Consider the following 258,353-nt stretch of genomic DNA (forward strand, 5'->3'; position numbering starts at 1 on the left):
CTTGTGGCATATTTATGTGCAACTCCCTCATTTGGGGTCAGACTCTGGGTTTCTGCTTTGCCCTAATGAGTGTACAAATGGGAACAAATTCTCCTTCTCCTTCGAACTTCTCCCTCACCCCAACTTCTAATTTTAACTTGCAGGAAACAATGGGTAGCTCCACATGGCAAACCCAGGAAACGTGAAAATCTTATTTCCTCCAGATGGCCAGCCGGGAAGGAAAAGTCAGTCAGTTATTGTCCACCCTGAGCACTAAGTTCCAGAACGCAGTGAGTTTTTCTCTTTTAAAACTATTGAAGACAATTACAACTAATTCTGACATCATGAGGGGAAGGTGGTGGTGGGTAGCAGAGAGCACCTGAAAACCAGAGTACTCCCATGAGCTTTCTCTTCAAAGGAAACCAAGCTCAGAAGACTCTGGAACAATGGAAAAAAAAAGAGAAAAAATTATGGAGCATAAGGTAGTGAGATTGGAAAAAGCAGCTTTAGGAAGAAGGCATGGGCAAAAAGGACAAGAATTATGGTTCTGGGTCTGCTCCGAGCTACGACCCTATCCCATCCTACACGGCAGGTCTTGAATGAACATCTCCACGCTAAATGACTTTGCCCTTTCTTATGAATAGGCTTATCATGGTTATGAAAACAGTCATAGTGAAAATGTGAAAAAAACCCTGCTCCCATAAAGCAAATGTAGCTGCAGAGAGAGAGAATCTCTGGAGGTGGGGAGAGAAAAAGGGACAACCCCAGAGTTAGAGACTGGCAAGAGACAAATGAAGAGAAACCAGAATGTGGGTGGGGGAGAAAGAAGGAGAGTGAACAAGTTTTGAGTAGAGAGAGCCTGCAAAAGACCACCGGACCAGGAGTCAGAAGAATGGGGCTCAAGTCCCAGCTTCACTGTTGGCCAGCTGTGCAATCTTGGGCAAATCACTTAACTTTCTCTGGGCCTCAGTTTCATCATTTGCCAAATGGGGATAGAACAGCTGTTCTCCCCACCTTTTAGATTTGGGACACCATGTGAGACATGGACTGTGTCTGGTATGATGATCTAATCCAATGCTTAACACAAGAAAATAGTTGGTGCTTATTAAAAGAAGGAGAAAAAGAGGAGAAATTAAGAAATATTGGAGAAAGAAGGAAGTAGGAGTAACTCAGAGAATAAAGGGAAAGTGAAGTAAGAAAGAATATAAAGAATGCAAGATGAAATAATTGTCCATTGGACCTCAGCTGTCCCCATTTACAAAGCACTCCTGAAATCCCACCTCCTCCATGAAGCTTTTAGGAATTTATTTTCTTCTCCTCAGGTCACAGCTTTTCGACTCTCAGCATTTTTGCATTCACAAACTGCTGTAGCTCTTCTGCACACATCTATTTACATACTCTACCCTTTAAGCATTGCTTCCCCCTTTCTTACTACTATTCTGTGTCTGTCTCCTCTGTTAGATTGGAAATTCCTTGAAGGTAGGTATAGTGTCTACTAACACTATCAAACTCTCCCAGATGCTTAGTACAGTGCTCTTCATATAATAATAATAATAATAGCATTTATTAAGTGCTTACTATGTGCCAAGCACTGTTCTAAGTGCTGGGAAGGTACAAGGTGATCAGGTTGTCCCATGGGGGGCTCGCAGTATTCATCCCCATTTTACAGATGAGGTAACTGAGATACAGAGAAGTTAAGGACTTGCCCAAAGTCACACAGCTGACAATTGGCAGAGCCAGGATTTGAACCCATGACATCTGACTCCAAAGCCCGTGCTCTTTCCACTGAGCCATGCTGCTTCTCATAGCATTGATGGATTGATGGATTGTCTGAGACAAAGATGGCAAAGCAATGGAAGAGGAATGGAGGCAGGGGGTCAGGAGAATGTTATACGTACTGTACAGGTGAATGTATAGTACATGCATGCAAAAATCATATATGTCACACATGCCCCCCTGGAATTCTACTAATCTGAAAAAGTTTGAGATAAATCTATCACCACTCAATCACTAGCCTTTAAGATGGCCAATAGTGGACCATCTATTACTTTTACCCCCTCTGAGTAAGGGAGGGAGAGCATGGATTTTTTTATTCCTTTAAGAGCACCTTCAGACCCCTAAATTCAATGTTTTATTGGGCTGAATGACTAATGCTTCTGCTGTTTGTTTGTATTGACATCTGAGATTTGGCTGCCAGTATCGAGAGGATGGTGCAAGACTTCCTCTCTACACTCCTTCCCTCAACTAGGTTGACGGTGGTGGGGGGAAGGGGGAGAAATGAAGCTTCCTGTTTAATGTTCTGCTACAGGCAAAATGGATGATGAACAGCATGAAGTGTGAAAACTGAAACTGGGGAGGACATTCACTACAGGCTGAAGGAATTGTACACTGTGGTGGGGGGTGGTGGGGTGTGTGTGTGTGTGTGTGTGTAGCGGGGTGGTGGTGGTGGTGGAAGAATGCAGCTGCACAAGTGTTGCCTGACACTTATCTCTAATTGTACTGCAGTGGAAGATGGAGCAAAATGAGGTCGCAAACTAGGTTGGTTGTCTGAACAGCTTCCTCTAAGAAAGGGTGGGTCATTTTACATCCCTCCCGTGGCCTACCAGGTGAATGTACTGTTTGAATGCAAAGGCCTTGTTCAGGAAGGGACTTTGGAATGATGTCAGGGATTTGAGCAGGGAGGGGGGCAGAAACTCATTCATTCATTCAATTGTATTTACTGAGCTCTTACTGTATGCAGAGCACTGTACTAAGTGCTTGGAAAGTACAGTTAGGCAACATATAGAGACAGTCCCTACCCAACAAGGAGCTCACAGTTTAGAAGGGGGAGACAGACAGCAAAACAGAACAAGTAGATGGATATTAATACCATCAAAATAAATAGAATTATATATATATATATATATGCATCTGCACTCTCTATTGAAGAGGGAGGTGAAAAACACAAAATGGGTGTTCACCAAATGTTAGCCCTCTCAGCAAACAGCTGAGATAGGGGAAAAAAATCACTGGTACCTCTAAACCCCAGTTTGACACTCCCTGCTCTGGAGTCAAGGCCAACATTATGAAGCCTTACCACTTTCCTCTCCGGCTCCTCCCACTGGACACCAGCCAAATTTGGATCAGTCGTGGACATTTGTGGGAACATTTTGGAAGAAAAAACTCACTCAGATTATGTCATAGGAGCCAAGCTTTAGAAGTGAGGGTTCTACCTTCTAGCCAACAGTTCCACCCAGCAAAGCCTCTCCTGGGCCCTCTGGGAGAAGAGATCGTGCCTTTCAAGAGACTCCTCTGAAGTCACTCTCTGGTCTTCCGCCTGAGGTGCCGCAGATCTGCAGAAGTGTGTGGAAAGGATAAAACTTTCCAGAAGCCAATTCCTGAAACAAGCAGTGATTCCATGAGAACCATCATTATAGAGACCCATAAGTATGGCGTCAAGACATTGTCTTGAAGCCAGAAAAGTGGCTTCCGTTCCTGGCTTGACTGGCTGACCTTAGAAACACAATGCATCTCAGGGCCTTGTTATTCTTATCTGTAAAATGGGGGCTCCCTCCAAGCAGCATTAGAATGTGGTTAAGAGGAACATAATTTGGTGATGAGCAATTCCTGAGAAGGAAAGATGCATTTTAAAGTGGGGTTACTGGGGCTAGAGTTTTGTCAGTGTTAGTCTGAAGATGTGACCTCCGTTGTGGAAATATTTGCATGCCTTGTGTATGAAAAAAAGAAAAAAGACAGACCGAAGTCACAGTGGGAAGTTCTTTGAAACGGAAATTGCTGCCTACTTGTTCTGCCGAGGTGAATGATTTCAGGTTCATTTTGCTTCCTTCTAGTGAGGATTTACTCACCTTGAGTGTCCAGTAATAGTATTTTCATGTATCAAGGGCCCTGGGTCTAGTAGAAAAAATCATGGGCTGGGAGCAAGGAGGCCTGGAGTCTAGCCCCACATCTACCATGACTAGGGAAGCAGCATGGCCTAATGGATAAAGCATGGGAATCAGAAGGACCTGGGTTCTAATCCTGCTCTACTACTTGTCTGCTGTGTGACCTTAGGCAAGTCAATCAACTTCTCTGTGCCTCAGTTACCTCAACTATAAAATGGGAATTAAGACTGTGATTCCTATGTAAAACAGGGACTGCATCCAACCTGATTAGCTGTTATCAACCCAGCACTTAACTGTGCCTGGCACATAGTAAGTGTTTAACAAATGCCGTGGAAAAAAACCCAAACAAACAAACAAACAAATGAAAAAAACTAACCGGGAGATGTTGGGTAAGATCTTTTGGCTCTCATTTCCCCATCTGAAAAATGGGGCTCTTAATTCCCACCTTTCCCTACCTCCAGGGTGTTGTGAGGACAAGAGTCAAATATGTGAACTTTTTTGCATTCTTAGGAAAAAAGCAGACTATAAATCCAAGGTATAGTGTCATTATTCCCTTCAGACTTTCCCATCTCTTCTAATTCTCTCACAGGTGAGTGCTCTCCACAGCCCTTTTCTTAGTCATTCGAAGTCACATGCATGTGGTACAACTTGTAATCAAACAGCTTTTTCCCTTAGTTCAATAGCCCAGTTGATGGGTCTGGATAAACACCCATGTTTCATACCTGTTCTCTTTGCCATGGAAGCTGAATCTGAGCAGGGTTGGGTCAGAGATTTAAGCCTGAACTTAGATGTTTGGCCCTTTGGGCATTCTGAAGAATAGCAGAAGCCACAGCCAGCCAGTCAAAAGGTTTTCCTTTGTAAAGCCTCTTGGGCATGTGCAGGCAGAGCGGCACAGGGAACTGGGCATTGGGTTGGCAGTCAGAATCTTGAGTTGGACCATTGCTTCCACTCCTACCTTGAAAAGTAATGGGGGGAAAGTCATTTTTTCCCAGTGGGCCTTGATCTCACTTGCAGCAAAGTGAATATAATGATTCTGGACACTTAAGCACTTGCTTTATGGAGGTTTTTTGGTTTTTTTAAATGATGTTTGTGACATCATGATCACCTTGTATCCCCCCCAGCGCTTAGAACTGTCCTTTGCACTTAGTAAGGACTTAACAAATGCCATCATTATTATTATTATTAAATGCTTACTATGTGACAGGCGCGGTACTAAGTGCAGATGTAGATACATGATACACTTCATGTACCACATGGGGTTCACAATATTAATCCCCATTTTACAGGTAAGATAACTGAGACACAGAGAAGTGAAATGACTTGCCCAAGGTCACACAGATGACAAGTGGCAGGGTCAGAATTAGAACCCAGGTCCTTCTGCCTCCCAAGCCATTCTCTACCCACTAGACCAGGCTACATCTCATACCTGAGTTCAAAGTGTGATTAAAGATAGTCACTAAACTATGACTGCAGAGTCTTTATAAATACAAAATTCTCGAGAAATAGGAAATGTTGGCAGGTGGCGTGACAATATTTTCACATCCAAGTCAAGTTTCAGCACCTGTGCCCCCATTCTATAACTAGATTGGCTGGCTAGCTGGAACTCTGAATTCCCTCACAAAGGAAGTATGGCCTAGTAGAAGGAGAACAGGTGTGAGTGTCAGAGGACCTGAGTTCTAATTCCAGATCTGCCACTTGTCTGCTGTGTGACCCTGGGCAAGTCACTTAACTTCTCTGTGCCTCAGTTACCTCATCTGTAAAAGAGGGGTTAAGATAGTGAGCCCTACGTGGGACAGGAATTGTATCCAACTCAGTTATCTTTATCTACCCCGGTGTTCAGTACAGTGCCTGATACGCAGTAAGCATTTAGCAAATACCAAAACAAAAAAAAAAAGCTAAAAAGAAATACTGGTACTGGGCACTGGTGCAGAGTCACCAGGTTTTGGCCCTCCTGTTTTCCTCAGCCACTGAGGTGAAGGAGAGTGAAAGAGGGAATATATCCAACAGATCAACACTTTCTCCACCTTCATCACCTTATTAAAATCATATCTTCTCCAAGAGGCCATCCCTGACTAAGCCTTCATCTCCCCCACTCCCTTTTCCTTCTGCAATTGCCCTTGCACTTGGATCTCTCATTTCCCCTATCTGTAATTTATTTCAGTATCTGTCTCCCTTTCTAGACTGTAAGCTCCTTGTGAGCAGGAATGGTGTCTACCAACACCTAAGCACTTAGTGTAGTGCTCTGCAAAGTGTAAGAGCTCAGTAAATATTGTTGATTGACTTTGAGGTCATTTTATATAGTGATATTTTAAAACAGGTTTCATGTGAATAATACCAAGACACCCAGACTTCTGGCCTTCTAAATGTTCCGAAAGCCTTGGCGATAATTTAAATTTCACCATAATCACAATGATTAACCTCAGACTAGAGAAATTAGCTGGTTATCTTCCATTTTATCTGGGGGAGCACCTCCCAAATTATTAGTCTGCTTAGATTGCACTAGCGGCTATTTAATGAGAATTTTCGCAATTATTCCTTGGCAAATGTATAATCTACTCTCTGTGGCCAGTACTTGGATAGGTTGGTTGTGTTAGATCATGACCATATTTTATGTTTGCTTTACAGTACAAAATGCACTTGTTTTCAGTATTTTAAGCACTGAAGTTAGCTGGGTACAAATGGTTCCAGATAACATGCCTACTCATATGAATTCTCCAATTCTGGGATTTTCTGTTCAGTCCATCCCCTCCCTGTTCAGTCTTCTTCCAATCCTTTCTTTCTATTCCCTAATTCTGTCTGGGTGCTGTTCCTGCCCAGTCTGTTCCCCACCCCCAGCTCTGCTTCTACCTATAAGTGAGATTGTGAGGGATTTGATCACAGTGTGGTGATCAAATCCCTTGTACTTCCCAAGTGGTTAGTACAGTGCTCTGCACACAGTAAGTGCTCAATAAATACTATTGAATGAATGAATGGTGGCCTCCCAACACAGAAAAGCGGTAAAGACTCCAAAGTCTCTAATTCAGAGGAATTGCTCACTCCTCGGGCCCCCACCCAAAAGGAAAACTCATTTCCCTATGTATATATGTTTAAATTCTGGTTTCACCCTTCCTGAAATTTATACATTTGTAAATTCCTTGAGGGAGGGGATCATGCCTAGCAAACTCTTTTTCAATATCCGAAGAGATTAATTTGTTGCCCAATAATGTTGATGACTGATTGATTGACTGATTTGCATGGATGGCCAAAAACCTACCTTTTAGATTGTGAGCCCCTTGAGGAACAGGAGGCCTGTCCAATTCCCAAATGTGTATTCTTTTCCAGGGCTTAGCACAGTGCTCTGCAGACAGTAAGTGCTTAATAAATACCATTTCTATTACTATCTGCAAGAGAACTGCTAATTACAGAGGCAAGAAGAAGGAGCCAAATGGGGGAAGAGACCCCAAAACTATCTTTAACCCATTTATAGACATCCAGCAGAAATGATGTGGAGGGGTGGAAGACATCTCCATCTTAAGCCACGGCACTCAGCATTCATTCAATTGTATTTATTGAAAGCTTACTGTGTGCAGAGCACTGAACTAAGCACTTGGGAAGTACAAGTCAGCAACATATAGAGATGGTCCCTACCCAACAACGGGCTCACAGTCTAGAACTCAGCAGTCAGCAGTCCCGGAGAGTTGGAATTCCCCAGGAAGGCCTAGGGATTCTGGTGGATCAGTGATCAGGGAAGATCTTAGGGTGCATTGCCCACAGAAGAGCTGCTAGGTGAAGCAGAGTAGTGGGTTTGGGGATGGTGCAGTCACTCTGGATTCAGTTAGGGAAAGGTACAGGATTAGGGATAGAAGATTATTCTTGCATCTAAGATTTCCAATGGCAACAGACTTGTAAAACAATTTTAACTAAACAAATCCCATTTATCTGTTTATAATGAAAGGTGTCCATGCCACACTGTGGAGAGCCTATTAATCTGAAGACCAATCAGTAGTATATACCAAGTACCTCCTATGTGGTGAGAACTCTACTAAACAAGTAGGAGGATGCAATAGCAAAACATGTTCTCTATACTCAAGGATTTTACAATCTAGCTAGGGATAGAGGCACTAAGCGATAGAGTACATAAGATATATTTGTATATGTATATACATATATAGGTACGTTGGAGGATTGTGAGAACTACAATCTTAGTTGGTGTGGAAGTGCCGAAGTGGTAGTTGGACATATAAAGTGGGGAGATTAGAGCACCGGCCTGGAAATCAGAAAGACTTGTGTTCTAATCCAGGCTCCGCCACTTGCCTGCAGTGTGACCCTAGGCAGATCACTTCACTTCTCTGGACCTCAGTTCCCTCACCTGTAAATTGGGGTTTAAAACTGTGAACCCCATGTGGGAAAGGGACTGTGTCCAACCCAAGTCACTTGTATCTATCCCAGCACTTACTACAGTGCCTGACACATAGCAACTGCTTAACAAAGGCCGTCATAATAATAATAATGAGGGAAGACTTCCTGGAGGAGGTGTGATTTCAGACGTTCATTTAAACTGAGCAGAGGAGTTGTCTGACATGTTAAGGAGAAGAGAATCCCAGGTAGGAGAGGGTGTGTGAGCAAGAAATCATTAGTGGGAGAGATGAGAATGAGGCTCAGTGAATAGGATAACTTAAGGGAATGAAGAGTGTAAGCAGGAGTGAAGTGGGAGAGGAACCTGGATAAGTAGGAGGGAGAGAACTGAATGAGTTCCTTAAAGCCAATCGTCTGCAGTTTCTGCTTTGGGTGGAGAGGAATGGGCAATCATTAGAGGTTTTGGGGCAATCATTAGAGGTTTTTGAGGAGTGGAGAGAAGTGTGCAGAATGTCTTTTTAGAAAAGTGATCTTGGCAGTAAAGTATAAATTAGAGAGTGGAGAGACTAAGGGCTGGGAGATCTGCTGATGTTATAGTTAAGCCAGATAAGTGGCTACACCAGTGTGATGGTGGTTTAGATGGACAGGAGGAGGTGCATTCTGGATGTTTTGTGGAGGAATAACTGTCAAGATTTGTTGATAGACTAAATATAGGAGTTGAAAGAGGGGGATGAGTCAAGGGAGGAGTTATGTGCTTGAGAGACAATAACAATAATTATTATTATGGTATTTGTTAAGAGCTTACTATTCAAAGCACTGGGGTAGATACAAGGTAATCATGTTGTCCCACATGGGGCTCACAGTCTTAGTCCCCATTTTACAGATGATGTAACTGAGGATCAGAGAAGTTAAGTGGCTGGCCTAAGGTCACACAGCAGACAAGTGGCGGAGCTGGGATTAGAACCCACGACCTCTGACTTCCAAGCCCGGGCTCTTTCCACTTACCCATGCTGCTTCTCCAAGGGAGGCTGATAGTGTTGTCAATTGTCATGTTATAGTTAGGTGAAGGTGAAGATTTGGAAGGGAAGAAGAGGATGTCAGGTAGTCTCCCTCACAGAGGATTGGGTCTTTTTGTCATTCCTTCAGCTTCGGTGGGTAGCTCTTAGGATTCTGGACCGGCTAGCTGAACTCTGGAGGCTTCTCATGTCTTATGAGGGCTCCTAATATGAGAGTTACAGGAGAGTGGCTGCAAACTTCTGGGTCAATCTTGGGGTATTCTAAAATGGATCCCCCAAATTGACCTTAGCCTGGCTGTAAATAATCAAGGACTTTGGAATGGAGCCTGGGGCTACCTGGGCATGTAGCATTAGAAGTGTGTGTAACTGTCACAAGGGTCATGAAAAATATGACAAGTATTTTTCTTGATGGTGCACATTACACAACAAAATGTAATACATACTAAATATGTTTAATATCCAAGTGCTTGGATCTTTCATTCCTCCTAAACTACTCCTGCAAATTAACAGTGGATTTTTCCAGTCTGAATTCAATTTAACTTGCTCCCTTTTCCCTGTTCACAAGTCTGGTGTCAGTAAGGTGGATTAACCTGAAAATTTCAATTCCCCTGAGGGAACCAACTGATTGGTTGAGTTTCCCAGTGAACAGACACTTATTTTCGGCTCCTGATCCAGGAAGAACAAAGTCCTCAAAATCCCATCTCTACCACTCTTTTGGTGAATAACTCTGAGTAAAATCATTAACCTCTTGGTACATGAAGAAATTTATCAGGGAAAAAAGCAGAGAGTAATGATTGCCTCAGCAGTATTTTGAAATTAACAATTATTTGAGATCGACCTTTTGAAAAATGTTCAGATAAAAGTAGACCTTAACTTCAGTGCCAATTTAGTATTGTTTTTATTGACCAAATAAAGCTCATGTTGAATAATTTCCCCCCAAAAGTCAACTTGAAGATGAAAATATTGGAAACCTAGAAAATTCCTAACGTGATTTTAGGGGTTGTTGCAGAATGAGTGAAGGCTGGGAGAAGTTTCTTGCTTCTGGGAGTTGCCTTCTTGAGTTCTCTTCCAAGTTCATCTCCAACAGGTAGTAAATTCACTAGCTAAACCAGTGTGTGAGGAGAAACCCTCACACAAAAAGAAGGAGTGTGGCCCTAGTGGAAAGTGCATGGGGCTGGGAGTCAGAGGACCTGGATTCTAGTTCTAGCTCCTCTACTTGTCTATGGTGTGACCTTGGGTAAGTCATTTAAATTCTCTGTTCCTCAGTTACCTCATCTGTAGAATGGGGACTAAGACTGTGAGCCCCACATAGGACATGGACTATTCCAACCGATTAGCTTGTATCTACCCAGCATTTAATACCATGCCTGGCAAATAATAGGTACTTAAATACACCGTAAAACCCTCTCCCCAGCAAAAAAAAAAAACAACCCTCAGGCACCAGAAAGCCCAGTTTCAGTTTCAAAGGTTCATTAAATTTTTCCAATCCATAGTCACTTACTTTCCCCTTTCTCCTCTATGCCAAGGGTTCTCACAATCCTCAAGGACCTTTATCACATCTCCATCCAAAAAAGACTATGGCAAAATTTCCATATCAAGTCTCGTGGTGCAACGTTAGTGTGTCTGAGTCCACATTAGAAGGCAGGGTGTTCAAATTACCTCAGGGGTCAGGAAAAAAAATTCATCTAGACTGTAAGCTTATTGTGGGAAGGGAATGTGTCTGTTATATTGTTATATTGTAGTCTCCCAAGTGCTTAGTACAGCGCTCTGCACACAATAAATGCTCAATAAATATGACTGATGATTTAAAAAGGGAGAGAAACATTCTTTTGAATCAACTCAGAGAAATGAGCTATCTTAGGAGCAGGTAGGGAACAAAGTGATAAAAAAAGAATGAGGTGATATGAGGGAGGGGCAGTGTGGGGTAGTGGTTAGTGACAGAATGAGAGTCAGAAGTTTGCCATGTTGATAATAATACTAATAATAATTATTATGGTATTTGTTAAGTGCCTGCTATGTACCAGGCACTGTTCTAAGTTCTGGGGTAGATATGAGGTAATAGGGTCGGAAACAGTCCCTGTCCCACCTAGGGTTTACAGTCTTAATCTTCATATCAGATGAGGGAACTGAGGCACAGAGAAGGTAAGTGACCTGCTGGCTTTGATTTGGTGAGTCTCCTCCTTTGGATGCCCTGAGGGATAGTTAAACTAAACTATTTCTCCAGGACCTTGGGAAGTGTGCAGATACAACAGCCTAATTCTTTAATTCATTCCTTCAAAATTCCAAATTGTGATCATTAAATGTGCTAGATAATGCAGAATAATGAAGGATATTAATACTCCCAGCTCTAGCTACAGCATGTTTTATGAGAGCTCGTTACCTTCCAGCTGGTAGAATTCTTCTTCAGTCTCACTGTATGGGTTCCTAGTACAATGTTTTGCCTACATTGCATATGTAGTAAATGTTGTTGACTGACAGACACATTATTGAAAAGGTTGCCATATCACACTGGAAAAACAATCCTCCCTAAAAATGAAAATTTCAGTCAGAGCTGATTGTCTCTGGGATCCAATACTCACTGAGGGCTGTGTGATTGAACTTTAACTTTCCTGAGAGAAGTGGATAGAGCCATGCATGCTGCACTCCCACCCCCGCAACTGAACAGGGTGGGGACGACTGGCACCGTTGATGCCCAAAGAGTATCTGGACTCTGGAATTGTTGCCTCAGGAACTTTCATTGCACTTCAAATCTCTTTGAAAATCAAAAGTCAAAGGGGGAAAAATGTGATCTTCCATAATAGAGGAACTTTTGTGGGAGAGTAGGGGAAGGAGGGAGTAGACAGTTAAGGGGAGAAATTTCTCAAATCCCAATCCTCTGGCTTCTAAATCTGTCTAACATGAATTGTTTCACTTTGTTCTATCCAAAGGCACTGTTAAGAAAGACAGATTTTTCTCCCAGCAAATTTATGGGAACTCTGCATCTGTTTTTCCACAAAAGAAACCCTGATTTAAAATCTCATTACACTTTAAAAAAAAAGAAAGAAAAAAACTCAAAGAGAGTTGTTACCTCTTTAAAGCTCTGTTCTGGCTGCTTAGTCAGAGCTGCTCGTCTGTTGGTTCAATCATTTAGTTGCAATATGGGTGTGACTTTAGATACAGCCGCCCTCCCTGTTATGTCACTCCTTCAAATCATTTGAATCAGAATAAAAACTGCAGCAAACTTCAGAGGCTCCCTCATTGCAGGACCCACCAGAGTTGGAACTTTCCTTTGTCTAAAAAGCTCCAGGACACTTTTGGTTTGCACATTAAACCCAGCAGAAGACAATGGCCAACTTTTTCTGGTGTGCAACTTTGGGATTATGCTTGGTGAAGCTGACTCTAGCCCAGATAGGTAAGTGGATTATGAATGAAAACTCAGATGTTTGCTAAATTTGTGCCGTTTTCAGGAACAGCTGTTGCTTGCTGCTGCCGTCGCTAGCCTGGCAGTTTGTGAGAGTTCACTAGTTTCCTTGCTTCACTAGCATTTGTCTCTGCCTGAAGTTTCAGCCTTTGTGAGCAACTTTCAGACAAAGAAGGCATAGTAAGCCCCAGACCAGTTTTCCTGCCATAAAGAAAAGTGTTATGAAGTGCACTGGGCTTCAGAGGCAGAACATGAACTTGAAATGGAGTGCTAAAGTCAGTTCCTGAGAGCTGAGCTGAGTTTTCAGCCCATCTGCTTTAGATTTGTTAGTGGATATGACTTGTTCATTTCAGTTTCAGAATGATCACTGTAATAGAGACAGTTCGGAATGTCTTGATTTCCCTTTGCAGAGTGTGGCCACATGGCCAAGAGGACTGTGAACTTAGATCTGCCCAGGCTGAAGTAGAAAGCCATCCCCCCAGGTCTGGGGTACCCAGCAAGAACATTGAGTTTGGGAATGTTTAAACCCACGGATCAGCCTTTCTGCCCACTCTGTATTTGTCCTCTTGGGGTAGTTTAGATAGGGGAGTTGAAGCAGTTTGGCAGGTGTGAACAATACCAACATTCTTTCCTAAGCATGCCAGAGTAAACAATTTCCAGAAAAAAAAGTCTCAGATAGAGCAAAAACCTCCTGCCCCAGTCCACTAGACTATAGCTAGGGCTGGACATGGTGGCATCACAGTGGGGCTGTGGATAAAGAGCTCTGCTACCGTCCACAGGATTCCACTGTGATACACATTGCCTGGGGAAATGATGGCAGGGGGAATCAATTAAGTTGCCATTTCCCTTGCTGCCTTATTTTTTCCAGTTTGTGGGAGTCCAACAAAATCCTCTCTCAGTGTTGTCCTAGCCTCCGTGTGTATCTCTGTGTACTGGAGCAATGCAGCCTTTGGCGATGGCTCCGTGGAAATGCAGAAGGGTGGGAAGAAAGACCGGTGACTTGTATGTATTAGCATGCTGGGAAATCATAAGATGGGAAGCCTTCTCCCGGCACCCAAACTATGAACTCTGCATTAAAATCCAGATCAGAAATAATGCAGTTCTCTCCAGGAGAAGAGGCAGCGGGCATGTGTGAGGTATTTGAGGTGGGGCTGGACTTTACGCTTTGAGTTTCTTTGTCTAGAGAGGTACAGATGATTATAGTTGATTTTCTTATCGCTTGCTAAATTAAGCCGCCTTTAATGCAATGCCAAAAGCGTCATTAAAACAGCACAGTCTATGGTTACTCTAGGATTATCTCTTTTATTTTTATTATCAGTTTTGCCGCCGAGAAAGTCTCCTGTAATCTAACTCAGTTAGGAGACAACGTGTTAAGTTTCTTACATGCCTCACAGGTAAGTTCAGAGGCTTAGGCTTAGTGAAGTATTGAAACTCTTAGGGTATTTTGAGGCACATATTCCAATTATTTTTTATCATGAGCCACAAATATTTACAGAAGGCTTGGGATCTGCTAAACAGGATATAGAAGAATTGAACATATAAAACAATGCCCCCTGCCTGGCAGAATTCCCACTCATCAGTGGGACTTTATAGTTTATGATACTTACAATCCCTTCAGGGCAGTGGTGTGGAGAGTCAGCAGAAAGCCCAGGCTGTGGCTTTTAAAGGTTTGTAAAGTGGTTGGACATTCGATGGCTGTGGTCTTGGAGGAGACACTGCAGACAGTCTAGTCAAGCAAGTCACTGAGGGCCCATGAAAGTTCATGCTGGTGGAGGAGGAAGAAAAAGTAACTTCAAGAACTGGTTGAAGGTTCTGGTGCAGTAGGCAAGGAGTTTGTCTCAGAGACAGGAAAATGAAGCATTAGGGGATAGGAGAGCTCATCATTTGCTAAAGGAAAAAATGAGATGCTAGGGTGAAGTGGCTGGCAAAGATAGGAGAAGGAACATGTTGACTGGTACACAGAGGAAGAGCTGTATACACTGACAAGGGACTTAAAAAACAGGCAAGTGGCACCCAACAAGAGGATGGGAATATGGTTTAAATGGTACTGGAGGATCACAGAATGTGAGGTTTGGACACTATCTTCCTATTTTTGGTGTATGTGTAATCATTAATCAATCATTTATTGAGTGCTTATATGGTGTAGAACACTGGATTTAGTGTTTAGGAGAGTGCAATTCAGTTGGTAATCATGTTGAGGAAATGCGGTCAGCTTTTGGGGAAGAGGTATTTGCTAATAAAATCTTGGAGTGGTGAGAAACCCTGGGATTCCCCATTATCTGCTTAGTACATTGCTCTGCATTCAGTAAGCGTTCAATAATGGATGATGCCAGGAGGGACTGTAATCTTGGTGTAGCTCTTTGGAACCATTTTCTAGTTAGTCATGGAAGAGCATAAACTCCCTAAAGACTGGTACTTGTATATTCCAATGAGACAACCAGACCTGTGATTCTTAAAAGTCTAACCTTGAATTCTGAGGATTCAGCTCAGCCTAGAATTGAATGTTAAAGATATGAAATTTGGTGCAAACCTTTGCAGGTTAAACCCTTGAAGCTGACTTCTCTTCCCAGTGTTCCTTCTGCCTCATAAAGTAACTCAAAGCCCAGGCTGGCTACTCAAAACAGATGGCTTCACTTAGCTACTATCCTTCATCGATTAGACAATTTAGATAGCATCTTCAGGAGCAAGTATGCTATAAATTGTAGAAAAGTAGGGTTAAATCCAACATCAGCAGCCCCACTAGGATGGGTGCAAGAGAGTTCTTGCTGTATTTTGACTTTTGTTCAGGAGGATAAACTGAATTTAAAGTCATCCAAGACATTGATAACCGAGTCTGAGAAATGAAGGGTTGATTCCATAATTAAACAATGAGCAAGACTTAAATCAGGCAAAACCTCCCTGGATTTTTGATTAGCCCTTTTTGTTAGTGGAAAGAGTGGAAATTTGATAAAATATTCCTTTGTATTGATCCATCTGTTAGACGAATTCAGAAGAATCAGGGTTGAGTGCCTGTGGTGACTAATTTCACCCTCCAGAGCAAATTGGAGGTAGCCTACCAGGAACCGGGGTAGGTTGGGCTTGGAGCATTGGGGAACTCTCCCACTCATTACCTATCTGGAGGGAGAACTGTAGTTTTTGGACATGGCACTGTGGCTAACGTGGATTTTCCGAGCTCTTGAGAAATGACACTTAAAAAAGCTCATCTGAATTCAAGATGCACTTTATGGGTGCGAAAATTGCAAATATTGATGGGTCTGAAGGGCTGGTTAGGAGGATGACATGAATAATAAAAGCTATGGTACTTGTTAAGTGTTTACTATGTGTCAAAGTATTCTAAGCACTGGGATAGGTACAAGTCAATCAAGCTGGACACAGTCCCTTTCCCACATGGGGCTCAAACTCAATCCCCATTTTACAGATAAGGTAACTGAGGCACAGGGAAGTTAAGCGTCTTGACCAAGGTCACACAGCAGATGAATGGTGGATTGGAACCCAGGTCCTTCTGACTCCCAGGCCCATAAGCCACACTCCTTCTCCAATGCTTCCAATGCCTCCTCCATTATTGATTTCAAGGACTGCTTGGGAATATCCCATGTTTTGTGGTGGAGTTGCTTGAAGACATTAAAGGTTCATTAGATTGCCAGGTGCCACCAGAGAGGGTAATCCACTAATCCTCTCTTTAATCCCTAAAGGGACCAGAGAGTTTTACTTCAAGGTTTTCTCTTTAAATGTCAGAGATTCCAATTTAATCCCAGTTTGTGACTCTACAGGTGAAGTGTTTTAATTCTGCTCCTATGCAAAGATCATTGGTTTTCCATGCAGAGGAGTAGTCACTTTTCAGAGGTGTTGGAGCTATAAACAAGCTGTTCTGTCACCTCACTGAAAGAGGTAGACTCTGAGTGATTGACACTGTCTCCATAACTAGGAGGAGGAGATCTACGCAGGTATAATTTCTTTTCCTTCCAAACCACAAACAGTCTCCTCCGTTGGAGTACCAACTGTAATGCAGTAGCAGCTGCCACTATTTCCCCAATGCCTCTTCTTACTGACCCCACCCCAGTGACTCTTTCCTTTCAGGGCCGAAAGGGATACATAGCTGGTCAATGAATCAACATTAAAAAAAAAAAGAGGTGCCAGTCAGAGGATTAGTTTCATGAAGAGATCTTATACCACCCGGAGGAAATGCCTTGCTCATTTCTCTGGATTGGACTAACGATGTGGCCCAACACTCTGTTTTCTTTGTGTTGCAGCTTGAATCGGTTGGTGGGGGTGGTACTCACAAGAGACTGCATTGTCACTGAATTCTGTTTTTCCATCAGCCATTAGAAACATTTATGGGAAATGAAAGTCTCATGCAGGGGTGGGGAGGAGGTGTAATTCAGGGAGCTAGTTTTCCCTAGCTCAGAGGTATGAGGGATGTCCAGTCATTTCCCGGACTGGCACAGAAATCCTTTCCCCACTCCTCTGAACCTACCTCCGACTCCCTAGCACACCGCCACCATATATTATATTTCTTAATGCAGCAGAGCTGATGATCCTTAGCTGGTTGTCAGCATTCTATGGCCCCAGATGGAGAAAGGCAGGAATCAAAACCGATGAGGGAGTGTGGTAATGCAGACTGGGTTGTTAAGCCAACACCCACGCTGGGACAGGAAGAAAGCATCCCCTCAACGTGGAAATAATAAAGACCTGGGGGAATTCATCTTGAGGGTCCTGCTACCGTAAAGAGACACACCACTTTATTTGTTTATTTTTCTGTGAGAACAAATCATTACCGTAATGCTTGCAACTGAAAGGCCAGTAAAGTCAACTGAGATATCAATGCCTTTGCTAGAAGCAATTGACGTTCTCTTCCTGATACATTAGTGTGAGCGTAAAATATCTCCCTACCAGGTTCCAGTCTGAGCAGGCCTCTGATGCCAGCTATATTTTGGTGCAAAGGGAAGAGAAAATGACAGGGCAGACACCTGATTCTGAGGAGAAAATCCTGCTGTGATCTGTGGTTCCCCTAAACTGAATTGCCTAGTGGAAAGATCCCGAGGCTTGGAGTCAGAGGACCCGGGTTCTAATTCTGTCTCTACCACATACTTGCTGTGTGAGTTTGGCCAAGTCACTCAACTTCTCTGTGCCTCAGTTTCCTCATTTGTAAGATGGAGATTAAATACTTTCATTCATTCAATTGTATTTATTGAGTGCTTACTGTGTGCAGAGCACGGTACTAAGTGCTTGGAAAGTACAATTCGGCAACAGATAGAGACAATTCCTACCCAACATCAGGCTCACAGTTTTGTTCCCCCTCCTACTTAGACTGTGAGCCCCATGTGGGACAGGGATGGTGACCAACCTGATAAACTTGTATTTATCCCAGTGCTTGGAACAATGCTCAAAACATAGTGAGTGGTTAATAAATGCTATTATTATTATTATTATTAATAACAATAATATTAAGCTCTATCATAGCAAATCCTAAAATTGACCCTGGTGGCAGCCTAGTCACTTTCAGCTCGGCTTCTTGCCTTCATCGTAGACTGTCTTTAATGTTCCAGGACTGTTTGAGGCCTGGAGATCAGGTAGGGAAATGATGAAATTGAAGGCTGCAAAGGGAGGTCTATCCCCAAGATTTTGTTTCTATCTGTGTCTCAGAGTCTCTTTCCCAAGGTCATAGAATGAAGTGGAGGTCAATAAGCCCCAGCTCGGGGCCTATGTGCGTGCAGTTCTGGTCTGTATTTTTGCACTCGCTACCACTCAGACAGGTGGGCAAATGGATGAGTCACATGGAGGGGTGATTCACCAGACATGACCTGTACAACCCTCCTGTCTTTAGCACTTTACGTTCCAGTTTACTCTCAAAAAAGCAGAGGGCTAATTGCAAGACTCCAGAAGAGAAAGAGATAATTAGATTACACTTCAGTGCTTGAGTTATTTTTATCATTTATTACTCTTTGCAAACTGCAGAGTAGAAATGAGTCTTTGGTAAGACATGGTAAGTGTCAGCTACCTCCCTTGCCTCCCATTATCTTTTTTTTAATTTATTATTATCTCTCTCTCCCTTTCCTTTCACAGTGTTTTCCCTCCCTGCTCTTGCCACTGACTCAAAGACCTAAATTACTATTATCTCTTTTCCTCTGGGAGTTTTCTCTTTAATTTAGACCAACATGAAAAGGTATTTCTCACCTCCCTTCTCTCCTTCTCCTCCCCTACACTGATCCTTTAGAATTTCACTATCTGTGTGGAAATTCCTGATGTCCTCTTCCTTTTTATAACTTCACTTCATCCCATCTTGCCCACTCACCAGGTTAGACACTCACTGGATTTCCACATTACTGTCCAATTTCTAGACTCAGCAACTCTGAATTACTACTTTCCAACCACCATCTCAAGACCTGCCTCCTCTCCCATAACCACTTCCCCTTAAAACTGTCTTATCCCCACATAGCGACCTACCGCCCCCTTCCATTATCACAGACCATCATGCGCAGTTTGATCACCATGGTCCCCTCTCTTGATCCACCAGTCCACACTCTCAGAACCACCCTCTCCAGTGAACTCAATTCCCTCACCCTCTGTCACTCCGTAGGACATGAACCACCCACCTCCCCGCCCCCACCACCTCCCAGCCCTGGACCACCCCTCAGTATACTTCCTCTGCTCTGTGCTTATACCACAGATAGAGCACACTCTTGGCAGAAATGCAGGTGCCAGGCCAACTCTGGACACTGGTAAATTCTTCCTTACTTGTTATCCTTCTATCCTATCACCTGCCTGGCAACGTTACTTTTTCTCTTTATCCACTCCCATGCCCCTTTCCCCCATTCAATTAATCTAGCCTTTTAACTCCCTTGTAAAGCTTCCATTGGCCCTACCTCCCCACTCACCCCTAGTGATCTTGCCAACTATTTTGTTTGCACAATTGGAGCCATCTGGAGTGAATGCGACAAAGTGTCCATCTTTTCTCCTCAGCCCCCTCCCACCTCCACATACATTCTTGCACCCTTCTTGGCCTTTCTCAAGAGGATAAATCTCAATCTCAATCACCCACCTACTTTCAAAACCTACCACCTCTGCATATGTGCCTTTAACTCTATCTTTTCACATCTTAAAACACTTGCATGCTCACTTCTTACCTTCCTGGCTGCGCTCTTCAACCTCTCAGTCTCTGATGGCTCCTTCCCCTCTGCCTTCAGACATGCCTATGTCTTCCCTATCCTAAAACAACTTTCTCTGGATCCCACTGCACCATTCAGCTATTACCCTATTTCCCTCTTCCGAATTCCTGGAACAGGCTGTATACTCTGGCTGCTTCCTTTTTCTCTCCGCAAACTCCCTGCTCAACTCACTACAGTCTGATTTCTGCACATTTCTATACTCTCTCCAAGGTCACCAATGACTTCCAATGATTGTGCCAAATCTAATGGACTTTGTCCCATCCTCCTCAACCTCTCAACCTCCCTCAGTACTGTCAGATACTTCTTTCTCCTTGAAATATTATCTTATTTTGACTTTCCTGACACTGTTCTCTTCTGGTTCTCCTCTTACCTCTCTGATTGAGTCTTCTCAGAAGCTATCTCTGGATCTTGCTCTGCCTCCTACTACCTAATTGCAGGCATCCCTCAACGCTTTATTGAGTCTTTCACTTCTCACTGGACACACGTTCTTTTGGGGAGCTCATCTGCTTCCACAGTTTCAACTCCCGCCTGAATGCCACTGACTTCCAAACGTTCCATGCTAGCCCTGACCTCTCTTCTCTGCAATCTCACATTTCTTCCTCCCTCTAGGACATAGCTACATGAAGGACATCCCCCCCCCCCGCCCCCCCCCCCGATACCTCAAGTTCAATATGTCCAAAAGTTAACTTCTTATATTCTCTCCTAAATCCTCTCCTTCAACTTACTAAGCCATCTAGTTGACATCACCCCTATTCTCCCCATCTCTTAAGATCATAACTGTGGCACTATCCTTGATTCCTCCATCTCTTTTAATCACCACATTCAAAGCTTGTCAGGGATTCTTCTAGGATTTCCCCCTTTCTTTCCATTTAAATGGCCCCCATGATGAGTCCAGGCATTTATAATGTCCTGTCCTGCTAGTAAATCATCCTCCAGTCTCTTCCTTCTTCAATCTATACTTCCCTCTGCTGCCTGGCTCATTTTTCTAAAACATCATTCTGCCTAGGTCTCTCCTCTTTTTAAAAACCCTCTAATGGCTAGTCATTCCTTTCTGCATCAAGCAGTAACTCCCTATCAGCTCTCTCCCTCCTGCTTATCCACTCTCTTTTCTCACACACCCCAGCTTGCTCTCCTTGTTCTTAACTAACTGACTTACTGCCCCCCACTTGCTCCTGCTCTCCCTTTTGTCTGAAACTTCTGCCCTCTTCATATCCAACAGACCACTGTTTTCCCCAGCTTCAGAGCCCTTCAGAACTCATATCTCCTCAAGGAGGTCTACCCTGATAAATTTCTAATCTCCCCATTTACTATCCCCCTAGTGCCACCTCAGCACTCTCATGCCACCTAAGCACTTCTGTGCCACCTTAGTGCAACTTCCCACAGTAGAAAAGCAGTGTGGCTCAGTGGAAAGAGTCCAGGCTTTGGAGTCAGGGGTCATGGGTTCGGATCCCGGCTCCACCACTTGTCAGCCGTGTGACTTTGGGCAAGTCACTTAACTTCTCTGCACCTCAGTTCCCTCATCTGGAAAATAGGGATTAAGACTGTGAGCCCCCCATGGGACAACCTGATCTCTTTGTAACCTCCCCAGTGCTTAGAACAGTGCTTTGCACATAGTAAGTACTTAATAAATGCCATTATTATTATTATTATATATGTACATATCATGCATATTCTAGTGCTTCCTCCTGTTTCTAATAATAATAATCAATCAATCAATCAATCAATCAATCGTATTTATTGAGCACTTACTATGTGCAGAGCACTGTACTAAGCGCTTGGGGAGTACAAATTGGCAACATATAGAGACAGTCCCTACCCAACAGTGGGCTTGCAGTCTGAAAGGGGGAGACAGAGAACAAAACCAAACATACTAACAAAATAAAATAAATAGGATAGATATGTACAAGTAAAATAAATAAATAAATAAATAGAGTAATAAATATGTACAAATATATATACATATCAATCAATCAATCAATCAATCATATTTATTGAGCGCTTACTATGTGCAGAGCACTGTACTAAGCGCTTGGGAAGTACAAATTGGCATCACATAGAGACAGTCCCTACCCAACAGTGGGCTCACAGTCTAAAAGTGGGAGACAGAGAACAGAACCAAACATACCAACAAAATAAAATAAGTAGGATAGAAATGTACAAGTAAAATAAATAAATAAATAAATAGAGTAATAAATATGTACAACCATATATACATATATACAGGTGCTGTGGGGAAGGGAAGGAGGTAAGACGGGGGGATGGAGAGGGGGGCGAGGGGGAGAGGAAAGAAGGGGCTCAGTCTGGGAAGGCCTCCTGGAGGAGGTGAGCTCTCAGCAGGGCCTTGAAGGGAGGAAGAGAGCTAGCTTGGCGGATGGGCAGAGGGAGGGCATTCCAGGCCCGGGGGATGACGTGGGCCGGGGGTCGATGGCGGGACAGGCGAGAGCGAGGTACAGTGAGGAGATTAGTGGTGGAGGAGCGGAGGGTGCGGGCTGGGCAGTAGAAGGAGAGAAGGGAGGTGAGGTAGGAGGGGGCGAGGTGATGGACAGCCTTGAAGCCCAGGGTGAGTAGTTTCTGCTTGATGCGCAGATTGATCGGTAGCCATTGGAGGTTTTTGAGGAGGGGAGTAATATGTCCAGAGCGTTTCTGGACAAAGATAATCCGGGCAGCAGCATGAAGTATGGATTGAAGTGGAGAGAGACACGAGGATGGGAGATCAGAGAGATAATAATAATAATAATAATAATAATAATGGTATTTGTTAAGCTTTTACTATGTGCCAAGCACTGTTCTAAACATTGGGTAGATACAAGGTTATTAGATTGTCCCACGTGGAGCTCACAGTCTAAATCCCTATTTTACAGATGAGGTAACTGAGGCACAGAGAAGTTAAGTGGCTTTCCCAAGGTCACCCAGCAGACAAGTGGCAGAGCCAGAATTAGAACCCATGTCCTCTGACTCCTAAGCCCGCACTTTTTTCACTAAGCCACACTGCTTCTCTAATTTGCTCCCCCACTAGACTGTAAGCTTCTTGATGGTAGGAATCATGTCTATTACTTCTATTGTGCCTTCCCAAGCACTCAGTAATTATACTCAGTATACTCAGTAATATCCTGCCCATAGGAGGTGCTCAATAAATGCTATGGATTGATTGATTGATCATGGCTCTTCTCTCTTGCTGAGACACTTTACTCTGAAGAATCCAAGGCTGTTCTGTTTGTTCTTTTTCTTGTATGATGGATGGAGAGAGAATGGAATTCTAGAACTGAAAGGAAGGGAAAAAGGTGATAGTTATCAACTTTCCTTGCTATCTAGCATAGTTTATTTACCTGTCTATAACAGGGCAGTACATTTGCAATAGCATTAGTCACAGGGGAAGGAGTTTGACAAACATTTTCATATTGCTTTAATAATAATGATGGCATTTGTTAAGCACTTACTAGGTGCCAACACTATACTAAGTGCTAGGATAGGTACAAGATAATCAGATCAGACACAGTCACTATCACATATGAGAGTCACAGTCTAAGGTGGAGGGAGAACAAGTATTTAATCCCCATTTTACAGATCAGGGATCTGGGTTAAGTGACAAAGAAGTTAAGTGACTTGCCCAAAGTCACAGTGTAGGCAAGCGGATAATAATAATAATAACAATAATAATAATAATAATAATAATAATAATAATGGTATTTGTTAAGCTGTATGTGCCAAGCAGTGTTCTAAGCACTGGGGTGGATACAGGGTGATCATGTCCCACGTGGGGCTCACACTTTTAATTCCCATTTTACAGACGAGGTAACTGAGGACAGAGAAGTTAAGTGACTTGCCCAAGGTCACACAGCAGACAAGTGGCAGAGCAGGGATTAGAACCCACATACTCTGACTTTCAATGATCAGAGTCTTGGCTCAGAAGAGACACCATTCTGAGATAGGAGCAGGCCACTCCACCATCCTAGCACATGAACTGGAGCCCTTTCTAACCTTCATCTCCAGAACCTGGGCTTCAGATCAGTTTTAAGGTTTTAGGACATCTTTGCTCTTTCTGTGTCTGGCTGAGAGGGAAAGCACTGAGGCTAGTGTGTCTGTTATCACAAGATGTCTCATCAAGTGTTGCAGAGGCCCATAGAAATATAAGTAAGGTTTGAACTTTCCCACCATGGAACAGTTCCAGATAGCACCACATTAACTGCCAATAGGTTTGGTACCTTTCAGCATTACAATCCACTTAAACATAAGGGAATTTCTTTCGGGCTCTTTCAGTTGAGAAATTAGCCACCTGAGGAAGGAGAAGAGGATGTGACACAATGGGGAAACCCCAGTGCTTTTCCACAGAGGGCCTCGCGCAAATTAGTGGAGAAAGGAGGAAGAGGTGGGAGGAGGGGAAGGTGAAGTGACAGCTACCAGAGAACCACTGTGAGGCTGGAGCCCAGGACCCCTGGGATGAGTGTTTGTGTGTCCTGTGAAGAGTGCATTAAACTGAGAATAATAATGATGGCATTTGTTAAGTGCTTACTATGTGTGAAGCACTGTTCTAAGCGCTGGGGGGAATACAAGGTGATCAGGTTGTCCCACGTGGGGCTCACAGTCTTAATCCCCATTTTACAGATGAGGGAACTGAGGCTCAGAGAAGTTAAGTGACTTGCCCAAGGTCACACAGCAGACATGTGGAGGAGCCAGGATTAAAACCCATGACCTTTGACTCCCAAGCCTGTGCTCTTGCTGCTGAGCCACGCTGCTTCTCAAGTGAGAAGTGACAGATAACTGTCCCAGACTATTGTGGTGGTAAGTACCCTGCCCCGAGACATAAGTGGAAGGGGCTTAAGGTTTTCACGCTTTGGGATAAAGATGGCATATATTGTCATTGCAATATGGCTAAATAAACAGGTCCCAACTGAGTGGTTCTGCACAGCACCCAGGCATAAGTTCCGGTACTGCCTTTCTTAATAATAATAATTGCGGTACTTATTAAGCACTTACTGTGTGCTGATTACTGTACTGGGAGCTGAGGCAGGCACAAGATAATCAGGTGGGACACAATCGCTCTCCCACATGGGGCGCACATCCTAAGGGGCAGGAAGAACAGGAAACAGGATGTCAGGACTCGATAGGAAACTGGTGGCCACACAGTTGATTAGGCTTCTTGAGCAACAGCAACCACAGGGAACAGGTCAGAGAGTTCAGGTGACCCATATAGCTGCCTGCCACGGCTTCTTGTGGCTGTGTGCCATCCAGACACCTGACAGTGGGAGGAAATGGTCTGCTCAGTTCAGATCTGCTGAAGTGGCAAACTAAGGGAGGTAGGGAGTGAAGTTTGCTTTTGTCCATTGCTCTAGAGAACAAGACCCTTGTACTTCAGGAGACACTTGGTTCTGTTTGAAAAGTTTGGTAATTGGATGATGCCATTTAGAGGAATTAATGATCAAATCCCAACCTCAATTAGAAGCTGAGGATAGGCCAGGACTTAAACAATGACAGAACTTGTTCCCTGGGGTGGGAAGTGCCTGGAACAAGCTTCCAAAATGCTCTCCCTAACCCTGTCTTCTTGCTAGCCAGTTGGAAAATGAGGGTGGGACAGGGATCAAAGGCCCAGTTATTGCTGGGACTCAAAGTAGTCCTGGACTATGGGTCCCTGGATTAGTCATCTCAACTGCCAAGAGACTCAGGTGAAAATGAATACTATAAAGTGGTTCTGAGAATAGTTTTGCCCTCTCATACATTATCTGTTTCCCAATACAGCCCCAGACCCTCTTGGTGAAGAAGTGTTTCTAAACCTAAAAAATGATTTGAGGACAGGTATTTAATACCTATTTGCCAGATGAAGTAACTGAGACACAGGGAATTTAAGTGACTTGCCCAAGGTCATACAGTAGACAGGTAGAGGAGCCAAAATTAAAAATCAGGTCCCTTGACTCCCAAGGCCATACCTTTTCCTCTAGGCCACAATGGGATACTAGGTTGAAGAAGCTGTCAGGCCTTTGGGCATCTTCCATTCTCCCTCGGTGATAATTTCCGCTGGACAGTGATCACTCTTTACCTTCTTCCTCCTATGATTTGGGACCAAAAATATTTTAAGGATTTTATTCCAGTCATGGAAGAAAGCACTGAAATGTTAGTGGGGAAAGCAAACTTGCCTCCTGGCTCTGACCTCATCACTGACCCCACCAGCTTAGAACCAGCACTGACCCTCATCTGAGCAGGTCAGCGTTATATGCTGTCTGGATCAGCTGCCTGGATAGTCAACAGAGCCATCTGATGAGCTCAATCCCCAGTCCAGTGCCCTCGCTAATTGCTGAGGCTGTCCACCCTGACCTTGCATTGCCAGCTTTGACTAAATTCAATTTCTCTTTCTGGGCACCCCAGGCAGCAGCCTTGTCCAATTGAGGACAGCATCAAACCCAGGAATAGTTGGTGCTCATCCTGCTTGAACCATGGATTATGTGATTCTGGGTGTACCCATACCTCAGTTTCCCCCCCTGCAAAAACAAAGCTGTAATTCTAGACATTTTCCTCCCCATCATGGTTACTGTGTGAGGAAAGGGAGGTTTTTGGAAGAAAGATGCTATTGAGATTTTTATTAGAATTTGATGTCCCTGAATTATTGGGCAAAAAGCCTCTTGGTATATAATTGGTCCTTTGTGAGATTCATTGCAAAGGCTATAAGTTGCTACACTGAAAATTCATGCTGGACCAGAGCTGAAATGCAGGTCTCTTCATGCACAGTGTACCTTATTAAAAAGATTGGACTGGCTCTACTCAGACCAAAACTTCAGTGGACTGATTTATTTTCCTGAACAGTGTTTTTCTTCCATGTTTGCCAAGATCCCTGGGTCCTCCCGGATGCAGTAGCTGTGGATTAATATTAAAGGCCCTCATCAGTCAGTCATCTCACTTATTGAGCACTTCCTGTGTGCGGAGCATTGTAATAAGAGCTTGTGAGGGTACAATATAATAATAAACAGACACATTTCCTGCCTAGAGTGAGCTTATGGTCTCCGCCTGCCCACATATGGACCTGTGAGAGCAGAACCCAGCAGTCTTTACACTGTCCCTCCAGTGCAGTGTTCAACCCGGGAGATAGATGTCCATGCTGCCCTCACCTCCCTTGTGACTGGCCCACAGAACTGTTGAACTTGTCTTAGAGGACAGTCAGAGGTCTGAGCTTAGGTCTGCCTGGGAGCCAGGGATTCCTGAGCTGAATCTGACTCCCTGTCACTCCATCTTAATGCATCAGTTTCTCCGTCTGTACAAAAATGAATGCCAGCCCATGGGGGTGATATGAGGAATAATTAGTGCAAGTGAAGTGCTTTGAAGATGAAAGTGTTGGATAAGCATGTTAATGATTACACTTTATATAGCCCTGGAGCACTGGTATTTTCAGTTGCATCCACCATGGGTATGCCTCGTATATCTCGAGCTACAAAACCAAACAATAACTCTTTTCCACATATTAGCTCCAGCACAGTCCAGCTATGATGCACCATTTTCTGGACTTGGAATTGCTACCAGTATGCACTCTGCCCTTTTTCTGACTGATTCTATGCTACTGCTATAGAGCTACTCCATATTCATCTCTAAGGGAAGGAACTGAAACCATGGCCATGAGGAATATGACTAGAACAGATCAATGGTGCTTCTAAGAGGGTTTTGGCTTGGTGGGCAGCAGTCTCTGGAGCAGGAGTTGGGTGACATAGGTCTTAATTCCATTTCTACCAAAGGCTGAATCTCAATTTTCCCACTTTAAAATGAGGATATTAATATTTGCCCCTCTCTCCCTCTCAGAGGGAGTGTTAAGACAAATAATAATATTAGTAATAATGATGGTATTTGTTAAGCACTTACTATGTACAAGGCACTGTTCTAAGCCCTGGGGAGGTTGCAAGGTGATGAGGTTGTCCCATGAGGGGCTCACAGTTTTAATCCCCATTTTACAGTTAAGGTAACTGAGGCACAGAGAAGTTAAGTGACTTGCCCAAAGTCACACAGCTGACAGTTGGTGGAGCCAGAATTTGAACCCATGACCTCTGACTCCAAAGCCTGTGCTCTTTCCACTGAGCCCTGCTGCTTCTCTGAATGGTCATATATAAGTGAAAACCCTATGAATCCTTAAAATAAAAGGTGTTACATAAATCAAAGCTATTTTTAGGGTTATTTGGGGTAGATGACACCTAACCCTATGTTTATAGCTCTATGATGTTTTGCTTGAGGTAATGTTATCTTTAAGGGACTCTCACTAACTCCTCTTTCCTGTCATTTGTTCATCTTGTCCTTTTTCTGCCTCCTCTTCCCCTTCCTTCTTTCTTCCCATCTCCACCCTGTTTTCACTTCCCCATCATCAGTTTATGAGGGAGACACAGGACCTCAAGGCCTTTTAACTTTCTGCTCATCCTTTTTGCTTTCTATTGCAGCAAAAAAGTTTGATAAACAATGTTCCAACATTATTTGATCCAACAGTGAATTTCTAGACTGGGCAGATGGTAATTTAGAACTGGTTGAACATGACTTTCATCTAAGAGTTTGTGGGGGTCTGGTAATTCTATAATCATCATCCAAGCACTGTGCTAAATCTAAGGTAGTCAGATTGGACACAGTACCTGTACCACATGGGGCTCAGAGGGAGAACACGTATTTTATCTCCATTTACAGATTAGGAAACTGAAGATAAGTGACTTGCCTAAGGTTACACAGCAGGTAAGTGGCAGATCCGGGATTAGAACCCAGGTCCTCTGACTCCCAAGCTCCTGCTCTTTCCACTGTCATGCTGCTGCAGAGATGCCCCACTCCGTAGCTTCTACTGCTTTTAGAATTGGACCCTCAACCTCACTCATCCCAGATATCATGAGACCCCAGAGTTTACAGTGAGGATGAAAAGATCCCAAATGGTGGCTTTCTGGCTTGTTAGTCCTTGCCAGTCCTCATTTTCCCCCACTTACGCACACAAGCACACACAGAAACACCTGGCACATCCAACCCCCCATTTCCTTCACCTAAAATCTTTGCTCCCAGTGAGAGGTTGTCACTGGGAGCAGATTCCTTCTCATGTAACACAACATGAGAAGGATGGATTCCTTCTCATGTAACACAACTAACACTGGGCCTGAAGAACAAGGAGAAAGGGGCTGATCAGCATGTAAGGAACTGTGATGTGCTGAGTTTAGAGGGAAGGCAAAATACTGCATGTCAGAGCAACCTCTCTAGCAGAGGTTAGGAGGAATGGATATGGCTTGGCTATACGCAGCCAGGGGTGACTGGCTGGAAGACAGATGCTGAACAGGATTAGGGACTTGAGATAACCCAGAGAGAGAGTAGAGCTGAAAAAGTCACCTGAGAAGCACAGAGGCTGAACCCCACTTATTGACCCCAGTGATCAGCCTGCAATTTGGTTCTCTTTTGCCTTGAGAGTGGCTGTACTTTGAATTCATTCCTATTCAAATGCTCTCCTGATTCCAGGAGCATAGGCCTGAAACAACCCTGCAGTTAGAAACTAGCACTTGCAGTATGGCCCAGCCTATGACATTACAAGAAGAATTCAGGTTTTCTGCAGCCTGGTGATATAGAAAGAAGCCTTATAATGTAAAATGGCTAAAAGAACATATTTAGGTCTACTGTCTATAATCCCTAGTCACACTTTCTGAAATAAGTGATAACCACACACCATTGAATTTAGTAAACAGATAAAGGTATAGCCAGACAGTTCTCAGGAAGGAAACTATGTGGTAAGGGCTGGGAAAATATTTTATAAGTTATTAAAATGGTTCTATCTAGAACTGCAGGTAGAAATTGGTGGTTGTTCAAATAATATTTTTTTTCTTATGTCGATTCTTGAAATAGTCTTTTTAGAGAATATCTCTCTGACCAGAAAAGAGAAATCTAATCTAATAGTTTGGAAGGTACCTTCTTAAGGTATCTGGTCAATCCCCCTGGCTACAGGCAATGCTACATAGCAAGACAGAGACTGAACTTCGATGTTGGATTGTTTTGCATACAAGTGGATTCAGTTTCTGATCAGCATTGTGGCTCTTCAGAGATGACTGCAGATTCTTGTGGATTCCTCATGGAAAGCTGCAGTATCTAGGAACAGAGTAATGATGATAATAATTGTGGCATTTGTTCAGTGCTTATTACATGCCAAGCACTGTAGAAGCGGAATGCCCTAGTGGATAGAACATGGACTTGGGAGTAAGAAGGACTTGGATTGTAATCCTGGCTCTGCCATTTGTCTGCTGTGTGACCTTGAGAAAGTCGCTTCACTTCTCTGTGCCTCATTTACCTCATCTGTTAAATGGGGATTAAGACTGTGAGCCCCATGTTGGGCAGGGACTGTGCCCAAACTGATTTGCTTGTGTCCAACTCAGCACTTAGTACAGTGTCAGGCACATTGTAAGCGCTGAACAAATACCACCATTATTTATCAGTCACAGTCTTTTTCCAATATGGAGTTCAAAGTCTAGACGGGAGGGCGAACAGGTATTCAATCCCTATTTTATAGTTGAGGAAACTGAAGTGCAGAAAAATTAAGTGCCAAGGGTCACACAAAAGACAGCTGGCAGAGCTGGGATTAGAACCCAGGTCTTCTGACTTCCAGTCCCTAGGTCTTTCCATGCTGCTTCCAAATCTTTTGTTGGCACTGAAAGGTGCTCTGAAGCTAGTGTATTACTCTGCCCGTGGGAGGCCAATAAAAATTTGACCACCCCCCCCACACACACCTATGCTAAAGGAAAAACCAAGTGTGGCTAAATGCTCCAGCTCTCCCTAGTAGTAAGCTACTTATGCTGATGTCTCCAGCTGCAGGTATTAGACAAGCCTTGGACAAATCACAAAGACTATGGCAGTGGGAAACTGCAAGAAGAAATTGATTTTAATGTTAGTGGTTTGAGCAAGTGCTTCTCATATGCTCTCCTCCCTTCCAGCTGTGTTCCCACTTGGGCGTGGAATGCAGCAAGCTAGTTGGGAGACAGGGGTGCAGCATACTGTGAAGAATATGCAAGATTTGAGTGTAATACACAATATCATATTTGCCACCAACAGTGTACACAGACTAAATAAGGCTTTTAACTCCTCAGACAAGTAGGAGACATTTTGTGATTAACTGCAGAGCACAAAATAGTTCCCTAAAGGAAACCAGAGTGGCTGCCCCTACATTAATACTCGTGTTCTACCAGGAAGTGTCTTTGGTTTAGGGAAAAATGCTGTTCAATAAATAGGGAATCTTATAGAAGACACTGGGAATTACCCAGGTAGGAATCAATTTCCTGATGGCTCCTAGAAGCTGAAAACGTCAGCATCAATAAACTCTGTGATTTTGGGGAAACAGCAATTTTGAATCTCAATCATTGATTTTCAGTCAGAACCATAGATCTGAAAAGGCTCCAAAGCGTTTGGTTACCCAATCCAATCACTTGCCAGTGGGCTGCTCTGTAATGTGAGAGTACAAAAACAGCATGGTTTAGACTCTCTTCATATGTCTTTCCCATGTGAGAGAGGGATTGTGTTCAAGCTGGTTAACCAGTGCTTAGAACAGTTCTTGGAATATGGTAAGCGCTTATCAAGTACTATAATCATTATAATTTATTTTATTATGAAGAATGAGTTCTTGTGGGTTACTGGGGTTTTACAGCCTGGGAAGAGCAGGTTTGGGGCAATAATAATTGCCTTTAAAGATGCACAGGTCCCTCACACAGACATTCATTCATTCAATCATATTTATTGAGCACTTACTGTGTGCAGAGCACTGTACTAAGCGCTTGGGAAGTACAAGTTGGCAACATATAGAGACGGTCCCTACCCAACAGTGGGCTCACAGTCTAGAAGGAGGAGTTGGTTAGTAGTTACCCATCCCACTGAGGACAGGACAAGAGGAAAGAATTCCCCAGCTGAGATTTGCTAAGCAATGATACCTTTGCATCCAGAGAAGCTGTGGAATCTTCTCCTATGGAGGTCTCTCAAGACTCAGATCTATTTCCATCTGTGTGGTATGTTTTCTCCGTAGTCCTGACTGGGGGAATGAGAACCAAGTGTGGGGGTTAGGGTAGGTGACTGTGATTCAGAGGAAAGGAGGGAAAAGTAGGGTCTATGTGATCTAAAGCTGCCCTGAGGGAAATGTCAAATTGCTCTTTAAAAATTTACATCATCATTTTAAAAAAAGAAGAAGAAGAACGGATGTGCAGGAGACATTTTCTCTCCCTTGGCAATTCTGCCAAGCTCTCTTCCTCCTACATGCTGTCCTCTGACTTCTCTGATCTAAGTACCAGGGTCTTCCTTCATTTCCGGCTAGGGTGCAGCTCTAGAACTTGTTTGCTTAGCATTACTGACCTTTCAAGATGGATGAGAAAGAAAAGCCAGTCAGACACACGCCCTCCCAATCTGTGGGTAGGAGGGAGGAGGAGTGGTGGGCAGAGTGTGGGAGGGCTCCTGGCACTGAAGCTTTCGCATGACAAAAACCTCAATTTGAGTCATTTGAGTTATAAGGTCTGGAATGGCTCATTTTCTGATCTTGGCCAGGGGTTTTCCTTTTGTGGGCAAATTTGAGGCAGCTTTCTCTTCTGCCTAACAAGAGTTGCTAGCAAATCCCAAGGCTTCAGCAAATGGCTATTTTCTCAGAGGGAGAAACCTCTTTCATATGGTTACTCGCTGTGTAATTATTCATGGCAGATGGCTTTGATCGTTAAAAATCAACTGCCGCTTTTGTATCCAGTGTCTTTTCAATTCTGGCACAGGAAACCTTTTTTGGTAATGAACTTCCCGGGCATTGCAGTATTGCAGATGGACTATGGAGAAGAAGGATTATTTCCCCCCTCTAAATTGCCTGAGAAGCAACACTTGAAAACTGGTATCCAGAGGCCTAGTTGCCTGTCCTCTTGGAACCTGAATACCTTCTGGGTGGGAACCATTTTTATTCTATTCCAGGGTGGTTCAACTGTGTTTTGAGTGTGTGCTGCCTGGGGTATATGATGTATATCCGTTACTAGACAATCGAGCACTCTGGGTGGCTCTCCCTGATTCCCTTCTGCGGGACTGGCTCTTGGGCATAGCTGTATCTCATCTTGATGCAGTTTGAAGATTTTCATTCTATTTCTGGGCAGAGCCACGGATAGCGAAAAAACATTTAATTTAGGGAAAGGAAAAAAAATAGTTCAACCGTTGGGATTGTGACACCACACATATTTACTAGACAACTGTTGCCAGGCAGATAAAGCAGAGTCGGATGTTCCATTAACTACATTTTACTGCGGCAGCTGGAGAAAGATGGGAAAAAAAAAATGATCTGTCCTTACTTGTTCAATTACAGTAAATCTTCCCTGCTGCTTGTCTCAACAGCATTTATTTTATCCTTCTTTATGTCAAACATGGATCCAGGACTCACAGCCTTTGCCAATAGAAGGGCTATGGACCCAGCACCTCTATACCCTGAGAACAGGGACAACTGGTCATTCCAGCTTATTTGTTTTTCCTTCCTTCCTTCTTTACCAGGGAGTCTCACACAAGCCAGGAGGGCCCACTTTAGCCCTTAAGAACTGTTCAGCCTCTGTCTCTTATTGGTGGGGAGGGAATAGGTTTTGGCAGAGTGTTTTTCTTTTGTCACAGGACAGCTTATAATTCCTGGGACAGGAGAGAGCCTGTTTATGGAACTCCCTTTCCCAAACCTTCCTGTGGATGATAAAAGCTCCAAGTTTCCCACTCAAGGCAGTGAGGCCTAGTGGAAAGTGCATGGGACTGAGAGTCAGAAGATTTAGGTTCTAGTTCCAGCTCTGCTACTGCCCTATTGTGTGACCTTGAGCAAATCACTTAACCACTCTGTGTCTTCCATTTCCTCCTCCGTAAAATGGGAAAACGTAGATCGTGAGCCCCATGGGGGATAGGGATTGTGTCCATCCTGATAAATTTTTCTCTTCCCCAGCAATAATAGTAATTTGGTGGTAAGGAATTTTTATTATTATTATTATTATTAAGATCTTATGAAGACATTGAACTGCATATACCTTGATGTTCATTTACTTTGTCTTATAAAAAACTCTTACATTCTAAAGAAATTACATTCATTTAGTCTGCCTACTGCTTCATCATATCCTCCCAACCCAAAGAATCTGTGCCGAAATGCCCAAGGATAATGGGCACAGTTGCAAAGTGAGTTCTGCTTTAAGTGTTTGAAACTTTGGCAACATGAGTCTGTTGCTGTCACGTTTTGCTTAGATTGGCACATGAGGCAAGGAGAACAGGGCTGTCTTTTACTCCGAAGAAACACACAGGGCAATGAATCTGGAGGGCTCATAGTGCTGGATGGACCCTCACCTCTCCAATCAAGTGTCTGTTTCAATGTATCTATTCAAGGGAGGGGGAAAGACCAGAAATCCCAGCCCCGTTCTCAACCCCTGTTACCACTTTTTGAGTTGGGAAAACTTCACTGAGGCACCTCCAAATTGCTGGGGGAATGAGGCAGGATGGGAGTTCCCTGCTAGGGTGGGATGACTCCATATCTCCATTGACAGTCACAGGGATTTCCACTGACCTTCTGTTGCTCCAAGGGGCCCCATGAGAAGCATCAATCACATCCCCTATAAGCTCAGTATTAGGAAGTATAGAATCCTCTCATTTCTATGAGCTCAGTGCATCTGAGTTCCTCAAAAGGACTTGTCTCATAAGTAAAGAATGGTTGAATTGGCACATAGTGCCAAAACTTTTCACAAGAAGCACTGAGGCTGTTTATAGTAATTTAGTAGGAGACCTCACTATGGAAAATATTAGCTCCATTGCATTTCTCTAAATAGAAAACCCCTTCACCGCCACAACCCTGCCACAAACCTCTATGCTGACTACACTTCCCTCTATTTCTTGGAATGTGTCTTTCGTGGTGTAACCTGATAACAGAGTGTTGATAACACTCCCCTCCTCTTTCTTTGTCTCTCTCCCTTCTCCTTTGCTGACCTGTCTGTCTCCTCAGCTTGACAAATTAAGCACACTACTGTAATAAGTTAATTCTCCAACAAAATGATACAAACAATTGGCAGAATGACCTACTTTGGTTTCATCTGACAGGATAAATAGATTGGTTTCCCACTACTAAGATTTTTCTTCCATACCTGACACTCTCCAGAAAGCCTGATTCATTTTTGATAGCTGGAGCTGATGGACTGCAATCCATACTCATTTACACCCAAACAAAACTGTCCTAGAATCTATGTTTTCATGAGCTATAAAATGTTCTTTGTTGGGGACATTCACATTTTAGGCACATTTATTTAGATAATTCCTGGGTGGGTAGAAAGTGGAAGACGCCTCTTGCAGAAGCCTTTGCATAGAGGGGTAGTGGTGGCACCATGAGTATTTCTTGATTCAGGACTGGACCAAACACACTTAAGGATCACGGGAAATTAAGTTTTTGCTGCCTCCAGAACCCTTGTATCCCTTGTGCAACTTATGAATGCTGTGTCTTAAGGAGCTAGTTGGTTCTTTTCCTTATTGGCTACAGGAAGTTAGATTCCAACCTTGAAAGGAAAGTCAGTTATCCCTTTAGAAACCTCTTGAATAGAAGTAAAAATACAACAAATATGTGCAAGACTTAACAGTAGAGGTGGCTTTGAGTTGACATTTTGTCCCATGCTTAGTGGGAGATGTTTTTAAGAATGGGAAACAGGATTTTCATAGGGAAAGGCCAGTTTGGCTTTGGCAGGCTTTCAGGAAATACCTTTCCAAATGCCACTGGCAAAACCCCCAGTGTGTTTTAGCCAGAATGGATTCTCCTCTTTAGGAGTCCTCCTGAGGCATAAGGGAAATGAGATCCACGTGCTTCATTAACAACTCAGAATGTTGCCTTCTCCATGTTACTTATTCTGCCAACTCTCTTTCATGATCCATTTCCTTTAAAGTAGAAAATTCTATTTTGTTAGTTGTAGTTGAACTCAAACTCCAGAAGTTGAAATTTCAGGATAGAAATAAGGTAAAAAGGCATGACTTCTGAATTTCCAGTTTTGTCTGTAGGAGTGGAGTGGCTGTCCAGGAACAAATATGGTTTACAAATATGATTTTAAAATCACAAAAAATGATTTTTTTCCTATGCAGAGCCTCATCACCTCTTAGCCACACTTTAAAACAGCAATACCTTTAATGAATGATTTAAGAATTAATCTTCCTTGTTTGAACAGAAAACCTTCCCATTAATCTAAATGTCTAGAGAGCAAAAAAACAACCACCCCTCCTTGGCAATATCAGGTTTCAAAACACATTTAATAGACTTCAGAGGTGTAGAAGTTAGTTTCCATGTGGTAGCGGAGTGTTTGGTTAGGCAGAGAGTAGTATACTACTTTCTGACAATGCAGTCTAAATAGCAGACATCCCTAAGCATTCTGACACCATTTCCCCACCACCAACTCTGCCATGTGAATAGTCGAGTGTCCAAATCATTGTGGTTGAGGATGATGAGTACTTGACCACCAGGAAATGTATTTTTCTCATCTTCTAAATAACGAGATTGTCAGTTATATCACTGGACCGTTAATAAACATTCTCTTAAACTTAGGCTAACCACATGGCCTAGTTTAGTCAGGACAGTCCTGAATGATTTTGTAAATGGTTCTGGGCAATTTCCAATATATATGTATATATATATATATTTCAATATATATACAAATATATATCAATAGCTAGCTAGATAGATAGATGCAAATGACCCTGAAATGGGCCTGTCCTGGGTGGTCTAGCTCTTTGAATACTTTGATTTCCACATTCGGGTGGAAGCATGCTCAGTTATGTCCCACAATGGACAGTGACAGAAGGGATGTCTGAGAATTCTAAGTGACTTTAGCTCCCCATTTCTCTCACCTTTTCTCCTTTTTCTTGCCTGTGCACTACTCACACAGTTGCTGAGTGGTCCCAATTTGAAACAACAATAATATGGTTAACTTACTTAAAATCCATCATTTCTGAGGTTTTGGCATATGTTGCAAACAATTAATGACTTTATACTGCTTCAGACTACTAATCAAGCTTTAGAAAAAAATGCTTATAGGCTGAAAACACATGCAAAGTATGCAAATAATGCACACTTCTGAAATCCAATTTGGTCTGAGATAGCTTATGAATTTAGAACAAAATGATCCATCTGGATAATTTGCATACTAACACCAAGAACTTTTAGGCAAAAAGTGATTCTTCCAGAGTCCAGTTTACTCATCTGTAAAGGGTAAGTCAAAATATTTTCCTGGGATATTCCAGTGATGAATAAGGAAAAACTGTACGGAAAGCATTTTGACCAACCTGGAGAAAGGTGCTGTATGGATGGCAAAGTGTTAATAATTATGCCATGGAACATCTTATACTATATTTGAATGGGTGTGGGAAATTAGTAGAAAAGTATGTTGATATCCCATATACATGTTATCTTACGTTAAAAATGGTTGTGCCATGAAGGTCCCAGCCAGGTACCTATAGTACCACATTCACAGTGGCCCCTTTGACAGAACGTGCTTCAGATCTCTCCTCCCTCCCACTGATGACACTCTATGACCAAAAACACCCTGTGTCCACCCCAAGCTTAATTCAACCTTTCCAGCCCTATCCTGTGGAATTGAGGCAAAAAGATCTAGTCACGAACCTCCTGGTTATTAGCTGGTCTAAGTGTAAAGATATCATCAACACCATTAAGAAGTAGGTGGATTCCACAAACTTTTTAAACCTTGCTCAGGTCTTTTTCACAAAGACAGTTTGTTCTTTTAGACAAATCCATCATCTATTTATAATCTATGAATCTGCCTCATGTTTTAAAATTGATTTAGAGATCACAAATGATTCTGTTCAGAGCCCAGAAAGATGAGGTCTTCTAACCACTCAAACAAGTATAGCACAAAGCGGCAGGTGGATCATCCATCTCTCCATATTGTGCCACCCAGCGCCTCAGGCTTGGCCTGAAGGAACCACAGCCAGATCAGTAAGCATCATGCCACCTTCAGTCCCTCTCCAGCCCATGCCTATCATCATGCTAACCTTCATATATGGACACTTGTCCACTAGGCTCAGGGCTGGGATCTGCAGTGTGTTGACAGGAATCTCCAGAATAGCCATCTGTGACTATTAAAACTAGCTCTTTACATGGATGGCAACCCGAGAGCGACAGGGTTTCTACCTGTAGCTATTCCATTCTCTGGAGACAATGACCTGAATGTCTTTTCAAGAAATCAGAAGCTTTCTGGGAAGGAATAATGTAGGGTGACTTTGTTTAACAAATGTGGGCTGGTAGTGTCAGCAAAACAATAGGGACACCTAAAACAATGCATGAAAATGTTACCTCAGTGTAAACAATTCTCCTTAACCATGGCATGTTCAGCATACTTCTCAGAAACATAAGAATCTCATCTCATTGGTGCACAGGATGCAGTCTTTAACACTGTTCCTTAACTGGGGGCATATTTTTTACTGCCAACTCCCATAAAGCTTAATTTTTTTGCCTTGTGCAATTCTATCAGGAACCCTGTAGTATTATTTTCAGCTCACAGTATCTGATTACCACATCCTGGGTTAACGATCACAAATCTGTTAAACCAAAGAAGGCTAAGGGGAAAGAGTGGAACACTTCCTCATCTCCTTGGCAACAGAAATATGCATGAACATGCATGCACACACACAAACACTGTGGTTTTCCTCAGCTGTCTGATTTGAGACTTCAACCATTTAAAGATCATTTGGTGTGGAGGATTCCTTAAGAGAGAGGGGGACAAATTCATCCCAACCATTTGTTCGAAGTTTATTATTCTCAAAAAATAGGACCCCAGTTTCCTCATTTGGATGTGACAGCTAACAGCAAAGTTGTCTAGAAGGTTATACTTCCTCCAACTGCCAAGTGTATTGAACCACAGTGTCTATCATACCTGAGCCATGCTAGGCTGTCAGACAATCAATCAATGCTATTTATTGAGTGCTTACTGTGTGCAGGGCACTGTACCAAGTCTTTCGAAAAGTACAGTCTAACAGAGTTGATAGATGTTCATTCATTCATTCATTCATTGTATTTATTGAGCACTTATTGGGTGCAGAGCACTGTACTAAGTACTTGGGAAAGTACAACAAGATTCCTGCCTATAAGGAGCTTACAGTTAGCAGAGGGAGACAGAAATTAATCTCAGCAACCATCTTGGCTGGAGACTTTGGTGAAATGATTGAGACTTGATTTGGATCCTGACCAGAGACTGTGGATATGAACCAAGAGAAGCAAGAGGATGATCAGAGCCAACCAGCTTGTACACTGGTTGAAACAACAGGCCCTCACTGTTCTATTCCTTGAAGCAAGTAAGCTTCCTTGTTGAGAAGCCATCTGATAAATGGGTTGCCCATTTCCTTTCTGAAGACTGTGAGGAGATAAATAGAGCTTCAGAAAAGGAGGCCTCAAAGCTCCAAGGAGAAAGGACTGTGTGTGCTTATGTGTGATGATTTTCCATGCTTATTAAATCCGTAACAGCCTGAGGGGCATTTCATGGATAGAATGAGTCATTCAAAACTCATGGGCTGTTCAAGTTATGCTAGTGGAGAGGCAGCCACAATGAATGATTTTTGCCCCATTCAAAAACAATCATCAAACAATATCTTCTTTAAAGTGAAGACCGTCACCTGGGCATCAGAGGGTGAAGGACGCAGTGGCCACACTGAATGCTGCCAGTCTTTGTATTGTTAGAAGAGTAAACAGAGTGATAGAGCAGGTTCAACAAAGCTCCAAAGCCCTTCCTGAATGGAAACTTCCACACTCTCAAGTCATTAATCAAACAAGCCCTGAACAGCCTGTCACTATCCAATCAAGGTTAGAGATTTCAAGGTAAACAGCTTACTGAGCCTGAATGTAGAAGATAGTCTTTTCAGAAAGGTTTTATGTTGAAAATAGTTTTTAAAACTTTTATACTACTATATTCCAGGCCAAGATAATCTGCAATATATTCTTTAGTTCAGCGTGTGACTTTGACCAATATAAATGCAGAAATCTTGCCTTTAACAACAAACATAATTAGAGTATAGGTAATTGAAAAATCCTCTTTTCCTTTTCAGATCCACTGACCAAGGGTCAAGTGACAAACATTCCTCCTGACAATAGAAGAATGGGTGCTCTCTTAAGCCTAGAAAAGGAGTCAACTTTTTACTATCTAGAATTTCAAAATTCAAGATTTTGGGATGTTAATTTTGAAAATATGATTCTTCAGTATTTTGGAGGGTCAGGCTGTAAAATCAAAACTGCCACAGAAGACTTGTGATGTTGATTAGAATGTCTCCTCAGAAGTTCCTGAGATTATCTCCTCACAGAATTGTTCTTGGGCAACTCTGGATGATAATTGTTTATGGGGATTCGAAGGGTAGAAAAAGAGGAAATCTCTTAGGTTTTTAAGGGAATAACATACAAAGCTGTGGGATGAAAATCAAAAAGAAAATGAGCCGAATACTGGAGAAAATCAACTAATGTTGGCATCTATGGGTTTACTACACCCGTGGGAAAGGTTGTAGTAAGTCCTATTAGGCTATTTAAAGCTAGATTAGACCAAGCCTCAGCGTAGAGTAGGATCATGTCCTCTTTAGGGAGTTGGGGCTCTATGACCTAATAAAGGGTGTCTCTTTTCATGTAATTTTCCTGATTCTCTAAGTTCAAATCATTATTTGAAGATTTTGTTTCAATATTTGTGCCTAAGCATTTCAAAACTTATATAAACCATATCTTTCCAAGCTATAGACCCTGTTTGAAGAACTGTTTGAAGTCATCAACCTCTACCATGCTATATAAACTTGTTCAAACCACTTAACCTCAATAGTTGGCTTATTTTCCTCCTCTCTAAAATAGAGGGGTAGCCACAGAGGTGTGGCAAAGCTCTTGGCAATTATTATTAGCAAACAAATGATAAATTCCACCCTAAAATTGCTGGGGAAATGACACAGGAATCATATATCTACATTATAATCTTGGTGGCTATTTTAAAAAAAAATCAGTTCTACAGAAACTTGAGCATTGCTGAGTTTTCCAATGAAACTCTTCTCTCAGAAAAAATGTCCTGCGTGTGAATAATCCTTTCATGATCTACACAGGATGCACTGTACTTAAAATCCATTTCGGGAATCTGGAAGCAGAAATATCTCAATTGTTGGTGTCGATTATATCTATGTATCTTCTGGGGGAAGCAGCATGGCCTAGTGGGTACAGCATGGACTTGGGAGTCAGAAGGACCTGCGTTCTAATGCTGGCTCCACAATTTGTCTGATGTGACTTTGGACAAGTCACTTCACTTCTCTGTGTCTCAGTTATCTGTAAGACTGTGAGGCCTATGTGGGACAGGGACTGTGCTCAACCTGATTACCTTATATCTACTCCAGCGCTTAGTACTGTGCCTGGCACATAGTAAGTGTTAACAAATGCCACAATTATTATTATTCTGATTGAAAGAATAATTTCAAGTTTGCAACAATTTAAAAACCAGTTTAAAGAACTGAACAAATGCTTTGAGTCGTAGCATGTATCCTCTGCTTCTAGAAGAGCAAAGTTATTTGAATAATACCTTAGTGAGAATCCTAACCCCTCTGACATTACAAGGAGCAGCCCAGGTGGTTACCAATCAGAAATGATGATTTTCCACAAACTCATTTTAGAAGATTCAGTTTCTTAGCTATGGATAAACCTAGTGGATAACCTAGAAAGCGGAGGCCTAGAAAGAAGCAATGCTTGTAAGGGAAGCTGCTGGCTTCAAGTAATTCCAACAGAAAGAGCCTAGATTCCCCCTTCATAGAATGGCATAACACAGATTGTTATTGATTAGAAGATTTCACTTGGTTTGAAATGGGAGCAAGACTGGAAATTGTGTTCAGCAGATCACAGGGCTGGTTAAGGCTAGTATGCCTTCTGACACTGGCCAAGTTCTTTCTGAATGTCAATATGACAGGGAAAAAATGTTTATTATTATTATCATTATTGTTGCTCATAATAATGATAATGATAATAGTATTTGTTATGTATGTACTCTGCACCAAGCACTGGAATAGGTACAAGGGAGTAATATTGGACACAGTCCTTAAACAACATTATAAGTTGAGAGGGAGAAGAGGAGTATAATCCCTATTTTACAGATGAGGAAACTGAGGCCCAGAGAAGTTAAATAACTTCTTCAAGACCTTAAAATATACAAGTGGCATATCCCCGAGTCTTCTGAGTCCCAGGCCTATGCTCTTCCCATTAGGTTATTCATTTGGAGAAATATGGTACCCCAGAAAGGTTATGAAAAGCTGGGTTTCTCCACATGATGACACTTTGCCTCATGTGAACAGGTCTCAGTGTCATGTTGCTCTGTGGTCTATGTGAGTGTATCCTGAAGATCCCAGAGAAAAGTTTGATTTGGGGATAATTTATTCAATTCAGTACAAGACATATGGAAAAAAAAGGGCAAAGCTAGTGTATGCCTCCGCCAGTCATGTTATTCCACTGGGACTCCCTTCCTGAGAGGTTTTCACAAATGTTTATCTGTGGCAATTCCCTTCAGGTGTACTAAACCAATTTAAAAATGGTAGACCAGTGGCCTAAAAAATGGTAGATCAGTGGCCTACGTAGCTTTCCAAAAGACTCTTTTCATTGCTCTCAGTAATTTTACCATCTGGAGGATTTGGATCACTATATTTCAGGACAAAACGTATTAGGGAAGAGAGGTATCTAAAGAAAATTTCGTTGATTTTTTTCTCTTATATAATCCATATATTCAATAAGTCACCAAATCCTGCTGGTTCTACCTTCACAACACCACTAAAACCTGCCCTTTCCTCTTCACTCGAATTGCTACTACACTGGTCCGATCATTTATCATAACCCACCTTGACTACTGCATCAGCCTCCTTGCTGATCTCCTTGCCTCTTGTCTCTCCCAACTCCAGTCCATGCTTCACTCTTCTGCCTGGATCATTTTCCTAAAATCAGTTCAGTCTACATCACCCCACTCCTCATCCCCCATCCACCACCACATCATACAGAAAATTGTTACCATCAGCTTTAAAGCACTCAATCCGCTTGCCCCCTCCTACCTTACCTCACTGATCTACTACAGCCCAGCCTGCACACTTCACTCCTCTAGCACTCGCTTGTTTATACTGTGCCCTGATCTTGTCTACCTTGCCGCCAACCCCCTTCCCACATCCTCCCTTTGGCCTGAAACTCTTTCCCCCTCTAAATGTGAAAGACCTCCACTCTTCCTACCTTCAAAGCCTCATTAAAGTCACATCTCCAAGAGACCTTCCCCAATGACATCCTCTTTTCCCAAATCCCTCTCATGCATCACCTATGTATTTGGATCTGTACCTTTAAGCATTTGACACTCACCCTATCCTCAGCCCCACAGCACTTATGTACATATCCATAATTTATTTATATTAATGCCTCTCTCGCCATCTAGACCTTAAGCTCATTATGGGCAGGAAACACTTCTACGAACTCTGTTGTATTGTACTCTCCCAAGCACTTGGTACAGAGTTCTGCACACAGTATGCCCTTACATATCCTCTTCACAGATAGTTTTTTCTAATTTGCATTATATAATAATAATAATAATAATGATATGGCATTTATTAAGCACTTACTACGTGCAAAACAGTGTTCTAAGTGCAGGGGAGGTTACAAAGTGATCAGGTTGTCCCATTGAGGGGGGCTCACAGTCTTAATCCCCATTTGATAGATGAAGAAACTGAGGCACAGAGAAGTGAAGTGACTTGCCCAGAGTCACACAGCTGGCAAGTGGTGGAGCCGGTTTTTGAACTTATGCTCTCTGACTCCAAAGCCCATGCTCTTTTCCACAGAGCCACGCTGCTTCTCTATGTATGTATTTATATGTATGTATAATATGTATGTATAATATGTATGTATTATATGTATTTCATATTCAGAGACAGTACCCCTGAAAGTAAAGATTATCTTTGTGTGAATGTGGCTGAAAAGATCAATGTAGGACCCCTCAGTTCCCACCACACTGCACACACAAATTTGTCATATCATGTCAGTAGAGCCCTATTTAATATTTCTAGCAGTATTGCCTGGTAATGTGCCTGAATTTTAGATGCCGTTAAAACTGCTTTTATGCTACACATCTCTTCTGTGACATCTCCCAAGAACGTGCCTGATATGCATTGGGAATGTGGCATGGCCTGTAGCCGGTAATGTTAGACTGAAACAATTTCTTCTCTTTGAACTAATTATTAATGGCAGCTTCCTGGAAGAGGCATTCAAAAAATCATATCTGGGAACTGTTGTCACTCTAGTAGTAAGGGATTGAAATCACTATCTGCCTTCATGCCTGTGGCATCATTTGCCAAACTTCTCAGTATCTTGTGTAATTGGGTGCCACAGTGCCCATATGGGAAGGAAGATATACACTCTTCTATTTGGCATCCTTTTTTCCTGAAAAGAGTAGAGGGAAGGTATGTAGAAGATACTCATGTGGCTAACTGGTGGAGGCTGAAGTGGAGAGAGACCAGTGTTTTTTTGACTTTGTTTTTGGTGCCACTGAAGTTGCCTAAAGCAATATTCTAGGCAGGTAGGTGTTCATTCAGTCAGTCAATGAGTCGTAAGTCACTGTGCTAAGCACTGGGGAGAGAACAATATAACAATACAGCAGACACATTCCCTACCCACAATGAACTACAGTCTAGAGGGGGAGACAGACAGCTGTGGAGATGAATAAAGGGAGCAAGTCAAGGAGGTGCAGAAGGGAATGAGAGAAGAGGAAAGGAGGGCTTAGTGAGGGAAGGCCTCTTGGAGGATATTTACTTCCAATAAGGCTGTGAAAATGGGGCGAGTAAATGTTGGATATGAAGAGGGAGGATGTTTCAGGCCATAGGTAAGACGTGGATGAGATGTTAGTGGAGAGGTATATGAGATTGAAGTACAGTGAGCAGGTTAGAACTAGAGTATAGTGTCCAGGCTGAGTTGTAGTAGGAGAGTAGTGAAGTGAGATAGGAGGGGGCAAGGTGATTGAGTGCTTCAAAGTGAGTGGTAAGGAGTTTCCATTTGTTGTAGAGGTGGATGGATAACCACTGGAGATTCTTGAGGAGTGGGAAAACAGGGACTGGATGTTTTTGTAGAAAAATAATCCAGGCAGAAGAGTGAAGTATGAACTGGAGTGGGAAGAGAGAGGAGGCAGGGAGGTCAGCAAGGAGGCTGATACAGTAATCAAGGTGGGTTAGGATAAATGCTTGTATTACCATGGTAGCAGTTTGGTTGGAGAGGAAAGGGTAGATTTTTGTGATTTTGTAAAGGTTGAACTGACAGGATTTATTTGGGTTGAAAGAGAGAGACAAGTCAAGGATAATGCCAAGGCTATGGGCTTGTCAGATGGAAGGATGGTGGTACCGTCCACAGTGATGGTAAAGTCAGGGGAAGGACAGGTTTCGGGTGGGAAGATAGGGCTTTCTGTTCAAATATGGGTGGGGATGTTGGTAATGCTTTGCTCTAAATCAGGTCTGTGGAACCTGTCTCACATTTATTTCCAAGTTAAAGAGGACCAGTAAATCTAGGGGTGGGTTTTTTCCCCTTTTTTGTATGCTCCCAATTAAGGAGGGGCGAAGTAACTAGTCCTATGGCCATAGGTCATTTAAAAAGCAACAATAAAATGCAAAATGTAAAGAAATCTGTTTTCCTATTTCCTGTGTTTGAATCTATAATCTTAAGGTCACTTGGATAGAAAGATATCTTTTTATAAATGAAAAATTACCTTGCAATTTAAGAGCTCTGATTATACGTATATTGGCTGAGGAAGAGATTACAAACTCTGAAGTATTTAAAAGCAGGACTTCATTGAGGGCACTTGAGCTGCCCGCATTTTACATTCACTCTGTGTTTGGCTAAAACCTTACTGTGTAGCAAACCGTAGATGTTGCCAGAATGAGAAGAATTATTGTCTAGTGGAAAGAGCCCAGGCCTGGGAGTCAGAGACCTGGGTTCTAATCCCAGTGATGCCACTTGTCTGCTGTGTGACCTTGGGCAAATCATTTAATGTCTCTGTGCCTCAGTTACCTTATCTGTAAAATGGGAATTAAGACTGAGAGCCCCATGTTGGACATGGACTGTGTCCAACCTGATTAGCTTGCATCTACCACAGTGCTTAATATAGTGTCTGGCACATAGTATGTGTTTGATAAATTCCATTAAAAAATGATAGTTCATTGCCTATTGGAATGGAAAAGTAACTGACATTCGTGTGCCATCAATAAAATGATACTCTTATTCTTGAAAAAACAAGAGTACCTTATTGGGATCTTAACTATGAAAATCAGGTCAGAGAATAGGATATTTCAAAAGGGCCTTTCTGCTTTAGGTTGTTCAGTATTACTTTTGCTTCTAATGTAGAACTCTAAGCCAGGCATGTTGCTAAAGGGGTGACCTCAAACAATGACAGAGAATATGGTGAACAAAAAATTTGTGCTAGATGTAACATAGAGTTCTGTGTTACTAAGGAAACAGCCATGAAGGAAAATTAGAAATTGATTTCTTCATCTTTCAAACCAAAGACATACTTTCCTTTTTTTGATGTTCTAGGGGAATTTGGAGAAATTGTTTCTGTAACAATTTTATAGTGGTAGGTTGCTATGGTTACTTTACACTTGTTGGTCCTAATGTTCCCCTTTCTTCAGAGGAAGCAGTCTTTACTAAAGGCACATATTGACAGCTAAGGCACCCTTTCATTTCCTAATGGGGGTTCTATTTATCTCTCATCTTGCATGGGACCACTGTGCAGTCCTGCATAGCTCAAAGGCACCTATCTGAGGGAAAGCTGAATCCATCAGAGGGGGCAGACCTGTGGTGGGGTGAGTTGGCCTGTAGCAGAGAGCCAGAAATTGTCTCAAACTGCTGGCGGGTCCCAGAAAGGAAGGGGTAAAGATGCATTTGAATGGGATTATGGCAGCTTTTCCCTCTCAAGCAGTCATGCAATCATACTGTTTAGTCTGTTTAGTAGAGTATCATTGTAGTCCTGAGGACTGAGGGAGAGTTACGACAGGAACTAAGAAATGGGGGTAGACATGGCTCCTCAGCTCTCTGACTTGTGAATGGATAAAAAGTGAGCCTTAGCCATGAGCTATGTATGATTACCAGGGCTTTATATTTTACCTGAATAATGCAAATAATTTAACTTCTCCAAGCTAATCTGCAGGTGAGGATAATGTACTCTCAGAACGGTAATGAGGTTTAAATTAAGGGTTTTGAAGTCTTTAAAGACTGCTTCAAAAGATAAATTATTATTGTCTACTCACAACTGAATTGGTTAACAGGCTTCTGACTACAAAATTCAATAAAAGCCTTGTTTATGGAGGGTTTTTTTAGGATTGTTTTTTTTTTTTTAGCAGATATCAAGAAGAGGGCTTTGATTTTTCTGGTCCCTCATTTGAGCATGTCACGTTGTCTAAAGTACTAGAAGGCCAGTCTTAAGAGCATTAAGTTGTGTCTTGGTGAAGTACCCAATTATTTATTTTGAGCACTCTAGTTGTAAGTATTTTAGTTTCCCTCACCAATTAGAAGGTAAGCTCCTAGTGGGTAGGGAATGTGTCATGACTTTATTCTTTGTTTCCCAAGTCCCCAGTGCTCTGGACCTAGTGATGTGAAGAATGTTATGCCATTCAGTGGAACCAAAGGGTCTAATTACTAGTTCTCTTTTTATTTTTTTCTTCAACAGAGTTAAATGTAACCTGCAGATATGCAGGAGTTTATCATGTGGAGAAAAATGGCCGATACAGTATTTCCAGAATTGAAGCCGAGGATCTCTGTAAAGCTTTTAATTGTACCCTGCCCACATTGGAACAGATGGAGAAGGCACGCAAAATTGGATTTCAAACCTGCAGGTAAGGAGTTCACCAAAGACAACCCATCCATCCTGCCTACAAAATACTTTAGAAATGAAAAGTGTGGTTGACAATTGTATGAAAAAATGTTCTGAAGACTGTGATCCACCTATTCATTTGGCAAACCCTGTTCATCTAAAACCTGTATGACAAGTGAAATTTAAAGACTTTTTTCCTTTGTGAATCATAGATTGGGAGCCTAGAAAAGGCCTTTAAGGTCATCTGGTTCAACTCGCTTACATTTTTCAAGTTAAACTGCTTAAGTAGCTTTATCAGTGCTTTGAAGGAACTAGTAATACAATCATCTGAACTATAAGAAAGCCAAGTCGAATAACAGTGTTTAAAACAAATGCATAGGAGACAAAAGGCCTCCAAAACTAGGCACAAGGATGATTTCAATATTGTCTTTTTCTCCTGGGTTGCTCTTTTTTTTTTTTTTGCTTTGCTGTAGTTTGTGATCTGAAAAAATTACATTTAAGGCGGTTTTTTTTAATGTTTTTGAAAACCATCAGAAGGGCCATGGAGATCTTCCTGAGGTATTTCTTTCTAATAATACTAGTGCTCATCATATTTTACTCTCTATCCAGCTTGGTATAACTTTTTGTTGGTTTCTGTCGAGTATGATGCACATAAAAGGAGGAGCAAGGAGTACCACAATTATGGAGTTCTTTACCTTCCTTAGAAGTCCTCTATTTTATTTGTCATTTTTTGGCATCATTTCTGTCATTTTTGTTGCTTTCCCTTTATGCCTTTGCAACCTGATGAGGTAACTGCATTCCCACAAGGACACAGAAACACACACGCACATAAACACACACATCCTCTTTGTCTCATTAAAAACCAAGCAGTATTCTTCCCCTAGAAGTTCCCTTAAACCTTAAGAACGCCTATCAAAGCATCCTCAAGAAGCGGTGATGGGATAAAGGAATTGTACGTTTGCTAAAATAGCCATATCTGCACAGAGCTTGAGTATTTTTCATTAGGTTTTTGAAATAATTTTCAATGGAAGATTAGTTTCTGGGACAGACTGAAACGAAGCAAACTTACCTTTGTATGCCACGGTAATGTTAGCAGGGATTGTGCTGGGCACACAAGGTTAATGCTTTTTTGAACCATGAACCACTTGTCCCACTTCAGACCCAGAGCTCCTGACACCATCATCCCCCGACTGACAAAGAGTGTTTCGAACTTTTCCAGTTTTCTTCTTTGCCTTTCCAGGTAGCAACTGTCCATCTGACTATGTCACATTTGTCACAGGGCCCACAGAAGAACAGCTTTTTAGGAAAGGAACTTTATCTCCCCTAATGCTGAAGGGAACTAAAAGGAATTCTTTTAGACTGTGAGTCCACTGTTGGGTAGGGACTGTCTCTATATGTTGCCAACTTGTACTTCCCAAGCGCTTAGTACAGTGCTCTGCACACAGTAAGCACTCAATAAATACGATTGATTGATTGAATTAGTAAAATAAGTAAATCCCTTTATCATCTGCTAGAAAAAATTCAAACAAAGTTTTTTTCAACCTAAAATTAGGTTTGTCCATGCAGACTCAGCCACAGAGTTGGGCTACTTAGCTGCAGTTATATACACAAATATCTCTATAAATATTAATTCATATTTATTGAGCTCTTACTGTGTGCAGAGCACTGTACTAAGGGCTTGGGAGAGTAGAATACAACAATAAACAGACACATTCCCTGCCCACAATATAGAGATAAATATTCCACCTCCATTTACACATATGCACACATACCCTTATTTATGCAACCTATTAGATATATGTTAAATTTAAACTATAATGTATGACACACCAAACACACATGGAATAAAGAACTGGCTAGGATTTGCAATCAGTTCTTATTGGATTCTAGAATTTCAATGCCATCATCCAAACATTTGGAAAAAAATATCTCAGATTAGTAGAGAGCAACTGCTAATATAGAAAAGCCTATTGTTAAATCCGTAATTCGGAGTTAGTGTTGCAAAATTCATCTCCATAATTTCTCTTGCCTGACTAATATTCAGATATAGGCTATCCGGCAGATGTCAGAGAATCACAGCTGAGATAGAACTCTGGCAGCTAACCATCCCTTGCCTGCCCCTCCTTGCTAAGTAGCAATTCTCAAATACAAGGCATGCATTACTGTTTAATTATCTCCCTTAAGCTTCAGGGAAACCAGCAATTCCATTCAAATGAGGAATTAGTTATTTGATCTACAATGACAACATAGTGATTATTTGTTCTATGCACTGAGAAACAATACACCATGCATCTTCAGGGCTCTGCAAGTAAAGTAAATGAAAATCAGACATGATGGTTTAGCCACTGGGACATGTCTGAAACATTGCTGAATCAGAACCCTTTTTCCCAATTACAATTCTATCACATTTTACACATGTAAGAGACTCTGAGGCCTTAACCATCACAACCTCTCTGTGAGGTAGAAGACCAATATTATGAGGGATTAAGATTTTTTTGAGCTGTTTGGGAATTTTTGAGCTGATTCTGTCCAGTACCCTAATCAACCTTGGATATAGTTTCTCTGCCTTACCTCCACAGCTATTTAACTTTTCCTAAACAAACTATCCAGAGCTTACCCTCATCCTGTCTGCTGATGGCACTAATAACCCAAAGCAAAAGAAGACAGTTTTCATTATCTTCACTTTAAGGGCAGGGAGAGTAGGGAAGAGAGTGGAGAAGGGAGTGTAGAGACACTCAATCGGAGTTAAAAACTTGTTTTTCGGGAATTGAGCCTACCTTCTCTTTTAAAGGTCAGGCTCATCCTTTGTACATGTTTGTGCCATGTCTTTAAGCTCAAGTTTCACTCTGAGCCGATTATGAGGTTCCTCCTCCCTGCCCTTCCAGAATGCTTGAGAGAGGAGGGAAGGAGCCAGAGGAATTGAACAAGGAGAATGGGTTGTTAGTAACAGGTGTGGCTTTATTAAAGGCATCTTCCTAACTTCTTTTGTTTGCCTCTTACCTATCTCTCAGTACATGTTCAGAATGTGACCGGAGCTTTAAACAATGCTGCCTGGATTTAAAGCAGCACAGCTTCATAATAACAATGCTAATAATAAAAATAATAATAATAGTATTTGTTAAGTGCTTACTATGTGCCAACCACTGGATTAAGCTCTGGGGTAAATACAACACACAGTGCTTGTTCCACGTGAGTCCCGCAGTCCAAGTATTAGGGAGAACAGGTATTGAACCCTCATTTTACAGGTGAGGAAACCGAAGCATAGAGAAGTTAAGTGACTTGCTTAAGGTCACACAGCAGGGTAGGAGCCCAGCTCCCCTGAGTCCTGGGCCTGTGTGCTTTCTACTAGCCATACCACTTCTCTTACTCCAGATTTGCTTTCAGGGATATTTGTTCTTGATTTATTACCATCTTGTGTTTTCTTCACTTACAGTGCTACTTTAATATTCTTGACTATTGTTTTATCAATTTACCTCAGTTTGTATTCCACATTACACGGTAAGTGCTCCAAAGAAAAATATCTTTAAAGCACTTCTATTTAGACTGGAAGCTCCATGTGGAACAAGGACTGTGTCTAAATGATTATCTTTTATCTAGCGGAGTGGTTAGTATAGTGCTTGGCACATGGTAATTTCATTACTACTACTACTACTACTACTACTAATAATAATAATGATATTTGTTATGTGCTTACTATATGCCAAATACTTTACTAAGCACTGGGGTAGATACAAGATAATCAGGTTGAATAGAGTCACTGTCCCATACAGGCTCACATTCTGAAAAGGAAGGAGTAGGATTTAACACCCATTTTACAGGTGAGAAAACTGAGGCACAGAGAAGTTAAGTGACTTGCCCAAGGTCACACAGCAGAGAAGAGGTGAAACTGGGATTAGAACCGAGCTTGTCTGATTCCCAGGCCCATAGTCTTTCCATTAGGTCACACTACCTCCCTTCTATTATAATAATAATATAATAGCATATAATAGCCTATTGTATAGCATATTATTTTAGAACTATATTTTATTATCTAATAACAAAAGGAATAAAATAATAATATTTCATTTATCATTTAAAAACAGTGAGGAGAGGCATATTTTTGAAGATATATAGGAAGGATTTTGAGCAAAAACAATTTCCAACCCACAGTAGTGAATGGGTACAAATGATGAGGCAGTGAGAAGGGATGAGAATTAAATAATAATAATGTTATTAAGGCCCTGTAGGACTTTGTACAGGATGTTGCCAAAGCAGCACTACATCATTACAGTTGACGATGTGGACGATGATACTAAGATCTGCCTCCATGGGTAATCTTCCATCTACTTCAAATCCAACTTTCAAAACAGCTTTCATCTGTGTTGCTAAGAACAACCAGACTCAACAACACTGACCTAGTAGTGATAGAAGTGACATTGTCCAGAACAGAGCTCCCCTGGGCAGAGCAGATGTGGTGGAGCTGGTATTAGAACTCAGGTGTTCTGATTCCCAGGACCTTACTCTTTCTGACAGGAGGATGGTTGAGACTAATAATTGAGGTGTCCTGAGTCATGCAGCAAAGGGAATCTCCCCTCCCCCAAATCTGGGTGAGCCTTCTGACTCCCTTGTCATCTGTATCCATTCACCACTGTGGGCTGCAAATTTTCATAGCACAAAATTCTTCTAATAGATCATCAAAAATATGTCTTACCTCACTGTTGCTGTATTTTTTCACTTTCTCCACTTCTACTGTTTAAATTTATCTTTTTTGAACTAAACTCACAAAACTACAAGGATAGTTTGAATAAAGGGCATCAGCTTGACCTAGTAGAGAGAGCATGGGTCTGGGAGTGAGGAGACCTGAGTCCTAATCCCAGCTCCACCACCTGTCTGCTGTGTGACCCTGGGCAAATCACTTAACTTCTCTGGGCCTGTTTCCTCATTTGTAAAATGGGGAGTCAATTCCCATTCAGCACTTAGTACAGTGTTTGGCACATTGAAAGCACTTTAAAAAGTCATTGTATTGTATTTAAAGGGTAAAAATAATTCAAGTTGAATGAAATTGTTCTAGCCTAATTTCTCATGCCATAGCAATAAATTAATCATCCCCTGCTCTTTTGCAGATATGGATTCATAGATGGACATGTCGTCATTCCAAGGATCACCCCCAATTTTCTTTGTGCAGCAAATAACACTGGGGTTTATATACTGCCATCAAACACATCTTTATATGACACCTATTGCTACAATGCTTCAGGTGGGTTGGAAGTGATGTTCTTAACCCTTGCAGTTCATTAGTAATTGGGAGCATGGTCACAGCTGAAATCAGTCCAAAGTGCATTTCAGTTTGAAAGTTATAAGTGCATCTGAATGGTGGGCAGGAGGACTGAGTCGGAGAAGTCTCCATTTTACTGACTCCATTTACTCTATTTTCTTTGATCTTTCAGCTGCCTTTGATGCTCCCGTCTACAAACTCTAGGGCCAGAAGTTTTTCAGAGAGCATAATTTCTCCCCATATTTTACAGTGTTCCAAATGCCCCTGGTCACAGACACAGTTAATAGGTAGAACCTTCCAAATATCAAAAATAAAAATGATGTCAAAGCCTCCTGTACTTCATCTTTATCTCATGCACTGTTCAATCAGAATTCTGCATTCATTTAGCCCTCAACAGTAACTGAGATCAATTGCCTTGATGTCACCAAATTGAAATAACTTTCAAAATCCCTTCTGGAAAATAATAGAGTGGGTTCCTGTCAATCAATCAATTAAGTAATGGCATTTACTGAGTGTTTATTGTGTGCAGAACACCGTATGGTAATTAGGCTTTTATGCACTTCCTAAATGGTTAAATTGGGTAATACAAAATACATCCAATTCCAATGATCCACTGTGCTGTTATCAGTCTGGATCATATCTCACTGTACCCTGTGCTGTGCTATGCTGTAGTGTGCCTGTGTGAATTACCTTGAATTTCTGCATTGCAAGTTATCAGATCAAGTATAAATGAAATCAGGCTGTGGACAAAAAATAGACAGTAGGACTCTTTCAGTCACTAAGTAGTAGCAGTAATAGTATTTTTTAAATGCTTACTGTATGCATAACACACTACTTGCCTGCTGTGTGGCCTTAGGCAAGTCACGTCACTTCTCTGAACCTCAGTTACCTCATCTGTAAAATGGGGATTGAGACTGTGAGCCCCACATGAGGCAGGGACTGTGTCCAACCCAATTTTCTTGTATCCATCCCTGCGCTTAGTACAGTGCCTGGCACATAGTAAGTGCTTAACAAATACCACAATTATTATAAGTATTACTAAGCACTGGAAGAAAATACCCAGAAATTAAACACGATTCCTATAAAAATAATTTTGCTAATCAATCAATCAATCAATCGTATTTATTGAGTGCTTACTGTGTGCAGAGCACCGTACTAAGCACTTGGGAAGTACAAGTTGGCAACATATAGAGACAATCCCTACCCAACAATGGGCTCACGAGGTTTGTAGTATGGGGCACCATGTTTGGGACACTGGAATGAATGAAACTTTCTGGGTTACCAAGTTTTTGGTCATATTGCTTTTTTCATTATCTTTTCTACAGTGCAACTAGGATCCACTTATGTGTGGTTCTCAAGGGAGGTTTCACCAAATAGTAATTGTCTCATAAGGCAGATGTGGTGCAAAGAGTTAAATAACTTAATGAGGATCAGTGAGAAATAAAAGCCAGGATAAATTTTCCATCCACTTTGATGTTTAGACTCTATCCTTAAGTAGGCTTGAGTCCTCAGTAGTGATTGCTTCAGTGGTGGAAATGGAAGTACAATGGACCTGAAATCCACAAAATAACCTTTAGATATCCATTTATTGTACCACACAAGTCCAGGATTTTAAGGAAGCCCAGGTGGATATCACTGAGTTTTCAGATTCCAATGTTACTGAGTTCAGTATAAGCAATAATGACCCATTGGTGAAAAATAATTAAAATCCAGGATAGCGAGGTTCTGTCATGGAGAATTAGGAGGATTAACTCACTGAAGTCCAGAGCATACCATATTTACTCACATAATTGCTGTCACCACATGAATGTTCCGCCCAATTTTTGAAGAAATAAGAGATTTTTTTTTTTTGCACCGCTTAATTGTAAGCAGTGTTTGTCAGGGGATAGAGGGAGAAGGAGCAGAAGGATGAGAATGTGAGAACACAGTTTGGGGATGGGGGCGTTAACTCATTAGTATTGATGAAGGCCAGGGCAGGGGGAGCAGAAGGAACACAACACAGAGGGGAACACAAGCAAGGAGTGGAGAAGAATGTGGAGGTGTGTTATTAATTGACTTTCTATTGTTTTCCATATAAAGACTGCAATAGAAGAGATTGTGTTTCTTCTTCTTACAGAAAGAAGATCCTCTTTTCTCCTGCTCTCCCATTGCTAGACTTAATTCTTATATGACCCTCTTACTAACCTCCTCCCTATTTAATGTTACAAAAATTATGCAAAAGTGGGACAATTTATGTGAGTAGATATGGTACATCTAATTGGTGGGTTTAATCAGTGCAAAATTCTTCATCATATTTTTAGAACACAATCAAGGTATGCTGGAGCTAGTGAGAGGAAGAGAAGATAAATTTGAAAAGTAAAATTATCCTAAACTCCACCATGGGAGTTTTGCGTAATATTTTTTACCCTTGTCTCTGAGTCCACTTCAGTACAATGAGTTAGTAATTTCATTTTCCCATCTGTTTTAGCTTTTACAAATTGGCATTCATCTGCTCTTGGTAAAGTCCCTCTCAAAACAGCTAATCTTGTATAGCGGCAATTTTTACCACTGTAGCTCAATGGGTTCAGAATAATTCTCTTAGATAATAATTATCCATCTCTTTCCTTTATCTGATTGATCACTAAGGCTTTTCTGTCAATGAATAAATATCTCCACTAAACTGGTTTTCTTCAGCTGTGACAGGTTGAAAAACTGTGCTTCTATTTAGGCTTTTCATGTTGGTGATACATTCCCAAAATACCGAAGGAAATTTATCTGACTCACCTTGGAAAAGATGAAGGGAAACCCCAGAGAAACCAGGGGGCAAGAAAAACAGTGTCTTTTAATATTTTGTTTTAATTTAATTGCAGAGGGAACCAATGCTGTGTATTCACAGTGCCTCATAAGAATTGAAAAATGTTGGCTAGACCAGTTATTTTTTTAAAATATATTTTGGTAATTCTCACAATGGAGGAAAATGTCATCTTTAAATAGGATGAAAAAAAATAATTAGATCTAACCATTATTAAAGTGGAACAGGCAGAAGGAGCTCTACAGTTTCTAAGCTGTATTTGAAGTTTGGTTTTATTAAAAACAAACACCTTTCTAACAAAACAATCTTTGGTCAGTGCTCCCAAGAAAAACATTTCCTGCTAAAATCTGGTGCCTAAAGTTTCAAAAGATTTCTCTCGGGAACGATCATTAAATTAAGGAACTGGATGAAATTGGAAAGTACAAGACTGCGAAATAAGCTCCCTTGATCCTGTTGCCTTGTGAAAGACTTGCAGAGACACTCTATCTTGGATCAGAGTGAGCTTCAAGCATCCGATTGCCTTGAGACAGCAAAAAATTGGTCACCCCCTCTTAGTCTGTATAAATAATGTCATACAGGAGTCCTCCCAAATTCCGCAACTCTGTGGGGGGGGGCACTGGCCCGCTCTTTTGCTCCGCAGTCATTATGTTTCCCACCCAGGTCCCTGTACATATGGGAATCCCTTCTAGCTCCAGAACCTAACTGCTTTAAAGCTTTAAAGTGTCACTACCTGGTAGCCACGTCTCTAACAGAGTGCCCTTGGATGCCAACCTCATTTACTTACCATCTGAAACCAGTTTCTCTTCTTGGCGATTCCACTGGCTACAGGGGAAAATGTGTTTTGAGCAAGCTGGAAAAAACATTGACTGCAATTCAGCAAATGGGGTTATGGATATTTGACAGTTTCAGAAATTAACTGATATTACTTTATCTTCTCCCCCACAGCACCAGAGGGCGTGTCATGTGATCATGTGACAGATCTACCCAGCGCATTTGAAGGGCAAATCACCATAGGTACTGTATGAGTTTTGCTGTGCCAAACCCAATGGATATCGAGTAGTAGAGCTTTATCGAAGAGGCTCAAACTACATGATTAAATACTCATTTTCTTCTCTTCCACTGTCTCCTCCTTATAGGATGAAAGGAGGAAAGAGCAAATGCATCATACTTGATGTAACTTCTTGAAAAGATTCCTGCTAAAATCCCCACCAGGTCTTTAGGAAAATTTCAGTCCTTCAGCCTTCCTCTTGGCCTCTGAGCCACACGGCAGGATATCCGGGGGTTTCGCCCCTTGATCCCTCCCTGGCCAGAGAAGATTAAACAGTTTTGGGGATGGTGCAGGGGTCCAATAGTGATTCTATCAAGCTACAGATTATGCTAAATCCCAGAAGTCATGGGGAGCCCCTGTCCCATCTCTGGACCTGCTTTGGATCAGTTGGACTCCCCGGTGTGATTGACCTGTAGAACTGAAAAGCATATTGGAGCATCCAAAACATATGTTTTTGAGGTTGTGTCCTACTGGATGAATCCATGCCAACTTTTCAGCACCAATATTAGGTTGGAGGCCTCACAGTGACACCAGTGACAAATGCTCCTGATCCAAGGACGGGGCTATTTTCAGGTCCATCAATAATAACATGTCTATGGCTATATTTCTTAGGCAAACTGAGCTTTTTTGGCGTTACCTCTTTTATTCTGCAACTTAATTCTTGCAGTCTACACTTTCTGCCTAATAGGATCCAGTTGTGAAAGGATGGCTGACTTTCTTTTTTTTACCTCAGGCATTGTGAACCCCGATGGAACACGGTACACCCAGAAAGGGGAATACAGAACCCACATCAATGACACCGATCCCACCCTCCATCCCGAAGATGATGGGAGTAGTGGATCTGAAACAAACACGCAGGGGAGCTCCACCATAATCAAAACTACTTACTATATTCAAGATTCACATCCAGTTTCAGATTTCTATGCATCTCCTTCAGAATGGGATATGGCCTCAGGTCCTGCAACTACCAGTAAGGAGAATGAGTCATGGTTGTCCTCCTTTCTTTAAAGCATCTTGTTTTTGTTGAATGAAGGTCTGCTCACTGTGACATCATCAGAGGAGAATAGGGCAGTTCTTAGGCAATGTTATTGATAATGATGTTAAACCCTTGTTGCCAAAACAGGAATCTGGTAATTCAATGCCTACCCTCACATCCCTTTCTGAAACTAGCACTGGAGAAGTTTACTTTAAAATAACATGGACATAGTGCATAAAGAAATACCATGTATCCTCCCTTCTTTTCTTTCTTTTCCCTCTCTCTTTGCTTCCCCACACAGAGATTTGACTCTTTTTAAGGGTGGTCTCGTATTCCAGGAAGGTTTGGGTTGGGTTGGGGTGGGGGGCTGATGTGATTTGAAGAGAGAAAAGGTTCAGTTGCCTTCAGATCAGACTGGATCATTCCTTTCCACTCGATTTAATTCTGGCTATTGACCTGTGATCAAATCAGAAATAGGAGTAATAGTGATAGTATTTATTAAGAGCTTACAGTGGGGAGAGCACTGTACAAAGTGTTAGGAGAGAATACACAGTGGGAATGAGACATGATCCCTGTCACTTCGGGACTGATGTGAGCTAATTTAACCACTGGTTTCTCCACTGTGTCCTGGTCAGGCACTGTACCATTTGTGGTGCTTGTGGCTTGTTAATCAAAACCATGACATTGTCCAGCACAAAGAGTACAGTCCCCAAGGATTCTAGTGGGAATTATGAAATAGGAAATCTGAATGTAACAACTATAAAATGTCACACCAAGCCTGAGTTTTATGCTGGAATAACATTGGATAAATGCTGGATGAGATATAAAACAGTTGTCATAACTAATGTTGAATATTTTTTTTCAGAAACCACATGAGAACATTGATAGGTAACATTTTAACTGATCAAGTTAAGGAACAAATAACCCCTTTGTTGGGAAAGATTTTTTAAAAATAAAATAACCCAGTTACCAGGTTGTAGGATTGAGCTTCTTGTACTAATCTCTTTACTTAGGTTTCAAATGAGAAAAGATGTGTAAACACTGATATATGCTCTCTTGGCTTTCTGCGTCTTCTGTTTTGGTATGGTTTCTGAAAAGGTTTTTCCCTGGACTTACTCTGGATCCTGATTTCTGGTTGTTTGTGTTGTTGCCCCATGACATAGATGGGGGGAATATTGAATTTAAAACTACCTTTCTGGGGTGTTTGTGTTTCCTGGTCTGGTTTTTTCCTGCCCGGTTTGAAACTCTTGATGGACTATAACTTTGGGGTACCAAAGAGTACAGGGGAATTCTTGTGATGTTCTTGGGAAATGGCACTTTCTTATTCCTGAACTATTCATAAAGCAGGGCAACATCCAGGGATTTTTCTTGGATTTTTCTTATAATAACACTTGCCTAATGGGTATAACTGTGTTGTCTTAATCTAGTTTTCCTTCATCATTAGCATATAATGCACTGATGTTGGGTTGATGCATTACATGGTAATTGATGGCTATAATTTTCAACTTTTCTACATTCTCCAGAATGTTTGCTTTGGACTCATTTTCTGGTACTAATTTTATTACTCCTACCCTAAAGCAGCAAACAGAGGAACTAGCATGAACTACCTGCTACAATGAAGGATCTCACTCTTTCAAGTTTATCCCTTTTGAGGGATATACATCACAGTGTTGCATTTTGATTGCTCTATTGATTGCCCAGCTAAGTCAACTCTAAGGCAATGAGTGATCATATCAAAGACTTACCTTATGCTGTCAAGCCGTCTCTGACCCATAGCAACTCCGTGGACTCACCTCTCACAGAATGCCCCAACTCCATCTGTAATTGTTCTTGTAGTGTATCCATAGAGTTTTCGTGGTAAAATATGGAGTGGTTAACCATTGCCTTCTTTCACGCAATAAACTTGAGTTTCCACCCTTTACTCTCTCCCATGCCACTGCTGCCCAACACAGATGAGTTTTGTCTTGTAGCAGATTGCCTTCCACTCACTAGCCATTGCTGAAGCTAGGAATGCAATGGATGTGCCTCTGCTTTACACTCCCTCCAATAGCCAAGACTGGAAGAGGGGACAAAGCAAAACCACTCAGGACCAAAATACTATAAAGTTTCTGCCCCTCTTTAAAGAAACCCAACAAAATGTTAACATAGAGATTGTGTAAGTATATAAGGGGTAAAGTAAAATGTGCTACTTTGTCTTTCTGAACAGTCACCCAGAGTTTAATTACTTTATTTTTAAAATATCATATGAAAAACCTTGCATAAAAAACCTTGAAAATTTTGAAAGGAGTGATTTGCTTTTCCCCTCTGAGTTAGGAAATGATAGTGTTGAGGAACTAGCATTAGTATGAATTATAGTACATTAGGTTTGGAAATGAGTAAATCATGTCACTGGCAGATGTATGCGCATGGTTCTAGGGTTCTCCATTCCTAAAGAGCACTTGTTTGCTCTTCCAACGAAATATACATAACTAATGTGAGCCTCATCAAACTGATATAGGCTCCAAAGAGGCAGCTAAAGGTTTGAAACAAGAGCCATTGACAACTAGAGGAGATGACAACAGGAAAAACCAGGAGGAGGACTTCCAGAGTAACTGTAAGGATCATGAATGAAATTCTGCCTTCTGAACTCAATGGGAAGTACAAAAACCTTATGGCTTCAGAATCGTTTCTCTTAATCTAATATGGGGAGTAATGGGAGGGGCTAATACAACCTAGTTCCAAAAGCACAGGAAAGCACAAATCCAAAGCAATAAATGGAAGTGATTCATTGGTTTTGGAATTTGTTGTGTCCTAAATGGGTTGCAGGAGGGGAAACCCAGTAAATTAACTTATCTGTTTAGTAGTTTCCCTACTTTAAACATGATTTTTATTATAAACTGTTAATTTTGGAAGCGTTGGAAGTTGGGTTTTTTTGGTCCTCCTTTGATAATTTGGAATTCTTTGGACTTAACTCGAGACATCTTAACAATTATAGAAGGAAGCTTTCAATTATTCTGCCATAGGAGTTTGCATTTTCCTTTGCCTCTGAGTGTAGAAATCACAAATGATTTCCTGTTTTGCTTTCCAATGTGGAGATGGTTTGAGGATTATTATACTGGTTGGGACAAGTCTGTGTTGCCTGGTCATTGGCTCTCTTTCGCTTTGTAAGTGCCATATCTTGTACACTCTCACCCTCACATAACCTTTTTACAAACTACAAAAAATACAAGCAAGTTCTGTCCCACTCTTGTATTTTTATGTTCCTTTCATCTGACCTGAGTTTGTGTATTTGTTGGATGAAATGGATTGTGGTGAGAGTGACAGTGTTTCTGGATTCTTCAATCTTTGGCTTGATTTAATTCTTTAATGACATCTTTAAGAGTGCACCTCTGTCTCTTTCTTGGAAAAGTATCTTTATAGTATGGTTTAAATTTCTAGAACAGTCTGGGTGATGATGATACAGGTACAGTGCACTTTTTGGGCTATGGTACTTCTGAATTCTCTTGCAATTCCTGGGACAGTGAAGAATAATATCCCTAGAATTGATGGTGAGATATTAAATCCTAACCTTAAAGGGGATCACCCAGTTTGTATTTTGGACACTGAGTATAGAGAATGAATGGTCAAGTCTATACTAACAAATTATCTGGATATTTCAAAACACTTTCACTTGAAATAACCAGATAATTGAGGCCAAAATGCACCACAAGGTACATCATTAAATTAGCTTGTACCTGGCCAAAGTCTGTGGAAACCATTTATTCTCTTGCTTTTATTGGAACCATTTTCTAAAGTTGTTTCTTTATTCTAGGCATTACGCTCCCTAAAAAGAATGGAAAGTTAACCTTTAGTTAGTAGGAGTGAGAAAGGAAAGATACTGTGGAACAGTAGAGAGAGCTCTTCCTTCATCCTTCACTGTGCCCACTTTTAAAATTTCTGTTCAATATTGATTAATGGGAGCAGAGGCTTACAGTTATAAAGTTCATTATAGATTCAATCTTCAACACTACAGATGTGGAAACGTCGCATGGGGTCCATCAAGGTAACTCCAGCCATCGTCGCATGATGCCCAACCTACATGATGGATGGGGCAGTAAGGAGCCAGGCAAGCATCTCCAATGTTTATTTTTATTTATTTGTGGTATTTGTTAAGTGCTTACTGTGTGCCAAGCACTGTACTAAGCATTAGGGTGGAAACAAGTTAATCAGGTCAGATTAACCATATCCCTGCCCCACATGGGGCACACAGTATAAGTAGGAGGGAGAATCTCCATTTCACAGATGTTCCTGAAGAAGATATTTCCAGTGGAAATATCAATTTATGCTCTGAATCTATGCAGTACAAAACAAATAAGACCCCTTGTTGTGGTAAAGGCATGAACTTCTAGCCCCACAACAGAGCCTCTTCAGGGTTTCCTGATGGGAGGAGACTTTCCAGATTGTCAGATTGTGTTTGGGGTTTTTCCACCTGCCATTAAGCCCTATTCCCTTACCCCACTAACTGCACCTGCTACTCTGGGAATTCTGGTTAGGCCAAAGCAGAGATGTCTACAGGGCCTCTCCAGGTGAGGTGAATGTGAAAACTGCTATTGCTTCCTGTTTGGCTGTGGCTCAAGTTAGCATACCTTAGAGAGTGAAATAATTTGTATAAGCAGAGAAGGACTTCCCCTATCTAGCATGTAAATTATGGAACTCAAGAGTCAATGAAGAACCATGTCCAGAGTTGAAATTTCACCATCAAAATAGATCTGAGTTTTAATGGATTCTTATGTACCGTGGTCAGACCTTCAATAAATCATCCTCCCTCTTTCTCCTTGTTGGGTTGAGATAGAGGGCACTGACACTTCCTCTAGAAACAAAGGATTCCTGAACTTTTACCTTCAAATGTCTGTTTGCTTTGTCCAAGGCATCAATGAAACAGTAAAAGACACAATTTTGTTTTTATTCCAACGTCAATGGACAAGTTATACTGAGTTTGTGCCCACAGCTACTTTGACATTAAGAACATTTTCTTCAAAGATTGGTTAATAGTATGGTAAAGTAAGAATAGCAACCCAGAGTTTATATCTCCAGTTCTCCTGGAGGGGCTGAGTGTCTCCCTGCTGATCCCTCCCTTTTTGTTTCTAGAGTTATAGGAAAGACTATGATATAGGAAAATAACTATGAACGAGAGTCCTAGTGGTGGGAACTCAGTAAACTGCATTGATTGATTGTTTAGTGAAAAAAAATTTTCACTATTGATTTAGCCATCACCATGACAACTGTGAACTCAGGTTCACAGTTGAAACAACAACTCAGGAGCAGGATAACCATTGGATACCCTGGTGGTTTAGTACTATACAACCTAAGACTCAGCTTCTCACAACAGAAAGAATGGGTAATGAGATATATATTTGATATTTTGGTTATGAATTTTCCCTAAAGACTGAATAGAAACGTGGCAAAATTTGAATGGCTAAGATACCTTAGTTTAGTATCATGAGCCCTGAAGTGTTCACTAAGAATTTATTGAGCCAAACTGTTGTTAAACTATATTCTGTTTCTCCATCAGAGATGAGAACTTGCTTGAGTTTTCTGGCTCTTTTCCTTCAGAGGATATCCTTCTTTAGAAGTTGAAAAGATCTATTTTATCTGACTTTTTCAGAACAAATAATGAAACTCACTATCCTTTGCACAAAGGAGTTTTTCCCAGGTCACCCCTACTCTTGGTTGCCAGGCCTCTTCGCACTCCAGTGATTCCCAGAGAAGCTGGTGGTTAGTCTGCAATGCCAGTATCTTGGGCCCAGGAGGGTATTTGTACATCCCAGCTACTTGGCCTCTGACAGGGGTTACCAGGGTGCACTGGCTCTGGAGTCCTGAGCTGCTACCATGTCCCAGACCAGATAGGGAAGAGATTTCCTGCCTGTCCAGCTATTCTGCCACTGAAGAAACCATATTCCACATCCAGGCCACCTAAATTGTACAAGGAAAGGAAAGGGCAAAGTTACAGATTTGCCTCCGGATCCATAGCCATGGAATATTGCTCAACAAAGTCAATCTAAAATGAAGGAACTGATAAATTAGTAGATTCAGCAAGCTCATATTAGATTAATAGTAGTGAGATGAGAGAACTTTGCAGATGTTGGACCTTTTTCACTTCCATTTCTAAATGCACCAGTAGGAATAGAAGGATTTTATCAGAAAGCATCAGAGCAGTTTGTAGAAAAAGGAGTCTTTCAGGTTGGCCCATAAAACACTTTCATAAGAGGGTATTTCCTTTATTTGAAGTCATAGGGATATTAGACCATGAAATGTTGGCGAGAAAGGGGTTGATAAAGTAAGCAAAGGGTTATTTGGTTTCTAAAAATGGTTACAGAGCTTGTCTTTATAGGACGATGTGTGGAGAAACCAGCTTTCACCTCACAAGGCTTTCTTAGAATTGAAATTTATCTAAATTAACAGAGCATGACTCATCTTTGGTATTTGGGGATCCTATAACTTTGTTTCAATATTTATACTGTCTTCCTTTGTCTCCTGTAATCTTAATGATCTGGGCTTTTGGTTAAACAAAAAAGTCTTTTCATCTATCTTAATTTCTTTTAATAGTCTCTTTATCTGGAACTCTTGCTTCTGATTGTGTTACTTCTGTTCACCCTACAGATTGGTGTTTGTATCATGGAATGATAATCATACTGTTTAGTAATTTTCAAAATAGATGTTGACATTCGTGAACCTTAACTGAGAAGTATCATTTTTTTCTAATCTATTAGAAATTGTTTTGACTTCAAAGATTCAAGTAGAATATTCCCTTTTACTTGGGAATGCATGAGAAGGAATATTTACTGATCTTCCAGTTTGGTTGATATAATAATAATAATAATGGTATTTGGTAAGCACTTACTATGTGCCAGGCACTCTGCCTTTCTTTTCACGACTTTCATCAATAATATGACTGGAATTTTTGCCGGGAATAATCTAGTCCTGAACACAGGATGATATTGATTGGCAGGATGATTTAGAAAATCTAGAGACAACTGCTGAACAAAATGGAAGGTTCTTTCTGCTTTCTTCTTCATTTTCCACCATCTATACCTGCTATAGATGATTATCTTGGGTAGAAATATGAAGAGAAAATAGTAAAATACTACTCTTTGGAAATTGGCAATTAATCCTTTCACAGTTGACTCAGACGTCACTACCACAGCTTTGACTACTTTTGGTCAAACAGCTCAAGAGACCACAACCCAGAAACAAGATGCTTTTGATTGGCTATTCTGGTGGCTCCACCCTTCAAAACAAGAAGAACAACTTCACACAACAAGAATGGCTGGTAATGGGCTATGAATATTTTGTTTACTGTGCCTTCCCTAAATTCTCCAGCAGTTTTAGGTATTAATGGGGGACACTGAAGGAAAATGAATCTCTATTGTGGTGTCAGAAGTTTCTAATGGCCTTCATAATGAGGCTGGACAAAACACAGGCTACTTACTATTACCCCCAATCCTCCAAGTGATGCTCTCATGGTCTCCTGGTGTACCCTCAATATGTAATATTGAGTGATGTTAGGTAACAGCTGGGCCTATGTCAAGAGGAAGGGCTTTATTATTTATTATTTATAAGTTATTTCTTATGATCATGAAAGCTCTTGTGACTTCATTCATTCATTCATTCAATCGTATTTATTAAGTGCTTACTATGTACAGAGCACTGTACTAAGCACTTGGGAAGTACAAGTCGGCAACATATAGAGATGGGCCCTACCCAACAACGGGCTCACACTCTAGAGGGGGGAGACATTACAATAATTAATTGTAATGATTGTGAGATCATTTCAAACTTATTTTGGAGGGCAGGGCACTAATGCTCTTTTAAGAAGCATTTAAAGTCTCAATTTTCCTTCAGCTGAGAAAAAAAGTGATTGAGACAACAGAGTTTTTTGTAGAGGTGATCAGATTTAAAGGGAAGAGTTACATAAATTCTGCCTCTGTCAGTGCATATCAAGTTTATAATAATTTTTAATATCAAGTTTATAATAATTGTTACTGTCCTGGCAACAAACAGATAATGAATGAAGTTAAGAGATTCATGGAGTTTCTGTAGAATACAGTCCCTCATGCCTGTTACTACCTTTTAGGAAATTATCTCACAAGAAATACTGATGATATTTGGCATGATGAAGTTACTACAATGTATGTTACTATGTCATTTCAGTACATAATGGTGTAGAGATGATAAGCCTAATTCCTATTCTTGAGAGTGATTAAAATTAGCACTTCCTCGGGCTACTCCAGGGCTATTCCACAGTGTGTAGAGTGGGTGGAAACACCAAAATGTCACCCAGGACTCCTGAGTTCTCTTCAGTCTCTTTTCAGTGTCACATTTGATCTATTTCTACCAGCAGCCAGGTTTCATAGTTGGGCAAAATCTAAGTATCATTTTCCTAGAAAATTTGTTTATTTCCAGTACTCTGATGATCTACTTTAGGCAGAGAGCTGGGGCTATGGATTCTTTCCCAGAGTTTAGCCTAATCCCTCTGATTGGAGATTTTCTCAAATTAGCCCAAATACATGAGAAAGGAAAGGGTTATCATATTAGCACCTCCATTCTTGCTTCAAACTCTTTTGACTAAGTCAAGACTTTGACTAGGCTTATGACATCCACTTCTGCCCCTTGTTGGGTCAGAGGTAGAAGTTTTCAAACTGAACAAGCAACTTGCAATTTTAGAAGATTTGTGATTTGGTTTTTGGTTCAAATTATGACTGTAGTTTGATTTGATGAAGAAGGAAAAACCCTATGGAAACTTACAGTTAACTAACTGACACTTTGATTAGGCCCGGAGCTACACTTAAAGTGCCAATTTTTTTCTTTCATTGCTTTTGCTTTTATATGAATTCCTAGTTCTTTGTTGCAGTGTGTGCTTTGGTCCACAGAATCTAGTGTCAAGTTTTGAATCCTCGTTTAATAATGGAATGATTAAGAAAGGAGGACTTGGGAATCAGGATACCAAGACTGACCGATACCAAGACTCTGCTCTCACTGTTATTTGGAGTAGTTGTTGAAAACTCTTTATGCTTCGTTTCTTTCCAATGTCAAATGGGTTGTATGAATTTTAGTTCAGCCAATAACAGCAGGTCATCACAACAGGTATGGACTCAACCACCATCCAAACAGGCCTGGAGTCAAGGGAGGAGAGTGATGGATCAGGCAATTTTGGTGATGATGAAGATGATAACGAACATGATCTCTTCAGTACCAGTAAGAATAATCAATTACAGCCAAGTGCTTTTAGTAGAGCACACAATTTTGTGGTGGTGAACTGTGCTCTGTATAAACAGAGAGAGCAGTTGCCATTGTAAATACTTGGGGGGAAGAGTTGAAGTACCCTATTCTGGTCCCAAAGTCCCAGCCAGTGTTATAGTGCCACGTTGGGAGATGGAGAGTGGAGAACGATCACTTCAGCACCCTTCCTTAACCTCCCCTTAAAGCAGATATAGGCCACCTGCCCTGCTCTTCTCCAAAATGCTGGCTTGTTAGATCACTGTGGGTGAGGGATTGGAAGAGTGATAGCAGTGCTTGCCATTACCAGTGCCAAATCACTCCCACTTTAGCTTGTATCTAGGCATGTCATCCAGTGGGTATTTACTACAGTCATTTTTATTCTCTCTGGTAAATTCCAGGTTTAGGCAATTCTACCTCCCTTCTATGGCCTTTTGTTGTCAGTTGGCATTTGGGAAATGTTGAGGATGAACCTTCAAAGCATAATCTCTCACCTCAAGTAGTGTTAATGTCCTGATCTGTTCGAACAAGGAGTGAGGCGAGCCGATTCACATGTACGCTTGTTGTGGGTAGGGAATGTGTCTATTTATTGCACTCTCCCAAGTGCTTAGTACAGTGCTTTGCACATTGCGTGCCCTCAATAAATTTGATTGAATGAATGAATGAAATTTTGGAGATCTATAATGTATTTGTAAAAGTATTCTGAAAGTTCAGGAGAATTTTAGGCTGTGAAAAGTAGTATCTGCCTCATAAGTAGCTCAGAAGATTTTGAGATCTTGTCAGTTGAGGTGGGCAAGTGAAGGTTGGGTTATGTAGTATTGTTTTTGAATTGTTATCAGCAACATATTTATGAAGCAGTGTGGAAGTGAAGAAACCTCTCTCACCTGGTGGGGCTTGATCTATGGTAAAAATGAGTCTTGAACTAGCAAAACAAAAATATCACTTTCTTTGATATTTTTGGAATTATCACAATTTTTATTCACTATGCTTTCTTTAACACCCCTGAGGAGTTCCCCTTCCTTGTGCAGTGTTGAGCACTTTATTTGGGTCTTGGAGTTGCAGTTGAACAGGAAGTGGAATTTTGGAGCCTCCAACTTGAATTGCTGAAGCTGTTCTTTTAATGCTGGTATGAAAAGCAGTTGTCAATTCTATACCGTATTTTCCATGAAAAATGCAAATAATAATGAATCCTGTCCTATAAAGTTTCATTGAGTAAAAAATATGTTTTTCTTAGAAAGTTTCATGTTAACCTTTTCTGAAATGCATTGCTACTGAAGGGTCAGATCCTGTTCCTTTCACATATGCATTCAATACTTCAACTCTAAAGTTTTAGATTTTAATCAGTAGATCAATCCATGACTTGATTTGGTGAAGCCTGTTCTGTGGTAGCAGAACTGTTTCTATTTTCTTTATTGACCACTGATGGCTTATCTCTCTTATAATCTGTACAGAGTCAGGACATTATGGGCATACAATACATGATTTCAATATATTCAGCATCCAGTTTAAATCAAGTAGAAACTCAACTACTGCTGTGGATGATGGTGATCATTAATTGCATTGGCTCTTGCACAGAATATGGATTCCTTTCACTCAATCAACTAGGTGGAAGATGCTGTTGGCTTTTGTTAAAAGGAGAGCAGCTAAAACCACCGATGCACAATTAATTGTTCCTTCCCTGCTAATTTGATCACAAAGCTGCCAAGGCCTATCCAAGATTTCCTCTTTGAATTGATTTCAAAGGAACATCTCCACAGCAAACTGAAAAGCTTGCATAGCCATTTCAGAATCGAAGAAAGAGCCCCTGCCACTGACACAATTCCAGCTCCCTTTGGCTCTGCAGGTGTGGGGATCACCGCATGGGCTAGACACTCCTATTCCCTTCAGGTCTATCTGTGGAGGGCTGGCATTTTCATTGCTGCTCTTGGTGCCTCTGCTTGGGCTGAAATGCTTGGAGTAGTTTCCATCAGAATCTCATATCCTGAACTCCAGGAAGATGAGATAGAATGCAGGGGATACTTGGAAGTGCTGCTGAACAAAAATCTATTACAGGGCTTTCACTGCTTTCTCCTCCTACTTCTTCATCAACACCTATATAGATGATTCACTTCAGAAAGATAGTTATGGAGAGATCTGAAAAAAAAAAAACTTTTTACAATTGCTTCAACCATTATTATGCAGCTTCAGAGGGCTCTAGGACAACAAGTCAAGAAACAATCTGGAACGAAGGTCGGCTACAAGAGGACCCAATTCATACAATGCCTGAAGACCAACCTCACACCACAGCGAGGACAATGGGTAATGTGTTACTCATGTATTTTTTTAATGTAATTTTCTCAAGGCCTCCAATTCTTCAGAGTAGCCAACGACAACAACACAAAGTTCAATCTCTAGCCTGGTGCCAAAAGTCCACAAAGAGCCTTGGGCCATAAGCTGGGGTATGTATTTTCTAAGGGAGTAATTGATATACGCAGCAAGGCCATGATATATTGCTCTTGAAAGCAAGTGATCTTGTCTGGATAACGAGAGTGATGAGTGACTGCTTCAGACACCATGCCCCTTGTCCCTCTTGAGTCCCTGCTACTATTACTCTCTGCAAAAGGAAAGTTTGCAAAAGAACATCCATATGAGCCAGGTAGCAAATAACGAGAAACAGATGAAATGATAAATAACGCTGTCCTACCAACAAAAAGGTCACCATGCATGAAACCATCATCACAACAGATATGGACAGAAGTGGTATGAAGGCTCAGAAGAAATTTCATCGCAAGAACCACAAAGTCCTGTTATTCTTGGTGGGAGCAATGAAAGTGGCAGGAGTCATCTTTCCACAAATACCAATCAGGGTCAACCATTATAACTGTCTTCATTGAAAGCTAGAGAATGGCTATACAAATCGATATTAAAAAGTCATATTTGTTGGGAAAATTTCTATCTATAGTATTTCCCACTTCAACTTGGTTTGGGAGGCCCACTATACAAATCATTATTATTATTATTATTATTATTATTATTATTATTATTATATTATTATTATTATTGTTATTAGACACTCAAAGCTATGTTGCATAGCAGCTTGAATTGTACCTTTTTTTAACATAAGGCCCAGAGGTGTGTGGAGACTGATTCTTGGTGTGGTTCTTGGGCAAATTGAATGGTATTGGATCCACCAAAAGGAAGCCAGATGAATCTATCCTTTTTCTTTGGGATCTTTGGTTCCCATTATGGTCTTTACTTATTTCGGGTGTTGCTTTCTTTTCTTGACCTTATGCTATTGTTGTGTATCTGTAATCTCTGGAAAATGAAATGACATAGATTCTCCTTTCTTCAAATCCAGTTAGCAAACCTTTTCTAACAATTTCTAGAAAGGGGAACTTTCATAAGCTCTTTTGACACTGCAGTCTTGAGAGTTTAGATGTGGATACACTCTATAGATTTTGTGTACTAATACAGACAACTAAGAATAAATGAGTTTTGTAATCCTCTTCTGGAAAGGAATTTTCACTGCTATCAAACTTTCACTTACTCTTATTGCTGCTTCTCCATCAAAACATCTCAGATGTTTTACTGTGAGAGAATGGAAAGGAAAATGGTAGAAACCAGGTGATGCTGCTTTAAAAGTGGAAACCCCTCTTTATTTTCTTCATTTTTAATCTCTTTATCTATATCATCTATCCTTGGGATAGATGACTGGCTTGTGGGAAGTAAAGAAGAGAAGGATGTTCAAATGTAGTCATTGGATGATCCATCAGTAACATTTTTCCCAATTGGTTCAACCATCACACTAACAGCTTCGGACACATCTGGTGGTCAAGAAACAACAACCTGGAGTAGATGGTGGTGGGATGTTCCACAAGGACCCAAGAAGGAGTATCACACTACAACAGTGACAACTGGTAATAGCCTATGAACATTTTACTCAACTGCCCTTGGCAGAAGCTCTCTTCTGCAGTAAAATGATAGTAGTATTTTGAGGACACTGAAGGAAAATGGGCTTGTGATGAATCCATCCACTTCTACTGTATTTCCTGGAAGTGGAAAGCCAAGATGCTTATGTTTTCCCTTGTTTCTTTGTGGAAGTTAGCATGCAGGAGGCCCTGATCTGAGGCAAAGTTATTGATACTGGAAAGAAAGGTCTCTGTGGGAAACTGACAGCCTCTTAGCTGTATATATCAATTCCTCCCTTGAGTCCATAAGATATATTTTAGAAATCATTTCACACCTTTTCCACCTGGGAAGAGGAAATATGAGGAAGCCTTGTTCATTTACTTCCTCAGATTGTTATCATTATTACTACTATTTTGGCATTTGTTAAATACTTCCTATGTACAAAGCCCTATACTAAATGCTGAGCTAAATACAAGATCACTATATTGGACGTACTCTGGGGTTCCCAGACTGAGGGTGGTAGAATGGATATTAAATTCCCACTTTTCATATGTGGAAACCGAGGCTCAGAGAAGTTAAGTGACTTGCCCAAGGTCACTCTTGCATTTGGATTTGCACCATTTATTCACCCCTCCCTAATAATAATAATAACCATGGTATTCTTTAAGCACTTACTATGTTTCAAGCACTGTTCTAACTACTGCAGTAGATACAAGCTAATCAGTTTGGATGCAGTCCCTGTCCCACATGGGGCTCACAGTCTTAATTCCCATTTTACAAATGAGGTAACTGAGGCACAGAGAAGTTAAGTGACTTGCCCAAGGTCACACAGCAAAGTGGCAGAGCTGGGATTAGAACCCAGTCCCTTCTGACTCCCAGGCCCATATACTATCCACTAGGCCATTCTTCCTCAGCTCCACACCGCTTATGTACATATCCATAATTTATTTATTTGTATTAATGTCTGTCGAGGGAGACCTCTAAGACTATAAGCTTGTTGTGGACAGTGAAAGTGCTTAGTACAGTGCTCTGCCCCCACTAAGTGCTCAATAAATGCAATTGGTTGATTGATAGATTAATTGTAAACATCAAATTACCTGATGCTCCTCATTTTGTTGACCCAAGAATTAGCACAGGTCCAAGCCTTTTTCCCAAGAGACTTTTTAAGTCTCTTTTATGGTCTTGCAAAGAGACCATTGGTTAGTGGTCTTAGAATCAAATGGAAAATTCTTTATCTCATCATTCATATTCTTATCCACCATTTTAGAATATGGGAAGATGTTGGCATTATATATACATACATACACATGGTATGAAATAATTGGGCTAAAATAACTAACTTTTTGCTAACTCAATAATGATCCCAATTGTTGCCAATTTGTACTTCCCAAGCGCTTAGTACAGTGCTCTGCATATAGTAAGCGCTCAATAAATACGATTGATGATGATGATGATCATAACCTCATAAATTGTGGAATGTCAATTTCATCAATTCTCTCAGGTCACTTCTGCTGCTTCATTTGTCAAAATCCATCATTATTTTCCAGGAAATCTGAATCTCAGTACCTGAAAAAAGTAATTAAATGTACAATGAGCTTAGAAATCAAAAAATAATTCATCAGTAGATAGAAAAGCTTTCATCCTTTCATCCTTATCCTTCTGGGCCAATTATTAATAATTTATTTGCAGTAAAGAACTATCCATAATTGCCATTGGTGTAGGGTCATCTGATAAACCTTTCACAATTGATTCAACCCACATTCTAAACAGCCAAGGATCTCGCTCATGTGGTAAGTCAAGAATCAACCACTCAGAAGCAAATGGATACTCCTGGAGATGGATCTTGGTTGGGACCTTATTCAACACTTGAGGAAGGACATCATACCACAGCAAGGAAGACGGGTAACTGGTTATTGATATCTCCTCCACCATATTAGAGAAAGCTTTTGCTTTTGAGTTCTGGGTAGTATTTTGAGAACACTGGACTAAGATCAATTCCTAAAGAGATTCCACAAAATGTCAAGGAACCATAAGGGTGCTGTTGGAACTTCTATTCATTTCTAGTTTTCTTTTAAACCATTGATGGCCTACTGTTTATACTTTCAGTGGTTTTCCCATGAGGCTTAACACATATTCAAGAAGTTTGCAAGGATACAGCAAGGGCATGAGACAAATGTAGAGAGCTGATATACCATTGAGAACAATGTCCCTTACCAACATTGACTGTCTTGCAATAAAAGATAATCTTTGGTTGGGTACTGTGGAAAATTGAATATCTTAACTGATTTTATAAGCAACAATGAGCCATCATGATCCTGGTTCTCCTCTTGAATTCTAGCTAATTTTTCCTTTCTGTTCTTTTCACTTGAGGATTAACAAGGAAATTCTTAAGGTTTGATATGGCAGCCTGTAGTGAAGTAGTCAGAGTTCATTTTTCTAGAATCATGGGGATACATACATCATTCCAAAAGTCCCCTCTGGATCTCTTGGATGGGTAAGAAACATTATATAAGATGACATTTTCAAAAGGAGAAAATATAAAAAGGCCCTCTTTGTTTTCTTCTGGCAAAGGGAATAAATAAGCAAGGGCTGACATGATTTTCTCTCATCTTTATTTTTTTGTTTAACTGAATTCTGAGTCAGTGAATTAAAAGATTACACTTTCTTGCAAAGCTCTCACAATGCATGAAGACAGACAAGAAGATGCCAATGAATGGCTTGAGTCTGTTGTTCATGGGAAAAATAACGACGGCAAATCATTTCACATATTTTATTACAGTACTATGCTTTTAACAAAAGTGTAGAGAGAATTTTGTATATAAGGGGACTCTAAGTTGTACAGGAAGGGGAAACTTCAACATAAGCTAAATTGATTTCCTCTTTTGCAGCAGTATTTCCACTTGGTAGTGATCTTGGAACAGGAGCAACATATTGACATCCTATTGTTTGAGCCTAGGAAGATCTATTTTGTCAGGTCAAGGAAAGTTTATAACATTCAGAAAGAAGGGTTTTATATTTCAAGTTTTACTCATGGATTTTTTTTTCGTGAAGAAGTTTGTGTTCATGAGAAAACGGGAAAATTTCTCAATGGGACTGTGGTCAAGGTCACAAAACTTTCCACTCATGAAACTTGGTTGATTTAAACTGGCAGGAGCTCCTTTCTGTGATCCTTTTGGTTATTTTGATGGCCTTTAGGCTATTCTTTTTCTCCTCCTTGGCTAATACTGGCTTGTGATGGTTGTTCTTGTATGGGAGCCAACTGGAAAGCACCCTCCAAAGATGATGTTTGACTAAGAGGTTCCTCCTTGTCAACCTGGAACTTCTCTTCATGTCTTGTGAGACAACAGATTGCCTTTGAGATAGCTGTTTTTTCCTGTAAAAAAGAGGAATTCTGGGTTTTGATTTCTTAAGAGTTTTGCAATTCTGATCTTCTCTTTCCATCATTTTGCAGTATCATCATTTAAACTAATGACAAAAACACATTGCCACAAAAGATTCACATTTTATTCTTCTTTTCCTTACACACATTTTGACTTCCTAACACTGCTATTTTGGGAGACAGAGTTTGTGGACCTAGGATCAATTACTTAGTAAAGTTATTGTGTTGAAGAAGATCTTGTCTATTTCTCCTGTATTTCTCTTTGATTTAAATCCACCTCTGAATGTGCTTGAACCTTATATTCAGTTTATCAAGGTGAATTTCCTACCCTAATATAATTTACTCCATCAGCCTTGTTCTTCAAAAGTGACACATCCTACTTATTCCCTAGATGTGAAGAAAATGCCCAAAGTATGACCCATCTTTTCTATGCTCCTAGGTGAATAAAAACCTGGGGCTAAAATTCTAAAATAGCAAATTTAGAGAATTAATGGCTGATGGCATGCTTTGGTTGAATACTTGCTCCTTCCTAGCTTATTCTGGTGCTAGTTTCACTTCTTTTGCTTTCGACTTTAAACCTTCAAATCTTCTGAGAACATCTCTTAAACTAAATACAAAGAAGAGCATGGATTAGCAGGAAGCTACAAAGCATTGAAATGAAACAACTTCAGTACTGTTTTCCTCCTACCCTCCATCACCTATAATGGCTCATACTATCTATTGATTAGTGTTGAAAAAGAGGTTTAAAAATGATCCATGGCAGACTCCCATGTAACTATGTAATGATTAAGCAGTGTGGCCTAGTGGAAGGACCACAGACCTGAGAGTCAGAGGACCTGGGTTCTAATCCCAGATATGCTAATTTCTCTGTGCCTCGGTTTCCTCATCTGTAAAATAGGATTCAATGGGGATTTTCCTTATTACTTGATCATGAGCCCATTGGGTCACAGGGATTGTATCACACCTGATTAACTGGAATCTACCCTGTTGCTTAAAACAGTGCTTGACACAAAGTAAACACTTAAATATTATAACAAAACAATGAAAAACAATAATAATAACAATAATAATTCAACTGCCATCATAACAGCTTCAGCCCATGAAACTGGTACAAGTCAAGAAATGGTAACCCAGAGTGAAGAGGAGTCCTGGATAGACTGGTGGTCCCCAACAGAACATAATAAAACAGCAAGGAGGATGGGTAATGATATTGGATCATTTATTTCTAATACTAGTTCCTCTAAGTCAATTTGACTAAGCCTTTAGGGACATACAGGTAGCCTATTTGTATCAAAATAAGGGATGAAGAAACTTTCAAATAGCAGAATTTATCTCAAATCCTCTATTCTTGGTGAGGAATGGTAGATTCTGTGCTTCTCTATTTTTGTAGAATGTCTTTGTGGAAGTTCCTTTTCTGAGGAAAGCTCCTGTGATAAGAAGGAAACCATTCTGGATGAAAGCAAGGATCCTCAGGGTGATTCCTATGCCATTTCCTCTAGGAGTATATATAGTGTGACTCTATGGCCTGTTTTGACCCTTACTTTGGAGAGACCTCTTCCATTTACTTCTCGAGCCAAGAGAAGAGAAAATAGGGACACATCTTATTACTCCACTCGAAGAACATTCAATGCAGGAATTACCCATCCTCTGTCTTTCTTGAGGAGCAATAATGAAAAGAGATCTCAACCCCAACAAGCAACAAGAATAATGGTTTTGGGATCAAGCAGGTTTTGTAGCATAATGGCCTGGGAGAAAGAGAATGGGCCTGAGAGTCAGAGAACCTAATCGAATCTAAGCTCTGTCAATTGCCTGCTGGGTGACTTTGGACAAGTCATTTAACCTTTCTGTGCCTCAGTTTCCTCATTTTTAAATGGGGTTCGATGCCTATTCTCCTTCCTACTTAGATTGTGAGCCCAATATGGAACAGGGACTGTCTCACCTGATTAACTTATATCTATCCCAGCCCTTAAAACAGTGTTTGACATATAGTAAGTGCTTAATAAATACAATATCATTATTAACAATAATAGTAGTAGTAACAGTAATAACGTTGTTTGGCCTGAGAGTGTGCCATCAGTCAGTATAATAAAATATAAGACAGTGCAAATTTTCAGCAAAGGCCAACCTCATTCATTTCTTCACCAGGTACTCCTTCTTGAAACACTGACACCATGATGTATCTCCTACTCTAGACTATAAGATCATTATGGCAGGGAAAGTGTCCGCTAATTATCATGTATTGTACTCTCCCACGTGCTTAGTATAGTGCTCTGCACATGAGAAGTGCTCAATAAATACCATTGATTGATTGACTGATAGAATTGGTATTGGACATGGGGAGGGCAAACCCCATAATATCAACAAGAAGGAATTCTGTTGTTGTTCTAGTTAAATATTTATCCAATTAAAAGAAAAAATGAGAGGGCATCTTCTACACAGTAAAGCTGCAGCTTCTATTGGATCTTATTTCCTTACCTTTTGACTTACATATGATTAGACCGTTTTGCAAAATGGAATTTTCCCATTAACTATTTTTAATGAGAAGTTGTGTATTTGGTAAGTCAAAATATAAACCCTAATTCTGCAACTTACAGAATCTCCTCTCCTTGTATGAGTTAACTTCATTGTGAAAATTTATTTTACATTTTCAATTTTCATGGAAGGAATTCTTTGGGTAGGGACTCTTAATTGCACCATTTCTTTGTGTAGTTCTCACCAATTAAGAAATTGCAGTGTTTCCTTTGATAAAGAAAGGACTGTTTAGCAAAATCCTACTAACCATCTAAGAAGTTTTTTTTCTTCCTACTTCTAAATTCCTAAAGTTAAGTTTTAAGTTATTAACAAAAACAGTGCAATCAAATGCATGTGGCATTATTTAGAAATTTGGGCAAAAGTGAAGCCTCTTTTTCAGAATTTTTATCAATTTTCCATTTTCAGAACCATTTGTTTCTATTTTCAGATTTATAAAATGGGAGATGGTGTGATATGATGTGCGCATTTGTGTGTGTGTGTGTGTGTGTGTGTGTGTGTGTGTGTGTGTATGTCCACAAATAGGTACACAAATATACCTTTAGTAGCACATCTTTAGAGAATTCTTCCAGTGGATTTTGATTACTTGATCAGACAGTCTGTGGTCTCTTTTAATAGCCAGAGTCATTGGCATAAAACTAGAAGAGAAAAATGTCACAAAGGAATTACTTTCAATTGTCTGCTTTCTTTATAAGTGGGGTTTGTGGTATGATTCCTATTTGGTGGCTTATCTCTTTGGTGCTTCTTTTTCTTTGGTATCTGTAGAAAGGAATGTTGGAACTCATCATCTTCTCTCACCCAGGGCGTGATTTTGCTTTTGGTTCCTTAAAATAAATCGATGTAATCTCAAAAATGGTATTCATCTTGCTTTAAAAATCATTTCTGGTTTTAGAAGGGTACATTTTCTGGTTTTGTAGTTCTGCTGGAAGTGGAATGGCTTGTTTTCCTTACTTTTACTTTGGTTCATTCCAAACTGCTTTTATATAGAATGTGGCCCCAGTTTTCTCAATTGCATTTTTCCATCGCTATCCCTCAAACTATGTGTACCCACAGTAAGAGAGCAGGACTTGCCATAAAGGAAAGTCATCATTCCTCAAGCATTGTATTTACAATTGATTCCACCTCACCATGACAGATGGAAACCAACAGGACAACTCTACCCAAGATCCCTTGAACGGTGTTTTTCACCCTTTCTCAGTCTTTGAGGACAAGTCTCCCATTCCAACTTCTACCCCCGTGAATAATGTGTCATCTGAAGTTACTGAAGTATTTTTTCCTGGAGCACCTGATTCCAGAGAACAGCAAACAGGTAATTAGGCCACATAGTGTAAATTGGGGATGCAATTATCCCATCTCAGTGTGTCACCAAATCAACAAGCTGTCTGGATCATAACTGTCAAGTAAGCAGATGTGCAAGGCAAAACTATAATGAGCTCTAATCAACATAAATAATGTTATATAAAATTGCTTGGTCAGCACTTATTTATCGCATTTCTATAATTGTGTCCTGGCTCAGCAGCCTCAAAGCACATGAACAAATGTGAGCAAAGAACCCTATCTGTTTGTGTAGGCACATTTGCGTGTGGGTGCATTTATAAATGTACAGGAACACTATCTGGATTTGGTAAAACCAAACTTGAAATGAATCCCAAGGAATGGAAATATTTTAAAATTTAATTTGTACACAGCTATCAACTATAATCCAAGTGTAAATTGTTTCACTTAAAAAGTGTAAAGTAGTTCAATAATTCTGGAACTTTTGATCATTAAATATTTCTCATATTGACATAAAATCAGAGGCCAAGTGTTCGTGAGGAAAGAACCTGTTTAGCATAGCTTAGCCTTGGTATGACAAAATGCAGTCCCAAACTATCACTTTTATTTAACAGTTCAGGAAATGGTTTGATTCTGAATATTGCTGGTGGTATCATTTTTGGTTTTTTTCTCCTTCTGTTCTGTGGTTCATTCCACTAATTCTGGTTCATTCAGTCACTGTTGAATCCTCTAGTGGAGTCAAGTTAACCATTCAGTACAGTGCTCTCCAAACAGTAAGCACTCAATAAATACGATTGAGTGAACTAGTAACTATGCTGGAAAGTGAAGCAATGATAATGGACTTCGTGGACTTCTGCCACTAACTGTTCTCAAACTGTTGTTAGCAAATATCACAATTGGCTTCTCTCAAATAATTCTGCTTTCAAAATGCTATTTTGTCACTGGATTTCAATGAAATGCTCTCTTCATCATTCAGTATTACAGGAAGTGAACTTGAAAAAGGACCTAACTTATTTTTCTATGAAAGCATTTCTAAAAGTGAAAAGCAAAGCGAGACTGTAGGTAGACTTTCTTAATCTAATTATCCCAGTGGAAGGATGTTTAACAACCTTGATCTACAGATGCAAAGCTTAGTTTTGATACATAGAGAGTGGTTTTAAGTCCCACTCTATTCTTGTTCCTACAACCACTCCCCTCAGCCTTGCAAAAAGACATTAATCCACTTTCCAAGGGTTCGTAATGATTGATGCCAGGAGATTGATATTTAATGTGTTTTCTCTTGCAGGAAGGATGTTTTGTGAATATTTTGAGGGTCAGTAAATTGTGGGAATGATACATTTTGGAAATCTAGTTGTAACACTGATTTAGCACATTTTCAGTGAGAGTTTTGGGGTTTTTTTTTCCAAGTGAAAGATAGAAAGGTATTGTTTTGGTCAAATGACATGTACTCTTTGCTTTGTCTTTTCTCTCTGTCTCTGTCTCTTCTCTCTATGTGCATCTCTCTCTCTCTCTCTCTCTCTCTCTCTCTCTCTCTCTCTCTCTCTCTAAGTGCCAGCAATAAATTGCCATCCAGCACCCACTGAAAGTTGCTCTCAGTTGCTGGTTTAAATTGTGAAGCCAAACCCTGGCTTCCCAAGGGTCTGTATGTTTGTATGGGATTGGGAGGGTGAGTGGTTAGAAAATGGCCCTAACGATCCATTAACCCCTCCTTGTAACAGACATGAGTGACGATAGAAGTGCATCCCAACACCCAACCACAGATCCCAACACAAGTTTGGGAGAAGATCTTGTCAGGACAGAGTATCCTCAAAAGTCTACTTGTAAGAAAAATAACTCTTACTTTAGCTGTTACTCTGCTTAGGCTGGGACTTTGATCTTGGTGGAGGGATTCAGGATCAAATCTGCTTTGTGGAGGGTATTAGCTGGGCATGTTGATAGGTTGCATTTGGTGATCATTTCCTGAACTCTTCTAGGTGATTTGTGGTCTAAGCATTCCTCTTCCTTTCCTGCAATGATAATTTTACAACTAACTTCATTCTCATTTTCTAAATTTGGGCTATAGCATGGGGAAATCATTTGGGTCTGATTCTGAGTGACTGAGCAATGCCTTCTGTATACACATTGCCTTAAGTGTGCAGAATTCTCTTTGGTTAATTATTTTAAAATACTTAATTTTCCCTAATAAATGCCTCAAATTAATTTTCATGTGATTACAGTTTTATGTTCTAAACATTAAAGTCAATTATCCACCTGGAAAATTGATGAGATGATGATTTTTTCAGTTCGATTATAACAAATGATCCAGATATTTGAGACCAAAAAATATACTTGGATCTCAATTATCCAAAAATAGTTTTGTGCCCTGATTATACATTAAAATATGAAGATAATTTGGCTTAATGCTCAGCATAAATATATGCAGAAGTCAGGGGAGGTAACTCTTTTTTCTATACCTTTGCGTGTCTCCATCCCTCTTTGTTTAAGTTCTTATTGGTATGAGTAGAGTATTCTTTATGGCTGCTCATCATCATCATAATGATTGACAACATTTATTGAGTGCCTACTGTATGCAGAACCCTGAAATTCGGGCCTCTGGGAATACATACTATAAGTAAAGGACGTGGTCCCTGGTTTCAAGAAACTGGCACTTTGACACATTTAGTGGTGGAATGATTTTCAAATTGCTTGCACTTGGGAATCAGGATCTTTACAGAAAAACACCAAATGAAGAAATCAAAGCTATGTAAATTTTTATTTCAAACTGATACACATAGTTGAGGGTTTGCTGCTTAGCCATGAAAGTATTCTCTTCAATTTAAGGATGAAAGAACGCAGTTCATGTCAGAACAGGCCCTGAAATATAATGAAAGAGAAAAGTGAGAGTTGTTTAATCCATATCTCTTCAGTCATAGACCCCTGAGCTATGTGAGCAAGTTTTTGTAGCCAATTTCTCTTCCTCTAATGAGCTTATAGTTGTTATCATGGTACTAGTGTGGGTTCTAGTCTCACTTCCCCAACTGAGGCAAAGCATTTTTCATGGTGGCCAGTGGTGTTATTTTTGCTTTTCTCTTCCCTGGGATCTATCCATATCCTTGCTTCCTTGTAGCAGTGGTGCAGTTAGATCAGGGTAATCTGTGGTGACAGCTCACCCCACATTTTTTTGAACATTGGACTGAAGAGGGAGGAGGCTTCATGGTGGGTACAGTGGCTCGCAAGGAAATTCTTCCACCAATCGGTGGCAAGTGCTCTGTACCAGTCACACCTATCATTTGCTCTCACCTTGCTGTAGCTTTTAGCCAGACTATTAACAAGTAAGGATGAGGTGAATGCATAGCAAGAACTAGGGAGACCCTTGGGGTGAGTGTTGTGAGCTGCAAATGAAGGATTCACAATTGATTCCACCATCACCATAGCAGCTGTGGACCATACCAGGGATGGAAATCTTCCTGATCACACAACCCAAGGTCCCCTGGAAGATGGGTCCCCTGTTTCAACCACCCCAATGAATGAGGAGAAGTCTCCTGAAGATCCCATGATTTTTCCTGGATATTTCCCATCAGGTAATGAGGTCATAAGAGGTCAACCAGTTTGAATGTCAACATATGGTATGTTAAAAATCTGTACACTAAGCTGGAATACAAGTTCCAGCAAATGACAAGGTTTTTCAGAGCCTTCAGTAGTAAGGAGTAGTAGTAAGCCTACAGTATAATGCCTTTGATAATGTTGAAAGCTTCTATTCATTTTCGCATTATAATTTATATGGGTTTTTTTGCTTTTTTAGCTGTCATTCATTTGTCGATAAATATGCATACAAAAGTCCTTATGACTTCTTTTTTTCTAAAGAGAATTTACAAATTGCTTTCTGGAATTTTTCCCTGAGCCATTGTTCCTAAGTAGGAAACCCAAAAAGTAACTTTAACTTTGCAAAAACATCACTGAAACCATTACACCTGAATTCATCAACACCCCATGACAATAGTGTTCAGGTTGTTATCTCTTCAATAATAATAACAGTATTAAGTACTTACTGTTTGCTAAGCTCTGGAGCAGATACAAGATAATCAGACTGAACAGTCCATGACCCACACAAATTTCAAATGTAAGGGATGCAGAGAACAAATATTTTACCTTTTGTCTGCTTCAGTTTCCTTATTTGTAAAATCAGAACAAGTAACGCGCCCAAAGTCACCCAGCAAGCCAGAGAAAGAACTAGAACTAGAAATTGATTTTTCTTAAACCTTAGCCCAGTGCTCTTTCCACTTGGCCATGCTGCCTCTCCTTGCTATATATTGGCATGGATCCAGGTATGAATTTATGTGCATACTCATTTTTCAAATTATTTTAATGTGGTGAGAGATATTGTAAAGAAATTGCCTCTCCTCTGGATGTGGAGAGAAACATATCTTCAGGATGAGAGAAACATTTAGAATAAAGCATGGCCTGAGAATGTCTTAGAGGGAAATAGTAAAAAGACATTAGGCCTCAGATTCTGTTCATCTGTTTACTTCTTTCCAGAAGGTACAAGAGAAACAAAATCAGCATCCTTTATGTCTCACCTAAAATGAATTGTTACTCTTCCTGAATGAGAAGTAGTGTTGCCTAGTGAATACAGCACAGATTTGAGAGTCAGAAGGACCTGGATTCTAATCCTGGCTCCACCAATTATCTGCTGACAAGTCACTTAATTTCTCTGTGCCTCAGTTACCTCATCTGTAAATTGGGGATTAAGACTGTGAGCCATACATGGGACAGGGACTGCGTCCAACCTGATTAACTTGAATCTACTCAAGTGCTTTGTAGAGGGCCTGATTGATACATAGTAAGTACTTAAATACCATTAAAAAGAGTAGACAAGAAATTGTTTTTTAAAGGTTAAGAACGTTTCTTTCTTTGATGCTGTGGTGATTGTGGTGGGATCAGTGCTCTGCTCAGCTTGTTGAAATTTACAAAGAGGAAGACACCTCTATCTTGGCACCTACCTATAATTCATGAGCAGCAGCTAACCAATGATAGCGTACAAACTTTAATTAGGGATGTGTGGTAATGCCCTCTGGTTTCTGTTAGTTCTGGAGTCCTATTCTGCTCTTTTTTCCCTACCTGACTTGAAATCAATGAATTTTATTCTAAGAAGAGTGAAACTTAGTTCTGCCAAAGCACAAGTTTTCACTACAAATTTTTCTTAGAAAGTAGCAGCAGAATTAGGAAATGATCTTCCTACAATGTATGTCTTAATGGATATGGCACAATGTGATATATGAAGAAACACGTGCGCATGATGTTATACAAAGGGGGAATACCACAACCAATGTCTTCTTTAACAAGAGGTTCCGCAGGAGAAGAAATAGGAGGTGGTGATTTGGGTGAACATTGCCAATGAACACTTCCACTTGCCTCCTTTCCTCTATTCAAGACAAGAAAATTTTCTGAAACCAAAAGGTGGATTGGATGGATGGGTGAAAGGGTAGGGAATGATGTAACAAGGAAATGTTAACAACTGAGTCAACCCTCATCCTCACAGAACACAATCTCAGGCACAGTACCTCCAGTCCAAACTCAGGTTTGGAAGAAGTCCAGGAAACCACCACGATGCACCCTCCAACAACTCAGTGTAAGAATAACAACTTCCAGTGGTTTTCCTAAACACTCATTCTGCTTCTGCTATTGGCTAGTCTAAATTAAGGGTGATCCTCTGTTGTCTATGGTGAAGGAAGTGAGTGGAATCAACTGGCATTCATGCTATTGGAGCTGGTATTCTGTGGAATCGGGCATTTCTTGGCTTTTGGGGGTGCAGTGATTCTGGTGATGGTATCTTAGCCCTTTGTGAGTGGCTTGGTGGCTTTTGCTTTCATGATAATTTTTGTAAACTTAAGGCCAATTAATCTTTAAATAATAATGAATCGCTTTATATTTGCAATAGATGGTAAAACTATCAGAGGTAATAATCTGCATCTTGCACCAGTATCATCATTCTTATCACCAATTTGAAAGTCATTTTTGATGTTTTGTGTCTGTAATTCTGATCTGCATCAGTGATTACAATTCTGACTCACAATCTCTGCTTTCTGGCTACTATAATGAAGAGTATAATGCTATGGTATTTATGGTATTAATGTAATATTTCTAAATTGATAAATACATGGAATATGTGCTCACTTTGGGGAGTCAATGGTTAGTTCACATTTCTTCATTCTCAGAGTGTCTAGCATCTAGCTAGAAACAAGATCTGATCTGGGGTAATTAGGCGAAAATGAAAATGACGTGTGGTACTTTCTTTGGTTTTGTGGGACAGAGATTGATTTAGATAATTCCTCTGCAGCAGTGCTGAGCCTAAATCTATTACTACCATTTTTTGGTCTTCCAAAATGTTTTCTCGAGCAATGGGAAGCTATTGTTGATTTGGAAAATGGATGATGTGCTCTTTTTGATTGTCCTTCACCTTTCTGCTTCTATTATTTGCAATGAATAAAAACAAGTTGTGGTACTAATAAGAAATGAAGGTAAGATGGGCATGGGTGTTGGATATACAAAGACTAGAATTAAAAATGATCAACCAATCCTCATAACAGATGTCAAAGGTAGAAGAGGTGAAAAGCTTCCAGAAGACTCAACCCAAGATCCCTCGGAAAGAGTTCTTTATCATTCCCCAAGCACTAATGAAAGTGAGACTCCCATAACAACTTTCCCTTCAAACACTCTGTCATCTGGAGTTACTGAATTTATTGTTCCTGCAGACCCTTTTGCTGATAATACAGGTAATTAGGTCATTAGCTGCTTGGTTTTCATTCATCTGAGGTAAAAGGAGCCCAGCACATTGTTATGAATAGCTTTTCATATTTTTCAAATACCTGTGATGTGATGTGATGAAGTTGAGGTGAGAAGGATGAGATGCAGGTTCTTGACTCTGTGATGATTGTATAGGGAATGTTTCTGTCTCTGCTGATCATGTGGGTCTGTGTCTGTCACCCAAGAGTCTTCACTTGCACTGGTCAAGGTTCTATGATCCTTAGTTTTCCTTGGTGAAGGCCTGGTAGATGTGCAGTTCTCCTGACTGAAACTTCCTGGTGGTGGTTGTGGTGGTGAACTTTGCAGGATTTTCTGACTATATCTGTAAACCATCAGTTTTATCTCTTCTTTATTGGTGGCTTGGCTATTTCCTGTCTTTTCAATTGCTAAGGCACCTGAAGTATTATTTTTCAAACTACAGTTTTCTTATGTTAGCTGGCCAGATTATTTGCATAGATCCATAGGTTTTCTGAAAGACATTATTCAATACAAAACAAGCCGAAGGCAAGTCAGATGTTTAATTAAAAATGTGTGGGTATAGTATTGGCCTTGTTCAGGCCACTGATTTTTCTGCTCATCAGATATTTAACCAGAATTACAGGTTTATGTCTGGGAAAGCCTGGTAGAAATCATGTAGGCTGATAAATCTTATATCTGCAGGGTTGGACCAAGAAATTATCTTCCCTCTTTTCTACCCCACAAGTAGAGACATGGTCTGATATCAAACCTTATTCTGGAGTGAAAGTAGAATCACTAAATTAGCCCTCAAGAAAGCACCTGCAAGTATAATTTATAGTAATCCCCCAGTAGCACAGAACAAGAACACTTGCTGATGTCGGTCCTGTTTTAGGTTCTGTATTTTACTGGATTGTTTGGAGTACTGTCCCATGATCCAGTTGTCACAAAGGGTATATACTGATTTTCAGGGTACTAGGATGGGCCTGGAGGCAACACTAGTCAGTCAGTCAATTGTATTTATTGAATGCTTACTGTGTGCAGAGCACTGTACTAACCACTTGGGAGAGTACAATATAACAATAAACAGACACATTCCCTACCCACAATGAGCTTACAGTCATCAATTGATCAATGCTATTTATTGAGTGCTTACAATATGAACAGTACTGTACTTGGCTCTTGAACTACTGAAACCTGACTCCAAACCTCGATCCTAACTGCATGTCACACCTCACTCAAGCTAGCTTTTCTCCTTAAAAAGCCAAAGATGGGCTTTTCTATCTAACATTTCTCTACAGCAAAAATGTTTGACCCATGCAGGCAAAGCAAATTATTTATTTTAAGATTACTTTTAAAGCATGGCCAAGTCAAGCTCCTGTTTAGTCCCTCTCCCTTTCCAAGACTAGAGAAAAGGAGATAGAAAAGTGCAGACAGTGACTCAGGAAGTGAGTGCTAATAATCAGTTCATCCTCCTTGTATTAGATGAAGAACCCCATCATCGTTCAACCACTGAAACACATATTCTGCACAATGCTGGCAGAACAGAGCAATCTACAGTATCATCAAGTAAGGATTAATATTTAGTTCTTATACTCAAATTGTTGCCATTTCTACTGTTGATAAATCTGAGTGGCATTTTACTATGCCCTTAAGGAATAATGGCATGGAAATAATGAACTAACATTTCCAAGAGTGTGGCACTTGATTTTCTTTGCTTGTGGATAATTTGGTGACTCCTGCATGGACAGCTTGGGACCTATTGTTTCCATATTACTTTCATTTTCCAGGATTGTTAATAATGTTTATCAGCTGGAATGCTCCCTACTTGTCACATATGTGATCTATATTAAAAAAATCATCTGCTTAATTCAAGTTCTTCATCATTTTAATATTTTGGGCCCGAAAGAAAACCCACTTTGACATATCCAGATAATAGGATAATTAATCTCTATGTCCAGCCAGTCATAATCTGATTGTCATTATCAAATCATAATAATATTTATGGAAACCTAAAAGAATGAAACTACTGAATACCCTAAGGGAAACTATATCTTCCTATACATTTTTCTTCTTTGTTTTTTCAATGCCAAGAATTAAAACCTCAAGAACAGTGGTTGTGGTGATGGTAGGGATAGTGGTGATTCTCCAGATGTTAAGTTTATGGTTATTTGAACCATTATATAGATGCAGACAAAAGTTGTGGTCATTTTTCAATACAAAATTTATGGGGAACTGGTTCTTCTTCAGAATGGCTCAATAAAGAAGCCGCCTCTCCTAACTCAACCTACCCTAAAAATGTGGACTATGTTGACCTTGTGCCAGTACAGATGTTTTAGGTTTTATTAAGGATCAATTATAATAGCCATTTTATCAAATCTCTCACCCTGTAATTAATGGGATTTTCAAATACGATATCGAGAAATGTGGAATTTTGATTTATCTGTTGCAACCAGTTGTTGCTGATCTTAGTAATGCATGCTCCTGTTGTCCAAATCTGGACTCTCTTGGTGATAGATAATTCACAATTCAATTTTCTGATTAGTTGGTGGTAATGGCAAAGCAACCTAATCGAAAAATGATTGAATTTGTGCTCATTGACACTGATTTTCCTTATATTCACCACAGTGTTTTAAACTGGTTGTGATCCTAATTTGGGATAATTTAATCTTAGTTGATGATTGCCTTCATATTGAGACTTTGATGGAAGGACTTTTGGGTTGGTTAATTGCTGAATCTAATGATGAACACTGCAGAATTTTTTATTGCAATTTTATCAAACATCTTCAATAAAGACTAAGGCCTCTCTAATGTATTGCCTTTCAAGTGTAATACTCTTTTGCTGACACACATGTGATTCCAATTTGCGTGACTGCATTCAAATCTCTTATCTTTTTACTTCACTTCAATGAAATATACATTCGTCAATTCAGTGACCCAGAGTTCATGCACTGGAGATGATAAATCTCTTGTGACTCCAGGACTAAAAGGTCTGAACTGCACTAGTAAATTATGCAGGTAACTCCAGCCAAAAATCCCATTACCTGGACAATTCATTCATTCAGTCATACCTATTTAGTGCTTACTGTGTGCAGAGCACTGTACTAAGCATTTGGGAAAGTACAATATAACAATAAACAGACACATTTCCTGTCCAGGTAAACCTCATTGAAGAGTTCTTCAGATGGAGGCATATGGTTTTGCCACTTTGGATTTACCCTGGAGCTTCTTTCCTTATTTGTTATTCCTAATACTTTGTTTCAGTTCACTAGATTTCAGTTTAAGGGACTCCTGTTTTCCAGTAAGTAAACTGAGAGGTGAGCAATGAATAATAGAGTTGAACTCCCTCTCCTATGCTTTTTTTGCTTGATTACTGGTAAAAAATAAAGCTTTACTTTCTTCATAACTGGAATTCAAAGGAAAGAGAACTCACAGATGATGGTGCAATTTAAATTTACTGTAATATTGTTGATTTTAACAGATGAGGATTTCCATCAACCAACCAAGGAGCCAGTCGCAGATATCACTAATGGACATGGTGAGTGGGCGGGGCCTCCCTCATTCATTCATTCATTCAACCGTATTAATTGAGTGCTTATTATGTGCAGAGCACTGTACTAAGCGCTTGGGAAGTACAAATTGGCAACCTATCTAACAGGAAGGCTACAGCGCATTGTGACTCGATGATTAGGGAGCTTAAGAGAATCCTTCTGGCAAGAAGGGGATCATTTGTGACCTTTGAGATGGATTTAGGAATCAGGAGATGTCCCTGAGTTTCTACTTCCTTTCTTCTCCAATATCTCAGTTCATGAAAGAGCCTATGAACATAAATTTGACTTTTCCAATATTCTGCTAATTCCAATCATTTGTGACATTGAGGAGATGTATGGCCTAGTGGATAGATATTGGGCCTGGGAGTCAGAAGGTCATGGGTTCTAACCCTGGCTCTGCTGTGTGACCTAGGGCAAGTCACTTAACTCCTCTGTGCCTCAGTTACCTCATCTATAAAATGGGGATTAAGGCTGTGAGCCCTATGTGGAACAGGGAATGTGTACAATGCAGTTATCTTGTATCTATCTCAGTGCTTAGTACAGGGCTGGGCACAGAGTAAGTGCTTAAAAAATACCATAAAAAAACATAGTGACAGTCTATCAATGCATATGTGTAAGTATCCCAGGCCTTCGCCATCACAAAAACTAAAAATCTCTGCCAAGAACTAAAGATGAAGATAACAATTGGTAATATTTAAATTAAGATAGTGGCATCGATAGAATGTGAGAACTAATCATATTTGTTGAGCACCTACTATGTGCCAAGCACTGAACTATGCATTGAAGAGAATTCATTCATTCAATCGTATTTACAATAGAAATAGAAGCCATGCTCCCCACCCTCAAGGAATTTACTATTAATCATGGGAGAAGACACTAAAATAAATTGCAGGTAGAGGAAGTAGGTAAAGAGATATCTACAGGAGTTAGGCTTAAGGAACAGAGTACTATGTGCTATGAAATGTAATTAGTCTTTAGATGGGTGAGAAATTTTGAAATGGCAGTTGGGAGATATGAACTGGGGAGAAGAAAGATAACTTGGGAAAAGCATCCTGGAGGAGATGTGACTTCTGAAGGCCTTTGAAGACTAATAGAGCTGTGAAGTATTGGATTTTAATAGGGAAGGAGTTCCAGACAGTGGTTAGTGTATGAACAAGAGACCCATGGCAGGAGAGGCAAGAATGAGACAACATAATGTGAAGGGAGGGGACAGTGGATAAATAGCAAAGAGAGAGAGTTGATTGAATGCTGGAAAGCCAATGGTTAGGAATTTCTCCTTGATGTCAATGGGAATAGATGACCATTTGAGGTTATCTACAAGTAGAATATGTTTTTGTAATATGCTTCTGAGAACAGCTCTTTCTCCATGCAAATACATTGAACAGTCAAGTGGTTTTCTCCACTTTTAATAGGTTATAAACATTAAACACAGAGGCAGCCTTGCTCCAGTCAAGCAACTCAAATCTAATCCTTGAGTGTTTGTAGCCTTCAGAAATTAAAATATTTAGCTATCTTTTGACAACCATTTGGGCAAGTTCATTTTAGGTTCTGAGATGGATTTTCCCATATTGTGAAATATTCACCCATACATAATGGGGAAGTGTTCTGTGTTCTCTTAAGAGGAGATAGAAGTGAAAGAGAATGGAATTTCACTTAACCCCTTCTCCATATGAAAGATTACTTAAAAACTGTTCCCTCCTTGTTAGGTTAAACTCCTGCTCTAACTCATGGCTCCTATTTATTATTTTCTAATACTGGAGGTAAAAAATGTATTTTTCCAGAAAACAAGATAATGCATTGTGCTGTGATAATTTAGCAACCTAAATAAGGTGAGTCATTTGATGATTAAAAATTGCTGTCATCCCAAACTCACCATCTATAATGGCTCCAGATCTCAAATACATCAGGAAAAGTCATATGACTGAAGATTTGTAAATAAGATCAGAATCCCAAGCGCTTAGTACAGTGCTCCGCACACAGTAAGCACTCAATAAATACGATTGAATGAATGAATGAATGAATCTTCAAGAACACCCAGGCAACTTAATGATTCACCATGAATGTTGAGGCAGTTCTGGTCCCCAGGGCCATCTGGAGTAGGAGGCCATCATTTATAGACTCCATTTCACTGACCCCCTGGGAATCTGAACTTTCTCATTGATAACTATTTTCATGACCTCTAGACTGTAAGCTCCTTATGGGCAGGGTACATGTCTGCTAACTCTGTTGTATTTTACTCTCCCAAGCGCTTAGTGCAGTGCTATGCACACTGTAAGTGCTCAATAAATACCATTGATTGATTGACCTCCAACTGCCAAGTACAAGGTCTGATTGTGACTGAGTCATCAGAGTCAGTTAGGGCAGCTTTTGGAAGGATGGAGTTGTTATGGCTCTAAAAAGCAAAACCGTTCTTAGAATTTGCTAGTTGGTTGCCTGCCTTCAGGAGGAATGAGGAAGAAATTCAAAAGAAACTGAAAGGGGAGGCATAGTTTTGCTATTTCATAGTACTTTCCATACACAGAGTATTTCATTATATTTATTTTGTACTCAAAGATCAGAAGATCTTTCAGCTTTTAGCCTCAAACATAGATTTTATACTCAATCTTTATGCTTCACCTAGAACCCTCATTGCTGTAATGTGATATTTTTCACATGACAATCATTTCTACCATATGCAGTTTCTAGAACAGGTAATTATTATTTTCAAAACCTAGAGATGTCACCTTTGACTTACTGAGTGATTTGATTCAAAGGAGCCATCTGATGTCAGTCAAGAGGATAAGCGAAGAGGGGACTGACTGTGTAACTGATCACTAGGAGACATGAGTTCCCCTGTAGCCTGTGACTAATTGGACACCGATAAGCTCCATACAATTCACCTTCTCTCTCCTCGCCTGGAATCACTCTTTAGGAGTAACTTAGGAGGAATTTAGGCATTGGTGGGAAGCTGAGAGAGTCATGGACCTATCTCAGGAGAGAATTCTCATTTGTCTTTAAGAAGAATGAATCACATTTCCAAAGCCCAGTGCTAAACAGAAGGATGATTTTATGTTAGGGTTTTTATTACAATTCAAAGAATGCTAAAGAACTTGAGATTGTATAAGAAGTTCCTGAATATTCTTTGAAAGTAGCTAAAATATGTGTTTCTAATTTTCTAGGATCCAATGAAGGGAGGAAAAATGCTGAACCTACCACTGCTCCACGGAGGAGGCCCCAAATTCCAGGTAGGTTTAACATGTGGAGAGATCTTGTGGTCACCCACACCTGATACCACTGAATTTCCCACAATCCTTTTGTAGCATAAATGGAACAAAATGAAGTTCAGTGCCATAAGTATAGACTCCCCACGATTCAGCTCCATAGGCCTGGCCAAGAAAAACACTTGCTACTTGTATTGCTAATAATGATAATGATGATATTTCTTAAGTGCTTACTCTGTGCCAAATGCCATAGTATGTGTTGGGATAGATGCAGGATAATTGGGTCAGACACAGTCCCTGCCTCATATGGGGCTCACAATCTAAGTGGGAGGGAAAACAGGTATTGAATCCCCATTTTACAGATGAGGAAATTGATATGCAGAAGTGAAGGGACTTTCCCAAGGTCACTCAGCAAGAAGGAAATGGATCCGGAATTAGACGCCAGTTCCTCAAACTCCCAGGCCCTTTCTACTAGGCCACGCTCCTTGCTCACTTTACTGTTACAGATAACAGTGAGGAGCAGTTTATTAGAGCATCAGAATTTCCAATGATTTTAATTAGTTATTCCTCAGAAAGGTCAGTATTTTTATGCCATGTTTCAGATGAGGAAACAGGCCATGCTGAGCGAGTAAGTAAGGCAGTGATGAAGTCCAAAATGGGAACTCACAATCTCTGCCGGGGTAGTCTGATAAGGCTCTGTACAACCCCAAATATTTTAGTTCAACCTGATCAGAGGCAGGCTCAGACCACCTTGTGTTGAGCTCCATTCCTGGCCCAACACTTGCCAGGGGTTAAAGGGACTCACTTTCCAGGGAGCTAGTACTACCATCGGGACCTGCAGTCCCAGCAGTCCAAAGGGAAAATTGCCTGCATGAACTCATTGCACATTCCCAATTGCACCATCTGTGCCACAGCACCCCCTGGCCCTCAGGGCCCTGAAATAGGGAGGGGAAAAGGCAACTCTCTTCCAGCCCAAGCTTTTTGGGGGTTTGTTTTAGCCCTGTCCTGTCCAAGCTTGCCCAAACACTGGGTTGGCTGAGATCCATGGGCTAGCCCAGCTCAGGCAGAGCTTGTGCTCTGACATGGTGAAAGTTTAAACCTTAAGAATTCTGAAGCTGGGCCCTTGTTGCAGTTGATTTATTCTGCTTTTCTAGCCAGACTCTGATCAGTGGTAAGGCCACTGGCTAGCCATGAGAATGGGAGAAAAGTGTCTTGAGGAGTAACATAATTGGAGGTAACTGAAATTCAGCATTTTGAACTGATAATTTCCATGCGTGTATTACACCTGAGTGCCCCAAATAATCAACTGAAAAAAATTTGTCCTTTAAATAGAAAGGAATCTAGCTTATCACATTGTAAAATAGATATTCGAGTGGATTTTATGCTGAATTAAATGCATATTTTATTTGCATATTTTATCTTCCCTTCTGTCATTAGAATGGCTCATCATATTAGCATCCCTCTTGGCCTTGGCTTTGATTCTCGCAGTCTGCATTGCTGTTAACAGCAGGAGAAGGTAAGAAAATTATCTAATGAGATGTCACTTAAAACCATAACTATTTTGCTCTCTTTGGAGAGGAATGAGTGGTGAAACGCTTTATTGGCTTTGCAGAAATCCAGAGTGTTGTGAATTGGCGAATAGTTTTTAAATCAAACTGATTTTATATTCTCTGAAGGCTGTCAGGGAAAACCTTTGGAGGGTGTGAAAGGCTACAAGGAAGAATTTCTGACTGTGAGGATTATTGAATACTAAAGCGGGTGATTGAAGAGAAATTGTGGCATTTCTTTCTCCAAAAGTATTTGAATATAGGCTAGACACCTATCTCTCTGGGATGATTGAGTAGTAGCCCTGTATAGAGAGGGACGGGGCGAGATTTTATGATCTCTGAACTTTTGTTCAGTTTTGTACCACAACCAACATTAGTTTTCAACCATCCCTGAAATCAATAGATAATTTTAGGTGGTGTGCAAATGCAATTTAAAAGCACATTTTTGCATTATGGAATTTTGACAGCTTTGTCCAAAATAAACAGACTATGTGAAGAACTTAGGTTACAAAATCCCTGAAACAAAATAACTTGGATGTTGTCGACCCAATGCTAAAAGATGTAATTCAGTGTAGTGGTAGACCAGTGGTGAATTTTAAGTTTGCATTTGATCTCTTGCTAAAGTTAGATAGGAGACCCACTCTTCCCCAGATTAATATAAAATTCTTTCACTATCCTTATCTTTGGCCTCCCTCCATGCCCCATAAGCCCTGAGAAAATTTAGGAAAAACTTCAGTAACTCTGTTGGTGCTCCTCTTTGCTGATTTTGTTGCAATGGTTACTAACATTAAGCTTTATGCCAAGAACAACAGAGTAAACATTTCTAATCATCTGATAGAATCAAGCCATTCAATTCTGAACAAAGTTACAAGGTTATGAGATAAGTAAATAATACTGCTGAAGAAAAGCTGCTGAGTTACAATCTGCTCTCTTCAGGGCATGAGAGGAATGATAGCTAAAAGGAGACTGAAGGAACAAGCTAGTCAAAAGTATGACTTCTTTGGAAGAGAATTAATCAATTGAATTGAAATCATTTCACTTGAACAGCCTTCTTTCAAAGAATCATTTATACTCTGGAGTTTTCCTTCTCTTTTCTATTATTTTGAATAACAAAATATACATTCCCCATAATTGAAAAAAAGTCCTTGTGTCTCTTCTGATTAGATGTAGTTTATATTCGCGTATCTTGTTTCACAAACAGTTCTTCTTTACCAGCGTTACTATAGAAATGTCAGAGATGAAATGTCAGCCATATGGTAAGATTCACGAATAGCCTCCCAGTTGTTCATTAGAGCAGCTGGAATCTGCACTTTATGGTTGGCTAAACCACATGTCGGTCTCTGTTTTGTCTTCAAAGCTTAGGGCTCACTTCAATTCCCCTTCCCCCTTGCAAATAAAGTAAATCTCCATAGAAACAGACAAACAGAAAGCTGTGAACCAATACAACCTGAATCAAGCTGGGAAAGATGATGCCTAGATGCAATGAATTGCTCTGTTCTTTTCTTATGGCTGAAAATGAATTGTTCATTACCAAGGGAGGTGAGCGGTTGTGCTGGGCTGTTTGCTTAGTACAATGCTCTGCACACAGTAAGTGCTCAATAAATACCAATGCTTTTTGTTGTTGTTGTTATTATTTTTTATGGTATTTGTAAAGTGCTAACTATGTACCAGGCACTGTACTACATGCTGGGGTAGATACAAGATAATCAGGATGGTTACAGTCCCTGTCCCACAAGGAGCTCACAGTCTTAATCCCCATTTTACAGCTGAGGTAACTGAGGCACAGAGAAGTTAAGAAGATTGCCCAAGGTCACATAGCAGACAAGTGGAGGAGGTGGGATTAGGACCTCAGGTCCTCTGACTCTGAAAATATTTAGATCTCATCACAGGGAAAATAAATAGTGAAACTGGAAGCAGAAAGGTGGAGCAGGGAACAACAAATTCCAATGATGACAGACTGATCCTTCTCTAAACCAATGGGAGGATGAGAACGGCTGATTCATTCATTCAATCGTATTTACTGAGCACTTTGTGCAGAGCACTGTACTAAGCGCTTGGGAAGTACAAGTTGGCAACATATAGAAATGGTCCCTACCCACCACCAGGCTCACAGTCTAGAAGATGGTTCATCAATGATCACAGACTAATATCTCATAGAGGAACCAAGTGTTTGCAGTTGAAACTATATGTCATCTGAGACTAGGTCAGTTCAACTCAAACACACAAATACCAAATGACCATTTGGCAGCGTGGCTCAGTGGAAGGAGCACGGGCTTCGGAGTCAGAGGTCATGGGTTCTAATCCTGGCTCTGCCGCTTGTCAGCTTTGTGACTTTGGGCAAGTCACTTAACTTCTCTATGCTTCAGTTACTCATCTGTAAAATGGGGATTAAGACTGTGAGCCCCACGTGGGACAACCTGATCACCTTGTATCCACCCCAGTGCTTAGAACAGTGCTTTGCACATAGTAAGTGTTTAACAAATGCCATCATTATTATTATTATTATAATTAATACTGCACTCAGAAAAGAAAGGAAATCATTAGACTGCCAGATTAGTCATGCAAATGTAATGTATTTAGTCAGTAGAGAGAAGTGCACTGAAACATGCAAATGTATAAATGCTTGTAGCTTCTGTCAGGTTGAAATTGTGTGTGTGTGTTTCCCTTAATAATAATGAATTTCATTGAGGTATGCAAAGCCATAGTGTAAAATGTTATGCTTTATTCTCCATTTTAACCAGAGTTTAGCTTTTATCCCATTTAACTCTTGGCAGAGACTGTGAGATTTGTTTGTTTTCTATAAAGAGAGGCTGGTAAAGTGAGCAACCAACCACGTTATGACAGTGGCAGCTATAGCTTTATTCAGAATGTTTCAAGGGACCTCACCCTCCCTTTTTCCCTTATTATTTTCCCTTTAGTATAAAATGGTTGCAAAATTCTGATTTTTTAAAATTTCCCCCCCATTGTCATCTTATGAGTAGATAAGTATTATTACCCCTTTTACGGAGGATGACTGAGCCACCCAGAAATTGAGTAGTTATCCAGAGATGAGCCAAGTCAAGCTTGGTAAACTCACCTAGGTTTATTTGGTTTTCCTGTTCTCTGATGATGTTAATGATGATGATGACGATGGCAGCATTTGTTAAGCACTTAGAGAAGCAGCATGGCTCAGTGGAAAGAGCACGGGCTTTGGAGTCAGAGGTCATGGGTTCAAATCCCAGCTCTGCCAACTGTCAGCTGTGTGACTGTGGGCATGTCACTTCACTTCGCTGGGCCTCGGTTACCTCATCTGTAAAATAGGGATTAAAACTGTGAACCCCCCGTGGGACAACCTGATCACCTTGTAACCTCCCCAGCGCTTAGAACAGTGCTTTGCACATAGTAAGCGCTTAACAAATGCCATTATTATTATTATTATTAATACTTACTATGTGCCAAGACCTGTACTAAGAGCTGGGTTAGACACAAAATTATCAGGTCAGATACAGTTCCTGTCCCACATGGGACTTACAGTTTCAAATTTCCCATCATTGTCTGTGCTTAGTACAGCGCTTTGCACACAGTAAGCACTCAATAAATCCAATTGAATGAATGTTCTGTGGGCTGGAAGCCCGTATGAAGGCCGAGGGAACAGCCATTTTATGTGTCCAGGGAAACCTCTTCACCCAGAGAGTTTTCCCCAAGGATCCTGGAGATCTACTGTCAGATCCCTCCCCACTCCTCACATCTCCTTTACCCCCCTGTGCTAGCCAAGAATGGAACGACTTTATGGGCTGGAATTCCTCTCCTCAGAAGGAGGTCAGGCTAACCTGACCTTCCAATGTGTATCTGCCTGAAAGAGTGGGGAGAATCAGACTGACAGAGTATAGCATTGTTCAGTTGAGCACTTTCTGTGTGTAGAGCACTATACTAAATGCTTGGTAGCTTTTAATAGAAGATATGATCCATGCTCATGAGACACTTACAATGTAGCAGGGGAAAAAGATGTGAAATAATTTATAAATAATAATAATAGAATTAATTGAGCATCCACTTGGTGGGGCACTTGGATGGTTCAGAATAAAGAAGTGACTTGTTCATTACCCATAAAAAGCTTGCACTCTAATAGGGGAGACAAACAAGAAGTGCTCAAGTAGAGTATGTAAAACAATATGTACAAAAGGGCAAAGAGAAGCAGTGAGGGTATGTTAAAGAACTGGGTATGTTAAAGAACAAGTCGACCTGGCTGAATGAATGTGCAGTTTCATGGTATATTCTCTTCACCTGTACCATCAGTTCCACCTTGCCCTCAAATTCCTTTGCTATTTAATCTTTCCTGAGAAAGCCACAGATATGTCTTGGCTCCAATCACCCCAATAATTCTATAAAACTGTTTTGCTTTTTTTGTTTTTTAATAACTAGGTGTGGGCAGAAGAAAAAGCTGGTGATTAACCGTAGCAATGGAGCTGTGGAAGAGAGGAAGATGAGTGGACTAAATGGAGATGCCAGCAAATCTCAGGAAATGGTGCACTTGGTGAACAAAGAACAATCAGATGAGCGGACGGGGCAAGATGAGTTCACGGTAACTGATGAGACCAGGAATCTGCAGAACGTGGACATGAAGATTGGGATGTGAAGACAACATCAGTCATCTTGTATCAGGAGAAATGGGGGAAAACACCAATCAATGGGACTGGGACAGACACTTACAGATGCAGTGTGCTACTGATGTGTTTTATAGCAAAACTCCTTTCTCCTCCTTTGGTTTTATTTTTTTTTTTCTAATTCAGGTACAAGTTAGAAAATCGACATTGCTTTCTGATATAAGAACCCAAGATTTGCTTGAATTTAATAGATACCAGCTCCTACCAGAGATCCGCTTCCATCTATGTGTGCTCTGAAGGGCAGCTTGCTGAAACTCGTTACATTTCTCTCACCTCCCCTCACTTCCCCAACTGGTAGCAGGGTCCTTCATTTAAAGTGAGAATGAAGTTCCTGAAATGAGAGTCAATTTCCCCAGTTTAAACTCATGAAAGAGAGGATTAGTAATATAGAGCAAAAATTTAAAGAAAGGAGGTCCCCCAAAGCAGGTATACCAGTAAGATTCATAGGAATATAGCATATTTTACTTTCTTGGCATTTTCAGGGTGTACCAGATACATGCCCACTCTGATGCCTCTGGAAAGCTTAGAGTCCTTTTCACAGCAGCCACAATGGGAGAGCCCAAAGGTTAAAGCTATTTAACTCTAGTAAGCCATTTATCTTTGTTCTTGGGGGAAAAAAAAAACCCTGGAGATCCTTATACCAGTATGGTTTTTGTTTTTTGTTTTCATTGTCAGAAAAATGGGAAAGCTTTCTTAAGCTGATCCATAATAAACATCCGTATTTCTGCCATTTTACCATTTGTGCTGTTATCCTTTAGTTGCTAAATTATCTGTATTGACCACCAACCTGGTTCACTGACCTAAGAAAATACTGTTCAGTGATCCCTAGGTTGCATTGTGTCTAAGGCTCTTAGTACCCTTGGCCCAGATACAGCTGGAAAAATCTAGCAGCAGGTCAAAAAATATAGCAAAATGATTATTTCTAAAGCAAATGAATTATAACTTCTCCCTCAGAATTTTAATTGGAAGGGGTGGGCCACGGAGGTTTTTAATGTTTGATTACCAGCTGTTCCAGCAACTTGCCACTATTAAAAAGCCACATTAAATTTGTATGACCCATGCTTCTTAGGTCCCATTTCATCTGCTGTTTTGTACTCCAATCTTACTAATAATCCCTACCGAAATAAGAAGAAAGTCCTCCAACTCTCAAAACCTATGAAAGAGCAATGGAAATGAAAGGTAAACTGTAAATAGCTAGAATCCAGTTTAATACTGAATACACCTTTGTTTCTTTTTTCTTTTACACAGTTTTTTTTTACTTATTTATCTATAATTAAATAGGCTTTATTCTTCCCAAAGCCCAAATCACTCTCTCTTAGGAAGTCAGGAACTTGAAGGTCACGCTCTTTCAGGTTTCATTTCATTTGCCTTCCTAAGTACCTAATTTACTACAAGGGAGGTAATTGAGTAATGGGAAGATTCAGACTTAGCATTTGATACTTGGCGAGAAATCCAGTAAATAGCAGCTTTTTCTTCCACTAAACCATGATGAACTGCATTTAGAGTAGAGCCTCTAGGCAGTGCAGTGAATAGAGAGTCCACTAAAATAAATTTTATTTGGAATTTAAGATGTTGAATCTAGGAAATGGGTCACAGTAAACTACCCATCAGGATCCTTTACAGCCTGAGTGGATATTTGTATTTCTGGTAACATTTCTCTGGTCAATTATCAGGGCCTGATTCATAAAAGTAATTGACTTTGGGACTAAAACAAAGGGAAAATGGCCTTGGAAAATCCTTGAGCTATTCTCCTCTGACAATGTTGGCTAGTTTTCTGCCCAAAATTCTGACTTCTTCAGTGTAATTTAGGTCAGATAACAGACCAGTGTCCCAAGGACACATTTCCTGGAAGAAAATTCACGTCCAGCTTTACACATTTCTCCTTCAGATATGTATAAAGATCTGGAAATATCATCACAACACTCTTGGGCCCTTCGACTTCACGTATTCTGACCCTTCTGGTCAGTCACAGTGATGCTTTGCCCCCTGACAAATGCATCCCAGTAGAGCAATGGTATAGTATGTGGCCACCACCATGGAAAGCAAGAAAGGGGCTCTCCTAATGAGGAAAATATTGTTTGACAGGAAAACCTACTCACAAACATACACAGACACACACATAGACTCTCTTTCTCTCTCAATCCTTACACACCTATATACAACATAGAAATTGTTATTCTGCCAAAACTGAGAGTTTTGATTTCACAAGCTTGAAATGAATTTGGTTCGACTAGGAAACTGAAAAAAGGACCAAAGTTTGTCTGAAAGTGCCTATTGTTTACGATAGATCTCCCACTTGAAATACCTTTCCCAAAATGAGTAGAGACTAATGAGGTTTCCACCTCCCCTATTGGGTATTAATTCATGTAGCTGGGCTGTTTACTACTATACAACCAATAGATCCAACGTGGAAAATATTTGTTTTATCATTTTATCATTGGAAGCAGTATGGCATTCTGTTTTATCATGTACGTTGATTCCATTCTTGCTTATTCCACTGGTTTATTGTGCGACCGGAGCAAGGCATTTAATCTCTCGGAGCCTTGTTACAAAATGGGATTATTACCACTTTCTCAGTTGCAAGGCAGTCGGGGAGCTACAGTGTAACCTTTTTAGTCTGCCATTATAAATCAACCATGTCTCTTGAGGGCTGTGCTTAAATTAGTACTGTGTGAAAAATGAAATTGGTTTAGACCCAGCTTTGGCATGTCTTTTTCTGGTGAAAATATTCCTGGAATGTAATTTACAAGGAAACAGATAGTGCATGGAGATGATAATTTGCCAAGATTCTGTTGGAGAGCAGTGTAGGTGGCTCCTTGTTTCTCTTGCAGAAATTGTGCACTTACATTTTAGACGGTAACCATCCTCATTCATTCAAGACCATGACATGACTTTTTTGTGTAAATAGTTTGCAATGTGTTTTTATTGCAATGTAGATTTTCCCATATGTAAAAAACCAAACAAACAATTATTTGTCCTTTTTACAATGTCCGGTTCTTCTCGGATTTGTATATTTATTGACAGACTAGTATTATGAAAGAAAGTACCTGTAAACTACTAGATTGAAAACACGTATCACAAAACATTAAATTGTTAAAAATGCCTTCAAAAATAAACTGGACTGTAAATTCTCTAATATATAAGGGGCCACAAGGATGGATAGAACTGCTGGTTGGTGGCTTTGTCAATGACTAGCTATCTAGGTTGAACAATGGGTCTAAAAGTCTAAACTGTGCATTTCTACCATATAAATGGGAACTACATTAGCAAACCAATAGGAAAAATAGAAAATATTAGCAGGGCAATTCAGGCATAAAAAAACCATGTTGCAAACAGGTTTTGTTTGTTATTTACCTTGAATTATCTGGATAGAAGTGCCTCAACCTGAGCAAAGTAAGCAGGGCTGATATCAGGCAGAAGCTGATTATGTTCCATGAGGCAAACTGGTGGGTTGGTTTTATCATCTCTAGAATTATTTTTAAAGTGACTGGTATTGCCAGTAAAATGGTTAAATGAGGAATGTAGGTCATGTGGTATTCAACAGTGTGAGGTTCTTCAAGGTCTGACTTCTGAGGCAAACTAAATGTAACAGTAGTCAGCAGAAGTACAAGTAGTATGTTTAGGGACGTAAAACATAAGGAACTTCCTTAGAGTCCAGTTAAAAGATTAAAAATGATGTCATTAAGTCAATAAAGATATATGTTAAAGTTCAGGATGGCTTTGACTAGAGTGACAGACAGACCCTCCAAAAACTCACCATCTGACAAACTCTGAAAGTGGACATTTGCCCTATAAAAATTCCAGACTTTGCCCTAACATAGTTTATGAGCACAGAGGTGCCATGGTGTATCAACAACTAAAAAGTCAGTTTTAGGTGGAATTGAGTATTTCTGGACACCCATCACAGGAACTCGGATTAGTATCAGTATCAGTAGTCTTAACGGACCCTTACTGGGTGCATTTAGCTTGTCCTGGGAGTTTGAGGATCACATGAAAGAAAATATAAGATCCCTGAAAGAAAATATAAGATCCCTGACTTCAAATATCCTACAGTTTAATGCTCCACCAGAGATGGAGTGCCAAACACCATGTCTACCTATTCATCAATGGATGACACATTAAAAAAGACCCAGCTCTTGGAAAGGTCTGTACTTTTCTGTCTGTGAGGGAAAGCTAAAGGCTTTAAAAGAATACCCCTGAGATGCTGGTTGAGTGTAGTAGCCAGTGATATAAAGGTAATCCTGAAAAGAAGATAGTTGTCTGAGTAGGATGAAAATTGGTGGTATTTTAAGGGGAACTTACTCGAGTGCCAAATATACAGTGGGAGGATTCAATCTCACAGCTAGAGAAACTACCCTCTCTTGGTTTTCAAATTTCAGATCACCGTACTGCCCAAATTCTCATTCTCAATAATGTTCCACTGAACATCACTGAAGCACTTTCACACATGCAATGGCACAATTGCACCACTGAAAGCCCCATTCAATCAATCAATCAATCAATCATATTAATGAGCTCTTACTCTGTGGAGAGATGTACAAAGTGCTTGGGAGAGTACAATAGAGTAAGTAGGCACAATCTTTTGCCCTCAAGAAGCCTACAGTCCAGTGATTCTCCGGTGATGAAAAAGGAATATGGCATGCTTAGGAAGTCAAGACTGGGCCCTTGCCTTTTGAGATCATACTTTTGTCTGCAGATTTTCATTTGGCTTAGGCCTTTCATTGCCCATTCATGAGCCAACCTAGAGGTGGCTTCAACCTCCTGGGTTTTTTAGAGCCTAGACCTTCCCGAGATATTGTAATAATAGTAATAATAATTGTAATATTTGTTAAGCGCTTATATGTGCCAAGCTGCATCCCTGAGGTTGAAATGAGTGCTTAAAATTTGAATGGAAAGTGTGTGGGGGGTTTTTACTGATTTTTGGAAAAAATGTTGCTGTTTGAGGAAGTGGAATGTTAGCATTCTTCCACAGGCTGCACTGGAAGTTTATTACAGGACTTTAACCTGGACTTACACTCTTCCGTCCAATCCCCACTTCCCTGAAGTCAGCTGTGTAGAAGTCCCTTTACAGAAAGAGGAAATTGAGGTGATTGAAAGTGCTTTCTTGCACTTCTGGGTGAAAAAGAACCCCTAAAGAAAGGCTCGATCTATTGTGCACATTCAGTTTATTCTGATGGCTGAACTGGGGCCATTTGCAAGAAGCTCCTTATGAGCCAGGTCTGATTTCGGCAAGGATGGTGGACGGCATCTGCCTTCTTGGTTGCAAGGTTATATGGCTTTTCTTGGGAGAGGATTTTTCCCTGCTCTGTACAGCACCTAGCAATCCTGTGGCCTAGTCATGATGAATAATAATCATAACAATAAACCTTTTTTTCAGACTGACTCAAACTGTGTAAAAAGTTACTCGCTGATTTAGACTTCTGTCCAAGGGGATCCATGGGGATAGAAGTGAGGAATCTTCTTTTATTAGACAAGCTTATATTTCGGCCTTTTGATTAGACCTATCATCAGGAGAGTTGGTAGGGTGGGGGCCATGCAATATACATGGTGTACATTGGAGATTTCTTCTTTTGCTTTAATATGTCTAAGGACTGTCTTAAAGCTTGAAAGCTTCTTGTGAGCTGGGAATGTGGCTACCAACGCTGTTGGATTGTACTCTTCTCACTGCTTAGTACAAAGCTCTGCACACATTAAGTGTTCAATAAATACCATTGATCAATTAATTGAAGCATTTAGACTGTGAGTAAAATGAATTAGTGGGAACCAAGAAGTAAATAGCACAAACTAGATTTCCAAAACTAAGCATTTGAAGAAAGGACTTTAAACTTTATATTTAAAGTTAATGATCTTTAGAAAGTGCAGTTGATGCCAGTGATTAGTAAGCAACTAAGTTTACACAAAAATGGTATGAGCTGAGAATAGTATTAGTTATGGGATAACCTAGGGGTAAGACTATTTCAGAAATTCAACTGGTGAGGGACCAAACCAGATCTCTCTATGAATAAAAGGTTAAGTTCACATGATTATTTTGCAGTTGGTATTTAAACAGTAAGCTTCCCATAACTAAACCAGAAATACAACAGTGACCTAAGATCTTCAGAGAACAGGAAGTGGTGTCATAATAGTTGTAGTGGGTAAGGCCATCTTCCTTCCTTCAGTACAAGTTCCCTTGTTGTAATTGACATTGTTTGCCTATCTTTTTCCTGGCTTTGAAACTGCATGTCATATTTCTTAAAGTGTTGTTATTCCTTTGAAACATCCAGCCCAAATTGTCTCTTGTTATTTTTTTCTTTTGCTCTCTTCCTGGGACTTGATGGCATTATCCTGGGCTTTTCCTAAACCTGAAACTCTTCCCTTAATCCCTGATTCTGGGTCTCTTCTCTTGGCAGATTCAAGTAAACAGAACTGGAGGAAGGGAAGGAGAGAGAGAGGAACTAAGGGTGGGAGGAAAAGGAATGGAGGGGGTAGGGAGGGGGAATGACAGACGGATCCTTGCTTTCAATACCAAACCTAGGGGTGAAAGTGCTGAACCTATTAGGAACCCAGAGAAAAGGGTGGGGAACACAGGGAAAACTGGGAAGCCTCCACTGACAGGCTCCAACCCTTCCCATGCAGCTTCTCCATCCATCAGGAGAGGTTCTAGGAAAGCTGCCCCAACTCAACCAAACTGACCAATCCCAGCCAAAGGCAAGAGAAACAAAAGGGACGCTTGTCATGGCCTGCGGGCACAAACTAGGCCTAACTGGCAGTAACTAGACTCTGGCCAGTTGAGGGCCTACTTTAGGCTGATGCTCCCTCGCCCTGGGAGACGGCTGTCTTGGAGAGTTATTATAGGTGGCTGCCAGCCTGAAGAATCAGTGTAATTTGGTGGGTTTTTTTTTTCTTCTTAATTTTGAAAATTTCTTCAGGATTCAAAGACCACTCCAACTTATGTTCTCAGATCTCAGAAGGGAGTTTGGGTTGGGAGAGAAAGCTCAGTGTCTACCAAGAGTCCTTTAAATGTCAGATATTCCTTGGGCAGGGTAAAAGGGACTGGACAAAGTTAAATGTACCTAGTGGAGGAGACAGATTCGCTTCAAGTTCTGAACCAGTGGAAATAAAGAGAAGACTCCTGATGTAACCCTTAAATATATCGCCACCTGGGAGCCTCATGCAGGAGAAATGAGTATACAGAGTCCCTCTCCAAGGTTACCCAGAAAGAGAAAAATGCATCAGTGGCAGGTTCATGGGCCCCAAACAGTTCCCAAAGGCTCAGTAGGGCAACAGCTCTGAGACGATCAAACCAGCTTGGCAAGTGATGGGTATGGCTTGGGGGACCTCAGGAGGACAAGAGGCTTTCTGAAAGAAGAGGGGTCAGCTTCTGACCAGGAGACTGGAGGAGAGGGTGATGGGAAGGAAAACTCCCAGAACAGTATTTGCTGAGGGAATCCTGGTACTTCCCGTACAGCTGCACATTCCACAAGAGTCTTTCTCATGACATTTTGGCACTTCCCCCTTGTGATGCTGAGATCTCGTGACTTCCATTAAAACAGAGATTCAAAAAAATGTTTGGGTTCCATAGCTGATTACAATCAGCAATTCAGATCCAGTTGCAGAGTGTTCTGGGGTTAGCTCTTCATTTCTCTGCCTTGCACTCCTTGTCTTTTGAAACTCATATTGTTACAGTCTTCTCAGGGCAGGAAAGGGGAGGAGCTGCTCTGCCACTCAAGTAGCAACAGACTTCTCCCAGGGAGTGTTTGGCTCCCTGGAAGCTGCATTAAACTCATTCAATCATTCATTCAGTCATATTTATTGCACACTTACTGTGCACAAAGGACTGTACCAAGCTCTTGAGAGAGCATAATATAACAATAAATAGACACATTCCCTGCCCACGGACTCCTTCCATCTTCTGGGTTGCCAAGTAACCCTGAGTTTACACACTTGGAAAATCTAGTTCAGCAGATAGATTCCTGAATTATTATATGATTCTGGTATTTGTTAAGTGCTTTCTATGTGTTAAGCACTGTTCTAAGTGCTGGGGTAGATGCAAGTTCATCAAGTTGGACAGAGTCACTGTACCACCATATGTTGGCTCACAGTCTAAGTAGGAACAAGAACAGGTATTTAATCCCCGTTTTACAGTTGAGGAAACTGAGGTGACGAGAAGTCCAAGGTTTCGCCGCAAGCAATTGGTGAAGCCAAGATTAAAACCCAGGTCGTCAGTTTTCCAGATTTACGCTCTTTCCACTAGGCCACGCAGCTTTTTGATTTTCTTATCAATGAACTAGGCCACTAGACTATTGCTGCTATGATTTTGTTCATTGAAATTCACAATGAAGCTTAAAATGAGGCACAATAGCTAGGAGAGGAATCACATAAATGAAAATCAAGAACTGATAAAGATAATTTTGAAAGACCTCTGCCTCTTCTCTGGGTGAATTCCATATTGGCCAAACCTGGAAACATCTCTCGTATTTAGCAGAACAGACTTGGTAATCCAAGATTCTCTGGCACTGCTAACCACCCCAACAGGGTGCCTAGTGGCTGGTAAATTCATCTCTGCTTTATGTATTTTTTCAGAAGTGGGTGATGGTGAAGAACAGCAGCATTTCTGACTTGCCTCACCTCCTGGGAATGTGACATGGGACATTCAGAAGCTTCGTCCATGGCAGTTTTTCCTAGTGAATTGTAATCTTTGGAATTTGTCCGGTCGGTTGGATGGAGGAAGTCTAAAGTTGCCCAGATCCAGAAATGTGATTGCTCATGCTTATGCAATGGCACTTCCCCTCATTATTCTGAGGGGCTGATTTGACCCAGAAAAAAGCTTCAGAATTGAAGGGGGAGGGTTTAATACCACAGAAAAAAAATTTGGACATTTGTTTAAGAAACAAGGTGCTCTTTTGATACACGATATGGGACCAAGAAGAGTTATTGGGTAAATCTGATCCCAAAGGAGTCATCATGAAAGCCTAAGGGGTAAAAGCAATACTGACCTTTTCAATTATTATTAGTAGCGGTAGTAGTAGCAATAGTAATAGTAGTAGTAAAAGTAGCAATATTGCTACTTTTAAACTGGCATCATGAACTGGGAGGCCAGACACCTAAATTCCAGTTTCAGTTCTCCTGTTGGTTCTGATTCCAGGATTAGTGGCTTCTCCCAGGCCACTCTGTTTCCCAGTTTCCCTTTACACATCAACCAATCTTTTTTTTATTCATTCATTCATTCATATTTATTAAGCACTTACTTTGGACAGAGCACTGTACTAAGCACTTGGGAGAGTACACTATAACAACAGACATGTTCCCTGCCCCCAGTGAGCGTTTTCAAGCACTTACTGTGTGTAAAGCACTGTACTAGGTGCTTGGGAGAGTACAACATAGCAGAGTTGCAAATAATAATAATAATGATGGCATTTGTTAAGTGCTCAAGTGTTGCATGAAAGGAGAGAAGGTTAGCACTCCCCTTGAGAAGGATGGAAGAGGTCCTAGTGGCCTATACACCACGTATATGGTTAAGGCATTGCCACCTACTTCATGGCATCTAACCAAGTTTTAAGCGCTTAGTACAGTGCTCTGCACACAGTAAGTGCTCAATAAATACGATTGATGATGTCAAGCACAGATCTAAGCTAATTGGGTTGGACACAGTACCTGTCCCATATGGGGCTCACGATATTAATCCTCATTTTACAGATGAGGTAACTGAGGCACAGAGGAGTGAAGTGACTTACCCAAGGTCACACAGTAGACAAGTGGTGGAGCAGGACTAGAATCCAATTTCTTCTGATTCCCAGGCTTGTGCTTTATACAATATTGGTGTTTGGGCCCTAGATTGAAATATTCTTATTTGCTAAATTCTTTACATTCTATTTTCTCCCCTGCCCCAGGGACCAGTCTCTCATCCATCAGTCCCAACTCCTAACCAGATTAATAGAAACAACCAACTCACCTCTTCCTGCTGTTATGAACATATCTCTAATCCTGCTTAGGGATACGCGCCAGGTCTCCAGTTTTCTTCTGTGGTCATGAATGGTTCTTTGAGTTAAGTGCTAACTTCCTGTTTATACCATTAGCAGAATGGGAGGTGGGAGAGGGAGGGAGAGAGAGAGAGAGAGAGAGAGAGAGAGAGAGAGAGAGAGAGAGAGAGAGAGAGAGAGAGAGAGAGAGAGAGAGAGAGAGAGAGAGAGAGAGAGAGAGAGAGAGAGAGAGAGAGAGAGAGAGAGAGAGAGAGAGAGAGAGAGAGGAGGAAAGGAAGAAGGGAGGTGGGTGAGTGGGGAGAGAGGAGAGAGGGAGAAAGGGGAAAGAGGGAAGAGAAGAGGAGGGAGAGAGAAAGGAGAGAGGGAGAGAAGGAGAGAGACGAGAGAAGAGAGGGGGGAGAGAATAGGAAGGGGAGAGAAGGGAGAGAAAGTGGGGGAAAGAGGGAGAGGGGAAAGACAAAGAGAGAAAAACCCCCACAGTGAAACTTCAAGCCTGACAATCTGCCATTTCATTTTCAGAGATACTACTTGGGTTGTTTGTCACTCCCTCTGCAGGACGTTTGAGAAAGGGCACATCGGGAAAATAAATCTTAAAGCAAATGCTTTGAGTCCAATCAATCAATCATATTTACTGAGTGCTTACTGTATGCAGAGCACCATACTAAGCGCTTGGGAGTATGCAATTCATTCATTCATTCAATCAATCGTATTTATTGAGCACTTACTTTGTTCAGAGCACTGTACTAAGCTCTTGGGAAGTACAAATTAGCAACATATAAAGATGGTCCCTACCCAAAACGGGCAGAGTTGGTAGACATGTTCCCTGCCAACAAGGAGCTTTCAGTATCACTAATCTCTCACCTGTTGTCTAAAATTTCCTACTTGAGATTTCCAACCACCAACCTCCTCAATCACTGAAAAACCTCACTAGAGATAGGATTAGGGGTTATTTTTCTGCAAAATGGTTCAATCCATGTTTCCCCACTCTTCAAAAACGTCCATTGGTTGCCCATCCACCTCCACATCAAACAGAAGCTCCTTACCATAGGATTTAAAGCACTCAATCACCTCACCCTCTCCTACCTTCCCTCCTTGATTTACTACTACGACCCAGCCCACACATGTCACTTCTCTAAGGTCAATCTAGTCACAAAACCTCGATCTCATCTATCTTGCCGCTGACCCCTCATCCACATCCTGCCTCTGGCCAGGAACCACCTCCCTCTTCATAGCAGACAGATAAACATTCTCCCCACCTTCAAATCCTTATGAAAAGCACATCTCCATGAGGCCTTCCCTCCCAAAACCTTCATTTTTTTTCTTTTTCACTCCCTTCTGCATCACCCTTGTATTTGTATTTTCATTCTTTATTCACCCCTCCCTCAGTCCCTCAGAATTTATATACATATCCATAATTTATTTATATTAATGTCTGTCTCCTCCTCTAGATTGTAAGCTTGTTTTGGTCAGGTAACATTCAATCAAACTGTCTGAAGCACTTAGTACAGTATTCTGCATACAGTAAGGTCTCAATAAATATGATTGATTTATTGATTGGAAAGTATTATGGAAAAATGTCAATTGTTGCTTTTCTGTCATCAGTTGAATGTTATCAGACTGTGAGCTCCATGTGTGACTGAGACTGTGTCCCACCTGATTAAATTGTATTTAGCCCAGTGCTTAGAACACTGTTTGACACATAGTAAGTGCTTAACTAAGTACCATAAAAAAATTGTTGAAAGCTAAAATGTTCTCAGATCATTCATCCTAAAACAAGCTACAGTTTTGCTGTTTGTCATCTTTTTTCAGTGCCAATGCCCTTACTCTTTTTCTGATTGGCACAGGCTCAATTATGCCCAATTGCTAGTGCCCATTTCCCCAAGGGTAAAAGTAGTCCTGTATCCATCAAACAATGATGTTGACTGTTCTTAACTTTCCTCACACTTGTGCTCAGGAGACCCTATCTACCTGGACCAGGGAGAATAGGAAGTTAAGGCTTAAGCATTCCCTTCCCAACAGTGCTCAATCCAGAGCTCCCACCCTTGACTTTCCTCTTTCCTCTTTCTAGCAGGATTGGACACCAGACCAGCACACGTGATTTCACAAAGCATCAGAGAGCTGTTTGATTATATAGAAAATGTAAAGTGATGATTTTGTAAATGGTAATCTGCTAGAGTACAGACGCTGTGGGGGAAAGTTTTCCTTTGGTCACAGTAAACTTTTTTTATGATAATCCTAATAAAATTATCCAGCAAAGACGAAAGGCTCACAGTAGATGGTACATGAGTATATAGGAAATCTGCTTCTGCGATCTTTCAACTTACCAGCTGACATTCTGTGGGGGAATCACTCTAAGGAGGGACATAGTAAACAATCAAACTATCTATCAGTGGCATTTATTGCACATTTACTGAGTGTAGAGCACTGTACTAAGCACTTAGGAGTGCACAATACAACAGAGTTGGTAGACATGTTCCCTGCCCAAAATGAGCTTATAGTCTAGATTGGGAGAGAGACATTAACATAAAAATATAATTTACAGATAAGTACATGAGTGCTGTAGAGCTGAGGGTGGGGTGAATACCAAGTGTCCAAAAAGTGCAGATCCAAGTGTACAGACAACATAGAGCGCATAGATGATGTTGGAATACTTTGCTGAGGCAGAAGAGAACCTGAGTACTTTTGAGCTATTGTTCTTTCAATGATATGAATTTTGGGCAAGTAGATAAGATCTACTCCAAGGGGATCAAATATGACTGTCTCTGCATAGGGTGAGCTAAGGAAAATTACTTTATTGTCTCTGCACAGGACATGTCTAACAGAGCAGGTACTGCCCAGTATAGGCAAAGTGTTTGTGGAGTTGTTCTTGTCTAAAAGCATCCACAGTAGTCAGGAGTACTTGTGTGATAGTAGGGAAATATGGGCTCTAGAAAATGTGGAAGGTTGAAAAAAGGTTCCTCAGGTTTCCACTTCTTGAGATCCATTACAGTCTCAATTGGCAATCCTGTTAGGGCTGAAATAGTAATAATAACTATAATTGTAATTTCTGAGAATAATAATAATTGGAGCAGCATGGCATAATGGAAAGAGCATGGGCCTGGAAGTCAGAAGACCTGGGTTCTAATCCCAGCTTCACCATTTGTCTCTGGGTGACCTTCAGCAAATCACTTAACTTCTCTTTGTCTCAGTTTCCTCGTCTGTAAAATGGGAATTAAATCCTACTCCCTCCTATTTTGGACTGTGAGCCCCATGTGGGACAGGGACTGTGTCCAACCTGATCATTTTGAATCTACCCCATTGCTTAGGACATTGCTTGGTACACAGTAAGTATTTAACAAGTACATAATAAAGTAATTATGGGAGCCACTTTAGGAACATTGATGGAGAAAGAGAGTGCATTTGAACTCCTCCCATAGACTGTAAACTTCTCCTGTAGACTGTAAGATCCTTGAGGTTGTACTTCCCAAGCGCTTAGTACAGTGCTCTGCACACAGTAAGCACTCAATAAATACTATTGAAGGAATGAATGACAGGATTAATTTCCACCATCCTTATTGAATTGTACGATCCCAAGCATTTAATACAGTGCTCTGTATACAGTAAGCACTCAATTCCTACCATTGATTGATTGATTAATCAATTTCTCCTTTCAACCCTCACCTGCTGGTGTTCAGCACATCAGCTCGAATTTAGTAAATGCCTCTCTATCCTGCTCAAGAATAAGTTGATGATTCATTAAATGAAATTAAATTTCTGATGATAGTGGTAGAGACCATGGGAAATGGTCCAAATGAAGAGTAAGTCCAATTCATCCATCCTGTTTCTTATGGTTGGAGATGAGGAGGGGTTTAAAAGAGGAAGAAGAGAAAATGGCTGCTCAATCAATCGTTTTTGCTGACAGCGTACTGCTCAATATAGTGCTTGCGATAGTATAATACAAAAGAGTTGGTAGAAACAATCCCTACTCACAATGCCTTCCCATCTTTTGGGGGCTTCTAATATTGCTTGCTTTTCAAAAACCTATAGCAGCAGGCAGAGACTGCTTTTCAAGAATTCTTCATTGTACTGGCACTGCTCTTTTTAAATGGGCAGTGCAACAGGAGAAATGGGGAAAGAAAACAGTTGTTCACTATGCTATGCTAAATAGCTGTGTTCATGTTTGGGAGGTTTTTTTTTTGAAGTCTGGGATCTGTCAGTTTAACTAGAGAGAATATATAAGTGCATGAGGGGAGAGTTGAACCACATGTATGAACTTAAAATCCTGAATGGATTTCCCCTAGCTGCATTTACAAGATAGCTGATTTTCAACTTCCTGGCTAAGCTAGATAAACACTTGAGGAATTGTAATGGATGACCTTACTTTTTCTCTCCTCAGAATCCTTTCATGCCCCTTTTCTCTGACAATTAATTTTTCCTTCCCTTTCCAACCTGTCCAATCCAGCCTCCCTTTCAGCTCCTCATTCATTTCATTTGTCAATGTATTTAACTTTGCTTTTTTATTCATGGCATCCAATGGACTTGATACGGCCTTCAAGTAATTTTTCTTCTTCTGTTTAATGGTATTTGTTAAGTGCTTACTATGTGCCAGGCACTCTACTAAGCGCTAGGGTAGATATAAGTTAATCAGGTTGGATACAGTTCATGTTTCACATGGGACTCACAATCTTAATCCTCATTTTACAGATGAGGTAACCGAGGCACAGAGAAGTTAAATAACTTGTCCACGGTCAAACAGCAGATGAGTGGTGGAGTCAGGAACAGAATCCAGGTTCTTCTGCTTTCCAGGCCTGTGCTCTTTCCACTAAGACAGAAAACAAAGTTGGGAGCCAATCAGATCCAGGAGAGGTTCTCCATCAGCTTTGCAATTTTAAATAAAGACCACTTGATCCCCAGTGTGGTGTTAGTGAGGATGTGAGTAGCATGTGCTCCGAAAGTGAGGCTTTGTGCTGGGTTTTTACCAGAAGTCCATTAAAGTAGGACAATAGAAGGGATGTCTCTGTAAAAACAGGTGTTGTGCAGGTTCCACAATAGTGTGGCACACTTTGCCCTGTGAAACATTCCCCTGCAGTGAAGGGGAATAGAGAGACAGGACTTTTCACAAAGCCCGGGAGGAAGGAATCCAGGTTGACTGTAGAGGTGTGTGCAGTTTCCTCTGAAATTGATGTGTGTGTGTGTGCGCGTGCGCGCGCACGCATGTATTGTATGTGAAGCTGGAGCTGCCTCCCTGGCAAGGGGGATCAAAGTCTGGGTCATCACAGCTGAGGGTCTCCCAGCTCCTTGGGAGTTCATGCTGTCCAAGGATCATCAATCAATCTATCACATTTCTTGAGGGCTTATTGTATGCAGAGCACTGTACTAAGCACTTGGGAGAGTACAACACAACAATATAACAGACATATTCACTGTCCACAATGAGCTCACAGTCTAGCGAGGGGAGGAGGAGACAGACATTAATGTAAATAATTAAATTATGTATATGTACCAAGTTTTGTGCGGCCCGGGTGTTGGGGAGGGTGTGGTGGTGAATAAAGGGAGCAAGTCAGGGTGATGCAGAAGGGAATGGGAAAAGAGGAAATAAGGAAGGGAAGGCCTCTTGTAAGAGACGTGCCGTCAGTGTAATTGTCTATCTTGCCACTTATCTGCTGGGATCATGAAAACCCTGAAGGAGGAGAGGGAGCCGGAGTTCACAGAGAGTTGCTGATGCTGTTGTCACCACCAGACTGTGTGGGTGACCTGACACATGCGCGCATTCCAGGGGAGGTAAGGTCTTTTTCCCTCACCTCAAACCAAGAAAACAGTGTAAACCAAAGTGAAAAGCACCTGCGAGAAGCCTCATTTTTAAAAAATAAATAAATCAATAAATGTCCCAGGTCCTGAGAGAGTCTGAGGCAGAGATGAGCCTCCAGACTGGTGAGAGCTGGGGCCATTGCCTAGTCCTGCAGAGCCTCACTTAGGCCAAGAACATTAGGCTGGCATCAAATTGCATCATGCACCTTGCAGGGTGGACTGGGAAGAACCATATTGGACCTTAGTTCAATCCCTCCACCTTGGGATTTGGTACAATTGGTAGGCCATCCAGACCACTTTGTAAACAAATCAAAAGCCTCTATGCAAATCACACCTCCATTATGGATTTGTGTATTCACCCTCAAAGTACCAGTTATAGTCACCGGAAGTGGATTCTTGCAATACACACACACATACACTCATACACACACTAACACCAGGCAAGAAAATTATGAATCAATATTTATTGATGATATATACATGAAAGATACAACATTTAGTGAAATATTGGATTCACTGATTATTTTCAGTATACAAAGAATGTCAGGTTTTATAGAAGTTACACAAATCAGTCCACATAGTAAGAGAAAATTTGAAAACAAACAACTATAATAAAGTGAATATATAAATTACTAAAAGGGACAGTTAGTCAAGAAGGCATTTCCTACAACAATATACAAGAAAAGAACCTCAGAGTTAGTTGAAGTTTTATTTTCTGCATTCATTTGTCTTTAAACATCAAGTGCTACAAATACTGTACAGTACATCACTTCATATCATCGATAGATATTTTGAATCTAAGGAAAAGATCAATCTCAATTTTTTTTCTGCTTGTACAAGAAAGCTCCCTGAAAAGATCTCACCAAAACAATTGGCTCTGGAGGGTGACCATTCCCACCCAAGAATTTGGCAGAAACTGGAGAAGGAGCAGCGATAGCTTAAAAACGCCCCTGGAGAGCTCTTAAATTCCACTTCAGTGTAATTAAAGGGTCCTCAATCTCACCCTCTAACGGTTAGTCTTTCTGAACGGAAACCGCCTTTTTATCAATTCCTATAGGTAGTATAGTTCTCACAGTATCTAATTCAATGAAAATATAAAGAGTGCATATTTCCAGAGGCAAATAGATATTGGGAGTTGTAAATAGGCAAAGCAAGATTTTCACCACCAAAAATATTTTTTGCCTTTTCACAATACTATCATTCTTGGTTTTGTGCTTCATTCTTCTCCATTCTTACACCAAAGCAGCATTCTGGACTCTCTGTGCTTCTGTTTCCACCTTCTCCCCACCGCCCCCCCTCCCCCCCAGCTGATTTGTACGTGGAAACTGCTGCAGTGTCAGGCTTTGGGAGGACATGGCAAAGATGTGCTTTTTGAGGCCTGGGTTACAAGGAAGGCTTTAGTCATAGATCCAGGAATCAGCGACTTCCTTTCACCCTGCCACTAGCTGGTGACTTGAGGCAGTCCAGAGAGCCAGGTGGCCTGTAAATCTCTGAGAAGTGAGCATCGCGCTTCAAGTTCAATCACCTCAGAGCCAGGTTGAATTTTTCCTTATGACCCTTGTGCTAATTTACCTGGTAACTGACTAACCTCACGTCACTACAAGTCAAACACGCCAAGTGAACAAGACATCTAGATTAATGTCATTGTTCTACAAGTAATTAATGCTCATGGTAGTATAAGTGCCACAGTTGCACTTAACAGTGCATTAGGTGAGTATTGTGGTGCTTTTCACTAAGAACAAGGAAACTTGACAGGTGCACACCCACACACTCCATCCATCCACATGGACAATGCTGGTTAGGTAGCTCCTTATTAAGTATTTACAAACATCTTGGCTGCATATTTAATTTTGAAAATTGTGAGTACAGGCAAGATATTTATCTATATGTTTACATACATAGAAAATTTACACTACTGAGAGAGATTTATAGTAGCACACCTAAAAGTGTTTTCAAAATACAAACATCTACTCCATTCAGTTCACAGCCAAAGAAATAAAAATTATTAAATTAAATTAAAATACATCTATACACCATTTCACTGAAATTACACATAGATACCTACATTATCTACACAAAGTGCGAAGAGGCACTGTTCTTCATGCTGAAACAAAGTAAAAACTTAAGAACTTCATACTTTGACAGTTATCAGTACACAGAGAAAAAAATATGTGGTCAACATCAGTTAAGAGAATACCTGATATTTCAGCTTCAAAGTTAAGTACATTTAAAGAAAACCTCAGTGTTCATGTATCTTAAGGAAACTTCTGAATATCTCACTGACAAATAACTGCCTAAAACACTGGCCCTATAATCAAGTTCAAAAAGTGTGTCTGTTGGGATAACAAAATCCACTTTCCTCAAAGGGTCTACTTCACAGTTTGTGATAAATTTACAATTTGTGGAATAAAGAGTATTTCACAACACAGGGTTAGATTTTACCCCAAAGTGCTTCTGGATAAATCCCACTGGGAGAGGAGAGTTACTTTCCCATAATGGAATTTGTTATGACCCAGTTTTTATCTTGTGTATTCTAGCACTCATTTCAATTTTCTTTCTAAATGTGCTTAAATATGGTGAGGCTCAACAGGTATTTTCTAAACAGGAATTAACCACAAGAACCCACCCCTTCCCATCATTTTTCCCCCATTTATATCTCCCTTTTCATTTTTATTTCCCTAAACACAGCTATGCAGTTTGTTTTCCTTATAGACAGTTTTGAAAGTACGGGGAGGGGGGAGTTCTGATATGTGCTTCTCAGTAAAAACAATTCCACTTCTATTACGTTGATCACATATATAAAGGCAAAGTTACACTCTTAGCAATGGATGACTGGATTCAGTGCTAAAAATAGGGATCAGAATTCTCCTAGGCTAGAGACAGTCAGTCTAAAAGAATAGCTATTTTGTCATGATATTAGGTTTTCTACAGAATTCTTTTTTCCTGTTGGTAGTTTTGTTCTTTGCTTCATTAAGTACTTTATTCTGAAATTTCTCAAATGCTGCTTTATGTTACAGAAAAATGTCATTGTTTTAAAAATCCTATAAAAAGTGTTTTGCTCTAGGTAGAATTATTTCCCTATTGTTTGAGGTCATATAGAAAATACTATAAGAATATATCTGTGTCTGTAAATTACATATACTAAATAGTTTCCTTCTGTCTACACTGTAGTTCTTTATGGTTTCCGAAGAATAGGTTCAAACTCATAAAATCAGTATAAAGGTTAAATTAGTAATGACTATATATTATCTGAGACATATAAATACATATTGCCATGCATTCTATAAATAAAAATTTGTAGTAAGAGTACAAATTGCCTGATAGTGCAGGGGATCATTGGGGGAAAAAACTAGAAAAAGACTAATGGAAATCTGTGGATTTTGACTCAAAACTCACTTCCCAAAATGGCCTACTTACTGCTCATGAGACTATAAGGCCCTAAAGAGAAACCTAGAATTGTACTGCTGGCAGAAAAATCAAATTATAAACACATTTTGTGAGCTTTCTTTCCTGGCCATAGAAAACAAATTATAAAATACAGTACAAAAAAATCCCAGCGAAGGTATCCTCTTGTATACAAATCTCGAGCAGGCAGCCGGGGCTATATTATGTTACCTAGAAACGCAATGTTGTTGGTTTTTTTTCCTGGAGGAGTTTAAAGTTATTTTAGAAAATCTGGAACTCATTGTCTGTTAGTTAAAAAAAAATCAGAGTACTAAAGATTTGAAGAGCAATTCTTCTCATGCAGCTGAGACAGTATCATAGAAAATCAGAAAATGTCTTCATAGGCCACTTTTCTGGATGGCTTGTGGTGTTCCTTATCTTAGTGGGTATGCCCTCCCATAGAAGCACACCCTCAGTGTTTCTTGGAGTGCTCATAGAAGGATTCACAGCACCACAACTGTATCCATTAGGAATCATAACTGTGGCAACCCAAAATTATGTTCCAATGTTTCTATCTCCTGAGAAAACAGGGAGCCTGAGGGATGATTTAAAAGACCAAATCCTGGAAGAGAAGCTTGTCATGGGCTGGGATTTATTTAGAAATGAGCATCATTGCAGCCTACTTCCCCTAGCTGGTTTTACCATTAATACCTCAGCAGAACAGGACTGATTCAAGGTCCTCAAAACTGTTACTAGGAAAGGAGATATGTGGGTAAAGGGGTTAAGGAGGAGGAGGAAGAGGAGGAGAGGCAGGGTAATATGTAGGGAAGATTAAAATGTTAATGTTATAATGATGCTGAGGGTCAACCAAGAACTTTAGAGATTTCATGCTTGAGAGAGATATCCTTGATATAATTAAAAATTCATCTGCCTCCTGCCTTATTGCTATTCGATGTTTTAGTCGTGCCACTTAATAAGCAAAGTCTTCGATATGAAGACTCCTCCACTAGAGAAAAGTAGGGAAAATGGACGGGATTCTCTCCTCACCCTTCTTCTACTCTTTCTACTCCTTCTACCAGAGTCCTTTACTAACATAGTCTTTATAGTCCTTCGAAATATAACCTATATTCCTTAGCAGTTTAGACACAGAGTAAGGTAGCTAAAACAATTATCCCATTGCAGCTTTAGCAGAAATAATAGTACATTTGAACAGGAAGGACATGCGGAAGGCGTTACTTTACAGTACAATATTGTTTCATGAAATCGCAACTGTTGCCAAAAGGTAATTATCATTATGCAAAACTCAAGCAATTTGAACTATCACTATGTTCAATTACTATCCTATTAATGCTACTTATTTGATTTGGGGTGAGATCAAGACATATCCCACAGTAAAGAGCAAGTTAAGAGATTTGATTTAACACAACTATTCACAGTTCTTTGAAGACATGGATGTATCTATCCTGACAGCTAGAGATACCTCTGTTTAAATGTGCAAATATAGGTATATGTATTTAGGTCCATAGGTATGTATGTTTGTTCTTGTGTCGAGATATATATATATATATATATATATATATATATATATATATATATATAGACACAAGAAAAAAAGGAGAAAAAGAAAAGTTATTTACAAATAATTTAAAATAAAGTGGTGTAAATTCTGCACAAAGTTTTACCCAAGTGTTGTTTATTCTCTCTGCAAATGGCTCCTGCAATCCCCAACCAGATTAGCAATTAATGCTCTTTTGAGAAAACTCCCTAATTTGGGCATTCTGAGCAGCTCTGCATTGTGTTGCTATAGCAAGAATGATGCAGTAATGCAGGTGAAGTGGAAGAGCACAGATCTCAAAATGGTTGTGCAATTTGCCCAGAGCCACTCAAGTGCTTAGTACAGTGCTCTGCACACAGTAAGCGCTCAATAAATACGATTGAATGAATGAATGAATATGACTCTGCTATTTGTAAAATGAGTTTAAAGGACGTTCACCTTGCAAAGGACTCATCCAGAAGTGGTCCCCACCTGAGACCTAATGCCAGCTCCAAGGAACAACACAGCCATGCCTTAATCAAATTCTAAAAAACCTAAAAGTGAGATATATTGGATTTTTCTTTCCTTACAGAAGATGGCCAAAAGGATAAGCATTTACTTGTGATTCATCCCACATAGAAAGAAGAGAGGACTCACATAAAACATGAACACAGCATAGACATCTCTGCTTACAAGAGAAAGAGACTTTCTCTGTGTGGTCAGCCCCAGTGGTATTGTGCTTAGCAATAAGGCATGTAATATTGCTTTCAGCACATAAATCCCATAGAGGCCACTGCAAGCTGTGGGGCAGGAAAAGGTTTAGGTTTCCCTCTCCCCAATTACCAAATAATGATTCTCTGAGCCCTAAATGCCTGCACACTGTTTTTTATTTTTTCTTTTCAGTAAGGATTCTTCTTTCTACCCTCCCACATGAGGAAGCAAAACTCAGGACCAGTGTTGTAGACCCTAAAACCTAGGGCCCAGAAAGGACAGAAGAGGACAAGGAGCTTGCCAAAAAGTAAAATGTTCAAGTGATCCACTTATTTGAAGAACTCCAAATGCTGAATTGCAAGTAAGACTCAAGAAGCATTTGCCCAAGCATCCATTTTCCAAATTAGGTCATTAAGAAGTAACATGGCTTAACAGAGAATAAAGAAATGGATTCAAGATGGCTCATATTTTCCAGGGAAATTCAGAGAAATGCAGATTGGGTTGTAGCAATTCCATACCTTAAGCAATTCCTAAATCACTAAAATCTGATCAGTTTAGTTATGCTGTGGGCCAGAAATAGAAGACACTTTCATTCAATCATGTTTATTGAGCACTTACTGTGTGCAGAGCACTGTACTATGCACTTGTCACTCATTGGCTAGCAGTTACCACAGATTGTGAATTAATGATCTTTCCTGACAAAGGCATCTCTAAAAATCCTGTTATTCATTGTTCTTGCTTGAAATTTTTTTCCATAAGGTCTCAAATGCCAGTTTAAAGGCATGGATGGAGTCTTAATGGGAATGGGACCATTGTAGCAGTGAAAGAAACTGTGTTTCAGTTCAGGCCTTTATTTTTGGCTTTGGAGAGTTTTGCAAAAGAACAAAAACGAGGTCAAAAGAAGATACATAAGAGGTGGAGAGTCATCAAAGTGGGAGAAGCAAGTTACATTTGGGTGTGATTTAGGAACAATTTTATTCCCCAAACCAAATAAGAACTACAGGAGATTTGATTTCCTAAACTATAATCTGTGAAGAATGATTTTATTGTTTATTGCTGTGTTTTGCTGGAAGTCTGAAAATATCAGAAAGCCAATAACCTTGATCCAGAAAAATGCCTCTTAGACAACTTGTGTATTGACAAAGTTAAGTGCATTATAGTATTGTACTTGTAGAAACAACAAAAAATGTGGTGCTTTCTGTACTGGCAGAGCAGATTATTTGCAAATCATTGTTAAGTAGCTATTTAGTACATTAAAAATATTTATCAGTGTTTTCACAAATGATTGGGCGTGCCCTAATTTTCATAATAATACACTTCCCTTTGAGAATAAACAACCCAAATCTCACCCAACATGAATGGGATTCTTGGTTTTCCCGAAAATAGGCTGCAAATCTCCTACAGCTAAGCTGTCCTACAAGCATTCCAGCATTCTTGGCTTCTATTTATCCCAGAAAGTACAGGGACTCAGACATTCCCAGGGTATTTTGGCACCTCTACTTTAGGGCTTAGCTAAGGAGATGAAGCATCTACTCTGTGTGCCCACTGAGAAGGGTAACAACAGTTCTCTTCCTGGAAGCAGGGTAACTCAGACTCTGCTAAGGAAGTTCCTGCCCTGGAGTCTGTAATTTACTCTCAATTGGAAAACACTACTGAATTTCCATTTACTCTATTTTCCCAGGCTACCTCAGACTTAATATTTTCTAGAAAATAATCAAATGCTCCTTCACATCTGCCTCTGTATATGAGCAAAGGTAAAGGGCAAGTGCTGGCTGTGTTTCTTCCTCAATGACTCACTGGTTCCTAAAAAGAGACCTAAGAAGCAGTGAAGATCAAGTATGTAACACATGATGCCAAAGCACTGATGCAAGGACTGAATTTTTCTGTTCAAGGGCTAAGTGGATTTGGCCATATTTAATGTAAATATAACATTTCTATTCATAAAATCTTATTAAAATGTCACAGGAGGGTCACAACAGTTTCACATATATTAGAATATCTAAAAAAAACAGAAATATCATAAATGTCATATTTAGAAAAGGATATGTTAAACATTTACTTGGAAACCATTTGTCTTCTTATGGCACATACACTGGGCTAAGCAAGCCCAAAATGGGCAGGAAGGGGAAAAGGATTACAACTGGGAAACTGAGAATGGGCCAGACCTGAGCTAGACCTGGACCAGACCCCAGTCAGCATAGGGTGAAGTGAATAGGTAGGAGGGTTGGGAAGGGTATGTTCCAACATTCTGTGTGGACAGGACCCCTAAGTCATAAGACAGTGAGCTCAAAGAAGGAGTGTGGGGCTCAGAATGATCTCTCAGGGAGATTCAGGACAAAATTTTTGAGTAGGAAGTTGAGATGGCATGGCAAAATTGAAGGCTTTAAATCATTTTCCCCTTCATTGCTAAGGATTTTCCTTCTCCCTTACCTATCTACATACAGAAATACTCCGTGAGGCTTGCATGATGAAATACAGATCTCGGCTCTGTGCCAGGCCACAGAATGCATCAGTCTGAGGCTTTGAATCTTGTATTTCACCAGGGGAAAGTTAACTGCCCAACTTGCAGTAGGAAGTAGAAGATGATCCACCTCAGCACTTCCTTAGCTGTCCTGATTCCTATAAACCTAGGGGTGCCATTTGCAAAATAAGATCTTGCTTAATACTGCTCTTTGTCTAACAACTCCTGCTCTCCAAGAGAAAAGAACTGATAGTATCCCACATTCCTTCTAAGCTGGAGCAGTTCTTGATTTGGAAGGGGAGAGTTGCAGAAAGCCAATGAAAATAAGAATGTGATAGATGTCCATAAAAATATCCCAACATCAAAAATAACTGGACGCTATGATTGTACAGTCTGTCCAACTCTCCACGAACACTTCTTAACTCACAGCGCATCCTGGATCCTCACACCATCTGTACAGGGGTGCTTGAGGGCTTCACTTTATTATTACTCTTATTCACTGCAAAAGTTTGAACCTAGGACTGCTAGGGAAATACTGTGTTGCTTACCAAATATAAATGAACGACAAGGACAGTTTAAAAACAAGTTCGCTCTTGTGTCAGGCTTTCTCAAATACTCTTTGCTCTACACTAAAGCTGTGTTAATTTCATTAGAGTTCACCCAAACTTTCATATATCAAAATGAATGCATTTCTTATAATCTCTAGGATCGATCATTCACTTACACATTCATGGTTTAAGCCTTGATGAATCCACTACACTACAAGAATGATGCATTGTCTTTCTTCTCCTTATGATAATTACCTCTTTTTTTCTCTTCCCTGTCATAGGGGAAGGTGGGACCAGAAGAAATTGATGTAGGCTCTAATGTAAATGCATGATAAAGAAGGTACTTCAAATTGTGTCTTTCCTAACTTTGTATATTAGACAAACACAACTTGATTATAAAGAAGAATTGTTAAAGGTGACACAGTCAACTAAACTCCAAGAATTAAGAGAAATGGATGTGCTTGGGTCAAGACTAACAGAAAGTGTCTGGTTAGGGCAGAATGTCCCCCAAGATGTTTTGACTCTACATCACAATGCTGTCATTCATCACAAGTACCCAACAACTTACAACCTAAGGAAAAGACAACCTTCTGTCATTAATCACCCTGATAGAGAAAGGCCCAACCATTCGCTATGTCTTCACTCACACAGCTGAACACAAAGTAAATCTGAACAAATTGTCTTATTTATGAAGCATGATGAGATTTGGGTTGATTGTGTCCCTTTTACATTTCCACAATTATTATAAACACAAAAATGTTTGTATTTCTTCTGCACCTACAATCAAATTAACTTACAAAATAAAAAAAATCTAGTCTGAATAATGCAGCATTACATACTAAACACATACACATTATTAAACATACCTTTGAATTTCAAGAACTATTTCACATATTTTCCAATGACAATGAAATTCAGGGTGTCTAATAATCAGCTGATTTCAATGAATCTAAGTTTAGTTTGCTCCAAAGAAAAAACTATTTGAGACACTTAATTTAAAGGGTAACTAAAAGGTGGATATTCAGCATCCCCAATGGCAGATGTTTACTTTAAATCAAGCACATGTGAAAATAAAATAAAGGCTTTAAAGAAGAATTCTAGCTACATGATGAGAGTGGATTTCTCTTGTGATTAACCAGATGAGGAAGTGAAAATACTTTAAAGAATAGTATATACTGTGTGTTTCTTTGTTGCCCTGAGTCCTTGGAGCAAGTCTCACCGAATTAGTGATGTTTTCATCTTTCATCTGTGGAAATAGACTTTGCATTCTGCATCTTGAGGGAAAGGGAAGCCTGGTGAGATTTTGCCTTTAATTTAAACCATATCCTCCAGTTGCATCCACTCAAACAATAATACAAGGGAGATAGTTAGGGGTTATAAACCGTTATTTGGCAAAGACAATTTACCTACAATGACTGCTTTTTCATAATTCCTCTACATCTCAGGTAAGTAGGATTGCTTTTTTAAGAAAGTTTGTTTAATCTTTACATCATCTTTTACCATAAGATAGCTTCGGGGAGTTAATTAAAGATGGAGCTGGGAGTCTTTCTCCTAGTTTTCCTGCTTCCAGGGCTCTTCTTCAACAACATTGAAGTCCGCCGATTTGCCATTGGTTGCCAGTGTTACCTGAAAATAATTTATCATCAATATCCTTCATAAAGACAAAGCACTTTCCCAAGAAATTTAATAGGCTGTGTGGAGAAGCACTACTTTTTGAGTTATTGTTGAATGGCTTTACACTTATTTTCTTTCAATTTAATGGAGAGTCTTTTGGCTTTTAATTTGTTTTGCAAATTTAGTAAGTTAGTGACTGAGGCTTTTGACAAGGTGACCTTTCACTTGAAAATTTAGCAATCAACCATACAACCTGCACATTTATAGGCATGGGTGTGTGTTTCATTACATACGCACACACACACACACACACCAGTACACAACTAAACAATTGCAAAGAAAATGGCGGGTGAGCTACTCCACACAACCAGGTTTAAAAAGAAAAGCACAACCATAACTGAACAACTGTTTCTATTCATGCATACTAAAGGTTCAGTTCCAATCAGACCAGTATTGTTTAGTCAAAATACCACACTTCTAAACCACAAATTGGCTCCATTCATTTGCAAGAGGAGCTGGAAGACTGAAATTCATTAAATACAAAAATAAAATAACCACTTCTTGATAATTCCAGTGTTTGCATAAATACCCCTGAAAGCCCTACTAAAGGAGGGCATATTTTCTAAGTAATGAAACAAGATCTAAATTTCATATTTGCCTGGCAAAACTGAACTGGACCTTTTCCTAATAAAACAGCCTCTCAGCTATATACTGCTAATTGTGTCAATTTTTGCCTAAGCTTACCTTCTGCTTTTCTGTCCTCAGGTCATGTGAAAACTTAAACCCAGGACTGATATTCCACATGATGCAGAGACTGGATTTATGGAAGCATTGGGACACGAAGACACGACAAAATGCACCAGTATTTGAAACATATCCGACCACCTTCTTACACAGTTGGGAGGCGCATGCATTACAAGAACGTGCAACATACCAGGAACTTATAGCCATGTGACTTTCACAAATCAAGCAGATGAAATGTAATGTTACAAAAATTACAATACCATCATGCAGGAACCACTAGGACACCCTTGTAAAGGTTAGTTTACTTAAAAACATTACATGGTTATTGCAAAGTTATGAATTAATGGTGCTAGCCAGAGTGTTTTATCTCAGGGAAAAAGAAATGATGCATTAAAAACATTAGTCTGTTACAATTTTGATCAGAGATGCAGCAAAATTGCCCTTCCCTTTAGTGAACTGTGGAGAAAGAGGACTGACCCTTCAAAGGTAACTGGCTCAGAGGAAGTTGGCTATGCACAGAATTGTCAGTCGTGTGTGTCACTTAGAGACTTTATGGATGTGAGGGCTGTTTCTCTCGAGATGACAGGGGACTTTCAATGAGGCTGAGGTAGCCACTTAAATGGAATTTCTTTCCTAAACCTGGGGTGAGCTAAAATCAGAAGTCTGTCTGTGGTGAAAGGAGAGGAGCTGCAACAGATTTCTAGACTTTCACTTTCAAATAAATATTTGAAAAAAAGGCTTGGACAAGGATTGGGAGCTGCAACTGTTGAGACAAAGGACCTTATAAAGCACCTGGGAGATTATGAGAAGGAGAAAAGCTTGTCTTCAGGGGTTTTGCTGTTGTCTTTCCTCATGAGGCAGCATCCCTAAGGAAACCACCACCAAAAAGCAAATTAAAAAAAACAACACTCTCCTCTGGACACTGCAGAAGCATTTCCCTTTTATTTTCCTTACTAACTTCATAATAATAATGATGGCATTTGTTAAGCACCTACTATGTGCGAAGCATTGTTCTAAGCACTGGGGGGGATACAAGGAGATCAGATTGTCCCACTTGGGGCTCACAGTCTTAATCCCTATTTTACAGATGAGGTAACTGAGGCTCAGGGAATTTAAGTGACTTGCCCAAAGTCACACAGCTGACAAGTGGCAGAGCCAGGATTAGAATCCACGACCTCTGACTCCCAAGCCCACACTCTTTCCACTGAGCCACGCTGCTTCTCTTCATGCCTGGGACATGATTGTAATCTCCAGGCCTGCTCCACATCTTCTCAAAAAAAGTAGAAAGTCCTTGAGCAAGTATGAAAGCCTTTCCTCCATTTGAGTGCCATCTTCCATTGAATCATAAATGCCTTGAAGGCAGGGATCATGCCTTTTAATTTATCTTGTATGCTCTCACTACTCAGCACAGCACAGTGCACGTGCTCAATAACCACTATTGATTGATCCAGATCCACCTCACCTAAGATTTCCTCCAAATCCACTTCACCCCAAGCATTTCTCAGAAGCTGGAAATCGTTTGAAGTGGGACATGGGCCTATGGAAGGAAATGACTTTACTAAATCCTTTAAAATGACATAGTTCAAAGCCCTGAATGCTTGTTATGAAAGAGTAAATTCATCGGGGCAAATTAGTGAACCGATAGCCCTTTCTGTCTCTAATGTCTATAATAATAATGATAGTGATATTCTTTAGATTATCCTATAGTATATTATTTTGTACACATTTCATATATCATGTTATAAGAGGAAGGCTTAGAAAAGGAGGAATAGAGAAATAAGAAGAAGTGTGTTCTCAACAAAAACCTCCAATTCATTCCTCATTCTCTCCTGCCATCATCTCTGTTTGGAAACAAATGGTGGTGCCTGTAAAAGATGCAGTTTTTTTTTTACTAATCTGGCAATATCTGTGTACCTGCCAGTGTCCTGATCAGAGTTCATTAGTTTTCTTTAGGATGGACTGGGAGGATAAATAATTCAGAAAGAATTGAACCATTGCGGGAGGAGTCTTATGGATCCTGGCTCAATATTCACTGTTGACTGCAACCAGTCTTGGGAAGGCTTTTGCTGTCTCCTGGGAAATACTTTGCAAATCAAACCCCTGAGCTGATTCCTTGGTCACCCACTGGTGGGCTTCATGTTTGCTTCATTCTGATTTGTGACATTTCTCATTGAATTACAAGTTGTTTACAACGAGCCTTTGATAGAAACAATCCAGTTTCTATTTTTATGTTCCATTAGTTAGGACGAAAGCAAATGACAGGTGGTTTGGGAGAGATGGAGATAGCACCAGAGGGCAGGGTGAGTTTACTTATGCCTCTCTATAGGGTATCATGTAAAAATGCCCTCACATTCACAAATATTCTGGATTTGAATTTAGTCAATTCCTTTTAGTTAGCAAAGAATATGCAAGGAATATGCAGCAATATGCAAGGAATACAATGCAGAACTGCTTACTCATCCATGATACACAGTAGAGAGGTAAAGCTTCTGCAACATAAATAAGATTCATGTGTTCTGATCTCAATCTTGCTTTTAACATTTAAGGTAAAAAAAAATCAGTAACTACTGAGGCTCACCTAAACTATCTGGGATTCATTGATAATTTTTCACATCATTATTAAAAAAAACACAGTTTAGAAAAATACATGCAAGTAGAAAAAGAAAATGAGCAAGCAATGCTATATGCATGTCTCAATATCCATAAATGTGAACGGTACCTTGCACTCATCTACTATGACAGAGTTGTGTGCTGCATAAACACATTGATTAGAGTTGTTTTCCCTATGGTTTTTCATGTCATCAAAAATTGACTGTGTCTTGGTCATTTCGATGTCTTCTTGGCCTTTGTGATGGGCATCAATGCTGTCCAACTCTGCCTTGGATAGGTGGTAGACAATGCCAGCACCAAAGGAGTCACCCACCACATTCACCGAGGTTCTCATTCTGTCCCTGGGGAGGAGGAAACAGGTTGAAAGAAAAAGTAAGTCTGTGACCAGAGATGCTCATATTGTGAACCAAGACACAGAAAAATACTCTTAGAAGGGGACAGACTCTTCACTTTTGTAAGGATCCAAAAAATGCAAATCCCCTGGGGACCTTGGTCTATCTCACCATCAACCTCTGGCTCACATCCTGTCTCTGGCCTGGAATGCTCTCCTCCTTTATATCTGACAGCAGGTCATTCTCCCAATCTTCTAACACTTATTAAAAGCATATCTCCTCCAAGAGGCTTTCTCCAACTAAGCCCTCTTCTCCCACTCTTAAATTTATTTATACTAATGTCTGCAGACTGTAAGCTTGCTGTGGTCAGCGAACGTCTACCAACTGTTTTATAGTGTACTCACCCAAGCACTTAGTACAGTGATCTGCACTCAGTAAGTGCTCAATAAATATGACTAGGAGACTGGTAGATTGACTTTCTGAAATAGACATCTCGGGCAACAATAATGGTGGAGCTGCCTAGAATCCTAGGATACGATTCCCCTTTTGGAAATGCTGGAAAAAAAGCAGCTGGCTGCAGTGAGTTTCATCTGTTTTCTGCCTTGAAATTGATTCATCATCATCATCACTGGCCTGAGGCTACAGGGAGCCAGGGAGATCATCTCACCTTCTGGAACACACCATTCACCCACAAGGGTTAAGCAGATGCTAGACAGCCGCTTTGCTTCCCCCTCATTCAATTAGAGAAGTGAATTTAGTAAATAATAGGTAATAATAATAATAATAATAATGGCATGTATTAAGCGCTTACTATGTGCAAAGCACTGTTCTAAGTGCTGGGGGTATACAAGGTGATCAGGTTGCCCCACAGGGGGCTTACAGTCTTCACCCCCATTTTACAGATGAGGTAACTGAGGCCCAGAGAAGTTAAGTGACTTACCCAAAGTCACACAGCTGACAAGTGGCAGAGCTAGGATTCAAACCCATGACTCCAAAGTCCATGCTCTTTCCACTGAGCCATGCTGCTTCTCTAGGTGTGTTCAGTTTCCCTCACTCTAAAAATAGTCTTTGATACTCATCCCATTCCTTCTAGACATACTACATACTGGAAATTTCTTTATGAATAAAAACTCCAAATTCTACTGTGTAATGTCTTCTATCTGTAATTTATTTTGATATTTGTCTCCTCCTGTAGACTGTAAGCTTCTCATGAGCCCGGATCAAATTTCCCACTTTCTCAAGAGTACAGCACACACAGTAAGTGCTCAAAAAGTACCATTGATGGAGCGATTGATCAATCTAATTCATTTCTTAAGAATGTGCTCAAGCTGACATTGGTGCTCAATAAATGCTTTCTTGATGATGATGATCATAAAGATGCTCTCCATACTCCAGGTATTTTCCTCATTCCTGGATCTCAGGTATGATTAAGGTGAATCAGAGTCTGGTATCCAACTTCACTTCTAATTCTTCAAAATTTTAAGCAAGCCATTGGATTTCTTTGGAACCACTCTGAAATAGGTGTTGTGATCATTATTTAGGTAATCAGCAAATTCAATCATATTCAGCTGTATTTTTTAAGTGCTTGGAGAGTCTCTGGAATGGCCTGCCTAAAATCCTTAAACGGTCTTGAGAAACACTCTTTGTCAAGGAAGAAGATTTGGACAAGTCACTGCTGGAATCTTTCCACGCCAATAGTCAAATATTTAATAGTACCTAGTGGAATGTCATGATTGAGAGTTTATAGCCTAGGGGAAAGAGCATAGGACTGGAAGCCAGGAGACCTCGGCTTACGTTGCAACTGTAAGACGTGTGTCTTTGAGCAAGGCAATTAACCTTTTTGGACCTCAGTTTTCTCACCTGTATGCTGGGGACAAAAAAAAACATTGTGAGACCCTTTGTGAGAAAGAGACTGTGTTCAAATATAACCTTGACTCTACTCCACAGCCTAGCACATAATAAGCACTCAATTACAGGGGATTTGAAAATTTGACAACTCTGTCATTTGGGGAAGTGCATTGAACAGGCCACGGGTCAGAGGGGAAGCAGTGAAAATCCTTATGTAGGCAGTTTATGTTAATGAAGTTTCATGTGCACGTTTAGTGCTCGATTTAATTGTTTAAGTCACTGGAGAAGGAATGAGCCAGGAGCAAAGAGTTCATAATTCTAGGGCAGTTAGTCTGCATAAAGTGTCATATTCCAGTTGGGAGAGTCATGGCAAAGGAAAATTAGCGCCCCATTTTCGCTTCTCTTCAAATCGTCTCAGCTTATTGTGGTTAAACTGTAATGCCTTTCTTGTCTCTGTTATGTCTCCTCAGCAATTTAGGCCAATTGCTGTTACTCCTCCCTAGGCTCTCCTCTAATCATGGCTACCTGTGGTGCAGCTGGAGTAAGCAGGTACATTGGGAAACTGCATGAATCATTTAATAACCATCACTTCAGGGCACTACATGTTGCTATCATGAACAGGGAGAATTCTTGCAGCTATGCAGAATCTCGATGTTATACCAACAAGATAATTTACACACTAAGGGAATTTGATTCAACATGACATGTCCTGTCCTCACATTACACTGATAAAAACACCCAGTGAAGCCATAACACTTTCTTATTCCCCCATTAACTCATCATTGAGGCAATGGTAGAAGTAGGTTTTGTGAATGGCATTTATGGACTGCCAATGTAGAACAAAGTCACCAACTTCAAAGGGAACCCTGCCTAGGAAAATGCCATAGAGGAATAGGGATGAGATTTTAGTCGGAGTTTAATTGGGACTTCAGCTGCATATAGCTTTCAGTTGTGGAATTCATTCTTCCTCATCTATTTACTCAGACAAGGGCAGAACATAATTATGCACATGCTGTTACTTCTGTGCTACAACCCAGCCGACACACTTCATCCTCTAATACTAACCTACTCACTGTTCCTCTTATTCATCTCTCTCCCTATTTGATCTCTTGCTCAAGACTTCCCTCCTGTATGGAACTCCCTCACCCTTCATATCTGACAGGCCACTACACTCCCAATCTCAAAGCCCTACTAAAATCACAACTCTTCCAGATAGACTTCCTTGACTAATCTCTCTTCTCCCATCCTATTTTCCCTCCCTAATGCACTTGAGTCTATATCCCCTAACCCCACCTTTCACCCCCTAAACACTTATGCTCTTACCTTTGTAATGTGTTGCTTCCCCCTACCCAAAAATTATTTTAATGTCCATCTTCCCTGCAAGATTGTAAATTCCGGGAAAGTATAGATCCTATCTATTGTAGCCTCCCAAGTACTTAGTACGGTGTTTTGCATACAGTAAGCACTCAATAAATACCACTGATTGATCTGTTAGATTGAAGTGTCATTTCATTATCATAGCAGTTTTTATTTTTTTTAAGGCAACGATCACTCTTCATTTTAGCTTCACACAGCATCTTGGGAGTCCTGTTCTCATACTGCAGTGCCCCAGCCAAACGCAAGTCACAGAAACACTATGGAAAAATATTAAATGCTGACAAAAACCCAATGAACAGGCTGGCCTCTGGTGAAACTTTTTCAGGAACATTATGCAATGCTCAAATCCCTTGGTTACTTTCATGAAGGGGTCTTTAAATCCTGAGAAGAGTCACTACTACCATCCCTGGTTAGGATGTGCTAGATGGGTGGGGAGCCAAAAAGAGGTGGGGATGAAAATATGCTAATATAGTTACAGAGGATTATTTTTAACCGAGCTACTTGAGAAGACACGTCTACCCATCTGGCTTTGCCAGGAGCAAAGGAAAATGAGAAAGCCTTGACTGAGCAACGCCTCAGCCTGAGTCACTGGTTCCAGGGGTAGTACAGCTTTCCTGAAATGAAAGAAAGTGAGAAACTATCACACTTTCTCACTTCGTCATCAAAATGTCCAATCAGAGGCATCTGAAAGAAACAGGATAAGGAAAGCAGACTCACACTCAGCTGACAATGAACCAGATTTCTTGCTGAAAGACTTTTTTTTTTTTAGCACAGTGGAAACATTCATCTTCCTATCTTCCCACCAGACTCGAAAATCAAGATTAGTTCTGAAAAACTTCCTAGCAAGTGTGCAGACCTCACCCACTGGGCATTTTATAGAAAGCAGAGACTTTCCAAACCTGAAATTATCTTCGAACAGTGTGCCAATTTCATCTCTTTCCCATCCCCAGTGACTAGCCAAGCCATTTTCTACTTCTCTTTCTCCTCCTCTGTTTTACACTGCTTATTCACTGAATGGGGGCAGTATGGATGTGAAGCCATGATTTCTAACAGCCCATTCAGCAAAGTACAGTCCATCACCAAGCTAACTTGGGCATTTCACTAGACCCCTAAACTGGAGTTAAAGCGATACTTTTATAGAATTTATGAGTCTTGCCATTGAAATACCTCTAGCATAGCCCGATCTAATGATTCTGGAGGGTTTTTAGTGGTTGGTGAAATTGAAACATCAATAAATTGATCATCACTCTTTCTATCACTCCTCAACTCCACTGACCTCCTGCTCCATTCCAGCTCTCCCACTCACCAACTTGAACTCACACTTGATCTCATTATCTCTAGTCACTGTACAAGCTCTACCCTCACCAACTCTGAAATCCCTCTATCTGACCACAACCTCCTCATCTGTCTCTTCTCCCACACACTTCTTCCCCTCAAATTTGCCCTGTCCCCCTGCAGAGACCTCATTCCTTTGACTTCATCCAATTTTCTCAACTCATGCCCCATTTAGCCTCCATGCCCAAACTACCTTCTCTTGATGACCAAATTGATTCTTTCAACAACACCCTCTCTAATAAACTCAACACATTCGTTCCCCTATCCCTTTGTCAATCGCACACCACTAACCCACAGCCCTGGATCGCCTCCACAGTCCACTTCCTTCTCTTCTGTTCATGAGCCACAGAGTGCTGCTGGTGGAAATCTAGACATCAGGCTGACCTCATCCACCTCAAGTTCATCCTTGCATGCTTCAACTCTGCCGTTTCCTCTGCCCAGTAAGATTATTTCTCCATCCTTATTGACACCCATGCCCATTACCCTCACCAGTTGTTCCAAATGTTTAATTACCTCCTCAAACCCACTGACTGGCTACCAACCCCATATCTTGCCCTTAATGACCTGGTACTTTATTGAAAAAATCAAAACTATCAGGTGTGATTTTCCTAAAAGCTCCCCTACTCCTCTTCAGTCCCTCCATCCTCCTGCCCCTTCTTCAGCTTTTCCATCTTTCCCAGCAGTATCTCTCAAGAGGAGATCTCCTGCCTTCTCTCAAAATCCACCCCCTCCACCTGCGCATCCGACCTCATCCCTTCGCACCTTATCAAAACACTTGCCCTCTATCTTCTTCCTTCCCTGACTGCAATCTTCAACTGTTCACTCTCAAACAGTGTTTTCCCCACTGCTTTCAAACATGCTCATGTCTCCCCTATCTTAAATAATTATGGTACTTGTTAATAATAATTATGGTACTTGTTAAGAGCTTACTATGTGTCAAGCACTGTTCTAAGAGCTGGGGTAGATACAAGTTAATAAGGTTGGACGCCGTCTCTGTCCCACATGGGGCTCACAATCTTAAACCCCATTTTACAGATAAAGGAACTGAGATCCAGAGAAGTTAAGTGACTTGCCCAAGGCCACAGCGCAGCCAAGTGGCAGAGCTGGTATGAGAACCCAGGTCCTTCTGACTCCCAGACCTGCACTTCAGCCACTGAACCATACTGCTTCTAATAATAATAATAATGATGATGGTATTTGTTAAGTGCTTACTATGTGCAAAGCACTGTTCTAAGCGCTGGGAGGATACAAGGCAATCAGGTTGTCCCATATGGGGCTCACAATCTTCATCCCCATTTTACAGATGAGGTAACTGAGGCACAGAGAAGTGAAGTGACTTGCCCAAAGTCACACAGCTGACAATTGGCGGAGCCAGGATTTGAACCCATGACCTCTGACTCCAAAGCCTGGGCTCTTTCCACTGGGCCACGCTACTTCTCTAATAAAAACTCCTCCCTTGACCCCATTACTCCCTCTGGTTAGCACCCCATCTCCCTTTACCTTCCTCTCCAAACTCCTTGAGTGAGTTGTCTACACCTACTGTCTCAAGCTCACCTCCTCCATTTCTCTCTTGATCCCCTCCATTCTGCCTTCCATGCCCTTCACTTTGAGAAACACCCTCTCAAAGGTCACCGACGATCTCCTTCTTGTCAAATCCAAAGGCTTATCCTCCGCCCTGATCCTCCTCGACCTCTCACCTGCCTTTGACATGGTCGACCATCCCCTTTTCCTAGAAACGTTATCCAACCTCGGCTTCACTGACTTTTCCTCTCCTGGTTCTCCTCATCTCTCTGGCTGCTCATTTTCAGTCCCTTTCATGGGCTCCTTCTCTGTCTCCTACCCCCTAACTCTGGGGGTTCCTCAAGGTTCAGTTCTAGGTTCCCTTCTATTCTCCATCTACATTCACTCCCTTGGGTTAAACTACCACCTCTATGCATATGATTCCCAAATCTACATCTCCAGCCCTTCTCTTCCTCTCTTTAGTTTTACATTTCCTCCTGCCTTCAAGACATCTCTACTTCAATATCCTGCCATCACCTCAAACTTAACATGTCAAAAATAGAACTCCTACCTTTCTATCCAAACCCTGACCACCCCCTGACTTTACCATTATTGTAGAGAGCACCACAGTCCTTCTTGTCTCACAAGCCCATAATTTTGGCATTATCCTTGACACCTCTCTCTCATTCAACCCACAAATTCAATCTATCACTAAATCCTGTCAGTTCAACCTTCACAACATTGCTAAAATCCATCCTTTCCTCTGAATTGAAAACTGCTACCATGACAATACAATCACTCATCCTATCTCTCTTGGATTACTGAATCAGCCTCTCTGCTGACCTCCCTGTCTCCTCTTTCCATTCCATAATTCATTCTGCTGCTTGTATTGTTTTTCTACAAAAACATTCAGGCCATGTTTCCCCACTCTTCAGGGACCTCCGGTGGTTGCCCATCCACCTCTGTATCAAACAGAAACTCCTTAATCCTGGCTTTAAAGCACTCAGTCACCTGGCCTCCTCCTACCTCACCTCACTATTCTCCTACTGCAACCCAGACCACACACTTCAATCCTCTAATGCCAATCTACTCACTGTACTTCAATTTTGTCTATCTCACTGCTGATCTCTCTCCCATGTCCCTCCTCTGGCCTGGTACACCCTCCCTTTTCATCTCTGACAGACATTAACTCTCCCCAACTTCAAAGCCTTATTGAAGGTACATCTCCTCCACGAGGCCTTCCCTAACTAAGCCCTCATTTCCTCTTTTCCCATTCCCTTCTGTGTTACCCTGACTTAATAATAATAATGGCATTTATTAAGTGCTTACTATGTGCTTTGCAAGCACTGTTCTAAGCGCTGGGGAGGTTACAAGGTGATCAGGTTGTCCCACATAGGACTTACAGTCTTAATCCCCATTTTACAGATGAGGTAACTAAGGCACAGAGAAGTTAAGTGACTTGCCCAAAGTCACACAGCTGACAAGTGGCGGAGCCGGGATTTGAACCCATGACCTCTGACTCCAAAGCCCGTGCTCTTTCCACTGAGCCACGCTGCTTACTCCCTTTATTCACCACCCCCACCTCTAGCCCCACTGCACTTCAGTACATGTCTGTAATTTATTTATTTATATCAGTGTCTCTCTCCCCCTCTAGACTGTAAGCTTATTGTGAGCAGGAAATATGTCTATTAAATTGTTGTTTGTACTCTCTCAAGTGTTTGTACTCTCTCTCTGCACACAGTAAGTGCTCAAGAAATATGACCAATTGATTGATTAAATGTTACTGAAGGATTGTTTCTAATTTTAAATTGGAAAAAGTGCAAGAGCTATAAAAACTAGCAAAGCTGGGGCGAGAAGCTCTATCACTTTAACCTTTTTCTCTGTCAGCCTGACTCTGACATGGTCTCTTTTTCAAAGCCCTCCATTCCAGCAGCTCTTTCTCTTCCACCTGATCTTTTCCATAGCTAACAGAGCACCCAGCAAGTACTGGCCCCCTGCCCAAGTTTCTGTTTCCAACACTCCCATCACTGGCTGGAGAGACCTTGATTCAGTTACTAATACAAACCATGCCTGCCCCAGCCCCAAGCCCCTGGTACTTTTTTCTACCTCATTCAGTTTTCTTTCTCTCTTAAAATGAATTGCCTGATCCAGTCCACATTACTCCCATCAGAGCAGTTGGAAGCACCAGTATAAAAAATATATTAAATATAGAAAAACAAACTCCCTTTATCTCCCAGCTGCAGACTGTTATCCCACTTTCCCATTTCTGAGCTATGATTTCATAAATATATTAAAACACACCATATCATCATTTTCCTTCTGCCAGTTCCCTTCTGACCATAGATTTCCACCCAAATCTGTAATTTGAGCCATGCATGAATAAGTGCTTCCAGTAAGATAACAAAAAATCTCTTTTCCCTAATTCATTTTCCCTGAAATTTGGGGTGAACCAGCACAAGTTCCCAAGAATTATTCACAAAGTGACTCTCATCCAACCTCAATTGAAAAGGCATTGCTTCTCTGAAGAACATTAGGATTTATCATAAGAGCTGGAAGCATTATATGAATGGCAAAGATCCTACATGTCTTCTAACAATCCCCATTAAGTTATTAAACAACTGGGGAACAAACTGGTTGTACAGGACATTGGCAGACTAAAAGAGGAATTTCCACTGGGCAGATTCTCACACCCATAAACTCTTTATTTGGGGAGTGTCTAGGGTCAAGGAGTTGGTAAATGTAAGTGCAGCTGGCAAGGAAAAAGAGGATGCATTTCCTTTGTCTTTCCCACATAATCCTGCTTGAAGGGAGAGAGGATTTTTTTTATACTGTGTCCCTTAGTTCAAGAGGTGGATTGTGAATCCAAGGAAAAAGAAGTGGGATTATATTAGTTCAGTGCAAGAAGGTCTCTTTGAGTCTATCAGTAACAAAGAGGCACCTGGAAGTTGACCTGTATAAAAGCGGGAACTGCCTAAAAATCACAGATTCTTTGAAGCCTAAAGATTAGAGTGGCCATTTGTCCAGTTTTTTACTGGAGAGTCTGGGCTTCAGTGGGTCTGCCCCCTGTCTATCAATCAGTGGCATTTATTGAGCATTTACTGTGTGCAGATTACTGTACAAAGTACCTGAGCCCTGTACTAAGCACTTGTCCAGTACTGATTTGGCAATATGTTTGTATTTCAGGTCCAGCCATGTCTCCTGTTCCTAGGTCCTGCAGCACCAAAGTGATGCTCTGGTCTACAGAGATCTCAGAGGGAAACTCAGAAACTCAGGGGCAATGGGGAGGGTCAAGAGTCATCTGGTCACATGTTTAGCAAAGGGTGCATTTTTTTCCCCAGTGCTTAGTACAGAGCTCTACACACAGTAGTTGTTTAATAAATACTATTGCTATTACTATTACTATTACTCCTCCCACTACTATTTTGCCGACTTGTACTTCCCAAGCTCTTAGTACAGTGCTCTGCACACAGTAAGTACTCAATAAATATGATTGGATAAATGAATGAATGAATAAGTACCATTCTAATGCCCTGATTTAGTAACATAACACAAGCCATTTCTGCTGCTTGATGAACCTTGATGAACTAGGAGTTATTGTCTTCTTACCAGTTTCAATTTAGAAAATTATGCATGTTGCCCAGAATGGAAAGATGTCAACATTAGTTTTACTCACAAGCTAAATGCATATTGTTTTTTATTTGGGGTATTTTAATAGTTATTATTGGTATATTCATTTAAATAAAAGTGTGAGGGAGAGGCAAAAGGATGTCTTGAATTCTTCAGTGCCATCAGTAGTTACCCCACTAACGATGAAGAGGCAGAATTCTACACATACCTAAACATTTTTAAAGCCTGGGATAATGTCATAACCTCCAACTTGAATCAACCTAGAGTCCTTCTAATCTAACTTAGGTCACTAATTTTACAGTGTAAACTCAAGGTCTCTTGTTCTGTCTGTCCCAGAGACAGAAGGGTGGATCCTCCAACCTCCCCACAGCCTCTCTTCAGAGACGTGAAGGCAATTCAGTCTTCTCACAATTAAGAATTTCTAGTTCCCTCAACCTTTTTTCACGTGCATTGTTTTTCAAGACTTTAGCAAACTTTCCTGTATATTTTTTTTTACCATGAAGTGGTATTACTGATAGATTGGAGAGCATAGTTCCATCCAAAGTTATTTTTGTATAATTCACTGTTACTTTTCCTCAGAAGCAAAATTATAACTGTGCAATAGGAAATAGGCCAGTTGTTAGCTTACTTACAGCAGCCAATCAACTGCAACGAGCAAACTGATATCCTGAGTAGGGAGGCCCACTGCTGTAAGAATTAGAAGCATGGTGACCAGTCCAGCACTGGGTATGCTGGCGGCTCCAACGCTGGCCAGGGTGGCTGTCAAACTAGAAGAAAAAAAATAGGATATGCAAAATTGGAGAGAAACTTTTTCAACACCAGTTCATTCAGTTATAAGATTTATTTTTCACTTCAATCCTGACATTTCCCGGAAAAACATGGAGTTCTTTAGTTTTATCAAGAAATGCTGGTTTATTTGGATTCCACTCAACTCTGATTTGAATCTCTGAAATTCAAGGGTTGGAGATATAGTCACTATTATGGTCTCTCATGAGCTTTATTTACAAATAGTTTGGACAGAGGGAGAATGCTTTGGGAGAGTCATTTGCCAAAGTTAATCTGAAAATCCAGCCCAGGCTCAAGACGAAGGACTTCCAACCCCCCAACCCCTCCCACTCAAAACCCCATATTCAAACAACATTGAACATTAAGGATTCCTATATAGAATGGAAAATACATTATTCAAAGAGAGAGCCAAGAAATAATAATGCATTTTTCTTTCTGAGGTATCCAACAAAACATGCTTCTAAATTAACAATGCTGGGGGACAATATAAATGCTTCTTACAAGAGTGGAGGAAAGGAGAGTTTAGTTAATGCCTTCTAGGGTATGTTTAAGTAACCAGCTGGGTATGCTCATTTTGTGGAGGATCCACACATTTCCCCGATTGCTATTTCTAAAATCACCAGTGATATTTCTGAACATGATTTCCAACTGGTTTCAATGGATGCTGTTAGATTAGACCCAACCAGAGTTGTGATAATGGTTGATTAGGCAGATTATCCAAGATTTGCGCCACGTTTTGTCTGTCAACTTCATTCTGCTTCCTCTTGGCTGGGCTAGGAGAACACTTAGGAAGCTGATGGACCCTTTCCTCCTTTAATACAAAAGTACCTGCCCTCAACTTAGTCCACTCCATCAATCTCAACTTCCTTGCCCTCCTGTCCCTACATCATTCCCACCACCAACCTCCAGCCCTGGAACACCCACACAGTTCATTTTTTCACTCCTGTACCTCTGACCCTATCCACTCCCACCTTCCACCTTCTAAAAGCAACAGTTCACTCCTGATGGTTCCTTCCCTTTTGCTTTCTAGGACACTCACATCTCCCCCACACTCTTTCTTGATTCCACATGTCCCTCCTGCTACTACTCCATCTACCTGCTCCCATTCCCATCCAAACTCTTGAAATGTGTTCTAGGCACCCTCTGCACTCAATACTTTTCCATTAAATCTTTTTTTAACTTGCTTCAATCAGGTTTTCAGTCCCTTCATTCCACTGAAACTGTACTCTCTTAGCTCTCTCCCCAACCTAATCTGACAGACCAGAGCTCACCCATCTTCAAAACAATCTTAAAATCCTACCTCCTTCAACTCTTCCCCAACTATCTCACAAAACCCAAGTCACATCAACCCATCAGCTACTTCTAGCACTTGCACATTTATTTATACCAATCCTCAGAATTTATGAACACATGTATGAGCAATTATAGGCAACTTATTTATTCTAATTAGCCCATTCATAACTATTTTATGTCTGTCTCCCCCTTTAAAGTGTAAGCTTCTTGTGGGAAGGGAATGTGTGGGATGCTTTTGTTGCCCTTAGAACCAATCATAGCCCTCAGTGGGTGCTCTAACTATTGCTACTTATGAGCATTTTCTCTAAATCTTTGGCATAGAATAGGAATTCTCAATCTTTTTCTGATGATGAACAGTTAACTAACAGAAATGATGGCCAAGGAATGTTAACCTTCTTAAATGTCAGTGTTCTAGGCTTTTTTCTTTGCATTTGCATAATCATTCACTTATGTGAGCTCGTTATGGGCAGGAAGTGTGTCTTCTAACTCTGTTGTGTCTGCTAATTCTGTAGTATTGTACTCACCCTATTGTTTAGTACAGTGCTCTGCACATAGTAAGTGCTCAATAAATATGATTGATTAATTAATGTTTATTTGTCAGCCTTTGCTGCTTTTAGACCAATTTTTTAATGGTAATTAAAATTTAATTTGGTGCTTATCATGTTATTGGCACTGTATGAAGCACCGGTGTAGAAACTGAAAAATTGGGTTGGACAATGTCCCTGTCAGCGTGGTGTAGTGGATAAGCCTGGGAGTCAGAAGGTCATGAGTTCTAATCCACATTCTGCCACTTGTCTGCTGTGTGGCTTGGGCAAGCCACTTCACTTCTCTGTGCCTCAGTTCCTTCATCTGTAAAATGGGGAGTAAGACTGTGAGCCTCATGTCGGACAGGTACTGTGTCCAGTCTGATTAGCTTGTATCCACCACAGCACTTAGCCTGGCACAAAGTAAACACTTCACAAATGCCAAAATTACTATTATTAATTGTTGTGCCTCCTTTAAAATAGTCACTTCTTGACTTTTTTTGCTTTCAGCTATTTCTTCTCATTGTTTCTCCAGCCTCTCACTTATCTTCTCAGCTCTTTTGCAAGCACTGTCTTCTCTCAAGAACAATTTCCCTGACCTTGAGCACTGTAGCACTCTTAACCAAAAGTGTCTATAGGGTAGAGGTGGGAGGGTGCCATCACTCTCATTTTGCAGATCAGGAAACAAGGCAGGAAGAAATCAATTCTCTGGCCAACCAATAACGTTTAAATATAACTTGAATCTAAATTTACGTGACTCTCACAGTGTGAGTAATGCTCTATAATGAAATAAACTGAATTGCTTTGTGTAAGCACTGTATTTACAGTTCAAAACCCAACCCCAAGCCCTGATTAATGTGCAGTTTTACCGACTCTAAGGTCCCCACAAAATGTTGTAAACTTGCCTTGAAGTACAGAAAAAAATTTTGTTGGTGAAACGAAGACTGACTAGCAATTTGGAGGCTGGAACACAACACACCAGAGAAATGCTGAAGTTTTCATTCTGCAGAGAGTTAAACCTTTTTTTCTCTTTGTGTTCAAAGTCAGATCATTGGCAAACGACATCATTAACATGTGGTTTGCATTGAAATAATTCAGAATCCCTGACTTTAAGTTGTCATGTTTTCCACCGTAAACAGCATCCAGGGCACAGACTATAGCTCTGTTTTTGCCTCCATAGTATGAAATGCAACACAACAGGAAATAATTTGTATGTTTTCATGACTGTTATGGAACAATTATAATTTAAAATGCTGACATCTGTCAAGCTCATCATCAAGGGGTGATCTTAATGCACGTATAGGTAGCATTCCTGAATGTGAAGAAAATTGCAGAACAGGCTGGGTTTGGCAGCTAAATAGGGATGGTGTTTGTGCAGGGCCCTAGCTTGAAATAATCAACACAACCTTCCATAAGCTGAATAAGGGGAAAGTATCAAGGTTAACCTTAGATTTAAACAGAGGCATCTTATTATGTAGTTTTTCAATATAGATCTAGAGATCTGAATTATTGTAATAGTACATCAAGTGCAACACAAAATGACATCCAAGCCAGCAAAGCATCTTAAAATTAAATTCCTGGCATAATGACAGCATTTGCCTTATAGCTTGACATTGACTACTTTGCAGCAAATATAGCAATCTTTTATTAACATTATAAAAACTAAATAGGTTTTTCTACAAGATGTATGGCTCTAAATCCACATCCCCCAAATTGGCTTTATGAGAACTACTTAGAGACCACCAAGATTTTGGCCACAAAGCAAGCAATGCAGCATTAATAGAAGGCAGATAGTTCCTCATGCTCCCAATAAAAGAGATACCTGTGAAATGCCCAAGTGGTGATGGAGATTTCCATTTACAACAAAAAACACACCTCAATCCTGAGATTTCAGGGTTGAGAATATGCACGAAAGAATGAATTAGGGTGCTAGGGGTTTGGGCAGTGCCACTGCAGTTTCTCATCCCTGCCAATTGAGTTCCCACTGGGACATGGATTGCACTGAGCAAGTAGATGGAACGTGTGAAAAGTGTTGGGATATCAAGGCTACAAAACTCTGAGGATTTACAAACCACTCAAAACCAAGGGTACTCCCATCCATCTTCAGACTATCAGGGCCCACACACTCCCTGTGTGGTTCACCACACTATCACAGCACTTCTGAAACTGATGGGCAACTCTTCTCTTATCACAGGTAAAAGAGGAATCTTTTGACAATGGCACTAGTATTCTCCACAGTCTTCTTAATAAGACTATAGGGATGATGTTCTATGAAGGAAAAATTATCTCTGTCAGAACTTCCATAATTTTATAACAGTTGGGCAGGTAGTTTCTGCTGAATCTCTGACCCTGTAGGGGGAAGGACTCATTTAAATGGAGGGCAGCAGGAAGGGAGAGTCCCCAAACCTCAAGTCACTTACTCTGGACCATGGATATCCAATGGCTGAGGAGCTCTGGATCAGAGGCTTCTGCTGACCCTTCACCCCTCCAAGGGATAGGACTAGTCTGCTATGGTGACCAGAGGCACTTGGACTCTAATAGCTAATCAGAAAATTTAGTTTCTCGAAAAGGGTTATTAGGATTCTAAAAGTACTTCACAATAAAGTGTTTGATCTGGTCAGAACTGAAAGCTTCTCACTCTTTTTCCATTACCAATAAATCAGAGGGCCAGGAGTAACTCTGCCAATCTTGGCTTCTTTTCAACTTTAAGTGTTGGGGTAGGCTAGCTACAGATACTATCCCTGCCCCAAAAGCTATAAGGATGAAACTAAGGATTCTAAGTAACTGGGGCCATCACATCCATCAAGGGGGCAAGTATGAGTTGTGGTTTCCCACCTCCTCTATGTCTGGGAGACCTCCACCCTCCATATATATTACATTCAGTTTCTTTAGTTTCTGTTTCAGGAGTGACTGCCAGTGGTGAGTAGGATCACAACAACAAGGTCTGGGATGAAGCAAGAGATCAGTGCAAAAAGAAATGCTTATAATAACTCAGTTGTAGTGGCTGATTGTATAGAGGATGGATGACATCAGCTATCAAGCAGCTACTATTTGGTAAATAGGTTTGTGGAAACCCTGAACATCTTGGAAGAAGCAAGATTGGATGGGCTTCCAGAGGGAAGAGGGAGCCCTCAGGATTCTTAGGAAATGTCCTTGGGCTGCAGAAATAAAGTGGTTCCCAGGCAAACATCTATAGATTAATCCAACACCAGAGCGATGCTGTTAAAAAATCAGGGCACTTGTTATTCTCTGGGTATTGAAGACAGAGTAAGGGAATCCAGGGACTGAATGTACACTCTTGGGATCCCAACTTACCCTTATAATTTAGAAATAAGAACTGCACCAGATGTTTATTTATGTAAAAGCATAAGAAAAGAACAATCTAAGAACTTCCAATGCCTATACTACACCACAAACTTTTCAGGCACATTTAGAAATTGCAGTAGCTCCATCACCCCACAAGGATGATATTCAGTAAATTTCTAATTCATGCCTTAATTAATACCCTAAAAACCCTATTCTATAAAGGTCCAATGAAGTTAGGGGAGAATTTAGGTAATGGAAAAACGTTTCAGTGTTGATGATGTGCTTCAGTTGGTAGGTAAAGATCATAATTTAATACTCAATGCCCTTGTCATTAGCAAATGCACTTATTTGAAACAGTTCCTCATGGTCCTTAAGTTCATTATACATATCCATTGCATTCCCTTAATGGCCTTAAAATTCTAGCCAGAGAACCAACCAAAATTGCGTCCATTTTTTAATAATGACACAGGTAAGGATAAGTAGATAATAAGTTAATACTCCCTCTCTTTTTGCCTGAAACTGCACACAGATACACTCTACCAACCTTACGGTCACAATCTGTCCCCCATCCAGTACCACTCCATTCATCTGGGCAATAAAGATGGCTGCCACAGCCTCATAAAGAGCTGTTCCATCCATGTTAATGGTGGCTCCAACTGGGAGGACAAATCTGGTTACCCGCTTATCGATTCCCAGGTTTTCCTCCAGGCAGCGAAAGGTGACGGGTAAGGTTCCAGCACTAGGAAACAAGCATACAAAGAGAGATACATAGTATTCATTCATTCAATCATATTTATTGAACATTTACTGTGTGCAGAGCACTGTACTAAGTACTTGGGAAGCACAGTACACTTTTCAAAGGACAAGAAAGAGATGAAATTCTCCAGTGCTTCTTACATGTCTCAAGTAATCACGTGTGCCTTGAGAAAAGTGGTCCCAGATCAATGACATGCAGTGACAATTCTGGGGCCTAATTCAAATTTTAATTTTTTTTTTTAGCTCAAAGCCAGAAAGCATCATAAAATCCTAGATCTGGAAAGCATTTTGGGCCTAGTTTGCACAATACGCTTGAAGACCATTTCCTCAGAACCCTCTCCTCCCTCCACCAGCTATTACACCAATTAAAACCACATTTCCAGAGTTATTTCTCCTTCAATGCCACAATGTTTAATGGTTTAGCAACACGACTGGTAACATGGTACCCCAAATTTACTGGGCTTGAACAAGTACCAATCCAAAAAGTGTAAAATGTGAAACTGTCCCAAGGGCTTTTACAGAGATGTGTGAACCGAGACCACAAGACCTGGGTCCTTCTACACAGGCACACCCGCAGAGGCTGAGCACAGTTCTGAGGGTTAGCTCCTCAGCTGTCCTGACTCTACCCAGGCTGCTGATTCATGAACAAAAAGAAAAATAACTTTCACCAAGGGGCAAAAAAGAGAACTGCCCTAGACCCACTGCCATTCGGGGGACTCCTGCAGCCATCTTAAGAACACAACTCGCTTTCCTTCCCTGATCTGTATCTCTGTCATTGCTGGGCAAAAATTAGCCCTGGTAGTATAGGAGAGTGTGAGTATGAAACCAGCCATCAGGACATATAAGAATTGTAGGAAGGTCAAAATGGCCTGGAAGGGGAGGGCAAATGTTAGCCTGGGTTGCTCCTTGCACTTCCACTGCTCTGAGCACACCAGAGATTTCATCTGACTCTGAAAATGTTTATTTAAAATGAATGTGAACTGGAAAAAATAGTTTGGGAGGTGTTGGACGACAACTGACCAAATGAAAAATATGCTTCAACAACGGCTGTTTTCTGAGGGATTTAAAAGGAGCAAAATTTCCTCACTTTCCTCAATAGGATTAGGGATAAAGCTCATAGAAGATGCTCAAGAAATATTAACCAAGACTTGACATCAATATTGAGCAACCGTCAACCTCAGGAGAGCAAACATGTTGGTTCTGAAAAACGTGTTGGAGGAAATAGGTTTCTGCCACCAAACAACCATTCATAATTCCCATTTATCTACTCTAAGGGCAACATCACGTCACTTAAACAAACCCCTTGAGGCTCATTTCACTAATCTGAAAAATGGGGAGGAGATAGAGATATAGGGTGAGAAAGGACTACCCACTAGAGTCTATCTTATTGTACTCATCCATTTGTCTTTGGCTTACTTTATCATCTGGGCTATATGACTGTTAATATTTACTTCTACCAAAAAGGCTAGAATCTCGTGGCAGGAGACAATCAATCAATCAACCGTATTTACAGAGGACTTACTGTGTGCAGAGCACTATACTAAGCACTTGGAAGAGTACATCGTAACAGAGTTGGCAGGCACGTGTCCTACCCACATTGAGCTTTTAGTCTAGGGGGTAGACAGACATTAATATCAATAAATAATAATGTATATGTACAGAGGAAGAGGTGAAAGAGTGCAAATCCAAGTAAAAGGACAATGCAGAAAGGAGTGGAAGAAGAGGAAATTAGGGCTTAGTCAGGAAAGGCCTCTAAGAGATGTGCTTTTAATTAGGCTTTGTAAGTGGGGAGAGTGATCGTCTCTCAGGTATGAAGAGGAAAGGCATTCCAGGCCAGGGGCAGTATGTGGGTGAGAGGTTGACGGTGAGATAGACCAGATGGATTTGCAGTGAGTAGGTTGGCATTAGAGAAGCAAAGTGTGTGGTCTGGATTGTAATAGGAGAGCAGAGAGGTAAGGTAGGAGGGCAAGGTAAAGAGTTTCTGTTTGATGTGGAGGTGGATGGGCAACCACTAGAGGTTCTTGAGGAGTGGAGAAACATGGACTGAATCTTTTTTGTAGAAAAATGATCCAGGCAACAGAGTGAAATATGGACTGGAGTGGAGAGACAGGAGAGAGGGAGCTGATACAGCAATCAAGGTGGGATAGGAAAAGTGCTTGGATTCATGTGGTTGCAGTTTGAACAGAAGCACAATGGAAATTCATAGTGTAAAAAGAGACAAAGAGAGAGAGACAGAGACAAAGAGAGAGAGACACACATAGAAAAAGTCTTCCCATTAATTTAAAATAATAACATAGGAATTGTAATTCTGAAATTTAGCTCTATAGGCCAACTTTCCTTGCTCTTCTCCAACCCTCCTCTTTGTATTGACTCCAAAAACATGTACGTGGAGATGGAATGAATATATGGCCCACTAGGCAATTCCTTTTTTGATTAAAACACTTGACATAATGGATTACTTAACTAAAGCTGTATGAAAGAACATATACTAGCAACATTAAAAGCAGCATAGTGCTGGTGTAGACTGTTTTTACCCTCTATTTGGCCATAACCCAAATCTCAAGGTCTTTGGGTGAGCAATGCACCAACAAAAGGCAGTTGGCAGAGGCATAAAACTATCACAATCTTGAAAAACTGTCCAGAGGAAGAAACTTGACAATTGGGATTTCTAATTCAGTCCAGGAAATGTTCTTGAAAATTATTTCCCTCAACCCCTGGTTGGAATGTTCATGGGACTGATGACAAGAAAGAAATCATTACTGTCAGGTGAGATCACAGATTCCTGTGAAAACATAGTGCCCGTTATAAATCCATATGTGGTCCAGGGGACCAGTAAAGGTTTGACTATTAGGCTCTTGCCAAAGTTTGGTATGCAAAGCTCATCAATTCTCTTTTTCACTTCAAGCCATGAAGCCCATTACAGGACTCCTTTTTTGGTAATATTTTCCATGTCATATGTGCTTTTTACTTGTAACTGGGGAAAATTTTGTAGCAGGAATACATAAAATCATGGAATCATAATGATTAATTAGGCAAAAACCTGACCCTTCTTAGGGGAAACTATCAAAAGACAAAAATTGCATTTCATTTTGAAATCCAAGTACATCTATTTCTAGAATATTGAATTTTGCACTGTCACTTGCATTCACATATAGCATGGAAGACTAAAGCAACTATTATCTGGAAGTCTAAGAATAATTTTGTTTTCTCTTTCTAATTTATCTTCAAGTGGAAAAGTGTTGAAGGGTTTTGACTTTCACAAGTAAGGTAGTCTGTGAAAATACCTGCTTGGCCTTTTTTTTTAAAGTATTTAAGAGGGAGTTTAATGCAGAAAAAGGAGAAGAGGCAGTGGAAGGAGGAGGGGGTAAAAGAAGTGACCATTAATGTCCAGTACCTGGAAGCGGTGCCCAGAGCAGTGATCCATGCCTGGAAAATGCCAGCAAGAAAGGTGAAAGGGCTTTTTCTGGTCACTACGAAGTAAAGTAAGGGCAGGAAGATGCCTCCATGGATGATGAGACCCACGATGACTGTGACCATGTACATTCCCAGTTGCCTAGCAACCACTTCCAAGTCTTTGATTGCAATGATTTTTCCACATATGAGGCAGGCAATACCCAAGGGAGAATACCTGAAAAACAGAAAATAACAGCCATCAAGAGTCCTTGAAATTGAACTTCCGTGTACCCAGAAACCCTCTGGGTCTTCACCACTGCATGCTTTTAGGCCCAGAAAATTTGTCTTGCTGAAAGCAGCTTGTATGACTCAGTAGTGATAATTCAGCAAAATCTATATATACTTCTTATGAAGGCCAGTACTACTAATTGAAATTATTCAGGTCATAAAATATGTAAGTCCTTTATGTCTGAATTATTTTTAAGATAATTAAATCAGGTTTATACTTAGGGTGTACATTTGTCCGGCTTTAAATAGGACTGTCATGCTTTCAGCTGGTCTGTATTCCCGGTCTGGTTCTGATATGGCTGGCTTCCGCTCCCTTCATTCCACGGAAACTGCCCTCTTTAAGGTCACTAATGACCTTCCTACCAAATCCATTCATGTTCTCTAGTCCATTCTGATCCTCCTCGACCTCTCAGCTGCCTTCAACATGGGTGACCATGTCATTCTTCTGGAAACATTATCTAACCTTGGCGTCACTGATATTGTTTTACCTCGGTCCTCTGCCTATCTCTGACTGCTCCTATCTCAGTTTCTCTTGCAGGCTCTTTCTCTGCCTCCCACCCTTTAACTGGGAGTACCTCAAGGCTCAGTTCTGGTTCCCCTTCAATTTTCCATTAACACCCTTTCCCTTGGGGAACTCAATTGCTCCCATGGCTTCAACTACCATTTCCTCACAAATAATTCCCAAATTTACCTCTCTAAGCCTGACCTCTCTCTTCCTCAATAGTCTTGCATTGTCTTCTGCCTTCAAAACAGCTTTACTTAATTGTCCAGCTGACCCCTCAAACTTAAACAGCCAAAACCAAACTCTTCATCTCCCACCCAAACTCTGTCCTCCCCTTGTCTTTCCCATCACTCTAGTCAACACCACTAGCCTCCCTTCCTCGCAAACCCATTGCTTTGGCAATACTTTGGACTCATCTCTCATTCAACCCATATATTCAATCTATCACCAAATCCTGTTTGTTCTGTTCTGTTCTACTTTCATAACATCACTAAAATCTGCCTTTTTCTCATTTCAAACTACCATGCTCATGCAAGCACTTATCTTATCTCTCCTTGATTACTGCATCAGCTTCTTTGTTGACCATCCTGTTTCCTTTCTTTCCCCACTCTAGTCCTTACTTGCCTCTGCTGTCCAAATCATTTTTCTAAAAAAAGTTCAGTTCACATCTCACCACTCCTCAAAAACCTCCAATAGTTGTCCATCCACCCCCACATAAAACAGAAACTCTTTACTATTGGTTTTAAAGCATTCAATCAGCTTGCCCCTTCCTATCTTACCTCACTGATTTCCCACTACAAGCCACCTCACATACTTGGCTCATCCAATGCCAACCTACTCATTGTACCTAGACCTTGTCTATCTTGCCACCAACCCCTTGCCCACATTTTCCCTCTTTCCTGGAACTCCCTGAAATCACATTTCCTCCGAGTGGCCTTTCCCAACTAGGCCCTCATTTTCCCTACTGCCCCTCCCTTCTGGGTCATCCTTGAACATGGATCTCTACCCTTTATGCACTTGGTATTCACTCCACCCTCAGTCCCACAGCACTTAATGTACATATTCATAATTTATTTTAATGGCTGTCTCTTCTTCTTGATAGTAAGCTCCTTGTGGGAAGGGAACATGTCTACCAACTCTGCTGTATTGTACTCTCCAAAGCACTTCATAAGAGCTCTGCATACCATAACTGCCCAGTAAATACCATTGATTGATTAGACACCCTCATGTTTGCTATTGGAACAACTCAGAACATAGGAAGGGAATGTAATGACTCCGGAGTAAGGGGAAGGGGAGGGGATGATGGTGAAATGTCTCTGTTATTACACATGGGTGGAGTAATGAATGCAATGTCATGTGGGTCTAGATATCTGACCTCTAGACAGCAAGTTCTATGTGGGAAGGGAATGTGTCTGCTCACAGCACATTTCTTGAGAAGCAGCATGGCTTAGTGGAAAGAGCATGGGCTTGGGAGTCAGAGGTCCTGGGTTCTAATCCAGACTCCACCACTTTTCAGCTGTGTGACCTTAGGCAGGTCTCTGTGCCTCAGTTACCTCATTCATCAAATGGGGATTAAGACTGTGAGCCCCAAGTGGAACAATCTGATTACCTTGTATCTACCCCAGTGCGTAGAACAGTGCTTGGCATGTAATAAGTGCTTAACAAATATTATCATTATTTTTTATGAGAAGCAGCATGGCTTAGTGGAAAGAGTCTGAGCTTGGGAGTCAGAGGTCATGGGTTCTAATCCCGTCTCTGCCATTTGTCAGCTGTGTGACTTTGGGCAAGTCACTTCACTTCTCTGTGCCTCAGTTACTGCATCTGTAAAATGGCCATTAAGATGGTGAGCCCCACGTGGGACAACACGATTACCTTGTATCTACTCCAGAGCTTAGAAAAGTACTTGGCACATAGTAAGTGCTTAACAAATATGATTGAATGAATAAATGAACAAATACTATCATCGTCATTGTTGTCATCTGTTTTTGTTGTATTGTACTCTCCAAAGCGCTTAGTACAGTGCTCTGCACACAGTAAGCACTCAATAAATATGATTAAATGAGCGAATGAATATCCATGAAGACTGAAGTGACCACCCAAGTGCTTCACTTGGCTGGTCTAGTGCCCTTTATCATTGAGCATTGCCTTGAGTAACTGGTAGTGAACTCTAGGATCAAAGGGCAAAAGAGGGAAAACCTACTACACTATCCTGTGGCAATAGAACAGAGAAGTAGTCTTCTAATGATAATAATAATAATGATGATGGTATTCTCTAGAACTCTCAAGAATAGAATGCTAGACTGAAAGTTTCATTTTGGATTGCTCAAAAGTCTGTGCTATGGGGCTTAAGGAATGTTATTTAATCTGTCTGTATTTCAGTGCTTCCATTTATAAAATGAGAAAATGCTCTAGTTACCTGAACATCTTCTAGTCTTACAGAGATTTTAACCAGAATCAATGTACTAATAGTGGCATAAAGGTATCAAGCAAAATGCTTATGTTATGAATCCTAGATATTCCCCATTGCACAGAACTGGGCAATTCTTTAAAACTAAGACTTCTGGTGAGGAATTTCTTTACTATTGGAGATAGATTTTAAATGGCACTAATTAACATAAGAATATTTCCTCTGACATGCAGATTTTTTTTGTTTTTGGACTCAAAGCATTAATTTGTAGTTTTCTAGGAGCTATGCTGGAGAGAAAGCCTGGGTAACCCTTACAGAATTACAACCTTGATTTTAGTCATTTCTTAATATTCTTGTAATATGCTGCTCCACACAATGTCATAAATCGTGGAAGCCATCTCACTGAGAAATGACAAAAACTGAGGAGAATGCACCTTCAGATATATTATCTTTCTAAGCACAAAAGTGCTGTCCTTTCCCAAGCCACAGTGGTTTTTAAAAATTCTAGACAAACTAATAAGAACTGTCCTGGGTACCATTCACGCTTCCTTTTCTTCCCTGCAAGCGGGAGGAAATGTTTTCATTTTCAGTACAATGCTTGTGAATTCCATAACAAACACAGCTCACATAAAGCCACATCTATCAGGGAAATAGCAAGATATGTACTGTTTTTACTGTTGTGTGAATAGATAAGTAGGTTTCTGGTGAATACAGAACTCCCAGAGTATGTGAAGAACAGTATTCTTTGCTTCTCAATTAAAGTGAGAGCAGTAGCTTAGAATAAATACTGTGCTGTGATCAATTGGCCTTGTTAACTAACTAAAGCAGCCATGTTTCCTGTAAATGCCTTGATTCAAAGTGAGAGACCAAAATAAAAGGAAAAGCACAATGAAAACACAATGCTGGGGCTATTTCCGGTCAGATTTTAACATAATATTGCATGTACTGTCTAGACAAGAGGACATAGGGGAACTTGTTTTATCCTCACTGAAAAGTGAATCAAAAGTTAGTTGGAGGCCACAGAGACAACTTTCCCTAGAGTCTATGATGTTCCCATCTAAATCCTGCCAAACGCATGGGGTTTGGAGGGTGCTAAGTCTGGGTTCTCCATTCAAAGTTATAAAATGGAACCACAAACCAAGAAATAAAGAGCAAGAATGAAAGGGAGTCAACAGCCCTGACACACAATGGGCACTTGTCTACCAACTCTGTTGTACCGTACTCTCTCAAGTGTTTAGTACAGTGCTTTGCACACAGAAAGCACTCAATAAATATGACTGATTCATAATGAGCCAGAAGGTATCAAAGACTACACTGAAATCATAATTTTCCCAATGGTGCCCTACTGCCTTAAACTAACAGAGTTTCCAAAAATGCCTAACTTACTCCCAAAGAGGAGCTTCACGAGAATATGAAGAGCATTCTTGGAACATACAATTGTTAGAGTTTTAATGGATTACAGAAAAGTTTTTACTGAATGCATTGTTTTTGGAAGGCAGACAGATCGCAAATGACTATTGACCTAATAACAGTAAAAAAAAAAAGTTCAAAATTCAGTGTAACAGAATCAAAGGAATAATGATATTTTATCACTATTCTTTTCTTGAGCTTAATGCCAAAGTGATCAGAGGAGTGGTAAAATTCTAATCCTTAATCCATTTCTTTACGGACCTTCTTCACTACCCCTATGGCCCACTCTCAAAATAGTTATTTTAAAAAACTTCTGATCAATCAATCAATCATATTTATTGAGTGCCTACTGTTTGCAGAGCACCATACTAAGTGCATGGGTGAATATACTATAACAATATAACAGAGTTGGTAGATACATTCCCTGGCCATACTGAGCTTACAGTCTGGAGGAAAGACATACATTAATATAAATAAATTATAAATATGTGCATAAATATTGTGGGGCTGAGGGAGTGGTGAATAAAGGGAGCAAATCTGAGTGCACAGCTAGTTCACAGATTCTGGAAACCTAGCCTGTGATCCAGGATGAAGATAATGGCTTCTCTGCATGTAGACTTTATAGCAATCTGTTCCTCTTGTAACCTGGACATTATGAGAACGACTGGGCTGACTGGCTCAGTACTGTATCTATTTGCCTGTGTAGGCAAATAATGCAGTTAGATCATTCAGACTAGGTGACAAGCCCATCTCCCTGTTAGAGGAATGGCACTCTGAAGCAGGATAAGTTCCTTGGAGAGAAGGGATGACTTCTGCAATGGAAGATTGGCTCCCATACACTAGCCATTTCATACAATAGCCTACATTTTATGGTATATCGGTGCAGTATAATCAAACCTAAAATCACCTTATACCAAATGACATTTCATTGAACTCAAGTCTTAAGTTCACCATGCTCTCCTTCAGGAATGTCTAATTACTGAAAAATTGGCTGCCTTTGTTTCACAATCAGTTCTTTCCAGGAAGCCCCAAAATAGAAAATTTTTATTCCTTTGCTTAGGTGTCTATTAGGAGACTTTGTTTATGTGGTATTTGTTAAGTGATTACTATGCGCCAGGCACCTTACTAAGCATTGGGATAGGTGCAAGTTAATCAGGTTAGACACAGTACCTGCCCGACATGGGGCTCACAGGCTAAGCCAGAGAAAGGAGAATTCAAACACTATTTTACATGAGGGAACTGAAGCACAGAGAAGTTAAGTGACTTGCCTAAGGTCACACTTAGCTTATGGAGGAAACAATAAACCAACTCTCTTTCTGGGGTCCAATATCCTCCAGAGATTCTCTCTGCTTGCAACCTAGCCAATTTCTCGTATAGTCATTTCTCTTATAACAAAAGGATTCTGTTCCTGAAGAACCACTTATCATCAATCAGTTAGCATGGCCCAGGGGAAAAGATCATGGGCTTGGAAATCAGAGGACCTGGGTTCTAATCCTGACTCTACCCCTTGTCTCTTGTGTGAAGTTGGGCAAGTCATTTATCATTTATCTGTGCCTCAGTTTCCTCATCTGTAAAATGGGGATTAAGACTATGAGCCCCATGTGGGACATGAACTAGGTCCAACCTGATAAGCTTATATCTAGTCCAGCACTTAGTATGGTGCCTGGCACAAAGTAAGTGTTTAACAAATATTACTGCTATTATTATTAATAATAATAATATTTATTGAGGACTTACTGTGTGCAGAGCACAGTACTAAGCACTTGGGAGAGTAAAGCAGAGTTGGTAGACATGTCCCCAGCCCACAAGGAGCTCACAGTCTAAAGGGGTAAATTTCATTATTGAAATATGCCTTGACAGATGTTGCATGTCTATAAAAATCACTTGTCCGATGCCACACTGCAACAGACATTTGGGAAGGATTTTTTCCTAGCTCCTCAACAGTATCTAAGCCTCATAGTGAGAATGTGTGCAATGGCAGAAATGCCTACTATGTATACACATTTTTAAACTGCAATAATGATGCATCACTGGGTCACACTTACCACATGATCATAGTCACTAACTTCATTACAATCTCATTCAGGATGTTGAAGAATTCCACCATTAGTTTGGCTTGTTCCCCCATCTTTCCCATGGCAATGCCAAAAGCAATGAAAAAGCCTATCAAGCCTGTTAAATGAAACCACACAGAACAGCAATGTATGAAAAGCATTTGTCTTTTCCTACTTCATTGAAGTTCCAGAAGATGAAGCCAAGATCTTGCTGTTACCTTATTAATTATGCATTAAAAATAAACACATTACATTTCAAAATGAAAATGTTTTCTCCAAGGATAATTGTATCTTCCTATTACACTTTCATAAATACATTTGATTGGAAAATGAATGTAAGTAGTTAAAAAATAATTCATATTTATTCTAAATTAAAATATCTTCTTCCCAGATGTGACTCACCTGAAATTATTTTCAAGATGATAAAAATCATCACACTGATCTGAGTAAAATCCTTTCTGGAACTGAGGGGTTTGGAATTATTCAGTATACTGCAGTGACTGGATGAGGGTGAGGCTAAGGTTATACTGAGTAACTAACACTAGGATTAATTTGGAAATGTGCTAATTTCAAGAATGGTAATGATGAACTTCTGGATAAGGCATCTAGAGGAAAGTCCCATGGTTTCCTGCAGCTGAAGAGATGGAACAGTCAAGCAAGAGGTCGAAATAAAATAATAGATCTAGGAGAAGGTCATCCAGTTTCAAGACCTCTCCTCTATATGACCCTAAATTCCATTTCCCCACAGTTCACAATCCCTTCCATCAAACTTATTTGTAATTAACTGGCCCAGGTGTACAATTGAATAAGAAACTTAGTAATTGTAATTTCTGGAAGATGGGCACAGTGACACTTAATCAAATGTAAGAAAGAGCTTGCCAAAGTTAAGGGGGATTGTCCTAGAACTGGTTCTGAAGGAAGGTTTGGAATCCCCTATGTTGGAGGCCTTTCAAAAAAGGATCAGGATAAATGGGAAATTGGCTGGGCTCCTCAGTACTAAATGCTGATTTCCTTTGAACCACATCCTCCAGACTTTAGGGTTCAGAAGGGAGAGTACTCACTAGCTGTTGCCTATCTAGACAGCAAACTCTTTTCTTTACTCTGCATCCATTTGCCCCTGACCTATCTCACTGACCCGGGCCTGCCATTTTAAAAACCTTGCCCTTCCCCCATGGCTTTGAGAAACTCTCAACCTTCTCCTGCTGCCCCTCCCCTTCTTCTATGATGGTCTCCTACAGGGATGGTATGAGAGGGTAAAGAACTGGTCTGGCAGCAGAGTAGAAGGCAAGAGCTGGGAAGAGTCCCTTCAAAACCATGAGATCAATCAATCAATCAATCAATCAATCAATCCATCGTATTTATTGAGTGCTTACTTGTGTGCAGAGAGTGCTTGGGAGAATACAATATAATTGAGCTGGTAGACATATTCCTTGGCAAAGTTTAGAGAATAACCATAAACCGGAGGCTCGTATGAGTCAGGGCAGGGCGCAGAAAGAGAGAGAAGAATGGGACAAAGTAACAAAAAAAAATACATTGCCAGCTGCCTACAACCAAGGAGTTCATGCTGAGAATGGCAGCAACGGATAACAGACATGGCCCTCTGACACGGGGCCTCTCACAGCAATGGGTTAGAGGGGCTGGAGAATCTATAGAGACTCAGAGGTGTCTTAGAAGCAGTGAAGACCTAGAAATTGGAGCTATCAGGATTCTATATTCATCTAAGGGAAAGGCTTACTAGTCAAACAGACCACTGTGTGTACTCTCAGGAGACAAGATCAGAGAGAGGATAGGGTTTCAGTTGTGACTGGTAAATGGTGAGTGCCTTGGCAATTTAGCAGTCAGTTGTTCTCCAGAATCTTTCCCTGCATTTAAAACAATCCAACCCTTCTCCCTTCCTCTGCAAACATCACATAATTAAACCCACTCTTTTGTATGGGGGTGTTCTATTTGCACAATTCATCTCAGACTTGGCCGGAGGGGGCTGGGAGGTGTGGGGCGGGGAATTGTGTTGAAATTCTCCAACCCTGTTATAGGTCAGGAGATTGTTCCAGGATCCACACTGGGTATTGGAACACAGTTTCAGGGTGATTCATTTCAAGATTGTTACATCATTATTCAGATAATAGGTGGGAAATTGAATTTTCTTTGGTGTCAAGAGGAAACTGCCAAGCACGCATTCAAATGGTGCTTTTCTGAGCTTTTCCACCAGCTTTTTCAAAATGTCTGCCTTTGGCTTTAGAGGTGATTTATGTGTCTGGAATTTTCCAATCTGCTTCGATGGTCATCCTCAAATGTCCTCCTTCCTGAGCCCATTCCTTGTTCTGGGGTATATCTGCATCAGTTGGGTCCAGTAAGTGGTATGTGGAACTTGGGATTCATTTGGTCTCCTTCATTCTGACCATGGAATTCTCAAATGCAGATCACCACCCACCCAGCCTCCTAGTGCAGAAGTAGGCAAGTGGAGCCAGAAGAGGAACTGAGGCACTACTGAGTCTTGACTGAATGAGGAGCTTCATGACAAACAATTTATTACATATGGGCTCTCTAAACTGAGAAAAATGGGCTTTTCAAGAAGGCTGGGAAGCAGTGTGGCCTGTGGAAAGAGAGGACCTGGGTTCTAATCCCAGCTCTGCCACTTGGCTTCTGCATGACTTTGGGAAGCCACATCTTCTCTTTGTCTCAGTTACCTCATCTGTAAAATGGGGATTAAGACTGTGAGCTCCACATAGGACATGAACTGTGCCCAACCTGCTTAGCTTGTATCTATCCCAGCATTTAGTATAGAGTCTAGCATATAATAAGTGTTTAACAAATTTCATAAAAAAAAGGCTCAGTGTTTCCTACCTAGGACATACCTAAAGGTGAGAATCTGAACAATGCTTTTGTTATACCCAGGCAGAGATTTCATCTCTTAGTAATAAAGTGAGTTTGCTACTGCCCTTCCCACAAAAAAAGGGGTGTGAATGTTTTTTTAAGAGAAAAGAATAATAAGGGTGATTGGTCCAGAGAAGGAAGAATGGGGAGACTGATGATCAGTATGAATCTGACTCTTCTTCAATAATATATGTAGCTTTCATCTTCCAGAAACTGTCCAGTTTGATTCACGAGTTACCTCGACCCCTGAAGATAGCAACACCAAATCTGTGGGCTAAAAGCTGATGGCATGAGGACCATTCCCTACCTAGGACATTCATCCCATCCTTAAACTCGAGTCCCTTCTTGATCATCAGTTGGGCTTCCTCTGGGACCTCAGTCGCTGTCTCGTTCAGCAGGGAAATGATAGAGCTGGTAGTATTAGCCTCCTTGGGCTCAGGAGCAGCCAGAACTTTCTTTGTCACAGTCTGGATCTGAGAAGGAATGACAAGAACTGAGCAGAGTGAGTTTGTATCATTTCAAATGTGCAATGGTGAAAGCCATATAAATCTGTGTTTACTGAAAAGTGGGAGAAGGATTTAACTAGGGGAGTGATAAGTTCCCTTGCTGAACAATAAGGCATTTGGAATGGGTAGTTGTAATGATGATAATAGAATTTGTGAGTTTGCTCCAGATCTGAAAAGGGCTGAAGCTGAGCAACAACACCTTTCATTTTGTAGTGATGCAATCATTTACTTACTACTCAGAAAACTTCTCATTCACAAGTGTTCCCTAGGTACTGCATAAACTAAGTCTAGGACAATCAGCCCCATTTTTCAACTGGCCAGATATCTTTGCTAAAAATGCTGCATAGGCATAGGCACATAGGCACTTGGAGACAGATTACAGGGGATGGGATACTCTTATAAGATCAAGAGGTTATACTTTCAAGCATCTAATAAGACTAAAATTAATGTCATCTCCTGCAAACTCAATGAAACCCACTGGTAAGGACACTGGCCCACGAATGGATTCTTAAGTGAATCCTAAAGTTGGAAAATAAGCAGTGCTGCTGAATAGTGCTGCCCATTTACCTTGGCTTATGGGGAAAAAAAAACAACTGAAACCCTCACCTTGAGATAAATCAGTGTTGCTAGAACATGATCAAGTTATAGATCTGGGGAAACCAGTATAGGTTTTCCATGTACTAGGCCAAAATTTGTGCATCAGGATTAGAGCCCTGCACAAGGCCCCGCCTAGTTCACAAACTCCAAGCCTGCAGGCTGGGTCAGGTTGGACTTTCTCTCAAAACCAAGTGCTTAGTACAGTGCTCTGCAGACAGTAAGCACTCAATAAATATGATTGAATGAAAAACCAGGCAGATTTGAATGGACTTGGATAGTCTTCTGGACCCAGAAGGGTCCATCACAAACTGTGGTTTTCAGGCTGGATGGAGGAAGGGATCGGGGGGGCGGGGGGGAAGCATGAACCTCGTGCAGGCCTGTGTGCGGTAGTCATAGTAACAGCATTAATTTTGCATCCACTTGGTGCAGTGCACTATACTAAATTCTTGAGAGGGACAGAATAACGAAGGGATGTGTTCCCTACCCAAAAGAAGTTTATACTCTTCCAGGGGAGACAAACATAAAGATGTTCAGTGATTGCTTGTGTGCATGGTTGTCCCTAGGGCTGCTGAAACTATAAGTCAACTTGGGCAAAAAGACACAAATAAATGGTTGCATCCCTGAGAGAATCTGATTTACCCGCTGACTTCAGGACTCACTTTGTACTGGCTTGGCACTTCAATTCCAGCTACTAATAAGAAATAGAGTCACTTGTACTAGGAGGTGGAAAACTTGTAAATTGATTGATTCTAGAGTGATCTTTTAGCCCTTCAGAGACCCTCCTCAAGGGGTAAATTTGAATAAATTACTCAAGTAACTAATAGTACCTACTATAATTCAACAAATAATTTGGAACTTCTGACCCTTTTTCTAAGCTCCCAACAGCCAATCTGTGAACTGCAGTGCTCTGGACTGTCTTTCTGTGAACTAATGTATCTGCAAACTCCTCACCCTGAGCTTCAAGGCTCTCCATCACTTCGCCCCCTCCTACCTCACCTCCCTTCTCTCCTTCTACAGCCCACCCCGCACCCTCCGTTCCTCTGCTGCTAATCTCCTCACCGTACCTCATTCTCGCCTGTCCCGCCATCGACCCCCGGCCCACGTCATTCCCCAGGCCTGGAATGCCCTCCCTCCCCCCATCCGCCAAGCTAGCCCTCTTCCTCCCTTCAAGGCCCTACTGAGAGCTCACCTCCTCCAGGAGGCCTTCCCAGACTGAGCCCCTTCCTTCCTCTCCCCCTCGCCCCCCTCTCCATCCCCCCATCTTACCTCCTTCCCTTCCCCACAGCACCTGTATATATGTATATATGCTTGTACATATTTATTACTCTATTTATTTTATTTTACTTGTACATATCTATTCTATTTATTCTATTTTGTTAGTATGTTTGGTTTGTTCTCTGTCTCCCCCTTTTAGACTGTGAGCCCACTGTTGGGTAGGGACTGTCTCTATATGTTGCCAACTTGTACTTCCCAAGCGCTTAGTACAGTGCTCTGCACACAGTAAGCGCTCAATAAATACGATTGATGATGATGATGCAACTAATTGGGAATACTTATTTTGCACCCCTGTTCCATCAGCCTTATTGTCCTTTTAGACCCAAAATATGTGTAACTTCATGTTGGGAAGACTAGAGCTGTCCTTTCCTCTCCTGCCACCTCCAGAACTTTCCACCCAGCCTGGTTGCAATTAGCCACAATCCCAGATAGCATACTATTTCAGATGAGACAATTTGGGAATTAGCTAAGAATTGGTTTGGCAGCAACTTGTGTTTGGTACAACAAACTAAGCTGTGTGGTTGCCCACTAATTTATCTTTCAGGGCAGACCTGTTCAGAAGCCAGTCAACTCCTCATGGGGATAGGTTGGCTGGCACCCTCTCAGATCCACGGTTGCCAAAGAAACCTTGTGAAAGCTGATGGGAGAGTCGAATGAATTGATTGATAAGTAAAATTGAAGAATAATTCATTTCAGAAATAGAATTTAACAAAGAGGCAGCTGCCAGAAAACAGCAAAGACTCTATCCTCTCCCTACTTGTCTATACCTCCAGAGTTTAGGGATTCATGTTTCCCTAGCAACGGCTGACCTCCTCTTAATTGTTTCACTCTTATCTACACCCTCAGTCAGCATATAGTGGCAGTGGCAATATAGTGACAGGTGATAATCAGGCTAAAAATAAGATAGAAGAATTAATCTTTTCTCCTCTCTAGCCTACTGAGAATGCATTTGCTGACTTCCTCCTTCCAGCTAGAATATTCTCAGCTGGGCAGCAGAGCTGCGAAATAGAGATGAGGAAGGGGCATGATTCGATTCTATTCCACACAAGGTCTGGCCCTCCAATTCTATGCAAAAAACAAAAAACAAAAAACAGGATCTAAAATTTAAAATGACCCAAATCTAAAATCCTGACCTATGTAGTCTCTGACACTAGACAATAGAGAATAGTTAAAGGAGAAATCCAGACTGCTGAATATTCAGCTCCAGGGAGCAAATTAACCATCTCTTTCTATTCCTGAAGAATGTTGGGAGAAGGAAGGAGTGAGATGAGAATGCTTTGTTACCTGTTGGAAACAAGCTTGAACAAGATTTTCTGGGAACAAGTTTCGGATAAGGTCTAGAAAGGCATCCAAACTGGACACTTCATCATTCTTCTTCCCTGGTCCCAGCTCCTTCTTGAGTTTGGGATTTCCTGGGTGGATGGCTAACACCAGAATAACGCCCAGCACAGCAGCAATGATAGTGGTAGACATATAATAAACCATGGCTCTCGTCCCCAACCGGCCACTTGCTTTAGCATCCAAGCCTGAGAGTCCTAAAATGAAACATTTCAGAAGGCACAGTTAGTAGCCAATCCAGCCCCCAATGACCAATACCTGCATTGGTCTCCCTGAGAAGCAGCGTGGCTCAGTGGAAAGAGCACAGGCTTTAGAGTCAGAGGTCGTGGGTTCAAATCCCAGCTCTGCCACTTGTCAGCTGTGTGACTTTGGGCAAGTCACTTCACTTCTCTGGACCTCAGTTACCTCATTTGTAAAATGGGGATTAAGACTGTGAGCCCCCCATGGGACAACCTGATTACCTTGTAACCTTCCCAGCGCTTAGAACAGTACTTTGCTCATAGTAAGCACTTAATAAAGGCCATTATTATTATTATTATTATTATTTCCATGGCATCCATCTCCCAATGGGCTCACTTTCTTTCCCACACCTACCGATGTCAACTCTCAGCATGTAGAATATTGGCTTTAGGACTGTTCTGAGATTCTTTTTCCAAATAAGGGCACTAAAGCACAGTGAGATTAAGTGCTTTTTGAATCTTTAAACATAAATATTTAACTGAACTATAAGTGAGGAGCAATTACTAACAGCTAGGACTGCTTTCTAGTCCAGGACTCTCCAGTAGACCATGTGCAAATTAAATCATCTGTCTATTTTATGAGGGAAATACGACTAAAATATCCCATGAAACTTTTGTTTCTTCAAGGTCAAATAAAGCATGCTTCTAACCAATAGTAAAGTAATATATTGCATTTAGAAAGAGCTTTTCCCCAAAACAGAGCTTTCCCATCAAAGGAGAAGAGTGGTCTAGCACACAGGACTGTGCATCAAGAGACCTGGATTCTAATCCTGGCCCTACCACTTGCCTGCTGTATGACCTTGAGCAAATCACATGACTCTTCTGTGCCTCAGTTTACTCATCCATAAAAGGGGGTTAACTATCTGTTCCTCCTCCCCCTTAGGTTGTGAGCACTATGTACTATAGGGATTGTATCCAATCTGGTTAGGGTATTTCTACCCCAGCACTTAGCACAGTGCTTGGCACCTAGTAAGCCCTTAAACAAACATAAAAATCGTAAGTATCACATTTTTCATGGTTCATCTTCCCAACAGTCCTGTGTGAGTTGGGAAAAACTTATTTTATTATTCCCATTTACTGATTCAGGAACTAAGGTTTGGGAAGGTTAAATCATCAGTGGCATTTATTAAGCACCCACTATGTGCAGAGCACAGTACTAGAAAAGCAGCAGGGCTTAATGGAAAGAGCATGGGCCTGGGAGTCCGAAGGACAGTTCTAATCCCAGCCCTGTCACATGTCTGCTGTGTGAACAAATCACTTAAATTCTCTGTGCCTCAGTTACCTCATCTGTGAAATGGGGATTAAGAGTGTGAGGCCCATTTGGGACAGGGACTGTATCCAACCTGATTAATTTGTATCTATCCCAATGCTTAGAAAAGTGCTTGGCACTTAGTAAGTGCTTAACAAGTACTATGATTATGATTATTATTATTACTAAACACTTGGGAAGAGTTAACAGAAGTGTTCCCTCCCCACAATAAGCTTAAACTTATCCAAACTCATCTAGCTAGTCCTGGAAAAAGTAGAATTGGAACAATAATCCCCTGCTACTATTCTGGCCCACCAATTGGATTTACACTATAGTTGCCTCACCTGTGATTAAACTGGAGATGATTAAGGGGAGAATCAACATTTTTAGCATCCTCATGAGGATGTCTCCAGGGAAGGCTATTAACATGACCACATCTGGGTGAATAGGTGTTGCCAAGCGAAGAAGACCGCCACATACCGCTCCCAGAATGACACCTACGGGAGAGATAGGGAGAGGAAACAGAAACTTTCATGTCTTAGAAAAACAATGTAAATCCCAAGGAAAGTGTTGCAATGTTTCCTTGACCTGTATAAAACCTTATCACGGTACAGATAAATGGAGTGGATAAGAGCCCAGTTACATAAACAAGAGTGACAACATCAAGGCCTACCTAGAAGGACCTTATTCCAGCTCAAATTACTAAAGAAACCGAAGCTGGAGGCCTCAAGGAGAGACTCCTCAAGGTTCTCTGATGTGACAAAATGAGCACTCTGCATTAACACAGGTTTGTTCTGCTTGGAGCAGCACTGTCAGCTCAAAAGATCCAAGAGCGTTAAATGGAAAATATTCCCGGGACCACGTGTTAGCCCCTTAAACAGATCAGTTCTGAGCACCTGGGAGTAGCTGCAGACTGAAATGTTAAGGTTGTTTCTGCCCTCTTTTTTAATAGGACATCATTCACAGATGGGAATACATCTTAGCACAATTTACTCAAGATTCCCTGATAAATACTCTTTCCATTACTTTACCTCCATACCATTTAAATATCCCCAGACTCCTTAGGCAGGGCAAGAGTTTCTGTTGTTTGCATGTGAGTTTTCAGAGGCTTGTGGGAAGGTGCCTTAGGGTGAAAAGTGTTGCCAGATGTGTGGGCTTTTTTCAAATGAGAATTTGTAAACTGGAGACTCATTCCAGTCAACCCAAGCTCAGATCAGAATGTCAGAACCACAAGAAAATGTCAGATTTCTTTAAGGGAGTGAGACCAAACCTTGTTGAATCCACAAACTAGGTCATAGCAACCTGGCAAGTTCTAGGGTGTGTGAGTGGGAGCATGAGTATTAGAAGGGCTGAGTGAAAGGCCCAAACAGTCCTTAAGAATGTTTTCTCTCCCCAAACTTAGAAGTTGGAAGTCTTCCCTAGTTCAGAGTCAATGGATGCCTCAGCACATTAAGTGAATGGCTCTGTTTTTCAAAGAGCACACTTCTAATTATGGCCAAGCATTCATGGGATAGAAGCATTTCTTAGGGGAGTGTTTCCTTTGGAAGAATTCATCTTTCGCTCATTATGTATGAGAGCAAATCTAATCTTACAAACAACAAAAACATTAGCAATATTCCTCTCTGCAGAAAAAAGTAAAAAATGCCCAGGGCCCCAGTCTTATAGAAAAACATAACCCTGTGTGTAAGCCTCTTAACCAAATAGATTTCAACCTTTTCTTGTGATCTGGTGACAAATCAATCATATTTATTGAACACTTACTGTGTGCAGAGCACTGTACTAAGTGCTTGGGTTAGTACAATATGAAAATGTAATAGTTGGTAGACACATTCCCTACCCTCTCAGGATGGCACCCGGAGACTTTCCAGTAATCTATCAGTATCGGCTACGAGAGGGAGAGTCAAGCAGAGTCATACCCATTCTATTCGTAACTTGGGCAGTGGCTAGCAAGTGGAAGGCAAACTGCTATAAGTCAAAACTCCCCTGTACTGGGCAGCACCGGAATGGGAGAAAGTCGAGGGTGGAGACTTAAGTTTACAGTGCAGAAGGAGGCAATGGTAAACCACTTCCAGATTTTTATGAAAAAAGATTTTTAGATACACTACCAGAACATTTGCAGATGGAGGTGGGTTGTTCTGAGAAAGATGTGCCCGAGAAGTTGTTATGGGTCAATGGCATAAGAAAAGACACATTCCCTGCCCACAACAAGCTTGTACTTCTCAAGCACTTACTACAGTGCTCTGCACACAGTAAGTGCTCAATAAATACAATTGAATGAATGAATGAATGAACTTACAAAAACACCAGTTTCCTCTTTGGTTTAGTTAAAATCAAGTTTGCAAATATCTAGCCAACTACATGTTTCTTCTGCATTTTTATTTTCCTAACAGAAAATTGTTTGGTCACGTGCAGGTTCAGCTAACTTAATTCCAAGAGAGTCCCCTTCTCATGTCCTCCATTCCCATCAGCATTTACTAGCTTCCAAAAGCTTCCTAAAGTTTGGTCAGTGAGGAGTCTGAGATTATTATATTGGATCCCCACTTAGATTGTAGATTCTGTGAGATTCAAGGAGGGCTACTTCCACTCTTATTATAATTTCCCCAGTGTCTAAACAGAGCTCTACACAGTGGGTGTCTACTTATATTGATGATGATGATGACGATGATGGAGAAGTAAATGAAAAAGGTAATCTTGTTGTCTCAACTTTCTGTGAAAATCCCACCAGGCAAGAGCTGGACCTCTGAAGGAAATTTAACTGCAACGTGAATTGATGAGAAATATGAATTGATTAGAAAGGGAAGGGAGCAAAGATATAGAAAGGAAAATGGTGTAAATCATTAATCAAAAGGAGAGTTCACCAAACCATAGATAAGGGTTATAGGAATCACTCCAAAAATGTCAAAGTAGCATAGTTGAAGAGGCAGTAGAGTAAATACCTTTCACATCGACCCTGCCCCATGTAGTCATGTCTAAATCCCGGCATGAACCGAGAAGGAAATTTGGTCTACATCATGGTTATATACTCTACACAACAGAGGCCAAAATATAAGAGTGTATTCCAGATCTAATACAGAATACACTAGACCTTGTATAGAACATACCAAAGGCATACCCCTCCAGGAGCTTGTAGCACCAGATACTCGATGACAGCAGAGAAATGAGTAAGTAATAAATAAGGGCTGCAGCAAAGTGTGGCCAGCTTACCAAATACTGTGAGAGAAAGTAGGAGGTTTCTTCGGAGGGTGTCACAAAATCTTAAGCACAGGTTTTTGTGCTTGGGCTCCTCAGAGATCAGGTGGCTTTCAAGCATTCGCACCTCAACCTGCTTAGGCATATTGTTGGCACTGAAAAGGAAAGAGGAACAAGAGTCAGACGGAGAAGAAAATGGCCCCTAAAGTCCCAAGAGCAGAAACAGGACTCCATAAAAGAGAGCACAGGGTTGCTGTTGGCAATAATACAGAGATGAAAATCCCAGGACAGAACTTGAGGGATGAAAATCTCTTGTTCGTTCAACCATGATATTACTATATACCAATCAATCGTGATTTATTGAGCACTTAATATTTGCAAAGCACCGTACGTAGATGCATTCCCTGCCCTCAACCTATGCCTGGTCCTGACCCTCCTCACTGCCTGGTCAGGGCCCAACTCATCCACCTGATCTGGGCCACCTCCTCCATTCACTAATGACCCTCCTCCCTCACCCAGCCCTGGCACTCCTCCTTCACCTGGTCCTGTCCCACCTCTTCCTCCTAGAAGCCTTTTCTTTACTAACTTGAGTATATTTATCAAGCCTTAGTGTTACATGAGGTTGAAGCAGGGAAGCTGTAACTGGATAAAGGCATTAAAAATCAAGTACCACTTTGATGTTAAAGGATGAAGTAGCATGGTTTAGCCATTAGCACTCATTTAATGTCTGGGGTGTCTAAGTCGAGAAAGTGCTGAACATTTTAGCAAAATGATCCAGGCAGTAGAGTGGAGTATGGATAGGACATGGGCGAGGGACTAGTAAGCAGGTGATATAGTTCCCATCTACTACCAACTTCGTTTGGCATTATCCTTGATTCCACTCTCTCTTTCAATACTTACATTCAATTTCTCACTAACTCCTGCGGATTTCTCTATACAATATTTCCTGGCTCTGCCCCTTTCTCCCCATGTAACTGGTCACCACTCTGATCCAGATATTTGTCACATCCTGACTAGATCATAATAAGACTGAATTTGACAGGAAAAATGAGGAGTTCAATTTTTTGACATTTTGAATTAAAATTTGTAAAATTGCCAAAAAAACCAAATGTAAGCTCTTAGAAAACTCTTGTTTACATTCTGTGTTGTCTATGAATGATTATCTCTCCTCTCCAGACAGAAACACCCAGCAAAGCCATGCCATTTTTTTATGGTATTAGTTTAGCACTTACTATGTGCCATGTTCTGTTCTAAGCACACTATGTGCTCTCAGTCAAACACCCCACTATCTCAGACTCATGCAAAACAAATTATTTCATGGTAATTACATTCTAAAGGTAGGGGTGTTCACCCCTGATTGAAAAATCCCAATTATATGTGGAACCCAACAAAATGTGCTCTTCATGCAGTGGTGAATCAGAGTATAATTTGGATAACATTCTTCCTGAAACACTGTCTTGTTGAGTTCACGAAAAATTCACTGTTGTGAGTGACTGTCACTTCCCTGTTGGGAAAAATGGCTACTACTGGGATGTGACTATGCTAGTGACAGAGCCAGCTAGCATTGGGCTGGCGACAGATGCTGGTCAATAATAAGTGTCAGGGATCCCGGCTCTGCCGCTTGTCTGCTGAGTGACCTTGGACAAGTGACTTCACTTCTCTGTGCCTCAGTTACCTCATCTGTAAAATGGGGATTAAGACTGTGAGTCCCACGTGGGACAACCTAATTACCTTATAACTACTCCAGCACCTAGAACAGTGCTTGGCACATAGTAAGCACTTAACAAATATCATTATTATCATGATTATTATTAAAATTGGTGGAGAGGCAAAAAGAAGAAGATTCCCAGGATGCAACTTTAACACACACCCCCACACACACTCCCTTCATTACTAGTAGAATGACATTAAAAAGGGAGTAAAGGAGGGAAAAGTTGGATTGTTCAGAAATTTGAATATGATAATAGTTGAGATGTATATACTTCTAAATAATTTAATTAAAATAATGTATCACCTCTGTTTTTACTTTTAGCATCAACTAAAGGAGATTTGGAAATTTGAGTTAGAAGTCCCTGAAAACCCACAGAAGTCTCTTCTATTTGACATCAAAAGAAAGCCACAGGAGAGTAGCTTAAATAATTAAAAACTTGAACCATACATTGATCATTATTTAACCTTCAACCTCTCAGTTGCATTATTTTAACAGTTGTTGGTTTTTAAATAAACTTCACACTCTTCTCTTTAAGAATTCCTATTTGATCCCTTTTTACTGCAATTTCTTTCCCAAGCAGCACAGGTCCTGCATGAAGCCCTATGCCCCAGCTGACCGTGCATGTTATTTTAGCCAGGACAGTCCTAGATTTTCATACACTGGGCAACTTTAGAAAAGTGGACAAGTGCCCGGGTGCTGAGGTGTCCAAGCTAAACTGCTCTTGTTTTCTGTAAATTATTGGACTTGCATTTCCAGGTTGAAGCTTAGCACAGCAGCAGATGTGTAGTACGGCAATCCTAGTGTACAGAAGGACTTCAATCTCAGTTTTCTACCCTCTTCTCCTATCCCACCAATGTCAGGGAAAAAAGGGAAAGTTGTGCTAGGTTATGTTTGTGACACAACCTCTCAATGTGTGCATGTGTATGTATATGTGTGTATACACCCAGTTTTTTATGCCTGAAATAGAGAATGTGTAATGGGTTGTGTTAACTTTTAAACGGTTTGTGGCTCTGCACAAGAAACCTGTTTTTTCTTAACATTCGATTTCCAATTTCTGCCAAGCGCTGCTAATAATAAGCTCATTAGATGCAATGTTTCATTCAGAGTTCCTGCCAGCACACTTCAGCCCTGTCTTATTTGACACTGATTTTTTTCTCTGACACCCTGACTCCATGAAGCACAAAAGAACTTTTCCCTTGGGAATCTAAGAGTACCTAGTGAACTTGCTTTCCAAAAGCAAGACCTCACAGCAGGAATGATCCCAACTCAACTAATGCCTTCCCAGTTTATGGGAGCCTGATGAAGTAAAACACCTTTAGGTTGCGTGTTTCTTGACCCAAATACCAGGGGAACCAGCTTTATTGGAATCCTATGGAGAAAATTGCCCAGTGATTAAGCAGGAGTTTCCAGGCAAGGGCAAAGTAGGGCTGGATGGCAAACGTCAGAAGGATCCCTCGGTCTAGCTAAAATCTGTGAATCAGCAAATAACCTGGTCCTCTGAAAGAATATAATGCTCCCAGCAGCTGTAACCTTTTGACCTGGGGATTTTCCCTCCTGCCTGAAGAGTTTCAGGTTCCGTTCCATTATGTATAGGGCTAGTGTGTTCATAATTGCAGGCTTGCTTCACATTGTCCGGTGTGTCTCCTGCTTAGCTTCCAGTATGGCTGTATTTCATGGTTTTATATGATTGCCATGTGTGAGGACTTCTTGGCCTGGTAGGTAGGGGAGAATGCTGAATGTGGAAAGACGGAAATTTAAAGAGCAGAAGTTGCACCCTTAACTCTCTTCCTCCAATTTGACCTTGTGCAGTGGTGGAACTCAAAAGAGATAGTGAGCAGGACTCCAGGTAACTGCTTTGACAAAGAGTGAGTGGCTGTCCAGGATTTGCAGGAACAGAGGGTTCTGGTCACTTGGACACCCACGACTCTCACCACTACCTGGGGGTCACTCGAGAATTCTACCTGAAGAGAGAGTCTTGGCCCCTTTATCCCCAGGTCTGGATCATTACACAGCAACCTTTCAGATTACAGATCCAGGCAGTAGTCACAGCAGTTTTGCTAAGGTTATCCTAGAAGGGCTTCATCACTTGCAAAAATTACCCTCAGAGAAATCATTCCCTTCACCATGGGAAAATCACCGCACCTGAGTTACCATTAGGCAAGTGTAACAGCCACAATCTCCAAAGATTTAAGCTGTGGAGAAAACAAAAAGCATATACCCAAGTTAATTTCCCCATATACTTCTGTAACACAGCAACAGGCAAAATGTCCTTGTAGGACGAGAGTGGGCCTGGGAGTCAGAGGACCTGTGTCCTAAACCCAACTCTGCCGCGTCTACTGTGTGACCTTGGGTATGTCATTTCACTTCTCCATGCCTCAGTTACCTTATTTGTAAAATGAGGATTTAGACTGTGAGCCTCACGTGGGATATGGACTGTGTCCTTCCTGATTAGCTTATATCTATCCCAGCACTTGGGACATTGCCTGGCACATATTAAACACTTAACAAATACCATTAAAAACAAACAAAACAAAAATGGCCAAAATACAAATTGTAGTAAATAGAGACCAAAAAAGCCCATAAATCCCCATTATTATACTTTAAAGATACTTGCAGAATAAAATTATTTTCCTTGTGTATGTGATCTGTCTATTCTTCTGGATTATAAAGTAAAAGGACCAAAGTTAAAACTGACCAGTTTGCATTTTCAAATGGAACCTACACCAAACTGGAGAAGCAGCAAGGCCTAGTGGAAAGAGCAAAGGCCTGGGAGTCAGAGGACCTGAGTTCTAATTCTGGCTCTGACTAGTTCTTGCTGCATGACCTTGGGTAAGTCACTTGACTTCTCTGTGTCAGTTCCCTTAGCTGTAAAATGGGGATTAAATACTGTTCTCCCCTCAATTTATACTGTGAGCACCATGTGGGACAGGGACTGTGTTCTACCTAATTAACCTGCACCTACCTCAGCACTTAGGACGGTGTTTGATACATAGTAAGTGCTTAACAAATACCATAAAAAAATTCTCACATTAAAAAGAGAAGCCTTCCCTGGAAAGAAGACTAAGGTTTCTTACAGGGCTGCCCACATACTTTTTGATATTTAATCTTTAAAAAAAATGGCCTAATGCAGTTTCTTTGAAGTGCTTTTGTGTGGTAATCTATACAATTTGATACTGTATATAGGACTTGGGATTGAAGACAGAGGAAAATTATGCTTCTACAAAGTCATGTGAGCTTTGAGTTAACTGAACAATGGTGTACTGAAAATCAATCAATCGTATTTATTGAGTGCTTACTGTGTGCAGAGCACTGTACTAAGCTCTTGGGAAGTACAAGTTGGCAACATGTAGAGACAGTCCCTACCCAACAGTGGGCTTACACTCTAAAAGTCTGAAAATCGCCTATATGACCCCTTCAAAGTTGTGCTCACTTCAATAGTATGTGAAGAAGGCCTTTAAGGAGAAGCGGGAGGAAAAATCAGAGAGTATTCAAGCTCTTGAAGAAAAATAACCTGTCTTTCCCTAGAAAAAGAATGTGCTCAAAACAACGGCTATGAACTAGTGGATAAAGTCATCAAAATGTCCATAAGAAGTCTATTTGCAGCTAGCAAAAGTTTTAGTTACAACTTTAAAATAACATTAACCACCATCTCTTTCTAGAGGAGGAAAAGAACAAAAAAGAATTGAATGAGAGTGTGGATTTAGAAGTTCCGTTACTGTTGACTTATCCTGGAGTTGTTGGATTTACCCTCAGAGCTGCATTCCTGGATGTGATGAACTCTGAACTTGATATTTGGTTACTGCGGGAAAGAGGTAAGCCAACCACAGGCTAAGTCTTTGTTTGAAGAGGTCAGCAGCCTAACACACAAACTCAACACCACATAGCAGAGAACTCCTGAGCCATGAGGAGAAGAGGGTGGGGTTGAAAGATTGAAGGCCAAGACTTGGGAGTCTTTCTAAAAATAAAGATTGCTTTATGGAAAGAAAATGTTCCTGAGATCCATCCACAAAGAGATTTCTACTTCAGAAATAATTTCTACTCTACTTCTATTAATGGAACAATTAGAAAATAAATTTGAGGACTTGCAAACTCTACTCCAACTGGAAAAGTTTGACCTGAAGTAGATATTTGAATTTAAATCTCTGAATTTGGCAAATGGGCAAGAAAAATGAACACACCCATGATTCAGGCTCTCTCTGGTTTTCATTCTAATAAAGACTGTAGCCCAGAAAACTGTGGGAAATGGGAGAGGAGAAAGGGGACTGGGGAAGCAGCAAAAGGCTTGAATCAAGTGTGGCACCTTCTGGAGGTGTCTTGCCATGAAATCCAAAAAGGTAGGAGCTAGTTTGCAATGTAAGCTGTGTGGGGTGTGAGTGGAAACAGAAAAGCCTGACTCATCTGAATAGCTGACAGAATTGTCAGCCATTTGACAGAATAGCCATGGGGATCCACTTCCACTTCTCCCCCTCTACACTGTAAGGTCATTTTGAGCAGGGAACAGGTCTACCAACTCTGCACACAGTAAGTGCTCAATAAATATGTTAGATTGATGGACTGATTCCACAGATATTGTAGTGGTCAAATGTCCACCAGCACTGACTGCTCTGGCCAGACAGCTGTGCCCCCTTGACACAGATGGAACTAGTGTCCGAGGAATGGTATAGTCCACTGGCTCACACCCGGGTTTAGAAAAATAACCAGATGATGCTAGCTGTTGCCGGAGGCAAGTTAACAACTTCTCTGGGTCTCCTGAGGCTGTATATAGTCTTTAAACCTAAGTCCTTTAATATGCCTTTCTCCAACCTCAGAGTATATGTATTTGCCCCCCTTGGAAAGGGGAGAGTAAATAACTTTAGCCAAGTGTTTCCTGGGCTCCCAATCCTGAAGATAGTCTCAGAATTGGGCTATTTGATTGATGAAGTTTCACTTTCATCTCCTGTAAGTGGTGGACTTTGCTGCTCAGGTGAAGCTAACCTCCTTCTTTGTTCCCCTTAATGTTGCCTAGTATATCAATTAGCAATTCTACTTACTCCAGGCTGAAGCTGGGCCCAGAATAGCTTGGGCCTTATGGGTACTTTGGAGACCTCTGACATAATTCTGCCATAACGGAATTAAGGAATTAACGGTATACCTCTCTCCAACAATTCTGCCTTCCAATACCATTGATTGATATGGAATCTGGACAAAGATCAGCACAAAGCATGTCTTGTTTTTTCTGCCAAGGTGCTTTGGCATTAGATAGGTCCACCCATGAGAGCAGGGGGAGAGGAAATATAGGGTTAAAGTTCCCCACATTCTGGGACATCTATACTGAAAGTCCCATAAGCTGAACACATACTGAGCACACTGCAGGCCGGATAAGGAAGCCCAAGGATGGGTACTGAGCAGCAGTGCAATATAAGATGCCTGATATTGCCAGAGCATCTTCAATTCTGGGGCAATTGTATATTTTTCTAAAGCTGTCTAGAGCATAGGAAGCAAATCAGACCAGGATTTTTGCTCTGCCTAGGCAGTAGATAGCACTTAAGACTTTATCCCAAGACTTCAGGACCTAGAACCTGCAAGAAAGAATTAACATGCTAGTGATAGACCCAGTTCCGTTCTCTATCCTGCCAGTCATATTCCCACTAGGCACCTCGTTCAATTAGCAAGGAGATGGGCAGAGTCACAGCACACTGCAAAGTGAATACAGAAAGCTATCCAAGGTCAAAGTGACCACACCATAATGAAAATGCTGGGCTATAGCACCACAGAAAAGCAAAGTTGTCTTGTGGATAGAGCACAGGCCTGGGAGTTAGAAGGACCTGAGATCTAATACTGGCTCTTCCACTTGTCTGCTGTGTGAACTTGGGCTAGTCAGTTCACTTCACTGTGCCTCAGTTTCCTCAACTGTAAAATGGGGTTAAGACTGTGAGCTCAATGTGGGACAGGGACTGTGTCCAACCTGATCTGCTTGTATCTACTCCAGCACTTAGCACTTAGTACAATGCCTAACACATGGTAAATACTTAACAAATACTATTGCTATTATTATTATTATGATTCAGAAGAAGAGGGTGACAAACAAGGGAAGAGATTCTTTGAATTATTCAGGTTACTGCATAGACAGCCATTTTGCAAAACCAATGAAGAAAATGTAAAGACGTCAAATAGTTTTGAAATAGTGAAATGACCAGGCATTTTGGGGGACAAAGCCCAACTATGTGAAGCTTGTTGTCTCTACACTGTAAACTCATTGTGCACAGGGAGGGTGTCTGCCAACTCTGTTATATTGTACTCTCTCAAGTGCTTAGTACAGTGCTCTGCACACAGTAAGCACTCAATAAATACAGCTGATTGATTGATTGAGGTCCATGGACAAACAGTAAAAGAACAAAAAAAAACTTGTTAATTGAACACATACAATAAAACCCAGCTGCTGAACTGAGAGACTGTTGATAACAATAATTGAATTGATCTAAAATGCTGAAATTGAAGATAAAAAAATAATTGTTCCTTGAATTGGTATAGAACTTATTTTTCCGTAGCACTCCCACTAAATTCTCATACCTCCCTTTGGGGCAGAAAGATGTGGCTATCATTATTCTCAGTTTTATAGATGAGAAAACAGAGGCACAGAGAGACTGAAAACCTTGTTTGAGATCACAAAGCAGAGGTGAGAATAAAGCCTAGGACTCCTAGGTCTCTACTCTTTTTAACAGACCACACTGATTCTTAAAGGAGAGGCCACTTAACATGTTTATCAGCATAGCTTCTGTTGCCAAATGAGCAAAGAAGACTTTTGAATAACCATTCCCACAGTTGTAAATTAAATTGAACATTTGTTGGTTGGTCACAGTTAAGTTAGGATTGGGTTGTAAAAAAGAATGTGTCATAGTCATTCATTCAATCATATTTATTGAGCGCTTACTGTGTGCAGAGCACTGTACTAAGTGCTTGGGAACGTACAATACAACAGACACATTCCCTGTCCACAACAAGCTTACAGTCTTAGGGCGGTGGGCTGGGGGCAGTCATGAGGGGAGACAGACATCAAATAGCAAGGATGAGTTTATTTGTTTTACTGGTTTTCTGCCATTCTGACGAAATGCAACTGATGAATCAATCAATCGATGATATGCATTGAGTGCTTGTTGTGTGCAGAGCACTGTGATAAGTGCTTAGTAAAGTACAATACAACCAAGTTGGTAAATACTTTTCCTGCTCACAAGGAGTTCACAGACTAGAAGGATTGATATTATTTGCATGTTAGCATTGCTCTGAGTTGGACTTTCTCCTTCCATTGAGGAATGTGTGCAATTGGCCTGATTTTTAATTTACACTGAAAATTTGTGAACACGATTATTTTGCGGGACTAAGTCACTGTTTCTTTCAGATGAAATCCTGAAGGGATTTTTAAATCCTGCAAAATGGCAGGTTATCTGCATCTGGTTACCAGTTTAAAGCAAGCCTGTAGAAGTAATCTTGAAAAGCAATCTTCTGATTAAAAATGAAATGAATATCTCACCTCCATCAGGCTATACCCATTGAACAGGTCAGATTACTGGCTGACTCAGAATAACTGGCTGAGGTGACAAGATCGAGACAGGAGTAGGAGAAAAATACTGTCTTCTCCTTCAAGAAGATGGAAGCCCTCCATTTTCCTACTATTCAAAGATCATTCTGGAATATTCTATGGCCTTCTCAAATTAACATGTCAGTGATGGGCTGGGAGAGAGGGACTGGGGTATGTCTCCCACCAGCCCCTTTTCTGCCACCAATTCTCTCCCAAATCAATCATATTTATTGAGTGCTTACTGTGTGCAGAGCACTGTACTAAGTACTTGGGAGAGTACAAAACAAATGCATATTGCCAGTGGGGAAAATTGTTCCTGTCCTTTCTAAGAAGACCACTTGTTAGGGAACTAATACTGAACCCTCTGAGAAGAAAAGGGACTTTCCCATTTTTGAAACAGGCTAGGTAGTAGGACTAATTTACCTAGGATTAATTTTACCTCCCCACCAAATTTCTTCCCATCTAGCAGCCTTTTTGCCTATAGACTTGGACTGCCCTCTCCAGGTCTGACTCTAGGAAGCAACATGGCCTAACAAAGGCCTGGGAGTCAAAGGATCTGGGATTTAATCATGACTCCACCACATGTATACTCTGTGAACTTTGACAACTCACTTAAATTCTCTGTGCCTCAGTTACCTCGTCTGCAAAATGGAGATTTAGATTGTGAGCCCCATGTGGAACATGAACTGCCTTACCTGATTATCTTGTATCTACCCCAGTGTTTAGTATAGTTCCTGGAACATAGTAAGCACCTAAATACCATAAAAACAGACAAATAAAAACTACTACAAGGAGAGGATGGAGAGCAGGAGGAAAGGTCACCTAACCAATCTGATAATCCAAACCTGGGGCAACCTATCAGGATCAACAATGTTGATGTGGGCAACCAGCTCTGAGCTAGGTTTCCAAGCCTTTGAGATGGTTCCATGCTCACTATTGATTTTCTCACTGTCATGGACTATAATGGGAAGAGGGAAATCCAGCAGGACTGTCTGAGGAAAAATGTTGCGGCATGGCCGTCTTTGCCTTTGTGCATTTTGAAGCCTATATGTATTTAAAAGTGGCTTTGCAAACTTCCATAAAATATAATCTCCTTGATGTCAGAAATCTTATGAAAAATCTTCATATTCTCTAGGGGGAATGAAAATAATGTGTGTCACTTACACACAAAGTTACATAAGGATTGCCTTAACTCCTGACATGTCCTCTCTGATTATGCTTCAGATATGCAATCTAAAATCAAAAAGGAATTATGAACATAATCCCTGAAAACCATGACAAACAATGCAGCAATTAGTCTAAGGAAAGTAATATCAGTATCTGGTGAGAAGCCTCTTGGGGAGAGAAAAGCATATCTGAACTCAAAATAGGTGACTAGGTAAGATGTATTTGACATATCTTTCAATAGAGCTTTTCCAATCCCTCTTTCCTTTGGTAATTTTTGTACTTTCCACTAGACCCCAGGGAGTCAAATACCTAGAACCTTATGAGAAAATTGTTTAAAACTTTACTTTAAGGACCAGTTCTAGGGGGTACCATTTGCCCAAAAGGTTGGATGTTACCTTGCCGAATAGACCCTGAGAACTACAGATTTCCTTCAGAACTCACTTAGAGCAGATGCTCCAACAGATTCACTTTCTCCATAATAACCCTAAGAGATGTAAACTGGTCCTAGGGCAGATCTTCAAGACAGTCCTCCGACCCAAGTCAATCAAGCCTTAAACAAAACTGCACTATACAGTTTCCATTTTTATCTCCGGACATTTACCCTTCTCATCTATGGACAAGCATCCTTTTCAGTGGGGATCAAAGCCAGGTCAAAAGAGTAAACAGTAGTAAATACTATTCTTTTTATCTGGACCACTCTATAATCTTTCTAACCAGATAAACGTGGAGTGGATTATTCCTGCTCAGATCCTGGGACTACTCTTCTTCAAGGGAATGATGATTATTGTTTAAGAGGACTATGCAGGAGCCAGGAACACTGAGCTCTAGATCTAATCATCTGTCCTTCGAACAGAAGAGAGACAACAGAGCTAGTGAGTTGAAAAGTTGCTCTACCCCACGCCCCGCCTCACAGCACTTGTGTGTATATATATGCATATTTATAATTCTATTTCTTTTTATTAATATGTATATATCTATAATTCTGTTTATTTGTATTGATGTTATTGATGCCTGTTTACTTGTTTTGATGTCTGTCTCTCCCCTTCTAGACTGTAAGCCCATTGTGGACAGGGATTGTCTGTTTGTTGTTGTATTGTATTCCCCAAAGTGCTTAGCACAGTGCTCTGCACACACTTAAGCACTCAATAAATATGATTGAATTAATGAATGAAAAGGCTGAAGCCCTTTCTTTTGGTCAGAGAGATGACATTAGGATCCTGCTGCAGGGAGGGGAGATCAGATTAGGGTTACATGACTCCAAAAAGATCAGTCTTGCCTCCACAGTGAAACAAAGGTTCTTGTTAAATTAGCACTGGCAGTAAGGTTACCTATAGCCTAAAGAAATGAGCACTGGCCTGGGAGTCAGAAGACACAGTTTTTAGCCCAGATCCTCCACTTACTTCCTGTGGAAATTTGGACAAATCACTTAACTTCTCCGTTCCTCAGTTTCCTCATCTGTAAAATGGAAATAAGATACCAGTTTTCTCTCCCCATTAGACTCCAAGCCCCATGTGGAACAAAGACTAGGAGCCCAGGGGCCAATTTGAATACTTTATATCTACTGTAATGCTTGGTACAAAGTGCTTAATCAATACCATAATCATGATTATAATTAGGCTCAAGCAATAAGTAATTTTGTGCAGGAATATACTGTACAGCTCAGCATTCAGACATAAACGTGTCTCACCACGAGTTTTGGAAACTTCCCCCCATTGTAATGCATCACTATTTGTCTCCAGTGGGATTAGTTCTGTCCTGGGGAGGGCCCATATGAGTCTTAGGCCTTCTAAAAAGTGATAAGGTAGTAAGACTATTTATTTCAAATTTGTGCTTTCTCCCAAGTTAAAGAAAATCAGCTCAGCCACAGGTTGAATGCCTAAGAGCCAAAAAGCCAAAGTAAGCAGGCTGGGCAATCCTTACATATCATGCTGGTTTTAAATTACTGCATTCTAAGCTCAAATTGGTATTTATGTTCAATATCACTTAGGCATTCAATATCCCTTAGGCTGCTACACCTCACAAAACCTTCCCAGTTTTAAGGCTGTCACACCCAATAACTCTTACTGAAAACGGAGGCTCCAATTACAGGTTTACCATAAAACACTTCATAAAATGGACCAGTCTGCTGCTTTTCAAACAGCCTCATCTTTCTTCACTTGACACAGCTCTTGCTCAGCCTCTCTTCTCTCTAAGTTGTCTCGCATGTGTGGTCTAAAAATCTTGTCCTGCATTTCTTCTAGTGTGTTATCTGATGGTTACTCAATGATTCCCTCCCAAGACGGGATGCAGCTTCATTTCTTGCCCTTGTCAGCCACCCACCTGCAGTACCAACTATTCAGTCAATCAGTTAATCGTATATATTGAGCTCTTACTGTGTGGCCAGAGGACCATACTAAGCTCTTGGGAACGTATGATATAACATTATAACCAACAGTCCCTTCCCACAACAAGCTTACAGTCTACAGGGGGAGACAGACATTAATATAAGTAAATAAATTACAGTTATGTGCATAAGTGTTGTGGGGCTGGGATGGGGAAATGAATAAAAGGAGCAAATCAAGGCAACGCAGAAAAGAGTTTAAGAAAAGGAAAAGAGGAACTAGTCAGGGAAGGCCTCTGAAGGAGATGTGCCTTCAATAACCCTTTGAATGCGGGGGGAGTAATTGCCTATTACATATGAGGAGGGAGGGCATTCCAGGCCAGAGGCAGTATGTGGGCATGAGGTCAGTGGAGAGATAGATGAGATACAGTGAGAAGGTTAGCAGTAGAGGAATGAAGAGTGTGGGCTGCACTGTAGTAGGAGAGTAGTGACTACTGCAAGTGCTGGGATCGTGTGGCCTGTGTTGAAAAGGTTAGTCATCACTGCTGGGGCAAGGGACCCCAGAAGCAAGCATGCCTTCCCACTCCCTCCAAGAAAAATGCTCCATTGCTCCATCCCAGATGAACATTTGAGACCTTTCACTTTCCCTTTTTCTCATGTTTTTCAGCTATTTTTCCAGCTGCAAGAGCTGACATCAGAATTTGGCTTGAAAGTTATGGTGGGATCTGGAGAGTCACTGTTGTCTAAATGTGAGAATTCAGCAATCACCCTTGCATTATTCCTGCCATTATAAAAAAGTGTTCCCAATTTGGACAATAAAGTAAGAAACAGGGGCATGGGGCCAAACATGGCAGGAACTTCTTTTCTTCATCCTGAAGAAAGAAAGAAAAATCCTCATCTTGCCAAACTCACTTGACCTTTCCAAGGTACTGGGAGGGAAATAACAGCTTGTTTCAATTGAGTCTTATTCAAGTTCCTCACTGTTGCAATGTATTTCACACTCACTGTAACAAGTAAGGAACTTGATTTTCCTACTCCTCCCCATTATTCCAGATACAGATCATAGTAGCCGAAGTAGTAATCGTTTTTATTGAGCCTTCATTGTGTGTGATGCATTGCATTAAGCACATCAGAAAATACATCGGAAACATGTGAAGCATTTCCTTTCAACAAAGAACTTACACTCTAACAAGATTAAGTGGGAAATGAACCTCTCACCTGGGAAATTCCCTTCCCATTCATAAACCCCAATTGCTTCATTCAAGGGAAGTGATTGGTGTACTTTCAGGCTTCCCTATTCACCAATCCTAAGAGTAAGCTGACATAGGAAAAATTGTCCATGCTTCAAACCTACAGAATTCAGGTTCATAAATTCATAAAAGTAACATTTTATGATGTCACTGAGCTGCATCCCTTCCTACTTTCATTCTAATACATTAATCAATCAATTAACTATGTTTTAGTATGTATTTTCATTCATTCATTCAATCGTATTTATTGAGCGCTTACTGTGTGCAGAGCACTGTACTAAGCGCTTGGGAAGTACAAGTTGGCAAAATATAGAGATGGTCCCTATCCAACAGTGGGCTCACAGTCTGTAAAATAGGGATTGAGACTGAGTCCCATGTGGGACAGGGACTTCAGCCAACCCTATTAGCCTATATCTACACCACTGCTCAGTACACTGCCTGGCACAGAATAAATGCCTAACAAATACCATTTTTTAAAAAAGTGTCAGCTTCCAGATGATATAGCTTAATTCCATGTTAACCTCAAATGAGTTGAGCATCCTAGCAAGGGGGAAGAACAATGTACAAAGCAAGGGGGAAGAGCAATGTTCGAAGCATTTGGGAGAGTATACTATAACAGAGTTATACACTATAATAAATGGTGAGATGTTAGTAATGGTTAACAAACAATTCATTTGGCATAAAAACAGATTCACTGTTCAAATGAACAACAAACAGCATTATTCCTTTCTATTGCTTTGCTTGTTCTTTTATTTTCAAAAAAAGTGGACTTTTCAGGATTCTGGCAGAGCTGACTTTTCTAGAGCAAAAAGAGTGGTTGAGCTTATACAGTTTGGGTTTGGTGATCTACTGCCTTAATCTAGAGCATGACTGTTTAGCATTAGAGTTCTGCCTCTCATTGCATTGTTGTTGAGGAAGATGAGATATGGAAATTAATACCGGGCCAGGAAGGTTGAAAATCATCCCTTCAGGAGATAGTATGCCAGGCATCCCCAGGGTTAAGAGCTGAGATTTACCTAGAGACCCAGCATGACCTAGTGGAAAGAGCATGGGTCTGAGAGTCAGATGACCCGGGATCAATCCCCACTATGCCAATTGCTTGCCATGTGACATTGGGAAAGGCACTTAACTTCTCTGTGCCTCAGTTTCCTCAACTGTTAAATGGGGATTAAATACCTGTTCTCCCTCCTACTTAGACTGTGAGCCCCATTTGGGACAGGGACTGCATCCAACCTAATTAACTTATACCTACTACAGTGACACATAGTAAGAGCTTAACAAATGCCATGAAAAAAAGGTAATGTAGGATTTCAAAGGAGCTAGGACAAGATGTTTCCAGAATAAATTCCTCTGTTTTGTTCCATTCATTCAGATCTTCCATTTCTCCCAAAATCAAGAAATAGAGTAGGCAATGCCCCGGATCATGGGTGGAAACAAGAGAAACAATCATTAACCTACATTTCTCATCCTCAAAGGGGAGGGTCCAACAGAAGAGCAGAGGAGTCTCAGACTGAGAATGGCATAGTGAACAACAAACCATTTTGGAGCTGAACACGGTAGAGTGAAGGGGGAGGTTAGCAACAGACTGGCTCTAAATCCAGAGAAATGCTTGAGTAATTCAGGATTCTAGCAGCCATCAGTAGTAGTTACTGAGTGCCTACTGCACTCAGAGTACAATAGAGGCAAAAGGCACAATCCCTGCCCAACAGAAACTTGAAGCGCCCATGTTCTAAATGACTAGGAAAGACTAATGAACAGAGAACATCAGCTGCAAGATGATTTTGCATAGCCCTTAGAAGCTTGAGATGGTCATGTTACCGGTGAGACTGCAGAACAAGTACTTTGAAAACCACTTTCCCCAGAGGTTGATTACCTACATAGAGACCAACAATGAGGAGTCTATAAGCAGAACTTTGGGCAGGGTGATTATATGAGGTAGCTGCTTCAGGAAATAAAGGCCTACACTTAGTTCACAATGGTTATCTAGTTATCACCCTATCTCCCTCCTACCATTCCTTTCCAAACTCCCTGAACGAGTCGTCTACACCCGCTGCCTTGAATTCCTCAACGCCAACTCTCTCCTTGACCCCCTCCAATCTGGCTTCCATCCCCTACATTCCACCAAAACTGCCCTCTCAAAGGTCACCAATGACCTCCTGCTTCCCAAATCCAACGGCTCCTACTCTATCCTAATCCTCCTCGACCTCTCAGCTGCCTTCAACACTGTGGACCACCCCCTTTTCCTCAACACGCTATCCAACCTTGGCTTCACAGACTCTGTCCTCTCCTGGTTCTCCTCATCTCTCAGGCCATTCATTCTCAGTCTCCTTTGTGGACTCCTCCTCCCCCTCCCATCCCCTTACTGTATGGGTTCCTCAAGGGTCAGTTCTTGGTCTCCTTCTGTTCTCTATCTATACTCACTCCCTTGATGAACTCATTCTCTCCCACAGCTTCAACTATCATCTCTTCGCTGATGACACCCAAAGCTACATCTCTGTCCCTGCTCTCTCTCCCTCCCTTCAGGCTTGTGTCTCCTCCTGCCTTCAAGACATCTCCATCTGGATATCTGCCCGCCATCTAAAACTCAATATGTCCAAGACTGAACTCCTTATCTTCCCTCCCAAACCCTGCCCTCTCCTTGACTTTCCCATCACTGTAGACGGCACTACCATCCTTCCTGTATCACAAGCCCGCAAACTTGGTGTCATCCTCGACTCTGCTCTCTCGTTCACCCCTCACATCCAATCCATCACCAAAAACTGCCGGTCTCACCTCCGCAACATCGCCAAGATCCCGCCCTTTCCTCTCCATCCAAACCGCTACCCTGCTGGTTCAATCTCTCATCCTATCCTGACTGGATTACTGCATCAGCCTCCTCTCTGATCTCCCATCCTCCTGTCTCTCCCAACTTCAGTCTATACTTCACGCTGCTGCCCAGATCATCTTTGTGCAGAAATGCTCTGGGCATGCTATTCCCTTCCTCAAAAATCTCCAGTGGCTACCAGTCAACCTATGCATCAGGCAAAAACTCCTCACTCTTGGCTTCAAGGCTCTCCATCACCTCACCCCCTCCTACTTCACCTCTCTTCTTTCCTTCTACAGCCCAGCCTGCACCCTCTGCTCCTCTGCCACTAACCTCCTCACTGTGCCTCATTCTCACCTGTCCCGCCATTGACCCCTGGCCCACATTCTCCCCTGGCCTGGAATGCCCTCCCTCCACACATCCACCAAGCTAGCTCTCTTCATCCCTTCAAAGCCTTACTAAGAGCTCACCTCCTCCAGGAGACCTTCCCAGACTGAGCCCCCTCCGCCCTACCTCCTTCCCCTCCCCACAGCACCTGTATATATGTTTGTACAGATTTATTACTCTATTTTACTTGAACATATTTACTATTCTATTTATTTTATTTTGTTAATATGTTTTGTTTTGTTGTCTGTCTCCCCCTTCTAGATTGTGAGCCCATTGTTGGGTAGGGACCATCTCTGTATGTTGCCAACTTGTACTTCCCAAGCGCTTAGTTCAGTGCTCTGCACACAGTAAGTGCTCAATAAATACAATTGAATGAATGAATGAATGGTTAGAGCCTGACATTTCTAGATTTTTAATGTACTTTTCCATCTTTGTGAATCAACTGGAACCATACAGATGCTCAAAGAAATGCTTGCAGAGAAAGGATGATTTGGTTTTCCTATACATCATTGGCTTTCAGCAAGTGTCTGAATGTACAGTTTCTGCTCATTGCAGTGACATTGCCATTAACTCTCCAGCCACAGGACAGCATATGGGGGAGTGGGCAGGGTAAGGGTGGGATTGAGGCAGAGCTAGATTTACATAGCTCAGCAGGAAAGGAGTCAGATCGGTGACTAGATCATAAGTTCTTTCTGGACAAATAAGTGCCTTGTGTCTCTAGTGTACCTTCTCAAATACATAATACTCAGGCGATCAACAAATACCATTACTACAATTTAATACTACTACTACTACAAAATCTCTGCTGAGTAACCTTGGCACTAAATGGGCTCCAAGTGGTCTGAAAATGTTCTGAAAGAATGGATGCTCCTTCTAAAATGATTACCTTGCTAGCAAGGAGTGAGTTCAAGCACTGCAAGAATTAGGCTCATTCAATCCAGCTTTGACTTCACAAGCTATTTGGAAATGTCTGAAAAAGCCAGATCACAGATATATGCCATCCAAATAATAATAATAATAATAGTATTTGTTAAATTCTTACTATGTGCCAGGCACTGTACTAAATTCTGGGTAGGATACAAGCAAATCAGGTTGGACACAGTCCCTGTCCCAAATGGGGCTCACAGTCTAAATCCCCACTTTACAGATGAGGTAACTTAGGTCCAGAGAAGTGAAGTGACTTGTTTAAGGTTACACAGCAGACAAGTGGTGGAGCCGAAATTAGAACCCATGACTTTCTGACTCCCAGTCCCATGCTCTATCCACTTTGCCACGCTACTTCCTCAAAGGTAATATTCTCCTGCAATTCTGATCAGAAACAATGAGAAGTGTGATACAGAATCCTGAGGAAGATGTTAGGATTCGGTGGGATAGGGAGGAAAGGGGAGCAATTTTACCTCTTAGATATTGCCTGATTTGTTTTGATTCATATGTCTAGAGGAACTCCTTTATTTGGGAAGCTGGGAGTGATAGAGTGAAGCTGCAGTAGACCTTGAGGTTCCCACTGCAGAAGGTACAAATATTTTCCCTGCATACAGTCCTGAGCATGAAGAGGGAAGAGATAAAGGTACTAAACCTCGGTGTATGCTGGGATATTAAAAGGATTCCAAAGGGATTCTTAGTTAAATATATATATTTATATATTTATAAAACAAACTATTTCTCTAGATTTTGATACTGGATTTTTCCTTCCCTCAGCTACCCTTCATCTTTATGTCTGACTCAGAATACACATTTAGAGAGGTAGAATCTAAAACTAAATCCTGAAAGTCTCAGTATGAATGGTAAATGTTTGTATAGTTGGGTTTTTTTTCCCCAACTCACTCATGGCCATGTGCCCATCTATGGGAATCTGTTCTGTGGATATAAGGTTTAGGTACAGAAAGCTCTGTGATGAAGCTAGCTCTCTTCTTGGCTGACAGGTGGGTTGGTTTAGCTGCTTATCGACCAATGCTTTGGAAGGCCAAAAGACATCATGACCAGGAGACTTCCCATTTGGGTCCCTCTCCAGACTACCTAGAAATACATCCAAGTAATACATCCAAGTAAGAACGTTGCTGCTTTGGTTATTATTACTCTTAATTACTCTAATATTGTTACTCTATAATATTATATATTATCATTATTATTATTACTCTATTTTACTTGTACATATTCTATTTATTTTATTTTGTTAGTATGTTTTGTTTTGTTGTCTGTCTCCCCCTCCTAGACTGTGAGCCCGCTGTTGGATAGGGACCGTGTCTATATGTTGCCAACTTGGACTTCCCAAGCGCTTAGTACAGTGCTCTGCACACAGTAAGCGCTCAATAAATACAATTGAATGAATGAATGAATATACATTTGTACGTATTACTCTATCTTACTTGTATATATTCTTTTTATTTTATTTTGTTAGTATGTTTTGTTTTGTTGTCTGTCTCCCCCTTCTAGACTGTGAGTCCACTGTAGGGTAGGGACCGTCGCTATATGTTGCCAACTTGGACTTCCCAAGCGCTTAGTACAGTGCTCTGCACACAGTAAGCATTCAATAAATACGGTTGATTGAATGAATGAATGAATATATGTTTGTACATATTACTCTGTTTTACTTGTGTATATTCTATTTATTTTATTTTGTTAGTATGTTTTGTTTTGTTGTCTGTCTCCCCCTTCTAGACTGTGAGCCCACTGTTGGGTAGGGACCATCTCTATATGTTGCCAACTTGGACTTCCCAAGTGCTTAGTACAGTGCTCTGCACACAGTAAGCGCTCAATAAGTACGATTGATTGATTGATTGATCCAAGACTTTCTCCCAGGAAAGGAGCTAAGTCCATGGGTTTCACTGCCTGCCCGCTGACAACATAATTTTCTTCTCTATTACTCTCCCCAGAAATAGAATTCCAATCGCACCATAGCTAGCAACTTTTTACTATGCTTTTCTAAGAAAATGAAGGTGTTGGGCGGTGAGGGTGTTCGTGTTTCTCAGCTCACATGCCCCTTTAATCACCTTAGGTTTTTCACTTTTTTTTAGTTCTCCCTTTACACAAATGGAAGCACACAATCCAATGGACTTCTGGCCATCCATTCCTCTAACAAGCAACTGAGCTCTACTTAAGGACAAACAAAAATAAATTTTACCAACTGCTCAAAGACTACAGTTACTAACGCCAAGGAAATGGCAGTTCTGAGTATGGCCATCAGTTCTGCTTTGGTTTTGGAGAAGGGCTAGCCATCAGCATTCTCTATCACAGTTAATATTTATTCCCATTAGGAGCATAATATTATATTTTGACAAGAATTTATCATCTTTCAGCATTTAGTCTCACTGCCAACCCAGCACTGCATAGTATGTATTCTGAAATGAAACCACCGAAATTTCTGTCAGCCATAGCTCAAAGGAAACAGGTCCCACAGCTAAGACTTCGGGGAAGTAGAAGTCTTGCATTCTATGGACTGACTAGGAGACCCAGCTTCTACTTCGTTGATGTGATCCTAGGCTAGGTCTCTCTCCTGCCGGTGTCGCTTTCTCTGGACAAAATGTTGGTGACAACCTCATACATAAGGATATTAGAAAATGACTTTAATGAAAAATTTGCATATATATTATATATATTAGTATATCTGCATATATATTATATAGTTTAAGCTTTTGTAATCCTGTATTTATAAGGTCTACAAGGCCTATAATAGGCCTTGCTGATGTTATAATTTATCACTATTAGTGTGGGCTGTATTCTTTTTAGGAAAGGTGTAAGATATCAAGTAAACATTACCCCAACTAAACAGCTATTTAAAAAACAAAACTGTTATCTTTCATGAGGGTCACCCTATCTGAGCAGAAGGTGGAATAGCAAACAGCCCCTACTTGCTGAATACTTTTTTCAAGACTGCCGCTAAAGTCAGGACCAGAGATTAAGCTCTTAATGCTCATTAATGATTTCAAGCAAAAAAAGTATTATAGCCCTGGGCATGGTCTTTTTGCAGGATAAATCTCCCAGTCTTTACCCTGGATATAATGTCCAGGAGAATCAAGTACACAAAGAATCAGTATCTCTAAATTTCAACTCTTCCCTCTGGTTCTCTATGGAGGTTGTCACATATTATCCTTGTCAAAGGAAATCCTTGAGAAGCAGTGTGACCTAGTGGAAAGAGCATGGGCCTGGGAGTTAGAGGATCTGGGTTCTAATCATGGCTCTATCAGTTACTTGCTGTGTGACCTTGGGCAAGTCACTGAAATTATCTGTGCCTCAGTTCTCCTGTTCTCCCTCCTAATTAGACTGCAAGCCCTATGCAGGGACTGTGTCCAACTTAACTTCCATCTTTGCAGATGAAATTATTATTCAATCACTTGCTATAGAAATTTCTCTGAGGTATCTCTCCATTTCATGAATTTTCTAAGCTTTTAAGCTGATGTTACTACAATTAGCTGCTACCAAAGGCAGGTAAATCCTGGGAAATTTTCTGAATATTTCAGGCAATGAAAAATGCATTTTGGCCTTAGTTATCCTGATATGATAAAAGATATTGCTTGAGGGTAACAGAAAAAAATATTTTTGCCGTGAATTATTCAGAAAACCATACTAGTAGAACTTGACTACAGCCTTTCTCATAGCTGTTCTAGGTCAAGGTCCATTTCACATTTCACTGCCTCTTTACCACTGTTAAACAGAGATGCCTTTCTGTCTTAATGCTATGCCTTTGATTACCCCTACAACTCTGCAAATCTTCCAAAATAAGTTCCCCCAATGCCCCCTCATTTAAACAACCCCCAAAAGTCCACAGATATCTGACCTGATCTCTGGAAATCCCTTCATTTTCTATGGTCCCTTCATACACTGGTTAGATGGTGGTTTGGCCAGCTCTTGTCTTCCATCAGTGCCCTGTTTGACAATGGAGGAAGCTTTGAAGTGGATTTCTGTCAGGTTTCTAAAGTTTATTCAGTTCCGAGTTTGTTGTCAAAGAAATAACAAACTGTTCCTATCGATCACTCTCCTGGCTCCAGAACTCAAGGTTGCTAAGTGTTTATTTGAGCATTGTGTAATTATGAGAGCTAATCATCTCGTCAAGATAATCTTACTCTTTTGATGTCTTTCCCTCTCCCTGACCCCTACCCTAAGAATCAGGATCGAGTCCTTCAAATTCTCTGTGAATTCCCAACCTCTAATCTGGTCATAGTCCACCTGCTGGGCTTTAGGGGATCTTTACCCTGATGCTGTCCTTCTATCTCTCCATAATCATTACCCTTTTCAAGCTGAGGATTGTTGTGAGTTGACATTTAACCTCTCTATCTGTGATATTCAGTTATCAAAATATTTTTTGCCAAGCTGTCAGCTTCTGAATCCAAAGAAACATCCATATTTGACTAAATATAAAGTTTGGATTTCTCCTGTCCCATTAAAAAAAGTTCTATACACAACTTGGTCTACCTATTAAATTAATCTTTTTATTTACAAAATAGACTGTTACACACAAAACTAAGATCTTAAAGTTAGGGCTCAATTTATCATTGAGGAAAATGTGTATGACATCAATAAAGTAATTATATTCCTTGTGCCAAATAACCTTTTATTTTAAGAAGTATGTGCATTTCATCATTCTCCCATTCCCCACATCCAAGCTGTAAGGTGATTAGACTATTTTCGCTAAAGAAGTTTCAGTTGAATTGTGTTTGTGTATATGACTTTGTGATATATGCTAGAACTCTGACACCTGGGCCTTCAGCTGAATGGAAATCCAACAGGGTCCAGGCCCAGTTGTAAACGTGTGAATGGAGAAAAGGGACGAGGGAAGGCACATTCTCGCTAACCTATAATTTAAATAGTTCACTATGACCCTGATTTTGGTCAGAAGTGGGTATTTTGAACTGAAATATCCCAGTCTCACAGCATTTACGTACATAGCTTTATACTCTATTATTTCTTGTATCTATAATTTATTTTAATGTTAGTCTCCCCATGGACTGTAAGCTTCTTGTGGGCCGGGATGATGTCTACCAACTCTACCTTCCCAAATGCTTAGTATAGTGCTCTGCACAATCCCTCCCAGCCCCACATCACTTATGAACATATCTGAAATTATATTTATTTATATTAATGTCGGCCTCCCCATCTAGAATGTAAGCTCACTATGGACAGGGAATGTGTCTGTTATATTGTTATGTTGTACTCTTCCAAGCTCTTAGTACAGTGCTCTGCACACAGTAAGAGATCTATAAATATGATTGACTGAATTACTGAAAAAATGACACATTGGTTGGTTGAAATATTTGGATAACTGAACCCAAAATGTATTTGGGGGCCAGAATTATCCAAATGATTTACTAGCACACATACAGTTTTAATGAACAAAGGACAATTTTTAATTGCCTGTACCATGATAATAAGAACAGGCTCACTCTAAATGAATGAAAACTTTTAAAGAATACTAACAGTCTCCAGGCTTATGAATACAATTGGCATAGACTGTAAATTGGGAGCAGGAATTGTGTCTACCAACTCCATTGTGCTGCATATTCCCAAGTGGCTAGTATAATGCTCAACCCACAGTAAGCACTCAATAAATATCACTGATTGATTAAAAGCTGCATCTTAGGGGAAGCAGCATGGCCCAGTGACAAGAGCACAGGCTTGGGAGTCAGAGGTTGTGGGTTCTAATCTCAGCTCTGCCACTTGTCTGCAGTGTGAGCTTGGGCAAATCACTTAACTTCTCTGTACCTCAGTTACCTCATCTGTAAAATGGGGATTGAGATTGTGAGCCCCATGTAGGCCAGGGACTGTGTCCAACTTGATTACCTTGTCTCTACCTCAGCGCTTATAACAGAGCTTGGCACATAGTAAGTGCTTAACAAATACCATTATTATTATTATAATTATTATTATTAAAACACTGAAATTTGGATCCAATTGTCTCAGAGTGCCATTTGTTCTTCCGCCAAACATTTTAAGTTGAGAACTGTCTGTAATGATATTTGTCATCCACTTAACCTTCCCCATCAAGAAGAAGGGAAGGCCCTATAGAAATCTAACATATCATATTAGGAAATTGCTCTGAGATCCTCAGAAGGCAGGAATATGAAAACATTGTCTTAAACACTTTGGTAATTTTCCTATGATGCAAAGAAGAAAGGGAAGCAGTGTCACAGGCCTGGGAGTCAAAGGACATGGATTCTAATTCCACCAAGTCACTTAACTTCTCTTGTCTCAGTTTCCTCAATTTTAAAATGGGAATTCAATACCTATTCTCTCTCCTACTTAGACTGTGACCCTCATGTGGGATAGGGATTGCACTCAACTGATTAACTTGTATCTATCTCAGCACTTAGAACAGCGCTTGACAGAGTACATGCTCAACATATCCGATTGTTATTCTCATTATTGTTATTTAATAATAATGCCACTACTACTAAAAATATGTCTGTTGTAGTACAGAGAGAAATTCTTCTTGAAAGGGTCAAACTCAGTAAGTGATCCAAAGATTTCCCCTTTCCTATAGGAAACACAAAATCTCATTCGGGAACAGCATTGTGTTCTTCGTTGCTGTTGAGAATCTTTAGATGTGTATAGGGTTTTCCAGGTATAGGCCGATACCATTGATTGAGTCTTCATGCACATTAACAGTCCATAGCAATAACCATTTGCCTATATTCAAGGGTTTGTGTGCCTCAAGAGAACAGGTAACTGAACATCACAGTTCCTGCATCACTGACCAAAAGCTTCTCTTGAGCTGCAAGAGTTTGCTTATAGCTCAAATGAACATTCTGATTCGTTTCCAACTCTCTCATGTGGCCTCAAACACACCAGAATAGAAGTGAGCCCTTCTGAATTAGATTCCTTTCATGGGATCCTCCACTGCTTCCCACTCAGTAACTGGGGGAGTCTCTCAAGGTTCACTTCTGAGTCCCCTTCTAGTCTCCATTCACTTCCATTCCCGTAGAGAACTTTGCTCCCATGGTTTTTGCTCCCATGGCTTCAACTACCATCTCTACATGGATGACTTCTATATCTACATCTCCAGCCCTAATCTCTGTCCTTCTCTGAAAGCTCACACTTCCTCCTACCTTCAAGACATTTCTACTTGAATGTCTTTCATTCGTTCATTCAATCATATTTATTGAGTACTTACAGTGTGCAGAGTACTGTACTAAGCGCTTGGAAAGTACAATTCGGCAACAGATGGAGACAATCCCTACCCAATAACGGGCTCACAGTCTAGAAGACACTCAGGTCCCACTGACACCTCAAACTGAACATGTCCAAAACAGAACTCCTTATCTTTCCACCCACTCCTGGCCTCCCCATGACTTTCCACTGTCCTTCTTGCCTCACATGCCTGTAATCTTGGTGTTATCTTCGACTCAGTGTTTTCAATCTGTCACTAAATCCTGTCTGTTCAACCTTAACATCACTAAAATCTGCCCTTTCCTCTCCACCTAAACTAATGCCATGTTGATCCAAGCACTTGCCCTATCCTGCCTTGATTACTTTAACAGCCCCCTTACTGATCTCCCAACCTCCTGTCTCTCCCCACTCCAGTCCATACTTCACTCTGTTGCCTGGATCATTTTTCTACAAAAATGTTCAGTCTACATTTCCCCACTCTTCAAGAACCTCCAGTGGTTTTCCATCCACCTCCGCATCAAACAGAAATTCCTTACTATTGGCAGAAGATTGCCCTCTTCTACCTTTCCTAGGTGCTCTCCCATTACAACCCAGACCACACGCTTAGCTCCACTGACCTTCTCACTGTACCTCAATCTTTTCTATCTCACCCACTGCCAATGTCCTGCAATGCCCTCCCTCTTCATATACAACAGATAATTATTCTCCCCAACTTCAAAACCGTATTGAAAGCACCTCTCATCCAAGAGGCCTTCCATGACTAAGACCTCATTTCCCCTTCTCCCACTCCCTTCTACATCACCCTTGTACTTGGATTTGCTCCCTCTATTCGCCTCTCAGCCCCTCAGCACTATATGTATGTATGTATGTATCCATAATTTATTTATTCATACTAATGTCTGTTTCCCTTTCTAGACTCTAAGCTCACTGTGGATACCTATTCTGCTATATTGTACTCTTCCAAGAGCTCAGTACAGTGCTTTGCACATAGTAAGTGCTCAATAAATATGATTGATTGACTAATTGATTGGTTCATGGGTCTATTCCCTCTCTTCCTCTCTCAGATAAGCAGGGCCCTTTTTAAGCCTTTATCAGGGGTGCCTGTCCCTTGCCAAAAGAACAAAAATAAATGTGAAACTCATTTTCCCTTTAGGGAGATGCACATAAGCACTACTATCTAATGATGAAGAATAGAAGAAAAGAAATAGGGGCAAATGAAAATAGAATAGTATTTTTCATGCCTGTGTCTTTTCTCTGATGTTTGTAGGTCAGAAGGTATTTTATTATAATGAAATATAATAAATTAGCTTCACCTGGAGGGTAGCCCTAATGTTGATAACTTGATCCCTCAACTTTTCAGAGGATGCTCTGAGATTTATGATATATACACAACTCCTTTGATACCATTTGTGTCCAGATTTAAAGTTGAAATCATTTCAATGGAAGACTTGCAGCCAGGGCGTGACCAACCAGAAATTTTAAAATGTGCCAGTAACACAATGTATATACTTATTTTAACATGTGTTTATTATATTTGCTTGCTTTGGAACGAAGCAGTAAACCATGCTGCTAATCTCATGCCATCCCATGTGAACTCATCATGCCTTTTCAAAACTTCCAGTATTATCTCATTTTCTTAAGGGTTGTCAGTTATGCATTAAAAATCCAACTCAATTCACATTATGTTAAAATAGTGCCTGGGTGGAAATCATGTGGTCAGGCTTAATGGTACCGGGTGTGGGGCAGGAGGAGCCTGGCAACAGGAAACCTTTTTTTTGTTTTGGTATTTTTTAAGCATTTACTATGTGCCAGGCACTGTACTAAGCACTGAGGTAGATGCAAGCTAATAAGGTTGGATGCAGTCCATGCCCAACATGGGGCTCGTAGTCTTAAAACCCATTTTTACATCTGAAGTAACTGAGGCACAGAGAAGTGAAGTGACTGGCCCAAGTTTACACAGCAGATGCAAGGTGGGCTAGGATTAGAACCCAGGTCCTTCTGACTCACAGCCCTGTGCTCTATCCACTAGACCACGCTGCTTCTCATGTGCCTTTTGTGGAATTCCCAAGGGAAAAGGGAATTGGACAAGAGAAGAGTCAGAATGCAGAACTTTAAGCAAGTAAACCTCACCTCTGCCCTTTGAACAAGCCCATCACAGATCCCTCCCCACTCTGCAGTTCAATCCTCTGTCTTTCTCATTGGGGCCTGCTGTTTTGCAGAGGGCTAGAAACTGAATGGCAGAGGTGGGGGGAGCAACAGAAGGGAGAGCTGATACCTAGGATTGAAGAAAAGCAGCATGGCCTAGTGGACAGATCAAGGGCCTGAGACTCTGAAGAACCTAGGTCCTAATCCCGGCTCTGCCACTGGTCTGCTCTGTGACCTCAGCCAAGTCACTTCACTTCTCTGTGCTCAGTTACTTCATCTGTAAAATGGGGATTTACCATTTACATCTACCACATTTGAGGGTAGCTAATGCCAAAACCTCATCACAGCTATGGGACATGATGGGAGGAAGGAATGGGAGAGGAACAGGTGGGGCCAGTATGGAAGGATAATGAGATATTAACGTAGGGCACAACCACAAAAATTAAAGCAGTTGCTGCTGCTATCCTATTTTCATTAGTTATTAAAGGGCACTTCAGTGAAGATGAAAAAAGCCTCTCATGCAGTTAACATTTGCAAGGGGGCTTTGCAGGGCATTAGATTATGCTGTGCCTACTATGCAACTTACTGTAAGATCCACTGCCTGACTCTGCTCTCAACCCACTTGAAGGAGAAAGATGATTTCAGAGGCAGGGACCACTTCCTCAACCCGAATGGAAGATAAATTCAGTAGTGTGGCTCAGCTTTAAAAAAGCACCAAAAATGATAGATTGAATTGCTGTGGCAAGTCACACTTACATTTGGCATAACAGGTCTGTCTCTGCTACTGACTCATTGTGTGACCTTGGGCAAGTCACTTAATCTCTCTGAGCCTTAATTTCCACACCTGCAAAATAGGAGATAATAATAGCCACCCCTCCTTCCCTCTCAGGACAAATGAGATAATTGATGTGAAAGCACTTTGAAAATAAAAGTGATGTATAAGTGCAGAGTGATATTGTTGTGTTATTACTGTCTAGTACCACTCTCCCCTCCCAAGGGTGCGGCGATGGATTCTCAAGGTTTGCAGAGGGAAAAGTAACCTCCCTTGGCCTCCTTCCCTTTTTTTTGTTTGAAGCAGGCCCCCGCCTAATGGCAGACAACCACTACCATACTGCCCTCTCCTCTCCAGGAAGAGAGACTTTGTTCTGGGAGAATCAGAACAATTGCCACCTTTGGGCCAGCAGAATCACCAGCAACAGCACCTCTCCATCCTTTTCCCAACAGCTCTGCTTCAGTAGTGTCCTATCCTTGCATCCCTACTCTCCTTGAACTTGGGTCATTCATTTATTCAGTCAGTCATATTTAGTGAGCACTTACTGTATGTAGAGCACTGTACTAAATGTTTGGGAGAGCACAACATAACAATAAGCAGACATATTACCTGCTCACAGAGAACTTACAGTCTAGAGTGGGAGAACTACCCGGCTGTCCCTGCAAGGACTCTTCCAACACCACTGAGAAAAGCACCAACAATACCACCACCTTCCCTCCCACCACTGTGTGTCCCCACTCTTGGCAGGCCTGGGTACACTGAACCGAGGACAAAAGCTGTTCCCATGCACTCTCAGACTCCTAGGAGAGGCTTTGAGTCTATTTTCTGTATTTGCTAGTGCTGTGTTTTAATGTTTCATCACTCCTGATGTTTCTGTCTCCAATCCTTTCTCCCCACCTAAACTCTTATATTGTGAGTCCACCGAGGGACAGGGACCAGATCTAATTCCCACCACTGTATTCTCTCCCAGGCTTTGTACAGTGCTTTCATACAGCAACCACTTAATAAATACTACGTCTACGACAACTACTACTGTTACTACTATACAGGACAACCCACTCTTCACCTTCTCTTGCTCCATGTTTGTTCATTCATTCATTCAATCGTATTTATTGAGTGCTTACTGTGTGTAGAACACTGTACTAAGCGTTTGGGAAGTACAAGTCAGCAACATATAGAGACGGACCCTACCCACTCGAGGTAGCCCTGAAGAGCCCCAAAAGTATTCACCTACCTCAACGGGGTGATCATTATGCCAGACTTAAGGATATTCCTGCAGGCTCACCCTGGGCTCAGGGCAGGTATGATCAACAACCAACAACTGTAACAGGGTAGCCCACTATGGTGCCAATGGCCCCAGGGGCATCAGTGGGGGCAGACCACATCATTGCTATTCCACAGGGTTTCCAAGCATCAGCCTCCTAACCTCCCTGTCTCCTATATCTCCCCACTCTGGTCCATATTTCACCCTGCTGCCCGGATCATTTTTCTACATGTTTAGGCCATGCTTCCCCACTCCTCAAGAACCTACAGTGGATGCCCATCCACCTCCTTATCAAACAGAAACTCCTTATAATAATGGGTGATTATCCCTTAATCACCTTGCCCCCTCCTACCTTACCTCCTTGATTTCCGATGAAACCTAGCCCACACACTTTGATCCTCTAATGCCAACCTATTCACTGTACCTTGACCTCATCTATCTGACTGCCAACTCCTCACCCATGTCCTGCCTCTGGCCTGGAACTCCCTCCCTCTTCATATCCGACAGATGGATCACTCTCCTCACCTTCAAATCTTTATTAAAAGCACCTTTCCTCTTCTCCCATTCCCTTCCACATCACCCTTGCACTTGGATTTGCACCCTGTATTCACACCACCCTCTGCCCCACAACCCTCATTTACATATCCAAAATTCATCTATCCATATTAATATCTGTCTCCCTATCTAGACTTTAAGCTCACTGTGGTCAGGGAACGTGTCCACCAACTATTATATCATACACTTCCAAGGGCTTAATGCAGTGTTCTGCACACAGTAAACTCTCAATAAATACAATTGATTGATTGATTGATTGAGCATCGCTCTCAATAAGGAAACGGAAAGACCTGAGAATGTGTGGTCCAAACCTGGACTTCATCCAGTTAACAAACCCATTCCAACTCAACAGAGAAAGACAGTGCAGAAGGGAGGGGGCAGCTGTCATCACAGACCCCCAAAACTAAAAACTGACTGAGCGTCATTGTCCCTCAATTATCATGTACAACAATGTTGTCCTAATGGCCATGTAGAGAACCTGACTCATTTTTCTTGCCTCCAAATTTACTTTTATTGAATCGCTCTCTGAAGACATTTATTAATATGACACATTTTGATTTCAACCTAATGGAAGCTTTTCCAAGCCAAGTTTGTTGTTTTATTTGGTTTTTAAAACCTCTTTTTGAATATGTATTAATGGAAGTCTCAGCTTCTCACCCTCTCAGTTCCCTGGAGCAATTATTCAATTTGTATTTACTAGGGATTTAACATCCCTACTAATCTGAATTTTCTTTGCAATCTAAATTTCCAGGCCCCAAACTTCCTTAGTGTTATTATTTTAAAATTTAGCCACCTTTGCCGCACTTAGCTCTTCCCTGGGCTTAAGCATTCTCCAATCTACTTTCCTCTGTGCTTTATTTCTATAGCATCAGTCACCAAAATATCAAGACATTATGATAAGGGAGAGGTGAATTAAACTAAAGATAGAACTCTCCTCCACTGAATCAGAATTTTTCTTAGTAGTAGTTGGTATATACTCTACTATTTCCCTTATCTGTAGTTATTTAAAATGTCTGCGTCCCTCGGGTAGACTTGTGGGCTCCTTGTGGGCAGGGATCTTATCTACCACCTCAATTGTATTGTACTTTCCCAATAATTTAGTCCAGTGCTCTGTGTACAAAAGGCACTCAATAAATACCATTGATTGATTGTTAGAGCAGAAGGCAACTCAGATCCCTTGTGGAGGGGTTCTGAGAAAAGTAATTTGTGCTCACAGGCCTATAAAATATTTTTGACTAGGTTTTAATCATTTTAAATGCCCTCTCAAAGATGGTTTTACAGCCTAGTAAAAGATGGGCTGTTAGGTGATAACCATAGCAGCATTTTCCTGCCCCAGTTCACCATGCTTCCTAATTCCCATTTCTAGATTAAGATAAGAAAGTGTGACTATACTGATTGTTTTTACACTCATGACAAAACATCCACCCAAACCCTTTACTTCCTTTCCTTGATGCTTCAGTGTGATCTAGTGGAAAGCACACAAGACTGGGAATCAGGGGACCTGAATTATAATCCTCGAATTTGCTCCTCTAGTATTATCTTGCTCACTGTGCCTCAATCTTGTCTATCTTGCCACTGAATTCTTTCCTCATCTTCCTTCCGACCTGGAACTCCCTCCCCATCCATAAATACCAGACCACCATTCTCCCCATCTCCAAAGTCTTATTAAAAATCAATTAAGCCCTCTTTTCCCAGACTCCTATGCACTTGGATCTGTACCCTTAAGCATTTGATATTCACTCCACCCCCAGCCCCACAGCACTTATGACCATAATGATAATTAATTTATTCATATTAATTCTGCCTCCACCTCCAGAATATAAGCTTTTTGTGGACAGAGACTATGTCTATCAACCATTGTACTGTACTCTCCCAAATGCTTAGTACAGTACTCTGCATACAAAACACATTCAATAAATACCACTGGTTGATTAGTAGACTTGAGAAAAGTAACCATCACTTTGAAAAGCCTCCCCCGAAACAATCAGTCTTGGGAATTTGCTACACATGCAGATTCTCTGTCCTTGAGGAGTAGCTTCATGGTACCTTTGGATGAAGGAGGGCTCAAGAAAAAGCCACAGCATCACTAATTGATTTGAATATTCATTTTTCAATTCTGCAATGTGGAAATTTCTTATATGTAAAGAGCACAAGACTGACTTCTCACAGCTTTCTCTATGTATCAAGAAGACTTTTCAAAGTTTTCCATGTCCATTGTTGTCATCTTTTGACCATTGCCAGTAACCCTTAACTGAAGTCCCCTACTGAGCTGTAGTGCTGAGTAGGTACTAAACATGGAGTTTTGTCCCAGTTAATGAGCTCAGCAAACTGATATTTGTTCTAGGTGCACCTCCTGACCCACCTCTTGAGCAAGAATGGTTAAGGGGCAGTGAATAAGTAACAAAATGTGACATTCCTCCTGGTTTCCACTGTGAACCTAAAATAGCAGAATTCAAGCAACCAGACCAGTTTGTTTGAGCAGTTGTTTTGTTTATAGGAGTTGCATGAGGCAGATCAGAGCTTTGTTGAACTTCAAAAAATGTGGTAGGGAATGGTGCTAAAGTAGTTAAGTTACGTTGAATAAAACACAAACCCCTGGAAGTCTGAACATCCTAAATTGGCTATAAGCTTCAATATGCAAACAGCTTAAGCCACAAAAACTTTTCCTAGATTCATTAATTCATTCAATCGTATTTATTGAGCCCTTACTGTGTGCAGAGCACTGTACTAAGTGCTTGTCTTAGTACAAGCACTGTCTAAGTGCCTGCCAGTCTCAGCTCCGCAACATTGCCAAGATCCGCCCTTTCCTCTCCATCCATAGTGCTCTGCACACAGTAAGCGCTCAATAAATACGATTGATTGATTACCCTGCTCGTTCAAGCTCTCATCCTATCCCGTCTGGACTACTGCATCAGCCTTCTCTCTGATCTCCCATCCTCGTGTCTCTCCCCACTTCAATCCATACTTCATGCTGCTGCCCGGATTGTCTTTGTCCAGAAACGCTCTGGGCATGTTACTCCCCTCCTCAAAAATCTCCAGTGGCTACCAATCAATCTGTGCATCAGGCAGAAGCTCCTCACCCTGGGCTTCAAGGCTGTCCATCACCTCGCCCCCTCCTACCTCACCTCCCTTCTCTCCTTCTACAGCCCACCCCGCACCCTCCGCTCCGCTGCTGCTAATCTCCTCACCATACCTCATTCTCACCTGTCCTGCCATCGACCCCCGGACCACGTCATCCCCCGAGCCTGGAATGCCCTCCCTCTGCCCATCCTCCAAGCTAGCTCTCTTCCTCCCTTCAAGGCCCTACTGAGAGCTCACCTCCTCCAGGAGGCTTTCCCAGACTGAGCCCCTTCCTTCCTCTCCCCCTCGCCCCCCTCTCCATCCCCCCATCTTACCTCCTTCCCTTCCCCACAGCACCTGTATATATGTGTATACATTTGTACATATTTATTACTCTATTTATTTACTTTACTTGTATATATCTATTCTATTTATTTTATTTTGTTAGTAGGTTTGGTTTTGTTCTCTGTCTCCCCCTTTTAGACTGTGAGCCCACTGTTGGGTAGGGACTGTCTCTATATGTTGCCAACTTGTATTTCCCAAGTGCTTAGTACAGTGCTCTGCACACAGTAAGCGCTCAATAAATATGATTGATTGATTGATTGATTGATTGGGAAGTACAAGTTGGCAACATATAGAGACGGTCCCTACCCAACAACGGGCTCACAGTCTAGAAGGGAGAGACAGACAACAAAACAAAACATGTGGACAGGTGTCAAGTCATCAGGATAAATAGAAGTAAAGCTAGATGCACATCATTAACAAAATAAATAGAATAATAGATGTGAGGATGAGTTGTATCTCATGAGAAGTATTGACTTCCAGGTCATAATCCTTTTTATTTTTCAACATACCCAACTGGAATGGAAAAGGCACTGGGTAATTTCTACTAAAAAGAAAGGAAAAAATGATTAATTCTTCCTAGTGCCTACTCACCTTCACACCCTTAGGCTTCAGAACCAAGAGACTAAATTCTCTGTGATATTTTTCATTCTGAAGTGTTGTTAAATAAAACCCAAGGGACACTATCTATGGAGAGATGCAGTGGTGTGGGTCGGACTAACAGTGTGTACTACCCATTTCAGAAGTCAGGCACAGAGGCAAACCATGTTTATGAGTTGCCATTATACCATCTGGTATCAGTTTAAATGTTCTTGTCATCACATACAAAGATTGATTTATTCAGTTCTTATCTCTATGGGATGCACTCCTTCCTGCCCCAATCAGCGGTTCCTGTTTTATTTCTTGCGGTGAACTTTAAAAGGCAACTACATTCATTTTCCATGAACTTTAACCACCTACAATGATATTAAGATCTTTTTATAATTTCTTGGAAACACTAGGAAATGTAAAAAAAAGGGTCACTGCCTGTAACCTTATCTCTTGACTAGATTCACAGTTCATGCCCTAAGTACTCAATCAGCTTGCCTCCTCCTACCTCACCTTGCTACTCTCCTACTACAACCCAGCTCACACACTTCACTCCTCTAATGCCAACCTTCTCACTGTACCTCTGTCTCGCTACCAACCTCTCAACCATGTCCTGCCTCTGGCTTGGAATGCCCTCCCTCTTCCTATCCAACAGACAATTACTTTTCCCTCCTTCAAAGCCTTACTGAAGACACATCTCCTCCAAGGGAACTTCCAGACTAAGCAAACACATCTCCTCCAAGAGAACTTCCAGACTAAGCCCTCCTTTTCTCTTCTTCAACTCCCTTCTGTGCTGCCTTGACTTGCTCCCTTTATTCATCCTCCTTCCCAGCCCCACAGCACTTATGTACATACATGCAATTTTATTTATATGAATGTCCCCCCCCAGACTATGCACATGTCTGTTGCATTATTGTATTGTACTCTCTCCAGCGCTTAGTACAGTGCTCTGCACACAGTAAATAATAATAATAATAATAATAATGGCATTTATTAAGCATGTACTATGTGCAAAGCACTGTTCTAGGCGCTGGGGAGGTTACAAGGTGATCAGGTTGTCTCACGGGGGGCTCACAGTCTTAATCCCTATTTTACAGATGAAGTAACTGAGGCACAAAGAAGTGAAGTGATTTGCCCAAAGTCACACAGCTGACAATTGGCAGAGCTGGGATTTGAACCCATGACCCCTGACTCCAAAGCTCAGGCTCTTTCCACTGAGCCATGCTGCTTCTCACTGTTCAATATTCTTAATGTTCAATTAATACAATTAACTGACTAGGCTAACCAGTTCATAAATCTAGGTAAAGTAGAATAGGAAAGAGAAGTCTCTGAATGTCCATACAGCCCTTGATTCATATTAAGCATTTTAACAAACAGCATGGCCTACTGGAAAGAGCCCAAGCCTAGGAGTCAGAGGAACTGGGTCCTAATCTCTGCTCCACCACTTGTCTGCTGTGTGACCCTGGACTAGTCACTTAGTTTCTCTGTGTCTCAGCTACTTCATCTGTAAAATGGGGATTAAGATGGTGAGCCCCATGTGGGACATGGACTGTGTCCAACCTTGTACCTCACCCAGCACTTAGTAAAGTGTCTGGCACACAGTATTCACTTTAAAAGTACCATTAGGGAAAAAAAGAAAAAGACTCTCACAAAAGCCAGATCTTTGTAGGTCAGAGAGTGCAATGGGTTGGCAATTATCTGGGGAATTTAGAAAACATAGGCCTGAAGAGAAAGGTAGTCCCTGTATTGCTTATTTTGGTGTGTTTCACTTAGATCTCAGCTTCATTTCCAGGCTTTTAATCAATCAATCAATGGCATTTTTTGAGTGTTTACTATGCAATCATACTTATTGAGCACTTACTGTGTGCAGAGCACTGTATTAAGCACTTGGGAAAGTACAATACAACAATAGAGTGACATTCCCCGCCCACAACAAGCTACTATGTGCAGAGCATTGTGCAAAGTGCTTGGGAGACTATAATTCAACAGAATTAGCAGACAAATTTCCTGCCCACTACACTTTGTGATAGCTAGATAGGGCAAAGGAAAACCCGCTTAACACATGGAATTCATGTCTTGCTGACGTGTTCCTAAGTGGAGCACTGTCCCAGCAAATTGAGAGATTAAAGTGCTACACTGGGGCTTGGAAAGGAGCCAAGGACTTTCCATGAGAGCTAAAGCAAAGAATATATTTGATTGCATTTTCCAATGAAAAACATATGTGTGAGGTATGTAATCCTCACTACTCTCTCGTATGGAAATAATACTAAAAGTACATTCTGTCCAAAGAACTCACTTGTGCTTAACCTTCAAGTTCAATTTCATTATTTAAACCCTCAAATTCCAGAGAAAATTAAACATCGAGAAAGTTTTTCTAAAAACTGCAATTGTAGTATCTGGGCAATCTAAGAATTTCCAGGAGATAACAACATAAATATTCTATTAGTAAGGACTAATGGGCCCAGAGTTCAAGGGATTTTTTTCTCCTATGCTCAACTAGCATCCAGCTAAATCTTTAATACTTAAGACATGTTAATAACAATAGCAAAAGGCTTTATGTGATTCCACTGAATCACCTCAATCCTTAGTTTGTTAAATAGAGCCTTTGTTTAAGCATTCATTGAACCAGTGAAGTATCAGACCCATTGGGATATGGAAAAGTAGCTTATATGCTTGTGCAACTCACCCCACTTTGTGACCCTTTAAAATCTTGATGATCCAGAAGATCATAGGAGCATCCAAAGCATCTCATTCCCCATAATTACTGGCACTAAAGCTAACACCTTTCTTTTGAATTTCTCATTTCCTTGTCCCCAAGCTATAAACCACTCTTTCCAAAATTTTCCAAAGGGGAAATTGATAAAGTCAAAGCAACCCAGAGCTGCCCGAATACACAGCCCACTCCTGTAAAAGTGGTTTCTCTCATTTTTAAGCACCAAGAGAATGAGGGTGTTTGTTGTCACTAACCTCCATTTAAGATCCTTGTGCCTCTTCATGGATGCATGTGTAATCAGTAATCTAAGAATAAATCATTTTTTAAGAGTTTTACTTTAAAGCCCAGCTAATCTTTGCTGTTCCATGGACTGGGCTGATCTCTTGATACGTTTCAGCTTAGACTTGTGGTAAGCTGAAAGAAGACACCAAATGCTTTCTTCAAATAATCCTCTTTCTAACACCCTATTCTTCTTGAAGTGAGAAACATATGTAGGCCAAAAAAATGAAAAGACAAAACTTTAAAAAGACAGCAACAGAGAATTGAGTGCTTTCTTTTTGGAGGTCCTAGGGCAGGGTGGTGCTAATACCTGCATGTTGCTTTGTTGTTTTCTTTTGCTTCTCAGGATACCTATAGAGCCATTAGGGAAAGGGGAAACCACATAGTGCTACTGTTCTACCTTTAATTGCTCCCTGAGTTTCAAGAGGCAGGATTTTCAGAAATCTCAGATTTTTCACGTGATGGGAAGCAGCACTTGATTTGAAAACTGCATACACATACACTATACAATCTTCTATGTCCCTGGGACTTAAAAAATATAAAATGTTGAATCTAGATGGGAGTCACTCAATACTTAACAAATTATCTATTTCCAAAGGAAATAGATAATGAAGATACTTGAAGGGAAGTAGGTCTTGCTTCCTTAACACACTCCCAAGCACTCTGGATGGAGTTGTGCTCTGCATAAACTCAGTAAATGCTAGTGTATTTATAGCTGATGTAATAACTGTCAATAAGACATCATCCAAAGACATACACAAGAACAAAAATCTTACATCAAACAAGCCCTTCTGAGCAATCTTGACTTATTATTTGTCAAACATTACTATTCTGAATGTGAAAAAGAACTATTAGATGTCAATTTCCAGGTCAATAAAGGACTAATGATCCAGGTACCATTAAGCACTACTAAAATTCAGGCAGAATCCTTTAACCTTTTTCATCAGGGATTTTGTTTTCCCCACTCTGACTAATAAGGGTCTAATGTGAACATAAAAGAGGAATTTTACTCTGATATCACAACCTTTCTGAAGGATAAAGTAAAAGGACAGCTTGCCCTAATTTTATATTAATAATAATTATGGTACTTGCTAAGTGCTTATTGTGTGCCAAGCACTGTACTAAGCACTGGGCAGAGAAAAGATAGTCTGTTGGGACAAAGTCCCTGTCCCACATGGGGCTCCCAGTTTAGGAAGGTGTAGGATTTAATCCCCATTTTATAGTTGAGGAAATAGGTACTGAGTTAAGTGATTTTCCCAAGATCACACAGCAGGCAAGTGGCCGGGCCAGGTTAGAACCCAGGCTCTCTGACTCCCAGGCTTGTGCTCTTTCCACCAATAAAGAAATAGTTATCCTGACCTTCTTCAAATTCTATCTCAGTCTGATATATTATTGGACTCCCATTACATCCGACAGAAAAGCTTCATGGAAGGAAGCAGCACTTTACCATTTCATCCACTATCTCCCTGGCCCTCATATGTACACCTGCATTTTCCCTGAACTTGCTCATCTGAACCCCAGCTAATCTATAAATCATTTTAAATCTTTCAACCTCATGTCCTCCTGATTCTTCTTTTCCTTGTCTTTTATCATTCAGACTGAATAAGGAGTCCAAGATAAGGAGGAGATACAGCCAAGAAACTGGCAAACTGGCAAAGATTAATCTAACACAATACCTTAACTGTTAAAAGGGCCATAATAGCCTGGGGCTTTTAGTGCATTCCATTCCTTTGCAGCTGGTGGTCTTGTAAAGGTCTATGGGGGACTTAGAGGTTCCTCTTGGACCTAGAATACCACATTGCCAGTAATTTTCCAGCTCCATCAAGACTATATTATATTCATTTGGTAGACTCTCTCAGGTTCCTCCCTATCAAAGACCAGAATCTCAAACAAAGAGAAGGGAATGAGAAGAGGTTTAGTTATCCAGTAGCTGTAGGAAAAGTATTGATGGAGAGAGCAAGGAAATTAAGAAGCAAGTGAAAATATTTACCTCTATAAAGGGACTCTGATGATGAGACAGAGAGTGTGTCCTGTCTCTTAAAAAAAGAATAAGGCTCCTGACAGTGAGCTCCTACTCCAGCTAGCAAGATGTGGCTGAAAAGATCTTTGAGACAATTAACCATAATCGTCAACCACCAATTGAGTAACTTGATTAATCTCAATCCAGTCATTTGCATCTGCCTAAGGGAGATTTATCACTGCAAGGGGAAAAAAAAACCCAAAATTTTCTTTCAAACAGCTATGTTAAGTCCCTGAATATTATCAAGAGGATAAAGCATAAATAAGAAAATCTTAAAACCAAATACAAGTGGTTAATAAGTTCATTTTCCTCTATTTGGCCTTTCATACTTTTATTTATCACCACATGGATGAAAGTTCCACATTCCACATGGATCAGTTTTGTAAAAACCATGGTCAAGGAGGACTGCACAGTTCACTTCACTTCCCATTAGCAATAATAAAAAATAATAATTATTATGCTATTTGTTAAGCCCTTACTATGCACCAGGCACCATACTAAGCACTGGGGCAGGTATAAGCAAATCAGGTTGGACACAGTTCCTGTCCCATGTGGGACTCACAGTCTCGATCCCTATTTTACAGATGAGGTAACTGAGGGTCACAGAGAATTGAAGTGACTTGTTCAAGATCACAAAACAGATAAGTGGTGGAGCAGGATTAGAACTCATTACCTTCTTATTAATTATTATTATTATGGTACATTTTCAGTGCTTACTCTGTGCCATATACTGTTCTAAGTGCTGGGGGAGATACAAGGTAGTCAGGTTGGACCCAGTCCCTGCCCCACATTGGGCTGACAGTTCTAATCCCCATTTTACAGAGGAGATAACCAAGGCCCAGAGAAGTGAAGCAACTTGCCTAAAGTCACACAGCAGACATGTGGTAGAGCTGGGATTAGAACCCATGACCTTGTAACTCCCAGGCCCCTGCTCTATCTACTAAGCCAAGAGATGTGTAGCCCCAGTTGAGTAATGGAGCAATTGCTACTTCTGCACCAAGAATTTTACTGTTCAGCAGGGCCAATCACCATTCATGGGCTCTGCTGATATTTCTGCACTGTTGGCTTTGCTCACTTTCAATCCTTTGCTTCCCACAGCACTGCTCTCTCACTTCAGTTCCTCTAAGCCCTGACTCTTGAAGCCCGGCCACTAGCTTGTGTGATCAGAGACCAACTGAATACCCAGATTTCAAATACTTACAACATCTAGTGAGTCATTGTAGGAGCAAACATGTCAGAAAAAAAAATGGTATCTCCATTTGGTTTAATACACCAGAAAAATGCTATACCAAAAGGTCAAAAAGTGTCTAGAGATTCCAACTTTTGTGACCCTAAAACTCAAAGATAGGAAAAGCTAAGTGTAGTGGGGTGTACGTATAATTCTTCAAGAACCTGAAGAATCCACACAGAAAATAAGGCAGCTCAGATATCACTGTGGCTCCTCCAACTACAGAAGGGTAAATGTTCTTTTCGATATCAGGACTCACTTCTTTTCCAGAAAGCAGAAGGGAGTGGTAGAGATGTAGAACATCAAAACTGCCTGTTCTGTTACTAAGCATCTGGAGTCTCTAACAAGCTGAACTAGCACTACTAACTGCCCGATTCAGCAACACAACAGTAATTCAGACACATGATAAGCCTCGAACATCTACTTTCCTGAGTTTCCATCTTTTAAGGGGCTCATTAGAGATCTTTACTGACAGCCTAGTCATTAAGGTTCATGTCTGTCAGGCCAACAAAGACAGGTTGCCTGTTTCCATAGTCAGTGCACATCTAACTGATTTTTTTTTTATCAACTAGCTAGACTGAGGAAAGTTAACATTTATCCGAATTTAGAGAATGTCTGATAGACAGGCACTAAATTCAAACTCTCTGAGTATTAACAACCTTGAGAGTTTCATGGGGAAAGGGAAGTTGGGAGGGGGAGAAGGGAGGAAGCTTCACTTCAGGGAAGCATTAGCTAAGATGGGGGTGGGATAATAGCTGGCCGGAGATAGTCAGCTGTGGGGAGTTTGAACCCTGGGTCAGAAAAAGTGAATGAATAAAACCACAACTCTACTTGCAAGAATCCCAGTGGGTGGGTTTGCCACCAGTGGGACAGGTTGGAAAAATAGCCTCGTTGAAATGGAAGCCAAGGATTTTTAAATGAGTCTTTTGGGGAAAATGTATTTGCAGCCACCGGATGTCACAGCTAGATAGGAAAGGTTTAAGGAAGAATAAACACAGAGCGACCCCTTTCTTGCCATTGGAGTACAGAAAACTATTACTGAAGAACAATAGGAGTGTTCATTGAGACTTTAGCTGATGGAATTCATTAACAGTCCAGTTATGAAGAACTGATGGGGTAGTGGGAGTCTGTTAGAAAAGAAAAAAGTGCCCTGGCCATTTTTCATCAATTTTACATTCTAGGCAGGAGTTGATTTGTGTGTTTATTAGTAGAATGTAATGGGTGGAGTGAAGATGACTCAAAATATGTAGTCTGTAAATATGTAGCCTGTAAATCATTAAAAACTCCTCTATACAAACATAAGCAAAATAAATGTCTTACTACTGAACACTTCCCCCTTCTGGAAAGTCAGAGACTATGTTTTATTTTGCCTTGGTTCTAGTCAACATTTTCATCAGCATTTACTGAGCTCATAGGTATAAAGTACTGTTCTAGAGCATTCATTCAATCGTATTTATTGAGCGCTTACTGTGTGCAGAGCACTGTACTAAGTGCTTGGGAAGTACAAGTTGGCAACATATAGAGATGGTTCCCACCCAACAGCGGGCTCACAGTCTAGAAGAGCATGTTCCCAAGCCCCTAAAAGTACCTCATTCCCAGGAACTGCTGGATGTCTCGACTGGCTACTTAATTTCCTGCCCTCAAAAACATGGTTAAATAATGACAACATTTGGCTCTTCAACAGCCTTTCCTCTTCCCTGACTTAATTCTAACTCCAAATATATTGAATACTTTGTATGGCTTTGTAATCTGCAAGACCAACTCCTCAGATGGTGAAATCCACCCCAAATAAAATTTGAGTCTTCAACTGATCTTTGGATAATGGAAACTTACCTAAACTCTGCAGAGGACTAGATGATAGAACGCTTTAGCCCAAGAGATTTGCTTTGAAGACTTCCAACTTCCTTGACCTTCCAAAGTACAATACAGCCCAGGATGTTGAAAAAGTGAATGAAGTGATATCGGTGAGGTAAAGCTGCTATTCTGGATCAGCATCATTCAAATCCTCCAGCCTGAGACAAAGGGCCACTGTGCTTCTGGACACTAAACATAAAACAACTCTTCAATTTTGAAGCAGTGTGGCCTAGTGGAAGGAGCATGGCCCTGGGAATCAGAGCATCTGGGTTCTAATTCTGACTCTGACTCTTGTCTGCTGTGTGACCTGGGGCAAGCCACTTAACTTCTCTGGGCCTCCATTACCTTCATCTGTAAAATGGGGATTAGGACTATGAGATCATGTGAGATCATACATCCAACCTGACTTGCTTGTATCTATCCCAGAATGTAGTATAGTTCCTGGCACATAGTAACCACTTAAATACCATTAAAAAAGAAAATTGTGGTCTTAATAGTTCTCTTCTGGTAGGGGCTTGTGTAAACTCCAGTTTCCTGATCTAAATCCCTCCTGCATGGATGTGGTACTCTGCTCTTCATGACTTATTCTTTTGCCTGGGTTGTGCCTGTACAGTTTCTACCAAGTAGTCCTCTTCTCCCATCCCATGGCACCATGTACATCCCATGGATCAGAGCCTTGACCCAGCAGGAAGTAAAAGCAATAATCGTGGTGGTATTTGTTAAGTGCTTATTATGCACCAAGCACTTTACTAAGCACTAGGGTAGGTACAAGGTAATTAAACCGGGCACAGTTGCTGTTCCACTTGAGGCTCATAGTTTAATTAGGAAGGAGGAGAGGTGTTGAATTTTGTAGATGAAGAAACCTAGCCAGGGTGAAGTTAAGTAACTTGCCCATAGTCACACAGCAGGTAAGTGGTGGAGCTGGGAGTAAAACCCAGGTCCTCTGACTCTCAGGACCATGCTCCTTCCACTAGGCCAAGAGTAGACAGAGATTACACTCATGTTTGCCTCAGAATTTTAGCCCTTCCTCTAGAAATAACACTGCTGAATATTGCCAAAACTGCTCTCCTTTATTAAACCAGTTCTTCAGGATTTTACAAGCCTCTTGAATAGGTTAATTACATCACCTGGTTTTAGCCAGGATAGTCCCAGATTACTTATAGACTAACCCGTGCAATTTTCAAAAGTAGTTGGGACAATCCTGGTTAACTGGGCAACCTAACTGGTATCATTTGGGAAATTGATCTTCGTCACTTGAAATGAATTGATTTCCACATCCAGGCTGCAGCATGTTCAACATACATTCAGTTTAAATCACCCAGCACCATGGGGACCTTAGTTCAAATGCCCAAGAATCTTGGGTCAGCCTAGGTTTAGGAAAGCCCGTTACCAAGACTTAATATAATGTTCCAAACTGAAGACACTCAATAAAAACTCAAACTGATTGGACAATGTGGCAAGTCAGTCATTAAATCGTAAACCAGGTGGAAACTAAAATGAGAAGGAGGAACTAGATTAGGTTCTCCATAGCTGGTTCCCTTTCTTTTAAAGCAGATTTGTAATCTGGAAGGGTGTGATTTAGTCTCTTCTATGCAACTGGGCACCAATGGTTGATATTCCAACAGCAGACATCTCCCTTCAAGTAACTGGCATGAATCTCCTTATATGTCTACCACCAGGCCCCTCTCCCCATTTTTATTTTCAGATTTAACCTTCCCAAGGGGCAGGGGCCATGTCCAATCCCCTTCCCTCCCCTCACCCCCCGTGAATCCTTTCCCAATTTTGGTAGCATACTCTGCACACAGTAGGCATACTATGACTATTGACCTTGATTGTTCTTAATGGGCCAATTCTGATTTAGTACATCAGGATACAGTGAACAAGACCCAATATTGAGCATTCGTGGTTTCTATTCGTAACAACCTGCCTTAAATTAATTGTGCTCTCAGCTAGCTAATTATAACTTTTTATAGTTCAGACTATCATAATAGTTTCTGAACTCTAGTTAGAAAAATTCCACTCCTGATGTGTTGCAATCTTCTGAATAATGTGAAACCAGCAACTCAAGAGTTTTCCTTGTAAATTTCCTCCCTACACTTAGAGCATGCTGAAACCTGCTTTGCTGGTGAGGGCTAGCCAGACCATAACCCAAGATGAAATAACTGTAGGCAATTCTCTTGAGGAGATTTAAAAGCATAAATTCTATGTGTTACATCAGACATGTAAATAAGAATTGGCCCACAAGCCAGGAATCCAAAAGAAATTATGTTAAGCCTCAGTGAAATCTGGCATTGGCCAATTATTTTTTTTAATGAAAATAAACCATAGCACTAATATTTTTCTTCTTCAGTCTGTAGCATCGAGTGACCAAAGGAAGGTAAGAGAACATTTGTCCCTGTGTCTCATGGAAGAAATTGATAGTGGATTTGGATTGCTGTTCTCTTATGCAACACAAAATAGTGGCTTCCCTTTCTTTTCTCAAAAGAATAAACCTGGCTTTCACTTAGTTATCCTCAAGAAACAGAAGGTGTTGCTAGTATGCATAAGAAAAAATGGAGAACAGTTATTCACAATGAGGCATTTGGTGCCATTGTAACTGCCCAGTAAGAGCAAGAAAAATGGAGGAAAAGTCACAACAGCCTGGTGGCAGTCTACAGGCCAAGTGTGGGGCAGCATTGAAGGAAGTGGATTGCAGCACCTCCGTGCATCCCAATCCGTGACAGCCGGCTAGTGAAGGGACTCCCTGGGCTGCCTGGGACTCCAATGGGGAAGGGCATGGAAGCTCTGGGTAAGCCCAGCCAGCAGCTACAACCGTTAGGAAGTGATTATTCATTCATTCATTCAATCGTATTTATTAAGTGCTTACTGTGTGCGGAGCACTGTACTAAACGCTTGGGAAGTACAAGTTGGCAACATGTAGAGACAGTCCCTACACAACAACGGGATCACAGTCTAGAAGAGGGAGACAGACAACAAAACAAAACATGTGGACAGGTGTCAAGTCATAAGAATAAATAGAATTAAAGCTAAATGCATATCATTAACAAAATAGATAGAATAGTAAATATGTACAAGTAAAATAAATAGAATAATAAATCTGTTCAAATATATACAGGTGCTGTGGGGAGGGGAAGGAGGTAGGTCAGGGGGATGGGGAGGAGGAGAGGAAAAAGGGGGCTCAGTCTGGGAAGGCCTCTTGGAGGAGGTGGACTCTCAGTAGGGTTTTGAAGGAAGGAAGAGAGCTAGCTTGGCGGATGTGTGGAGGGAGGGCATTCCAGGCCAGGGGGAGGATGTGGGCCGGGGGTCGATGGCGAGACAGGTGAGAATGAGTTACAGTGAGGAGGTTAGTGGCAGAGGAGAGGAGGGTGTGGGCTGGGCTGTAGAAGGAGAAAAGGGAGGTGAGGTAGGAGGGGGTTAGGTGATGGAGAGCCTTGAAGCCGCGAGTGAGGAGTTTTTGCTTGATGCGTAGGTTGGCAGGCAGCCACTGGAGATTTTTGAGGAGGGGAGTAACATGCCCAAATTGTTTCTGCACAGAGATGATCCAGGCAGCAGCATGAAGTATAGACTGAAGTGGGGAGAGACAGGAGGATGGGAGATCAGAGAGGAGGCTGATGCAGCAATCCAGTCGGGTTAAGATGAGAGATTGAACCAGCAAGGTAGCAGTTTGGATGGAGAGGAAAGGGCGGAATCTTGGTGATGTTGCGGAGGTGAGACTGGCAGGTTTTGGTGATGGATTGGATGTGAGGGGTGAACGAGAGAGCGGAGTGGAGGATGCAGGCTTGTGAGACGGGAAGGATGGTAGTGCCGTCTACAGTGACGGGAAAGTCAGGGACAGGGCAGGGTTTGGGAGGGAAGATAAGGAGTTCAGTCTTGGACATATTGAGTTTTAGATGGCGGGCAGACATCCAGATGGAGATGTCATGAAGGCAGAAGGAGACACGAGCCTGAAGGGAGGGAGAGAGAGCAGGGGCAGATATGTAGATTTGGGTGTCATCAGCGTAGGATGATAGTTGAAGCCGTGGGAGTGAATGAGTTCACCAAGGGAGTGAGTGTAGATAGAGAACAGAAGGGGACCAAGAACTGACCCTTGAGGGACCCCTACAGTAAGGGGTTGGGAGGGGGAGGAGAAGCCCACGAAGGAGACTAGGAATGAATGGCCAGAGAGATAAGAGGAGAACCAGGAGAGGACAGAGTCTGTGAAGCCAAGGTTGGATAGCGTATTGAGGAGAAGGGGGTGGTCCATAGTGTCGAAGGCAGCTGAGAGGTCGAGGAGGATTGGGATACAGTAGGATCCATTTGATTTGGCAAGAAGGAGGTCATTGGTGACCTCTGAGAGGGCAGTTTCGGTAGAGTGTAGGGGTTGGGAGCCAGATTGGAGGGGGTCAAGGAGAGAGTTGGCATTGAGGAATTTGAGGCAGCGGGTGTAGACGACTCATTCTAGGAGTTTGGAAAGGAAGGGTACGAGGGAAATAGGGCAATAACTAGAAGGGGAGGTGGGGTCAAGAGAGGTTTCTTTTTAGGATAGGGGAGACGTGGGCATGTTTGAGGGCAGAGGGGAAGGAACCAGTGGAGAGTAAGCGGTTGAAGACGGAAGTTAAGGAGGGGAGGAGGGAAGGGGCGAGAGATTTCATAAGATAAGAGGGAATGAGGTCTGAAGCGCAGGTGGATGGAGTAGCACTTGAGGGGGGGAGATCTCATCTGAAAGATACTGCTGGGAAGGATGGGAGAGTAGCGGAGAGGGTTGAGAGTGGGGGGGTTGGAAAAGGGGGAGGGGTGACTTTGGGGAGCTCAGACCTGATGGAGTTAATTTTACCAATGAAGTAAGAGGCCAGATCTTTGGGGGTGAGGGATGGAGGAGGGGGAGGAACAGGGGGCCTGAGAAGGAAATTAAATGTATGGAAGAGCTGACGGGGATGATGGGCATGGGTGTCAATAAGGGAGGAGAAATAGTTTTGCCTGGCAGAGGATAGGGCAGAGTTAATGCAGGAAAGGATAAACTTGAAGTGAACAAGGTTGGCTTGGTGTTTAGACTTTCGCCATCAGCATTCAGCAGCTCGAGCATAAGAGCGAAGGAGGTGGACAGTGGCAGTGATCCAAGGCTGTAGGTTAGTGGTACGAGAACGGTGAAGGGAAAGGGGAGTGAGTGAGTTGAGTTGAGTACAGAGGTTAGAGTTGAGAGCAGTAATCTGGTCATCAAGATTGGGTAGAGAGGAAGGGGAGGGGAGGTGGGCTGAATTATGCTATCATTCAATGCCCTGTTGCATCAAGCTACATCTATTTACTCTGTCTACCAAGTCTTAACATGATCAAGAACAACCTTAGGTATGGCTCCGGCTGCAAATCTCAACTGTCCCAGAGAAGTGACTCTGTGTGTACCAGTGGTAGCTCTGGCTTAGGGGACACCTAGCTTTGGGGTCCAATTGTACTAGCTTGCAGACTGGGTCCAGCCCCCCTACACTACAGGGACCTGTACCTCAGGAACCTTGGGAAGCCACATCAACTAGTGGGAAGAGCAAGGGCCTGGGAGCCAGAGGACCTGGATTCTAATTCCGGCTCCGCAACTTACCTGCTGTGTGATCTTGGGCAAGTCACTTCTCTGGGCAACTTCTCTGTGCCTCACCTCACTCATCTGCAAAATGGGCATTCAATACCTGTTATCCCTCTTGCCTGCTCTGTTAGCCCCATCTGGGACCTGATTACCCTGTATCAACCCAAGCACTTAGTACAGTGCTTGGTATATAGTAAAGCACTTAACAAATGCCACAATTATTATCATTATTAACTAACCTATTTCCTGTCTTCCAGAAGGTCAGGCCCTCCACTACTTGCTTTGAGAATTGCTATCTTTGGAGTAGGACTCAGATCGAGTCCCAAGAAGGTCTAGGACAGCAGTCTTCCTCTTGCCCATTGGCTCCCCAGAGTGAGGAGTGACTTGGCACTCAAGCGGGAGAAAGAAGGTATGGAGAGAGGAAGGGGAGAGGAAGAGGCAGAAAGAAGCTGGAAAGGGTCTCTGCTTTAAGAGAAAGACAATGAGAGAGACCAGCCTGCTAAAAATCAGGGTCAAAGATATGCAATGAAGACAGAAGGGTCAAAAATGAAAAATTAAGAACTGCATTAAGTTTCTTTGAAACAGAATGGAAAGAAAAGAGGGCTCCCAAATGGGGAAAAAATATCATTCATTTTATTTAGGTCTTTGAGCCTCCTTCTCTGGGGTCAGGAGTAAATCACACAAACACTAGCAAGTAAAAGTGATGATATACCAGACCGAAACAGCTCCTGGCTCATGGCTCATGGTTTCTGTGAATTACAGGAAAAACTTTAAAAATCAATAAAAATCAAATTTAAATTTAAAAAATCACAGGGTTAGTCTTTTAAGGAGATATAGACTGTAAGCCCACTGTTGGGTAGGGAGCGTCTCTATATGTTGCCAACTTGTACTTCCCAAGCGCTTAGTACAGTGCTCTGCACACAGTAAGTGCTCAATAAATACGACTGATTGATATAGGAATATAACACTTGGTTGTCCCTTCCCCCACCCACTGTAAAACAGGGGTGCAGACTCCTGTTCTCTAAATACCATAGAAATTTGTACTTTACAGCATTCGGGACTAGAACAGCCCCCATGCAGCCTTTTGGAAGGTCTCCAGCCTGTCTCACAAGGGAAACAGCACTCAGATTTCTTCTACCCAAGCCACATCTACCCAAAAGTCATGCACACTTTTCTGCTTTTCTTCCCTTTGTTAGTATGGTGTTTTGCACACAAAAAGTGCTCAAAAAATACGATTGAATGAGTACAGTTGTATTGCAGGTGTAGAAATGGGCACGGGGAACTCTGAAACAGTCGAATCCTTCCCAGAGCACAAAGATTACTGCCTGAACAGAGATAACCAGCTCAGGTTGGGCAGTGCAAGTTCTGCTATTTCTTACTCACCTCTTTGACTGGGTTGTTTGCATGATTACACGGTAAGATCCTGAGATCCCTACTCTGTTCCCTACACACCCTTTACAGGGTGTGGGATAACCACACCACACATCGAACCAGGTCATCAGCAAGCCAAGGCCTGCCATTCTGACACACATACAGCGGAACTGCCGTGCCGTGCCCCGTTCACCTGATTCAAATGGACTAGGGCACCAGAGGCTCTCACTCAGCAAGCCTGAGCCTGCTGGCATAAAAAGATGGTTCTTTCTGCCAATTAGAGGATGGATAATCCAAATTAACTCACCTATTAAGCAGAGCTCCCATTCTTGCAGCTCTTTTTGCTAGGGTCAATAACTTCATCTAAATGCCCAAAGTTTCTGATTCCTCAAGACATCCAACAGATGATAGCAGTCTGAATTGCCCTATCCCCATAGTTCCTTTTTCCTGTTGTTATATTTTGCTATCTAATAATCTTAGGGTTTTTTAAGTGCTTACTATGTGCTAGGCATTATACTAAGCACTGGGGTGGATATAAGCAAATCGGGTTGGACACAGTCCCTGTCCTGCATAGGGCTCACAGTCTTGATCCCCATTATACAGATGAGGTAACTGAAGCACAGAGGAGTGAAATGACTTGGCCAAGGCCACACAGCAGACAAGTGGTGGAGCTGGGATTAGAACCCATGGCTTTCTGATTTTCAGGCCCCTGCTCTATCCACTACATGATGCTTTAAAGATGAACACAAAATCCAAAGCAATGCCAGGAGTCACACCAACGATCTAACCAACCCAGGACTCTGAGTCAGCATTGATGACAGGATGCTTAGTAATAATAATGATAATGATGGCATTTGTTAAGCGCTTACTATGTGCCAAGCACTGTTCTAAGTGCCGGGGGGGGGTAATAAGGTGATCAGGTTGTCCCATGTGGGGCTCACAGTCTTAATCCTCATTTTACAGATGAGGTAACTGAAGCTTAGAGAAGTTAAGTGACTTGCCCAGAGTCACACAGCTGACAAGTGGTGGAGCCAGGATTAGAACCCATGACCTCTGACTTCCAAGCCCAGGCTCTTTCCACTGAGCAACAGTGCTTCTCTCAATAATAATGATGGCATTTGTTACGCACTTACTATGTGCCAAGCACTGTTCTAAGCACTGGGGGATACAAGGTAATCTGGTTGTCCCACGTGGGGCTCACAGTCTTCATCCCCATTTTACAGATGAGGGAACTGAGGTACAGAGAAGCTAAGTGACTTGCCCAAAGTCACACAGTTGACAAACGGCAGAGGAGGCATTTGAACCCATGACCCCTGACTCCCAAGCCTGGGCTCTTTCCACTGAGCCACTGCTTAGAAGAACAGTTGTCCTCCTTGATATCCATTTGGAAAATCTGATAACAAAAGTCTCCCTTGACTCTGGGCCTGCCAGCATCCTGTGGCATATATCCATGATAGGCAATTGGCATCTGAAGAGAAACACTAACAACCCTCAGTGCAATTCATGGCTGATTTGACTGCTTTAAAATAATCCTATAAGCAGTTGGTTCATGACAGTAGGGAGTTGGCATTAATTCTAATAGGTATAAAGATATTCTTATTCACCAGGCTTACTACAGAGGTGATAATGTGGTATAATCAAAATAATTTTCTTCCTTTAAGACACAGAGGCTGGTTACATTTAGGGCTGGGTTTTACCTGCTGGTGGCTTTAAAGGCATCTGAGTGAAATAAATAAAACCTGATCTAAGTTCTTCCCAGTTTTAACTCTGCCACTGACCTTCCACGAGGCTTAAACTGGTCAATTACTTAAATTTTCCAGCTCTCAATTTATCCAAATATAAAACAGGGACTCTAATACCAGCCTGCCTCAGAGAGGTGATGTAAGGTACCTAAGCTTAAGAAGGCTAAAGAAAAGCACTACTATAAGCAGCAAAAGGTTTATCTCATTCATTCTTGATTTTCAGTGGCACGGACAGCCAAGTAAGCCAAGAGGAGGCTCTCTGTGTCTGAAGAAAAAAGTGTCAAGCCTGGTCAAGAAGGAAATATCATCCTCGACAAAGAATGGCTAAATAGTGTGACTCTTAAAGCCCCCCGCCCCTTTTGTCTTTTTTTAAATATTTAAGTGCTTACTATGGGCCAAGTACTATAATAAGCAATGGGTAGACAGAAGCTAATCAGGTTGGACTGATTAATCTGAATAATCAGATTGATACTGGGACTGAGACAGGGACTGTGTCCAACCCAATTTCACTGTACCTACTCCAGCATTTAGTAATAATAATAATAATGGCATTTGTTAAGTGCTTACTGTGTGCAAAGCACTGTTCTCAGCACTGGGGAGGTTACAAGGTAGTCAGGTTGTCCCACGTGGGGCTCACAGTCTTAATCCCCATTTTACAGATGAGGTAACTGAGGCTCAGAGGAGTTAAGTGACTTGCCCAAGGTCACACAACAGACATGCAGTGGAGCCAGGATTCGAACCCATGACTTCTGACTCTAAAGCCCATGCTCTTTCCTCTGAGCCACACTGTGCTTAGCATATAGTAAGCACCTAACAAATACCATCATAGTTATTATTATTAATCCAAATTTTACAGATGAGGTAACAGGGAAGTTAAGTGTTTTGCGCAAAGTCACACAGCAGACTAGTGTGGGAGCCAGGATCAGAACTCAGGGCCTCCGACACCCAAGTGCTTTCCACTATGACATACTGCATCTCTTGTGTCTTCAATTATGAATTTATTGCAGGCCCTCCTGAGCATTATATCAACATCAGCCTTGAGATGATTTCAAAATACAATCTTTCAGGCCAGCAAATAGGCTTCTTCAGTTTGTAAAGCTTGTATTAATCTTGACCACATTTTCAGGGATAAGCAGCCCAACTTTCCCTAATCCTCATGTGTCAGCCAATCATATTTACTGAGCACTTACTCTATGCAGAGCACTGTACTAAGTGATTGGAAGAGTACATTATAACAATAAACAGACAACTTTCCTGCCCATAACAAAGTTAGAGTCAGCCTAGAGGGATTATTTCATAAGAAGAGAAGCAAGCATTGGTCTGCAGAAAACACAAGGCCCCATGAAAACCTACTAAATGCAAAAGGTGCAGAGTTTATTTGATTTTTATAGATGTGGGGCACAATTGTTTGATTTCACTTAGAACCATAGCCTGATTTCGTTTAGGCCCCACCCAGCACAGGCTAATTGTGTTGGTTAATCAGATTAGGAATGTAGCAGAAAAACCACAGAGTTCTCATCTATTTCTGCTCTCACCTGATATACTTAACCCTCTCTCTCAAGCCCACAGGATCCGCTTACTCATTTACTTTGGTTTTCCTGCATGAATTCGACAATAATCCTCTCCTATGTATCGATCATCCAGAGAGAACCATTTTGAAAAGATCTCCACCACCTCCTTCTAGCAAATTTCTAAATGCTGGAAATCTTAAACTAGGTATAATGCAAGGACTCTGGATTATTACTGAGGAGGAATATGCCTCATGGAAAGGCAGGTTACATCCTTGGGGAGGATTCTGAGTCACTGACACTAGAAGGACTCAGAGATTGAACAGGTAAAACTCTTAGTTTAATACTGAGAACAATACTTCTGTGAATGCAAAATTGTCCCATGAAAGAGAGAATGACCCAGAAAATACTGCCCAATTTTTACCTCCTGTGTCCTAAAATCTGTAATACCGTGATTTCCCCTTGACATTTAGGCGCCAGAAAGTGCTTTGACATTTATGAAGCACCAGAGAGGAAAGAGCACAAGGGAAAACCCAGTCCTAATCCAAAGGGTAAGAGTGGCAAAATGGCACTCAGTAGCATCTTTTTTTCCAAAAAGTTCAAAGCATCCCATATAAGGAACTTGTCCCCAGCATAGCTCATTCCCCATGTGGAAGGGGACAACCATTTTATAGATCATGGCAGCAAGACTAGTGTGCTCCCTTGAGTGTGACACTGCAGGGGATTAAAATGTGCTCCCAGAAGATGAAATAGTCATCTAAAGTCATCAAATGTTGGGGGTCAAGCATTCAGGTGAATTTAAAGGAAATGACTAATAAGTTCTTCCAATATGGAACCTGGGTTCCCACCCCCCATCAAATCACTGCATCAAGCTTAAAAATCAACTTGGCCTTCAACTCACAGTTTGAGTGGAGTCCAGGTAGTTCTAGGGCAGGGCCAACTGAGTAATCCACTTGCCATTCTTGAGCCAAACCATTTGGCTTAAACAGAATTAGCCCCCAAACTACCAGCTGAGCCAGATTAAGGTTAGTCCCAGTATTTTTTTTAGTTCATCTCCCACATTCACCCTTCCCCAGCATTAATGCCAAGGTATTAGTTCCAACCAGAGCATAAGTGAGTAACACACTCTCCAAATGGAACCATTATTTTTCATCTAGATTTTAAATGTGTGTTCTCTTGCCGGAAACAAAAAGCAGACATTCACCCAGGAATGGGGGTTCTGATAATAGTATTTATTTTCCTCCTCCTTTTCTTCAGATGTTTATTCTGGGACTTTTCCAGTTCTTGAGAAATTCATTTAATCAATCCTTCAAGATCATTTTCCTCTCTCTTTCAAAGCCTATTGTTTCCCACCAGCCCCTTCACCTTCAAAAGATCACCACTGATGATAGCCCAAGAGAAAACAAGTTTGGGCATACCCAGTAGATCAAATTCTGCAGTCAGAAAGTCCTGACAAAGATGTGCATTGCGTGTTAGCAGAACAGGGCTGAGGTTTTCGGGTAAATACCAAGGCCGGTAGTGACTGCCTAGCTCTACAAACCCCCTGCCGCCCAGACTTCAGGAGCAGCTCTAAAATTCCAGGCTGCTTTGTTATTCCATATTGATTTAACAATTTGGAACATAAACAGCCACTGTGGCGGTGCCTCCCTCCTGCGACTGTTACTCTCGCTGCTACTCTGGAAAAAGCTTGAGCTCAGACCTGATAATCAGCCACTCTAGCAGCTTCTTTCTGCCCGAGCTCCCAATCAATGCACAAGAAGGAGAAGGAGGAGGAGGAGGAGGAGGAGGAGGAGGAGGAGGAGGAGGAGGAAGAGGAGGAGCAGAATTGGAAAGCAGCCACGGAGCAGATCATGTGATTCCACTGCGCCCCCTTCTGGTCAATCTAGCTGTGGCCTTTCTGGGTTCCATGCTGCCCTCTACAGCCCTCAGAGGGGAAGGAGTGTGGAAAGAGGCACAGGATCGGACCTGCTGGATCACAGGGGAAAATCAGAAAAAGGGGCAGCGGAGGGAAAGAAAAGACCAATCATTCATAAACTGCAAATGGGTTTTCTGCCTCTGGCTTTAATTCATCCCCTGCTGAAAATATAATAATAGAGGATAAGTGAAGATCTGAGAAGGCGATTTTCAAAATAGGACCTTAAATGTCTTACATTTATGACGGTCGGTGATTCAGACCACGCTGTTAAAGGTGGTTAGAGTGGAAGATTCCGGGATGAAGTCTAAAAGAAATGAAACCAAGTGCAAAAGATGAGGGTGGCTAGCAAGGTTGAAGAGGCTGAGTCCTCTAATTAGTTCCAAGCTGTTTGCTCCCCTAGCCCAGGGCTGGATTAACCAAAGCTGGAGCTCTGGGCTAAACAGTCTTGTAAAGGCCACTCACGTGATGGTGCGATGCAGATTCTTTCATACATAGTGTGAGCAATAACAATAACAGGGAAGTAGCATGGCCTAAGGGAGAGAGCACGAGCCTGGGAATCAGAAGGACCTGGGTTCTAATCCCTACTCTGCCATTTGTCCGCTGTGTGACCTTAGGCAAGTCACTTTACTTCTCTGTGCCTCAGTTACCTCATCTGCAAAATGGGGATTAAGACTATGAGCCCCATGTGAGACAGGGACTGTGTCCAACCTGGTCAGCTTGTGTCTACCCCAGAGCTCAGAACAGTGCTTGACACATAGTAACCTGTTAATGAATGCCATCATCTTTGTATAGCACCATGCCTCACCAGCCAGCCCTCTCCCCACATTCCCTAGCCGTAGCCCCTCCCGATTCCCTCCTCCCTTGTGTCTCACAAGGGTCCCAACCATCAGTTCTTGGTGACTCCTGCTCACATTACCCACCCACAACCCAGGATTCAGGCCCTCATGGCTCTAGGCCAGGCGGATCAGTTCTGCGACCCAGCCAGGCACCTGCGTGGCATCCAGCCAGGCCTGGTGCAATGAGAGCACAGGAATAATAATAATAATAATAATAATAATGGTATTTGTTAAGTGCTTATTATGTGCCAGGCACTGTTCTAAGCACTGGGGTAGATATGAGTTAATCAGGTTGGACACAATCCCTGTCGCACATGGGGTTCACAGGCTTAATCCCCATTTTACAGATGAGGCAACCAGAGCACAAACAAGTTAAGTGACTTGCCTATGGTCACACAACAGACATGTGACAGAGCTGTGTTAGAACCCAAGTCCTTCTGATTCCCAGGATCATGCTCTATCCACTTGGTCAGTGAAGTGAGGGGTGGCCAGAGTAGCTCAGGAGGAGGCCGCTTTCCTGAGTGCAGCCAGACCTGAGACACTGGTTTCTACTCCTCCAGTGGCCTAGGCTCCGTGGCTGTTGCAGCACCTACCCTCACCCCCCTATCCAACCAGGCCTCTCCCCTCCCCAACAGATTTTATAGGAACACAGGGTGAGGAGGGGAAGGCAGAGGGCAACCCAGTCATACCTCTCCTGTGGGTCCAGACCATGCAGGCTCCTCTTTTAGGCTGCCTAACCCCTCACCTGCCCCAAGCCAGGGCTGAGCCCCTTAAAGAGCAACATCCCCTCTACCAGCCAGCTGAGAAGTTTTGGAGGTGGTAGACGGTGGGGTGTACCAGCCTCTGGGGATATGCTCGACTGGGAGGATGTGGAGAGGTGGTCGCAGAGCTGCAGCAGGGCCTGGGCAGCACTGGAGGGCTGGAGCTCAGCTCCAATTATGCAATCCTACACAGCCTCACTTCCCTACCTCCTTCCTCCTTGCCCTTCGCACCCCATGCCTCCCTCCCCACCCACCACCACCCACTCCCTTCTCTTTCATCAGCCGTCTTCTCCTTTATTGATCAGAAAAATTTTAACTACAAGCTCAGCCCTGGGCTGAGAGTGGGATCTGCAGTTCCTGCTCCCTTCCCCCTCCCTTACTGCACATGTGCAGTGACCATCTAAAGACAGATGATTTGGGATATTTTCCTCATGTTTCAAGCAGCCATGTTGGGAAAGTCACTATGCCTCTCCAGGGTTTAGGAAGGGGTCTAGTGCTCATCCCCTTTATCTTAGAAACCCCTTTGATCTTCTGCAATAATTCAGTCCTTTCCTGCCCTGCCCTTCCCAAACCCAATCTCTTCCCTTCATTAACTTCATCAGTGGAATGGAAAAAAAATAGTTCACAGATTGAAAAACAGGTGTAACAGACTAAAGATAAGCAGGAATACAGTCTAGAGAACAAATTAAGGAGGCTTTCAATGACCAATGATAAGTGAAACAAGACAGAAGTAGTTCATTTCTCTTCCCCTGAATATAGGACATGAGATCATAAGCCATTCCAAACTGGGTTAAATCAGCAATCCATCCAACTCGGTGCTCTGTCTCTGACTTTGGTGTCGAAGGATGGTTGTCATCTTGAGCAATCAACTGCCTCATTAGAGATGTACCATCGAACATCCCTAACTTTTCCTTCTAGTGACCTATTATGGACCTCTCTTCCATTAATTTACCCCAACCTTCAAGCATACTATTTTCTACCAGCACATCTAGACTGTAAGCTCCTTGTGGGCAAGGAATGTGTCTGCCAATTCTGTTATATTGTACTCTCCCAAGCACTTAGTACAGTGCTCTGCACACAGCAAGCATTCAATTGATACCATTGATTGATTGACCACAACTTCCTGTGGTAATGAAAATCCCCTACCACTACTGACGAAAAAAGTGTGTGGGTTTTTTTTTGGGGGGAACCTACCACCTTCAAACTTCAATAAATGTCCCTACCCCTACCCCATCCAGGTATAGATGAATTTGAAGAGCAACAATTATATGTTCACTCTGTCCACTCCTTCCATGAATTTTTAGACTTCAATCACGCTCTTTCCCCTTTGTCTTTCCAGACAAAAATAATTCCAATCTTTTCAAATTATGGTGTGTCTTCTTATACCCCCAGCTCCAGCGGGACCATGACTGGGAGGATTGAGAGTGCCAATGTCACTGGTCATGCCACTAGCACTATAATCAACTCCTCTGCAAAGGTTCCCAGTCCTAAAGTCTCGGGATGGAGGCTCGTCCTTTAGCTCCAATAACAGGCACCAACAGTTCTCCTGTAATTTGTTTTTCACCATCTTTTGGATGGAACATTGTTATGGAATTTGCGTGCATTCTTCCAACAACAAATATTTGCCTGAACATGTTTATGTTCTTTTTTTTACGTATTTGTTAACTGCTTACTATGTGTCAACAACTATTCTAAGCACTGGGGTAGATACAAGTTAATCAGATCAGATATTGTCCTTGTTCCACACAGGGCTCAGTCTAAATAGGTGGGAGAACAGGTATTTCATTTTGCTTTTGCAGTTGAGAAAACTGATGCATAAGAAATTAAGTGACTTGCCCTAGGTCATACAGCAGCCAAGTAGGGGAGCTGGGAGTAGAACAAAGGTCCTCTGACTCCCAGGCTTGAGCTTTATCCCCTAGGCCATATTGCTTCCCAAGTATTATGAAGCTACCATTGAAGCAGGCATTGTTATAGCACAATTTCTCCTTAATAATAATTATGGCATTAGTTAAGCACTTACTATATGTGAAGCACTGTTCTAAGCGCTGGGAGGATACAAGGTGATCAGGTTGTCCCACGTGGGGCTCACAGTCTTAAGCCCCATTTTACAGATGAGGTAACTGAGGCACAGAGAAGTTAAGTAACTTGCCCAAAGTCACACAGCTGACAGGTGGCAGAGCCGGGATTAGAACCCATGACCTCTGGCTCCCAAGCCCGTGCTCTTTCCACTGAGCTACGCTTAACGTAAGTCTCTTCAAGAATGCAACTCCCTCATTTTAGGAGAACCAACCCACATCCTCAGATGGAAGAAGTTCCACCCACTGAACATCTATTTGGTCTTTCTTTACATCTTTTCCAGCTTGATGATGTCCTTACTAAGATGCAGCAATCAGCAAACACCAAATATTCGAGGTGAAAACCCCCATTAGTTTTATGGGTTTTTTAGCTTTCATCATCATCAACCCCAATTGAGCACCTACAGTGTACAGGCCACTGGACTAGCCATTGCTGTTAATGTCCCAAGTTTTGCTGGTCTTTTTTGGCTACCAACACACACTTAACTTGCATTTTTGAAGGAGGATGAGGGATGATGGGTTTCTATTGCACCAGGGGGAGTTTAGGTTCGATAAAAAGAACTTTTTTCCCTAAAGGGTTGGGTGGCCCCAGAAGGCACTACAGCAGAGGTTATGAATGGATCATGGTAATAATAACAATAATAATAATTTTGGCACTTATTGAGCACTTATTATGTGCCAAGCATTGTGTTAGATATAACTCCAACAGATAAGATTTAGCCCCTTTTCCACATGAGCCTCCAATCTGGGGGAGGGAAAGTGTGTATTTAATCTCCATTTTACACATGAGGAAACCAAGGCACAGAAAAGTCAAGTGATTTGACCAAGGTCAAACTGGAGGAAAGTGGCAGAGCCTAGATTACAATCTAAATTTCCTGACTCCCAGTTCTATCTTCTTCCCACTGAGCCACACTGCTTTCTTCCAGATAATAGAGTTCTGTGAGCCTGAAGCTCTGGGCTCTGTGAGTTCCATGAGATCAAAGGCTAAGATTTTCCTTTATCCCTTCTCTGCTCTCCCAAACCCACCCCTGTCCCCACCTTCTTTGTGTAGCTATACCTCTGGGCACACTTTAGCCCACCCTAACAGGGGCTAGATTTCCCCCCAGAAGCTCAGAGTAGGGGGAAAGAAAATGGAGGAAAGAGGGATGTGCTCTAAACTGCTCTGGGGTCACCAGCGTCAGAGGGTCCCCTCCTCTTCCCTCCCAGGACAGTGGACTGTGACTGGCTCAAGAGGCTCTGACTAGGGTTGGCAAAGATTATGCTTCTGGAGTGATTCAGGACAAATCCTCCTTAGACAGAGGCACTAAATGATCTCTTGAGGTTCCTTGTGATACTAGAATGCTCTGATTCACTAAGAGACCTGAAGATACCCCAGGAAAATGTCCCCATCATCAAGCCCACATAATTTAATAATGCAGACATTTAGGATGCTATATTTTGGGCCTTCTCAATTTTTTGATTGATTGACTTGCATCACGCAGTTAAAATTCCCAGAGTTATGAGGTTGGGATATTATAAATCAGTTATGACTGGCTGAAATCACCAGGGGTTAAGAATTTAGCAACAGTTCTAAAATACCAAAAGCAATTAGTGTTTACCTGCCAGCGTATAATGAGTCTAATAAGTTTTCTAAGCAACAGCTTCAACTGAACAAAGCTCAAAGTATGGAAATGGGCTACGAAACTCAGCTTTGCTATTAACTGAAAATGTATCCATGATGTCTTTACTTCATCATTCGGGGAGAGAGAGAGAGAGAGAGAGAGAGAGAGAGAAAGAGAGAGAGAGAGAGAGAGAGAGAGAGAGAGAGAGAGAGAAGTATCACTGACCCATCTATAATAACTTCATTACACTTTAAAATTACTTCAGGTCGGGGTGTTGAAAACATCTTTCAGGTACCCACAGTGTATTAAGTGACAGACCATGAAAAACATGTGACTGGCTTATAAAATGATCTATTTTCCAAATAACAACAAATAAAATCTACAAATGGGAAAAGCAGCATGGGCTAGTGGATAGAGCCCGAGCCTGGGAATCAGAAGGTCATGGGTTCTAATCCACTTGTCTGCTGTGTGACCTTGGACAAGCCACTTAACTTCTCTGTGTCTCAGTGCCTTCATCGGTGAGCCCCACGTGGGACAGGGACTGTGTCCCACCCAAATATCATATACCTATCCCAGCAATTAGAACAGCGCCTGTCACAGTAAGCATTCAGCAAATACCATAATTTAAGTGCTTAGTACAGTGCTCTGCACACAGTAAGCACTCAATAAATAGGACTGAATGATTGGCTTGGCTTGGCTGAACCCTCATCACCTTGAGGAATCAGAAGTTACTGAATTGGCTGTTAGACATTTAGATGAAAACTTAGGCAGTTGTCATTTTCTAGAGGTGCCTATTTGCTGCCCGGAGAAAAGAAGAGAGTGAGAGGTGTCTAAGTGCCATCAGCAGAGGTGTCGCTGGATCAAAAGGTGTCTTGAGTGAATCTTGGTCCCTGGCAATCTTGGAGATGGACAGAGGGAGTTAAGAAGTAGATGTTCAGCCTTTGTCCCTCCTTTCCTCTAGTTTATGCTGTACAACACTTCCCTCCTCCTATCAACCAATGGTACTGACTGACCACTTATTGTGTGTGGAATACTGAACTAAATGCTTGAGCACACGGCGTAGCTCAATGGAAAGAGCCTGGGTTTGGGAGTCAGAGGTCATGTGTTCTAATCCTGGCTCTACCACTAGTCAGCTGTGTGACTTTGGGCAAGTCACTTAACTTCTCTGGGCCTCAGTTACCTCATCTGTAAAATGGGGATTAAGACTGTGAGCCCCACGTGGGACAATCTGATCACCTTGTATCCCCCCCAGCGCTTAGAGCAGTGCTTTACATATAGTAAGTGTTTAACAAATACTATCATCATCATTATTATTATTACTAAGCACTGATAATAATACCTTAGCCTTTATTTAGCACTTTCACATTACTTATCTCAAGTTTGCCCTCATGACAACTTGTGAGATAGGATACAGAGCCAGGTAGTATTGCCCCCACTTTTCAGAGGAGGAAACTGAGGTAAAGAGAGGTTAAAAGACCTGCCCAAGGTCACACAGCAGACTGGTAGCAGAGCTCAGACATGAACCTAGGTCTTTTGGCTTCCAGAGCAGCCCTCTTCCTGACTACACCTCACTTGGTCCCACACCCAACTCACTGCCTCTCACCCACCACATTGCCTCTCACAGCCCTCACCGCTTCCCACACCCCACACTGACTCTCTCACACAACACACTGCCTTCCACACAAACCACACTGCCTCCCACAACTCATACTGTCTCTCACAGACCATACGGCCTTCTGGCAGCATTGTAGATAACCCTGGAGCCCACATTCTACAAGTCTTGGCCAGTGAGTGGAACTCCAAAGAAATGCCTCCACAGGGTTCAGGTGCCTGAGCCCAAGTCAGCCACATAAGTGTAAGATCCTCCCAGAGTGACCCACCAGTCAGCACCAACTGTCTTTCCCTCTGGCCCTGACTAGTGCCCTCTCACTGAGCAGCATCATAAAAAGCAGGAATAGAAAGGGGGAAATGAGCAAATGTGAGAGAGCATGGAAAAGAGAATGGGGAAGCAACCAGTCAATAGATCTAGAGCATTTCCTGAGCACTTATTCTGTGCAGAGCACTGGATTAGCACTTGGAAGAGTATAATTAAGTTAGTAGGCCAGATCCCTGCCCTCAAGGAGCTTGCAAAGGGGAAAGAAGAGGAGGATAAGAGCACAAATGGAAAGAGGAAGTTATATGGGAAAGGTAGGAGGTAAGAGGAGGGAGGCAGGAAGGATAAGACTCATGAGGTGGCCAGGCTACTATCCCATAATGCCTTAGCTGGCCCCACCCTCCAGGCCCTTCCTTGCTTTTCAGTTTTCCTCACTAAGTGTTAGTTTCCCCATGATGACAGTAAGGAGAGTAAAAGTGTTATGGGAAAGAAATTGGTACCAATTTTAAGAAGAATTTCAATGGATTTTTTTTAAATGGCTTTCATAAACTACTTACTATTTGCCAGATACTGTACTAAGTGCTGGGGTAGATACAAGATAATCAGGTTAGACACAGTCTATGTCCCACCCACATGGGGCTCACCGTCTTAGTCCCCATTTTACAGATGAGGAAAATGAGGTATAGAGAGTAAGTGACTTGTCCAAGATCACCCAGCAGACAAGCGGTAGAGCCAGTATTAGAAGCCAGGTTCTCTGACTCCCAGGCCTGTGTTTTGTCACTAGGCCATGCTGCTTCTCTTAAAAAAATTGTCTATTTCATCCATGCTGCTTCTCTTAAAAAAAATGTCTATTTCATCCCTTTGCTTCCAGGTTACACTTCCATCTTGATCAAGGAAGATATCCCTATTTTTGACAGTGTCCAAGGCCAACAGAAGTCTCAATATGGCTTGACTTTCTTCAACCATCTAGACAAGCCATCACTCCATCCTCTGAGGAAATTAGGACAGGACCATGATAGACTCAATTTTGAAGGACAGTTCTGATTTCATCCCTGGGTTCCCTGGTACAACTTGCCCTCAAAGACTTTTGTCTCCAGATATAAAGATCAAGAGAAGGAAGTGGACTGCTCTGCACAAAGAAAGGACTCAATAAATATGATTGAATGAATGACTGTCTGTTGCTCCCACCTCCCCTCACAGGAAGGAAGAGCAGAATGGAGTTTCCACAGCAGCCTGAGGCTCAGGGCCATAACCAGGAGGAATGGTATTCTGGGCAGCAACCCAGGATGAGCAGCTGAAGGGGCAGAATACCTGTCATCTCAGGTCAACCCAGGGTTGAGGGGATTAAACTTCTCAAGGCCCTCTCTTTCCCATTTCACCACCAACCAAAGAATCTCAGGCTTATTCCAGGAAAAGGGAAGTTCAGGGGGCTGAATTACTTTAGTGGCAGGTAGATCCCTTCTTTAAATCAATCAATCAATAGTATTTATTGAGCACTTACTATGGACAGAGCACTGTACTAAGCACCTGAGAGAGTACAACAAGTTGGTAGACACATTCCCTGCCAACACTGGGCTTACAGGCTAATAATAATAATAATAACAATTGTGGTATTTGTTAAGCGCTTACTATGTGCCAAGCACTGTTCTAAGTGCTGGGTTGGATACAGGGCAATCAGGTTGACCCACTTGGGGCTCACACTTTTAATCACCATTTTACAGATGAGGGAACTGAGGCACAGAGAAGTGACTTGCCCAAGGTCACACAGCAGACAAGTGGAGGAGCCAGGATTAGAACCTACATCCTAAAGAGCTTACCGTCTAGAAGTCTCCATCCTTCATCTTTCCTCTCCTTTCCCTAGTAATAACAACAATGGTATTTTTAAGTGCTTACTAGATTCCAAACACTGTACTAAGCACTGGGGGATGATACTAGAAAATTGGTTCACAGTCCCTGTCCCACAGTTGAAGGAGTGGCTCTCTCATCATCATCATCATCAATCATATTTATTGAGCGCTTACTATGTGCAGAGCACTGTACTAAGCCCTTGGGAAGTACAAATTGGCAACATATAGAGACAGTCCCTACCCAACATTGGGGCACAGTCATGACTGCCAATTTGCCTTGATAAAGTGCTCTGGTGGGTAGCCCAAATTTTGTATCTTGATCTGACCACTAAGATGCCTAATTATGTTGCCCCTGGGGTCTGATGGGTGTTTGGAACACAATGGGAGATGGAGAAGGCAATCCAACCAAACTCCACTATGCCTCCCTTCATTACAATTTAAAGGCCTTAATTCCTGTATGTTATACACTGAATATTGTGCTGAATACAGCCACAGTAGGTGACTAAATTTATTTTACACATTTGACATTAGGATCATTTGACTACAAGGTGCAAATTTATAAAGTCCAAATATATGTAAATTGCTGGGACCACCAAATTAACTGGACAAATCTTCCAGCATGGCTTTCTCAGTGGTTCTTTTTATGTCGCTTAAAAATTGTCCCTTCAGTTGCCTCTTTCAGGTTTGCAGGAGTCTTGCCCATCCCCCAGACATAATACAAAATGGTTAGTTGTTCCATCAACGCTCTAATATTTTAGTGTTGCTGCTGCTAGGCTTGTTTATTTGAACTTAGTCACCTCTTAAAAACAAGTTTAGGTCTGCTCCTTCCCTACCCAATTTATCTGCTATTACAGATGACACGTGACATCTGATCCCAGTTGTCCTGTATTGTGAAAAAAGCAAAGATAGAGATCCAAAATTAAAGGGATAAAATGCTTTTCTTGGCATTCTCTTCGATTCTGATGCATTTAAATTGGTTTTCTATCTTTTAAGCCCTGTGAAAATGGCCTCTTTTGTTTCCATTTGACTTTCCTGATTTTATTCCTGCAAACTCGAGCTTTGTACTCATCTCCCAGTTTTCACTTTATGAAATGTTCCTATTTGAGTTTCAGAATAGCATACAGCTCTAGGTTACTTTGGTGACCATCCCTATCCTTTTTATAGCTTTCTCTTGTAACCTTTGTCAAAATATTTTCTTTAAGAAGACAACCTTCTTGCACTTCTTCCTGTCATATTTGATTTCCATTAGGATTTTGCTTCTATTGTGGTCTGCTTGTTAAATTTAAATAAATTTTAATGAAGGGCACAATAACGCCAAAAACACATATAGTGGGCTCCCAGCATATGCATAAAACTAAAGCTAAAACTAATGTCAGTCCATCAAATGCTAACATGATGATGCTTAAATTGATAATCATGGAAATACCAAGAGATTGTCCATATTTTAAATTCCATCAATTATAAACATGGTGGTGCTTGAATTGACAATCATGCAAATACCAAGAAACTGTCCATCCTTTAAACTAATGAAAACGGAAAGCTCTGAAGCTGAATAGAAAGACATAAAATCTCCAGTGGGTGCTTCAAAATTGACTGAGAATAGCTATGCTCTGTCTACACAATGGCAAGCCCTTGATCTAAAAAGAGAAAATGTTAGCCTTTACTGCCACCTGTTGGGAAAGGGAAAAAAATGTTTCTTTTTTTAAATTCTTGGAAATCAGGCTACCCCTATCAGGAAACCTCTTCTCCTTTGGGGTGTGAATATGCTGTTAATTTGGTGACAGAGAGAATCCCCTTCAAAATTCAACATCAGTAGAGGCAGATAGATGTGAAAAACAAAATGGAATCAGGCGACTGCGATTGCACAGCAACAGATAATCCCACAAGCCAGTTGAATACTTATAAAGGTAGTAATAATAATAACAATAATTTGTCATTGATGGTATTTGGGGTCCTTCTGCTTTGCCTCCGTGAGGCTTCTCAAAGCTAATTCTCTTCAGTTGTCTCCCCAACCATGACTCCTTCCACTGCCAAGTGGATTCTCCCCGTCTCTCATCTCCACTAGTTGCCATCTCCACTCTCCAACTGCCTCCTCCATCCTCTCCAGCCACTGCCACTACAGATCCTGCCACTGCCTCCATGACATTAAGTTGGTGCCCCCACCACTTGGCACAGCTATTCACTAGTGGGTTTTTAAATGCATGTAGCAATAAAATTACCCAGGGCTAAGTAAAACCACAGTTGATTAAAGTCTCCAAGTATTTTTCTCAAGTGTAAGATTTCACAATCTTTCACAAGATCCTGCCCCAATTCCAACATGGGAAACCACATTCTTCAGCTCAAATGACTCTCTAGAGCTCAAATGCATTTGGTGGTTTTGTTCCTTCCTGTCCCTGTCCTGTTTTGCCATGTCTTTGCTGTTCTGTTCAACAGCTACTATGTACAACCACAGAGGGATTGCTAGAGGTCACAGATGTATTCTGTTCACCTGAACAATTCCTTGGGATTTGACCCTGGGAAAATGGCTCAACACACACACAAGAAAAGCAAAACAGTAGACCCTCTCTAGTCTCTAAGTTCCTTATGGGCAGGGAACATGCCTGCCAAATCTGTTATATTGTACTCTCCCAATTGCTTAGTGCATTGCTGTGCACAAAGTAAGCACTCAATAAATATGATTGATTGGTGCTGGGGCTGGGGCATTCTCCCCAGTAGCTATTATAAAACAAGTAGATGCATTTTTAATGAAATCAATTCACTTCGAATCAATTGACAAGTAAGCATTCCACCTGCCTCTGATCAATGACAATGTGGCTGGATATAGAGCTGTGCAATATTTTTAAATGCTCCTTAAATTAATTCATTTCCACGATCTTGGCACTTGAAAATGATAAATAAAGGGAGAGATTCTTGTTTTTAAAACCCTTTCTCTGAAACATTATTCCCTGCTCCCATCAAGATATTCAGGGAAGAAAGAGAAGGCTGATTGTGTAAGAAAGTGCTCTGTGCTTTGTTAGATTTAGCAATCTGCCAGAAGAGCGAATCAACAGCAAACAAAACTTGAACTTGATCTTGAAAATGAAGCTTCCGCCTGCTAGTGTTGCAATTTTAAATTATCTCTGACCAAGCAACAAAAAAAATCCAAGAAAAAAGATTACCAGCTAAAGGAAGATGTGTGTTGGGCTATAGGATGAAAAAGATTAGAATCTGTGTGAGTGTGTGTGCGTGTTTTCTTGTGTATAATGCAGAAAAAAACCCTTCATATTGTGCTCCCTTACAGCATAAATCCTAGGCTTATATAGTAGTTTGTAGTTTAATTCTGCCCACAGGCTGAATCTAGAGCAAAGTACAATTTATTTAAATATTAAATTGCAGAGAGGATTTGCTACTTGTTTCCTACCCTGTGTCATATGTCTTTTGTATTTCACAGATTTCCTTTGGACTTATTATTTTGGTGGAAAAAAATGCAGAAGATTCTAAAAGATCTTGTCAAGAACTTTTGTAGGAGATTTTGACAAATATATGAAATGGCTTTTCTGAATATCAGTTAATACTTATGTTGCCAAAAGCAGGATATTTCTTACAAGTGAGAGTTAAAAAACTAGATATGAAACATCAGTAGAAACAAAATGCAAGTGAACTGTGTTGTTGTTCTTTGGGGGTTTTCCTAATTTTTTTGCTTTCGCACTTTCACAAAAAAAACTGGAAAAGGTACCTCTGACCTTTAATATATTACTATGAGTACCATACTTGGAATTGACTTACTAATGAATGAGGGCACAAAATTGTCCGTTGCAGTTGAGGCCTCAAGACATATTCTGTTCTGTGACCACAGACTATTTCCCATTCCTCCTACCAGCTATTTTGCTATGCTCGCTCCTGGGCACAGAGGAGCCTTGGGTGAGAGAGAGTGTGAATGGTTCAGTGCAAATCATCACTAATACTGAAAAAACAACTGTCCTGCTGTTGAAAGACATACCTCTTCCCTCTTAACCACTGATTTTTAAGCAATGCTCACCTGAATGGCCAAGGCCCAGAAAAGGCACACTACTGCATTGTCAGGAGAAAGTGTGCAACAGATTCTCTCTCCAAGACACTCATCCTCATGGATGCAGTTTTACCCTCGGAAGCATCATCTTCAAACTGAAAAACAACTCTAATGACTACACTTTCGATCTCCTGGGTCAGGGTGGACAATTCCACTCACATAGACTTTCCTTCAGCTCCTGGTGGCTCATCAGGAGACAGAACGAAAGAAACCTGGATAAAAATGTCTGCTCCCCATATCCCACAAGACTGTATTTCTAAAGTGGCCTTTCCCTGCAGCATCTGGGCGCTCCACCAAAGTAAAGTCGATAAATGATGCTAACCTTTCTCCCCTTAGCTACTTATAATCACTTTCCAATTGGAGTTACAGGCCTAAAAGCTGCTCAGTAATTCAAGTCATGTCAGGGGACACAAGGAAAGGGAATCTCAGCTATCAGAGGTTGCTGTTGCTTTGCCAAAAATATAATTCAGTGACTGGTTGGAAACTATGGAGGATTAAATTCTTCACATACAAGGACATCATTACAATAATGTATAGGGGTATAAAAGGTATATTGAAGTGACCTGCCAGAAAACAATGACATTCATTTGCTTCTTCAATTCAAGCCCAGCGCATTTTACTTTCAACTCCCATCCTTTTACAGGATCATAGACTCTTCACTCATAATAATTGTACCGGAGATTTTTTTTCTATGGAGATTTAAATCCAAGAGGTTTAGCAAGGTGACAGAGGAATACATGGTGAAAAGATCCCAAGATGCTGTGTACACAATATGCAAAATACCATCTTCCAAGAACATGCCACCCTGAATCCTGACCCAGAATAGGAAACCTGAGACATCCAAAAGGCCACCAGTGACTGAGATGGGATTGAATATGGGGGAAAACCATTAGTTAGCCATTCTTTTATCCTTTCTGCTATTTCCCCTTGCCTTTAAGCTCACCATTTGCCCCTGTTCTTTCACTTCCGAAATGAAAACTCCTGAGGACAGGAAGTCTTTCAGAAATCCCAGGTGCATATTTTAATGGTAAATGTTAAGCACTTACTATGTACCAAGCACTGTTCTAAGCACTTGCAACAATTACACTGCAGCACTACCTAAGCCAGTATGATCAGGTAGGCCTGAAGGCTCAGAAACATTGATGCCTGTGGCCCAATACTGTTCAGCTTTGCCTAGCAGAACATCATCACTCCTGGATTTAGTAGTGAACTTTTTTCTTTTTTTTTTAGATCAAGGAATAACTGTTGGAAGGCATGTGCAGGAATGGCGTAGGGCACAGTGATGTACGAAAGAAAGGTTAGGAGTGGAATTGTTTTTTTTTTATTATTATTTTACAGTTCAACAGAGGCTTGTAACCCCAGAGTGGCCCTCCTAGCTTTCTCAGGACTCTTCTTCCCACAGCTAAATAAAGTTTTCAGAGGAGGTCTTGAACAACTTTCTGTAAATCAGCTCTTGTCCACCTTGGTGGTTGTCAGTGCTCTGACCATGGGAAAAGGATCGGGAGCAAATCTGGTCCAGGAGCAGGGTGATCCTTTTCACCAGGCACAGGACTGAGGTTTGGTCAGGGCACTTCCTTCCACTTCTGCTTTATGGCCAGTAGAGCCATTTCTGCAAAATTTTGTTTCTTTTCTTTTTTTTTTCCAACCCCCTCTCTCAGTTTGGGATGTAGGACCTCACTGGCACCTTCCCTAGGTAATGATGCTGTGTTTCTTTCTCCCATGGAAATTATCCAAGCACCCATTCCAGGATGGCACCCCAAACTCTGCTCTCCTAGGCCCAGAGAGGGCTCCCTGGGGCAGAAACCCAATCTGCTGGGGGGGGGGGGGGGAGGGGTCCTACCCAAATCCCAGACCTAGCCCCAGGCCCAGCCTTTCCCTGGGAGACTCGATTGGGTAGCCTGGCAGCAGGGGACAGGATGGGGAAAGGACAGGGTTCTTTTCCTCAACCCCTTGCCCTCTGGGGAATCTAATGATCTGTTTGTTGATAAGGGCATCTAATGAATCCTTCCCCCGGGCCTGAAAACATCAATGACATCTCCCTGAGATGCGGTAGGTGAGAGGAGAGAGAAGCAGCGTGGCTCAGAGGAAAGAGCCCGGGCTTGGGAGTCACAGGATGTGGGTTCTAATCCCGGATCCGCCAATTGTCTGCTCTGTGACCTTGGGCAAGTCACTTAACTTCTCCGGGCTTCAGTTGCCTCATCTGTAAAATGGGGATTAAGACTGTGAGCCCCACGTGAGACAACCTGATTACCTTGTCTCTATCCCAGTGCTTTGAACAGTGCTTGGCACATAGTAGGCGCTTAGCAAATACCATCATAACTTCTTTGGGTCCCAGTTGCCTCATCTGTAAAATGGGGATTAAGACTATGAGCCTCACGTGAGACAACCTGATTACCTTGTCTCTATCCCAGCGCTTTGAACAGTGTTTGGCACATAGTAAGCGCTTAGCAAATACCATCATAACTTCTTTGGGTCTCAGTTGCCTCATCTGTAAAATGGGGATTAAGACTATGAGCCCCACTTGAGACAACCTGATTGTTTCTATTCTGGCGCTTAGAACAGCGCTTGACTCATAGTAAGCGCTTAACAAATACCATCATTATTATCTCACCGAGAGCTGGCGACGGGGCCCGGGGGCGGTTTGCGGGTGATGCTCGGGCTGCGGGGGAGGGGTGCCTTGGCCTCTGTTTCCAAAGAGCGTTGGGAGGTGAGGGGGCGTAGAGGGGCTGGGGGGCTCTGGACCATCTGCTGGGGAAAGGACTAGACTGCGAGCCCGTTGTTGGGTAGGGACCATCTCTATATGTTGCCGACTTGTACTTCCCAAGCGCCTAGTCCAGTGCTCTGCACACAGTAAGCGCTCAATAAATACGATTGAATGAAAGGAGCATCACGCTGCGGGCTGTGCCCTGCGCTGCCCGCTCCGGGTCCCGGGCCCTCACCAGGCTCCCGGCCCCCGGCTCCCGGCCAGGCCCGGCCAGATCACGCTAATGCCCCTCGGCAGGCCGGACGATAAGGAGGAGGCTGTCCGCCCCGCGGGGTGAATACTGGCCTCCCAGCCCTACTGCCCTGGCCCTCGGCCGCCGCTTCCCACCCCCGTCCCGGCCCCCGGCCCCTGAGCCGGCAAGATGCTGTCCGCTGCAGCCACTTGCCCGCCCGGGGAGCCTCCCGGTTTTCGGTCCCGCCGGGATCGCCGTCCTCCTCTCCCTCTCCTCCCGCCCCCGGGCATCCCCGGCCGGCCACTCCACCGGCCCCCAAGCCTTTCCCCCGCCCCCGGGCCCTCCTCGCAATGCCGCTGCCTCGGGACCGGCCGCCCTCAATATCGCTGACCGGGGCCTGGCTCTCCCCACGGCCCACCGGCCGGGAACTTCCCAGCGGCTTCTCCACGCCCACCCTCCCCCTGCTTCTTTGTCCGCCAGTTCCAAGAAGCCGGCAGGAGAGGGTTAACGAGAAAAGCTTCCTAGAGCAAACAAATCCCCTAAAGCGCTTCCTTCCCCCTCCTCTCGCCCTGTCTGCGTTCAGCTGCTCGGCCCGGCTCGGTTCGGCTCGACCTCCCGCCGACTCCTCTCCCGGGTTGCGGGGGGTAGAGGGGTGAGGGGGTTGAGGGCGAGGGGAGAGACGCACCGGGAAGAGGCGCACCAGGGAAAACCAGAGGGAGAGACAAGGACCAAACCGGCACCCTCCTTCTCCCCCACCACCAGCCCTTCCCCAAGGGAAGCGAGAAAAATCCCCCCTCACCCTTCCGGAGATGCCATGCTCTTGAAACTCCCCCTTCCTCTTCTCAAGAATCCAAAGGGTATTTTTTGTGTGCACAGTGGTACTTAAATGGGACTCTTCCCCCCACTTTGGATAAAGCCCTTTTAGCGTCTAAATAGTAGCATAGGATTCCCGTATGTATAATCCTCGGGACTCCGAATGGCAAGGATCCTCGACTGCTTTTCGGAAGGCCCCCACCTCCACCTCCTCCTCCTCCTCCTCCTCCTCCTGCTGCTGCTGCTGCTGCTGCAGGGGAGATTCTTGAAGGCTGAAGTGTCTTCAGGGGAGGAGGAGAATCTATGCCGCTATCCCTGCCGGTAAAAGGCTCAGAGGGATGGCAGAGAACGACAGTGGCCACCTGGGCTTTGATCCTTTGCTTTCTCTCCCTTGGAGTGTTGCTGGTGGTGGTGGTGGTGGTGGGATAAGTGTGTGTGTATGGGTGTGAGTGCGTGCGTGGATGAGTGTGTGCGAGTGTGCGTGTGTGTGCGTGTGTGTGTGAGTGTGTTGGGGGTGGGGGGCTGACTTCACACTGACATGGTGTTGGCTGAAGCTGGATTGGAAGGTTTTAGCCTCCAAGCTGTGGATTTGCAGTCTCTATCCCTCTCTATTTTAGTCACCGGCTGACATCACCGCCTGTGGTTACTCCTTTAAATCGCCTTCCCTTCTCCCTCCCCCACCTCACTTCTTGCGATAAATAAATAACGACCCCGCCGCCGTACGCCTCGGCCGGAATGATGGCCCGGTCCTTGGCGGCAGGTCAGTGGCAGATTGTCCCGTGAACGAGGCTCCTCCTATTGTTTCCCCGCCCCGGCCCACCACGCCCCGGATCTCCCCGCACCCCGTGCCCCGCAGCTCAACCGGGTCCCGGAGTCCCGGGCCAGGTTCCACGACAGCAACCGGAAAATGATAGCAATCTGAAACGCCCCCCCTCCCCCCCCACACACACACTCCTCTTGCCCCGCTCATTGTCTCATTGTCGTCCTCCTCCCCCTGGGCCTTCCCTCCGTGGGTTGTTTCTAGTGTCTGATCTCGGGGTGTTGGGCTTCTTTTGTTTGGGTTTGTGATCTCCCGCCCAGTTTTCTGGTTTAGAAATCCTTATTTCTAATTAATTTCTAATTTCTCGTTAGCGCACAAGCACTCACACACGCATGTGCGCTCTTCCCTTTCTTGGTGCTCCCCTTTAGCAGAATGTTCCCAACCGTTTTTTTCCGCCCAGCCCCCTTCCGTGGATGGGCTGCGGTTTCACCTCTGGGGAGGCTGAAGCTCCGACAGTTTAAGGGCAAGATGGTGAGTTGTGTGAATGGCCACTTCAATGAAGCCCCCCCTGCCCCGTTTCCTGTTCTCCCTTTCCTTCACCATCACCAAGATCACTATCACCCCCACTTCCCCACTCTCCACGCCAAACCGAGACAAAAGTCAGGAGGAGGAGAAAACGAGGGGAAGGGATTCATTCAATAGCATTTATTGAGCCTCTACTGAATTGGGGGCTGGGAGGGGGGGCAGTGAGAGGGAAAAATAAAGAGAGACGGTTAGAGACAGATGGAGACACAGGGAAAGACGCTGGGGGTCCCCTCTCGTTCAGAACTGCCTACAGTATTTGATGCTTCCTGGAGTGGTGATGGACAGCTGTCAGCCTCGGGTCTTGACAGAAGCATCCGGGCGATCCGAAGGGAGTGAATCGGGGGGCCCCGGAGATTGAAGAAAACGAGCAAAACCAATGCAAAGGGGCAGGAGAGGGTAAGGGGGTACCAGGGAGGAGAAAACCCGGCATAAACGCAACCAGCGATGTAAGCCGCCCCTCTTTCTGAAGCCCGAATAAAATGACCCGTCTTCCATTATTAATGGGCCTGGAATTCACAGTAATGATACTCTCCAGAGAGAGAGCAGGTTATAAAAGATTGCGGGTTGCGGGACCCTCCAGGGAGGGCTGGGGGTGGGGGGTGGGGGGTGGAAGGGAAAGGGGCACCTAAGATTAGAAAGAAGTTCCTTCTGGAACAAAGATCGGTTCTGACCTGAACTGAATATCTTGCGTTTGCCTCAGCGCTTAATTCAATGACTGCCTTGTACTATTATTATTATTATTGTTATTATTATAGAGCCTCACTAAGGGGCCATTCAGGCCGCAGGCTAGCTGGGAGAGGGGGCGGGGCCAGAGCCAGGAGGAAGGGGAAGCTAGGGGACTTTCCATAAGAAAAACCTGGAATCTGCCTCCTTGGTTATCTCTTCAGGCCCGTACTTGGCTAGAAAAATATCAGCTCATCATGGGACCCGAAATCTAGGGAGTGGGCGGGAGAGGGACTTCGGCAAAAGGGATCGCCCCCATTCTCTCCCTCTACCCTACCCCCTTCCCCCCCCACAGCACTTGTGTATACTTGTACATATTTATGACTCCATTTATTTTATTAATGATGCGTATATATCTATAATTCTATTTATCTGTTTTGATGATACTGATGCCTATCTACTTGTTTTGTTGTCTGTCGCCCCTTTCTAGACTGTGAGCCCGTTGTTGGGTAGGGATTGTCTCTGCGAATTGTACTTTCCAAGCGCTTAGTACCGTGTACTTAGTACACGGTAAGCACTCAATAAATACGAATGAATGAATGAATGAATGAATGAATGAATGAATGAGTCCAGGGGAAGAACTAGCAGATGGGGCGGGGAGGGGGCGGAAGCGAGGGGAAGGGTGCTAGGGGAGAGAGGTGGGCTGGGGGAGAGGGGAGAGGGGTGGGAGTGACAAAGCAGCCTCTGACTTGGACGAGGAGCGTAGCAACAGCTGTGGGGGTCGCCCGGGCCCGGGCCTGTATTGGGGTAGCTATAATTCTATTTGTTCTGACGATTTTGACACCCATTTACATGTTTTGTTTTGTTGTCTGTCTCCCCCTTCTAGACTGTGAGCCTGTTGTTGGGTAGGCACCGTCTCTATATGTTGCCAATTTGCACTTCCCAAGCGCTTACTACAGTGCTCTGCACACAGGAAGCGCTCAATAAATACGATCGAATGAATGAATGAACGGTAGGTTAGGTTAGGGTTTCTTTATCCACTTACTCCTCTCTGTCCCCCTCCCCTCCTTCCGCCTCCCCCTCCCCACCTTACACACAAACATACTCATACAGACGCACACCCGGGCAGAGCCAATTTTCTCCAGGGGTAGGGTCAAAAATTGCCTGCCGACAAAGATTCGGAAATGGGGAGAGCTTCCCAGAGAGACACGATGAAGGGACGAGACAGGAAAAATCAGAGAATAAGAGGCCGAGGAGGAGAGAGAGGGAAGATGAAAAGGAAGATAGGGAGGATGAAACAAAGACGGGGAGAGCCACACGCCCCCACCGGGAGACACAAAGCAGGATAAAGAGAGATTCGAGGGAGGGGGGAGGTGTAAGACATGCCGAAGGGGGGCAGGAACCTCCGGTTGGTTAGAGTCTTCTCGTGTCACTCTGCGCTGCAGGTAATCTACCCCTTCCCTCCATCCCTGCACATACGTGCACTCATGTCCGCGCACAGACGGTCAGACCACACACACACACACACACACCGCCCCCAGAGGATTGCTCCCCAGAGGGACAAGGTGTCGACCCGGATTGGAGAAGGGACTTTATATCTGGGAGTGCTTGTGGGGAGGGGTGGCGCGCGCGCGCACACACACACACACACACACACACACACACACACACACACACTACCCCCAGAGGATCGCTCCCCAGAGGGACAAGGTGTCTACCCGGGTTAGAGAAGGGACTTTATCTCTGGGAGTGCTGGGGTGGGGGGTGGGGGGCGGTGTGTGTGTGTGTGTGTGTGTGTGTGTGTGTGTGTCCCGGAAGAAAGAATATTGTTCATAGTAATAATAAAAGGCAATCTCAATTGTGTATAGGTCTTTATTTTTTTCCCAAGTGCTTTCACGCGGTCGCATTTAGTCCTCACTCTTTCCCCGTTTTCGAGTTGAGGACCTGAGGCTCAGAGAGGTTAAGTGTCTTGCCCAAGATCACACAGCAGGCTGGTGGCACAGATCCGTTGTTTCCCAGACTCTCCCTGACTGGACCGCACTAATCGCTCTGGTGTTTGATGTGAATGAACTGTGGTGGTGCGGATGGAAGCAGCGCGCACGTTACACCCGAGGGCTTGGCTGTCCGGCCTCGGGGCGCAACCTGCAAAATTCCTCGAAGGTCGGGGAAGAGGCGGGACACGGTGCACCGGGAGAGGAGCTCCGATCTATTCGGCTCCAGGACTAAGATCCGTTCGGCCGAGCGGGCCGTGTTGGTCCGGACGGCCTGAGCCTCGGTCACGGGGACATCGGTCCATCTCACTTCACCCCGCCCCTCCTTGTCCCGCCCCGCCTCGCTTCTCAGCGGCGGCGGGCAAACCTCGGGCGTTCGGCCCCTCCTGCCCTCCGACCCCCCCGCCAACTTCGGCATGCTCCCACGGGCTCTTCTGGTTCCCCTAGGCTCCTCAGGTTCCCCTGTGCTCCTCTAGCTCCCCGGGGCTCCTCTGATTCCCCCGGGTTCCCCTATCTCCCCCTGCCTCCTCTGTTTCCCCTGGATTCTTCTGGCTTCCCCGGGCTCCTCTGGTTCCCCTGGGCTCCTCTAACTCCCCGGCGCTCCTCTAGCTCCCTGGGGCTCCTCTTATTTCCCCGGGCTCCCCTATCTCTCCCTGTCTCCTCTGGTTCCCCTGGATTCTTCTGGCTTTCCGGGCTACTCTGACTCCCCCAGGCTCCTCTGGTCCCTCCCCAACCCCCGGGATCCTCTGGCTCCCCCAGACTTCTCTGGTTCCCCTAGGCTCCTCTAACTCCCCTGGGCTCCTCTAGCTCCCCCTGGATTCCTCTGGCTCCCCCCGGCTCAATCAATCAATCAATCAATCAATCGTATGACACCCAGATCTACATCTCTGCCCCTGCTCTCTCCCCCTCCCTCCAGGCTCGCATCTCCTCCTGCCTTCAGGACATCTCCATCTGGATGTCTGCCCGCCACCTAAAGCTCAACATGTCGAAGACTGAGCTCCTTGTCTTCCCTCCCAAACCTTGTCCTCTCCCTGACTTTCCCATCTCTGTTGACGGCACTACCATCCTTCCCGTCTCACAAGCCCGCAACCTTGGTGTCATCCTCGACTCCGCTCTCTCATTCACCCCTCACATCCAAGCCGTCACCAAAACCTGCCGGTCTCAGCTCCGCAACATTGCCAAGATCCGCCCTTTCCTCTCCATCCAAACCGCTACCCTGCTCATTCAAACTCTCATCCTATCCCGTCTGGACTACTGCACTAGCCTTCTCTCTGATCTCCTATCCTCGTGTCTCTCTCCACTTCAATCCATACTTCATGCTGCTGCCCGGATTATCTTTGTCCAGAAACGCTTTGGACATATTACTCCCCTCCTCAAAAACCTCCAATGGCTACCGATCAATCTGCGCATCAGGCAGAAACTCCTCACCCTGGGCTTCAAGGCTCTCCATCACCTCGCCCCCTCCTACCTCACCTCCCTTCTCTCCTTCTACTGCCCAGCCCGCACCCTCCGCTCCTCCACCGCTAATCTCCTCACTGTACCTCGCTCTCGCCTGTCCCGCCGTCGACCCCCGGCCCACGTCATCCCCCGGGCCTGGAATGCCCTCCCTCTGCCCATCCGCCAAGCTAGCTCTCTTCCTCCCTTCAAGGCCCTGCTGAGAGCTCACCTCCTCCAGGAGGCCTTCCCAGACTGAGCCCCTTCTTTCCTCTCCCCCCGTCCCCCTCTCCATCCCCCCGTCTTACCTCCTTCCCTTCCCCACAGCACCTGTATATATGTATATATGGTTGTACATATTTATTACTCTATTTATTTATTTATTTATTTATTTTACCTGTACATTTCTATCCTACTTATTTTATTTTGTTGGTATGTTTGGTTCTGTTCTCTGTCTCCCCCTTTTAGACTGTGAGCCCACTGTTGGGTAGGGACTGTCTCTATGTGATGCCAATTTGTACTTCCCACGCGCTTAGTACAGTGCTCTGCACATAGTAAGCGCTCAATAAATACGATTGATTGATTGATTGATTGAGCGCTTACTGTGTGCAGAGCACTGTACTAAGCGCTGGGGAAGTACAAGTTGGCAACATAAGTTGGCTCCTCTGATTCCCCCGGGCTCCCCTAGGTCCCCCTGTTTCCTCTGGCACCTCCGGGCTCCTCTGGGTCCCCCGGGCTTCTGTGGGTCCCCCGGGCTCCTCAAGCTCCCCCGAGCTCCAGCTCCGGACCCAGCAGCCCAGCCGTAAGGCTCTGCTGACCTCTGTTGGAGGTACGAGGAACCAGAGCGAAGAAAACTCAGATTGGCGGCCGAATCACTCCATGTCACCCCCGGCCCCCACTTTAGGTTCAGAGACTGAAGTAGCTCCGGACTTGTCTCCGTCCCCTGCCATTCGAGAGCGCATCCATCCCCCTTTCCCTGCCCCTTCCCCGCCCCCTCCACCCCGGATCAGAGATCATGGGAAATCCCGGACCTTTTCGTGGTTTTGGAACCTGGGTTTTCCTCTTCTCCGGAGTTTTCCACGAATGATATTTGGTTGGGTGGCTTGGGGAAGCCGTGGCCCTCAGATTCCCAGGCGCCCTTCTTCCCTGGAGAAAAACCCTTTTAGAAACGATGGCAGCAGGGGGGAGAGGAGGAATACGAAGGATGACGAGGTGTAATGCCTCCACCACACCACCTCTGTCCGTGTTCAGCTCCTCACTCCATCTTGCCCTCCTGTCCTCAACCCTCCCTCCTCACACACTACACCCAGGAATCAGGACTAAACGAAGTCAGGGAGTCCCGAAGCACCCGCTAGGCAGAAACACTGAGGAAGCAGCTTGGTTTGATGGAACTAGCGCTAGGAGTCAGGGGATTTAGGTTCTAATCCTAATTCTGCATCATGGCCTGATGGAAAGAGCAAGAGCATGGGAGGTCAGGGGACCTCCTGGGTTCTAATCCTGGCTCCACAGCTTGTCTACTGTGTGACCTTGGGCAAATCACTTAATTTCTCTGTGCTCCAGTCCCCCCACTCCCACCCCCACCCCTGTAAAATGTGGATTCAATACCTATTCTCCTTCATACTTACAATGCAAGCTCCATGTGGGAGCTGATTATCTTGTATCTATCTCAGTGCTTCGTAAGTGCTTAACAAATTCCACAATTTTTATAATTACTAATCTCTGTGGCTCAGTTTCCTCATCTGCAAAAATAGGGATAAAATACCTCTTTTCCTTCCCCCTGAGATTGTGATCCCCATTGGGGCAAGGACTGTGTCATTTATATTGTATCTACTCCAGCACTTGGCACATAGTAAGCACTTAATTATTGCTATTATTATTATTGTTATCAGTGATCCCCAAAATTTGAGACTTAAAATCTGTTTAGAATTTCTAAATCTTGCCTTTCTTTTAACCCAAAACCCTTCAAACGCTGAGACCTCAAAATAATTCTAATGAAAAATGTGTACTGCAATTTTTGCAGGTTAATGTCAAGGAGTAGCCTGAAAAGTGCCAAGTTGAAATTCCTTAACTCTTGAAAGAAAATAGAATGTAGGCCTGGTCCAGAAGAAGTTGAAGATTATCAGCATAATAATTATAGCATTTATGTCATTTATTAAATGCTTACTATAGATGCAAGATAATCACCTCCTGCCTCTTCCCACTCCAGTCCATACTTCACTCCTCTTCCCAGATCATCTTTCTACAGAAACATTCAGGATTTGTTACCCTCCCTCCTCAAAAATCTCCAGTGGTTGCCTATCCACTTCCGTATCAAACAAAAACTCCTCACCATTGGCTTTAAAGCACTCCATCACCTTGCCTCCTCCAACCTCACCTCACTTCTCTCCTTCTGCAATCCAGCCGGCACACCACACTTCGCTCCTCTGGTGCTAAGCTTCTCACTGTGCCTCTAACTCACCTGTCTCACTGCCAACACCTGGCCCACTTCCTATTTCTGGCCTGGAATGCCAGACAATTTGAGGAATGCCTCCTCAAATCTGCCAGACAATTACCCTCCCCCTCAATGCCTTACTGAAGGCATATCTCTTCCAAGAAGGCTTCCCAGAATAAGCCCCACTTTTCTTCATCTCCCATTCCCTTCTGCGTCACCCTTACTCCCTTTGCTCTTCCCCCCCTCCCAGCCCCACAGCACTTATGTATATATCTGTAATTTTATTTGTTTGTATTGATGCCTGTCAATTTGTATGGATGTCTTTCTCCCCCCCACCCCATACTGTGGGCTCGTTGTTGACAGGGATTGACACTCTTCATTGTTGTATTGTACTTTCCCAAGTGCTTAGTACGGTGCTCTGCACACAGAAAGTGCTTAATAAATACGATTGAATGAAAGATAAGCTGCTTTTTCAGTCCCAAGTTTAGATAATTTTCCCCAATAGGAAATTTACAAAATGTATTGATGCAGGATACTCCAAATGAGGGCAAAGATTAGAGCCATTTCTTGTGTTAACAGCTGTCCTTCACCAATGCATAGTATTATCCCATTTCATAGATGGATAATTTTACTCCAGAGAGGTTAAAAATGCATTCCTAAAGTCATGGTCACAGAGGCTTGTCTTCTACTAAGATCAATTCATTAAAGGAATGGAATGGCAAACCTGACATTGAAAGTGAAGACCTTACCAGAGCGGTAGGATCCTTCCTGAACATTTAAACAGTCGAGGCTACTTTACAATTCACTGCTATTCCTTTCAGAAGGTTACTACTTCAAAGAATAAAGTTTTAAATAAGGTAATGCTGGTGAACGTTGGAGCACAGTATAAAGAATACACCAAAGAAACCATCTTTTCCAGGGATTGTTACTGAAATTTGTAGTTTATAATGCACACCCCTCTCTTTTTTCACATTATATTTCTTTTTAAACTCTTTAATGTGTTCATTTCTATTTGTCTTCCTGGCCAGGCTTTTAATCCATTTTCATATTGAATCTTGTTTGGAATGATTTTGATTATCCTTCTCATTGGCTTAGACGATCACTTCTCATCAGGGCCTTAATAAATAGCTCTTTTCACATATATAATGTCTGACGCTTAATTCTTCTGAATACTGTTAGGTTGAATATCTTAATTTTCTTTTTCTATTTTGCACTTATTTCTCTTCTTCCTGAAAGAAGACATTGTTTAATCCAATGGTTCCATATAGAACTTACTATTTTTAAAAAATTGAAAAGGTTCAAAAAGTGAGTTTCTTAATTTTTTAAATGAGAAGAAAAGAATTGGGCTCCTTACCTCATCTAGCAACTACACAGACTTTTAAATACTCTATAAAAATTGAAAAAACTCCATTATCCACGTTTATTTGAATTCTTCTGTGAAAATCACACTACCAAAAATCGGGGATTTTCTTTTGCTGAGGTGGCTATTATTATTTTAAAAAGCTACCTAATTCCTTCCCTGGCCTGCATCATAACGACTTTAACAGGACTATATTACTGCCAACATCCACTTCATCACTGGTATGATTCAACTACTAAATCTTAATTCTGTGACAATTTTCACTGCCTGCATACAGTTAAATCATACCATCCATTTCAGTCTTATATCAGAAGACAGTCAATCTATGCTAAATAAATATAGAACATGTTTGTGGGCCTTTTTCCTAAAATATTTGCTAAAATCTGCAGAAATACTAGTAATACTGTTAGCATTCAGTATTTTCTAAGACAAAGCTCCAGAGACGCAGTGTGCCTAGTAGGCAAAACGTGGGCCTGAGAATCAGAAGGACCTTTTTTTTAAATTATGGTACTTGGTAAGTACTTACTTTGTGCCAGGCACTGTACTAAGCCCTGGGGTAGATACAAGATAATCAGGTTGAACACAGTCCCTGTCCCAGACGGAGTGCACAGTCTTAATCCCCATTTTACAAATGAGATAACTGAGGCATAGAGAAGTGAAGTGACTTGCCCCAGGTCACACAGCAAAGTAGCAGAGATGGGATTAGAACCCAGGTCCTTCTGACACCCAGACCCATGATGCATCCACTAGACCATGCTGACCTGAGTTCCAATCCTGGCTCCCTAATTGTCTGCTGTATGATCTTGGGCAAGTCACTTAACTTCTGCGAGCCTCAGTTATTTCACCTGTAAATTGGAGATTAAAACTCTGAGCCCCATGCGGGATATAGGCTGTGTCCAACCTGACTACCTTGTGTCTACCTCAGTGCTTAGTACAGTGCTTGGCATATAGTCAGCACTGAACAAATACCATTAAAAAAAAGAGATCTTGAAGTATAAAAGCAGTCACAAATGATTTCCTGCTTTTCCAGATGATAAAACTGAGGTCTGAGGTCAGAGCATTTCAGAAAATTTTATCTGATAAGATCATTTCTAAAAAGATTTCTGGTGTGATAAGGCTAAAATCTTTCGACTTTTGCATCAAGATATTACCCACAAATATGTGTTACCATGCTGATTAGAGTATATTTATCTTCCCCAAGGTGGGATACCACAGGTCACTGGGGAAAAGATGTATATAATTCCCTAAGAATTTTAATGATTCAATGGGACGAGTTGATTCATCAGATATGGAATGAAAGGGTATTCTCACCATCCATCTTCCTCCACATAAGTGTACTTTTTCTGATGATATTGCAGAAATGAATATAAAAAATAGAGAAAGGAGGGTGGAGAAGTCTCTTTTAATGGAGACACATGTTCTTTTTGTTTTGTTTTCTTTTGTTTTTCTGGTGGACCTGGAATGCTATACCAGTACCTTTTAGTGAACTGGTAGTGAAAATAAATAAAAAGCTATTTTTATTTTTTAAATTGCTCTTCTGATAAGATCATATTGCTTTATTCATGCATTTTACCATACATTACTCATATCATCAAGTGCATTAAAGCCAATTTGGCAGTAAAGAAACTAATAGGAAAAGGACCGAGCACTCAGTGCAGTGCACTGCACAGAGTAAGCACTCAATAAATACCACTGATTGATTGTGATGATGATGATGATGATGTTGATGATTGAATCAAGAAAAAACTCCTTACTCTCAGCTTCAAGGCTCTCCATCACCTCGCCCCCACCTATCTCACCTCCCTTCTCTCCTTCTACAGCCCAGCCCGCACCCTCCTCTCCTCTGCCGCTAACCTCCTCACTGTACCTCGTTCTCACCTGTCCCGCCATCGACCCCCAGCCCACGTCCTCCCCCTGGCCTGGAATGCCCTCCCTCCGCACATCCGCCAAGCTAGCTCTCTTCCTCCCTTCAAAGCCCTACTGAGAACTCACCTCCTCCAGGAGGCCTTTCCAGACTGAGCCCCCTTTTTCCTCTCCTCCTCCCCATCCCCCCCAGCACCAGTATATATAATAATAATAATAATAATGGCATTTGTTAAGCACTTACTATGTGCAACGTACTGTTCTAAGCGCTGGCTGTCTGTACAGATTTATTACTGTATTTATTTTACTTGTACATATTTGCTATTCTATTTATTTTGTTAATGATGTGCATTTATCTTTATTTTTACTTATTCTGACGACCTGACACCTGTCCACATGCTTTGTTTTGTTGTCTGTCTCCCCCGCTAGACTGTGAGCCCGTTATTGGGTAAGGACTGTCTCTATATGTTGCCAACTTGTACTTCCAAAGCACTTAGTACAGTGCTCTGCACACAGTAAGCGCTCAATAAATATGATTGAATGAATGAATGAAAGCAGAGTAGAAGGAACAGTGCACCCAAAATTGCAAATGCAGACCAATGTCAACTAGCCAAAAGAATGCTTGCTCTCTCTCTCTATCCTCCCTTTCTTTCTTCCCCCCCCCCCAACTTCCTCCCCACCCCATTTCTTTCTTATCTGTTTTGCTTTTACAAGTATTGGTTTTTAGTAGGCTGAGTTCAGACTCTGAAATGATTGAAGGGAGTATGTCTACTTAGGGTTTTTATGTGATGTGTTAAGTTTGTAATCATGTGGTGTTTATTTTCCATTTTTAAGCTTTGTTTTTCTTTTAATTTACCCATGAGGTTCAGGAGTAATGTTTAGTAACCGTTAATTATATCTATAATTTATTTATGTCCATAATTTATTATATCTGTAATTTATCAGTATATCTGCAATGTATTTATCTATATTAATGTCTGTCGCTCCCCCTAGACTGTAAGCTAATTGTGGGCAGAGGATGTGTCTGTTATATTATTGTGTTGTACTCTTCCAAGTGCTTAGTACAATGTTCTGTACACAGTAAGCACTCAATAAATGCAAATGATTGATTGATTGATTGAGTGAATGAATGGTGTATGGCCACTATTAAAAGATATACTTCTGTAGATTCTATTATGGCACTGTGCCGATCTTAGGTTAGAGATCTTTTTTGCAGATACCATAAAAGTTGTAAAGAATAGACGCAGATCTTTCTTAGATAAATGAAATGTATTTACTATGCACACTTTTTTTTTTTTAAGAGGGATTCTCCTCTGGGTTGGGCTGGTCACCAGGAGAGGTAGGATAACAAAAATGAAAAAAATATTCCAGAACCATCACTTCTCAGGAAAAGAGCACTGGTTGTAGGTAGTCTCTTATTACCATGGCAAATCTAGGGAATTTATGCACTATATGGCTTGAAGTACATCTCCAAGTAGTTCATGAATTCCTAATATAGCAAAAAGACCTTTTCCCATAAAGAGGGGCTTGCCAAAAGTGAAGAAATGTTTTCTCATTCAAACTTATCAGATAAAAATGGTCTGGGGAAAGGAATGCCAGCCAAGCAATCAGCAGGGCACCTCCATTGGGACTACTTTCACACTATAATGCAGAGCCTGAGAAATATGAACTTAAGAAGTTAAATACATTAAATAAAAATGATTATGTCACTTTTCTAAAAAAAAAAGTTGGCTTGCTAGAGATCAGTGACAAAGGAATTGCCTGCCTTCAAATCATTGAATATTTCTGACTTTAGATTCATGGGTACATACTAGGCTCCATATAGCGGAAGTTTAATAGGTAATAATAATGATAATAATTTAGGTATTTGTTAAACACTTACTATGTGCAAAGCACTGTCCTATGTGCTGGGGAGGACACAAGGTGATCAGGTTGTCCCATGTGGGGCTCACAATATTAATCTCCATTTTACAGATGAGGTAAATGAGGCATAGAGAAATTAAGTGAGTTGCCCAAAGTCACACAGCTGACTAGTGGCAGAGCCAGGATTTGAACCCATCACCTCTGACTCCCAAGCCCATGCTCTTTCCACTGAGCCACGTGGCTATATGTCCCCTTGGAGTTTCAATTTATACATATATAGAAAGACCTTGATTATCTGCTCCCTGTATTTCTGGTCCTCTGGTTGTTTTGGATTATTTGGAGATTCTGGCTAGGTTAGTCTGGCCCTATCCCCTATTCCCAGTTCTAACTCCATCATTCACTGAAATTTACCTGAAACCTCAGTTCCCTGCTCCTAGCTAATTTTAAAGGAGTATTTTGGTATGTTCCTCTCCTCTCTTCTATGCCCTTCTGTCCTCACAAGCTACCTATTGGTGTTGGGTGCTCTCAACAAGCACCTCCACAGCAGAAGTAGAGTCATGGTAAGTACCTCTGGTAAAGGGGCTGGAGAAATCTTTCCACCCTGGGAATGAGGGCATTTGCCAAGATGTGCTTTTTTGCACACTCAAAAAAAAAAAAAAACCAACCCAAATCGTTTTCTATTCTCCATGACTCAGGTTCACTGCTGACAAAGTCCATGTCCCCTTTTTGCTTTCCCTTCTGTTACTGCTGGAATCAGGCAAAAAAGGTGGTCAGTCACTTCAAGGTGGTGTGTGGCAGGGGTGGTACCTCCCAATTCACTCAAGAGTCACTCCAACCTTGCTCTGACATTGACCTGAGCCCTGCGAGCCTAGAGTGACCTTTCTCCCAGTATGAGTCTGAGGCAATGGGTGAGGGGCAGAGTGGCTTGGAACAGAGAGGAGCATGATACAGCACTTACTATGCTGATAACTTGAAGTTCCCGGAACAGAGACAGTATGGGGTACCAGGGCAGCGCCCTAAGGTACAGAGCATCAGAAAGTGAAAGAGGGCATTTAGCAATGCTGAAGGGGAAAAGGAAGCTTGGGCACAGTTCCTCCTCATGATAAGAGAAGCAGTGTGGCTCAGTGGAAAGAGTATGGGCTTTGGAGTCAGAGATCATGGGTTCAAATTCTGGCTCCACCACTTGTCAGCTGTGTGACTTTGGGCAAGTCACTTCACTTCTCTGTGCCTCAGTTCCCTCATCTGGAAAATGGGGATTAAGACTGTGAGCCCCCTGTGGGACAACCCGATCACCTTGTAACCTCCCTAGCGCTTAGAACAGTGCCTTGCACATAGTATACACTTAATAAATGCCATTACTATTATTATTATCAAAGGGCATTTTTCCACCTGTGAGAAAATTTGGGAGTGGGCTAGCTGGTGCTCACACCCTCTCTGTGGTTTGGCAATTACTTGCCCAGCAGAAGCTAAGCCAGGAAGTTGGGATGTGCTGTGTTGGGGACAACCCTCCTCTCTGCTCTGCATTCCTCTAGAATTATCACCTACCCCATGCTCACAGGGCATTGTGGACAACCAGGTTCTACACAGGTCCAGAGCACATGGCTCAGGACCAGGGCAAGGTGCCCAGGTTAACTACAAAGGGTCCCAGAGATTTCCTTGTTTTCTGCCATGAAGTGCAAAGTGATGATGCCACACAGCACTCAGCATGACATCAGTCAATCATTCTTCTTTATTGAGCACTTACTGGGGGCAGAGCACTATACTAAGCACTTGGGAGAGTACAATAAAACAGAGCTGATAGACATCATAATAGTAATAATAATAATTATGATATTTGCTAAGCGCTCACTATGTGCCAGGCACTGTTCTAAGTGCTGGGGTAGATATAAGATAATTGGGTTGGATTCAGTCCCTGTCCCACATGGTGCTCACAATCTTAATCCCCAATTTACAGATGAGGTAATTGAGGCACCAAGAAGTTAACTGATGTGCCCAAAGTCACACAGCAGACAGGTGGTGGAACTGGGATTAGAACCCATGACCTTCTGACTCCCAGGCCCATTCTCTATCCATTAGGCCATGCTGCTTTTCATGTTCCCTGTCCCCATAGAGCTTACAGTATAAAGGAGACAGACTTTAACATAAACAAATTAGGGATATGTACGTAAGTGTAGTGGGGTTAAGGGAGGGGTGAATAAAGGGTGCAAATACAAGTGCAAGGGTGACACAGAAAGTAGTTAGGGTAGACCTCTTGGAGGAGATGTGCTTTTAATAAGGTTTTGAAGGTGGGGAGACTCATCATCTGTCGAATATGAAGAAAGAGGGCATTCCAGACTAGAGGCGGGATGTGGGTGGGAGGTCAGCAGCGAGATAGATGAGATCGAGATATAGTGAGTGGGTTGGAATCAGAGGAGCAAAGTGTGCAGGCTGGTATGTAGTAGGAAAGCAGTGAGGTAAGGTAGGAGGGGGCATGTCACTCCCCTCCTCAAAAATCTCCAGTGGTTGCCTACCAACCTTCACATGAAGCAAAAACTCCTCACTATTGGCTTCAAAGCTCTCCATCATCTTGCCCCTTCCTACCTCACCTCCCTTCTCTCCTTCTACAGCCTAGCCTGCACACTCTGCTACTCTGCCGCTTACCTCCTCACTGTGCCTCGTTCTCGCCTGTCCCACCATCGACCCCTTGCCCACGTCCTACCCCTGGCCTGGAATGCCCTCCCTCTACACATCTGCCAAAGTAGCTCTCTTCCTCCCTTCAAAAACTTACTGAGAACTCACCCCCTCCAGGAGGCCTTCCCGGACCGAGCCCCCTTTTTTCCCTCTGCTCTTCCTCCCCTCCCCACCACCCCCACTCCCTCCATCTGCCCGTTACCCTTTCCCTCCCCACAGCACTTGTGTATATTTGTACATATTTATTACTCTATTTTATTAATGGTGTATATATCTATAATTCTATTTATTTATCTTGATGGTACTGACACCTGTCTACTTGTTTTGTTGCCTGTCTCCCCCTTCTAGACTGTGAGCCCGTTGTTAGGTAGGGACCATCTCTATCTATTGCCAAATTGTCCTTTCCAAGTGCTTAGTACAGTGCTCTGCACACAGTAAGCACTCAATAAATACGATTGAGTGAATGAATGAATGGTTTAAAGCCAATGGTAAGGAGTTTCTGTTTTATGAGGAAGTAGATGGAAAACCACTGGAGTTTCTTGAGGAGTGGGGAAACATGGACTAAGTGGTTTTGCATAAAAATGATCCAGGTAGCAGAGTGAAGTAGGGACTGCAGTGGAGAGAGACAGGGGGCAGGGAGGTTAGCAAGGAGGCTGATATCAAGGTAGGATAGGATAAGTGCTTGGATTAACATGGAAGAAGTTTGGATGGAGAGGAAAGGTGGATTTTAGGAACGCTGTAGAGGTTGAACTGACAAGATTTGGTGATAGATTATGTGGGCTGAATGAGAGAGATGAGTCAAGAATAACACCAAGATTAAGGACTTGTGAGACAGAGAGAATGGTGGTGCATTCTACAGTGATGGGAAAGTCAGTGGAAGGACACAGTTTGGGTGGCCAGATGAGGAATTCTGCTTTGGAGATGTTAAATTTGAGGTGTCAGCAGAACATTCAGGTAGAAATGTCCTACCTAATGTACTAATCAAGCGCTTAGTACAGTGCTCTGCACACAGTAAGCATTCAGTAAATATGACTGAATGAATGTCCTGAAGGTAGGAGGAAATGTGAAACTGCAGAGAAGGATAAAGGTCGAGACTAGAGATATAGATTTGGGATTATCCACATAGAGACAGTAGTTGAAGCCATGGGAGCAAAACAGTTTTCCAAAGGAGTGGGAATACATGGAGAATAGAAGGGGACCCAGAACTGAGCCTTGGAGGAACTCCCACATTTAGCGAGTGGGAGACAGAGGAGGAGTCTGAGAAAGAGACTGAGAAGGATTGGCCAGAAAGATAGGAGGAGAACCAGATGATGACAAACGTCAGTGAAACCAAGGTTATTTGGTTTGGTGATTTGGTTTCATTATCTTGAAACCAAGATAATGTTTCCAGGAGAAAGGGGTGGTCGATGGTGTCAAAAGCAGCTGAGAAGTCAAGGACAATTAGAATGGAGTAGAGGCCATTGGATTTGTCAAAAGGAGATCATTGGTGACCTTTGAGAGATCAGTTTCTAATGAGTGAAGAAGGAGGAAGCCAGATTGGAGGGGGTCAAGGAGAGATCGGAGGAGCGGAAGTGGAGACAGTGGGTATAGACAACTTGCTCAAGGAGTTTGGTTAGGAATGGTAGATGAGAAATGGGTTAATAATTGAAGGGAGCCATGTGGTCGAAGGAGGGCTTTTTTAGGATAGGGGAGACTTGAGCATGTTTAAAAACAATGGGGAAGAAGCTGATAGAGAGTGAACAGTTGAATATGGTAGTCAAGGAGGGAAGAAGGGAGGGGGTAAATGCTTTAATAAGGTGTGATGGGATGGGGTCAGAGGTTCAGGTGGAGAGGGTGGATTTTGAGAGAAAGCAGGACATCTCTTCTTGATATGCTGCTGGGAAAGATGGGAGAGTAGAAGAAGGGGCAGGAGAAGGCAGGGACTAGAGAGAATCAGGGAAGATTTTAGGGAGATCAATCTGATTATTTCAATTTTTGCAATGAAGTACATGGCTGGATCACTAGGGCAAGGGATGGGGAAGGCAGGGAGACAGGAGGTTTGAGGAGGGAGTTAAACAACTGAAAAGACTGGTGAAGGCAATAGCCATGGGAGTCAATAAGGACAGAGAAATAATGGTACTGGGCAGGTAAAGCAGGTAAAGCAGAATTTGAGGCGGATGAGGTTGCCCTGATGTCTGGATTTCCTCCAGCAGCACTCTGTGATTCGTGCACAGGAGCAAAGGACGCGGACTGTGAAGCTGATACAGGCCTGAGGGTTAGTGGTTAGCGACATCACTAGGTCACATGAGGGGAGATGTGTGATCACAATTCCATTGGACCCTACACTTAGGAGAAAGGAGGAAACCAGGAGAGTCACTCCATTATGTTCCTCCTTGAGGGAAGAGAAAAGACTTAGCCAAACCAATCAGAAAGAAGGATTAGAGAGGAAGTAGAGGGGGTCAGGTAGTTGGAGGAAGGAGATCCTTGGTCACCTTGTAGGTGAGGGGTAGCAAGCTGTATGCCTGGGAGAGCAGGACACAGGGAAAGCTTGCATTGTGGATCCTGGAGGGACACAGGACACAGAGGGGGATCCAGAGAATCCCACATGTTGTGTCCATTTTGGGACCCTGGAAGAGTGAGCCTCCTGCCCCTGAGTGGGGGAAAGGACATCCTGTGACTGAACAACTTGGAGAGAGTGAGACTGGAACTTGGAATGACCCCAGAGGAGATGGGGAAGATGGGGGAATGTCAGCCCCGGGGCACGTACAGGAAAGAACAGAGTACTGGGAGATGTATTCAATCCAGGGAAAGGCAGGTTGAACTGGATTGTTTTCATTGCTACCTTAGGAAATTATTAAATATGCTCAAGATCTCAGCTCTTGGTGTTTGCCTTCAGTAGGGTGGAGGAGAATCTCTGGGAACTGGGGAGACATGCGGAGCTGGAGAGCCACAGGAGCAGGATGGCGCATTTTGTCCATGAGTTCCCTGCAGTCAGCCCTGGAAGGAGGGATGGTAGGTTAGTCCCTGATATGACCCCTAAATCTTTGGAGAGATGCCTGGGATTCAACCACAGGGTGGTGGCAGAAGTAAGGGTGCACAGACTTGGGGCTGATTAGGTTCCCCAAACCTGCATTAGAGAAATGGGAGAGCTGGATGGCTTAAGAACACAGCAGAGGCTGATTGGGGTCCAGGTACTTCTAAAGTGACCCTGGGATTCAGGGCTGAGAATCCCTGGTAACAACACAAGCAAACAATTGGGCTCTCACTTCAGGCTGGCCAAATGTCTGAAGCTGGCCCAGTCTGTGACTCATTGACTTCATGCCATTGTTTGTAAAAACAGTGTCAGTCAATTTATAACATTGCCTTTCTGTGATAGTAGTAGTAGTAGTAGAGTAGTAGTGTTAGTAATAGTATTTATTGAGCCCCACAATGAGCACAAGGCGAGGTAGTAAATGTCTGGGAAAACTACAACAGATGAGTAAGCCAAATTCCTTGACTACAAGAAGCTTACCCTAGAATGGATACAGTAGCATCCAAATAAACAATTGCATGACACTAGACTCTGAAGGTTTTGCTTCATTAGATTTAGTCTAGGACATTACAGACAATACTTCCAGGGAGCTTGGACAGGAAAGGGAGGAAGTGTTTTTAAGCCATAAAACATGATGGGATCAAAGGATTAGATTAAGGGGAGATAATTTAGAGAGAAGGTGAGATCCTGACACAGTTTGGCAGGAGGAGGAAGACAGGAGAAGCAGCCATGGGTTTGGGAATCAGAGGACCTGGGTTCTAATCCCCGCTTCTCCACTGGCCTGTTGGTGACCTTGGGCAGGTCACTTAACTTTTTTCTGCATCAGTTTCCTATCTATGAAATGGGGATTCAATACCTGTTCTGACTAGAAATGACCAATGTCTGTTTTCACAGACCAAGGTGTAAGGAAAGCAAAAATTTAGTCCAATAGTTGGAATGGTGAAACTAATATATTTATTCTATTTCTGCTGCTTAACAGTTAAAAATGGGTACAGCCTTTTAAAATACATTTTAATATTTATATATGGTTATCACGCTAAATGGCTTAAGGTGAATCTCAAGACCCAAGTTTCCCATTTAACTGAGATATTTATGCAGTAAAATTGCCCTTAGATTGGGGCAGAAACTTTTTAAGTAGTGTACCTATAGAGTTTGGTGGATAGAAAAACTAGGTCATAAATTCCTATCCAATATTTCAATCAATTAATTATTTATTGAGCACCCATTTTGTGTAAAGCTCAGCCCAAGGCTCTTTATTTTGGGACAGCTGGAGGTGAGAGGGGAGATGAGGGAAATGGAAGGATTGTGAGTTCTCAGTGCATGTTTTTCCATTTGTCACCACCTTCCACCGACAAATGGTTTCTTTGCTTTGTGTACTCTCATTCATGTAAGGCCCAAATTCATAGTTTTCAGGCAGATCCAAACTCTTGGCTTTAACTAGGATCATACCCTTGAAAGATTATGTTCATTAGACACTAGAAAAAATCTTAATATTTGAGCTCCAAGTTGTGCCTAACTTTTTTTTCCCTCGGCTTTTGCTAACGATCTCAAATATTGCCATTTACACAAAAATCTCATCTTGCTTTATCCAGCTGGGATATTAGAATTGTGCATTTGTGACATCCTGATTATTACTGTAGCACAAAGGCCCAGAATTAGCATTTCATTCCAGGATCAAACAGAAAAAGATGCTAGGCCAGGAAGAAAATAGCCTTTTTTTTCTTTTAAAACTACCAATATGCTTGAACAGAAATGGGAATACAGAAATTTACCAATGGTGGAAATTGCTTTTTGTGTAGGTATGTTTCCACCAATGTCCCCATTGTGAATTGTCCTTTCCAGAAAATTCTGTACCTACATATAAAAATTATCTTCCAGCCACATGAGCATTGTGTGAGCTACTCTGGGTGAGAATAGCATGGCTTAAGGAATAATAGCTCTATCATGCAACTTAAGCAAGGATTCCTCACTTTCCAAATTTCACCTTTTAATTCTACCTCATGGAAATAGTGTGGTCTAGTGGAAAGAGCAAGGCCCCGGGAGTAAGAGGACCTGAGTTTGAATCCTGGCTCAGCCATGTGCCAGCTGTGCAACCTTGGGTAAGTCACTTAACTTCTCTGTGTTCCAGTTTCCGCATCCGTAAAAATGGAGATTTGATTACATGTTCTCCCTCCTACTTAGATTGTGAGCCCCAGGTGACCTGATTACCTTGTATCTACCCACTTGCTACATAATAAGTTCTTAATAAATTCCATAATTGTCATTTTTATTAGAAAAGATCCTAAGTTTAAGATGGCAATAGAGTCCACTAATTTAAATACTGAACATAGGTACGAAAGCATTGGAAGCTTCTCTGGTTCCCAGTTCCACCGAAGTGTTGTTTGGGGAAAACCAAGATGTCCAGGTTTGGCAAAGGTGCAGATGTCCTGGTTAAGACCAGACAATCATTGACTTCATAAAACACAAATACATTGTTCTTTTTTATACTTTCAACATCCGCCTCATAAAATGACTTTCTGAGAGGAGATTAATAACAAATTCCAAAGATAATTTCTTAAAGCTCAAGAGATACAGCAAGAGAGACCACAAAGAACTGTTCAAAAAACATCAACATAAATTCAAGAAATTCTTTCAAAAGATCAGAGAGAATGGTTGTGTCCTGGTTTGTAGCTGTCAAGAACTGGAATGAATTTGAAGGGGGTGTTCAACTATGTTAGGCCTAATTAGTCATTGCCTTCATTCTGTCTTATTCACTCAAATGTGCACAACCTTCCCTGAGTCAGTCATATTTTCTGTTCAGTAAAAAAAAACTCCTTTTGGCGGGTGTGGTTTTTTTCATTGCTTTTTCCTGGAAATCATGAGCTGGTCCAGGAACAGAACACTGAATTTCCCTGAAATCGAATCAGTAACTCCATTTCTTTATATTGTCCATCTGAGGAAAGCAATGCTCAGTTCTTCTATCCCTTACCTTGCTGAACTTCGATTTGCCCAAATTATATCCCCCAAATGCCTTCCCAAACCACTGGATGAACATTTGGTGAATTGGACTTCAAATGGCAAGTGGGCTAGGGAAGAGAGTTGGTCATTGAGACCATCTTCCTTGGATGCTGGCCGGGCATCTGTCTAGCAAAACAGCCAACAAAAGCAAGTCTCACTGCCAGAAAAAGCAAAAGAAACCACAAATTGCTACCAAAAGGTTCTGAAATATCTCCATCTTACTAACAGCCATGCAGAGATAAACTTCTGCAATCCCTGGGGCTCCCAACTATTTCACTCAAGCCTCTCACAGGAAAGAAAATGTTAAAAAAGAGGAGACAGTGAAAGAGGAAAAATAAGCCTCATTTCAGCCTTTTACAGGAAAGAAAATGTAAAAAGAAAGGAGACAAAGAGGAAAAATAAGCATGATTTCAGCCTTCCCACTCAAGTCAATGCAAGAGGGTAGGAAGGGTAGCACCACAGCAAGAAAACACTTCTCATGGCAGCCAGACTAAGAAATTCCCATAATGGACCATTGGGCCAGCAGGCCTATTCATCCCACTGATGTTTCACCCAAACATCATTCCAGGGGGTTGAGATAAAGGAAAATGGAGAGCAAATCTCCTGGGCATCCTGGGCCAGGCTTCCAAGTGAGGGACCACCCACCCTCCCTCTCCACATCACACTGAGAAACTTGGAGTGATTCAGGGCCAGAGTTTGAAGACTCCAACTCTCAGGGAAAGGTAATTCTATACAGGACTTAGAAGAGCACAAGCACTGGG

The 258,353-nt window shown here is 41.8% G+C and overlaps 2 protein-coding genes and 1 non-coding gene across 13 annotated transcripts; 2 read left to right on the top strand and 1 right to left on the bottom strand.

Annotated features, from left to right (window-relative positions):
- The first annotated feature begins 12,362 nt into the window (after positions 1 to 12,362).
- On the top strand, positions 12,363 to 103,003 carry CD44 (CD44 molecule (Indian blood group)). 10 transcript variants are annotated; one of them, XM_038764149.1, is made up of 20 exons: positions 12,363 to 12,602; positions 47,425 to 47,590; positions 52,671 to 52,804; positions 56,559 to 56,627; positions 57,395 to 57,631; positions 66,740 to 66,850; positions 69,053 to 69,169; positions 70,663 to 70,767; positions 72,530 to 72,661; positions 75,229 to 75,339; positions 77,803 to 77,976; positions 79,661 to 79,762; positions 81,356 to 81,502; positions 83,461 to 83,550; positions 84,509 to 84,694; positions 86,166 to 86,249; positions 88,162 to 88,218; positions 91,390 to 91,455; positions 92,869 to 92,947; positions 97,380 to 103,003. In XM_038764149.1, the coding sequence occupies exons 1-20, from the start codon at positions 12,536 to 12,538 to the stop codon at positions 97,591 to 97,593; spliced, it is 2,448 nt and encodes an 815-aa protein (XP_038620077.1). In that variant the 5' UTR covers positions 12,363 to 12,535; the 3' UTR covers positions 97,594 to 103,003. The 10 variants fall into 10 exon arrangements, with proteins under 10 accessions (XP_038620077.1, XP_038620078.1, XP_038620079.1 ...); XM_038764150.1 differs by having other exon boundaries at positions 81,359 to 81,502; XM_038764151.1 differs by lacking the exon at positions 86,166 to 86,249.
- Positions 103,004 to 107,032: 4,029 nt separating this feature from the next.
- LOC119944412 lies at positions 107,033 to 107,160 on the top strand. Its single transcript, XR_005455893.1, has one exon. It is a non-coding gene; the product is annotated as a U6atac minor spliceosomal RNA (small nuclear RNA).
- Positions 107,161 to 113,812: 6,652 nt separating this feature from the next.
- SLC1A2 (solute carrier family 1 member 2) lies at positions 113,813 to 236,417 on the bottom strand. 2 transcript variants are annotated; one of them, XM_038764760.1, is made up of 12 exons: positions 235,952 to 236,417; positions 186,946 to 187,034; positions 164,994 to 165,133; positions 162,134 to 162,286; positions 160,248 to 160,498; positions 156,893 to 157,058; positions 153,703 to 153,829; positions 147,052 to 147,285; positions 143,446 to 143,640; positions 137,625 to 137,759; positions 127,083 to 127,314; positions 113,813 to 123,631 (listed from the first exon to the last, which is right to left on the bottom strand). In XM_038764760.1, the coding sequence occupies exons 2-12, from the start codon at positions 186,966 to 186,968 to the stop codon at positions 123,557 to 123,559; spliced, it is 1,731 nt and encodes a 576-aa protein (XP_038620688.1). In that variant the 5' UTR covers positions 186,969 to 187,034; positions 235,952 to 236,417; the 3' UTR covers positions 113,813 to 123,556. The 2 variants fall into 2 exon arrangements, with proteins under 2 accessions (XP_038620688.1, XP_038620689.1); XM_038764761.1 differs by lacking the exon at positions 186,946 to 187,034.
- Between the last annotated feature and the right edge of the window lie 21,936 nt (positions 236,418 to 258,353).

This window comes from Tachyglossus aculeatus, chromosome 22 (genome assembly GCF_015852505.1).
Source record: "Tachyglossus aculeatus isolate mTacAcu1 chromosome 22, mTacAcu1.pri, whole genome shotgun sequence".
Lineage (NCBI taxonomy): Eukaryota > Metazoa > Chordata > Mammalia > Monotremata > Tachyglossidae > Tachyglossus > Tachyglossus aculeatus.

Bases quoted from the DNA above. Each gene is read 5' to 3' on its own strand.
- CD44 (XM_038764149.1), top strand. From the start codon at position 12,536: ATGGCCAACTTTTTCTGGTGTGCAACTTTGGGATTATGCTTGGTGAAG. The intron at 81,503-83,460 runs GTAATGAGGTCA...TCATCCTCACAG, and splicing joins TCCTGGATATTTCCCATCAG to AACACAATCTCAGGCACAGT. The intron at 92,948-97,379 runs GTAAGAAAATTA...TTTAATAACTAG, and splicing joins GCTGTTAACAGCAGGAGAAG to GTGTGGGCAGAAGAAAAAGC.
- SLC1A2 (XM_038764760.1), bottom strand. From the start codon at position 186,968: ATGAAGGGATTTCCAGAGATCAG. The intron at 160,499-162,133 runs GTGAGGCAACTA...GTTTCATTTTAG, and splicing joins CATCTCCAGTTTAATCACAG to GACTCTCAGGCTTGGATGCT. The intron at 143,641-147,051 runs GTACTGGACATT...CTTGTTTCCTAG, and splicing joins GCTCTGGGCACCGCTTCCAG to TGCTGGAACCTTACCCGTCA.